Source organism: Lissotriton vulgaris, chromosome 10 (assembly GCF_964263255.1).
Source record: "Lissotriton vulgaris chromosome 10, aLisVul1.2, whole genome shotgun sequence".
NCBI lineage: Eukaryota > Metazoa > Chordata > Amphibia > Caudata > Salamandridae > Lissotriton > Lissotriton vulgaris.
In genome coordinates this window covers 56,773,270-57,061,627 of record NC_141698.1, presented here as the reverse complement: position 1 = coordinate 57,061,627, position 288,358 = coordinate 56,773,270, and the positions used below count along the sequence as shown (strand labels likewise).

Genomic DNA, 288,358 nt, shown 5'->3' with positions numbered 1-288,358 from the left:
GCCTGCAATGCACTGCTGATGACGTCACATATTACACCACTCATGACATGGTCAGTGACATCACTCATGACATCACTGATGACACTATCCTTGTGACAGAGTGACAGAGTGACAGACCTCCTTTCAGTGTAATGTAACGCTTGAAACACATATTCAAAAATAGAAACTAAAATTTTCTAAAAAATGGAGATACCCATACCAGTTACAACAACCAATTCAGTAATTCCACCATCTATATACACATCCACTCATTCACCAACAGTTCTATATAGTCACTCATACATATACTCACTCATCATATGTAGTGATACACCTATACATCCTGTTACACACCGAAAGTCATCCAAAAGTTACTCACATACATACTCACACATGCAAATAAACTATTGAACATCCATTTATTTGCATATACAGCTATACACACACTATCACCTTACTTCTAAGGAAACGCACACATACTTACTCTCTTAAACAATCACTTATAGAAACACATACTTATTTAAACAGGAACTCTTACAATCTCTCACTCTCACATATACTCACTTATATACATCAATACTCACATATACTAGATTAAAACATATGTAGTTGCTGATAAAGACACTAGTGAGACAGTCATTCACTCACTAACACACACATATACACACTCATCCACCCATACAGTCCTGCACATATGCTGTCTTCAAAACACATACAAACAGCGAGTCAGTCATTGATGCATCTATGTGCTAAGTAATACCCCCACCAAACCATACAGTCAGTCATACTGATACTAAAAAAACATCTAATAACCCATATACACACATATGTAGCAACTCACGAACACATGCAGCACTTATACACACAGTGAAACACTGATACATATATTTAAATATTTAAACATTACTCGCTAATTTAAGTATTCACTAAGATAACTTAATAAGCCAGTTAACCAATCAATTTGTAATAAAAAAAACATCCATTTAGACACTTATTTAAACATTTATTCTTCCATCGACCTTTACATATACATATATAAAACATATTTATTTTTCAGAAAGACACACATTCACTGAATTCGGTCATCAGTGATGTCATGAGTGATGTCACTGACCATGTCATGAGTGATGTAATATGTGACGTCATCAGCAGTGAATTGCAGGCGAGCAAGTTATCGTGAGTCCAACTAACTATAACGTGGGAATTTCAATGGTTTTATGTCAGTAAAATTTCCAGCTAACTATAACTGGTGTCAAACCTATGTTTTTTTCAGTGAATTTAATAGGTTTTTTAAATGCTAATTCCTAACTATAACTGGTGTGAAACCTATGGTTTTTTCAGTGAATTTCAAAGGTTTTCTAAATGCTAATTCCTAACTATATATAGGGCCTAAAACCTATGAAATGTAATATTTTTTATAATGAATCCTATATTGTATATTTATATAATACTTTTAGTTTTTTTTTTAATAATTTTTTTTTTTTTTGCCCTGGTGCGCTCCCGGTGCACGCCCCGGTGTGCGCACTGGAAAGCGCATTTTTTTCGGAGCTTGAGGTAATTGAAATTTTTATGGTCAAGTATGTCCCCTAACGTGTACCCCAACGTCTCCATGTACGTGCTTCAAGTACATGTAATTTCCCTCCATGACCGAATATGAAGACGCAAATACATTTGCGTCCAACGTTAACATGTCCTCTTTCAGATCCACCATGAATGGATCGATAATTCAGTTCCTAACCATACCGTGCCAACGTCTTTACATGGTACACTTTTACGTTTTTCCTGGCTCTGCCGAGCTAGGCCCTGTTTTCTGTCTCCGAGCCCTTTCTGCCTCCTGCCTCTGAAAGCTGCAGCATGGACACGTATCCCTGACCTCTGCCTTACTTCCTGCCAAGCGAAGCGGTGCCTGGCTCAACCTGGCCTGCCTGCCAAAACAGTATTTTGCCTTCAAGTTATCTGTTCAACCTCCTCGAAAATACATTCCTGTCTAGTGATTTAGGTATTTATCAAAGGAGGGAGAATGATAGATCAATTGATCAACGGACACAGATTACCACTCAGGAAGGTGGAAGGTCCAGTATCAGCATGTGTCCGTTTCCGGTACGAATGGCGCAATGAAGTGGGTGCTGAACTGTTCCTATAGACAGACTAGGGGGATTAAACTGGCGTGACCAAGGTGTAAAAGAGACACCCAAGGGCATCCATTTTGTTGGATGTAGTTGCCTCACACACCCAGAAGGGTGTCATGCTTCATCATAGGTGTTTGCTCCTCGTCGGGGAGGCGGTGCAATCCCCGACGGGCTCACCTCAAAGAGGGGCTCTTTGGCGGAGATCTTTTTATCCAACAGCCTTATGGTGAAGTGGGGGTGTGTGGGCGGGATGTTGTATTGTGTGGTGAAGGAATTAAAATGTAGCAAGGGGTACCGGAATTAACTTTATTCTGGGGGTCCCCTGGCTGCAATTAAAAGGTGGGACTAGCTCGCTAGGTATCAACAAGTTAGGTCGAGTGACCCTAGAGAAGGCTAGAAGTGAGACTGGTCGACATGTTTCTCGCTCAGGGTAAAGTCACCCGCGATTCATCAGGACCTTACAAGAAAGTGCAAAGAAGAATTACAACAACATGCTTGTGTCATGTGTGTAGTGTGTACAATACCTCTGTGGAATGTCCTATGCCTATTGGTCAGGGACTATTGGCCACATGAGGGGTCGGCGGGTCTGGACATCGGGGGCGAGTCTATTGTATGTAGCTCACTCTGGCCGTGTCCGCGTGGAGAAACCTACCCATCTCCGCCGAGCTCGAGTAGATTTAGGTAAACATCTTCCCGGCTGCAGAGCAAAGAGCAAGCCTTCCTGTCTCCATGCAAGTAATTTACAGTTCCCGTTGCCATAGTAGGCCTATGGCCCCTGCACGTAGACACGTAGACACATATGCACGCACTAGCATTCAGTATAGAACAGCCTCTGCCCAAGAGACCTTCTACTCCAGATAATACATCCTCTAAACATAAGATACTAGATAAGTTATAGGTCCAGGTCGTTCTGACATCCCAGACTTCTGTCTCCTCTACTAGTGTTAAAGTTCTCCCCAGTTACCACATCTATGTCATGTCATGCTAGCTGCGCGCGCATCCGCACTTTCTGCTGATCCTGCACCTTTCTCTTTGCACCCACCCACATGTGACGATTCTTGTGACGTTCCTCTGACATGTACAGTGCACGCCTTCGTGTACGCCTATTTTCACGCCTCCTGTTACGCACATGTGTTCTTATCTTCGTCTTTCCACCTGTTACGCCTACTGTATTGGATTCAATGATGTTATTTTACTATATATAATGTGTAATGTTAATAAAACGTTGACTATCCCTTCCCGAACCCTAGCGGTGACGGAACATGATCTCCAACCTCGAGGTTTTTTCTAATAAACCCCGTAAGACTCAGATACCACGGACTCTGCCTCTCATTTTTATGAGCTGTCTTGTAATGATAATTATACGGAAAAATAGATCAGGTAAAATATTTACCACATAATTTGGCGCCCGAACAGGGACCCCTCCCCCACCCCACGCGCCGGAGATGCGTCGCAGGCCTTGTCCCCTGCCACATATATATATAAAGAAAATGGTCCTAGATACAAATTTTAAACACAATTAATGATGTGAATATTATTTCTTCACAGTCAACAAAAAGTCAGACTAAATCTGAACATACAAAACACATGGAGATGTATTATTAGCTTGATTCAGCTCAAAAATACAGGATACCCAACACAACAGTGTATACAACAATTTCTACTGCAGTTTATTTACAAATTCATAAAATTTCAACAGAAAGAGAAGGGAAGGAAAGGAAATGGTGCTCAAGTAAAAGGAGGGTGTAAATATAGATTTGGAAGTAGTTTAGTGCAACAGAGAGATTATTTGTACATTGCACATGTTAAGCCTACCCATTCACAATCTATATACAATATTATACAAGGGGACAGGAAGGGGCAGGTGTAGGCTTTAAGGAAGTAACGGGGGGGATCGTCGACGTTTCGACCCTGGCGCAAAAAGGGAAAGTCACGACCTCTGCTGCGGGTCTTCTTCAGGACGGTGGTAGGGACAGGGGGCGGGGAGGCACCAATTAAAATTGGAAAGGTGTCGCAATTTCCAGATCAGTTGGGCGATGCACCTCGAGATGAGAATTTCTGCTCAGAGTAAGGAATCAATCCAAAACTATTAGGTACACAACGGGCAGTCGTAATCAACCGTGCCTAGTCCAGTAACACGGGAGACATGGTACCGATGGTCAAAGGCGAGAATGGAACTGATTTAAGTTCAGGTGAATCTTGAATTAACAGCGTTAGCCCCAAATGTATAGAGACGGGGGGCTGCCAAACCGCTGTCCCCTGCCACAGCTGTGACGGACATCCATGCGCATCTGCAGGTTTTCCTGTATCTCCCTCAGGCCTACGGAGGTGACGGAGACTGCGGTCGACATCCAGACGAGGCGGTGAGGAGTGCGGAGGATCCCGACCAGAGCCCAGCCGAGAGTAGCAGTGTCCGAGGTATCCGGAGACCCACCTGTTCCGATGTGACGAGGCGCATGCGTAGTAGCAGTACCAGAGTCCAGTTCAGTCCGAGGCCTTCAAGTTCAAGTTCAAGTATTGCTCCCGGTGAGTACCGTTGCTAGGGACGCGTCTAGACGGGTGCATTAGTTTGTGTCCGGTAAAGACAGGTCTGGGTACACAGTCCTGGTCCGTACGTGTTCACTTAGGTGAGCGCGGTATGACGTGTCTCTTTATGGGACCGGTCTGTACTGTTTAGCAGTGCATCTAGTAATTCAGTGATTCAGTGATTCAGTATTCAAGCCTTCTAGCATTTTTCTTACGTGATCCCAGCTATTGTGTTTTATGTACTAGACAGTATCTATTTGAAATGTTTTGATGTGTTATGTCGTGGTATGAATGACTGTTTGCTTTTCATTACTGTGTCTATCGTGTTCGAGTCCAAGTCACAATGCCGTTATTTACAAAGTTACGTCAGATAGGAACTAGGAAAGGGATACTCGAAGAAGCAGTGCCTGTCCCGCCTAGGGACACTCCAGGATACTTTATGTACCACAAGCACGGCCTAGACGCTGTGTTGTATTTAGATTTATGGGTGGACTACACCAAGCACTTAGAAGAGAAGTTTAGATGGCCTGTCACAGGGACATGGGATGCCGAGTGCATCATGAGAGTAGAAGAAGCATTATGGAAAAAGAAAGCCAGACAATCTCAGAAAGATGCCATAGAATTGTGGCGTAAAGAATCGCATAGAAGAACAGAAAAAGCACTCAGAAAAGCAGATAGAAGTAGAGAAGAATCCGAAAAAGCCAAAGAAAAAGAGTTACTAGAAGAAGGAGAACAGGTCAGATCAGAACAATTAGACCGCCAAAGAAATGCACTCATTACAGGCATGTATCCAGTTCTTGCCGAGGGCCTGCCCAGGGCGACCCCGGAAGTACCCAGTAACCTGCCACCACCATTGGTTCCGACTAAAGTACGTCACCATAAGACCGCAGCAGATATTTTCCTTTCTTCCTATTTAGATGATGTAGCTCCCGCATATACCAACGTACCCGTACATCCTGCTAATAATAATCTGCCACAGCAGATTCCTGCTGATCAGGCCCAAGCTACGACCCCTCCACGTCAGCATTTACCCGCACCTGTTGTCACTTCCCCTACTGTTCTCCCTGTTCCTGGTCCGCATAATCCGTTTGGCACAGCTACACCACCGTTAGGTCATGCCCATGCTTCCGCCTCAGGAGGTGCCACAGGAGGTCCCCATCACACCCCGCCACAAGTACAGCGACTGACAATGAGAGAATTAGCTACACTGCGTACCCCGAAAGCGACCCCTTCTGAAACACTTAAACAATATCTTACAGATTGTAGATATGATTCAGTACCTGGCAAGACAGGACCCATGATGTTAGCCTCGTTACGTTTAAGACGTGTTGCAGACTTTTTGGTTACACTACCAGGAATGCCCGAACAATTAGACAGGATATATCATTTTATCCAAACAGGAGAAGGCCCAGAATGTGTTCGTGAAGCCATGGCATATCAGAAAGTTGATACACAAGCTTTAATATTACGGTTCTTGATTAATTGTTTAATAAGAGAACGAGACCGACCAGGTTTTGATCAAGAATAGATGAATGTATTGACTAAATGGAGTCAGAATATTGCAGATTGTAAGCATGACAAAGAGAAATGTATAGAGGCCATGTCTAGAAAAATCTGTAAGGAGATAATAGCCATACATACCCGACAAAATGCCGAAAGGACAGCCGAGTCAGACGATAAAGACGCCGCAGAGGAGGAAGAACCAGAGAATACTACAGGAACTCAAGATATAGTAGCATATGTAGGTAGAGCGAAACTCCCCAAACAGTACCCTTTAGGTAATCCTTTTGACAGACCCATTCGTCCAGAAAGCAAGAAACGTTACCTTTCCCCGATACCAGAGCAATGTTCTCTTGAACATATTTTCCAAGTTACTGATAAAATCCTGAAAGAAAGAATAGGTTATCATGAACTCACTACCTTACGTGATCAGGAACTAGCCCGGTCAGCAGTCCAATGGGCCGAGGATGACAGTATATATAAAGATGAATTAGTGGTGCAAACGTTTTTAAGTCTTACCCCAGAAGAACAGCGATTAGCTGGTATATACATGATTCAACATCTCATTATCCAGTATGAAAACCAACAGCCTGATCCAGGTCCGCTATATAATTTACTGCAAGACTTACTCCTGAGAAGATGGAGAGGCCTAGGTACCGATTTGATTGACATCATTCTAGAACAACGTCACAAATATAGTACGTTCCTGACTCCACGTCACGTTTCAGTTCCACCCCCAGTCAGACAACCATATCACCTAGACAGACAGAATCCCTTACGAGAAGTACATCCAATCCGGAAGCCAGATGATACGCTTGAACGTGTATTTGTATACACTCCCTTGACTAAAATGGAATTATTGGAAATGAAGAAAATTGTACCTTGTCATGATAAAGACCCTGCAGGGTTCCACCGTGAATTAAAAGACATGTTACTGATGGGTGATTACACATATTCAGATATTCTTAAAATGTTAAAAGTATTGTTGCCAGCAGGGATTTATGAAAAACTGAAAGAGAAGGATTGGGAGGTGGGAGATAAAAAGATTAATTGGACCGAATTAGAAGATGAAGACAAAGGACGCACCCCAGGTTTAGGTCTTGGGGATAAAACCAAAGCATTACCAGGATTGTTAGTACAGGTTTTGCCTAGATTGTTGACAGTTAAAAAGGAAGATTGGGATGCAATTTCAGCCTGCAAACAGAAACCAGACGAAGACACTAGTGATTTTTACTCTAGATTCGAGAAATGTTTTATTATTAATAGTGGCCTGAAAACAAGTAGCGAGTCATTTCCACATCTTTTTGTAACCAAATTAGTTGAGAATTCCTTACCCCAGGTCAAGAACAGAGTATTGAAAGTCGAAAGTACATGGCAAACAAATACGCCTTCCCAAATGTTACAAATGTTACAGTACCACCAGAATAGAATCAGAGAGGAACACGATCATGAACAAAGACGCATGAAAGACACTACAATGAAAGTATTAGTTGCACAGTCTGTTCCAGCAGATGGTCAGAAGAGGGGTAACATGCAGAACACACAGACTAGTCGTCCTACAGGTCCCGTTAAAGGAAATTGCAATTATTGCAAACAGCCAGGTCATTTTATTAGTGATTGTGCCGTTCTGAAACACAATATTGCTACAGGCAAAACGAAAGAAAGACCACGTCAGCCTAGACAAGAATATGTTCAACAGAATATTCAACAGAATCCGCAGCCTGCTCCACAACATGTTCAGCAACAGACAGTAGCGGTACCACAGCCCCAGCCCATTGCCGCAACACAACACGTCACACAGCAGATGTACCAGTATGCACAGTCAGAGTATCCAGATTATCAACAGTATTCATGAAATAGCCTAGAGAGCGAAGTAGGTTTGCCTCTCATTGAGATTCCTGTAGATCAAGAGGGTCCTTATGTACATAGTCAGGTATTAGGAAAAGACAGAAAGTTTTTGATTGATACAGGGGCAAGCAGAACTACCATCAGTCATGACGAGGTTCCAGGGGCACCCCTCTCAGGCTCACAGAATGTTTCCCTTGGATTTTCAGGAAAACCTATTGTTAATGAAGTATCGAAACCAGTTCCCCTTGCAGTTGGTCCATTGTCCCGTACTACAGATTTATTGCTTACGAAGTCATGTCCAGAAAACCTGTTAGGTATTAAAACGCTGAAAGCTCTAGGAGCTGTAATATGTTGTTCTCCGGAAGGAGTGAGATTGTTTTTGCGTGACTTCAAGGGTCACTATGTGTTGAGAGATTTTGATCCCCGATTACAGAATGTACCACAGCATTTATGGGCACAAGGTCCGACTGATGTAGGTTGTATGCATATTACACCATATCGTGTTACACTCAAGCCAGGAGTTGTTCTGCCCAGAATCCGACAATACAAATTGCCACCTGAGGCTGTAGTAGCCTTATTGAAAATCATTGACGAGCTTATTGCTCAAGGAGTAGTTGTAGAAACTGACTCCAATATTTGTAATTCTCCAATCATACCGATTCTCAAACGTACTGATCCAAAATCACCTCCAGTATATCGTCTAGTGATTGATCTCAGAGAGCTTAACAAATGTATCATACCCCAGTTTCCAGTGGTCCCAGATATTTCATCCCTATTGACAGCTATTGATTCCGAAGCGGTGTTCTTTACTGTAATAGATCTTAAGAATGCCTTCTTTAGTGTTCCCATTGATCCGGAGAGCCAGTATCTTTTCGGATTCAGTTTAAATGGCCGAAGCTTTAAATTTGCACGTGCACCTCAAGGGTTCACGGAAAGTCCGAGTATCTATAGCCAAGCATTAAAGAGACAACTTGACAGCATTCACATGCCTGCTAACACTGCCCTACTTCAGTACGTCGATGATCTGTTGATCACCGCCCGAAGTGAACAAGAATGTGAACATGCATCTCTGACAGTCCTATATTTTCTGGCCGACAAAGGACACAAAGTGTCTCCTTCGAAGCTGCAATTCTGTGTTCAGCAAGTTGTGTACCTTGGTCACTTGCTGTCCAAGAGGGGGAGACAGCTTACACCTGATCGCATCCAGTTAATTGTACATATGCCACAACCCAAGACACAAAAAGAAGTACGGGCCTTCATAGGCCTCACCTCTTACTGTAGACAATGGATCCCTCAGTATGCATATCTAGCCAAGCCCCTTATACAGTTGACAACCCAGGAGTCAGCGTTATCGACTGTCCTCCCTTGGACTCAGGAACATACACAAGCTTTTGACGACTTGAAGAAAGCCCTATGTCAAGCACCTGTTTTAGCGACACCATGTTACAGCAAGCCTTTTACACTTTTTGTTACAGAACGCGAAGGTACTGCATTGTCAGTACTCACCCAAGATCAAGCTGGTTCACATAAACCATGTGCTTATTTTTCCAGTACATTAGATCCAGTAGCCCAGGCTCTGCCTGCGTGCTTGAAATCTGTAGCAGCAACAGCTCTAGCAATCAGACAAAGTGATTCCATAGTATTAGGACACCAATTGACAGTACAAGTTCCACATTCCGTGGAAGTTCTTTTAAACCGTACACAGACTCAGCACTTGACTATAGCACGATTGACAGGATATGAATTGACATTATTCCAGCCACACGTAGAACTCAGACGCTGCAATACATTAAATCCTGCTACACTTTTACCGTTAAGTACAACAGACCCTTTGTCCCATGATTGTGTGGAAGTCATTAACACTATGACGAAACCCAGACAAGATCTGACAGATATCGCATTACCAGACCCAGACCTGACACTTTATGTGGATGGTTCATGCATGAGAACAAGTACAGGAGAGTTGGTGGCCGCATATGCAGTGACCACTGAAACTGAAGTCATAGAAACACATCGTATTGACACATTGTCTGCCCAAGCAGCAGAGCTCATCGCTCTGACCCAAGCCTGTATTCGAGCCAAGAACCTGAAAGTTAACATATACACAGATTCCCGTTATGCATTCGGAGTTGTACACGACTTCGGAGTCCTTTGGCAAGAGAGAGGTTTCTTAACTTCACACGGGGCCAAGATACAGCACGGTCCCCTCATTCAAAGCTCTGTTAGAAGCAATACATTTGCCTACAGCCATAGCCATCATGAAGTGTAAGGCACATACGAAAGTCACAGATACCATTTCCCAGGGTAACGACCTGGCAGATCGAACAGCCAAACATACAGCTCAGACTCATACTCAGATTGATATGACAAAGACAGTAGTTCCAACACATTGCATGACAGTTAGGGATCCCGCCCTAGATGTAATTGACATACAGACACATGCTACTCCAGACGAAATCAAGAAATGGACAGAACTAGGAGGGATCCAGACAGAACAGGGATGGATGACGAAGGGAAAATCCACATGGTTTCTCCCCGACTCTATGGTTCAAGTTATCATTAACACAGCACATAGTCCTGCACATTTAGGAGAAAAGGCCATGTTAGACAGTATTCAAAACCTTTGGTTCAATAAGCATTTACGAGCAGCAGCAAAACAGAAAGTGCGTACTTGCATGATCTGTTGTCAGTTCAACCCAGGTAAAGGCATTCCCGTTGAGCAAGGTGGATTTCATCCTCCTGATCACCCTTTTGAAGTCCTCCAGATGGATTATATCCAGATGGACCGTTGTCGAGGATTCAAGTACGTCCTCGTAGTTGTATGTGCACTTTCCCGATGGACAGAAGCATATCCAGTCCCAGATTACACTGCCCCGACCACTGCCAAGCAGTTGGTTCGTGAATTTTTCCCGAGGTATGGTTTGCCTCGTGTCGTGTATTCAGATAACGGACAGCCATTCTCGTCCGAGCTCATGAAGCAAGTTTCCCTTTTGTTAGGTTATCAATGGAAGTTCCACTGTGTTCGGCATCCCGAAGCAGCTGGATTAGTAGAAAGACACAATCAGACTCTGAAAACACGTCTTGCCAAGATCTGTGCAGAAAAAGGAGTAGACTGGATAGTAGCCCTTCCAGTTGCCCTCTTCTATATGCGAATGGTAGCCCATTCTAGGACAGGGCTATCCCCGTATGAGGTGGTTTTTGGCCGGCCACCGAATATGTGGGGGACGCCTCTGCCCCGTAAATTAACTGATGTTGACAGTAATATGCTGACAGATTACCTTGCTTCCTTGATGTCTGCACTACAATCATGTCGTTCACAGGTCGCAGCAGCCTTTCCAGACAACACCGAGGTGAAGCCACACAAGATCGTCCCTGGTGATTATGTATACATCCGCAATTTCGACCGGTCGAGTCCTCTGGAGCCCCGTTGGAAGGAGCCGAAGATCGTTTTAATGACTACAAGAACTGCAGTGAAACTCGAGGGCAGGAAAAACTGGCTGCACTCGAGCCATGTGAAAAAGTGCTATGGACTTCCGCCAAAAACTGATTCCCAGGACTTTCACATTCCAGAGACTGATACTAAACTTCCCCTGGTAGAGAAAACTCCGTCCCAGGAGTACAGATCAAAGTTGAGGTCTAGTAAGTCAGACAGTTTAATTGTTTAAGTCCCCCCCTGGGTGAAGCGGTTAGACAGGTTCCTGACATGTACAAGCTAGACCCCCATAGTGAGAGAGATAGACAGGAGATCAAGAAACAGAAATTTTGCAAAAATCTCCGAAGTAGATGTATTGTTACTTTAATTGTCATGTTTTTTCTGAGTCTTACGATTATATGCCTAAGCTATGTGTTACATGTATATTTTCCTATACAAGCACATTCTTCCTTTAATGACACTGCAGACCACACCTTTAGTGATCTGCCTCCGCACGAACTCTCATATCGACTTGCACTGCGCAACAATTCTTTCATCCGTATATTACATCATTCCCATCAGACCAGCAATGCCACTAATTGCTGGGTATGTGGCCGACTCCCTCCCTACCAGAAAATGACGGGAGCCTTGCCTCTTTTTCCTTACCCGTTTACACATAATGGTTCATGTGGTGCATGGTTTACATTAATGTCCTCGTTAGATAGTAAGTCTAAAGTTTCCCAAGGTAATTGGATATGGGGGGACCTGAATACAGTTATGAATAAAGCATGTTTCCCTGACAAGGAGGGTCTTCCCCAAATGACAGGTACCAATTTAGAAAACGAAGTATATGGTTTAGGTAGTTTTACACTTAACCTCATGATTTTGAATGTCCAGTCAGAAACTAGTTCGAACTTACCCTCAATATCAGTTCTGCCAGTGAAGGGTGACCTATGCGTTAGTAAGAAAGGTTCAGTACAACTAGGACACAGCGATTGTAATACAGTTATTGAATTCAGTGATAAAGGCAAGTCTACATTCAAAGCTTCCCGACATTCCTATTTCATTTGTGGTCATACAGCTTATATAAGTTTGCCTCCAGACTGGGATGGTACTTGTTACATTGCATTCCTACTGCCACCTGTTTTTCTAGCCCCACCTGATTACCATAGAAATTCTCATCTCATTCATGTTAGACCCAAGAGAGATCTCCCGATTGTCGATTACACTGAAACAACATGGGAACAATACACAGATTTCAATAAAGGATTCTTTCCTTATTTAGGCACTGTCTCGAATAGTAAACTGATACGTAAACTGACCAGAACCCTTGAAGCAGTAGTGAATGAAACTACTTTTGCCCTAGGTAACTTAACAGACAAACAGTCTGCTATGAGACTTGTCGTTCTTCAAAATCGTCTCGTCCTTGACGTCATCCTGGCAGATAGGGGCGGGGCTTGTAGAGTCATCGGATCCAGTTGTTGTGTTTTCATTCCAAATAATGCACTGTCAGTATACAGAGCCATAACTCGGCTCCACAAGATTGCAAGTCAGATACACCAGAATCCAGGCACCTGGACTTGGTCCGGTTGGTTCTGGAGCGTGATATCAGCCTGGGGATGGAAAGTCCTATCCTTCCTTGGAATAGCCCTACTCATAGTATTTAGTTGTTGTCTATGTCTACAATGTGGGCCAGCGATTTGCGGCTTGTGCGCCACATCATGTATTCCCCGTCCAAGTCCACGTTCTTGTGCTCGAATGAAAAAAGACGAGCAAATGATGTTATATGAACAGATAGATGGGCTCATGAAGATTGACATATCTTGAAGGGTCCGTAGGGGACAAGGAGGGAATGAGGTAATTGAAATTTTTATGGTCAAGTATGTCCCCTAACGTGTACCCCAACGTCTCCATGTACGTGCTTCAAGTACATGTAATTTCCCTCCATGACCGAATATGAAGACGCAAATACATTTGCGTCCAACGTTAACATGTCCTCTTTCAGATCCGCCATGAATGGATCGATAATTCAGTTCCTAACCATACCGTGCCAACGTCTTTACATGGTACACTTTTACGTTTTTCCTGGCTCTGCCGAGCTAGGCCCTGTTTTCTGTCTCCGAGCCCTTTCTGCCTCCTGCCTCTGAAAGCTGCAGCATGGACACGTATCCCTGACCTCTGCCTTACTTCCTGCCAAGCGAAGCGGTGCCTGGCTCAACCTGGCCTGCCTGCCAAAACAGTATTTTGCCTTCAAGTTATCTGTTCAACCTCCTCGAAAATACATTCCTGTCTAGTGATTTAGGTAAACATCTTCCCGGCTGCAGAGCAAAGAGCAAGCCTTCCTGTCTCCATGCAGGTAATTTACAGTTCCCGTTGCCATAGTAGGCCTATGGCCCCTGCACGTAGACACGTAGACACATATGCACGCACTAGCATTCAGTATAGAACAGCCTCTGCCCAAGAGACCTTCTACTCCAGATAATACATCCTCTAAACATAAGATACTAGATAAGTTATAGGTCCAGGTCGTTCTGACATCCCAGACTTCTGTCTCCTCTACTAGTGTTAAAGTTCTCCCCAGTTACCACATCTATGTCACGTCATGCTAGCTGCGCGCGCATCCGCACTTTCTGCTGATCCTGCACCTTTCTCTTTGCACCCACCCACATGTGACGATTCTTGTGACGTTCCTCTGACATGTACAGTGCACGCCTTCGTGTACGCCTATTTTCACGCCTCCTGTTACGCACATGTGTTCTTATCTTCGTCTTTCCACCTGTTACGCCTACTGTATTGGATTCAATGATGTTATTTTACTATATATAATGTGTAATGTTAATAAAACGTTGACTATCCCTTCCCGAACCCTAGCGGTGACGGAACATGATCTCCAACCTCAAGGTTTTTTCTAATAACCGTAAGACTCAGATACCACGGACTCTGCCTCTCATTTTTATGAGCTGTCTTGTAATGATAATTATACGGAAAAATAGATCAGGTAAAATATTTACCACAAGCTCCCCGGGTCACGCACCGGTGAGCGTCCCGTTAGCGCCATTGCCGCGAACTTAAACATCATGACGTATCGCGTAGCCGCGTCCGAGTGATACGCACGGCGTAAGCGCACCCGTAAATACTCGAGCGAATACGATCACGCAACATAATCATCTGACGCGCCCCGTGGCGCGCCCCCGAGCGCGCCCGGGGGCGCGTCGTGTAAGCGCGTCGGGTCATGTGACCTAAAAATAACACTTTTTATTGGTGCAGAACAGTTTTGGTTTCTAAATGATGAAAGCCCGGGTCATGTGACCTGAAAATAACACTTTTCATTGGTTCAGGACAGTTTTTTTTCCAAATGATGAAAGACCCCACCTTTTTTCCTTATTGTGACTTTGTCCTTTGACTGAGGAAGACCTGTTTGGAAATCTATCAGAAATATTTTGTACTTTAAAATGGCTACAGTAGCAGCAGCAGCTGGAGCATCTGCACCACCACCAAGAGGACCACCACAACATTACATTGGTGGTCAAGAAGAGGAGGAGGAGGAGGGGAGAAGGTGGCTGCAAGAAGACAATACCCCATACAAACCAAGGCAGCACATTGTATGGGAGTTTTTTTCTATCCCAGAGGGCAAGAAGAAAGTCAATGCCCCCAAGGTGACTTGCCTAATCTGTGGCATGGAACTTTCAAGGGGGAACCCTAACAAAAAATATTCTTTTGGTAATAATACCATGATTAGACACATGCAGCGCAAGCATCCGAACAACTACTCTGCCGCAGAGGTAAGAGAACTGGCCAGTAACCCTCCCCAATCTTCAACCACCACCTCCAAAAGAAAGCAACCCACTCCATCGGGACAGGAGACAAGAGAGACGATCCCTTGCATACAACCACGGTTTGGGGAATTCAGAATTACATGTATTTTTTGTGGTAAGACCATCTCCTATGGTGAACAGAGCATAAAGCTCATCCTCCTTGCTGGCGACAACCACAATTGCCCCAAAAAACCCTAATTTTTTCCTGATTTTTTTTTGCTCCAGTTGAGCCATTTTCAATTCCCTGTTTTTTGTTTCTCCCCATAAAAATAAAAATATAAAATAGTTCATAAAAGCCAAAAAAAGTACAAAATGTTCAAAAAACATTAAAAAAAATAAAACAACAAAAAGAAGAAAAAAACAGTTCTTTTTAGAACTACCTCCAATTTTTAAAAAAAGGCTACATTTTTTAAAAATGCAGTGCGCGTACCGGGCGCTCCCCCCGCGCAAATCAATTTATTTTTTTATTTTTTTTGCCCCGCGGGGCCCTTTTATAGCCCCCAGATCAAACCTAGGGGGTCAGGGGGGTCTACTCTGCCCCCTTATGGTCATTTCCCCCTTTGTTTTTGCCACCTCTTGTGTCTCGATCCTACCGAGACACAAGATGGCGGGCGCTCCGGACTGTTTGGAATGTTGACAGACACCAGTGAGCCAATCAGCTTTCCGCGCGCGAACTCGCGTAGCGCGCTGGTTAGCGCCCCGGTGCGCGTACCGGGCGCGGCCATAGATAGATATATTTTTTTTAACCTAAATTACTCAAAATCCACTGGAGAACATATCTTGAGATATAGCAAAGGCACATCGGGCTACCAGTCCCTACAATTTTGCCAAGTTTGGTGGAAATCCATTCAGCCGTTCAGGCTAAAAGTGAGGTCGACCGCCCTATTGAAATTAACATGGGGAAAACACGTTTTGGGACCCCCCTTTTTATCTCAGCCTCCGCTTGACGAATCTCCCCCAAACTTTCAGGGAAGGACCGGAGTGCCGGGAGGCAAATTTGAGGAAATTTTCAGGCTGATTTCTCAACCGGCGCCAAAGTTATTCACAATAGAATGTTGAGATTTTGCATTGAAAATAATCCTAACTATAACTACCTACTGGCGACCGCCAGTAGGTAATATATATATATATATATATATTATATATATATATATATATTCACTGAAAATGCTAATTCCTAACTATAACGTGGCTGAAACCTATGTTTTTTTCAGTGAATTTCCAAGGTTTTTTAAATGATAATTCCTAACTATAACGTGGCTGAAACCTATGGTTTTTCAGTGAATTTCAAAGGTTTTGTAAATGATAATTTTTTAAGGTATTCATTATTATATTTTTGTCTTTCTATACTAATGTCCTACTTTTTTATTATAATTATTTATAGTTATTTTATTTTTTAAGTTATATTTCATATTCTTAATGTAAAATAATAACAAAACTAAAGTCTAAAATTATTTTTTTATTAATGTTTTTTTCTCCAAATTTATGAAAATTAAATTCTATATATTTCCTTTTTGTATAATCGTACTGTACGCGTACCGTAATGGCACATACCTTGGACAAGTAATCATTCACTGCGCGTACCAATGCATACGTTACGAAAACGTTTTGACGTTACGCGTCGCATCGATGCTCCCGTGTGATGTCATGTACGACGCCCTGTCCGCGTACGGCGCGAAAGCTTCTAATTGTTTAAAAACATATATTTATGTATTTAATGTACATACTAAGGAAAGACACTATCTGGGATAATCATGAAAATTGTTTTTTTAACTTTTAATAACCGTATATTACTTTTGAAAGCACTCCCGAAAAATGCAACTGTACGTCGTACATACTCGCAACGTAAACGCACAGTAAATGCACTGTAAGTGTATGCAAAGCCATGTGAGCATAAAAGAAATGTTTTGATTCTTTCATAATACTTCATATTTAAACTGTTGAAAGACCCTTCCAATTTTGATCATTCTACTTGGACTTTCTCAAGAGAAGCATCTATTCTGTGGAGCTGTAGTCATTTAGAACCAAACTATACAATGGCTGATCTTTTTGAAACTACATCAGAACATTCCTGTGAGCAAGAATTTGTTGCTGAGCAACTTCAGAAAAAGAGAAAAGAAACTTTAATTTAGAAGTTTTTTTGCATATCCTGAGTGACTAAAAAAGTCAATGCACCGAAAGTAACTTTCCAGGGTTGATCCCACTAAAAAGTACTCTTTCAATACAACTAGCATGGTTCACCATGTCAAAAATTTACATCCAATAACTATGCAAGGACGGCAATACAAAGTTTGCAGGAGAATCCTCAACCTGCAGTTCCTACTACCTCATCTCCACCTCCTCCGAGCAGTCTTCATCCTATTATTGTGCCACAGTTTTCAGATCTGAAATTTCATTGTAAATATTGCAACACATTACTTTGTTACAATCAGCACTCTAGTGATCTCATTGCGAAGACTAAAGAAGAGCACAGTTGTCCAAAACATTAGTTTTACTTTTAACTTTTTTGTTCCTGTTCTACACTTTTTTTGTTTAATGTTCCATTTTTTTGTTTTAAAAAAAACTTGTTGAAAAAATACAAAAAAAATAGAAAACTAAAAAGACAAATAAAACAGTTCTTATCAGACCTACATTCACTGGTCAAAGAAATAACGATATTTCTATCTTAGTCTGTGAAAGTTTGTCAAAATGAAAGTGTAGTTCATAAATGAATAAATCAATACATTAGTAGTGTATGGTGAATGTGAAACTGCCAAGTGAGAGTGAGAGTGAGAGTGTCTGGCTGAATGTATAGCAGGTTCACTTTTAGAACAGTATATACATAACCGCATACAGCTAAATGACTCATGAGAACATTGAACCAGTAGTGTGTATCTAATGATACACACTAGGAAATAGAACTTATAAACCACAAGTTTGCCGGTGCATAAAAAAATATGCATGTTGTCTATAAGAGTATGAAACAGTCCTTACCCTAAGGCCCACTTTGCACCATGACTACTTGGTAGTAGCTAAATGATTACAATTCTGGAAACAGAGTGTCTCAAACCATTATTTTTTTATAATAATACATTTATTCTTGTAACATTTCACAAGTTAATGCAGCTTCCATTATAATTTCATCAGGAATTTCATTTTCCTGGATATCATTTTCAAACGTCAACAGATGAATCACAATCTGATCTAATGCTTCCACAAAAGCATCATCCAAGGTTTCATCAAGAAAAGCACACCTGATATCTCCAACATTCATTTCTTCCACTTCAATAACGTTGCTCATAAAAGCTATGTTCATCTCTTCTACCACAGTGTTAGTATTTTCAAAATGGTCTTCCATATTGTTTTCTGGATTTTCCATTGTAAATTTGTTATGCTGACCTCCTTCTACAAAAACATAAACACTTTCTTAAATTACCAAACCAGTCACTCCTTATCACTATCTGAAAAAAAAAACAGGCTGTTATTATAAAATACAGTAGCAAAAAAAGTACAATATCTCTATTCACCTTACCTGGTCCAAACTACTACATGTGTTGTAGTGAAATGCAAAGAATACTAGAACACTGAGTATATTTATCTTTTAAGATTTTCTAATCTATATAAAAGATACAAACCATCTTTGTATCATTGACATGCATACTTAACGGAAATAACAAAGAACAATTATTTAATAACCTACCCCACTCTATCTCCATTCCTTATTTATAATTTAGTCTAACGCTACTAATTACCTACTACTTCGTCTTTCGAACTAGCCTCTCTTTTAGTGTTTATCTGCAACCTTTGTGCTTTTTCTTCAGGAATATCTCTGAAGCGATTCAAAACGGGTCTGAGCTCCGGAACGTCGTAGGTGAAGTACGCATTTGTTAGGGAGCGCGCGCCTCACCAAGGCTTCCACACAGGTGTGTGGTAAATGACTAGACCACCACCGCGTCTTTCCTCAACACGTCCCTATTTGAATTCCTCTGTTGCACTAAAGCACTTCAAGTCTATTTCCTTGCAAATTCTTCATATCTTGTGCGCCAGCTAGGGTTTAGATAAGCCATTATCGTATCCACTGATTAATAAGGGGCTCTAACAAGTACACTCACTATATAATTTTTAAAAAAATACAAACCATCTTTACACACTAATGTTCTCCAATCCTTGTTTTGTTACTTCAGCTCAGTTGAAGCACATTCCATCGACCATTTTCAGCAGTTCTTTGTACTTACCTTAAGCATCATAAATATTTAAAAAATTATATATTATAAAATGACCATCTGTGGAAGACACAAAAAAATACAGTTACAATATATTTTTTACAATAGAAAATAATTTGTAAACTATTACATTTGCCTTTTTTGCTGTTCTCAGAATATATTGAATTTCACTAGAAACAGTGTCTCCAACACTACTCATCACATAACAGCGGGCAAAAAAAGACAATCAATAAGATTATCTTAAAAAAACATTCAACATTCTCAATAACAATCTAGGAAATAGAAATAAAACATATCTTAAATGTTTTTTTCTATGAACAATTTCTTACGTAAATATGAAACATCTCAAACAATCATAAAATAGCAAAGCATTATGATTAATTTCCACACACTGTAAATAATGTTACTTACAAATATATGCTGACAAAATACAGAACAAAAACTCGTTATTGCTTTTGCATACTTTTACGCATAGTATGCGTCAAATTCTTACTTTACAAACTGTCCAATAGTAATCCTGAGCATCTGCCTCCCAGTCTTCTGATCCAAAACCACCGAAATCAATTCCTCCGTCCGCCTGTCTTCATCCCTCAACCCAATACTAATCAACATCTACATGGCCACCCTCACACAAGTAGCCCACCATCATAATTTAACAATATCTCCTACATCAACAACACCCAGCTCATCCTCTTCCTTACCAAAAAGCGGCATACCACCAAAAGCAACCTCTCGACACAATAAAGGACGTCACCAACTACATAAAGAGCAGCTCTCTAAACATGAACTCAAACAAAATGAAGGTACTCATCCTCAGACCCACCCCCTCAGCCTTGGACAACTCCTCCTACCTAACTACACTGTGCATAGTACCAACACCTACCAACCATGTCTATAACATAGAATTCATCCTCCACTCCTCCCTTTCCATGTATAAGCAAGTCTACACCATCTCCGCGTACTGTTATAACACACTCCACATACTCCTCAACATTTACAAGTGGACCCTAACCAAAAGAAGAAGAACAGTGACACAGGCCCTCAACAGCAGTAGACAACACTGTGACAAAACACTCTACACAGCAAATACAGCCAAACACCTGCAACAACTACAACAAATTCAAAACACCTCCAGTGATCATCAATGTCCCCTGCTGCAGACGCATCACCCACCACCTGATACAACTACACTGCCTCAATAACAACAAGACGATCACCTTCAAGCTCCTCACTCTCACTTACAAAATACTCTACAACACCAGACTAATCTACCTAAACAGCAATAATCCAGAAAGGCCACATTTTGATCTTAACATTTTGGCTTTAAAAATATTAGGTAAGAATTTGGTAACTGTTTAGGCAAATGTTGCTTAAAAACGAATTGACTATCATTACAATGTATCCAACCTTTCAGATATCTTAAATAAACAGTGTAATGTCCAGATGTTGTAGAAAGTCCATCATGAAAAATATTTGCAACAGCTACAAAAGTTCATCCTGATATTGAAACTTGACCAGCTACAAAATATTTAGTTAAAGTTTCCAATTTTCTTCCATCACCTCTACAACTTTGCAGCATTAAAATGACATACTGTCCATATCTTTGTATAAATAATGTTGATGACATTTCTGATTTACATTGGCTACACTCCATGTTTTGACTTGCTCCTCTAATTAGATTGTTAAAAGACACTGATTCACAATCAGGTAAAGTCAAATATATGAATCTTTCAGTGTCTATGTTAGTGCTACATGTAAATAAACAATTTTCACAGTCATATTGCCATTTATAAGAAAGGCCAAAAAGGTTTGCAATATCTATACCTTCATCTTCCAGTACAGCCAGCATAAACATTAAAAATTCCTGACAATCTTGCTGAATATTTGGCGTAAATTAACTAGAACCAGAACATATGTCCAAAATATTTCGAATATCAGAAACACTTTGTATTTTACTTTTATCACTATTAAATTTCTCATAAACAGAATACAACAATGAACAGAATCTTTTGTCCCGATTTTTAACAATTTGCTGTTGCAAACTTTCAAGAACAAAAACAACATTAACAACTACATTAGCATGGCAGTTGACACCACAACTATTTTCAAACCAATAACCAACATTCTCTTCAACACTGTCCTTTTTCCTTTTGCTTGCAGGCGCAATTTCATCTTGTTTTTTTTCTTTCTCTACATTTTCACTACAGATATTCTCATATCTTCTTTTTCTACCTACCACACGCTTTTCAAATACTGGATATTGACCTAAATTAGGCGCATATTCTCTTCGTGACCTATTATACTCTTTCACACAATTTCCATCTGCACTAACCTTTGTCTCATCAAAATCAATTAAGTACAATCCAGATAAAGTTCTGACTTGAGACAAAGCAACATATGCCATACCCTCTTTAAACACAGTACTTTCGATATTCACCAAAGCACTATCTACACTTAAACCTTGAGATTTATGAATGGTCACTGCATACGCCAAAGAAACAGGAAACTGTTTTCTGCGAACATACAAATCTTTTTCAAGCAAAAAACAAGCTGAACAACAACTAAATTGTTGTACTTCTTCAATTTGATCAAATATGATTATCAAAAATTCATCTCTATTTACGTAATTAACGAAATCAACAACTTTACCCATTGCTCCATTTACTAAACCTTTTTTCACATTCAAATTACGTCGTAAAATTACCCTACAGTTTACACATGCATACAAATTCTTTTCTAAACCAGCAGTTTTACATATCGATTTCTCTAAAGAATCGAATTTCCTCTTCAACTTTTCACTCAAAATAATAGTGATTCCTTCTTGTTCTATTTTATCAATAGCTTCTAATTTTAAAATTTCTTCATTTTCCAACTTCAACATTTCTTCATTGAATTTAGAACATTCACGTAGTGTTGGCATTAAGCAAATTACAGATTTATTTTCTGCAATTGTCATGTATATTTTCTCTGGTACAATATTTTCATTCAGAAACAAATTGGAAAGTAATCGTCTTTGTAAAGCTTGTTTGCCATGTGCAGTAATTTTTCCAATTTTTATATCTTGAAGAATAGTTCCATAATCAACATCAGTTGCTTGTCGCATATTTCTAATAAGGTCCTTATACTCAAAATATGACCAAATGTGTACATTTCCAATACTCCCCAAAGACTTTCTAGTATCTTCATGCAGCAGTGTTTTAAACACTGGTTGTCCTTTTACAGGAGTAAGTTGTAGAAGATCTCCAAAAACTATCACGTGCTTTCCTCTAAATAATACGTCATACTCTGTTTTAAGAATTTGCTGCATTCTTAAATGTACAAAAGCAAACATTAAGTTTGATACCATGCTTACCTCATCAATAATAAGTTTCATTTTCCTCAAAACTCTTGAAACTTCCCAACAAGCTTCTCCAGATAGCTTGTGGTATTCTAATTTGTTTTCATGCTCTACAGGTAGCATTAATAAACAATGTCAAGTAATTCCTTTAATATTGTGGGCTGCTAACCCAGTTGGAGCAGTGACAACACAAGACAAATGTGACTCAGTTGTTTTGTGTAGAAAACTTCGGATTACTTTAATTAAAAAACGTTTGCCTGTTCCAGCTTGTCCACTCACTTACATTCGGATAGGTTCAAATGATGAGCAAGAGCACTCTTTCTTCTCATGAAGTAATCCATGGTCAATCTGTTCTCTCACTTGCTCATATATTTCTTTCTGCTCAAGATTTAGTTGTTTTTCCAAATGTCCTAAGTTTCTAACATCTTCTTGACCTTGATACATTGCTGTTTCCACCTCTTCCATAGCAGTTGCTGCTTCATTTTGAACAATTGGTTCTCCTAGTAGGTCCTGACTGAACGGAGCAGAAGTTTGACTCTCTTGAGAACTGTCTCTAGCAATCTCAGCTGCAATTGTAGCTTCTTGCTCAATTTCGTCATTCAACATTTTCACATAAATAGCAAAAACAGCACATTGTATAGTATCTTTAGTTGCATTGAAAGAATCTTCATAGCTCTCAAAATCTCCAAGTAATTCCAATTCTGAACGCCATGGCTTGAAAAGTTGCAAAAGAGCTAAATAGTAAAATTCCCTTTTGTCAGGTGTTTCACAACTCAGTTTACAGGTATTAATCAAATGACCTTTTCTTTGTTTCACCAGACATCCTTCGAAACTAATCACAGCATATATACCATTATTGATGTTTTCTGTAATATTCCGTTTAAAAATATAGTTTTGCAGCACTTCATAGGGACAAATGTTCTCAAGATGATGACTTCTATTTGGATAATATGTATCCAACATATTTGTTTTCACAATATCTGTACTTTCTGGCTCTTTTTCAGCTAAATATTCAATTTCTTGTACAGATTTAAGAACTCGGTTACGTGTTCCAGCAAGACCTAGACTCACCCAAATGATTCTTCTTGATTTGGAGTATAGACTTGCAGATGATAAGCGTTCCGAACATTCGTACGCTCCAATGTCTCGATGAGATAACATCTTCAAACTGTAAGTATATCATTTCTTACTTAGATTCTTCTCGTGGGAAATCTTTTCCCACATTTCTTTCAATTCCGTTGTTTCTGATTTTGTTATGTACGATGTTACATATCGAGCAACAGCAATGGAATTGTCTGCAACATATTGAATATCCATGTTAGCATTCCACATGGACATAATGACTGGGTTATAGTCATTTATGTATTTTGACTCTTCATTTCTTCTTAGGTTGTAGGTATTTTTTGGAGACTTTCTTGTGATAGTATATCGCAAAGATGACATAAAACTGTTCACTCTTTCTTTCGATATTACTGGACGTGGAAATGCAAAACGACATTTGGTGTAGAATTTGTCCTTAGATTTGTACTTTCGACGACAGTATTTCCCACAACGATGGCTTTGGAATCGTAACACTTGTCGTCTTAAGTCCTTATCTTGTGTACTTTTGGGTATATCACATGTAGCATATTCTCCAATAAAAGACAACACAGTATCATCTGAGCCTGTACCAAATTTGGGAGCATCTTTGATTCATATTAGCATGTGTATGTGAGGAGCACCTCTTGCTTGATATTCATTTCTCCAAAAGAAGTCCAAAACCTCTCCAAGAGGAGGATTTTTTTATTGATGGTAAAAGACATCATAGCTTCAAATCTATGATTGAAATACCTGCATACATTAACAGGATCCAAAGAGCACAATTCTCCAGGCGTCTTGTATTCAATATTTAGTATATTTCGATTTGCCTCTCGAAGAAATTGAACTAAATCATCCCAAGCATATTCAGCACAGCTTAGAGTAAGAAACCATGTAGGAGTTCCTAAGTTCCTTAGCATACATTTGAGTTCTCCATAACAACGGTACCAGTACTCATTAGTACCACACTGACACGCCATGAGATTAATTCGCTGAGATTCCAAAACATTATCTTTCTGCACTACTTTATCCGTAAATTCCTTTGCCGAAACATTTTGCAGATGTACACCTGTTTTAAATATATGGTTTACTGCATAAGAAAGTCTAGACAAATCACTCTCAAACAAAAGATTAAACAAATACGGAATATATTGTCGAAATCTTGGATCTTCTGCATATAATCTTGATGTCCGGTATTCAGATGCAGGAATCTGCACAGGTCGGTCATCATATCGTCCTCCTTTTCCTGTGGGAAACAATTGAGGGAAACAACAAGCTTCCAAGCTTTTTTCCCACACAATAATTGGACTTACTTTTGCTTCTTTCATTTGGAATAACTCTATAGTATTCCCCATCACTTCTTTAGAATGCAGTGGATGAACACTGTAATGTTCATAGATTTCTTCAGTTCTGGACACATCCACTTTTTCAATTTGTCCAGATGGCAAGTCACTATCTTCTTCTACAGTTATTTCTTCTTCTCTCACATACACATTTCTGTAATATTCATTATTTTTTTACCAGGTACAACGTTGCGTTTTTCACTTTCTTAACATCCACTAATTCTTGCCAGATTTTCTTACTTAGTAGGAACGCCATTAACAAGAATAACTAAAGGTTCATCTTCTACATTTTCTACACCAATTGTTTCAATATTGTTCTTTAAATCTAGAGGCAAATGTACAACTCTTCCCTTTAATCCCCTCTGTAAATCAGAAGGAGGCAATTTTCCTGTCTTAGGCTCCATACGAACAATAGCCTGAAATGGATGCACACATTGAAGAAGAATAGACTCATAGATATTTAAATCCATCAGTTCAGAAGGAATATTTACGAACTCAAGATTATTATGCACAACTCTAGCAGGCATTTTACTCTTGTCTAATTTGTTATAACAATATTTACAAATACGCTGATCAGAACCCAAATTAAAACAATTCTCAACCAACAAATAAGTTGCAAAATCCTTCCACTCATTATTATTTTCCTTTTCACTCTTTAAATACAAATCAACACTCCTGGTCTGATTTTTATAATTAGTTAGTCGACAACAGGCACAACAATAATTTGACTTTTCACCTGAAATCACCTTAAACTTTGTAATTTCTTGCTCAAAATGATCTGTACTACAATGTTGTACATTCTCTTCTACATTTCCTTCTATTAATATCTCAATTTCTGCACTTCCTCAGGACCAAAATAACTAACCTCAATCTCATCACAAACTTTCTTTACATTTGGTACAGATCCATGCAAAAGAGCACTGTTCAACTTTTTTAACAGTAGAGCTGAACTTTTTGCATAATACAATCTTCTGACTAATTTCCTCATTTCAGAATGATGTACTGCTAATATCCTGAAATGGTGAAAAACACTTCGACATACTTTTTTAGAAACACAAACTAGAGAATGACCTTGCAAACCAGTATTTTCTCTTACTCTGCAAGGGTCTAGTCCTTGCAACATCTTAATCTTTTGTTTCACACTTTTCTTTGTATAGTTACGTAAGAAATGGCGTAAAAAAGCAATAGATTCTTGCCGTACACTACAAATACTACTACAATTCCAAGTGTACACTGGAGCTTTAGGACTTCTCCCTAAAACTTCATCAGCTAACACCTCTTCTGCATTTCTAGGAACAATTTTCTCTTTCACAATAGGACAACCATTTCTAACCTCATAAGCACAACCACTAGTGCCAACTGCATGCAACAAATCATTACTCTGAAGATAACTTTCTTCATTAAAAAAAGGCTCAGAACTTGAACTATGTTTCCATTCACCCAAAAAAAACTCACAGCAATTACTTCTGTTAATTACTCTTCTCCACTTACTTTTGGCCTTCATTAAATGGATTGGTTTATCTAGTGACCCAATTCTATTGATCACTAAAATAAAACAATTGCTTTCAATTCGAAAGCTTTCTCAACTACATTTTCAGTACCTTTCTTCTTCTTATAAAAAATTGTTTTTTGTTACATCCCTTAATTTCTTTAATTACATTTAACAGAACTCTACTAAAAACATTTTTTTCCTAATTTCCATTAATTGGGTTTTCCTCCATTTACTATACACTATTTTTTCTGCAGTTGACTTTCCATGATTGTTCTCTTTATTCTTCTTTTTCTTTTTCGTTGCAGACACACTAATACCATTCTTTCCTTTGTGCACACCACTCTTAGTCTTTAATATTTTGGTCAGAAACGTGTTCCTTCTCTTACCAGGACTTTTTTTCTTTTTCTTAACACATGGTTCTTCATGTAAATCTTGTGGATGACTTCTCTTCAAATAAACACCTTTCTTTCGTTGTTTCTTCTTTTGACATCCGGTAGGCGTGATACCGTTTTTTCAGTATTGATAAACAGAACCTATTAAAAAATTATATATAACAAAATAAATATATGAAATATTCTATAATATTACTTATAAGAACAGAGGGAGGATTATGACGAGAAACTTGAGACTATGAAAATAAAAGTACTTACAACAAGAGAGGAAGAAGTATGAAACAAGGGAAAATATAACAAAAAAGGGGAGTATAAACAGACACTGCAATATAACAGGATAAAGAAAGTATGAATAAACTGGAAAGTATCAATAGGTAAGGGAGACTATGAAGAGAAAGATGGAAATATGAGGAGAGAAGAAACACTATAAGAATAAAAAAAGAAACTAAGAAGACAGAGGGAGCACTATAATAAGACAGATAAAGACTCTAAAGAAAAAAGAAGGAATATGTGAAAAGACACACAATTATAAAAACAAAAAACAAATACTAGCAAAGGACAGTGTGTATAAGGACAGACAGAACAGTACCAGAAGAGAGAACGAAGGATGTGGGGAAAAGTAGAGCATAAGGAAAAAAGGGATGTACAAAAACAGAGGATACAGTCTGAGGAGAAAAGAAGGAGTACAAACAGATGGAATATTATGAAGAGAGAAAAGTGTATGAGGAAAGAGGCAGAAGTATGACAAGAGAAACAAATATAAAGAGAGAGGTCAGTATGAAAACACAAAGAATATGAGGAAAGTGCTGCAGAGTGTATGCAGGGAGTCAAGGAGGAGTAAGAGAAGAGAGCAAACAATATCAACAGATTTAAAAAGTATAAACAGAGACGACAGAAAATGAAAAGAGAAAAGGAATATGAAGAAAAAGAAGAAAATATGAACACAGAGAGAAGGAGTATAGGACAAAAAGAAATATAAGAAATACTCAATACTTCAAGCAGACATGCACAAATAAGAGAAAAGAGAGGAGAATATGAAAACAGGGGGGAGTATACGAACAGGGGGGAATTTAGGAGAAGACGAATATGACAAAAAGAAAAGACAGCAATATTAGTAGAGAATGCAAAGTATAAGAAAAGAGAGGAGAAATGTGAGTACAGAGAGAAGAGTATTAGAAGAAAAAAGAAAAGTGTGAGAAAACAATAGAGAGTACCTACAAAGAACAGCGAGAATAACAAGAAACAGAGAATATAAGAACAGAAGAGTATATATGAATAAAGAGGAAAGACTGTAAAAAGACACAGACACAAAAATGTGGACAAAAGACAATTATAAAGGCAGACTGACCGTATAAGGAGAGAGGGAGTACTATTAGAAGACAATAGGAACTATGACAACAGTGGTGAATATAAAGACAAGAGAGAGTATGAAGAGTAGGACACATATGCAAAAAGAGGAGCAAGTATGAAAAAGAAAAGTTAAAAAGAGAGCAGAGTATAAGAAAAACAAGATAGTATAATAATAGAGGAAGGAGTAAGACGAGACAGCAGGGAGTATAACAAGAGAGTGTGGAAAATATGCAAAAATGTTCGAATATATGGCCATATTATCAAGCCTGGGCGATAAAATTATCGCCGGTTTATCAGCAGGAAACTGCCGCAAAAGTGGCGATAATTGGCTTGATAATAGGCTCTATGGAATTCCAATTGAAGCTCATGTTAGATGTCCTTCACATCTAACATGGGCTTCAATTGGAATTCCATAGAGCCTATAATCAATCCCATTATCGCCACTTTACTGTCAGTTTCCTGCCGATAAACAGATGATAATTTTATCGCCCAGGCTTGATAATATGGCCCATAATTCCTTAAAATACACACATGCACAGTGTGATAATACCCAAAAAATTATAAGACCATACATTTTACCAATACACATTCACTACTGTAAAACGTTTAAACACGTGTGAATATAACTCCTATAACACATGCACAGTGTGCATGTGTGTACACATGCACACTGTGCATGTGTAAACATGCACACTGTGCATGTGTACACACATTCACAGTGTGATATTAGACACAAGAAATGAGACCATGCATTTTACCATTTACTACTGAAAAACGTTTAAATAACTATACATATTCCATATATATACTTACAACATTTCAGTGAACAACACTGACTCACTTTCCACATACATATACAATTTAACACATTTTTTCTGCCACTATTACATCAAAAAACACTAAGGGGCATAATATCAAGGACCGGTGTTAAAATTATCGCCGATAAAACGGCGATAACGGGCTTGATAATACGCCCTTGTTAATTCCCATACAATCCCATGTTAACATCAGAACATGGGCTTCTATAGAAATTAACAAGAGCGTATTATCACGCCCATTACCGCCGTTTTATCAGCAGTTTCCTGCCGATAAAACAACAATAATTTTAACACCGCTCCTTGATAATATGCCCCTAACACAATACAACAACAAAGACGCACAAGAGGCTTGTAAATCAACTCAGACTATATACAGAGGGAAACAAACAAGAAAGAGGACAGAACCGGGAGTATCAAGAAAAAAATTAAATATGAAGAGAAAGGGAAGAAAATGAGGAGACAGAAGAAATAAGAGAAGAAACAGGAAAATATAAAGACAAACAAGGGCAATATGACCACAGAGGACAATATAAGAAAAACACAGTAGTACAGAGAGAGAGAAAACACTAAGAAAAGAGAGAGAGAAGTATAAAAAGAAAGGCTAGAAATTATGGAAAAAGGGACAAATATAGGGCCATATTATGAAGAAAGGGCGACACATTATCGCTGCTTTTAATCGCAAGGAAACTACTGCTAAAGCGTCGAAAATGGGTTTCATAATATGCCCTTGTGAATTCCCGTTGAAGCCCAGGTTAACACCATAACCTGGGCTTCCATCAGAATTCACAAGGGCATATTATTAAACCCATTATCGCCGCTTTAGCAGCAGTTTCCTGCCGATAAAAGCGGCAATATTGTATCGCCCTTTCTTGGTAATATCACTCATAATTCCTTAATGAACACAGACGCACAATGTGATATTAAATAAAAAAACATAACAGCATGCATCATAGCAAAACACATTTACGACTATAAAACGTTTAACAAGGGACGAATATAGGGGCATATTATCAAGACAGGCGATTAAATTATCGCTGCTCTATCTGCAGAAAACTGCTGATAAAGCGTTGATAATGGCCTTGATAATATGCTCTATAGAATACCAATCGAAGCCCATGTTAGATGTGAAGGACATCTAACATGGGCTTCAATTGGAATTCCATAGAGCATATTATCAAGCCCATTATCGCCGCTTTATCGGCAGTTTTCTGCTGATAAAGCAGCGAAAATGTTATCACCAGTCTTGATAATATGCCCCATAATTCCTTAATGTACAAAGATGCACCACACACATTCCCATACATTTTATCAACTCACCTTTCAAGTTGATTTCCAGATTAAGAAGAATACCACTCACACAGTAGATATTCTTATACAGAATCTCTCTAGTTCAGTGTTTCCATCAAAACCACGAAATTTAACATTTCCCCTCTCATTTTACACATACATTCATATAAACAACCAATTAACATTCTTCACAAAATGAAACACACATTTCTATTGCTTTAACATTGCAAACCTTTGCAACTGACATAACTTTCCACCCTACCCCCAACAGATCATGCAAAAGTCAACTGTCAACAGAGGTCAAAAGTTCAGCACTGTATAAAACACTGTTCCTCAACAATTTTAGACTATGCATAAGCACTTACTTATAAGTACCAATAAAGAGAAAAGGTCTCATTACAAGCAACCAACATATAAACACATAAACTTGATAGATATCTGAAAAATATATATTTTTTATAGATTTTTTCTTGCTTACGTACGCTTATGTGAAACGACTTTCAGAATTTGCACAGTACACATACACTGAATATACCGTAAAAAAAATAAAAAGTAGCATCTATCACTAATTTTTTTCAATCCCCTGGGAACCCATCCCCCGGTACTCAAATATAACATTTAGCACTGTGGGGAGAGCCCCAAACCCCCACAGTCCCAGCCGACTCCCTGCGTCCTTCGGGAGTCAGCATTCCTTTTTGTCAGAGAGACCAGCTTACAGGCTGCTCTCTCAGACGAAAAGCAATCTGCTTTCCTACTTGAAAGAGAACTCTCGCCCTACCATAGCAAACAGCAGTGTCCCAGGGATAGGCACCCCATAACACTACAGGAGCCGGCCCTGTTAGGTGGTCGTCCCCACGGCCATCAAAGGTTCAACAAAGCCCATCCAAAACTTTGACCTTGCAGATCATTTTAAACTCCCCTAAGCAGTCCTAGGGGGAGAGGAAGTCCTATAGCAAATAGCAAACTTTTCCTGTCAATCTAAACACTCAATCCACACACATATACAAATAAATAAAAAATCACATTTATTCTCACATTAAATCAAAACAAAACACACTTTTATATTGCTTGAACTTTTGCACCCTTTCCAACTGACAAAACTTTTAACCCTTCCCCCATTCCACAATCTGCCAGTTACCATAGAAACACTTCAGAAAACATCTAACTCAGCACACAGGTGAAAAATTCATCATACATTGTTGCAAATTAAAACAACTAGTGTGCTTGACTTGAGAATATACCAGCTTATCTTATGTAACGTTCTTTTCTATCAGTTTTTCTTCACCAATAAAAATCAGGCTTTTAAAAAACAGAAACATGCATCCTAGCTTAGAGTAGAATATTGTCGAACAACCAATCATTTATTTTCTTTTTTCAAAACTGCATGTTGTCCACCATTTTAGAAACATCTTACTTTTCAAACTGCCATTTCGTTTACAGAGACCTTCAGAGTGCATCCAGATCTCTCTTCAAGATGTTTACAGTGTGGATTGTGGAACACAGCTATATTTTCTGGAGCCAAAGGTACGCACAACAGAAAATAATTCACAAAGACCTACGTTTACCAAATGTAGACATTAATTGGATTGGACAGAGAGGATTAAAGTGGCATCAATTGATGCTATTGGTGAAATCCTTTTTACATCTCCAACACCCTGACCTCATAATTGTGCACTGTGGTGGCAATGACCTAGGCACTTTGACTGGGGTAGGTCTGGAAATGCTTATGAAGGACACCTTTCAACAATTGATGACACTGTTCCCCCAAACTGCCTTTGTATATTGTAAAATATGCCAAAGGCAGAAATGGAAATGGTCCAACCACTATTGTCCACAGATTGAAAAAGCTAGGAAACATGTGAATAAATCTGTTTCTGCCTTTCTCCGAGACTATAAAATGGGGTCCATCTACCACAACAATCTACGTTTCAATATGGATGGCATCTATAGGAGAGACGGTGTACATTTTACAAATGAGGGAAACAGAGTATTCCTCTTGAACTTTAGACTCTGCATTGGTACACAAGGGCTCTTTTTAGAGCCATCCAACATCTAAACACATACACTTCATAAATATATGAAAAATATTCTTATTTTTCTTCCTTCAGTACGTTTATGGGACGACTTCCAATCTTCGCACGGTACGTCGTACATGCGTGCTTGGTGCGCGTACCATAAATGAACCATAAAAAAAATAGCCTTTATCACTAATTTTTTATAATCCCCGATGACCCTATCCCCCGGTGCTCAAATGTAACGTTGCGAACCGCGGGAAGACCCCAAGGCCTCCTTGGTCCCAGCCGGCTCCCCACTTCCTGCAAGAACCGTCATTGCTTTTCGTCACAAACAGCAGCTTACATGCTTACATTCTACTTTCAAAGATGATTTCAACACTTATACATTTTTTTAAATAATATAGTACTGCACGCTAAAGGAGAAAAGTCAGTACAAATAGAATAGAATAGAAAATAGAAAAGAAAAAAAACTTCCACACTCAACAAACTCGTAAGCAGACTTCACAGTTTATTTTAAAAGCACACTACCACAACTAGTTTTTGAAACGCATTATGCAATAAAATACGTCACAAAATAGGTTACATACATGGTGACTGTATTGTAACATCACATACAAAAAAGAAAGCCACTCTTACGCTACCAGGAAAACACAACAACACTATAAAGCCCAAATTTCTATTGTAGTGATTTCTTAGTTGCAGGTCTAGTTGTCGGATCGACACACACACTCCCTCATGACTGGTATACACCCACACTACACCCATTCAGCATATCCGTCACTACACACGTGACCCTATGTATAAAAAAGACGGAGCGCAGGTGTTGTAGAGATGTTCCAAAGCACCGAACAAGGGGTCCACTACTACATGTGTGGCCTCTTTGGTCCCTGAGTTAGTGGTGCCCGAAGCACTGAGCGGGTGAAGAACCTGCAATGATGATAATGGGAGCACGAGTATGTCGTTAGCCATAGAGATATCAAGACTTGGCACCATATATGAGACTTCTTTGTTGGAGATCGGGACTACATCATGCAGAAGGTGTCTTTCCCACGAAAAGGTGAGCAGTGAGGCTTGAGTATGCATCGGAAGGAGTCAAAGGGTTGTAGCTGACTACATACAAAAATGCGACTTAGTATTTTAGACGAATGCACTCCTACATAATGTATTAATTCACATGTTTATTTTTATTTTCCCAATAGCAGTTACGTTTTTATAATTGCTGAAATGTCCGGAATATATTCACAATACAAACAGTTCGAAGAAATCTGACAATCAACGTCTATATAAGCGCAATATTATCTAACTCCAAATTAACATAGCAAGAATTACCAATCATAACATCTTTCTTTTAATATCTTTTAGATGTACAGCTTCAGGATGGATTATGTAACACGGACAACGGCAATAGCACAAGGTGAGCAAAGAAGCTTGTTTCTGAAACAACGACAAGTTATCTGTCAAAGGAGAGAATATGTAGTATGCAGCAGGTGCAAAAAAACATTGGGCTAACGGAGCTTCACCTAGGATAAGATAGCTTCCTAAGCCCACACGCAGTCGGACCCCAGTACGTCACAGATCTTTTAAAGACATTTTGCTTGTTAAGAAGGCTTTGATAATCCCCCCGCTTACAGCCCCTGCAGCTCCACTCTTCTTTTTGCTTGAACTAAACACCCACCCCAAACTTTTTCTAGCCGTCCCCCCGGTATTTTTCACTGTGGTTGCGCCTCTGGCTTCACGTACCCCTCCCCTATCGTGTGTGTCTCTCCCATGTTTTAATGTCCTTTTTTCCTTTCTCTTTCTTACTCACTCACATCATTTCTCTTTCTTTTTTAAAGATTTGGATGCTGCTATCTCCACTCTGCTGTATACAACCATATCTGAATTGAAATGATTAACTCTCTTAGTTACAGTGAAAGCTTCTTCAACACGTAGAGCACCATCTTTCAATAATGCCAATGGCACTAGGTGACAAAGAACTTTGCATCCGAAACAACAAATTATCTATGAAAGGAGTGAGTGGGTAGCGTGCACCAGCGTCACTGTCTAAAATGTATAATTACCTCCGAGCACTGACAACAGATAGGTTACAACAGTCTGACAAACAGATCTACAAGCTTATTCTGTCACTTTTGTATCACTTTTAACATGGGAAAAGTGACGCAAGCAGCTTGTAAATCTACGTCTAACTTTTAAAAAACAAATCTCAACTCCAGACTCTGCGAGACAGTTTTAATGTTGTTTTCTCTCTCTTTCTTTCTCTCTCTTACTCTCTGTGGCATCATTTCTCTTTCTCTTTTAAACTTATAGACATTGCTGTCTGCTTTGACATCTAGAACAACAGTTCAAGTCAAGTTGTGAACTCCGGTGGCCGCAGTGTTTATACAACGTTAAGCACAGAGGCCTAAATATACAATGCCTTCATTACAATGCATTAGAAATAAGTTGGCATATTTACAATACCGTTCTGCCACTTTTGTGTCAGTAACGCAGTAGGCACTTCCATATAGACACCACTTGATCGCGGCACTATAACAGAACTGAAATGTACTAGGCACACAGCACGCGTAAAACTGTAGTGTTACCTTCATTTGGGAAAGGAGACAGTGGTAGTGTGCAGCAGCTTCACTGTCTAAAATGTATAATTACCTCCGAGCACTGACAACAGATAGGTAACAACAGTCTAACAAACAGATCTACAAGCTTATTATGCCACTTTTGTATCACTTTTTACATGGGAAAAGTGACGCAAGCAGCTTGTAAATCTGCGTCTAACTTTAAAAAAAAATCTCAACTCCATACTCTGCGAAACAGTGTTAATGTTGTTTTCTCGCTTTCTCTCTCACTCTCTGTGACATCATTTCTCTTTCTCTTTTAAACTTATAGAAAATGCTATCTGCTTTGACCTGTAGAAGAAAATGTGCCTTCAAGTTGTGACTTCCACTGGCCGCGGTGTTTGGCCGCAGTGTTTATATAACGGTAAGCACAGAGGCCTAAATATACAATGCCTTCATTACAATGCATTAGAAATAAGTCGGTATATTTACAATCCTGTTGAGCCACTTTTGTGTCAGTAACGCAGTAGGCACTTCCATATAGACACCACTTGATCATGGCACTATAGCAGAACTGAAATGTACTAGGCACACTGAACACGTAAAACTGTAGTGTTACCTTCATTTGTGAAAGGAGACAGTGGGTAGTGTGCAGCAGCTTCACTGTCTAAAATGTATAATTACCTCTGAGCACTGACAACAGATAGGTTACAACAGTCTGACAAACAGATCTACAAGCTTATTACGCCACTTTTGTATCACTTTTAACATGGGAAAAGTGACACAAGCAGCTTGTAAATATACGTCTAACTTTTAAAAAAGAATCTTAACTCCAGACTCTGCAAGACAGTTTTAATGTTGTTTTCTCTCTCTTTCTTTCTCTCTCTCAATCTCTGTGACGTCATTTCTCTTTCTCTTTTAAACTTATAGACACTGCTGTCACCTTTGACATCTAGAACAACAGTTCAAGTCAAGTTGTGAACTCCGGTGGCCGCAGTGTTTATACAACGGTAAGCACAGAGGCCTAGATATACAATGCCTTCCTTACAATGCATTAGAAATAAGTCGGCATATTTACAATCCTGTTCTGCCACTTTTGTGTCAGTAACGCAGTAAGCACTTCCATATAGACACCGCTTGATTGCGGCACTATAACAGAACTGAAATGTACTAGGCACACAGCACACGTAAAACTGTAGTGTTAACTTCATTTGTGAAAGGAGACAGTGGGTAGTGTGCAGCAGCTTCACTGTCTAAAATGTATAATTACCTCCGAGCACTGACAACAGATAGGTTACAACAGTCTGACAAACAGATCTACAAGCTTATTACGCCACTTTTGTATCACTTTTAACATGGGAAAAGTGACACAAGCAGCTTGTAAATCTACGTTTAACTTTAAAAAAAAAAATCTCAACTCCAGACTCTGCGAAACAGTTTTAATGTTGTTTTCTCTCTCTCTCTTTCTTTCTCTCTCTCACTCTCTGTGACATCATTTCTCTTTCTCTTTTAAACTTATAGACACTGCTGTCTGCTTTGACTTGTAGAACAACAGCTAAAGTGAAGTTGTGAATTCCACTAGCCGCAGTGTTTATACAACGGTAAGCACAGAGGCCTAGATATACAATGCCTTCATTACAATGCATTAGAAATAAGTCGGCGTATTTACAATCCCGTTGTGCCACTTTTCTGTCAGTGATGCAGTAGGCACTTCCATATAGACACCACTTCAACGCGGCACTATAACAGAAGTAAAATGTACCAGGCACACTGCACACGTAAAATCGTACTGTTACCTTGACTTGTAATGCTTCATCTCATTTACTCACATCTATATAATTTTAAACTCTAATTTTCTTTTCTATTTTGCAGATTACCAATCCAACGTCCTTTGGAGTCCACTTCACAATTTGTTTATAATATTATTTTTTTAAAGTTATTATTCTAGTTCTTTATAATATAGTTATCATTAAGTTTCATTTCCAGTTATTCTTTTAATAAAAGTTAAATAAAAAAACGGCATACTTCTTTTTGTTGTGGGGGGTTGACGGTCCACAATAAAAATAATATTTATAATGTTGAAGTACTATAGTAAGATGTTCAAGAGTAAGATTGAAAAATACTGACTTATATTTTCTCTGGATACACTACAACATGGTAAAGAAATCAAACTAATACGAAACAATGTGTACCACATTTACAAACCTCTTGCAACATTTTCCCATGCAAACCTACCACTCTACAAAATTAAGTGTGGGCCTCAATGACGCCCCACAAACTACGGAAACAATCACCCTACAAAAATTTCTATATTGTATGAGAGGGGCTGCGTGCCCTCCGCCTGGTGCCCTGGAGTCCACCACGCCCAGACCCGGTTCCTGAAATGTCCTGGGGGGAAACAGCCATTACAAAACGGTCATAACCACGCGTGATCATCACCACGAAGCCATTAGCACGCATATGGCTTCACCACGCATGCCTTTACCACGCATGACAAATGCATAATCTTAATAATATCTTTGTGTTGACGAACACGCGTTGTAATGGCTCTGGTTTACGTCCTTCAAATCAGTTTTTAAGTATACGTGTGACCAAGTCATAAGATCGGACGCCAAGGACAAACACCGTGGTGTCTGTGCCAGAAAATCTCAGGGATCTTAGAGCAGATAAGCGCAGAGTAAAATGAAAATAACAGGTATAATAAAAATAACGGAGAAAAACTACTAAAATTCGGTGGACGGATTATGTAATCAACGTTTGGCGCCTCAACACTACATTTCAAATAAACATAGATACAATATGTTTATTAATATATTACAAAAGTATAGCAGCGGATGACACACACAAATTTAATACCTGAAATGAGGAGAGGTTTGCTTGGCGAACTTGAAAAAAAAGAAAAAAACGTGGGCTTGGAAACGAGGCTATGCATGCACACAAAAAAACCGGAAAGTTTTACATACTATCATAGAAATATAGCTCTTTTTTTGACCAGTAAAGTTAGGTCTTAAAAAGATTTTTTTTTTTTTTTTAGCCCCAATGCCCCCACGATCGCAGAAGGCTCCCCGCGTCCTTTGTGAGCCTGCATTGCTTTATCAGAGACATCACCTTATATACTGCTCTCTCTTTCGAAAAACAATCTGCTATCTTGAAAGAGAGAACAAATTAACTTGCTCTCTTTTTCAAATAGGAAAACGGATTCCTGTGGTAAAGTGAAAGCGGAGACGGTACCGCCCTACCATACTAAACAGCAGTGTCCCGGAAGTACGCACCCCCAGACATTGCAAAAACGGACCCTGGGAGATGGTGGACCCCAGGGCCACCAAGGGTTCCAGGAGGGGGGCAGCATGACCCCCTCCCAACATTAAAAAACCCCGGGGAGTGCAGGTACCCGGGGCTGGAAGGTCATTTTACATATTACTGCCCCAGGAGGGTGGCAGTCCCCGCGACGTGTACGGGGAGAGAGAGAGGGAGAGCTGAAAACACACTTAAACATTTTTTTATTTACAAAAAAGCCTTGTCGGGGTGCCGGTCCCCGAGACTGAGGGGAAGAGGACCGTAACCCCCCGCATACTTCAAAATAAAACCACAGAGGGGTGGCGTTCCCCGGTGCTCGGGAGACTGAGGGGAAGAGGACCGTAACCCCCCCGCATACATCAAAATAAAACCACAGAGGGGTGGCGTTCCCCGGTGCTCTGGCACCTTACAAGCCCCCCTGAAAAAAAAAGAAATTGACCCCGAAATTTGTCCCCCCGGGACCTAATGAATAAAACGGACTTCTATTTTTTATTTCTCTTTTCCACCGCGTACGTATACCATACATTTACCCCCCGATTTTTTATTTTAAAGAAAATAAAAATTGAGCTTAAAGGACCCCCTGAGCAAGCCTAGAGGGTCAGGATGTTTCTACCCTGCCCCCTTTCCTTATTTCTCAACTTTGTTTTACTGTTTTCTTCTGAGGCGCTTCTAGCGACGAACAAGATGGCTGCCAACACTTCCTGGTTTGGCGTGTTCACGCACAGTGGACAGCCAATCAGCATGCAACTCGTGCTTGTAATTGTATGGATTTCCGTATGTTTGCTGTAATCCATCTCTAGATATCGCTATGATTTTACTTGTAATTTTCTAAGGAACTACCAAACAGATTTACACCATTTAACAAAAAGCACAATCTGCGAACCAAACTCTACCTCTCTGCCAAATTTGGTGCAATTCCGTTCAGCTATTCGGGCTGTAGCCCTGGCTAAAGGTCCCTATGGAAAATTGCATGGGGAAAACACGTTTTGGGACCCCCCTTTTTTCTCGGCCCCCCACTTTACGAATCAACCCCAAACTTTCAGGGAAGGAGCGGAACGAGCAGGCCATTTTCTTGGAGAAATTCCAAATAGAATGTTGTGGATTTCCTATGGAAAATAGGTCCTAACTATAACTACCTACTGGCGACCACCAGTAGGTAATATATATAAGCCCAAAGCCCCTGAGGAAGTGTTTTTCAACATGAAACGCGTAGGGCTGGACATTTATTTTGTGTGAGCTGGTGCTTTTTCTTCGAGTTGCTTCCTGCAATAAAAAAACTTTCTGGCGATACTTACCTGAAGTGTGGCTTCTTCTACAACAGGCATACCTTTCTGTGGATGTTTTGCGACTTGTGCCTGAGCCGCGGAAGATTGCCCCGGTGCTGTGTAAGCATCCCTGCTAGTCCGTCATACGGCAGACCTGCGTATGGAACAGGTGCCTGTATTGTAGGAGTAATAAGCAGCATGAGTGACTTTGCACACAGCCACCAATCCACTTGGATAACAAGCGCACATTTTTGGAGCAGGGTGTAATGCTGCTCACGAGGGAAACACGACGTGCACTACATTTACCCAGAGGCCATTCTGATGGCCATACCCACTGAGGCGGGGTAAATGGAAAACATTAGATGCTGCCGAAAATTGCCTCCCCTTTGACTTCTAAGCCCAGAGCCCCTAAGGAAGTGTTTTTCAACATGAAACGCGTAGGGCTGGACGTTCATTTTGTGTGAGCTGGTGCTTTTTCTTCGAGTTGCTTCCTGCAATAAAGAAACTTTCTGGCGATACTTACCTGAAGTGCGGCTTCTTCTACAACAGGCATACCTTTCTGTGGATATATATATATATATATATATATATCCACACGGGTTCTCAGCGAGGCACTTGAAGCATCCTGCAGCAACGCTGCCTCAAGAAAACAGCAGACCCAAAGATATTCCGTGAGTTGTTTTTATTCCGCAACAACCAGCAGCATAACGTTTCGGCCTCTCAAAGGCCTTGGTCACATGGTGTTACACAGGGAAACGGCAGAATTTAAAGTGCAAGTGCATTAAGCAGTAACCAACCACAATAGCGTAAAGTGCAGCAGTGTGATAAACATGGTAAAAATACTACATGTCAATTTCATTTCTGACATTGATTATACACTTAACATTGTAAATCGTAAATCGTTTGCCAGTATTGGGATAAATCCCTGAAAACCCACATCAAGCCTGTATATTCAAAATAAAATAAAACAAAATGTACAATGTCCGGTTAAATCCATTAGTGACAATTTGTTCATAAAAACATAAAGGCAACTCTATATCGAGTGAACCATGCTTATATCAGCAAATCCAACATCGTGGTCCGGGTATACAGCAATATAGTATTATATCTGTATATGGCTAAATCCATACTAACCCTTGGGCAATACTGTTGTTTCTGCTAGTATAACCTAATTAAGACCACAGTTGATGCCCACTCTAGGCCATTTACGGGGAACAATAACGTGAAATACATTATGATGCATGAATAACAAAAGAAGATTATTACCCCTCAGTGGCCTATTAATGAGTTTCACTGGTTTAAACCGGCAAACAAAACTAATAAAGACGCTACGTTGGTTGATTAACAAAAATTAATGTGGACATGAAGTGCACAGTGGAATGTGATTAAAAACAAAAGACAGACGCTCCAACCTGATTACAAGTATGACCTTGGTGTTAAATTAATTGTAATCAGGTCTGTCAAATAGAATGATAGGATCACTGAGCATATCCTTAGACAAGTGGAAAAAACTTGGGTCAAAGGACCTCACTAGCCAAGCTGGAATTACATCTACATAGCCGTAATGTGGGATCCTTTGAAATGACATACTGTATTGTCCTCAAGAAACAAGTCTACAACAAATGGAGAAAAGATGAGTGATCTACAGACAGGTATAAAAATCTTCCGATTCATTAAGCCCATTAGGTGACTTGCTGTCTAACATGAGGATGTATCTTGTTTCTAACCTCCTTAAGGCAGCATCTCTATTTCCACCCCTTCTCATGGGTGCGATGGAATCAATGGCATAATACTTCAGTAACGCACTGTTGCTATTGTGTTTTTCCCTGAAGTGCCTGGCCACGGGGTACACTGGGTCATTGGTCTTTATGGCCCTTAGGTGTTGTAGGACCCTTTTATGCACCTGTAGTTTGGAGCTGCCCACGTATCTCAACCCACATGGACATTCCAAAACATACACTGAGAATTCGCTTTTGCATGTGAGCTTCTTCTTAATCTTACATGGGGCATCAGAGAAGGGAGTACAATACTCAGTCTTATTAACCCCTTGTATGCAGGCCTTACACGAAGCACATTTTCTGAAGCCTCTACTGTCAGCCAACCAGTCTTGCCTGACCAATAACTCGGGACTTGATTTCACCAGTGCGTCCTGCAATGAAAAGGCTTTTCTGTATGTTATTGGCGGTTTCACGGGCATCTCATTGCCTATGATTGGATCACACTTAACTAAGCCCCAATGCTTATTTACGATTTTACGTAAAGCACCATGTTGGCTGTTAAAAGACCAAATGAGTCTGACAGGTTGTTGTACAGGAGTCATGATGGAATTATGTAACCCCCTATGTGCTAGGGCTTGAGACCGGGGTATGGCATTTGCTTTTCTAATGACAGCCGAAACTACCTTTTCATCATAGCCCCGAGCCAAGAATCGCTGTCTGCATGCTTCTTGCGCTATTTTATTTTGGGCTTCAGTGCTGCACGCTCTTCTAATCCTCAGCATTTCCCCGTAGGGAATGCTTCGGATTAGATGTGGTGGGTGGTGACTATGGGCATGCAGCACTGTGTTGCCTGCCGTGGGTTTTCTGTACAATGATGTTTGAATCTCTCCTTTGTTGATATCAATTGCTACATCTAGGAAGGTGGCATGAGAATTGCTGATGTCTGAGGTAAAAGACAAGTTATAGTTGTTAACATTCAACTTGTCGATAAATTCTGTTGCTTGTTCAGTGGTTCCCTTCCAGATCATACAAACATCATCGATGTATCTGAACCACCGAACAATGTGATCCCTGCATGTGGCAGCGTACTCGCCACTGAGGACCTGTCTCTCCCAGTACCCGATGTGGAGACAGGCGTAACTGGGAGAGAAACAGGCCCCCATGGCTACCCCTCTGACCTGCTGGAAATGCTGTTTGTTAAACATGAAATAGTTGTTGTTTAAACAGAAATTTATCATAGACAATAGCATCTTATTGTGTTCCACCAACGCAATCGGACAATACCCCAAATAATGTGCTACAGCCCTGAGTCCATCCGCATGGATGATGCTGGTGTATAGGGCGGTAACATCAAGTGTAATCAGCAGGTAAGATGGATCCCAATCAACCATGCTCAGCTTCCTTAGAAAGTCACTTGAGTCCTGAACGTACGAGGGTAATCCCCCAACATACTCCTGCAAAAATGAATCCACATAGATCGTAGTTTTTTCAAGTAAACCCCCACATGCAGAGATGATCGGTCTGCCTGGGGGTTTCTCCGAGTTCTTGTGAATTTTGGGGATCAGATAGAGGACAGGCATTATGGGGAAATCGTTCTTGAGGTATTTGAGTTCATCCATGCTGATGAGTCCAGATGATCTCCAGCACATAAGCATGGAATAAAATGTACTCTGGGCTTTCTTAAAGACCGCCAAATCACAATGTCTGTAACAAGTGGTGTCATTCAGCTGTGTAGTTGCCTCCTCTAAGTACAATTCCCTCGCCCATAATACAATATTGCCCCCCTTGTCCGATTGGCGGACAATCACATTGCCATTCTTCTGGATTTTGGCCACCAGGTCAGTGTATTTTTTGTTGCAATTGTATTTAGATTTGTTGTTCCTTATTGTCTGTGAATATAGTGCCTTAATGTCTTTCACTGCAGCTTCCTGGAAGATATCGATATTATCATGTAGCATCTGAGGTGTATAGGTTGATTTGGGTTTGAATTTGGTGAGGCTTCCCATCGTGGTAGCGGTAGAAGTGTCAGTTTGCTGTGACAAGGATTGTTCATATCTCAAACTCTCCAAATCTTGTACCAATGGCAAATCATGTCCAATAAGTGTCGGGCTGTTGGAGATATTGGGATCAGTTCTAACCTCAGGATTTCGAGACTTGTTATTGACAAAATGCTTTTTCAATTTTAATTTTCTTGTAAATTTGAACAAGTCAATACGGGTATCCGCATAATTGAAATTGCGAGGTGGGCAAAAGGATAAACCCATGGATAGTGTTTTCATCTCGGAATCTGAGAATGTCATAGAGGTTAGATTAATAATGGAGAAATTTGACTCACTTGATGGCTCTACTGTTTCTTCTTTTTGCTCCACTGCCTTTTGTAAGGTTTGCGCTTCGGAGCGTCGTCTTGCCCTTGCTTTGCGGCGCTGTCTTCGCTTGGTGTTGGGGTTTTTGAAGCCTTTTGACGATCCACTCTGGGGCGCAGTATATCCCTGTTGTCCTGGTTCACTAATTCCAATTCCTGCGCATAGTGAACCGGGTAAACCCCAAACCCGAACGGGTTCTGCCTCCTTCATACTCCGACCCACTATCAATGTTTGAGCTCAGATCTGCATTCGAAGAGCTAGCTGGCGAGGTTGCACGCTGAGCCCCCCGTTCTTTGGGAGCCCCCTGGCTTTTGGGCTGTTGGGACAATTTCCCGGCGTCATATTTACGCGCAAACGTAAAAATGCGCCCTTCTAGGTAGTCAGTTTTGTCCCGCTGGAACTTGTACTGTTTTCTTCTAATGATGATGTCCTCCTCCTTTTGAACGCGGGCCATCATCTCCTCTCTGAGTTTCATACTTTCCGCTACTTTGTCAGTACCCAGACCCTCAATCTCATGATTCAATTCATCTATTTGTAGTTGTATTTTAATCCGGTCTGACTCTGCGTAGCGTACTAATATTTGGACTAGTCTCTTTGAAGATTCCAAGTTGCACTCTGCCCACTCTCTGAGCATCTCTGGGTCAGGTTGATCATAACTCGGGGCCAATAGCACTCGCAGCCCCCTCGGTATGCGATTGACCTCCAGGTATCTGCTCAGTGAGCGGTGCTCCCACCACTTAGCTTGTTCCCGTTTTATTAGTTTCTCCAGTTTTTTATATAAGCCACGCAGATTTAATATATATATATATATATATATATATATATATATATATATATATATATATATATATATATATATATATATATATATATATATATATATATTATATATATATCCACAAAACAAGAGTTGCCCCCTTGGAAAAGCCTCACACAGGTTGGTATTCGTTAAGTTTATTTCAGGAAGTTGCTGCGTAGTAGGTGTGACTCCCTGCAAATGAAAAAGTTCTGATTGCCGACGCGTTTCGTGCTCCCAAGCACTTTTTCACAGGCAAACTTGTCCAAGCAGCACTTTTATTTCATATCCTGACACCCGCCCACCTGGCCGTTGGCTCCTCGCAGACCCTGCTGGTCTCCGTAGTGCACCTTAGTAATCCTCTAGTGAGTTGCAAATTGCGTAGCCCCATAAAGACTGATTAAAACCCCAGTGGGTTTGCAAAAGTGTCTCACACGTGCTACGTAGCTGATAGCTGCTTCCAAAACAACCTCCTGTGCTTACAACGGTAGTCCTGAATGTAAGACACCATAAGACCCCTTTCATGCAGTTGGGCTCTTCCACGGCCGAGCCAGCCGTAAATTTATCCACAAAACAAGAGTTGCCCCCTTGGAAAAGCCTCACACAGGCTGGTATTCATTAAGTTTATTTCATGAAGTTGCTGCGTCATTTGCAGGGAGTCACACCTACTACGCAGCAACTTCCTGAAATAAACTTAATGAATACCAACCTGTGAGAGGCTTTTCCAAGGGGGCAACTTTTGTTTTGTGGATATATATATATATATATATATATATATATATATATATATATATATATATTTGTCACAGTTCCCTCGCGAAGGAACAAATTGGGTCGCACTCCACGGGTTGTTTTTTGCAATTTTTTTTATTTTCTCATTACATTCCACAGGCAGATGTTATATATATATACTACTACATGGCCATCATGACTTTTCCTTTGAGAACTTATAGTAGGGCCGATCTACTGGCCCTTCGGGACCGATGTACACATTGCGAGTTTTTGCCTGTAGTCCCGCTTTGTGGCCCATATCATTGTAGGTGTGGTGCTTGGTCATTGGAACCCCCCTCTCTTATACGCTCCTTGGGGCCTGTTATAAAGAGGGTAGGGCAACGGGACCTGAGTATCTGGAGCTTAAACGTCAGATCACTGGTAAAGCACCATCAGGAGGTTTACGACCTTCTCATTGATGGTTCGCCGGATGTGCTTTTTCTGACCGAAACGTGGCTCCAGGACTCTGACTCCTCGATAATTAACCTAGCCTTTCCCCCAGAGTATGCTATTTTTACTTTAAATCGGACGACTAGAGGTGGCGGCATTGCGATGGCCACCAAACGGTGTTATCCCTGCGAGTGGAAAGCCGCTGAACTGTTGGGGTGTGAGAGTGCCTTATTTAAAATAGCGTTTAGTCACCAGTTTACCTTCTCTGGTTTATTAATTTACCGGCCTCCGGGCTGTGACTCTGCTTTTAGGGCTGCTCTTCCTGAGTACATTAGTACAGAGGCACTAGGATGCGCAAATTGTAATGTTGTGGGAGATCTTAATCTCCATTTGGACTGCCCTTCTTTACCCTCTATTAGGAGGTTTCTGGCGGATCTTGAGGCTCTACAGCTCTAGCAGATGATTACTTTCCCCACACATAGAGGTGGTCATACTCTTGACCCGTTCTTCACAAATCTAGAAGGACTCAGAGTTCTTGGCTCCTCCCAGTTGGTCTGGACAGACCACATGCTGGTGAAAACGGCATGCTCTTTGTCTGACTCTCTTTTTCTATCTCAGGACAGACTTGTTCTTAAACGACACTGGAACAAATTAAGACTGGAGTATTTTTACCATCTGCTCGAGGAGGTTCCTTTAGGTCCGTTCACCGAGGTCGATTGTGGATACGACTCCTTCTGTGAGTGGATATCTGGTGCCCTCGATTCTCTGATTCCTATGTGTTGGTCCAAGTGTCATCGGAAGGAGCCGAGTCCTTGGTATGACACTTCTTTGGCATCTCTTAAGAGGGCCTGTAGACAGGCCAAAAGATTCTGGAGGAAGTCGTACGACCCAGATCTGAAGATATGTTATCTGGCCAAGGTCAAGATCTACCACAGGGCAGTGTGTCAAACTCGCACTTCCTTTTATGCTCAACAGTTTCAGAACTCTGCCAATCCATCAAAACTTATTTTTAAAGTATTAAAGAACCTGATGGCGAAGAGAGCAGCTGCAGTGGAAATATGCTCGGACTCACATTGTGAGGGTTTGGCCTCTTTCTTCCATGAAAAAGTGCAAGCCATCTATCGCACTTTTCCAACGGGTTCCCTGATGCTAGAGCAGGTTGGTCGCACCTTAGGTGAGGGGGAATGTCTTTCTATCTTACCCCCCTTATCTTTGGAGGTGTTTGACTCTCTCAGCGCCAAAATCAAGTCTGGATCTCCGGCAGACCCGCTGAAACCGGCCCAACTCAAGACCCTGGCGCCGGTTTGCTGCACCCCGGTATTGTCCTTGATCAACCTGTCCCTCTCTTCTGGAGTGGTTCCCGTCAGATGGAAGCAGGCAGTAGTCACGCCAATTCTGAAGAATGCGACCCTTGACCCCCTTAAACCTGAAAGCTACCGCCCTACCTCCCTTCTCCCTTGGGCCACGAAAATAGCGGAGGCCCATGTGAATGCCACTCTTACAGACCATCTTGCTAGGCTTAACATTCTCGACCCTACCCAGAACAGGTTCCGTGCGGGTCATAGCACGGAGACGGCCCTTCTCTCGATGGTCGAGCATCTGCGTTCCGTGCTGGATTCCGGTCGGACGTCGGCACTATTGTTATTAGATCTCAGTGCCGCCTTCGACACGGTCTCGCACGGGATTCTGATTCGGCGTCTTGAGGAGGTGGGCGTTTCTGGCTCAGCCTTGCACTGGTTTCGATCCTTCCTTACCGATAGGTCATTCCAGGTGGCGATCCCGCCCGGTAAGTCGTCATCCTACCCGTTAGACCAGGGAGTCCCACAGGGGTCATCACTGAGTCCCACCCTTTTCAATCTGTATGTGAGACCGTTGGCTGCGGTCGTCAAGCGGTGGGGCCTGACCATGGTCTCTTGCGCAGATGACACACAGCTGGCGGTCACACTGAGTGGGGACTCAGACCTGGAGGCTCCCAGGTTCTGTGATGGTCTGCGGGAAGTGGCTAACTGGATGAATTCCAACTGTCTCCAGTTAAACACCAAGAAGACGGAGATTATGGTGGTTGGTAAACAGGTGGCTTTGTGGGGTGACAAATGGTGGCCTTCGGAGTTGGGTGTGACTCCCCTCCCAGTGGCAGAGATAAAAAACCTGGGGGTGTGGCTTGATCCTTCTCTGAGTTTCATCTGTCATACCAAGAAGGTGGCGGCTTCTTGCTATGGCATCATCAGAGGACTTCGACCCATCCTCAAATTCTTTTATGCACCCACAAGACAGCTGGTGGTCCAAGCATCAGTGCTGTCCAGGCTGGTCTATGGCAGCTCCCTACTGGCGGGGGTTAACCAGTCAGAATTTATGTGGCTCCAGCGGGTTCAAAACACTGTGGCCCGACTGGTGACAGGTCTGCCTAGGCGGTGTTCGGTGTCCAATGCCCTGCACTCTCTCCACTGGCTCCCTGTGCAGCAGAGGATTAGATTCAAGGTTCTCTGCCTTGCATTTAAAATCCTCAAGGGTATTTCCCCACAAATCTTGGAGAAACTGCTGATCCCCTATGTCCCCTCTCGCACTCTTAGATCGCTAGGCCAGAACTTAGCAGTGGTCCCGCGTTTTAAGTTGAGCAGAATTGGTGGCCGCTCCTTTCGAGTCCTGGCAGCGAGCTGGTGGAATTCTCTTCCTCCACAAATCCGGGCCATCGATGAGCTCCTTCAGTTTAGACGGGCTATCAAGACCTTTTTATTTGTTTAGCTCATCTGTTATGTCTCTTCTCCTTTCTGCCCGCTTTTAATGTTGTGTTGTGTTGACCTTCTCAAAGCGCCAGGACGCCCCTTTGCTGGGGCAGCTGTGCGCGGTACAAATAAAAATAACATAACATAACATAACATAACTATTATAAAGAGAGAACTTGCACCTTTTGGCCAGGTAAACTCAGGAACCACAGAGCCAATCTACACACCCGATACATCTATGAAAATGTCAGGGTGTGTAGATGGACATAGGCTATATAAATAAAAATAAAAAAGTAAATAAAAAAAAATTACGTTTGTAAACAAAGTAGTCCCCTGAAAGTAGCGCCGGCCGGGACCTAGCGCTGGCCCAAAGGCGAGATGCACCTCAAAGTTAACGGAATATGAATGAAAGCATTAATATAATTTTAATTCACGAAGGAGACAGAATTACATCGGATGACTTGGAGCATTTAACTCGGACTGCTTCACGTTTCACTGAAAGGAAGGATTATTGGTAAATTCAGAGCACATCATGGGCATTAATTTTTTTAGATGATCTTATGGTTTATGCATTCTTGGCATGTATTTGTCACATATATGTTTGCATTTATTTCATGTACAAGGTTGATTCTAATTATGCAGCCTGGGGGTACCACGTTTTTGGTAACAGAGTTGGTGCATTATGGGTTGAAAAGGCAGTAAATTCTGTTCTTGGGTAGGTGTGGTAAAGAGGTCACGGGGTTTCACTAATTGGGGACTAATTGAAGAAACGTGTGCAAGCAAGTTTAAAAAATAATCATCGTGCAAGAGAGAAGTTGATTGGGTTTTTATAACGAAGAGAGACACGCACACGTTATCCTGTTAGCCATGACCCCTTAAGGTAAAAGAACACTGTTTGGTTTTTGGTTGTTACAAATAATTGGCAGGTTGGAGGGCACTGTTTTGTTTTATTCATTTTATTATGATAGTGGAAGGGTGATTTGAACGAGGGCAGCGAGGGTGGGGTGGTCAGTGACTAAATGTATCATGTGTTATTATAATTTAGTGCGCATTTGTTTTGTGAAACAGTTCAAACAGCTCTTTATGATTTATTTCAGCACCCCTGCTGAAGAACTTTTTATGTTCGAAATACATTGGGTCTTTTATTGCACTGGGTCAAAAGGGCAGTTGGCATCACGTGTCTATGTCTAAGTTTGGAAAAACAGCATATGGCATTTGAAAATGAGGAATAAAGCATTCCAGTTCAACTCATCTGTCTCCGGAGTGATTGCACAAGAATGGAAAATATGGATAACTTTACACGTTTACCAAATGGGAATACAATGGATTACTTCGGTGAAATGTTAAAAATGGTCTAAATGTGAAGGGCTGTTGTCCTATTCTTAGCAGTGCAGCAGTTGGTGTTGCTACTTTCGCACCTTTGATTATTATCCAGGGTGTGTAGATGGACATAGGCTATATAAATTTTAAAAAAAAGTAAATTAAAAAAAATTAAGTTTGTAAACAAAGTAGTCCCCTGAAAGTAGCGCCGGCCGGGACCTAGCGCTGGCCGCGACGCGATGTGCGTGATGACGACGAAGGAGGAGGGCGGTGCAGTGAGGAGCGGCTGTGCAGTGAGGAGCGGTGGCACAGGTAAGGAAAGGGAAAGTGAGATTGTGTGATGCAGGGGGAGGCAAGAAGGAGGCAGCAGTAAGTAAAAATGTCGGAGCGCGAGTGAGTCGGGCGGGAGGGGGGCACGAGTGAGTCGGGGCGTGAGTGAGTCAGGGCGGGAGGGGGGCGCAAGTGAGTCGGGCGGGAGGGGGGCGGGAGTGAGTCGGGGCGAGAGGGGGGCGCGAGTGAGTCGAGGCGGGAGGGAGTCGGTGCGGGAGGGGGTCGGGCGGGATCGGGTGTACTGCCCCCAGCCCCTTTCTGCCCCAGGCAATGCTGGGGCGGGCTGCTAATATATATATATATATATATATATATATATATATATATACATATCTTGATGATATATATCTTCAAGTTTCCTAGCTCTGGAGTTAAGGCTAATAAATCTATACTTAACATATAGGCAGAATATCCAGTTACAAGAATATCAAAGACCAACACACAAACACACACAACACACACCTCCACCACCACAACCCCGTGTGAGGCCAAACGCGTCTTTTGTGTCGTTTTGAATAAACACTGCTTTGAAATTGCAACTGGAGAGGCCCTTCATCCTACCTTAGTGTTAAGATATTTCCTTGGTGTATATATATATATATATATATATATATATATATATATATATATATATATATATATATATATATATATATATATATATATTTGTTTATTTATATATACACCTTGATGGTAAATATATCTTCAAGTTTCCTAGCTCTGGAGTTAAGGCTATTAAATCTATACTTAACCTATAAGCAGTAACCGCCTCGATATTTTGTGGACAATATTCTTGTAACTCAATAATGTGTACACAATATTCCTAATAATAGCCACACCCATAACATAATCAGTGCGCATGTGCATGTCATGCCACGTGCAGCTGTGTGCTCCACTGGATGCTAATCTGCCTGCTGCCCAAAGATGCAAGTTTACATTACTGATTGTCACTTCAATTTTCAGCTTAATATTATCAGCAATTAAATGCTCATAATTTGCCATTAGTATTCATATCCGGTTTGTCTTGCCTTATAAGATGGGTGGATTTTCTCAGGGTGGCAATAGTCTGATTTTCTCAGTGATAAATATGTTAATTGCCTTATTATTTGAAGCTTGTTGTCCATGATAGTTTGGACTCACTTCCTGACATGAGGAAACGCTGACATTGGTGAGTGAGCTGTTCATGGTTCAATAAGGTTTCAATTGACAGGCATACCTGTTGAGTTTTAGGCAGATTTATTTGGATTGATGGACTGTTGTATTGAGAGCTGGAGCTAGTGATGCCTGAGGACCATGAACATCCCCAACATCCTGTATCATCAGCACCAATTTCAATTTGGCGGCAAAATGCAGTGGAGCTGTTCATTTTAACATGGTTCCTGAAACGTGGTAGTTCCCTGACATAATGCACTAACACCTGTCTCACAGAGAGGGATGGGCGATAAAGCACATACTAGAACACTGGAATGGTAGGTGCTTCATTGAAAACAATTAAATTGGTCAGGGGTAATATTGGCTGGCATAAGCCATCTGCTTCAACATTCCAAGGTTTGTCTTTCTATTTCTCCTTTTTAATTTAGTGCGTTTCATTCTCATTGAGTGGAATGTTCTATTAGCCTTATAGCCCTTCTGCCTCTGGCTATATTGTTAAAGACCCTCTTCCTCGTTATAGGGTCACTCCTTGCGGCTCAGGTCTATAGCTCGGGTTCAAGGTCTTTTAAACCAGTAAAGCTCTCGGCAGCTGGCTATAGTAACATTACAGTGCAATCAACTGTATAAAAGGCATCCAGCATACCAAAATACATACCTGAGTATAGCCAACAATAATGGTGGTATTTGGTGTTTGGGAGAGCAGGATATTGACTGGCAATTGGCAGAGGTCCTGCCAAGGCAAAATGCTGCATCCTAAACTCCTTTAAGAAGGGGGTGGTTGCTGGATGAACGGTGGTGAAGCCACAGCCACAGGTCCACTGCAGGGGGCCCATCTGCCACAGGTCCGCCACCTCTGATGGAACAGGAGGTCTGCCCTGCTTAAGGGGGACCTTCCATACCGATTCCCCTCCGTGGATCTGTTGTGTGAGGATGATGAGCCTGGGGAGGGAAAATCCACTGAGGTCTGCACTCGCAAAAAGGAAATATCCCGCACACCAGGGTATTGGTTTTCCTTCTTAGAAACAAACTCTGCATTGGGTACTTTTTTCTGAAAAAAAATATGCCTGTGCACTGCCATGACATTGAGGCACAGCCGTCATTCATTACTGACAAAAGTATATCCAACATATTAGGGGAAGCATTGTCATCAGAAGAATACTACTGGTGTAGCAGAAGCTCTCATGAGGCAGCTGTGTTGGCAGATCACCCAAGGGGTCTAAATGAGCCCCTAAGTCGCTAAGTCATCTTCTCGAAAGACCAATGCAGATTTGTCCAAAGACAACTAGTAAATCACCCTCAGTGACATCAAAGATCTGCCTTCTACAGACAACTGTTCACATGACAAATCCTATTCTCCGATTCCTTACACAAAAGTCAAAATTGAAGATAGAATTACTGGGCCCAATTAACAGAGGTACAATTGTATCTGTAGCACTACTCATGTGTAGATCTGCTACTACACCTAGATGTAAGTCTCCCCTGCATTTGCTCCTCTGCAATTTCAAATGGTCAAGGTGTAGACGTAAGAGCCTCCACCCCTCTTATGAGGAGCTGGAGACTCCCATGAATGACTTTATGAGGGTACAGTTATTATTCATAAATTCCACGTTTGTGGGCATCTCCACCACTAGGGCAGGGATCTTTGGATAGGAAAATATAAACAAATGTACAACAGGTTAATGTGTCTCCCTGTAGCTTGGAGACAGGAAAGTGATACAGTTCTGTATGGCTTCTGTCTCGAGTCTCTGGTAGGAAGTTCCTCTTTATATTTTCATACTCTGTTCTTAGTTACATAAGGGGTCTGTTCATTGTAGTACCTTTCAGAACAAACAATTAGCAGAAAAGTCCTTGGCACCTTTCAGTTACTTACATTCTGTGGCGCAATGTTTTTCGTTTAAAAACAACAAATGAGAAGGAAAATTATCAGCTTCCATGAAACATTGTTCATCATTCAAAACAATCACAAGAACATAGGATTTCACCTGTAAGAAATAACAGGAATATATTCAAGGAGACTTGATTATCATGGTATAATGTATAATGGCATGAATAATAATAATAATAATAATAATAAAGCGTTTTATAAAGCGCATGGCTGCACAACTGTGTATCCCCGCGCTAATTGCTGACAAAAACTCCTTACAGCTCACCGAGACAGAGAGACAGGGAAATGTTAATAAGGGAAGAGATGAGTTTTTAGTTTAGCTCTAAAGAGGATTTCTGATGGTTCCATTCTCAGATGAACTGGGAGGGCATTCCAATGCTTTGCTCCAAGAAAACTAAAGGAGCGACCGCCCAGTCTTGCTCTATTGATCCGGGGAAGTTTGAATTGTGACATACCCGAGGATCTGAGGTTTCTGGTAGGGCGGTAGATAGTTAGAAGATTTCTCAAATAAGTGGGTCCTTTGTTGTGTGCAATTCTGTGGGCATAGCAGAGAGCCTTAAATCTGATTCTTTCTCTAACTGGAAGCCAGTGAAGCTTGGACAAGGTTGCTGTAGCGGATGTTCTTTTTGGTAAACCTAGTACCATGCGGGCGGCCGCATTTTGAATGCATTGAAGCTGGTGCAGTTGTTTTTGGTTCGCACCTAAAAGGAGAACGTTTCCATAATCCAGGTGGGGCGTTATCAGTGCATGCACTAACGTTTTCCTTGCTTCAATGGGAACAAGATCAATAGTCTTACGCAAGATTTTTAACGTGCCCATACATTTGCCAATTGTTTTATTGACTTGTGTTCTTCCCGACAAATCCGAGTCAATCATTATTCCTAGGTTTTTGACCATTTCGACTGGGTGGGGGCAATCGCCCAGTGTAGTAGGCCACCAAGCCTGGGACCATATTGAGGTTTTATTCCCTACCACTAGCACCTCCGTTTTGTCGCCATTCAAACGGAGGCAGTTATTATCCATCCAGGTGGCGACTGCTGCCATGCAGCTAGAAAAATTGGTGGCAAATTTTTCGCTGTCTGGGGTGAGCTTGAACATGAGCTGGGTGTCGTCAGCATAACTGACAATGCCCACCCCAAAATTCTCTACGACTCGAGCTAGGGGTTCCATATAGATGTTGAACAGGGTAGGGCTCAAACTAGAGCCCTGTGGGACCCCATAGCTGATGTCGCGAGAAGATGACTTGAAGGGTGGGCAATGTATTTGGAATGATCTTTTGGAGAGAAAAGATTTAAACCAGGCAAGGGCATGATCCCTTACTCCAATGTCTGATAGTCGGGACAACAGGGTGTCATGAAGCACAGTGTCGAAAGCTGCACTTAAGTCAAGCATGACAAGTGCAGCTGTCTCCCCCTCATCTACCATCTTGCAAATGCACTCCGTGGAGTAAAGAACCGCGGACTCCGTGGAGTATCCAGGTCTAAAACCAGATTGTGTCGGATGAAGTATGTTTCCTTCTTCTAGAAAAGTCATCAGTTGTTTATTGACTATTTTTTCTATAATCTTAGCGCATTGTGGCAAGAGGGAGATGGGTCTAAGATTTTGATATTGAGTAACCGGAATGTTTGGGTTTTTTTTGAGAGGGATGACTTGTGCTGTCTTCCATGCTTCTGGGACGTAGCATTCTTGAAAGGACAAAGTGATCAAGTGTCTGATTTGATCAATGAGACCGTTGTTCATGATGTCTTTAATTTTACCTAAAGGGCACACATCATTAGGGGATCCTGAGTGGATACTATTGATAATGCTGATCAACTTTTCTTTGTCAGGAGTGATAAAGCGTGTGAGCGTGGTTTTTTGGGTAAGGAGTGGTTCTTTTCCTTCTATGACATGGTTTGAAAAAGTGGCATGTATTTTCTCGACTTTATTGACAAAGAAGTCAGCTATCTGATCGCATATGTCATCAGAATATGTGTCCTGCATATCTAGGGTAGTGGTGTTTGTAAGTTCCTTATAAATGCTAAAAAGTTCTTTCATGGGGTTAGTTGCCTCTTCAATTCTTGTCTGGTAAAAGGAACTTTTCTCCTCTCTAACCATTTTCTGGTATGATTTTAACTCTAGTTTATATAGTTCCTTAAGCTCAGGAGAGTAATTTTTCCTCCACTTGCGTTCTGTCACTTTACAGTGTGTTTTCGCAAGTTTTAATTTTTCCGTATACCAGGGTTCAGATTTGGTTCTTCTAACGGGGGGTTTGGACGTCCACTGTGCAATAGTATCGAGTGCCTTGCTCAGCCATGTTTCATAATTCTTCCAGGTATCTTGTAAGGAGAGTCCTATTGGCGGGGTGTGTTTCTGTAATTCACTGACCATACGTTCCGGGGTGTAGTTTTCCAGTTTCGTCGTTTAGTGAACAGGGGTTTGTAGGGGGCTAGCTTACTCTTGTTAATGGGAATATAAAAAGTGATCAGGTGGTGGTCAGACCATATGATAGGTGTAGGGGGAAGCATTTCAATGTCCTCCCAGGTAGAAAAGACTGGGTCAAGAAGATGTTCCTGTTGGTGCGTGGGGGAGTTTGATAGCAGTGTTACTCCTATCGCCTGTAAAGCAGTTCTAAGTATTTGGGCTTCTTTAGCATTGTTATCTTCCAGATGAAGATTCAGATCACCTAAAATCATGAAGTTATGATGTTTTATCGCTAATTGAGTAGCTGATTCTATAAGCTGGTTACAGAAAGAAGTTGCGTTTCCAGGGGGACGATATATAAGAAGGCCGGTAATGGTCATCAATGGGGTCATCTTTATTGAGAAGGTCCCACATTCGCTATGAGTATTAGCAGTATCAGTGAGTGTGCATTGTAATTCCTTTTTGCAAATTAATGCAATTCCACCTCCACGTTGTTTAGGTCTGTCGATTCTTAAAAGGCTATAACTCAAAGGTATCGCCTCTACGATGTCAGGGGCTGAGGAATCGTCTAACCATGTTTTTGTGAGAAACAGCACATCATAATCTTGTGACTGTAGTATCTCTCGTAATTCCGTCTTGTGTTTTACCATCGATCTACAATTTAGCAGCAACATTTTGAGTTTGGGTGTAGGGGCCTTATATAGAGGAGCCTTGCTGAAGGAGTAGTTACATATGTGACAGTGTTGCGGGATACAGTTGGGGTCAATGGCATGTAAACAAAGTTTGTTGGCGGTCTTACCCAAGTTGTGTAGAGTCGCGCTAGAGTAGCAGAGTCTCAGCTGGTCCACTCTCTTAGCAGAGCCTATATCGATGGTAGAGGAGCCAGAGTGTCCTGCCCCGCGCCCCGGTCGTTCGCGGACGGGCGCAGACGGGCTTGCCTTAGGCGCGCCTTCGGCGCGCAAACGGCGCGCCCGCTGCGCTCGTCCGCTGCGCTTCCGGAAAAGGCACATGTTAAGTAGGATGTGAGTAGTAAAAAAGGGGGTGTGGCCTAAGTATTGGTGGGCGTGGCCTCAGCGTGCCGAGGGTGGCGGCAACCCAAACCAATGACCCACGGTAGCCTTAGATACTACAGCGCGGTGGTGCCAGGGGGTAAAGCGCAAATAAGTAGAATACTTGTGCTTTCATATTTTCATCTAATAACCAATATATATGATTTAAAAAAAGAGGAATACCAAAAAGGAAAAAGTATAATGAACACAGTTGGACATGTTTTGAATGTCCAATCAACCAAATAGGTGCCTTGGTTAAGGTCAGAAGATTGGTTGCGGTGACAAAAAAAGTATTTTTTGTCATTGTTAATTTTGTCGTAGAATATAAACTCTTTCTTGGTGTGAGTGTGGTTGGATGGAAGATCTATTACTGGTTATCTTTTTGGGGCTAGATTTGCTTATGTGTCGCTTGTCCTTTTGCAAGATACAGTGTGTTTAAGGTTAAGAACATCAGGCAGCTGCCCTGTGACCTAGGCCTGTATTTTGTTGAAGATTGATTTTACTGTGGTTCTACTTGTAGCTGTTAAGCTTGTGGAAGCATCTTCTAAGTCTCGTACAATATTATGAACTTCAGTCTATACCATGGAGTGTTGGTGATTATGTTCTCTATAATTTTCAATGTCACTGTTCATTGGTGCAGCCCCCCCCATAACATACATTTGAATAGAACTTTGTGCTCTTCCAGTGAGTGCACTCATTTTTGCAGTGAATAGGATAAAAGGGGTTCTCCTTTACGTGAGGTGGTAAAGCTTGCCTCTGGAGACATTTTGGGGACTCTATGATTTAAATACTATATAAATAGGTTTATTGCTATGTGTATTTAAAAATCCATGACGTTATATTTTATTTATTTTAATGTTTTACACTTAATTCCATCTTTTAGCTAACATTTTACTTCTTTCTTTAACTTTTAGATGTTAAACTATTCAGTTATAGCTGTAATTTTATTTCTTTTGCAGTATCATTTTTATGTTGTCTTTTATGATAATGTTTCTATTGTGGGAATCAAGGAGAAGAACAAATATAGTTTTACATTTTCTAATAAATGGTCTTATATTAAAGTTAGTTTTACATTTCGTAAAGTGTTTTTGTAAATGAAAAAATGTATACTAATGTTTTGGTAATTTTGGAATTCTGCTCTCTTCCAGATTAACTGGTACCTTTCTTCCTAAGTACGTGCGCACATTTATTCTTTGCCATTCTCTCAACACCTTTTGAAGCACAAGTTACTTACCTTCGGTAACGGTACTAACAGTAGTTAGTATTAGATGCCTTAGCTTAGAATATCGCCAGGCGTCAGTCTGGATCCGGAAATTTTAGCGTAGCAGTACCCCTGCGCGTTGGTAGGCGTCGTCTGCAGCTCCGCGTCCATCGTCGGCGTCGCTGGCGCCGGGATGACGGCGCTGGAGTACTTAGACGCCGCCCTCACGCGCTGACGTGAGTTCTTATACACAGCTTTTCTGCGCTAGAAACGCAGAACCATGATAAAAACCAACACTGGTTCCATGAAACTAGGGCCCTGAAAGGGGATGACCTTAACCCTAGACATTGGTTCGCAGAACGGGGAGGATGGGTGGGGCGGTAAGGAATCTAATACTAAATACTGCTTCTTACAGACATATTGTTACCAAAGGTAAGTAACTTGTGCATCTGAAAGAAACAGGTTAGTATTAGATTCCCCACCTTAGAATAGATACCCCAGCAATACCAACCCCGGTGGAGGGCCTGCGAACCAATAATCACACCAGAAAGTCCTGGAGAACAGACCGTCCAAAAAAGCAATCTCTGCCTGGACTTGGCTGTCCAGGCAGTAGTGTCTTGTGAACGTGTGCAGCGAGGCCCACGTATCTGCCTGACAGATGTCCTGCAAGGGGACTCCCCGACCCAGGGCAGTAGTAGCCGCCGTGGCCCGAGTGGAATGGGCACGTAGACCCACAGAAGGCTCCTTTTTAGCCAGTGAATAACAAGCCTTGATGCACAAGACGACCCATCGGGAGATGGTCCATTTGTGCACCGCCTGTCCCTTCTTTAAAGCCCACGTAACCAACAAAGAGTTGGTCATCCACCCGGAACTGGCGTGTGCGATCCAGATAGTATGAGAGCGCACGTTTTGGGTCAAATGTAATTTACATTTACATTTACATTTATATTTACATTTACATTTACGTTTTTGGTCCAGACGGTGGAGCCTCTCTTCCTCTTTCGAGGGATGCGGAGGCGGAAAGAATGTGGGCAAGGTGATGGACTGCCCGATGTGGAAGGCTGTGACTACCTTGGGCAGGAAAGAGGGTCGCGTCCGCAACACAACTTGGTCCGGATGGACAGAAAGGAAAGGAGGTTGTGAAGAAAGGGCCTGGAGCTCACTCACTCTCCTGGCAGAGGAGAAGGCAACCAGGAATGCAGTCTTAAGGGTAAGAAGACGAAAAGGACAGTTATGAAGTGGCTCAAAGGGGGCGTACATCAGATAAGTCAAAACAATGTTCAAGTCCCACTGAGTCATCACAAAAGGAACAGGGGGAACATATGAGTGATGCCCTTCAAGAACCTATTTACAACTGGGGACTTGAACAAAGAGGGCTGATCAGGGAGCCTTAAAAAGGCGGAAATGGCAGAGAGGTAGCCCTTGATAGTGCCCATAGCAGAGCCCTGCTGGGCAAGAGAAAGAAGAAAGAGCAGAACCTCAGAAAGAGGGGCAGAGAATGGATCCACAGCCTTTGCTGTGCACCATGCCACAAATGTGTTCCACCTGCAAGAGTATACCGATTTTGTGGAGGTACGCCGGGCTGCCAGAATAACATCACAGACGTCAGGAGGCAAGTCAAATGGCCTCAACTGTCGCCGCTCAATCTCCACGCATGGAGGTGGAGGCTGGACAGGTTCAGGTGGAGGACCGTCCCCTGCTGCTGCGACAGAAGGTCCTTCTGAAAAGGCAGACGAATCGGGGGATCGAATGACATGCTGAGAAGCTCGGGATACCAGTATATTCGTGCCCAGTCCGGAGCTACAAGGATGACTTGGGCCCGGTCGCGTCTGATCTTCTTCAGCAGTCTGGGCAGAAGTGGTATAGACGGAAAGGCGTGCAACAGACAGCAACTCCACTCGCGACGAAAAGCGTCTCTGAGCGAGTGCCGCCTTGGAAATTCCAACGTGCAGAACTGATGACATTGAGCGTTCTCTTCTGTGGCGAATAGATCCAACCAAGGCTCTCCCCACTGCTGAAAGAGACCTTGCGCCACGTCCGAGTTCAGACGCCATTCATGATCCATCATGCACCGTCGGCTGAGTTTGTCCGCCCTGGCGTTCAGGGAACCTGCCAGGTGTAGAACCACCAGGGTCACGCCCTGATGTTCCAGCCACTGCCAAAGGCGCAGAGTCTCCTGGCATAGGGTCCACAACCCCACCCCACCTTGTTTGTTGGAGTACCTCATGGCGGTGGTGTTGTCCATGAACATATGCACTACACTCCCCCGGACAGAGGGGAGGAATGCCTTCAGTGCAAACCGGATCACCCGTAGCTCCAGAAGGTTGATGTGGAGCCGGGACTCCGCCGGAGACCAGAGCCCTCTGATCTCCACCTCTCCCATGTGGCCCCGCCAGCCCTGGAGGGACGCGTCCGTCACAACTACATGCTCCGGTCGGGGTAGGGAGAGGGGTCTGCCGCTGACCCAATCGCGGTCCGTGAGCCACCACTGCAACTGTCTTGCAGTGCCCTCCGAGATCAAGACATGGTCGGACAAGTTGCCCTGATGTTGGGCCCACTGAAACTTCAGGTCCCACTGCAGAGCCCGCATCCGCCACCTGGCGTGATGTACCCGAAGGATGCAGGAGGTCATCAGCCCCAGAAGCCGCAGCGTCAACCTGACCGAGACTCGGGATAACGGCTGAAAGATCGGAATCAGAGCATGAATATCCCGAACCGCTGTTCGAGAGGATAAACTCGAAACTGCACCGAGTCTAGAACCGCTCCTACGAAGAGGAGCTTCTGAGAGGGACACAGGTGCAGCTTCGGCACATTGATGGAAAACCCCAGCAGGTGCCGGAGGTTGGCCGTAGTCTGGAGGTGGCTGATGACTGTCTGGGATGAGCCCGCCTTCAAAAACCAGTCATCGAGGTAGGGGAAGACTGAAACCCCTAACCTGCACATATGAGCTGCGACCACCGCCATCACTTTCGTGAACACCCGTGGGGCGCTGGTAAGGCCGAAGGGGAGCACAGTAAACTAAAAGTGCTTGTGGCCTTCCGTGAACCGCAGGTAGCTCCGGTGGGTCAGCAGGATGGGAATGTGGAAATAGGCGTCCTGCAAGTCCAACGCTACATCCAGACTCCCGGGTCTAGGGCAGCTAAGACCTGAGTCAAAGTCAGCATCTTGAACTTCTCCTTCCGGAGGAAGCCGTTGACATTCCGCAGGTCCAAGATAGGGCGTAGGCCCCCTTTGCCCTTCTTGGGAACCAGAAAGTAGTGGGAGTAACAACCACACCCTACTTCTTCTGGCCCAGGAACGCGCTCAATGGCCCCCTTGGCCAAGAGGGCCGTAGCTTCTTCTTGCAGAAGTTGCAAGTGGAGGAGGTGATGGCGAACCCTGCCCCCCACTGGCGTCAAATGGGCCTGAAAGCTCAGACTAGGAAGGCTTTGAGGCGGATGCTGCGGGGGTGGATGTGGTTGTGGACTAGAAACTAGGGTCGCCCGGAGCAGGGCGGTGGTGCCTAGTGACATTCCTATCTACAGGAGGACCTGTATTGGGCCTGGCACAAGTGCCCAACAGGACAACCGTGAGAGCAGGGGCGGGGGCAGGGGGGGCGGGGCAGGGGCTAGTGACATTTGAAAGTGGTGGGGCGTAAACTAATTTGCATATTGCACCGCAGCGAGCGAGCGAGCGCAGCAAGCGAGCCGGAACCACCTTGCATCCATCCATACATCATTCATGCATCCACCCATCCATCCACCCACCCACCCATCCTGCATCCATACATCATTCATTCATGCATCCACCCATCCACCCATCCATCCATCCACCCATCCACCCATCCATCATCCATCCTGCATCCATTCATGCATCCACCCATCCATCCATCCATCCTGCATCCATCATTCATTCATGCATCCACCCATCCATCCACCCACCCATCCATCCTGCATTCATCATTCATTCATGCATCCACCCACCCATCCATCCTGCATCCATCTTTCATTCATGCATCCACCCACCCATCCATCCTGCATCCATCATTCATTCATGCATCTACCCATCCATCCACACACCCATCCATCCTGCAGCCATCCTGCATTCATCATTCATTCATGCATCCACCCACCCATCCATCCTGCATCCATCTTTCATTCATGCATCCACCCACCCATCCATCCTGCATCCATCATTCATTCATGCATCCACCCATCCATCCACCCACCCATCCATCCTGCATCCATCATTCATTCATGCATCCACCCATCCATCCTGCATCCATCCACCCATCCATCCATCCACCCATCCATCCTGCATCCATCATTCATTCATGCACCCATCCATCCATCCATCCATCCATCCACCCATCCATCCTGCATCCATCCTGCATCCATCATTCATAAAGGGGTGGGGATCGTGGGGAATAAACATTGCATGTAACACTGACAAACACAAATGTTGCAGAAGGGCAGCAAAACGAGTGTAAATGAGGGCAGCAAAACGAGTCTAATTGACGGCAGAAGGGCAGCAAAACGAGTTGCAGAAGGGCAGCAAAACGAGTGTAAATGAGGCCAGAAGGGCAGCAAAACGAGTGTAAATGAGGGCAGAAGGGCAGCAAAACGAGTGTAAATGAGGGCAGAAGGGCCAGCAAAACGAGTCTAAATAAGGGCAGCAAAACGAGTCATTAGCAGGTAGATGGCCGACAAAGCTACACTCATTTGTAGCAGCGCGCCAAAAACAGCATTCCAAGCGCGTGCATAACGACGTTAATTCCTATAGTGTTTCTTTAATGAGTTAATCAGGTATTTACTTTTCTATCACCACATTTCATAAGCAAACCTGTGCTGCCTAACTGGCGATTGCTACTGCGGCATAATTTAATAAATAAAAATCACTCTGCATCTATATTTCTCAAGGTCGGATTTCACTTTCCGTGTACACTACACTACTACAGTGAACCCGTTTAGTAAACAATGTTCCTTCATAGCACTCTGATCATACCTGAGCTGGTGTGAACGCCGGGTCTCCCTGGCCGAGCGGTTCCTTCGGGACTTGACTGTCGCAGTGTCGCCCTCTCAAATATTCCTTCCTGGGTCCGGTCAGGTCAGGTCTGAGGTCAAGTCTTCCATCAAACGAACCCCATAAACAAACAGAGACCGCGGTACGAGGGAGGGATAGAGCTCTGGCCCCCCAGACAGGGGGTTATGTACCCGGGCTAGGTATTGACCAGCCAATCCTGGTGCTGTATGGTGCCCCCCCCCCCCCCCCCCAGCCAGGATTGGCTGGGGGGGCACCATAACTGCTCGCCCAGTCGCCCTGTACAACCCCGGGGGCTGCCGCCCGCCCCCATGTCCTCTCTCTAAAGGGAAAATCAGGGGGGAAACAATCTGCGCATGCGCGGGCATGTTTGTGCCCAAAAGTCGACATGCGCAGCTTTAGCAGGCCCATCAGGCCCCCACCCCCCCCTGCGCACTCCGGGAAAGTCGGGTGTCTCCCAGATTCCCGGCCGGCAGGTAGCGCGATTTTTAAAAAAATTTGTATGTGGTTTAGTGGCGACGCGGTGGGTCCATGGGGCTTAGTGGGGCTACGCCCCTACGCCCCAATGGACGCACCGCGCCTGCGTGAGAGCCTCATTAAACGGCAGTAGAGGCTCTGGGTAGCTTACCTGCGGTTTAAGGACCTCTGTGAGGATGTTAGACCTCACCTTTGCGACGGGGAGCTCAAGAGCCAAGGCCTTGGCCGCCCTCATCAGCACTACACTATAAGTAGCCCCCACCTCCGTAGCCACGGTAGGAGGGGAGACAAAACCAGTATCTGGGGAGGGGTCCAGGCCACTGGCCTCCCCTAGTTCCTGTGTCCAGTCCTGAAATGACTGGCACTCACGTGCCAGAGGGTCCGCAGACCCCTCCCAGACTCCCTCGTCGTCCATCTCCTGGTACACAGGGGTAAAGGATGGACCCAGATCCTCGAAGAATTCCTCTTCGGCCGGCGCCGAATGCGGCGTCGAGCGATGCCTCTCCGGCGTCGGATTCGGACCGAGGAGTGGACCAGGGACGGCGTCGTGTGGGGACGGTGCCGGGGGTGACACCCTAGGGGTCGACGCCGGCGGGGTCGTAAGATCGATCAATGGCAACCCGGATCCGGAAATGGATCCAGTGGGGCCTAGCGGCGTCGGGACCAAAGTCGCTGACTGCGCCGGGGACAAAGCACCCGACGGCGCCGGGGCCGAAGCACCCGGCCTGCTTGGGCTCCCAGTCGGGGACGCATGGCCCGAAGGCGCCGCGTAATCCAACGGAGGAGTGAGCGACCTCATGGCCATGAGGATGGCATCGATCTCCTCCGGCGTCGCGTTCTGCCCAGGGACCGGCCGGTATGGAGCAGGCCACGACGCCCACGGCTCCGGTGGAGCCTCGTGGGCGGTGTCAATCGAACCCCCGGTCGCGTCGCATGAGCGTCGGGGAATGTCAGAAGAGCGATGTCGCCTCTTCCACTTCGTGTGCCTCTTACCTGAGGACTTGGAGCCCGACGAGTGATGTCGACTCGCCGAGCTGTGATGACTCCGGCCCCGCGACCGGTCCCTCGACCTCCTTCCGGGCCGGGACCTCGAACTGGCTGACTGCCGAAGCTCGAGGCGCTTACGGGACCGCTCCTGCCTAGCCTTCGACATCAAGGCCCTTCAGTCTGGGCACGACTTGTCATCATGGTCGGGTCCCAGGCAATGTAGGCACCGGCGATGGGGGTCGGTAACCGACATCAGTCGGTTGCAGTTGGCACAGGGCTTGAACCCGGGCACCCCTACCGGCACCGATGGAGTTGTACAACTCAAAACGGACCCAAAAAGGATCGAAAAAGCTTAGTCAAAAAGTGACTAAAGGGTACCCCTTTCTTCGGACCTGCGCTTGCTAGCACGGTAAAAAGAAGAACTGACGTCAGCGCCTACCGACGCGCAGGGGTACAGCTACGCAAAAATTTCCGGATCCAGACTGACGCCTGGGGATATTCTAAGATAAGGAATCTAATACTAACCTGTTTCTTTCAGGTTTGCTACTGCTTCTCTCTTTGTTAAATCTTGCCCTTTTGAATGTGATTGATTTAGTAGTAAAGTAGTTACATAAAAGGCAAGGGTTGAGGTAAAAAGAATGCAGTAGTAGTAGTAAAGTGTATACATCATGTTGGGGTTATTCCTTATTTGGTAAAAAAGTAATGTATGTTTATCATATGTTTAAAGTTTTGTTTTGACATTTGTATGTATATACTCTCCAAAGGGAGTTGTTATATGTTAGTATGGCATGTTCCATTTTTTATTATATTTTATCACTATTTTTATGCTTATATATTTATCGTTGATTTTGTGTTAATATAAATATTTAGAATGTCAATATTTTTCTTGTTGATATTCAAGTTTTATATAGAAAGCTCTAAAAACAAATACTGTTGTACTCAATATGTTGGTTACAATATTTTTGTTTAACAATATTTTAGTGGTTGAAATTGAGAAATAGAACTGCCAGATGGTGCTGTGATTTTGAGAGACTGAAGATGGCACTGATTCCACTTTGCAAAGATTACCAGAGACCTGTTTGCAAAAGCATCCCAGATATTCGGCCCTTGCGGATTGGGTAGGCTAGACTACTAATCCGACTTGCCATCAAAGCTGGCAGTGTGAGCAATGAAAATATGCTTGTGGACGTCATGAAAACGCATGGGGTACTTAGATATGTGCATATTGATGCTTAAGAAAGGGGATGGAATTTCGCCGCTAATGGTATGCCCAGGGTGTGGGCGGCACTCCCTAACGCCAAAACAGACAGCTGTTTACATAATCTAGAAAAGTTTTTTACAGTCTAGGTTCTGCACCCATGTCCAACGTCATTGAGCTCCTTAGGTAGCTGGCATGGAGACAGAGAAGTTGGCAGGTTGCTTCTGCAAAGTGAGCTAGTGAAAGGAGAGAGATGTGCTGCCATTTGACATTATGCCATCTACTTGGAACACTTGGGAGAGGGCAGGAGCTGAGTCACATACACCTGCCTATATAAACATTGTTAAAAGGATCATAAAGTGCAGTACATTTTGCCCTTAGGAAGTTGATGAAAATGGGCAATATGAGGCAAAAATTCCAACAAAAAAAGTTCTCCTGGAAAGGTTTTATTTGTGTAGGAATTGTCCTACAAAAAAGAGAGTTTTGCAATGATTTATGTCTTGAGAAAGTTAACTCAGTAGACATATTTTCCGGTAGTATTTTAAAAGAAATGTAGAAATTGTTGTGTTGGCTGGAAGTCTTGAAAAGACTTCATGAATTTTGTCCCAGGATAAAAAAACAAATGTGCTCACCCCTGAATTGCTCTTTAAAGGCATCCCGGTTCAAGGGCGATGGAGTGAGGTTCAACCCCAATTAGAGCTCCTGGATGCCACATGGTACATTGATTAGTTTTTTCAATTTGTATCTCTTTATTGATTTTCACAAACATCAACAATCAAACGTATGACCTTTTGGGTCAAGTGGCCTCGGAATTCATATGACATCAACTCCTTGAAAGGATAGTTCATGATACAGATAGATAAAAACAACATAAATTAGCTAATGTTGGAGTGAGTTTGATTCATAGTTATAGACAGTGCATTGAATGAATGGCTAACACAATGAGCAGATGGAATGACATTAAGCTAACCAGGCATTTCGGGGAAACAAAGAAATTGGGACAAGCTAGAAAAGCAAGCAGAAGATATGTATGAACATCATTCAAACATATCTAGGTGGCGGCACCATACAGCTGTGGACCATGATGTAGAGGTCTGAAGAGACTCCACTGTCTGGCTCAAATAACTGTTATTAGCCGCCATGTCTCTCCTCTCCATACCTCCTCCGTGACTAGGTTGTTTCTGTAAAGACTCTTGTTGGAACTTTTTGAAGAGAACAAAATCAGTGCTGAACACCAAACAATTTTGTGACGATGAAACAGAAGAAGAAAAGTGGTGAACATCCCCTTTCCAGCCTTGCATCCCACCCAATGGGGACTAAAAGCGACGGCACCTGCAGGCCGGGTACCCTGTACTGGTCTGGACTTGCGAATCACGTCCTAGGTGGAGCAATAGTTCATGTACATGCATGCCCCAAAGCACCTCGCGCTCCAGCAGGAGTGTGAGGTGCATTGGGGCAGCGGGTCAAGGTGGAGATAGAACCTGGCTTGTTACACCTCGGGAGCTGATGTTGGGGCCTTGATTGAGCTCCATCCAGCGTGGCAAAGCTTCGGGTCCGGACTGTCCCAACAGTAGAACTCTCTGTTTCTGGGTATGAGCTGGGTAATGCTTCTTCTTCTGCAGTTGAGCTGGTCACCAGCCCTGAGGAGAGCTCTCAAATGCACAGTGCTGTAGCGCAGGCGTCTCATTAGTAGCGGCATGCAGGGATGCCTAGTGCTATACCTTCAAAGGAGTTACGCCAAGCTGCTACCCGTGATCCTGGATCCATGGCCCTGACGGTGTTGCCAAGGTTTTCTTTTAATGGAGGGCAGTTGAAGTGTAAGGCACCACGCTGGAGTACATAAAGTTGTTCTAGCACTCTTCTCTTGCGCATCTGGAAGCAACACTATGCAGTCTAATATCCTTTTAGGTCGAGCCTACCGGAGAGCGCAAGCTGTCTGGCTGCAAAAGGTCTATTGTCAGACTAACAGATAATAAAGTAGGCTTAGACACCGCCCCTTGCTCACCATCTGCTGGCATTGTTGTCACTCTAATTTGCTTGCTTCTTATTGGATGTCTGGTCTTGGGCTTGCTCCTCCTCTCGGGCACAGCCTCTTTACTGGTGTCCTTACATTGCTCACTTTTAAGGAATTGCTTTTTGCTCCTTACTCAAGCACTCCACAAGAGTGCATTTGGTTTCCATCTTTCTTCCTCATGTGCTTTTGACCTTCCAAATGACATACTGAACCACCCACTATTTTCGCTCCAGGGGAGCGCCGATTGTGCTCCGAAGGCGCGCAAAGGTAAGCCCGTCTGCGCCCGTCCGCGCCTGGACCGCGCCCAGGGCCCGGACCCCTGGCCCCCACCGACGGAAGACGACCCGACTGTCCTACGACGCCACCGAACTCATCGCACTCAACGCCGGCAGACTCCCGGGATGCTACCGAGCCACCCCGAGACGCACCCACGGACCCTTCTGCTGCAACTCCTTCAAGTTCACCTGCATACGGACCTGCACCACTCCAGCAGTGCCCAAGACCTCTACGAGCAACAGCAGCAGCCACCTGAAGTGCATCCTGCTCAACACCCGTTCCGTCCACAGACACGCCGTCGAGCTCTGGAACCTGCTCGACTCCACAGCCCCAGACGTCGCCTTCCTCACAGAAACCTGGATGAACGCCTCCTCAGCGCCCGACATCGCCATCGCCATCCCGGACGGCTACAAAATCATCCGGAGGGACCGCGTCAACCAGACAGGAGGAGGCATCGCCATCATCCACAGGAACTCCATCCGCATCACGACCAGCACCGACGACACCCTCGCACCCGCCGAGCACCTGCACTTCCAGATCCACATCAACCCCAAGACCACCCTCAGAGGCACGCTCATCTACAGACCCCCGGGACCACGCACACAATTCAGCGAAGACATCGCCGACTTCATCAGCCCGCACGCCCTCCCCTCCGCTGACTACATCCTCCTCGGGGACCTCAACTTCCACCTGTAGAACAACAACGACCGCAACACCACCACCCTGCTGGACAACCTCGCTAACCTCGGACTCAAAAAACTGGTGACCACCCCCACCCACTACGCCGGACACACACTCGACCCCGTCTTCTCCTCCAGCAAGGACATCGCCTTCAGCCACGCCACCGGACTCCACTGGACGGACCACAGCTGCGTCCACTTCAGCTTCAAAAGGACCACGATCCACCACCAACAGCAACAGGCTGCACGCAGAAGCTGGAACAAGAACCCACCCACCAGCGCTACGAATCCCAGCCAAGCGGCCACCAACCTCACGAAGTGGATCAGCGACTGCGCAGACGACCTCGCCCCCCTGAGGACCCCACCTAGCAGACCCGGCAGCAAGAAAGCCCCATGGTTCACCAACGAACTCAAGAACTCGAAGAAGAATTGCAGAGCCCTTGAGAAAGCCTGGCGCAGAGACCCAACACCGGACAACATGACTGCCCTCAAACTCGCCACCCGAAAACACCACCAACTGATCCACACCACCGAGAAAACTGCATTCAAGGAACGACTGGACAACAACACACACAACGGCAAGGAACTCTTCAACATCGTGAAAGAGCTCTCCAACCCCAACGCCGGAAACAACGACATCACCCCTTCGCAAGACCTCTACAACTTCCTCGCCTCCTACTTCCACAACAAGATCGCGGACATACACAACAGCTTCAGCACTCAACCAACGCACGCCACGACCGAACCACCGCCCCCCACCACCACCCTCCGCGCCTGGACCCCGATGAGCACCGAAGACACCGTCCGCACGATGAACTCCATCCACTCCGGATCTCCGACCGACCCCTGCCCTCACCACGTCTTCAACAAGGCCGACGCTGTCATCGCACCCCACCTGCGGGACATCATCAACACCTCCTTCAACACCGCTACCTTCCCGGAGAACTGGAAGCATGCCAAACTCAGCGCCCTACTAAAGAAGCCATCAGCCGACCCCACCGACCTCAAAAACTACCGACCCATCTCTCTGCTCCCGTTCCCCGCTATAGTCATTGAGAAGACCGTCAACAAGCAGCTGGCCGCCTTCCTCGAGACGAACGGATCCCTCAACCTCTCGCAGTCTGGCTTCCGGGCCAACCACAGCCCCGAGACCGCCCTGATCGCAGCCACCGATGACATCCGAGCTCTGCTCGACAACAGAGAAACAGCGGCCCTCATCCTCCTAGTCCTCTCCGCGGCCTTCGACACTGTTTGCCACCGTACCCTAGTACAGCGCCTCAGCAATGTCGGAATCCAGGAGAAGGCACTGGAGTGGACCATCTCCTTCCTCGCCGGAAGGATACAGAGAGTCCGCCTCCCCCCGTTCAGGTCAGAAGCCACCGAAGTCATCTGCGGCGTTCCTCAAGGCTCCTCACTCAGCCCAACCCTCTTCAACGTCTACATGAGTCCCCTCGCAGCCATCGCACGCCAGCACAACCTCAACATCATCTCCTACGCCGACGACACCCAGCTGATCCTCTCCCTCACTAACGACCCCGCCACCGCCAGAGCCAACCTACACGAAGGGATGAAAGAGGTAGCCGAATGGATGAAGAACAGCCGCCTGAAACTGAACTCGGACAAGACAGAAGTCCTCATCCTGGGATCTTCACCCTCCGCCTGGGACGACTCCTGGTGGCCCCCCGCCCTAGGCAGCGCACCCAAACCAACAAACCACGCACGCAACCTGGGATTCATCCTGGACTCCTCCCTCTCCATGACCAGACAAGTCAACGCCGTCTCCTCGTCGTGCTTCAACATCCTACGCATGCTACGCAAGATCTTCCGGTGGATCCCCACCGAGACCAGGAAGACAGTCACCCAGGCCCTCGTCACCAGCCGACCACCTCGCCTTCAGGAAGCAGCTCAAGACCTGGCTGTTCGAGCAGTAGCGGACCCCCCCTCACCAAGCGCCTTGAGACCCTCCGGGTGAGTAGCGCGCTAAACAAATGCTTTGATTGATTCATGTAGAAAGATTCAATTGCTCTTTATAGCCCCTCAACTTTGCCCTGGGACTCTCCTGTCACAAGACAGAAACAGAAACTAATAAATAACACTGCAATAAGGAATTTTAGTACACAAAGGAGGCAGCACAACCAGGATACTTTAACAGCCTTGTTTATTTCACTTCACCCCACCAACGCGTTTCAGACACAACTGGCCTTGCTCACGGTCGGTTAGTCCCTCCACAGTGTTGCTTTTTGTACTATCCCATGTTAGCTGATTATGAGGCATTATGGGAATTGTAGTTACAATTTTAGTGAAAAAAATAAAAGTAATAACAGAAAAAAGGGAACATTGTGTGCATTTCAATTACTGCACATTTGTGACTGAAAGTTCACTGTGGCATATTCATTGTGATTTTTCAATTATTGGGTATAGTACCCAGGTCTTTGGTTATAGTTCATCATTCATTGTTTTTTGATTTATTGGGTATAGTACCCTAATCATTTCAGGAACATGTTATTCCAGATGAACGTGCTGATCCTCTCCAAAGTTCATCCCTTTCGGATGCTTTGTTCTTAGTCTGATTATCATCCGCGACTCAATTTGACGTAGTTTCCGAACCAGGTCTCCACCTCTTTCTATTTTGTCCAACATTTTTATTCCATAGAATTGCATTTGTCTCCAATCTCCATTTTGGCAGGAACTCATATGTTTCAGTTGTGGCTGAAACGCGTTGGTGGGGTGAAGTGAAATAAACAAGGCTGTTAAAGTATCCTGGTTGTGCCGCCTCCTTTGTATACTAAAATTTCTCTGGGTCAGGATCCGACCCCTGGGCAGAGCACACACTGTGGAGCGCTCTCGACTGGCTTAAGGATGACTTTGTGTAGCGTGCAATAAGGAATTATACAATTTCAAACAACTAGGGCCTAAATAATGTAGTCACATTTTCGTTTTCCTTTCCGGATTAAATTCTTCACTGTTGAATATGGAAATGTAGTTAATAAAATACCTCCTTCCTTTCCACCCATTTTTTATTGGGTTCACCTTCTGTCCCCTTTAATGGTAGTGGAGCTGGTAAATTCAGTGTAGCCATACCGTTCCAGTTCAGGATTTGGAGAATGAACTTCAACTAGCTAAAGCCAAGGATCCCGAATTCGGAAAAGGTTCCAAAGTACGTTTGCTACTAAGATAACATAAATTTTAGATTTCACACATAGCCATCAAAGGATTCAATGTGAAACAGCTCCACCATACACTGAGGTCAATACTAACCAAAACTCTGATACATTCTCTCTAGTGATTATATCAGGTCGTCTTTCAACTCTCCAACTGACTGTTAAACCACCTATACTTAAAGAACAATACACTTCCGAATACTGCCCAAGTTAAGATGGCTGCCGTGGGTGGAGAAATTAAGAAAACCAATGAGCCTTGATGTAGTGCTGGTAGCATATCCAAAAGATGCCTCTGATTCTATGAGAAGATAAGAGTCGGCCCCAATATTCTTAGAACCCTAGAACGCAATCTACTATTAGAACATACCAACATTCCTAACTTAACAGGAACCACCACTACACCAGTTCAAGATGGCAGCTCATGTGTACGTTAACTATGTGGTAACCTTCATTACACCAGTCTAAGATGGCAGGCCATGTGTTCATTTCCTACGGAGGAACTTCCACTACACCAATCTAAGATGGCAGGTCATGTGTTCATTATCTACCTGGGAACCTCCACTACACCAATCTAAAATGGCAGGTCATGTGTTCATTACCTAAGGAGGAACGTCCACTACACCAATCTAAGATGACAGGTCATGTTTACATTACCTACGGAGGAACGTCCACTATACCAATCTAAGATGGCAGGTCATGTGTGCATTATCTACCTGTGAACCTACACTACACCAGTCTGATGTCAGGCATAGGTGTTCATTATATACGTGTGAGCCAACACGAAGGTAATCTACAGTTGCAATAAGTTTTAGTACTGTTAAAAAGTATCAGAGAGATGATTTCTAACTTGGTGCGTACAGTGGAGAAGATGGGAGTCGGGAGATACTAGGGCTTAGAAAAAATGCCAGACTTAACATACTGATGCACACCTGCTTCTTGTAGTCCTGTTATAGGACAGCCATACTCATAGTACACAACATAGCTGCACATATGCATCCGATGAAACCCAGCTGGCTTCCAACCAAAGATGTCAAGAAGGCCTGTTATTAGACATCAACCTGTTGAGGCGGTGACACTTTAATAGCAGAATTTGCCCTAATCCAGTAATTAATGTCTTGCAGCTCAAGTGCTTAATCCTGTTCTTTGACTAGGCTGCAACGTCCGGCCCTTCTACTTCAAAGGCTTTGTACAGATATTTATTCTCAATAATAGTGTCATGCAGTCTAGTGTACATAAGCATCTTTCTGCTGAGTATTAGGCATTTTCCGCCTATTGATGTATAGAATAAAGCTCCCCCAACTGTAGGTAATCCGATAATTGAAAGTAACCAAGGATTTTCCGCGACGACAGAAAGGCACCAGCCCTGGGGCTGAATGCCTTGAAACGCCTCATTACCTATATTTGTGGGTATTCATTTTTCCGTTTTGTACTTGATGCACGTCATTAAGAATAACCACTCATAAAAGAGAATAATATTCAGTTACTTACATTAATAAGCAATATATTGCAAAGTAAAAGCAATATCCAGCATATGGCCTAGTGAACTCAGAACATTGATTAACTGCAATTTAAATGATACAAATCCGTGTTTTTTTCATTAAAGTGATTAAATACTTTTTGAATTTTCTGTTGAGCTGTTTTAAGAGACGCTTAAACTGGTAGTTCTATTTTTTCACACATTAGTGACAGAGAGAAGAACCTTTAAGGCTGTTGTCTGCTTTTCTACAGTAGAATCTTAATACACCAGCAAAACTGGGGCTTGAATTGAATAGGCGTCAAGAGCAAACACTTGGTTTTTGGGACCAAAATAGAGCAGGGAAGATGCCTTTCCTAGCAATGCTTTGAGTATCTCTTTCAAAGGCAACAAGTATTTGCTATGCAATAGGTCTCGCATTTACGCGAGTATGAGCTATTGGCATTGTAAATGGTAATGCCTTTTATTTATGTTTTGGTTTTTAAAACATAAATAAAAGGCATTGTCATTTACAATGCCAATAGCTTAAACTCGCGTAAATGCGAGACCTTTTGCATTGCAAATACTTGTTTTATTCTAGTTTTATATAGCGGGAATTCAACACATGGATATTGGAGCCCTTTACATGAGCACCAGTTACATTACACAAGGGCACATTTATTTTATATGTGAGCACTGCAGTGATAAAGTGATTAGAAGAATCACGGGATTGCTAGCCAACGCCGAGACTCAAACCCAGATCCTCAGTTCCAAAGTCGGCAGGTCCGGCAATTACGCCATATCCTCTCCACAGAATGTTACAGTTCTTTTCAGAAAGGAAGAGTTTCCTTCGGAACATATTCTTCCTCTTCTGGACAACAGTCTTAATGTAGGATTTTCTCTTCAAAGGCCTGGATTTTCTTCATCATGCAAAGTTCTCTACAGTACGAGAAGTACCTATTTGTAAGGACAGCCCGATTATTCTACATAAGAGCAGGGCACCCTTGGAATGAATCTGCTCTCTTAGATGGCAAAAGCTCTCTTTGGAAGGAAAGAATACTTCGATTTTCCAAACGTCTCAACACACATCTGGAATGGCTGAGCCCTCTTCAAAATGCCACACTCCCTCCATAAAATGAGGACTCTATGGGAATGCAAGCCTGTGTTCAGAAGAGTTCGGCTGTTTTCAGGGTGCCGATGCATGCCTGCCTTCCTTCACTGTTCTCCTGAGCCTAGAGTCCCCTCTTCCCTCTGAATATGCTGAAGGGATTCCTCTTCCTCAAAAGTAATCCATAAAGCACTCAGACTTTCTGCCAGCTCCGCTCCATGACTTCCTTGGAATCTTCAGCAGCAAATTTGCATTTAAATCGAGCTAGTTGACCGTATAGCGGGCCAAAGCCCGGCAGCCTCTTCTCCTGGCACTGGTATATTTGGAGAGTTCGCTTCGCACGTATTCCCTACACTCTGCTATGCCAGCAGTGAGTGTCTGACTGGGGATCGCAGGAGCACGAGCACGTGAAAAGCGACCATAAAAATGAAAATAACCTGCTGCACAAAAACTGGACACCCACGGCACACAGACAACAAGCGGTCTTCACTTTCACGCACTGCACTCATGCTTGTGGGGGCATCCACGGAGTGTAGCAGCGGCGCACAGGGGCTATATGTTTGTAATTAACGTGGCAGAGCCGCTGCTCGCTCCCGGAAGATGGATGCCGCCACAAGCACTAGTGCAGTGCTTGAAGAGTGAAGACCGATGGCTAAAGGCCCTCCTAGTGCAGTGCATGCGTACTGCCTAGGCGAGACCTAAAAATGGCATTGCAATGAAATGCCGCAAAGTTCTCACCAGCTAATTTGCTTTACGAGAGCATTTGTTTTCAATTCAAATAACTTGCATTTTCAAAAAGAAGGTAAACTCAGCACTTGCAGAAAGAGACTGCCCTGCTTTTCATCTCGTTCCAGTGAGCTAGATTCAAACAGGACAGCGCTGTCTGTCATGGGTATGCAGGGCCTTTTATGACGCTAGTAGAGGAGTGTAATCAATGATTTGTTTTTGTTGTACATGCAAATGGTATAGCCTGTCGGCCTACGCTGCAAATAATCATTACAGTGTGATGTACACTGTATTACTACTTGAAATGGCAATAAAGAAATATAAAATTAAAAAAAGAAAGAAATCACAATATTGATCAAGGGTAAAAAAAAAAATAGTTTTTGTTTGAAGGGCCACTGGCGGTTTTGTAATTATTTTTATTAAGACAATAAAGAATTGTAATTACTGGTGGTATTTTGCCCAATTAAAGGCATATTTGTTGTCTACTCTAATTTAATATTCCGCACTTTTTTGGAGATAATTTACTATTCGTATATTCTAACCTTGGCATTGAAATCTCGGCCTGAGCTCAAGTCAGTATAAACCAGATGGGTGGGGATCAATGAAATGATCGCATGCCTAGCAGCCATTTTATAAAAAGCACTTCACAGACAGACTGTTCATTCCAAGAGCAGAAAGGGACATTGCCATCACTGAACTAACTACACATGCAGGTTTCCAATCATAGACCCCTAACAACCTTAAAGGGTTCAATAGTACAGTAGGTATTGCAGTATAAAAACAGAGGGCCCGATTCACAAAGGGACTTACGCAGAGTAAAGTTACGAGTGCAGAATCTCCACACTCGTGACGGAATATCCGTGCTTGGGATAGAATCTCCGCACTGAGAACTGCAGTGCGGAGGTTCTACCGCGAGTGTGGAGATTCCACTACGAGTGCGGAGACTCTTCACTCATAACTTTTCTACATGCACTCGTAGAGGAATCTTTTCACTCATAACTTTACTACACGCAAGTCCCTTTGTGAATCAGGCCCCCAGGCTTAAACCAAATTGAACCATCAAACTTGTTAAAAAAGTCCACACAATAGAAGACACTACAGAGGGTCTACCATTCATTGGCGAAAAACAGGCAACAGAACAAGCGAAGTAGGAAGAGAGGAATGAGAAAATCTGATCTATCTCATCTGGTAGCCCAACTTCCTTTCCTATTGCTCATCCAGTGTCCATCTCTCCTTGTTGCTTCTCGCCCTATAGTCCTGTCTCGATTACTATCGCAATCCAACCTCTGCTGAGCTCGTAGACTACTCACCGTAACCATGCCTTCTCCTGTATACTGCATTGACCCATCCTGTGTGCCCAGTCTCCCCCCAGCCTTCTGTGTGTACTCCATGGTGCATTGCTTTTTCCAGTCCTTACACAAGGGTAGGGCAATGACCCACCCCACCACCACTTCCATGTTTATTTGTACACCTCCACTGTACAGCCCTCTGTTCCATTGTAACTAGGTTTTCTCTATATAAACCCACAAACATACACCTGTAAAACACGACTCCACAATGATGATCACATTCATTCAGAATGGGTCCATCATTGGGAAACGTCCTTCAGAGCGAAGCCAGAATCCCACTGTGCCTTTACAGTGCCGGCAAAAGAACAAACGCGTACTTAATATGCATTCATTCAGCACACAAGTCGTTATAACGACTTGCCTTAGGGGTGCACATTGGTGGAATGTTGTTGATTTTAAAGTCAACACCTTCCATACTGTTGCACATACTGGAGTTGAAATAGTATATAAACCTATTTGCGCTGCGAAAGAGAAAGCAGCGCGTTTGCACATATGTTTCCAATTAACGTGAGACGTGGCGGGGAGGGGCAGAGGAGCGCTGAGAGAGCAAGCGAGAGGAAAGCCAGATGGCGCCTGATTGGAAGCTGAAAGCTGGCGGCTGCACGCGTGCCAGCGTGTGTAACCACAAGCGCTACGCCAGCAAAAGCGCGTAGTAGCACTTTTAAAAGCCCACTTACTAAATGTCTTTCAGAGCAACGCATGCGCTGGCTCAGGCGAGACCTAAAAAGCGGGAAAGAAAAACAATTTGCACGAGTGACATAAAGGGGCGATGGGAAAAAGACACATGAGATGGAATCAAGACTAGACGGCCTTGGTATTCCGCAAGCCTGACATTCGCCAGTGCTTGCTGCATGCTACTAAGGAACACTCTGGGCAATAGCACTTTTGATTTTTAAATTAAGCACTGCCCCCACTATTGGTACAAATTGCACTGCCACTTCAAAGCCCGTCAAAGGATCAAAACTCCAGATTTAACAGTTCTGTGCTCCAGCTCTCCATCAAGTCCAGTAGACATGACCTTGGATCACCTTGAGCTCCACTTCCGCTAGCATCAACAACCAGGTCACTTGCTGGAGACACCGAAGCCAGACAACTGGAGCTGCATTGACTACTCAGGACTATGAATGAATGAATGAATGAAACTTTATTTATATTGCGCAGCTATGCCCAGTGGGCGTCAAGGCGCCTAGTCCAAATAAAAACTGTACGCAGAAAGAAACAGGGCCTACTTGTATGCTTTGATAAAGAGCCACGTTTTTAATGACTTCCTAAAGAGGTCCAGGGAGGGCAGTAGTTTGATTTCCAGGGGGAGTGAATTCCATGTCCGAGGAGCCAGTATGGAAAAAGCTTTGCTCCCCCATCTAGCCTTCTTGGCTCTCGGAATGACCAGTTGATTAAGCTCACTGGATCGGAGACATCTACTTGGAACATATCTAGAGAGTAATGATCCAAGGGCATCAGCTGAACCTGCAGTTAAGGCCTTGTAAGTAAGGCAAAGGAGTTTAAAAGTAATCCTTGAGGGGATGGGGAGCCAATGGAGGTTCTTCCTCGCTGCGGTCATGGAGGCTAGCCAGGGCAGAGCGAGAGCAAACCGTGCTGCCGCGTTTTGTATGACCTGCAGGCGCAGGAGCAGACCCTTGTTGGCCCCTGCGTACACTGAGTTACAGTAATCAAGCCTTGAACCAACAAGGGCGATTACCACCTGTTTCCGTGCTTGTGGGGACAGGTAGTGTACGATTCTCTTCAGGGTCTTGATGACTCCCCAACAGGTGGCCACCGTTCTGTTGACCTGGAGCTCCATAGAGAACTATGCATACAGTAGGGCACCTATCTGCAGAGGCAGCACAGCAATTTTAGTCATGTCTGCAGGTTCACCTGTAAAGCCTTGATTTAATAATACTGGAGGAGGAGGAGGTGATACATCACACAAATGGAGTTGATGAGGAGGCAGAAACGGGACACGAAAACATTGACAGGGTGACAATGTCACAGGGATATGAGACAGCATCATTAGTTCCAAATTGATGTACTCATAAATGTTTATGCTTTTACTAATGAATAACACGTTGCTGAAAAATTTTATTGTTGGACCTGTCAGCCTTGGGGTGGTCTTCCCCCAAACATTTTGCCATTCTCCAATTTTTCGGAAATATTTTTTTCTTACTTTGGAGTGCTAACACGTGCTAAAGTGCTTCTGCTCTTTTTCTAAACATGGTATCATTGGCGTATTCCTAATTGGCGTACATAATTTACTTATATGTCTCTAGTAAAGTGGCACTACATGTGCCCAGGGCCTGTAAAGTAAATGCTACTAGCTAGCCTGCAGCACTGAATGTGCCAGACACTCAAATAGCCCTTTCAATGTGTCTCAGGCCTGCCATTGCAGAGCCTGAGTGTGCAGTTTTAAGCTGCCCTTTTGACCTGTAACAATAAACCTTCTGTCAGACCCAAACCTTCCTTTTTAATGCATATAAATCACTCCTGTGGTTGGCCCTGGACAACCCAGAGGACACTGTGGAATGTATTTAAAAGGTAGGAAATGTACTTTTAAGCTTTGCATTTCCTGGTCGTAAAAACATTTGTTTTTCAGTAATGCAAGGTGTGTATCTTCCATAGGATAACACCGGAGTTGCCCTATTGCATAAGTGTACCTTCCAAATAGGAGGAGATACCCATTTCATGTTTGTGTGTCTTGAACCACAACTTAAGATTCTAACTTGTCAGATTTTACGTTGCACTTCTGAAAATGCACTATTAGAAAGTTACCATTTTCTTTCCTTAGCCATTTAGTCCCTGTAGCATGTCTATGGTCACATGGCTGGGCGTAGCTGACAGTTGAGCTTTGTGTATTCCTCCTAGACAGACACACATTATAGAGAGCGTAGGAGTGGCTGGATGGGGCATCACTGGCAGGATGGGAGAGAGGAGCTGGGCTCAGCCCCACTTATATCTGAATAGGCTGTGTCCTGCCTCTACAAAAAGGTCTGCATGCCTCCTGTATTCAGTTTGGAGCCAGAGCAGAGAAGGCAGGATGCCAGAGGACTTCAAAGGGAAATCACTAGAAGTGCCTCCCCCACTTCAAAGGCACAACTGGGTATAAATACTGGACCGCAGACACCACCACTTCAGTCAACCTCCGGACCTATGGCTACTCTGCCAGGAAGAAGGACTGCTGTGTTGCCACAAGGACTGCTACTCTGCTGGACTGCTGCTGTGAAAGAGCTGCTGCCCTGCTGTGCTGACCTGCTGACCTCTTGCCTGGGTGAGGAGGACTGAGCTTGCATCTGTTGAACCCAGAACCCAGAGTGACTCCAAGGTTTAGCTGGCATGCCTCCTAATCTGACGCCCCAGTGACATAACAGACTTCCAACAACCTTGCACTTGCACTTGGACTCTGCCGTCTGTGAGTGTTCCCTGCCAAGTGGTGCCACCCCAGTCATAGACCATTGGAAGTGGGATTAAGGTGCTTTGCCAGCATCTGCCGATCCAGCAGAACAGATGCATCTCCTCTGCTGAAAGGCACAACCTTGAGCAGACCCTACACATTTCCACTGCTGCGTGGATTAGACCCATCGCAAAGACTCGCATTGCCTAAGCATCCCGCATCATCTTCGGAAACACAACTACGCAATGCATCTTCAGCACAGGTCCGCACACCCCTCGTGGATTCCGGCCCCGATGACAATGATGGACTCTGCATCACAGCCTCGCAGCTCTTTGGAACTGATGTATCGTCCCGACTGTGTGCCTCATCCTCGATGCCAGATTTCGCATTGCAAATCCCATCGACGGGATCCTTGACAACGACGCAGGTCCTCCCAACGCAGCCTCTCAACATCTTGGAATTGACGCATCGCTTTGGCTGAGCAACGCAACTTCGACGTGGACCTATAAAATGCTTCGCAACCAGGATTGAAAGTACTTTGTGTAGCGGACTTAACTGGGTCCCTGTAGCTGACCCACGCTCCATTGCAGTCGACCTGAACTTGTGACTTTGTCCCGATCCGGCACGAAAGATATCCACTGTTGTTGCTTTACGCCTTGTGCCACTTTTTTTACTAAAAGATTTAAAAGTCAATATCATTGGTTCTACTAATTGGATTATTGTTGTTTTGGTCTTGTTTTATTTATTCAAGATTACTCTATTTTTCTAATATTGTTATGGGCTCCTTTTGTGGTGTTTTTTCACTGTGTTACTGCTAAGCCTGATGTGCCAAGCTACCCAAGGGTTGAGCACAAGTAAATTTAGAGTTTGCTTGTGACATCACCCTGAGAAGAATTGCGGTTGTTGCTTGAGAAGGACTTCACCCCCCTCAACCAGTAACCCAGTTTCTTAGTTAAGCTTCACATTTTAATTTTTGAAACTTCCCAATGTCTTAACTGTCCCACCCTACCACCCATCCTAACCTTAACTGGCCCAAGCCTCTGTTGTACTATCCTACTGCCAACCCTAACTTTAACACCCTCTTTTTAGAGTTGTCCTCTGGATCGCTAAAGAGTTATTCCGCATTTACTGATCACTTCCTCAGCCATGACGGATCCCTTGATTCATCATGGCTAAAATTTTCTGGTATTTACTCATGCAATTAGAAGAAGGAACACAAAATTATGAATATTAGAGCGTCTTTCACCTTTCCCTCTGCCATCCATTTTTTACTTAAGCTACTTCTTCTTCTTCAAAGTCTGCAGTCTCAGACATGTAAGGAACTGGAATTCCATGTAGAAAGAACAGTTAGCCAAAGCAGGCCGTCTGAATTCTGGGAAATATAGCATGTTAGCCTGCAGTGTACCACGGCCCGCTGAGCCACATTCAAGCCTTCCTATAGAACATAGTTACATATACTACACGCTGGTAAAATTAGGAAAAGATGCGATTTTCCCTCCTTTGAATATAAACTTCAAGTATCAAATACCAAACATTATTATACAAAAGTATCTTAGGAGTGGAAGCACACCACCTAAGTGATTAGTAAAGCAAACAGAGGCAGAATTGCAATGTTAAAAAAACATATAAAGGATTTAACACAAGGAACAGCCAATCCAAGTACTTCCACAACCTGAAAACATGTACAAATGGCATGTATTTTTTTGTGAAGAACATGGTAACCCCACTCCAGACGTCAGCAGGGTAGCTTCAATCCTTACTTTATCGCACCCATTTCTGTGCCATCCAACATTAAGGCTGGGCACATTGGATAAAGTATGTGCCAAAGAATTTACAGATACCCAGTGTAATGAAGGAATCTTCAACTTCAAGGAAAAGAGTTCCTGGCAGCTAGATGTTCTGAAATCCATACTTTGGTATGCCAAATCACATCCCTATATGAATTTTCTCAACAAGTTTCAGGGACTTTTCTTTGGTAGTTTCTTTACTGAAAACCAGGCCTTCAATTTTTAGTGTTTGATGGCTGAGGGTGACTGGTCGCAACCTCTGGCAGTAGGATCCTTCCTGTTGCGAGTTGTTCTCTCTTTCCCTCGTTTAAGCTCAGTGTCCAATCTGTGGTGTTCCAAGCAGGTGTGGCATTCAAAGTAGTTCAATGGTGTTGAGGCATGGATGCCCGATGTCCATCCGGAATATGGAGTTCCAAAGCCTGATGCAAGGTGTCCATGTCAGTTCCAGGTAGCGAAGATAGATATTGGTCAAGATCTGGTCTGTCGAACTCTCTGTGTTTGCCATCAATGGTGATTAATATGGTGGCTGATTCCGAAAGACTGTAGCAAATGTTAAGTTGTTGAAGGGTTGGCAGGAGCACCAAAAGCGTCTTCCTACTCACCACAGTGTTGTGGGAGAAGTCAACCAGGATGTAGATTTTGGCATTTTTGTACAGAAATGATCCATATGGGATGCATAGCTGCGAACAGGTCTGTTGTCGGACGTACTTGGGACAAATAAAGCAGGCAATTATTGGCCATGGGTTCTACCGTTGTATATCCCCTCTAGTGCGGATCCTGTGGGCTCGTTGGAACTCTATTGGTGGAATGAATGTAAGGCAGATGAGTTCTGAGATTATTTAACTAATAAGCTTCCACATCCATCCCCTTAAGCTGTTCCGGGATACCAAGAAACTGGATATTGTTCCTTCGATTGTGGTCCCCTAGCTCTGTCAGCTTTCTGCGCAAATGCCACACTTCACTGCCCACATTGGGATTGGTTTCTAACACAGGCAAATGATCCTTCATGGCCTCCACCTTATGGGGTGTGGTATCAAGTTAAGAGTTGAAGAAGGTAAAGTCGGCCCGAAGAGATTTAAGTTCATTAGCCATCGTTTTAGCATCTCTGTGAGTACCTGCTTGTATTGCCATCTGAAATTCATCATGATATTCTGCAATGTAATGTTGCTTATAACTGGTGTGGGATGTTTTGCATTGCTGGTCAGCACATCTGCAAATAGGAACTGGCATATTCATTTTCTTTTGGACATCCAGAAGGTCAATAGGCCCAGGACAGAGGGGAAATAAATTTAATTCAACACATGGACCATTGCCCTGTTTAGGTAGGGCTCTATGGGAGGTGTACAGGGTCGATATGAGCATGCTCAGTGCAGGATTACCAAAAGTAGTCATCGCTAAGGGCTCTTTTAAAGTCTCAAAGGACCATACGAGGGAAGAGCAGGGTGCCTCAGCGAGTCAAACTGCGCAGAAAGGGTGCCAGAAGGGGCCTCTTGGGAGAGCACATAGAGCTGAAGGTAGTGAAGCCAGTGGTCAAGGCTGGGGCCAGCAGGAATAACATACAAAGATGTCAATGCCCCAATCATTAACGGCTCTCTACGAGGATAGGCAACTGAGCTAAAAAGGTCGTCGCCCTTATGTTCCAGGCCTACCAGACTCTATGTGAAGGTCGAGAAGCGTATAAACTTACGCGTGGGAGAAGCATCAGTGTAGGCCGATCTAGGTACAGGCCACGATTATCGAGGCAGGTACAGAGCTGGATAGAGCGTAGCAGCTGTTGCAAGGGGATCCTGCAGCAGGATTCATGAATTCTGAAGGACTGCACCAAATAGGGATATGCCTGGTGTGGCTCAATGTGGAGGTAGAGGTCAGTATGACCGCGGTGTGCTCGTGTCAGGAGGGGCTACATCGATGATATCAGGAGCACTCCATTTCATCAGAGAGGCACTCAGAGTCCATCTACTGGTGACGGACTCCTTCCGACGGCATGGACTGGGATCCTGAGCAGTGGGGCGCTAGGGACCAGCTGTTAGCCACATTAAGGTCAGAGTAGGCAGGGAGCTTCAACAGGAGCCAGCCATCTTAGTTTGGGACAGACTCCTTCTCCCAGGTCTTCATTTTTTAATATATCATCATCAGATATCATGTTTAACCCAGAATGTTGTTATAAATAGTTTTTGGGGATTTAACATTTTTGTCAACACATCATTGATCAGAAAATGCTTTGGAATAAATTGAGACATACAGCTATTGATGTTCAACCCTCTTATAATACCATGGCTCTGTTCATTAGAACAAAATCACAAATTAGAATTTTCCAGACAGATAAGCGGGGAAAACCTTTAAAATAAAAGAGAAATTAAACAGCTGTAAATTACTTCTTTTTTTCAATGTATGTAATACCTTTTAATGTATGACATTTCTTGCCTTATCTCTCACTTACCAGCACTCGTAACACCGCCCTGTTAATTTATACATCAATTTGTTTATTTTTGCGGTAAGTATTGTAAAACGTGTTGCTAGCATCAAATGTGGAAAAGTAATTTAAATGAATATATAAGTGTATCCATGATTAACATAAATTATACTTGCAGATGCCATCTTCCTACTTCATAAAATATTCCAAGTCACACCCCGAGATGATCTTTACGTTGGGCGGAAGACACAACCTAATTTGCAAGAGCCAGCAATGAACTGTAGACAACGCTGAATCATGTATCAATTTATAGATTATCCACCTGGATCCAGTTTAACATGAAGCAATACAATGTAATGACACGTGTTGCAATAAAAAATCATAAAAGACTGCGTTTTCCCTACGAGGAACAAATTTGCTGGGAAGGAAAGAATTTATTAACATACATTTTGATGTTCTTATTTGTAAACTTAACAAAAACCGTTGTCTTACAGTTAAGGAGTAATCACTTTCTGAGGTAAATATATATGGAAAAGAACTTAATCAGCTTTGTACGAATAGATATGCAATTGGAACACTGAAAATCAAATCTTAAAAGAAATATTCATTGAGAAGTACTAAATCCAAGAACAAGACCATGATTGGGTATTTTATGTAGGGACATCATTTAATAAAGAAATAGCTTGCAAGTTAAACAAATCAGATTGGATATCATTATATGTGCTAATAAAGTGGACATGCCCAATAAATGCTTTTGTAATGTTTTGTTTTTCATTTATTAGGCATATATTACCCAGGCTAAGAGACAACTGTATGGGAATACTGTAACAGAGCAAGTGGGTTAGGGTAGAAAAGGCACTCCAAAAGTAGCTTAGTAGCTTAGGACCCGGAAGTGGAGAGGAACAGGTGAGTCTTCTGTCCTCTTGCGAACTGTAGATCATTAAGATAAATGCAGGGGGGAAATTGAAGAGGGTTGTAGGGGTGCGTGGCTTGTAGATTAGGGGCCTACTCCAAAACAGATGTACTCTGGGCTGGTGACTGATAAAGCGGGAGAAGTCTAGCATGGTACATGGACGGACAAGAAACAAGGGGTTTCCTGGGTACTGTTTTGGTTAGCCTGCAGGGCATTTGGAGGAAGAGAATGTACTACCTTCAGAGGACATGGCATCAAAGAAGGAGCTGAGAGGGAAAACAGGGAAGACTGGTACCCTCCACTCATAAAATAAAACCACAAAAAGAAACCCGTTCACCTGCACCTGCGCCCTACACAATAGGCATCACCCTCTGTCTGCTGTTATGCTTCTAGGGTTTGGGGCCCAACCAACGTCTGGTTCATAACAGGTGCTATTGGTCTAGAATAAATATAGTGGTGAATGGGGACACCTTAGGCAAGTGCTGATGGATGTTGACCCCAGTAACATAGGCGCCTCATCATTGGTGTGCCCCTATGTATGCAGGGATGCCGGGCCTTACATCATCCCTGTGCGGTTGATATTTCCCTAGTGTGTTCCTAAATGTTTCAATCATTCTTGGTTCTGCTCCAATAGGAAGAGTCCAGAATGAGCTGCCAAGCCAGGATTTCTTTCCAACACCTGTGTTAATAATCAGTTTAACAGATAACACCTGCAAGGCCAACTTAGAGGTCACTCAGGACATTGATGACAGGCTTGGAAAGTTCTTCTGCAACGTTTGGCAGTCGTCGTCACTCACTTATTTCAATCTGCTAGGTGCTTGTTGAGACTTGAAAGTGGTTCTGCCCAATGTGATGTGTAAACCCTTTGAAGACATAGCCTACTGCAAGATGAAACTTCTCTACTTCTCTCTTGAAAGACTTCCTTGCTGTTGGCCATAGCTTCAGCCATCCACAATAGCGACCCGCAAGTCACATGCACCTTAGAATCTTCCACGTGTTTGAACAGAACATGGGCCTGAGATCCCAGCCCATCTTTAATCCCAAGGTGCTGACAGATCTTCATGGCCAATATTTGTGGCAATGGCTGGCTTAGCGCGGGAAGTGCCATACGTATGTCTGAAATGGCTCTAATATAGCTTCCGTGCTGTGCTATACTGTGTTCTATCCTCTGCCAAGATTTAGGTAAATAACCAATGTGTAAGAGTAAAGAAGCATTCTGATCTTACTAAAACAAAGGGTCCAATTATGGACCATGGTAAATTGATTAATTCATTACTTTGCCTATAAATTTATGGATATTTGTAGAGCCCAAATGTTCACCCACACAGGGTCTTAAGGCACCAAAAAGCACAATATCAAATTCGTTCCTTGACTGGAAGCCGGCATAACAAAGCTAGGGCTGGGGAGATGGGATTCCCTGAGGGTAAGCCAGCGCATACTTCTGGACTAACTGCAGCTCATGGATCAAGAATGCAGGAAGATCAAGATAAATCGTGTTGCAGTCCAGCCGTGCAGACACAAAAGCATTTAAATAGAACATTAAAACAGGTGAAGAACCTGTTTCAGTGATAAATCGAAAGGTCTTTGAGCACTGCAGTGATTTAGGCTATTAAAGGTAAGGCAGAGTCAACTCTTATATCGAAGTTCTTTACAACCATGAGTGGCAAGGGATTCAGGCCCAATGATGAAAGCCAAAATGGAAGTCCCCAAAGAGGAGAGGATTTTCTAGGGCAAACAAATTCAGTTTTATCTTCATTGAGTTTTAGATGGGTATATCTAATCCAGTGTTCCACTTTGGAGAGCCATTCAGGTAGTTGGTAGATATCTGCAATAGTCTTGACTATAACTTGAGTGCCATCAGCATAGGGAAAATGGCTGAACCGACAAGATTGAATCAAATGAGAAAGAGGAATTCAATATGAGTTGAAAACAATGGGGACAGGAAAGAATGCTGTTGCACCCCTCTTGGACATGGCCTTTCCTTGGGGAAATTACCCCCAAACGTTTTGCTTTTTCCTCTTCGTCATTGTCGACTCTCTCCGCATAATCTTAGGAATCAGATCACCTTCTCACTGTATTGCAGAGGTGTGTGTGACCATCTCCCTCACACTGGGCTGCATATGGGATGGGTGCAGGTGCCGTACCTCGGTGCGCGCCGTAAACAGGTACATCTTTTACTCTGGGAAGGTAAGGCACTGGCTAGTAGTGAGACGAACCACTGAGTGTGCCACACACCAGATAGCCGGTCAAAAATGTATCAGGCCTGTCAGCGCAGGTCTGTGGGGAGCCACTGCACCCCTGCCTATGTTGGCATCACCTATGCCCACCCAGCCTCCAGCCTTCTTAGGCTGGAGGCTGGGTGAGCATATATGGATGTTCCCTGCCCAAGTAGTGAGGAACCCCCCACAGGGGCTTCCCCTGCCTCGAGGATACTCCTGGGGTGTTGCAGACTCTCTTGCGGGGCCTCCGGGCTCTGAGCACATCCTCACTGTCAAGGCAGTGTGAAAGTTAGTGCCTTGGAATGCGCACTTCCTCCTGTAGAGTGTTCACTACGTACCTAGCCTACCATTACAAGCTGGGGTGTGTGCATTTTGGATAGGTCCCTGGCCTGCCAACGCGAGCAGGTGAGTGCATACCTGCCTCTGGGTGTTCTAACACCAGGGTCAGGCCTGCCGTTGCAGGCCTGTGTCAACGCGTTTGCACCCATGGTGCTAGTGGTGAGGTTCCCAGGCTGTCGTTGCAGGCCGGACCTGCGTCAGGAGTCAACCCGTGTGCAGCTGTCCAGACAGGGTGGTGTGCACACCCATGCACCTAAGGTGCTAGGGCCTGGGTAAACACATGTGCCTGGCCTGCCATTGCAGGTCGGTGTGTGCATACTGACATCTATATTTAGTAAACTCATGAGCAGCCTGTCAGTGCATGCACCCCGCTGTGTGCGCACCCGCACCTTTAGTGCCCGTGATTGCGTGTACAACCTCAATCGCATGCGTGTGTGCGCACTGACCCCTGTATTAGTTAAACCTGTGTCCAGACTGCTGTTGCAGACTGGGGTGGGCGCACTTGAACCTTAGGTGGTGGGGACTAAGTGTCCAACCTGCCAATACAGATAAGTGTGCACAATGGCACACGTGCGCCCAGGTATTGAGGAATACCTGTGTGTGTTTTCACTATCTATGAGGCTTGCTCTTCCCATATGTTAACACGGGGAAGCAGGTTCAGGCTGCAATAGTGGATTGCATTGGAGCAGCCTTATGATGTTTCATATCAATGGATTTGAGGTGCTGAACCCTTTCCAGTGGTAAAGCTGATGTTGGCATAACTCGCTTAGAAATGCCACTTACAGAATGTAGGCATTTCTCTGCTCTCAGAGTCTTGTGTGCCATGGTGCCTGGCTCCAATGGACAACAGAGGTCAGGGAAGCACATCTGTGTTTTACCCAGCAACAGCCATAAACCATGGGCATACAATGGGAATGACAGACCTCTGCCATCGGATAAAGTTACCTTTATTGTGACTCTTTGAACTCAAGTTCATCGACATTATGATTAGCTTCTTTTTAAGGAAGAGACATGGTAAAGGCATGTATTTGCGCAGGGGGGTTGGCGGGTGGGTTCCCTGCACCCATGGGTTCATCAGACCAGCCACCCAAAGCTATTCTCTTACCACTATGCCAGTGATTTCCAGTCTCACTAACAGATAGCAGGATAACCACACATTCACAGTAGGAAAGTGACGAGAAGCTAGGAGTAGCAGAACACAACTATAATGTGCCAGAAGAGGGGGGTGGGCAAGGTAAATTTACACACGTAGATTAACTAATGTGTAAATTTGCTCTTCCACATAAGTCTTCACTTATTTGTAATCACCATTTCCAAGTGCAGCCTTACATGTCTCCACCAACCTGAAACCATCTAAGACTGAATTAAAGAATGTAAATGTACTACTAGTACCTTTTCTCTCATGGAGGGATCTCCACCAAAGGTCCAGAGATCTCCCTATGATGAATTATAGGGACAAATATGAAACTAACACTAATAAACTTCATTTATTTGATTCTTAAAATAACTATAAATAATATTTGAAAAAGAGAAAATAAATGTCATTTACATTCAAATCTGGATTAATAACATACAATAAAAAAATGTTGCAGCACATTAACTCATCAAATGTAATGTTCAATAGTTTATTAATTAAATAAATAATGTATTTATTAATATAACTTTTTTTAAACAATCTTTAAAAAAAAACACCCTCACTAACAATTAATATTTAATTTATATTTGGTAAATTTAAGTAAAAGTTTTAATTAATTTGAAAACATTTACATTTAACATGTGCTCTAAGACATAATTTATTACATCACTGATGACAGCTCAAATGACATCACTGATGACATCAATTGCTATCACAACAATTGAGATAGTATGTTATTGTTCTCTGTTCTCTGCTGACACTTGAGGTTTGCAATTCTTACACCAATCTCTATTGTCTTTGCAGTTTTCTTTCCATTCTGTTGTTCAATTAATCAAAAAGGAGAATGCATAGTCCTCACCTCCAGTCCTAGTAGAATTCACTTGCCAGCATGCTTTGTTGTTACCAAAAAAAATAATTAATCTTTCCGTTTCCACCATGAATTTATACGTTTCTTATTACGACTCTTGGCTTCATAACTCTTTCAAGCCTGATATAAGTTGCTCAGTTGCAAAAGGTTTTAAAATCTTTCACACAGACCATACAATGCTCCTGAAGCAATGTTGGCTCATAATATATGCTCCTCTCTCTCAATAGTCATGCTGCTTTCCAATAATGTTTCTTTTACACAAATCCTTTTTTGTAGGGGGGATGCATATACTACTTCATTCAATGCTGTGGCGCGTCTGTATCATTCCACTGGTCCCATCCCCTTGTCCATCTTGCACCCTACCTTTTACACATTGCTAACTAATTTTCGTAGGATATCAAAATATATGAATTCATGATTTTTCCAAACTTGAGACATTCTAACTGATAGACTTGTTTACACATACTCACTTAAATATGATGCCCTATTCTAAATTCTGTGCTTCGCGTTGAAATGAACACAACTCCTCCCGCAAACTTTGTGTTCATTGTGAAGGAACATTCTCACTATGTAGCTAGCTCCAACCCAATCCCTCTTTAGCAGCCTTGTGTAACGCTGTCTCCAAATTTTCTATGACAAATGAGTTGCTATACATTCAAACTTTCATTCTGATTGCTCTGTGGCTCCAGATTCTTCATTGCAATTGCTTGACTCAGCTCAGTCTGGGATTTCTAACTTTTACTGATGAGCTGCACTGCATTCTTGATGACGGTGGAAAGGCAGCACATATGCTTGTGGATCTCAGTGCTGTTTCTGATTTGAATACTAATGAAACTCCTAGTTTTCGGCTCCACCATCCACCCATTTAAGAAGAGACCAGGAGGGTCAATAGTATAGCGGGCGGATCGCCACCGCCATACACCACCTCCGCTATCAAGTTCACCCCGCCACATTACCATGGCGGTGGGCGGGGGGGAGGGGGACACTGGCAGACGGAAAGACCGTCAGCCAGTTTTCTGCCTGGTCGAAAAGTCAACCAGGCGGAAAAGCTGCTAAGATGGTGGCGGTGTCTGGGACTGCCATCCATATTAGCATGTCTGCTGGGACATGCCTTTCCGTGGTGGAAATGCCGCCACAGATAGGCAGGCGAATCACGCAGGGCCCCCAGGGATTCTGGGGGTTGGGGGCTGCACATGGGGGGTACCTATGGTACCCCCCTGCAGCGCCATGCACAACATGGCAGGCACAGCGTGGTGCCAGCCACGTTGTGCATGGAAGTGCACAACTTGCCTTCTTGCCATTGCGGCAGGCGGTGCTGAGAGCACCACCCACCTCAATGTCAAGAATGCAAGATGCATCCGCCAGTGTGGTGGGCACATCCTAATGTCACCAACGGGACCCCTGCACCAATGGCGGGTGGTCCCATTCCGCGAAAGGATGGCGGGCGGACAAAGTCCGCCCACCATCCTAATGACCACCCAAATGTTTTTTTATGAATAAGAGTCAAGCACAATTATTGATCCCAGTCCAATCCCTCTTCAAGACACTGCAGTGTGGAGTCCCTCGAAGATCCACACTCAGCCTTAATAAGTTGGATTTGTATATCGTTCCCCTTGCTATCTTGATCAAATCCACCCTTTTTTTATCATATCATATTTCGACTACACCCAAGTCATTTTTTCAATCAAGGAAGATCTTGGATATTCCCTAGCTAAATTTCAAACTTTATTGGCAACAGTAGTTGCTTAGATGAGCTCCAACATTCACTAACTATTTGGTGATAAAAATGAAAGTTTGATATTTAGGGCACCTCCTTGAATCTGGATCCCTGCTTGGAGGTATGCGGAGCAAGGCTTTCCTATCATTTCTTCCTTCAGCCTATTATTTGGGGATTATACCTGACAGTGGTCTTCCTTTTGTAGATAAAATCAACAGGGTTTCCTCCACATTTTTCCTTAAAATGAACACTCTCCTTAAGATTGTCCCTCTTCTTTCAGCAACATGCGGGTAAACAGCTGTGCAGGTGAATATTGTTTTGAGCATGGACTGCTTAAGTCCTTATATCTGGTACTTCTGGCCCACCTTATCCAGCACCGCCAGCTTATCCAGAATTCTGTTGCATGGCTTATTTTGGCAAAACATGCTGTCTCCATTATTTCTGAACATCTGGCTTCTCGTCATTGGTTCTCAGTAGCCAAGCGGTCTGTATTCCAAGCCCAATGCCTATATTTTCTACTTTCTGCAAACAAGGACCAATGTATCTTATTCTTTATACTCCCACCAGAAAGCTTTTGTCAATCTTCTGCAAGCGATTATGGTAAGACGAGCCTGCATGGAGGAGCTCTTTCTATCTGTTGCTGCCAAATACTGAAATTCACATCTGTGTAAGAGATGTGCTACTGTTAATGACTTTGCTTTGCATTTTATAAATCTTTCTAGCAGTTCCTCTTTATCCACAGCTTTATTTGGATATTAGCTCGCTCTACAAACATCTAAGCATAACATACCTTTATGGATGGATGCCTACCAATAGGCTGTTGTAATAATCTAATTTGCTCAGTACTAGAGTGATAAATAGAGCCTTTGGGGAGATAGAGAGCAGAGGACCTCTGTCTTGAAGGAGTGTGAATTGAATGACCTGAAAACCATTCGATGGAGAATTGCAGTAAGACAGTCAGACACGCCTCACTGGTGTTCCAGAGAGAATGCGAGAAAAATAAAAATATTTTATTGCTGTCTGCACAGGGGTGATAAAAGAATCTAAATGAGAAAATTATCAGCCTGATTCATCAAGCCGAAATCGGCTCGCAAAGGGCCAGATTCTGAGAATCTGGCCCTTTGCGAGCGCTATTTTTGAATTTGGGATTCATCATCCCAAATGCAAAAATCGGTAATAGCGATTTCGCTATTTTGCAAGGAATTACATTTAAGGAATCTCTATTTGAGATTCCTTTATTGCAATTCATCATCCATTTAAAAATTGCGAATTCGCAATTTCGGCCCGCTATTTACTGCGTGGTCAAACCTCGTGGTAAATAGCGAAAACTTTGAAAAATGCTTTTAAAAGCATTTTTCTAAGTTGCATGTTGCACACACACACATGTCCTTTGGACATGTGCGTGAGCAACACCTGTTTCAATTTGCATTTAAGGGGTGCTACAGGGTGTCCTTTGGACACCCCTGGCACCCTTAAAATCGCTATCTTATTTGCGATTAGCTATTTGCTATTCGCAAATAAGGAATACTCCCCATTCATTCCTATGGGCTTTTTGGCCCATAGGAATGAATGGGGAGTTATTCCTTATTTGCGATTAGCAATTTGCTAATCGCAAATAAGGAATGTGTAGGAATCGCAATTCTTTTTGCGATTCCTACATGAATCCCGTTTTGCGACTCTGTAATAGACATTCCTTATGAATCGCTATTATAGACTCGCAAAACGGGTCTTTGATGAATCAGGCTGTATGTCTCCAAGTGAGGTAGTATGGAAGAAGCCAGTAGTTCAAAAAAGTGAAAACGCCAATGTCACAGGCAGGTATTCCTGACAAAGGACTTGATTTAGACATTGGCGGACAAGTTACACCTTCACAATGATTACTTATATCCCGTCTGCCAAAATATGAATCCCATTATATCCTATGGGATTATCCTGGCTGTCAAAATATAAATCCCCATGGGATTTATATTTCGGCGATGAGATATCTGTCACCGTTGTGATGGAGTAACCTGTCTGCCAAGATATAAATCTGGCCCAAAGTTTGAGGTCGAATAAAGTAAATTCATTCTTTGTGTTAGGTGTTGGCTCACAGTGCAGCACGGTCCCACCTCACCCCACCCAGAAGATTTCAAGAAGCAGAGCAATCATTACAAATGTCTTCTTATGTCTCGCTACACACAACTCGGGCTGCTTGATAGATGCCATGTTATCATTTTCTTTCCAGTATAGAAGAAGTACAAACAGACAGTAGTCTCTGGGTAAGTCCCCTTCAGCAATTGATTTTCACATGTCTTTGTGTTTTCCTTGAATGGACTGTCCATCATGTCCATAGCATGTTCAGGGTGGTTGGATTGTCCCATTTATGTACCCATTAGGTTTTGGTGATGAGACAAGTAGTTCTTTTGTTCGACTGCAATAAGACATGATGGGTTGCTTCTAGTTGAGAGTGTCATGGACTGGACATGATGTAGGTCTGTTGAGTGCCCTTCAAGATTGCCTGAGGAAAGGGTGGATCCTCCAAGAAGTCAGGGTGCCACCCTGCGCAGAATAATAGACATGAAAGGTGGCAGGTATTTCCTTTAGAGGGTCATAACTAGGAGTTAAAACCCACAAGGGGAAACTCTCCTTTGGCAGACTGTGCAGATCTTCTAGATTAATGATGTAATGATGTAGATTGCACAGGTAATTATCGTCAAGGCACAACACTCCCAGCGTCAGAAGGAAGAAAGAGCCACACAGTACATTTGGTCCAGAGTCCGATGATCTAAAAACAGCAAATAACCTCCGAGCCGTGGCGACTCCTTTGCAATGGCGGAAGAACATAGCCCCACTGCCTGGCTCAGAGCCAGCACATGAAAAATAAAAGAATGCTCTAGCATCATTTTATTTTTCATTTGCCAGCTCTGAGCTAGCTTGTGCGGGTTGGGGCATGGGAGGTGCAGTTTTTTGTGCACCCCCTATGTGCGCATTTGTGATTTGCCCGCTGTCTCAGGCCGACCAAAATACACATGAGCACTTAGGTTCAGTAACTGGACTGAAGAAACCCCACAGACTCCATGAACTGAGCGGAGCATTTTCCTGCCCGCTCAGGCCAATTCCCGGGCTGCACTGCAGCACGGGGATTGGATGGGAGTCTGTCCCAGGTGCTACTGGGACCATAAAGAGCCTAGCAGGAGTGACGAGGGCGTCTGGCGGTGTCAGGTACGTTTTTTATTTGTTATTATTAGTTATTATCAGTGGCACAATCAACATGATCAGTAATAACCTCTGAAAAATGACCTCTTCACTTCTTCCGGTGCGTCTAGCGGCGTCACAGGAAGGGAGGACATTCCTGTTCATTCTATCCTTGGTTACTCTGTATTGTGAAGAGCCACACTGGTCCATCTTTTCTGTCAATTGACATCCTGAAAGCATTCTGAGGATGGGCTTGCTGGAGGATTCAATGGATTATTCATTGTAAGCCCTTTAGCACTAATCACTCATGTATATTCAAGTGCCATTAAATCAATGGCTCTTGAGCTAATCAATCTAATTGATTTGTTGTCCCTATACTCATTTACTATCTTCTCTATTGTCATTTTTGACAATAGATCCTGTTGGCTTTTCTCTAAGTCTGGGGTTCTACTGAGGATGGTGCTGTTGGGAAATAGACCTGAGGATTGTAAGAAGGGAAAAGTGATCTGGGTCTATTAGTAGCTTCATGCACCAGTAGTGCTGACTGCCACGGTGGTGGTATGATGCGGCCAGAGCCTCCACTATGCTCTGCATGGGTCAATGAAGAAGGTAGTTAGGCCTGGGCGTAGGACTATGCTAGACTGGCGTAGTTTGCGCAACTACATGCAATGCAAATTGCACGTAACACAGTGCAAAAACGTGTAGCGTAGCTGGCATTTTTTGCTTGCTCACAGTCCTCAACGTCAAGTTGGCGACTGCGAGCAAGCAAAATAACATACTGGCGAGACTTTTTCCTAGTTCCCGATCAGCATAAAAAAATAAAAGCAGGTGTGTCTAACTATGCCGGGTCCGTCATTGCACGGCAAGTGATCAAGGGCGGGAAGACGCCCGAACGCGTTTGGCATGAGAATGGAATGGTTCGACAGGCTGTCATTCTGCTACTGGCAGCAAGTGTGTGTAAACCCCCTTGTGTGAGACTTTTCCATTTTGGGCAACCTTTGTTTTGCAAATTGAGCGGCTTGCCGGGTCGCGAAAAGCCCCGCCGCTGCTTCAGGCGCATCTGCGCTGCTCAAGCAACGAGAGACGCGTCCAGGACGAGGGGGGCCTGAGCTGCTGGCACATATTGGCATCATGACGATGATGTTCTTACCCTGTTCCACCCACTAGGGTTAGTTTTTTGAACAATTCATAGATTTTGGCACCGATAGAGGTTTGTGGCACCTTGAAGTCCCGTAGCTATTACTACATTGATCATAATGCCTTGCTACAACCCATTTGGGTGGGATGTGAATTCGAAATAAAAGCAGGTGTGTCTAATTATGATGGGTCCTTCATTGCATGGCTAGTGATCAAGGGCGGGAAGTCGCCGGAAACGCGTTTGGCACGAGAATGGAATGATGTTTTACAGGCTGTCATTCTGCTACCAGCAGCAAGTGTGTGTAAACCCCCTTGTGTGAGGCTTTTCCATATTGGGCAACCTTTGTTTTTGAAATTGAGCGGCTGGCCGGGTCGCGGAAAAACTCAGTCGCTGCTTCAGGTGGATCTGTGCTGCTCAAGCAACGAGGGGGGTCTGAGCTGCTGGCACATATTGGCATCATGATGGTGATGTTCTTACCCTGTTCCACCCACTAGGGTTAGACATTTGAACAATGCATGGATTTTGGCACCGATAGAGGTTTGTGACACCCCTTTTCCTCTTCCTCCCCCTCCTTTTATTTTCCTTCTATTTTAAATAAATACTTTGGAAATAAATAACATAATATAAATACAAAGGTATGAACAATAATATCTTAATAATTTAAGAAAAAGACAACATGGGGTATTTATGGTGGTTTCCGGACATCATCCGTGGTGTTTACAACATTAACAATGGAAGAGGCGGACCAGGTTAAACATGTAGTAAGTGTAAGTGTAAGCCATCAAGGATCTCTTAATTGATAAAGAGATTTGGGTACATAGTTGGTATTGAGTTTGTGGTGAAAACACACAGCATTCCACCAGGCTCTAAAAGTAAGTTTACCTGCTTGTTTACAATTTGAGGATATTAAATGTAAAGCTACAGCTAATAATAGATTTAAAGTTAGATGGTGACTGGGGCCATTGAGGTGACAAGGAGCGTACGAAAATGGTGGATATAGCGAAGGAAATATTAACTTTAAAAAAAATATTTTTACGTTGGGAGCAAACTAATTGCCAGAACTGAAAAATACCAGGACACTCGAATAGCATAAGTTTTAAATCAGCATTAGAACAGGAACAGGACCAACAGGTAGATGAAGGTAGCAATAAAAGCGTATAAATAGAAGATGCAGAGGGGGGAGTATTTAATATGGGAAAAAGTATAGAACATGCTATAGGAAGTTTAGGGTGGTTGGTAGTGAGAGGAGATATTGATTAAGAGAGGGAAGGAACAGATTACATTGTGATTTAAAGGAATTAGGTAGTGAAAATTTGGTTTGAAGGTCAGGAAAGGATAGGGGAAACTTATTAGTCAAGAGTTGTTAAATCCAAAACAACCCCTTGGATCACCAAGATTTCCAGTAGATGGTACGATTTTTGATACGTAGTAATTCATTGTGCCTAATGGGCTGCCGAAAGAGAGAAGTAGTAGAAGGATAAGAAGATGGTAGAAGAGGGTTTAGAAGCTTACGAGTGTGAAATATAACAGGAGGACAAAAAGAGGAGATGTTATTAGTGAAGGCAAGGGTTTCCTGAAAGTCAAAAGAGGAGACAAGTGATTTTTCTATAGATATCCATACTAGGGGAGGTGCAGAGGGTTCAGATGAAAGCCATCAGGAAGCTTGTTTAAAGAGATAGCATAATGATTACATTTAAAACCAGGGAATTTAAGGCCACCACCAGATTTGTCTTTTTTTAAGGAGGACAAGGCTATTCGGGGGCTTGCCTTTCCAGAGAAATTTCATTGGAAGCAAATCCATTTTCTTAAAATAATATCCCGGAATGTGCACAGGGATCACATGGAGAATATAAAGAATCAGAGGGGTTAGCATCATCTTAATCGAATCTAGTTGTCTCCACCAAGAGTGGAATAGAGGGTGCCTACGTGCAATAGTGTCATTTAATGTTTATATAATATAGTCAAAGTTTAGTTTGAAAGTCTCTGGGATAGTCAAAGAGAACCATACGCCCAAGTATTTTAACTTAGAGGTTTGCCAGGAAAAACCAGTAAGGATAAAATAATGCTTAAGGCATAAAACAATGAGAGGTAAGACTTCACATTTATCCGGATTAGGGCGATAACCTGATATTTGAGAAAAAATATCAACCTGATGGAGAAAAGAAGGGAGAGAAGAAGCGGATCAGAACAATATAGAAGAATATCATCTGCGTAAACAGACATTTTAACTTGATGCGAGTTGAGTTGAAAACCAGAGATCTGAGTATCCTGCCTTATTTTAGTTAAAAAGGGCTCCAGTGCTACTACAAATAATAAAGGTGATAAAGGGCACCCTTGTCGTACTCCCCTAAAGAGAAGCAAATAATCAGAGACTTTCCCATTAACGAAAATAGAAGCTCTGTGTCCCGAGTACAACAAGGAAATTAAGGAGATCAGTTTGGAAGGAAAACCCATCCATTTTAAAGCATGAAACATAAAATCCCATCCAATCCTGTCAAATGTTTTTTTAGCATCTACACCAGGGGTCTCAAACCTTTTGTGTAGTCAGAGCTACTTCTGGGCAGTGAAAATCGTTGTGAGCTACTGAACCCGAAGCAACTCACGCATTTTTCTGAGAGACCCCCCACGCCCAGTTTAATTGACTTTAAGCCTAATTTCATCAGAGCCCATACTGTGGTTTGAACAAAATACCCAAGACAGGCCTGACTTAAGAGTTCCCTAGAACACCAAAAGGAATGACTTTGGATTTGTGACGCTTCAAGACATTTCAATTAATAGGTCCAAAATTAAGGTCCACAATTAAGACCTTTCAGTAATAGTTGTCATTGAAATAATCATTGTTATGCAGCTCAATTAACAAACATACATGGAAAGCGATCTTACCTTCAATGTGGAACTGATTTGTTCTTATGCTGCAAAGGTGCTCAAGATTCTTCTCTCAAGCTACGTTTTATTGTGTTTGTAATACAGGCCTGCAGTACACATTGCATTGTTCTTGCTCAAATAATAAAAAAGCTTTGCAGGGGGCTGAAGATTCTTCTCTGCAGCGACTTTAATCTTGGTTTTAATAATAAAACAGATTTGTGATTTCACCAGGAACTGTGACTGAACAAGTATTGACTACGACTGCATACAAATAATTTCAGTGAGAGACTTGACACTGCATGGTGTCCAGTAATGCCTTCTAATCTGGGGTGTAGTTTGAGAGGGCAACTCTTATGGATTCATTTAAATGTTCGTCAGTCAGACGTGTGCGAAACTTAGATTTTCTGAAGTTCATATCGGAAAATGCAGATTCACAAAGATAGGTAGAGCCAAACAGGGAAAAAAGTTTCAATGCAGCTGCGTGGATGTTCTTAAACTTTTCTGCATCTACAAGACTCCAGGAATTAATGTCAGATTGCCTTGATTTCAATTCAATGTCATTTTGAAGTGAGACAATCTTAATTTCCATGGTGTCAGAGTCAAGGTTCAGAAGCACACTAATTTTCTCTGAAAGGTCACTAACATCCACTTCCATGACGGGGTTTGAAGTGAACATCACACAGGGCTCCAGTTGCTCAAAATCACTAAACCTGTCACTGAACTATTGATTAAGCCTCATGAGGAGGTTGCTGTATTTTTGTATGTCAAGGATCTCAGCCTCAGTTTTGTTTTCTGACAGGATTTGGAGCACAGAGGGACAGTGCTGCATCTTTCTTTTCTGTACATGCTGTATGAAAAGGTTAAGTTTTGTTTTGAATGTTTTCACAGAACTAATCATGTTGGCTATTGTCTTGTTTTTGCCTTGCAACTCGTAGTTCAATACATTTAATTTCTCTGTGACATCTGTCAAAGCTAAATCGAGCAACCATTCAGTGTTTGACAACTGTGTGGTATCTTCATTTCTAGACTCCATGAAAGCTTTGACTTCTGGCAATAGGGAAAAGAATCTTCGCAGTATTCTTCCCCTGCTAAGGCTTCGGATCGGAGTATGCAGTAAAAGCTCACCATACTCAGCTGATAGTTCTTCAAGGAACAATTTGAAGGTTCGGTGCTGCTTGGCCTTTGCACGAATTGAATTAATAACTTTTAACAACAGGAGTCATCACATGATCAAACCCCATTACCTTGGCACATATTGCCTGTTGATGTATAGTGCAATGGTAGTTTAATAACGGAAGGAAATCTGGATCTGCTTTACAATTGGCAATAAAGCCAAAATGACACCCTATCATTGCGGGTGCACCATCAGTTGTTATCGCCACTAACTTTTTCAATGGGACATTTTGTTTCACAAAATAATTTTTCACCTCATTGTGGATATCAGATCCTCTGGTTGTGGTTTTCAGAGGCAACAGAGTTAAAAATTCCTCTTTATAAGTGAAATCTACAAAAACCATTATAACAAAGATAGCCAACTGTGCAATATCGCTTGATTCATCACATTGCAGAGAAAAATATTTACATGTCTTTAAATCCCGCTCCAACTGCTCTATCATGTTGACCGATAATGCAGATACCCTTCTTACCATAGTGTTTGACCCCAACTGCACATCTGAAATGCCAGACGTAATTTCAGGGCTATATTTAAAGTCTTTGAATAAGGAGTGGGCCATTAGAAGCATTGCTTCCTTCACAATTGCTCCATCTGAAAATGTTGCTTTGTGCTTGATCAAGTGATGAGTAACTACGAAGGATGCTTCACTTTCCACAGTGGCTTTGTTTGTTGGCTTTGTAAAAAAAAAGATTGCTGTGTCTGCAATGCAGATTTTAGTTCATTTACTTTTTGTGACCTCAGGCTGCTTCCCTTAGGGAACTTCCTCTCAAAATGCATGTGCTCTGTTGAAAAATGAAACATTGACCTTTTTCCCCACTGCAACTTTTGCTCCACAGATTAAACACACACAGTTGTCTTTGATTTGTGTAAATAAAAATTTGTTCTCCCACTCTTGATGGAAGTTGTAAGTCTTCACCCTTTTGGAGGGACCTGGCTCTTCACCCATCATTGGAGTAAAAATGTTGATGAAGTCCACATCCAATCCATAAAAGGCAAAAATACCACGTGGACACCTTTAATAATGCTGTAATGCAGACCATTAAACCAAGGAAAAGACTTTCAACCAGACACCGAAATGTTGAAATATCACATTCACTATTAATGGTGGACCTGGGAATGTGTAAAAAAATGCTATGCCACCCCAGGTGAGCCGTAACAAGGAGAAATACCTTTATTGCTTCTCTTTTAGGAGGTGCCCCTAAGCTGAAAATCTATGCGTAGCTCAGTGTGCCACCAAGTGCTGTTTTTGGCTTTATTACACTACTATTGATGACGAGATACCTTTTCAGAGACACTGCTAACGAGTACAAATTACAAAACGATAAAGTAGTACTATCACAAAATTAGCTGCAATACACCATATAATTTGCCTTTTTTGCTGCATGGTTTTGTCAAACTTGCTGCATAATTTCGTCCCCCAGTGCCACATAATACCAGTGGCCCTGAAACATGACTTAACAGTCATGCCCCCTCAATCCCATGCCCCCCATACCCCTCTACTCCCCCCGCCTCATCATGAGCTTGGCCTTGACTACTGGACACAGATAACTGCAGAGTTGTAAGAGGCAGTGGTACCCAAGGGCTTGTGAAAAGTAAGCAATCAGACAGCAGCACGAAAATCCTACTGCTGATCCTGGCTGCATCTATTTTTACCTGCCTGCCAAGTAACGGTAACCTATACACATGTGCCTTTCAATGTTTTATTGCTTTTATTGAATTGCCAGTATTATCATTGTTGTGTCTGTGACTGCTGTTGTCTGTCTTCCCCCGCTATCTGTACGTGGCCTGTGCCCCTTTTTCTTCCCTCTGTACTCCTGGCTGCCCTGTGTCTCTGTCCGGTTTTCCCTTCTGTTCCCCTTGCTGCCCCCGTGCCTCTCTGCCCATTCTGCCTTCTGCTCTTAGCCGCCCCTATATTTCTGTATTCTGTATTTTGCCTCTGTGCAATTTGTTTTTTGTGCCCGTCTGCCCAATGTGCCACTTGTTTTTCCCTTGTTTTTATGCCCCATTTGCCTTCTGTTCCACTCGTTTTTCCCTCGATTTGTGTGCCTTTCTGCCCTCTGTTCCACTTGTTTTTTATGCCTTTCTGCCCTCTGTTCCACTCCTTTTTCCCTCGGTTTTTGTGCCTTTCTGCCCTCTGTTCCACTTGTTTTCCCCTTGTTTTTTGTTCCCTTCTGCCCTCTGTTCTATTCATTTTTTGTGCCTTTCTGCCCTCTGTTCCACTCGTTTTTTGTGCCTTTCTGCCCTCCGTTCCACTTGTTTTTCCTTTGTTTTTTGTGCCCTTCTGCCCTCTGTTCCACTCGTTTTTTGTGCCTTTCTACCCTCTGTTCCACTTGTTTTTTTGTGCCTAGCTGCCCTCTGCTCCACTCGTTTTTGCTTTGTTTTTTTGCCCTTCTGCCCTCTGATCCACTCGGTTTTTGTGCCTTTCTGCCCTCTGTTCCACTCGTTTTTTTGTGCCTTTCTGCCCTCTGTTCCACTCGTTTTTTGTGCCTTTCTGCCCTCTGTTCCACTCGTCTGTCATATTACAGCCCTATCTATACTGTTCAGAACACACCGACAAAATGATTCTCCCCATCTCTTCCTCTGTTGCCATCCCAATTTGCTTTTATATTTTCAGATGCATGTATTTTTATCAACCTGTTCAGAATTTCACCATCGTCCACATTGCGAGAAACATTTAGACGAGATAAACATTATAATTGCTGTTTTATGTATGCTCTCTGACACTAACCGGCGCTCTCTGACTCCTTGTCAGTCATCCCTCCCACGGGATCTCTAATTCCACCATTGAGCTTACCTGCGGTGGAAGGCACGTCTCCTGGCGTTGGAAGGCACGTCTCCCCGCTGCTTCTGACGGCGGAGGTCACGTCTCCTACTGCTCCGTGCTGGCACCCGTCGCACAATGGCAGACAGTGCCATGCCAGCGCGTTTTCAGTACACAATGACGTCACAAGAGTCAGACTCTCACGAGAGGAGTCTGCAGCTCCAGGAGAGGAGCGTCATCCTCTTCGCCTGCCCCCAACCCAGCTTAGCTCCAATCCGAGCGGCTGGTTTGGGTGAGGGAGGGCAAATGGAGCCGGAAAGGCTAACAGCCCAAAATACCACCAAATACTACTGAAGGGCTACACGAGCTACTCCTGGGGTCTCCGCGAGCTACCAGTAGCTGGCGATCGACCGGTTGGAGACCCCAGATCTAAACCTATATCGGCAATAGGATAATCTAAGGAAGAAGCCTTGCTAAGAATGTTGAAAAAGACTCTAGAATTGTCAGAGGATAATCGCCCCTTTACAAAGCCAGATTGTTCAGGTCAAATAAGTTCAGGTAGGATAGGGTCAATGGGAAGGGCCAGAATTTTTGCAAAAATCTTATAGTCTGTGTTGACTAAAGAGATGGGGCGATAATTTTTGCAAGGGGAAGGATCTTTATTATCTTTTGGGATTAAACATATCATTGCTTTTTGAAAAGTGTCATGAGATGAACCATTTATAATAGAAGAATTGAATAAAAGTTAAAAATTTGGAAAAAGAAGCTTAGCAAAGTGTTCATAGAACTCAACAGTGAAACCATGGGGTACAGGGGCCTTTCCTCGTCGTAAGACCGATACTGCATGGCTTATTTCTGCTAAAGTAATATCAGATTCCAGCAAGTCAAAATCGATATGTTGAGAAGGAGAGGAATTAATGGAATGAAAATAAGAGGATAAATCGTATTTAATTGGTTGTGCCTCTGGAGTATATAGATTTTTATAAAAGGAAACAAATTCATTTAAAATATCTTTGTCTTTAAATAATGAAGTTCTAGCAGAGTTCTGCAAAGATTCCATTCTAGTTCTTTATCTCCTTATTTTCGAGTAGTTAGCCAGTAGTTTCCCCATTTTATTTTGGCCTCCATAGTATCGAGAGCTGCTTTTTAAAAGATAGGAAGAAGCAGCTTCTGTGGATAGTCTGTTAAAAGTGAGCTTCGCATCAATACGATTTTTTAAAGAAGACTCAGTATTAGAATGGTAATAAGTATATTCTAGTCGTTGAATCTAGTGAGTAATTGATTAGTTTGCATTTCAAAAGATTTTTTCTTTTGCAAGACAAAATTCATTATGAAACCTCTAGTGGCTGCCTTAAAAGCATCCCAGACCATTACAGGGGAAGAATCCGGAGTTGAATTAAAAGCAACAATAGGCAGAAGCAAAAGAGCTTATTGGCTAGAGAAGTTAGGGTCAGCAAGTAATAAAATATTAAAACGCCACCTACCAGCATGTGTAGAAAATGGTATCAGATCAAAATCAACAAGGACAGGGGCATTATCTGATATTAAAATAGATCCTATCTCAGATTGAAGACATGTTGAGCTAAGGATTTTCTTTAAAAAAGGTAGTCAATTCAGGATTGTATTTGGTGTGGGGGTGAGTAGTAACTATATTCTCGTTGATCTGGGTAAGAGAGCCTCCAGATTTTGACTAAACATTTGCGACGTACAGTGGAAGTAAATTGTGAGTGCATTTTAGTGTTGATAACTTTAACTGGTGAGTGTCTATCCAATATGGAGTCATGTATTTAATTTCAATCACCACCAAAAACAATATTCATCATCAAGCAAAAGTAGTTTGTCAAAGATCTGAGTTCAAAATACTTTGTCAACGGAAACTGGACCACATACATTAAAAATAACTACTAGAATTTTATCAATAAGAAGTTTAACAATAACCCAACGACCATCAGAATCGGATTCTTGATGGACAACTGAAACATGAAATTTCTTATGACAGAGAATTAAAACGCCATTTTTCTTACATTAGGCTTGAGAAGAAAATACATTGCCTATCCAACATTTCTTTAACTTAGAAGCTTCAGTTTCAGATAGATGTGATTCCTGGAGTAATGCAATGTCAGTTTTTAATTTAGCTAAATGGGTTAGCACACATTATCCCTTAATGGGATTACCTAATCCCTTAATGTTTCATGTAGTAACTCTGAATGTAACCTATAGGTTTTAACATGAACAATCAATAAGCGTACAGTGATATAGCCAAATTAAAATTGAGAAAAAGTGGAAAGATAAAAAGTATAAAGATAAAAGTATTGTTTGATTAGGAAAGAAGGGAGAGAGGAAGCAACAGAATAGATGCTAGGAAGGATAGTAAGAAATAGAGTTATGAAATAAAGAGATTGGGAGAACATAAAGACAGTACATATATACACCAAGTGCACTTGGACCATTCACGCTGAACTTTACCGCACACCGCAACTGAATTGTCCGGATCCATGGACTACGCTTGATTGTACGCAGAAGAACCCACTTAGTTCTTTTTCACCGTAACAAGGCTGTGCGGTGTGAACTCCCACTGATGATGTTTACTTGATAAAATTATTAAAGAGGTCCTACGCTTTATTATCTGTACACACTACCTTGGGACGACTACTCTTACGGACTCCAACCACTTGTCTGAGTTTGTCTACATATATCATTATGGCCATCGGATACACATAGGAGCCAATTAATTAAGGTGACAGTGGTCCTTAATTGCATTCGCTACTACGCTACCTACTGAGACACTACTCAACCAAGATTGGAGATCGTCAAACTTATCTGCCCTGAGGAAGCTCCCTGTTAGGGAGAGAAACACGTTGGCTGATTCTTGCATAATTGAAATGATGAATTTTTCTACAATTTTCAATGAATAAAGAAGGAATAATTTTAATACAAACTCTGCTTATGTTGGACTTTGTGATGGATGGTGCGCCTCCACTATCCTTAAAATGTTCCATGATCTGGTAACACAGTGACGTTACTCAGCAGCATACGTCAAGGTTGGCAGCACATCTATCAATACTGATTTGGAACTGGGATTAAGGTGCGGCAATTCTAAGGCCCGCTGCTGCTTTTTGCAAAAAAAAGCCCTTCTGAAGAAGCCCAAGGCGGACCCCAAGAACTTCCGGCCCATCTCCCTGCTCTCGTTCCCGGCATAAGTGACAGAGAAGATTGTCAACAAACAGCTAACCCGCTACCTCGAAGACAACAACATCCTGGACCCCTCCCAATCCGGTTTCCGTTTCAACCACAGCACCGAGACCGCCCTCATCGCCGCCATCGATGACATCAGGATCCTGATGGACAAAGGAGAAACAGCCGCCCTCATCCTCCTGGACCTATCAGCTGCATTTGACACAGTCTGCCACCGCACCCTATTAGCACGCCTCCATGACGCTGAAATCCAAGAGAAGGTCCTAGCCTGGACCACTTCCTTCCTCTCCGGCAGAACCCAGAGCGTCCGCCTACCACCCTTCTGCTCGAAAACCACAGAGATCATCTGCGGCGACCAACAGGGATCCTCCCTCAGCCCGACGCTGTTCAATATCTACATGGCACCGCTCGCCCACGTCGCATGACAACATAACCTCAACATCATCTCCTACGCCGCCGGCAACCAGCTGATCATATCCCTCACCGAAGAACCCCACACCACCAAATCCAACCTCCACAGAGGAATGAAGGCCGTAGCCGACTGGATGAAGGACAGCAGACTGAAGCTGAATTCAGACAAGACGGAGGCCCTCATTCTCGGACCCACCCCATCAGCCTGGGACGACTCTTGGTGGCCCACCTCGCTAGGCACAGCCCCGGAACCCACAGACCACGCACGCAACCTGGGGGTCAGCCTCGACTCCACCCTCTCCATGACAAGGCAAGTCAACGCCGTCTCTGCGTCCTGCTTCAACACCCTCTGAATGCTCCGTAGGATCTTCAAGTGGATCCCTCCCGACACGAGAAAACCGTCACACAGGCCCTCATCACCAGCAGACTCGACTACGGGAACGCTCTCTACTCAGAAACAACAACCAAGCTCTTGACACGACTACAACGAATCCAGAACGCCTCGGCACGTCTGATCCGCGGCGTCCCCCGATGCAGTCACATCACACCCGACCTGAGAGGCCTGCAATGGCTCCCCGTCAACAAGAGGATCACCTTCAAACTCCTCATCCACGCACACAAAGCACTACACAACACTGGACCTACATACCCCAACAACCGACTCAGCTTCCACATCCCCACCCGAAGCCTCCGCTCAGCCAACCTCGCCATCGCCACAGTCCCTTGTATCCGAAAACACCACCGGCGCAGATCCTTCTCCTACCTCGCCGTCAAGACCTGGAACGCTCTCCCTACCAGCCTACGACAGACTCAGGACCTGCTGGCCTTCAGAAGACGCCTTCAGCATTTAACGCTGTACTGAAAACATGTGCCACGCCTTTCCACGCCTCCAACAAATCGCACACCCTTGTACACAGTATACACAAGAAACCAACTTTTCAGTTGAAAACCATTTTAATTTAATTTGAATGCATATTGATTTCCAAGTTTCTTCAATATTTTCTCAATTCACATCAAAGGTAACATGATTCCACTTTTTTCGAATGCTAGGGTATTGGCCATCCAAGCCTTATTCTGTAGCACACAGGAATCCATAGTTCATTCAGGACAGCCACACGTTTGTCAACGCAATGCATTTCGGGCTGATTGCCCTTCATCAGGGGTAACTAGAATTATTAAAAGCAAACATCCACTTTACTTATTTTACATGAAGCTCACAAGTAACATATACCATAAAATAATAATCAAAGCAATCTCGGACCCCACCTGACTCATAGTTCACACCAGCAATGAATCAGTAAACCCCTCCTCTCGCAGAAAAAAACCTGCGTCGTGGATCACAACCCATTTTTTTGCTCTAACAAGCAGCATATCCCCTGCTTGTTAGAGCATCAAAATCAGCCAGGTATTGAGTTTCTGGAGTGGGTTGTAATCCACGACGCGGGTTTGGTTGCAGTTAGTGGTTACATTTAGGCAAGTATGGGAAGCACTCACACATGGTATTTCGTTTGATAAAGGTTTTTTCTAGATAGCTTTCTAGAAAGGTAATATTAGATACCCCTGAGGAAGGGGTAACCAGCCCGAAATGCTTTGGGTGCACAAGGTTGTGGCTGTCCTGAATGAACTAGGGATTCTGTTCCATATGTTATGTCCTGAATGAACCATAACATTCTGTTCCATATGTTATGTATCCTCAATGTGTGATGCACATGTGTTGTTACACAATGGGCTACATGTTACAAGCATTTCGCTTGCATGTTGTCCCTAAATCTATGGATTCGGTGAGTCTTTGTCGTGAATGTTTATTTTGGGATTGTTTCTAATGTTACAAAGGTGATATCTTTGAAAGCAAACCCTATTTAAATTCTGCAGTCATTGAACACAATTTGTTATGATGGACACGTCACATGGCTTTCCATGTGTACGGTCTTTTGTTTGGACAGTTCATGTCATAACTGATGTCCCAATGACATTGTTCCTCGATTTTACAAATGTGTTTCATTGTAATGCATTGCCAGATTAGCAGGCGTGGTTCACTCTAAATAATGAGGACGGCAGCACCTTTTTAGTTTAATTTTTTAGGCCATTATATTGTAAACAATGTTTTGAGACTTTACTGAGGTGCATGTATGTGAGGTGCAGGTGCTCATCCTTGCTTTATTTGACAATCTGTTCCATTGTCTTTAGAATAATGCTAGTTGTGTGACTTCACCCCTCAAGCATTTTGAAAGTAGTGTTATGTGTGACATGGACACACATTGTTGATTTAGTATTCTGACTGACATCCATATAGGGTGTCCATCTCCCTCAAGGTCATTACGGACACTCTTTCCAGTCCTGCACTTTTGTGTGACAGCCTAATGCATTCTGGGTGCTGTGGTCCAGTTAAGCTTTTTTTAACTCATCACACTAACACTCCTGAAATCAGTGATTTGTAAGTGAAATGGTCAGGACTGGAAACAGTGCTATAATGACCTGCAGTGGGGTGGTCACCCTACCCACAAACCAAGTGAAATGTATGGTAGTGGCTAAAGCAAGTTCCCCCAAATCCTCAAACACCAACAATCAAGGTCACACAATGACTTCAGTGACATTCAATCAGAGAAGAGTGGCAGTGACATCACCATTCATACATGCAGGGGTCTTACATGCCAGGTGTGTGCTAGTGCACCTCCATCCTCCGTTGTGTAACACCCTCAGTGACTGCTAGCAAAGACTACAAGCTCGCGTGCATGCATTTGATGCATCTTTACATTTTCCAAGATGGATTCCTCTGTCTGTTGTGACAAATATTGTTCATGTACAGACCTAGTCAGACAATAGAACGTGTGTATAAAGGGGGCTTGGCCATGGACCTAGCTCCATTGCTTAGGAACTCAAGGGTTCTGCAATGGTTGGGAACCGAAAGACAACCCCACCCAGAAGTAAACTAAATCCAAATATGGGAGTCGAAGTAAACCAAATCCAAATATGGGAGTCGAAGTAAACCAAATCAAAATATGGGAGTCGAAGTAAACCAAATCAAAATATGGGAGTCAAAGTAAACCAAATCAAAATATGGGAGTCAAAATAAACCAAATCAAAATATGGGAGTCAAAATAAACCAAATCAAAATATGGGAGTCAAAGTAAACCAAATCAAAATATGGGAGTCGAAGCTCAGCTGGTAGTGTAAACAGTCACAGACAAACATAGTCTGACACAAAGTGTACTAGACGAGGCGTTCACCTATGTCATTACACAGAATCAAAGCACTTCAGGTATGTGTATACAAAGTAAATTACATCTTATCATACTGTAACAGCACGACTAAGGGCCAGGTGACTGCCGGACCTATTTTCGCATCTACTCCCACATTAGATTTAAGACAGACTTCTACTTGTGGCTACATACCTACTATGGAGGAAACCTACTATATGTGCTAGATATTTATTGTATAATTGTGATCACTCGCCTGCGTACTCTTCTTCTCCTATTATAACTACATGCATAAGCCCTGAAGAAGTCCCTACGGGGGACGAAACACGTGTCGTCTTTTGTTTTATATCTTTTAAATGTTTGGATTCTTCAGGTCAGCAGCATCCTCACAAGGACTATCTTGGTTGCTGTTTTATATTATTTATGTGTTTGGATTGCCCAGAACAACAACATCAGCATCACAAGGATGGTTTCAATCATGTACATAGTAGTTAATATACAGTAGTAATAACATTTGGAGTAGAACTGTCGTCAATACAAAACTTTTAATTGAACTGATGAATTTTATGGATTCTAATCTGAAAAAATTGACATCCTGTTTTAAATGCCCACCTAATGATTACTTTATGATTTGATGCCCTCTGCTTTGAATGCACTTACCTTGTGATTTCAACCCTTAGGTCATGATGTGATGCTTTTTACTTTGTATACACTTACCTCAAGGGCTTTGATTGTGTGCAACAAAATTTGTTGAACACCTAGTTGCCACTGATTCTACTACTAGTTATGGTTCCACTCCCATATTTTGATGACTGCTGGGCCAATGTGTTTTTAAATTAAGCAACAAAACAACGTTAATCAGACGCGGCCCGTACAGGTAAGAACGGTGGGGCGGAGAGGAGAAGACAGACAATGACAAGGGAAACTTAAATCAAAATTTTAAAAAAAACACTTACATTGCGCTTGGTACATCGCCAGGTCGGCAATGTGGTGAGCGCAAGGTAAGTGGTTTTTAATTTTTTATTTAAGTTTTCCTAGTTGTCGTCTGTCGACTCCCGCTTCATTCCGACCCCCTGTTGAAAATAATTTCATGAGTACATTTTGGGACACATTGATCATAAAAATTAACTAAATGTGTACCAATGACTTTGATTGATGAGGAGAGTGGTCCTGAAGAGCATGCTCTCCAGCCTTACATTCACCTTTCGCAAGCTGTAGTTCAGCACGGACGACTATCAAGCATGTGCCCTGGAGGTACTTTTGTGACACTGTTTGTGACCCAGAGCAAGCACTGTGGTCTGGTCACGCACACACGTCCACCCTCTTTTCTGAGCATGACCAGTGTAACCATACCGGTCTATAGAGGACTAAAAGTGGGACAGTAACATTACAAAATAAAATGATGGGACGGTAGTGTTCGAACTTTTCAAACACTCACCCCAAGGCACAGATCTGGGTTTAATCCATCGTTATTTTGGTCGCTATGTCACCCCAGTTTGGACCCAGCCATATGCAAATCAGTCTTGACCCTGCACCTCATGGGAACAGTCCAGCCCGAACTGCCAGGCCAGGTCTTCCCTGGACCAGAAACAAGAATCTTAGGACCGGTTTTGGGGGCAGCCAGGGGACCTTTTTCCATGACAGTAATAGATGCCTCCTGGCCGCTTTCATCTTTATTAAGTTGTTTACCAGTTCCCTATGACATGGTTTTTCGCCCATAAACATGCAGCATAGACGTCACATGGGCATCCCGTTTGGCGTGTGTTGAGGATGTGTGCGTGTGTGGAGTGTGTGAGGCACAGGTGGCCATTTTGCATTGGCTACATTGAAGCGCTACCTAAGATGGAGGGTGAATAACTCTATTTATGGTTGACGGTGGATCACCACACCAACATCAGTGGGTGACGGCTGGCCATGGCTGATTTGTGGGTCTCTCATGGCCAACCAGGAACGGATGGACAAGAGCCACTCCTGATGGACAGACCCCGAGACCCATGTGATGGCAGTGTCCTAAATATGGCAGGCGCTTAGCCCGCTTCAAGGTGGCAGGTTTCTTTCCACTTTGGCAGACCAAAGCATCCCCTCTGCCAAACTCCTATGAGCATCCTAGTCACTGGCAGCAACACTTCTTGGTTGTATAAAACCCTTCAAATTGCATGCAGTAATACTGTGACACAATCTACTCACCAAGGGTCTGCTGCCTGCAATGAAGTGCTGGGTTTGCCCCGTTTAAACCGGGACAGTTTTGCTGTGCTCGTGGGTATTTTTAAGAGGGCAGCGACCTTCATCATTTTTTTGGCCCCTTTCTGCAGACCCTGCTGTGAATGGTCCATTGGAATATTCCTGCAGAGAAGTGGCAGTACCACCCCTCGGGAGATTCGACAGACCTTCCGAGAAGTGCTGGCACTTACTGATTGTATGGGAGCCCGATGGCGTGGCCTCTTATTCCCAGGGTCGGGTGGGTAAAGGGGGCAGCGGGCGATGGGCCGGTGTGAGCGGCAGCTGGTGGCCGCTTTTCAGGGCAGCATGGGGGCCGATTTGGGCTGTTGAGATGCCGCCTGCGGCCCAGCGGGGGCCCGAGCAGCCTCACCAGGAGTTGATGGGCCACTCTTAACCCCCCTTAACCAAGGGTTGGCGGTGTCATTTCCTGTCTCTTCTGGGCCGGCCCGTTGATGTCTGCAGATTGAGAAGGGGCGGGGCCTGAGCAGAAGCGGCCTCACATGTTCAGGTGTGGTACCCCATCGTGCAAAAAGACTCCTGCCAGCAGTGCGTTAAATGTCTCGTTTAGAACACCCCCTCCCCCTTCTATTTTTTCATAATACTTTAAACACTTTAAATGTTTTGCAAGAAAGGCGCGATCTGCATATGTGGGCCACTTTTTTTTGGGGGGGGGGGGGAGTGCGGGGGGTGGGGGCTACTTTGCCTTGCACTATAACCCTGCTTCTTCCTCTCACATAACCTTGAAGCGCGTTTTGGTGAAAGTATACCAAAAGTGATGCATCCTTGTTGAGAAGTGCTGGGCTGGTAGTGTCTATTACGTATGTGAAAAGTGCTGGCACTATTCGTCGTCCCAGGTCACTGTGCATTACCGCTTCAGGGAGCTTTCCCATATCTGGTGTTTGGGGGCAAGTCACTCGCTTGTGGGACTTTATTTTCATTCTGGTTGTAGCAGGTTTCTTTCCTCTTCCTCCCTTTGCAGGTGCAGAACCACAACTACCAGAATGCAATGCGAAACACACAAATAGGTGCGCTGCTTCTTTGTGGCATGGTACCTCTCGAGTTTCTGGTGGGGGTGCGCTGGCGGTCTGGTGGGGTGTGCTGGCGGTCTGGTGGGGGCTACCCTCGAGCTGGGTGGGTCCGGTGTGGGGTGGGCGGGGCTCCTTGTAGGATTGAAGATCTAGGATGTGATTCGTGTGGGACGGGCGGGGTTTCCCAGGCTCACCTGCCCGAGGCAGGCGAGTGAGCACACAGGTACGGAGCAGGGAGGCTGCTGCAATATTTAATCAAACATTACACCGCAGCAGGTGCGCCTGGAGGAAGGGGGCCGAAGACACCTGTACGGAGAGAAGGAGCTACGCTCCCCTCTACACCGCTGGTCCGGCACACATCTGTACACACGGAGGAGCCAGCACCCGTGTGTACACAGTAGTCCCTGCACACATCTGGACACAGAGGATTCTGCGCTCATCTGGATACAGGGGATTCCGTACGCATCTGTACACAGGGGGTTCTGTACACAGGGGATTCCGTACTCATCTGTGCACTGAGGATTCTGTACTCATCCGTACACAGGACCCAGCTCCCAGTTGGACACAGCGGGCCCTGCAAGCGTCAGTACGCAGAGGACCTAACACTCAGCTGGACTCATAGGTAACACGTGTCCCAGCACTCGCCTGTAGACACAGGACCCGGGAACCACTCGCCTGTAGACACGGGACCCACCACTCGCCTGTAGACACAGGACCCACCAGTCGCCTGTACAGGACCCGCCCACCATTCGCCTGTAGGCATAGGACCCACCATCGCCTGTAGGCACAGAGTCCCTTCCTGTGCTCCGAGGACCCGCCATCGCCTGTAGGCACGGTTTCCCTTCCTGCACTCCGGCCCTTTCAAGCTGTCCTCGCCAGCAGTGGGAGATCTGATCGGATCCGTGATCCAGGAACGAGCGCACACCTGGCTCCGAGGGGACCGCGAGCCGCACCATGGGGGGCACAGGTATGGATAACTTGGCTTTTTAAGAGAGTGGGGAGGGGAGCAGGAAGGGCTATAATGGGGGGGGGTCTCGTGGATTGCTACGGGGGTCTCATCAACCTATATGTGGAACATCTGTCGCCTGGGAGTCTTGTAATACGACGGGGAAGGGGTGAGAATGTTCTGTGCTTGTGGGTTTGATGACAGAGCCATATATGGCATGTCTGGTGAACACACCACAGTGATGTGCCACTTATTGCACCCCCCCCCCCCCCCCCCACCCGGGCTCCTTGTATCAACCAAGGAAAGAATTTGTTTTCTTAAACCGACTCTTCCTTGCTTGTTCTGTCCCCCTTCTCACCACTTCTGGCCTGGTGCCCTCCTTACCCGGGAGACTTGTGGCCTTAACACCACCCTATCTCCCCCACACCCCCAGTGGGTACCCTCTCACCCCTGCCATCCGAGGGACGTGTGCCTTTTTCACCAGCTCCAGCCAGTGGGACTTCCTCGTACCCCATGTCAGGTGCCACCTGTGCCATGCCAACTGCTCTTTCCCAGGCTGGTCTTTACCCTCCCCTGGCACCTATAGTGTTTCTTAACCCATAGAAACACTGGTCTTTCTCCTTCCCAAGCCCTTCTACCCCCCTGGGGCATGTGCTCGTTGTCCTCCTCTGGGTGCTGTGTTTTTGTTCCCCTGAGGCCTATGGTCTGTGTCCTCATTTGGAACCTGTGCTTCTCCTCCCCTGGGACCTGTGTTCCTTCTCCTCCCCTGGGAACTGTGGTCCTTCTCCTCTGGTCCTTCTTCTCCCCTTTGACCTGTGCTTCTCCTCCCCTTTGACCTGTGCTTCTCCTCCCCTTTGACCTGTGCTTCTCCTCCCCTTTGACCTGTGGTGCTTCTCCCCCCCTTTGACCTGTGGTCCTTCTCCTCTGGTCCTTCTCCTCCCCTGGGACCTGTGGTGCTTCTCCTCCCCTGGGACCTGTGGTGCTTCTCCTCCCCTGGGACCTGTGGTGCTTCTCCTCCCCTGGGACCTGTGGTGCTTCTCCTCCCCTGGGACCTGTGGTCCTTCTCCTCCCCTGGGACCTGTGGTGTTTCTCCTCCCCTGGGACCTGTGGTGCTTCTCTCCCCTTGGCCCTGTGGTGCTCCTCCTCCCCTGGGGCCTGTGGTGTTTCTCCTCCCCTGGGACCTGTGGTGCTTCTCTCCCCTTGGCCCTGTGGTGTTTCTCCTCCCCTGGGACCTGTGGTGTTTCTCCTCCCCTGGGACCTCTGGTGCTTCTCCTCCCCTGGGACCTCTGGTGCTTCTCCTCCCCTGGGACCTCTGGTGCTTCTCCTCCCCTGGGACCTGTGCTTCTCCTCCCCTTTGACCTGTGCTTCTCCTCCCCTTTGACCTGTGCTTCTCCCCCCCCCCCTTTGACCTGTGGTACTTCTCCTCCCCTAGGACCTGAGCTTCTCCTCCCCTTTGACCTGTGTTTCTCCTCCCCTTTGACCTGTGCTTCTCCTCCCCTTTGACCTGTGCTTCTCCTCCCCTTTGACCTGTGCTTCTCCTCCCCTGGGACCTCTGGTGCTTCTCCTCCCCTGGGACCTCTGGTGCTTCTCCTCCCCTGGGACCTCTGGTGCTTCTCCTCCCCTTTGACCTGTGGTGCTTCTCCTCCCCTTTGACCTGTGGTGCTTCTCCTCCCCTTTGACCTGTGCTTCTCCTCCCCTTTGGCCTGTGCTTCTCCTCCCCTTTGGCCTGTGCTTCTCCTCCCCTGGGACCTGTGGTCCTTCTCCTCCCCTGGGACCTGTGGTGTTTCTCCTCCCCTTTGACCTGTGGTGCTTCTCCTCCCCTGGGACCTGTGGTGCTTCTCCTCCACTTTGACCTGTGATTCTCCTCCCCTTGGCCCTGTGGTGCTTGTCCTCCCCTTGGCCCCGTGGTGCTTGTCCTCCCCTGGGACCTGTGGTGTTTCTCCTCCCCTGGGACCTGTGGTGTTTCTCCTCCCCTGAGACCTGTGGTGCTTCTCCTCCCCTTTGACCTGTGCTTCTCCTCCCCTTTGACCTGTGCTTCTCCTCCCCTTTGGCCTGTGCTTCTCCTCCCCTTTGGCCTGTGCTTCTCCTCCCCTGGGACCTGTGGTCCTTCTCCTCCCCTGGGACCTGTGGTGTTTCTCCTCCCCTTTGACCTGTGGTGCTTCTCCTCCCCTGGGACCTGTGGTGCTTCTCCTCCACTTTGACCTGTGATTCTCCTCCCCTTGGCCCTGTGGTGCTTGTCCTCCCCTTGGCCCCGTGGTGCTTGTCCTCCCCTGGGACCTGTGGTGTTTCTCCTCCCCTGGGACCTGTGGTGTTTCTCCTCCCCTGAGACCTGTGGTGCTTCTCCTCCCCTTGGCCCTGTGGTCCTTCTCCCCCCTGGGACCTGTGGAGCTTTCTCCCTGGGACCTGTGCTTTTCCTCCCCTTGGCCCTGTGGTGCTTCTCCTCCCCTTGGCCCTGTGGTGCTTCTCCTCCCCTTGGACATGTGGTGCTTCTCCCCTTTGACCTGTGCTTCTCCTCCCCTTGGCCCTGTGGTGCTTCTCCTCCCATTGGACCTCTGGTGCTTCTCCTCCCCTGGGACCGGTGTTGCTTCTTCTCCCCTGTGACCTGTGCCTTTCCTCCCCTGGGACCTGTGGTGCTTTCTCCCTGGGACCTGTGCTTTTCCTCCATTTGGCCCTGTGGTGCTTTTCCTCCCCTTGGCCCTGTGGTGCTTCTCCTCCCATTGGCCCTGTGGTGCTTCTCCTCCCCTGGGACCTGTGGTGCTTTCTCCCTGGGACCTGTGATGTTCCTCCCATTGGACCTGTGGTGCTTCTCCTCCCCTTGGACATGTGGTGCTTCTCCTCCTCTGGTGCTTCTCCTACCCTGGAACCGGTGGTGCTTCTTCTCCCCTGTGACCTGTGCCTTTCCTCTCCTGGGACCTGTGGTGCTTCTCCTCCCCTTGGACTTGTGCTTCTCCTCCCAGGTCCCAGTTGAAGCAGCTGTTATTATTAGGGCGTGACACATAATATTGTGCAAGTGTTTCACTTAGTGTTTTGGCCAGGTTGACATTAGGTTTTGGTGTGTAAGTGTCACAATCTTGCTAAGCATATCTTTTTTTCTTTGTGTTGCTCAGACGTTAAACGTGGCTTTTTGTGCCCCTGATCACCATTAATGTTGATTTCTGACATGTGTTTGCTGTGCATGCCTCTTCGTCGTTGTGTAGAGCAGATTTCACACTTGTGCTGTTCAAGTGTCATATTTGTGTCCCACTTTGGGGTTTTTCTGCATGAGTTTTGCTCAGTGCAGGTGTGTGTTTCAGTGCAGGTGTCACTCAAGGCTGCTGTCAGCTTTGGTGGTGTCTTGGCCGGCTCCTTCGTGCAAGGTGCACGTTTGATCTGTTGTGCTGCTGCATTTTTTGTGGTGTTGCTTCCCATGTGTTTTCATTAGTGTTGTCCACGGTTTCCATTTGGGGATGTTGTTCACATGCCATATTTGGTGGGCTTTGGCAGCTGTCACATTGTATGGTTTATGTGGATGGCATAGTTTGCATTTTGCGGTGTAATGCTTGCAGTCGCTGTACTATTGTTGTATGTAGAGCTGTGTAGGTGTCAAATATGGTGCTGTAAATGTCTCTTGCTTGGTGTTGCGGACATCAGATTAGCTGTTAAATTGGAGTTTCTTTTGTGTGGTGTTGAGCACGTCAGTTATTCCATGTGGCCTCTTCTGCACAGGGCATGATTGGTTGTGATGTTGGCATCACTGGTCCTTGCTAATGTTGGGTACCTGTCACATCTAGTGTTGGGGCTTGCCATGGCCTGGAGGCATTGCACAGGTGCTGCTTTTGTTCCTGTTTGTGCCTTCTGGTAGTGGTGTGCAGGTTTCTTGCTGTTGCTGTTGTGTTAGTGTGACAGGTGGTGTCATATTTGTTGGCCATGTGCAGGTTTCTTGCAGGGCGTTGTGGATGTGTTCCATGTTGGTGTTGTGCAGGTTTCTTGCTGGGTGTTGTGGATGTGTTCCATGTTGGTGTAGTGATGGTTTCTTTCTGGGTGGTGTGCATGTGTTCCATGTTGGTGGTGTGCATGTTTCTTGCTGGGTGTTGTGCATGTGTTCCATGTTGGTGTTGCGCTGGTTTCTTGCTGGGTGTTGTGGATGTGTTCCATGTTGGTGTAGTGAAGGTTTCTTGCTGGGTGGTGTGCATGTGTTCCATGTTGGTGTAGTGAAGGTTTCTTGCTGGGTTTTGTGGATGTGTTCCATGTTGGTGTAGTGAAGGTTTCTTGCTGGGTGGTGTGCATGTGTTCCATGTTGATGATGTGCTGGTTTCTTGCTGGGGGTTGTGCAGGTTTCTTGCTGGGTGGTGTGCATGTGTTCCATGTTGATGATGTGCTGGTTTCTTGCTGGGGGTTGTGCAGGTTTCTTGCTGGGTGTTGTGTATGTGTTCCATGTTGGTGTTGTGCTGGTTTCTTGCTGGGTGGTGTGCATGTGTTCCATGTTGGTGTAGTGAACGTTTCTTGCTGGGTGGTGTGCATGTGTTCCATTTTGGCAGTGTGCTGGATTCTTGCTGGGTGGTGTGCATGTGTTCCATGTTGGTGGTGTTCAGGTTTCTTGCCGGGTGGTGTGCACGTGTTCCATGTTGGTGTTGTGCAGGTTTCTTGCTGGGTGGTGTGCATGTGTTCCATGTTGGTGTTGTGCAGGTTTCTTGCTGGGTGGTGTGCATGTGTTCCATGTTGGTGTTGTTCAGGTTTCTTGCTGGGTGGTGTGCATGTGTCTCATGTTGATTTTGTGCAGGTTTCTTGCTGGGTCGTGTGCATGTGTCTCATGTTGATTTTGTGCAGGTTTCTTGCTGGGTGGTGTGCATGTGTTTCATGTTGGTGGTGTGCAGGTTTGTTGCAGGGTGTTGTGCATGTGTTCCATGTTGGTGTTGTGCAGGTTTCTTGCTGGGTGTTCCATGTTGGTGTTGTGCAGGTTTCTTGCTGGGTGGTGTGCATGTGTTCCATGTTGGTGTTGTTCAGGTTTGTTGCTGGGTGGTGTGCATGTGTTCCATGTTGGTGTTGTTCAGGTTTCTTGCTGGGTGGTGTGCATGTGTTCCATGTGGGTGTTGTGCTGGTTTCTTGCTGGGTGTTGTACATGTGTTCCATGGTACTGGTGTGGGGTCGTTTCTTGCTGGGTGGTCCACATGTGTTCCATGTTGGCTTTGTTCAGGTTTCTTGCTGGGTGTTGTCCATGTGTTCCATGTTGGTGTTGTTCAGGTTTCTTGCTGGGTGTTGTCCATGTGTTCCATGTTGGTGTTGTGTTGCTGGGTGGTGTGTGTGTTCCTGGGTGTTGTGCATGTTGCTGGGTGTTGTGCATGTGTTCCATGTTGGTGGTGTTCAGGTTTCTTGCTGGGTAGCTTGCATGTGTTCCATATTGGTGTTGGGCAGGTTTCTTGCTGAGTGGTGTGCATGTTTTCTATGGTGGTGTTGTTCAGGTTTCTTGCTGGGTATTGTCCATGTGTTCCATGTTGGTGTCGTGTTGCTGGGTGGTGTGTGTGTTGCTGGGTGTTGTGGATGTTGGTGTTGTTCAGGTTTCTTCCTGGGTGGTTTGCATGTGTTCCATGTTGGTGTTGTGCAGGTTTCTTGCTGGGTGGTGTGCATGTGTTCCATGTTGGTGTTGTTCAGGTTTCTTGCTGTGTGTTGTGCTTGGGTTCCATGTTGGTGTAGTGCAGGTTTCTTCCTGGTTGTTATTGTTGTGCATGCATCACATTTTGGTGTTGTGCTGGTTTCTTGCTGGGTGGTTTGCATGTGTTCCATGTTGGTGTTATGTTTTTTTTATTGCATATTTATATAGCGAGAACTCGACCCGAAGGTATTGGAGGCTTTACATGAGCACTGTATTTACATTACACATTCAGGCACGGGGAGATTGAGTGATTTGCCCAGAATCACAGGATGTGGACGCGACCCCGAGGCTCGAACCCTGGTTTCCAGACCAGCACCAAAGTCGGCAGTCTAGCCGACGGAGTCGGACCACATCCTCTCCCTCTTGGCAGTTGTGTGGATGCTTTGACCACAAACAGGAAGTAGATACATTGTGTTTTGACAACAGACGCAGGCTGTGAAAATGAGCCATTTTATTGGTGTTTTATTGCCACTTAATTGTCTTTTAACAGATAAAACGCCCCTCTTGGGTTTCGGAGTCTGTCTGTCTTGGGTCTGCCTCGGGGCAGCATGGCTCTCGCGGAGTTTTTCCAGGATTTTCTGTACGCTAGAAGTTAAACTTGATGTTGTGCTCGTTAGAAGTTAGGGACCCCCTCTCGAGCCTCACACTCTCCCCCAGGTGTGCACTCGCCCCCCCCCCCCCCCAGTGTTCCCTGTACTCATCCAGAGGCCCTGGGCGCAGCTGCCTGTGCAGAGGCGCGCTTCTGCCAGTCGTGCAGTCGAACTGGCTCTGCGGGATTTTCAAAGCTGTGCTCGCCTCGTCCACATTCCTGCAGCAGGCTGGCTCCTTGGAGTGTGCTGTGCTACGGCCACACCTGGCCGTGGACACCGGGGTACCCTGGGTTCAGACCCGCCACTCCCAGATGTTGCTGTTGGGCACACACACGGCACTTCAGACTCATGTTGTATTGAACATACATGTCCCTTCGGTCCATCATAATATTCGACACATCGTTGACACTTATTGTACTGGACAAATGTATCCCACTTTGCCCCCTGTCGTTGGGCACATTAATGGCATTGGGTCACCTGTTGTTTGGCACTTGCACGCTCCATCACTTCCCTTTGGTATCCGGTACATATATCGCACTTTGGTTCCCACTGGTATAAGGCACTTGTTTGGTATTTATTTATAAAGTTTTAACTTCGGTTCCCTCTGGTATTGGGCACATGTATGGCACTTCGGTTCCCTCTGGTATCAGGCACAAGTATGACACTTCAGTTTCCTCTGGTATCGGCCACTTCGGTTCCTTCTGGTATTGGGCACATGTATTGCACTTCGGTTCCCTCTGGTATCGGGCATATGTATGGCACTTCAGTTTCCTCTGGTATCGGCCACTTCGGTTCCTTCTGGTATTGGGCACATGTATTGCACTTCGGTTCCCTCTGGTATTGGGCACATGTATTGCACTTCGGATCCCTCTGGTATCGGGCACATGTATGGCACTTCGGTTCCCTCTGGTATCGGGCATATGTATGGCACTTCAGTTTCCTCTGGTATCGGCCACTTCGGTTCCTTCTGGTATTGGGCACATGTATTGCACTTCGGTTCCCTCTGGTATTGGGCACATGTATTGCACTTCGGATCCCTCTGGTATCGGGCACATGTATGGCACTTCGGTTCCCTCTGGTATCGGGCATATGTATGGCACTTCAGTTTCATCTGGTATCGGCCACTTCGGTTCCCTCTGGTATAGGGCACATGTATGGCACTTCGGAATTCCCTGGTATCAGGCACGTTTGGCAGTTTGGTCCCTCTGGTATCGGGCTCATGTCTGGCACTTTGAAATCCCCTGGTATCGGGCACATGTATGGCCCTTCGGTCTCTTCTGGTATCGGTCACATGTTTGGCTCTTTGTTCCCCTCTGGTATTGGGCACATGTATGGCACTTCGGTCCCTCTGGTATCGGGCACATATTTGGCACTTTGGCACACTCTGGTATTGGGCACATGTATGGCACTTCGGTCTTCCTGTCCCTTCTGGTATACTGCACATGTATGGCACTTAAGCTCCCCCTGGTATCAGGCACATGTTTATTAGGCATATGTATGGCACTTGTGTCTTATAGCACTGTGTGCTTGTTAGTGTCTTTGGTCCCATGTGGTACTGAGCGCATGTCTAGCACTTCTAGCGTGTGTAGTTTGGGCGCGTCTTACCACAGTAGTTCTGAGCATGTGCTAAGCACGGAGGTCCCGCTTAATATCGAGCAGGGTCGAAGTGGTACAAAACGAGGGCCGGGCATCAAACCAACTTCACACACCGAGATTAAAGCCTTGCAGTAGCACACAAATTTGATAATATCTGGGGGAGTAGTTTCAGGACACTTTGTAGCACCCCTATGTATGTGGTATTTGTGGAGTGCAAACCTGGCTTACAGGCCCTCTCTTTCCCTCTGACCTGGTTGGTCACATGTAGGCTTTGCTGGCACTATCTCCTCAGCAAAAGACACACACAATTGATGGACGGAATGCTGAACAAATCGAAACATTCACCCCCAGTCAAGAGATCTGGGTTAAATCCATCATTCTTTTGCTCACCATGCCACCCCAGTTTAGACCAGGCTATATGCAAATCCGTCTTGACCCTGTTCATCATGGGAACATTCCAGCCCGAAATGCCAAGCCAGGTCCTCCCTGGACTGGAAACAAGCATCCTAGGACCTGGTTCGGAATTTCACCCCTCGTCAGCCAGGATAGTTTAATCGAGTGGCAAACTTAAGGCGATGGAGCAAAAGAGACAGAATTGATGGACGGAATGCAGAACAAATCAAAACATTTGCCCCCAGTCAAGAGATCTGGGTTAAATCCATCATTCTTTCGCTCACCATGCCACCATAGTGTAGACCCAACCATATGCAAAATCATTATTGACCCTGTGCCTCATGGGAACAGTCCATCCTGAACTGCCAAGACCGGTCTTCCCTGGGCCGGAAACAGGCATACTGGGACCGGTTTCAGGTTAACACCCCTCACCAGCCAGAATAGCTTGAATCCAGTGGCAAAGTGAGCAAGGGACCCACAGCTGGGCATACCCTGCCAACTTAGGGTGAACAAAGCAAACACAAGGAGATGATGGACGGAACACTGAAACTTTTCAGACACTCACCCCCAGGCACAGATCTGGGTTGAATCCATCATCGTTCTTTAGCTCACTTCGCCACCCCAGTTCAGACCCAGCCATATGCAAAGCAGTCTTGACCCTGTTCCTCATGGGGACAGTCTAGCCTGAACTGCCAAGCCAGGTCTGATATTTTAGAATGTATAGCTCTAGCGTTCAACCAGCTGAAGCCTACAGAGTACCAGTCACTTGTGGTTCAAGATCAAGTATGAACCTGAGACAGGGTCCTGGTGGGGGTGGAAGGGTCTGACAGTGTCTTGAGACACATTGGTCCTTGCTGGGGTACATGATGAAGAAGAAGTACTGATCCAGTCTTACATTCCCTATGTTTCCAGATTAAATGTGTGGGGATGGTATACACCTGTTACAACGCAACTTTTACAACTACCTACTATTACAACGCAACTTTTACAACGCATTGCGCTGGGGGGCGCTCTAGGATAGGGAATAAGTTTAATTTACTATCTAACACCTTCCCTAGTGTCCACGGGGACTGGAGTTGGAATAGTAAATTATACTTACCACTATCCAGCACCTCTAAGCGCTATGCGTTGTAATGGTATGCGTTGTAATTGTTACGTTGTAATGGTAGGTAGTTGTAATGGTATGCGTTGTAACATGGTACATCCGTGGGGATTGGGGGTAAATGTATGTGTTTTTGTTTAGGCGTTTTATGTAGTGCTGAGCATCGCCACACAGGTACTTAAAAAATATATAATTTTTATTAGCATTTTGTTTATTCTACTGTTACATCAGAATTTCCAGATCATGTACATTAATGAGGCGCGAAACATGTACATTATGCATTAGGAGGGATAGAAGGAGAGCAAAAGAAGGAGCAAGACATTCTCAGATTGTTTTCATATTGGCATACTAGTCAACCCTTCATGGTTAAGCTTGAACATTTATTAATTATAGACATGTGTCTGGTTTACGGTCGACCTGTATGGGGAGCTCATCAGGCGTGCTAATGCCTTCTTATAATTTACCATGTAGAATACCCCCAAAAAATAATTTTCAGTCTGTTTGTTAATAAAGATAGTGAACCAGTAACAACAGCTACCTTTTGGGGTCAACTTCTATCAGGATCTTATTTCATCCATACTATACAGTTATGATGATTCTATCTAGCATCAGGTGTTCAAGGGTTAGGGTAGACTCCGCGCCTCTAATCCTGCTGCCTATGCTATACCTCTCTATGTTTGACATGCATCTATCAATTTACGAGGTTGGTGTCTGGGGGGGGCTCCACCTTCCACACTCATCAGGGGCTCACTGGTAGAGTTCTCTCCATCCCCAGATCCTCTGGCCTCCCACTCTCGCACTACTTCTGCCCAGGGTTGCCGCACAGTTACTTTTGGGCACTATCCAATGCAAACAGTGTCAGCGAGTGTCCTGTTCTTCCCGAAGTGGGTCTTGCAGGTTGTTAGAACCGGGGGTCTCTAGTTGGCTGAGGTAGGTACCTTAGTCCAAATAGGGACCCTTGCTTCTAAGTCAGGGAAAGGAAGTACACCTTCTCAGATAGCCCCTGCTCACCCTTCCAGTAGCTTTGGCACGAGCAGCGAGGCTTATCTCCAAGGCAAATGTGTAAAGTATTTGCAACCACGCTCTCAATAACCCAATGATAACACCACAAATGGACTCCAAACGAGTTTCATGAAAAACAATTATATGTTTATAAAAATAAAATATACCACAAAATAAAAATCCAACATATGCGTATTTGTAATATTTCACCTTGCCGGTTATTAGGCCGGTAAACCCTTGTAGGTTCTTGCAGTATTATTGAGCAATTCTAAATGATCCAATGCCAAAATAATGCAATTCGTAATGCAACAATCAGGCAGTTTGTAATGCAAAAATAATGCAATTCGTAATGCAACCATCAGGCAGTTTGTAATGCAAAAATAATGCAATTCGTAATGCAACAATCAGGCCGTTCGTAATGCAAAAATAATGTGCTCCGGCACAAATCGTGGTGCTTTGGACGGTCTCTATGCCACTCTTACTGAATCGCGGTCAGCTACTGCCAAAATATGCCCCCAACACTGTTCTGATGGAAAACTAAGTGCAGCTCCACACTCCGGCCCCGGTGCTGCCACTCCTCGGCAAGTATGGGCCGCGATAGGGGCTTGAGCGGAGGCTCGCGCTGCAAAGAGGAAAAGGCCGAGAGCGTTTCCCTCAGAGCTCGCACCCCGCCCCAGGCGGCGTCACACGCACGCTCGCTGAGCGTTACCTGGGGAGTACGATCTCTCTCCTCTCCTTGCGGCTTGGGCCTCTGATGCTACTTTGTTGATCTTGGGCAGTGGAACTCGGACCCCCAAAAGTGATGGCTTGAGGTCTCTCTTTGGCAAAGGCAGGCTTGGGTCGCGGCGATGAATCTCCACAGCTCCTGTGGGGATTCTGGTCCGGGCCGATGGCAATGACGATCGCAGCACTTCTGATCACGCTGTCGATCAAAGCAGAGAACAAGCCTGCTTCGGGACTAATGGTCACAGGGCAAGTTCCCACAAAGGTCTCAGGCTGCCACAGGGCACACGCACACAGCGTCGCTGAGACTCACTTGAGCTCCGGGTGCACATGATCATGGGAATCCTTGTGAAGGTTTCAGGCTGCACGAAGCACACGCACACAGATTCGCTGAGACTCACTTGGACTCCGGGTGCACACAATTTATTTATTTATTTATTTATAAAGCGCCAGAATAGACCCCCAAAGAGGTATCTCTGCGCTGTAGACTGGACACCGGAGGGAAAAACCGAACCGCTAAGGAACAGAGGTGAACAGAAAGGTCTTAAGCTGTTTCCTGAAGAGTTTGTGATCCATACACTGCCTTAGTTATACCTGAAGCTTATTCCAGTAACAGGGTCTCAGATAAGATAGGGCCTTCCCACCTTGTCTGGCTCGATTGATTCTAGGCACAGTGAGAAAAAATTTAGATTCTGATCGGAGAGACCGCGGTAGGATGTAAGAAATCAATGTATCCGCCATATAACCGGGGCCAGAGTTAAAGATGGCCTTGTGGATGGTGCAGTGAACCTTAAACTACACACGTTTCCGCATTGGAAGCCAGTGAGGCTGAAAGAGCAATGGTCGAGAGGCCGTCCTAGGTGGAGCATTCAGTATCAGACGGGCAGCCGTGTTCTGGACGACCTGAAGACGATCCAGGGCGGACTCATTAGCTGATAACAGGAGGCTATTGCAATAATCCAGGCGACTTAGTATAAGCGCCTGGGTCAGCGTCTTTCAGGATGAATCAGGGAGCAAGGGAAGAATGCGACGTAGTAGGCCCAATACATGAAAGCATGATCAGGCTTTCTGGACAGCATGCTCTTTCATGGTAAGGGTCTGTTCCATTTGGACGCCTACATTTTCCACACAGGTTTTAGGGGTAGGGGGAGTGCCTAGATCTGAAGGCCACCAGTCGGGTGACCACAGTAGCTGGGGTTCCCCAAAAGCATTATTTCTGTCTTCCCCCACATTGCACTGTAAAAAATTATTCCTCATCCACTGAGAGATATTTCTCATTCCCTGGGAGAAGATGGCCTGCACCAAACGGGTTAATTTTGTAAATGGAAAAAGCAGTTGGGTATCGTCCGCATAGGAGACAGGGGTGAACCCACTGTTCCTCAACCGATTGGCCAAGGGAGCCACATAGATATTAAACAAAGTCGGGCTCAAGCAAGAGCCCTGTGGAATTCCCCTGGACAATTATGTTGCAGCTGAGCGATAAGAGCCCAGTTTTATCGCCTGGGTGCGAGAGGAAAGAAAACTCGTCAACCACTTGAGGGCCAAATCTACAACTCCAACATCTCCTGAGCAAGATCCTATGCGAAACCGTGTCAAACGTGGCAGACAGATCCAACAGCACTAGAGTGGCCTCTATCTAGGGTCATCCTGATGTCGGTTGCCTCTAGTAGGGCTGATTCCGTGCTGTACTTGGGGCGGAAGCCTGATTGAGATGAATCAAGGCTGCCCGTCTGTTTGAAAGGGTTGGAAAGATGGATATTTATATGCTTTTCCAGAAGCTTGCCCAGGAAAGGGAGAAGAGAGATAGGTCGGAGATTGGAAAACTCAGCCAGCGGGGCCTTGATGTTTTTGCAGATAGGCATAACCTGTGCTATTTTCCATTCCAAAGGGACCACACCCTCCCACAGAGAAAGGTTGAGGAGATGGGCAATGGAGGAGGACAGATGGTTGGCAAGAAAGGCAGTAATTTTTGCTGGTATTGGATCTTGAGGTGATCCAGATTTAACCGATCACAGGACAATCCTCACCAAGGTCTCAGGCTGCATGAAGCACACGCACACAGCGCCGCTGAGACTCACTTGGAAACTTTTATGTTCCTGAGTTTCCACAACAGGGAGCCAGCTCAACTCGGTCCCTTGGGGACAAGTTACTTCACACATCAAAGTCCCTTAGACTCTCCTTGGTTAAATCAGCAAACTGCAGGCCAGCCCCAGAACACACAGCAAGAGTCCGTTTTAATCTTCAGTCCCTTCAGCTGTTCTTCCTTGGCAGAGGTTCCTCTTGACCACAAAGTAGTTTTCAATCCTTTTGAGTCTTGATCAGTCCAACGTTCAGAGGTTTTAGCTCTCATAGTTATACCTTTTAAATGTCTTTGAAGTCTTTGTGTTCAGGGGGGCACTGACCCCTGTCCAAACCAGTTATGTGTGTCTCCCTGCCAGTGACACCATCTTCCTTTGATCAGTGGGGGTCTGGATCCTCAATCACTCAGCAGGAGATGTAACCATTGTTTTGTGGCAGCAACCTAGGCCTCTTCACCAGGGGCTACTCCTCCCCCCTAAACTCCAGATGCAGGTCAGCCTGTTGCTGTCTCACCTTGTCCCCTGGGTCAAGACATTTCCCAGATCCTATCACATTCAAATCCAGACAATCAATCCACAACCAGGCAGAGGCACACAGAATTGTTAGAACAAAGAAACCAGCCACTTCTGAAAGCGTGGTTTCTAAACACACAATTCAAAAACCACCTTCACAAAAAGATAATATTAAATTGTGAGTGCAGGCACACTAAACGTCACCTCTCCATCTTAAGCCTATGGGAAGATAGGCTGGAAGCATATTACACAGCCTCCCCCATTCTGTCCTATGGGCAAGATGGCCTTGCAACAGTGAAAAACGAATTTGGTAGTTTTTCCCTGTCAGGACATGGTACACACCCTATTACATGTCCTACCTTTCACATACACTGGACCCTGCCAGGGGGGTATCTTGGGTCCACCATAGGGGTGTCTGATGTCCATAAAAAGGGATGGGTAAGGCCTGGCAAATGGGTACACTTGTCAGGACAACAAGGCAGTTTAACAAACTGCACGCAAGCACTGCAGTGGCAGGCCTGAGTTCTTTCTTTAGAGCCACTTGTGTGGGTGGCACAATTAGTGCTGCAGGCCCACTAGTAGCATTTGCATTACCAGCCCTGGCACACATAGTGCACTTTACTAGGGACGTTACTAGTAAAGCAAACATACCAATCATGGACAACCAATTACCATAACACTTTACACAGGGAGCACTTGCAATTTGACACTGATCAGCAGTGTCAAAATGCCCAAAGCATCTAAGCCATTCAAACACAATCCCTCACAGCATTACAAATAGAGGAGGTAAAAGCAAAAAGTCAGGGGTAATCACGCCAAGAAATGCCAGGTCTAACACAGGTCAAACCATGAATGTTTTGATGAAGACTTTTGGGGCATAAGCGAGTATTTTGTGGTAGCTTTTTAAAAAAAGAAGGTTCTGTTTTAGTTTAGGTCTGACCTGGCTATAGCTTTAGCTCTCTTGCCAATCTTATGTCATATTAAAAAAAAAAAAAGCAAACTTAAAAATATATTATTTATGTACAAGGAATTAGGGTGAGTCACCTTCCTCCTTTGGGCTGTTGAGCTGTCATTCAAACCCACCTTCCACCACAGCGTGCAGCGGGGAACAATGGATCCGCCCACTTTAGCCATTAGCTCTCTTACACTATATGAGTGGTGAAGTTTGTTTGATCACTGGGGCACTCTGCCTAAAAAATAGTTTAATTTGGCAATGCTTTTTTCTTCACATTCTTCCTACTTATTTTAGGCACACCTATATTTTTCAAGTATGCAGTCATGTTACAGTAATTCAGAGCCAAAGTACCTTTCTTGTGTGCTTTTAAGAACTATATTCTCATCATGTGATTTGCATTAAGTACATTTTCTTTGGGCCTATGAGTCATGCATTCCCGTAAAGTGCATTACAATTCAAAAGGGTTTCTGTACCTGTCTAAGCACACCTGCCTGCTAGTAAGTGCACACTCTGCTCTATTAAAATTATATGCAATGTTTAATTTAGTTTACATATTTATTTACATTTTTATTACAAGCATATGTCTGCCACGTTGAGGTGGCGTCATGTCTCATTTTTCTCCTTTCCTTCATTTTGCTGTTATATGGTTTCCGTTAAAGTACAACCAAGATGGATCGCACACCACTAGCCTCTCCTCCGGGTCGCCCCTTAGCACTCTGGTACATGTAGTGCATGTAGATGGACGAGTAAAAAGTAGTTCACCACAGTTGGTGTGAGTAGTTACTCATTATCCCCAAGTTCTCTGGACCCGAGACATGGCCCGGGTTTCGGGACAGTTTCCCTCGTCAGCAGAGCAGTGTTTTATATGGTTTCCGTTAAAAACGGAAAAACAAATAACCGTGGCACCAACCTTCTAAATACAGACCCACTGGCATTTGCAGTGTTTTATTTTTATTTGTTGTGAATTTGATGCCTAAGCATGTGTTTGCAGTGATTGTAAATATACAGGTCATGGGGTCAAACAAAACGTGCTACTGCTAAAATGTAGGTGCCTTTAAAGACACTCCCTTGACACATGAATAGAAACTGAGGGCTTTATTCACAAAGTTAAATATACACTTTTGGTGTGAGTTTACTATTTTTTGCTATTCACAATTACGAGTGTAATATAGACATTTTATAGCTAGCAACAGGTCTCTGAGTGTATTAGCTCTCAGCCTGTCCATATATGAAAGTGCCCTGACCATAATAACATCAATTGACCCCAACGATTTAGAAAGGAAGTGCATATAAAACGTGGATAAAATGATGTTGAACCTTAAGACCTGCTCTATAATGGCAGCCGGGACAGCATGGAGGCCAAGAACTGAATGGTTAAGGAGTCTAAACTCCCACATCAGCTTCTAAAGCAGGTTTGATGCTGGCCTTTGGAGTGGGCACTCGTGTACGGCGGGCAATGTTAGTAGCTAGTGCTCATGGGCAGTGAGGATCTGTGGGATGTGTGATAAGCATGAGACACAAGCAGTTGTGTAGTGTAAGTGTTGTAGGCAGGATAGTTTTTGTGCAAGCGCCCTTCCTACGCAAAAATATTCTTGCATACAACGCATGCACCTTGCAACATAGTGCAAGAGTGTGCAAGGGTGCCTACACTGGCGCAAGGCAGCACATTATGCACCAGCGCAAGGAGAGGACAAGAATGCGCCAAGAAACCGCACGGTGATCGAGCGCTTTACAAGTCCCTTAACTTCATCTTCAACTTCAATATTAAATACGCCGCATTCCTGCCTTCTCCCTTTCCCGCAGCGCTGCAAGGTGGCTTGCTGTGTTCCGTTGCGTGAAAGTTTGATAAATCGGCTCCTAGATGTTCAGGTGTATTGATGTTATACTGCGTTTGATTCTACAGCCTTGAAAAAGAACCTAAGAGGACGAAACACATGGTGGATGCTACTACACTGCTGTAACTTATTTGATCATGAAGAATTTGTCTGCATGATACTATCTATGTACAACTAATGTCTGCTAACTTGCTGCTACTTTGCCAAGTAATTAGCATTGCACAATAACAGAATGTACTAACGAGTAAATACACCCACAACTAAACATATATCCGTTTATGGACTACAGAAATATTCAATACGGCAGGTGTGTGCTTACGTGTTTCTACATTAGGTTTCGGTGGTACTTTCATTCATCTAGAACACCCTAGCACCCCCATAGCAAGAGGTAAGTAGTTTAGCACCCCTTTGCCAATCAACATTGGATTTAATAGTCTTTCGAACTGTAATTGACAATTATTCCACACAAGCAATCATTTTCACTATTTTACAATTAAGATGGCGTGGCTTTCAATGGAATTTAGGGGAGGGGTGAATTAATAACTGTGAAGTCTGTAGCTTGGCAAACTATGTTCTAGTGGACTCTTGCCACCTTTTGGACTGTAGTCGTAAAGTGCTCCTGTAAAACAGTGTTGATAAAAGGTTGTGTATATGACAAAGGGCTTGCCTTTACAACAAACCACTGGCACACTGGGAACCAGTGCAAAGCTCTGTGAGCTTTTGAGGCATGGCCAAACTTCAGCATGTTTTTAGAGTGATGACTCCAGACTTCCTAACCCCTTCCATGCTCATGATGGAACGGTTCCGTCATGAGCGTCGGTTGGCCTGTGCTTATGACGGAACCGTTCCGTCATGGTTCTATTGGTTCTTTAGAACCTTCAGCACCGCAGCAGAATTCGTGCAGCACTGAAGGGGGTTAAATAAAGCAATTTGTAGTAATTTGTACATGAAAGGGCATTGGTCCTAACCACATCTGAATGGTGTCCCAAGGCAAGAAATGGAAGGGCCTTGCAAGGAGTGAAGAGCTTGAAAGCTGGCTGAAGAAACAAAGGTTAGCTGGGCCTAAAAAAATATATCTTCTAGAAAACTGTTCATAATCTTTTGACAACTGTGGACCACCCATTTAATGTTTACTGGAATCCAAGATCCATCATAGAATCGTTATTGGAATTCGGGGGATCCCACTGAGTCAATATGGAAATCCACAGACCCCCACTGGTTCATAATTGGAATCTGAGGAACCCAGTCTAAGCATTTCGATGATTTGAATTGCAAAACAATACATAAATAAAATTGAACAAGAAGGCATCAAAAAGACATAAATACTGAAATAATTTAACTAACAAAAAATATAAATAAATCTAACTTCTAATTATAATGGAAGGCAGGGGCATTTCTAAATTCAATGTAAGCCATCCATCATCTATATTATACTCTGTTAGAATCACTTATATTGCTCCAGTGAATCCGTGAGGATATCAACTTAATTTATAGCCTCTAATTTCAAATTATTTCACCTTTAGAGAATGTATTAAAAATGACAATTATAAATGTCGCTTCTTTATTTATATACACTTAATTAATCTGTTAATATTATTTAATTTTCTTGCAGTCGCAGACCCCCTGAATGGGCATTGTGGACCCCCTGGGGTCCCTCGACCACAGGTTAAGAGCTACTAGTCTAGGAGAGCATCAATAGATTTCATTATAAATTTTACAGGATAGCAGGGTCCCTAGAAGAAAGGGGCCAAAATGAGCCATGCCTAAACTGATTCTCACTGCTGCTCACCAGAGGTTCTGTTTTGCGATCACTTACTTTCAGAAACGTCATGCTCATCCACTGTTGGATAACAATCATAACAATCAATCGGGTGAATTGTAAACGTACTACTCACCCGTGAGGGTCTCAAGGCAGAGGGGTTGGAGGGAGCAGCTCTTTTCAGTCGAAGAGACAGGTCTTGAGTGCCTTCCTGAAGATGTTCTGGGAGGGGGCGTTTCTGATGTCGATTGGGAGCCCGTTCCAGGTCTTGGCTGCGATGTATGAGAAGTTGGTAAGATTGACTATGGACTTTGGAGCACCATGGTCCAACAAGACAATCAATAATTGTGTGTGATCTGCATATAACAACCAAAGGATCTGACGAGGACCGTCAGTGATTGGTTATAAACTTTAAAAAGCTTTGGGACAGAGAAGACACATGAGAAACATCCCTGATTTATGAAGATCTTAAAATGAACAAGGGGATGGGATCGTTGAGCAGCTGAACGGCGTTCTAAATGAAGGAAGCAAACCAAGTTTCCTCTATTCCAGTGATATCGCTCTATTGAACCTCGTCAAAAGGACTGAATTTAAAACCTGGAAGTCAGATCCAGCAAGACGTGTCTTGCTGCATTTTCATAATCTTTGGACGAGTTAATATTGACTACCAATGGTTCATCTGATGTCTTCATTGAGATGCAAAGATTACAGATAGTTTTAAAGTGGTAGCAATTTGGAAAACAAATTGGAGTTTCTTCACTAAAATACCATGTGGCTATTTCTTTGAGTCAATATTAAGGTTTTTGATGCTCATTGGTACCCTAAGGCCTCCTGTGGCTCATAATGATGGTCTGTGTCTACTGGGGTACAATGTAGGCTAGCACATTAAGGAGTATCAATTGCTGTTGGAATTGTGCCCTGCCCTAAGAGCGCTTTGTTGCTTCACTGTTGGGGGCAGCCATATCTCAGAATTTACAGGGAATATGGAGTTTTCTTTTGCTTGAGGCTATCCCTATAGAGACTCTGGTCAGTATTAGGATGATTCAGGTGACCCTCATTATTAATGATCTCTGGTTACAACACAAGACTCCCGGTTGCTGGACCTCAAGGCTGTACCAGGGTTGGGTCAAAAGGAATGGCCTTAGGCATCTGTGAAAACTCTCAAAGTAAAAGTGGGGGAACTTAGGCCCTGACGTGTGTGTGGAGATGTGTGTTGGTGGCAAGGTCAATGCTTATGCAAGGTCACTAATCAAGGTTCCTCACTTGCACTCATTCTGGTCAGTCTGGGCAGTACCCCACTGTGCCATGACTGGACCAAGTTGTTGGTCAGCTCCATGATCTCAGGATTGTCAGACTTGTCCTCTGGAGATGGTGATGTTTTTCTTTAGGTGAGGATGCTTCTGATCTGTATAAAAGCATTTCCAGCCTGCATGAACTTCAGATTACGATAAAGGAAAAGCAGTTTGTCCCATATTGGGCAGAACTGGAGGGCAAAGGGTGGTAGCAAGTTGCACCGACAACAAAGAAACATTCTTCAAGTTCATGTGGGCCTCAAGGCTTTTGCTACTCGCAGTAGTCTCTCCAGGCACCCAGTACTTATTCGTTCCAGAGAAGCTTGATTGGGTCATATTCTCAATCAAAGAAAAGGTTTGTTGACAAGCACAGGGATCAGTAATTGGTCTGGCTTGCATTTTGACTCCCGACTAAAGCATAATGTCTTAAAATAAACAAAACATGATCGCATTCTGTATACCCAGTATCTGTGAGATAAAGAATTGAATGTATGATGATTGAGTGTACTTTTAAGAGGTGAAATAGTCCCTCATGCATTGCAATGCAATCACTCTATCAGAGGCAGAATAATAAACCAAGCAGACAATACGATAGGATAGGTGAGAAATACAACAGTGGATGGGAGAAGTGGCAAGATATTTCCATGGGCACCATTTTTGGTCTACTGTCATTCCCTGCACATAAGGCACCAGTCCCCATTAATGTAGAGACTTATTTTCTGACATGTCCTGTAGTACTGCATGTTCTTAGCGGAAATTGGGTTGTTGGTTGACTGGGGTGTGAGCCCTAGTCAAGCAATAGCCACAATCTTTTGCAGGGTGAACCACAAATAATCACTGAATTAGTCTGTGCTTAACCGTCTGGTAGCTTGGCACAAAAAGCAGTCCGGCTTAACTTACAGGCAATGTGTAAAGTATTTATGCAGCACAAAACAAGTAATAAAGTAAAAACGCAACACGAGAAAAATATCAAATCCAATTTAGAAAAATAGAATAAATTCTAATAAATTATTTGACACCAAATCGACAAAATTCCAATCAGTAGACAGGAGTTATGAATTTTTAAAGATTTTTGGAAAAAAACTAGTGCCTAAAAGCAGACATCTAGTCACGCGAGACCGAGTCAAAGGCTAAAAATATGTCCGTCCACAATAGTGTGTAGTTCAGATACAAGAAGTGGATTTAGCCCAGTCAGTGCTTACCCTCCGACAGACAAATTTTTGAGAAAGTTCTGGGGGCACACCTGGTCTGACCCTCTATTTTCCTGCTAGCCAAGCAGGCCCTAATCCCAGGGGGAGAGAGGCTACTTCCAGAAGTGTTTTTTTTTTTTGGGTGACCACTCGGGAGGGTTTGCACATTATCATAGCCATAACTCTGAGTGTGCACAGGGAGCTCTGCGCAGAGGAAGAATAGTTCTGCCAGTTTGGGTTTATATTGAGAGGGCACTGTCAGTTTACAGTAAAACACACAGGGCACCGGAAGTGCTGCAAAAGTGAGTAGGGAACTTTTATCTCATTGGTTAGGGAGTGGTCAGGAGTCTCTCCCACCCACAGGCTGGCACTGGGCAAACATGAAGTACCCTCTTCAGAACACCCCATGATTTGTGGAAGACCGAGAAGGACTGCACCAGCTTTTGAACTTGTGGAGAGTGATACCAAGGGCTGGACCTGCTCCCACTTGTACCCGGGGCAGATAAGTGGACTCTAATCATCGGTTGGATGACCTCCTGTTAAGCTAAAGGTCCAAGAAAGCTGCATGAAGCCTCCTTTTTCCAAGATCCAACTGACCAGTTCCAGATGGATTTACTCCTAAACCTACTGATGGCTTCTGAAAGAGTGAGTCATAACCCCCAAGTATTGCCCCCACAGTCCTAGATACTTGGCTGATGCTAAAGTGTACTCCACTGACCCAAAGACCGGCAAGACTGGACACTTAAAAACGTTTTCAGAACATTTCCGCCAGAAAACATGTGGAGGCCAAGGTCGACGCTGAAGCCACATCTGCCGACCTCGAATTACCAGTCGGATTCAACTTGCCAGTTTCCCTTGCTGAAAGGATTTCAACATCTAGAAATGTTTCTAAGTCCGAAAGTAGAGGGACTTTACCAAGGTCAATGTTGAACAAGACCTTCCTGGACATAGATTGCAGACTTCCCCTGCTCAGAGATTTCCACTGTGGACACAATAGCGCCAAGTTTGCTGCCAGAGCCATGGTTAACACCTATTCATCAGGCTGCTGTCTCAGAGCCGTCTTTTGGATCCAGCTTGCAGCCCAACCTGGCGCCGACTGGTCAATGAGATCTTTTCTTCAGAAAATCTTCCAAGTCAGAAGATAACGTTTCCTCTGGGATAAACCTGGTCTCTGTAGCTCAAAGCCAAGCTTTAACATTTGACTTGGCCCCAGTCTAGAGCGACCAGATCACAGAGACTTTGCACTTTTAGGTGCTATTTTGACTTAAAACTTCTAAAATCAGATCTTTGATTCCCTATATCCAATTTTTTTTGTTTTAGTGTCTATTTATTAATTAAACTTTACTCTATATTTATTGTGTTGTATTTTCTACTTTTTACTGTTTTGTTACTGATTATGCTTCACACAGTCATCCTAAATTAAGCCTTTCTGCTCTATACTACAGCTACCACGGGTTGAGCTCAGGTTTAAATTATGAAGATCTCAATTGGCCTGGTACGGAATTGTGCCATTATTACCTGATGAGGACTCACCTCCACCCAAAGTAATAAGCCACCTTCTCACAATCATGCATACAGATAAAAAATTACAAATTTGTATAAAAATACAGTTTGTACAACGGTATGCATCCTCTTTTTATAGGGCCTAAAGAGAATCTTCATAGAGCAACTCTCATGGTTTTAAGAGTGGGCGGCAAATGCCAATACCCTTGCCTACTACGGTAATCTTTGACATTACATGTAACAAATGACCTGTCTATAGCCTGTAACATGATATGATAACAACCAGCTATTAGAGGCCCACTGGCTTTAGCAAATAATCTTCCCAACAAATATGTTAGGCCGACTGGCTTTGTCAAAGCTTTTCATAATAGGCAGATCAGACCTATGATATCAGACATACCGATTCCCAGTGCACCAATCTGGCCTAGAGCTCGTCACCAGAAGCAACACAGGCCTATTGTTTAGAGCGTAAGTTTATGCGCATGGAAATAATCAGGCACACAGTCAAAAAAATTGGAAAAAATATTGCAGTTGTCTAAGCAAACTACTATCTCCCCTAAGAGGACATATCAAGGATCCTCTCCGAGCAAATCTTCTGTATCCACAATTTGTTATGGGGTAACCATCACCAATACCCCTGCCTGGTACACTAATCTGTGAGATTCCATTTAACAAATTACCTATCTGTAGGCCTTCATACAGAATATAAACAACCCACCCTTGAATGTCTATTGAACTTTACAAACGCTTTATCATAACATATAATAAACAGATCAGGCCTAGCGCCATGATCATTGGAGTGGCATTGTAACCAACTCCATCCTGCTTTGTCACAAGCCAAAAAGTGCAAGACAAGTACTCTTTTTAGTGGAAGCGCACAGCTTTGGCCCTATCAAATCCTGTAATAAGGAAAAACAATATGTGGGTGGATCCTTTTTGTTGAACGCGTAAGTTCTGGCTACAGCTGCACTGTCATGGCAGACCTAAAAATGCATGTACATTAGTGCAGCCCGGGGCATCTCATGCGGCTCTTGAACAACTTCTGCTGAATCAAAATATGATGTCCAGTACAGCCATATGTGGGTGGAACCAAAGATCCTCTCTGTAGTACTCCTGAAAACTCTTTTTAGGTTGATCACGTAAGGTCTGGCAACAGCTGTGCTGACAAGCCAGACCTAACCAGTTAAAGGACAGGGTGTGCATCATGTAGACAATAAGACTATAAACCTGTTTATATGGGAACTTGAGTGCCAACCAGAGTCACAATCTACTGATAAACAAATAAAAGGTGCACTACTGTCTTTTACTGCCCAGCAGGATCTCCTTACTCCCAGATATATTAGTGTTGTCTCTGGAGCCTGTTAGGAAGAGTTTTCGGAATCTAAGCCCAGCTCTGCTTATAGAAAAGCTTGGAGTATCTACATACATTCACTTTCTTTAGAACTCTCTCAGTGCTCTCTTTTCACTTTCCTTTCCCACTCCCTTGGTGGCTCACTTGCACCACACTGCTTTATTTTTTTTCTGTCTTTTTTCGAAACTGTGCAAACCTTTTCAAACAAATGTTTAAGGAATCTTCAACTTAGCACAAGCACACCTAGCTGCATCAGTTCAGGTAATGCAAACCTGATACATTATTCTACCATGGAAATACTGGAAAACACGCTGCAATACCTAGTCATTTTAGCTGGGGCGGCTCCTCCATTAGGGAGGAGGAGCATCGCCCCAGTGCTTTCTCGCCGTGCGAGAAGCAGAAACATAAAATGGTATTTTAAATACATTTCATGTTTCTGCTTCTCGCACGGCGAGAAAGCAGAATGCTATGCCTAGTTGGGTTGGGCGGGTTGGGGGGGTTGGGGAGGAGTGGCGTGCCCAATGCTGTGGGCCCTGACTGTTTGGTCAGCTCACTGGGGCCGACCAAACCAGTCATGCGCACTCTGTCTTTTCTCTATGTAGGTAGGCTGCATGCAGCCTACGTAGAGAAAATGGTCATCTTATAGGCGCCCGGCTGGGCACTGTCCCCACCAATCACAACGCTGCCATTGCAACGTTGTGATTGGCTATGGGGAGGGAGGCTGCCTGTGGCTGCTTCCTGTTAAGGAGAGCAGCAGGAAAACACGGGATCCGGCCAGGAGCTGAGGCGGCGCAGGACCCGGTAAGGTATGAGCCTTACCGGGTCCTTACCGCCTGAGCAACCTGACCACGCGACCTACCACCCACCCGCGAGTCATGCTAGCCGCGACTGCATTTTAGCTCAATACCTCACAATAAAGAGCTAGTTTCGAATTAGAAAATTTCGGCCGCCAGCCTTTAAAATGATATGATCAAAAACTGTGAAAATTGCAAATCCGTGTAACATACCTACCAACTTGAAGAACACAGTCACTGTGTGAGGAGGGGAGGGGCCTTGAAGGGGACAGGGCATCGATGGACGTCGGCAGTTTAAAGCCTTTTGAAAGCGATCTGGAAAACCACTGTTTACACTAGTTTTCAGTTTTCCCTGCCAACCTGTGATATCGGCTCCTCACCGGGAGACCATATGATGGGAGCTGATATCTGCGTCACACGGTGGCACCGTGTGATTTTTAGCAGGTATGGTGTGTAATAATCAAAGTGCAGGGAGGAGTTAAATCTGCCACCCCCAGAGACTGTTAGGATGACAAAATGGCATCCAGCTTTGAGCAGTCGTTAACGTGATGCATTCTGGGAGAGGCTACATTGACTGACATCGAATGAATCATTTGAATGGCGGGATTTAGAGTGTGAAGAGTTTAATTATGGCGGATTACAGTTGTTTGTAAAATAAAAGGAAGCTTAGGCTCGAGGAGCCTTGTCTTCCAAGACACACACACAGTCATCTAGAAACCCGAGCCACAGGAAATAAATGCCAATCAGAATTTTTTTGTTTTCTACACCCAGCCAGACAGCTGCTCACCATTTCAGAATGCTGACCAACTCTTAAAAATATGTATTTGTAACCCCCTTCCTTAATATGTACCCTTCGTCTCGGGAGCACAATAAGTGGTTCTGCTGGGTGTGTGCGCTGAGCTATTTCTGGCATTGGTGCCAGATAATATGTGTCAATCATCCAGTGCAATCCCCTGCTGCTGCCTTTCTACCTTCTGTTTCACATTTCTACACCTCTTTACACGTTTTCTTCTTTACTCGTTCTTTTGTTTCTTCTCGTTTTACTCTCTTCTGCCTTCTCTGTTCTATTTTTGTGAAATAACACCTGTTCTGTAACTGGGAGAAGGGAGTGGGTCCTGTACTTTGCATGAAGAGACAGAATAGACCCTCTGAATCCCCAAAGGGTGAGGGGGCTGTGCATGCTGTGTCCAACAGGACACTACAGGGGTATATATAGTAAGCATGGGTGAATTTTGCGAATCTGGCGTTCGCGAATTTGCGTATTTTCGAACTCGCAATCCGCAAAATCCGCGAATTCTCACGAATTTGCGGATTTTTTTGTTTTTATAGTGTTCGCAAGGGTTTCTGCCAGTTTGCGAGGATTTTGTACCAGTTCGCAATTGCGAACGTACTTGTCGGCACGCAACGGTCGCAACTATGTTGTTTCTACGTCTGGTTCATCATCACAGGTTCACAGCACCTTCTGTTTCACCACTGCCATCCTGTTTCACCCATGCCACCCTCTGGTACATCAATGCCACCCTCTGGTTCATCACTGTAGATTATGGGGGCGAAAAGCAAGCACACCTGCCCTGCTTCAACTGACATTAATTAATTTGGGGTTGATTTATTAATGTGTCACTGTTTTAAAATTCCAGTCTGGCACCTGCTTCCTTATCTGTAATTTGCTTTCTGTTGCAGTGCAATTTTTTTTCCAGGACCTTTGTGGCCTACTTGTAGCTATTCTATGATCCGGCTGTGAGGGTCAGAGCAGGGTCATACAATTGTTGCAACTAGCAACTGAACTCTGGAGGGGCCCCAGTCAGGAAGCACTACAGGGAATGGTTACTAATGATGAATTTGAACTTTTGCACCTGCTGAGTGCTTTCAGTTTAGCAAAACTCTTTTTTCTGCAGAACAGCTACTGTAATGCCCCAAAAAAACTTACTTGTGAAAGTTGATTTCTAATCCAAAAGTGATCCAAAGAAAGTCAAAAGGCCTCAAATCCAAAAAAGTGCAGGCAAATGTCAACCTGAGGAGTTATTCTGATAAAAATCATCATTTTCAGAAGGTCTATGCTGCTTGCTAGTGGATTTCTTGTGCAGAATTGCAAATTTTGTAATTTCGAGAGTGCGAGATTGTTGCTGCCCGCCGCACCTACATGTTCGCAATTGCGAACTTACGCCGCACGCCGCAAAATTGTATCACCAAGAAGAAAAAAATCAGCTGCGTGCGAATTTGCGGATTTTCGGTAAATTCGCGAGCGTTCGCGGATTGCGAATTTACCGAAAATCCGCAAAATCCGCGAGCGGAACGGATTTTCCGCCCATGCTTAATATATAGCCCCACTACATTGCGGAATGTATGCTTTTTACGCCTGCCAGGAATTCACAAAGGACTTCCTGGCAGGTGGAAGGGTACATACTGGTGTGGATGTCTCTGGTAAAAATGTGTACCCCTAAAATCCCTCTCCGAGTGGGGGTGGGGGGGGAGGGGGCTGAGCGTTCCAAGGAGTGATTTGTCTTGGAAGTTTAGGAAGGTCCAGAAAAGTATGTTTGTGGGCATTTTGCAATGATAAAGTTTATGCAAATCAAGAAGCAAAATTAAAACTTTGAAGCATTTTTCTATATTTGCTTGTGAATTATGCAAAACATTTAAATATTTGAGCATTTATAAGGTGTATACTTGTTTTTTATATTTTTGTATATTGTTTTGAGGTTCAAATAATAGAAATTACTTTTGCTGGTGGTTCCAGTCTTCCAAAAATGACTTAGTGAGCGTGCCCAGATTCCAGTAACGATATATTGGGGGTCCACATAAGTCAACAGGTTAAGAACCGCTTCCGTAGACCAAGAGCAGCAAGTGCAATGCCAGGGCAGCTACTGGCAAGCCAGCGGCTGAAACAGCGTAACAATATAAGCAATTAAAAAAAAAAATATATATATATATATATATATATATATATATTGCCCATAAAAATATGTCTCTATGTATGCCTTATCTATATATATATATATATTATATATATATATAAAAACGAAAGTATGTCTGTCTGTCTGTTTGCCCTTTATGCATTACTACACCATTCATCCGATCGCCATGAAACTTTGGGAAGTTGTTGAGTACACTCCCGCGAAGGTTTCTGTCCAAACACATTTTTTAAAATCGGGCCACCAGGGCCCTCATCTTTCGAATACTGAAATAGAAAGCGAATTTGCGAGTATCGTCCACAGTTATGACCCCCAAACGGAAATCAATTGGTCAATCTACATCAGAAGCACGAAAGAAAAAGGCATTACGAGCTTCAGAAACAGACGAGCAACGGGAAGCAAGATTAGAAGCTGTTCAAATACAAACTGCTCAAGCCCGTAATGCTGTTCGAATACAAACTGCTCAAGACCGTAATTCTCAAACGAACGAGCAAAGAGAATCCAGATTGGAAACAGATCGATTACGCACTGCTCAAGCCAGCTCGAATGAAACAGACAAGCAAACAAACCTGCACGGACGCCCTCTGCTCCCTTGTTGAATCAACTACACTGGCTCCCGGTTAAGAAGGTGTGCCATCCTCAAGATGCTCTGTGTGGCTTTCAGATCATTACAAGGTAGAGGCTCGGCGTACTTCAGAAATAAAATTAGTTGGTACCAGCCTGTGCGACAACTAAGATCTGGTAATGCGAACCTCCTGTGCTCCCACAGAATACATAAGGTAAGGAGGGGTGGCAGAGCCTCTTCCCATCTAGCAGCCAGCCACTGGAACAAACTACCACAGAACATCAGAGCCTGTAACGAGATCAACATGTTCTAGAAACTTCTAAAGACATGGCTCTATTAGCTGCATGTGCCCAGTATGACCTACTCCTCGAAGCGCCGAGAGATCCCTTTGGGGATGATTTGTTGCGCTATACAAATCCACAAGTAAAGTAAAGAGAGCAACGAGAATCAAGATTGGAAAACGATCAATTACGCACTGCTCAAGCTCACTCGAATGAAACAGAAGAGCAACCAGAAGCAAGATTGGAAGCCAATTGAGGATGCACTGCTCAAGCCACACTTAGAAATGTTTTAAAAAATAAAGTGAATAAGTTTCAATAACAATGACACAATGTAAATGTAATGTTATCATAACGAGTTTCCTTGAATGTCCTTTCTTCTGAGATCGCAGCAACGCGCAACGGGTAAGGTAGTAATAAATAAATGACTTTTAAAATATGTGATATTATTGGTCAGAGGTATTTAATAAGAGCAACATTCTTTGCAACAGGTCAGAGAGAAAAAAAGGCAACACCTTGAAAAGTTAAAATCCATCTCCAGTGCTTATCAAAAAGTATTCTCCTAACTTATAACAGCCCCTCACCACCATTTCTGATAGAATGTGATTGCAACGTGGTACCTTTTTACAAACAGGCTTTTATTAAAATATGGAGTCGGGATATAGGGAAAATATTACACATAAAAAGGATGATTGACTGATGTTGAGGTAGCGTTACACAGGAAATTGTTTGTCTCAGAGATATTGATTTAAAGGCATCTTTGAGTGAATGATGTCACAATATGGCTCGAATCCAAGGTGAAGAAAGGAACATCCTGGAATGCCTATTGATGGTGATTGTTAGTGTTGCACAACTGAGTAATGACAATTGCTTCTTTTCCCTTCACTGGATGGACACTTTACAGATGGCTGTCTAAAGTTGACCATCAGGGGAGGAATAACCAGAGTTTAATAAATGTGAAATACATATTTTTTACATTTTAATTCTTTAGATGAAGACTTTTTTGTAAGTTTATAATTACCTTCAAAATAATAACGTAAGTATTTTATTCCTATGGGGTGTTATTTTATTTCCCTGGCTCTGTTATATTGTTTTCTATAAATGCGTTGCATGTAGTACCTTTGGGTGGCCATGTGTGGGGCCTGACTTACTCCAAGGATGTTTACATCTCTATTGACACCTTAAGAGATAAAGGGGTAGATTTACAAGCCCCTTGTGACACATTTACGCCACCGTTGCATCACTTCTGTGACACAGCGGCGGCATAAACCATGCGCCATGTTGCGCCTTATTTACAATGTGACCCATCTAGGGAGATGCGTCATGTTGTAAAGCCCTGCGTCAGGTTTAATGTATCCAGGGTGGGCATTCTGTCAGAAAAGTGAGGCAGTGAAATCTACAAGTGTTCACTGGGTCACTTTTCGGACGCCGCTGCATCATAACCCTGCGCCTGCTTGAAGCAGGCGTAAGGCGTGACGCAGAATGTTAGGTATGGGCAGCCCCTGGAGTTGCGTCGCTCTTGCGACACGACTCCAGCAATGCGCCCCCCTTATGCCATCAAATGCGTCACGTATCTGTTTATCCTTGCGCCACGATGCGGCGCATTTGTGGTGGCCCACGGGTAAACTTGCGGGAAGCATCTTACCTAGCGCATCCCTACTGATTTGCAGGGATGCGCTAGTCCTTGTAATCTGCCACGTGGTATATTTAGGAGTCTTGTTTTTGAATAGCAATGGCCTTAATCTTTTGTGAAAGTGTTTGTATAAGCATGTCCCTCCGTTACCACCTCCTTAACTTTACTTAAACCTCTCCCATTAAACAGTAAGTATTCCCCATTTTTCAGCTACTCCACCGGCTCCCTCGTACTTTGGGATCTAAGCACAGAAAAAAAGGTGAGGCAGAGGTAGAGGACTCCAACCCTAGGTTTGTAAATAGCATTTTTAGTAAGTGAGTAGTGCTGTAGTACTACTTTGCATACTATAACATGGGCCTCACAATGTCTGTCAGACGATATTTTTGCTAACAATATTCTGACCTAAAGCCCATGGAAAGGAAGGGAAAAGGACACTCTCACTGTTCTACTTTCGGAGCCCAACTGGGCATGTGGTACCCCAGGGAGATGCAGTGAGACTGGTGTGTGTGATGCCTCTGTGCATATGGTGCCACTGTCAAATGTGGTGCCGTTAGTGCATACAATGCCAGTGTGGTGTGTTGAGGTTCAGGCTGTGCAGTACTACAAGCAGGATGTGCAACTGAGACACGTGGTGTCATTGTGGGCTGCCATACAATGGGGGCATGCACCAAGTGGGGAATGGCACATTAATTGCAGGCAACACAACAGTGGAATGCTATTAACAACTCACATTCAGTGCACCGGGGACTCGCAACACAGTGCCCAAACTACAAAGAGGTGGGGGCAAACCAGTGCATTTTTAACAAACTGGCTGTTTTATGACCGTCTCTTGATTTGATTTTGTGACTGGTGTGCTAATCAGATGCACTTCTAAATGCACATTTGCAATAAACAGCAAAAAGTGCAGCCTCCTGCAAATGAAGGGGGGGGGGCCTGCAAAGGATATAAGACCTTCTTCCCTTTATTCGCTTTTTTTAGGTCGAGCCTAGTGGCAGCGCGCATGCGCTGCTCGCTCTGTGGGGCATGCTGGTATAGAGCATGCAATTGAAGCCCCGCCCACTCTGCCCATATTTGCCATTAGCTTGTGTCATTGTCCTTCTTAAATGCTGGCTTCTGATTCATAAATAGGCTTGTTAGTCCCTCCTTGGTACCCCCTTGTCTACATTTGTTACCGCCCTTAAGGACTGGACCTTTTACTTGGCTCGTTGCACGGTCTGCTTTATCTAGTGGGTGATCACTATTTTGCTTATTGGCACGGATGGGGACAATGCAGCAGCATTTTTTTTTAATTTGTATGCTGAGCGCGGCAGCCGCTTTAGGGACACTGCTCTCTGTTTATTTTAATGTTTTTAAACTTTAATACCATTTTTTATTTTTTACTCTTTAATAATGAGCGTGGCGCCCGCTTCACGGACACCGCGCTCTGCAATGCAATGGGTACTGCTTTTGCTGGGCTTTGGACTGTTGGTATTGTAAATTATTTATAAAAGTCATTGCCATTTACAGTGCTTATGGCTCAAAGGCTCGCGATTGAGAGGCCTATTACATTGCAAATGCTTGTCCTTTAACACAGTCTCTTCCCAAAGAAGAGAGGAGTGGATTGGCATGGAATCGAATGGCATAGAGTAGTGTAGAGTGGTGTAGGTCAGTCCGAGTGGAGTGGCTTAGCGAGGTATAGAGTGGAGGGGTAAAAAGGCATAGATTGAAGTATCTTAGAGTAGAGTAGAGTGGAGTGGCGTAAGGTAGATCAGCATATTAGAGTGGAGTGGTATGAAGTGGTGGCACATAGAGTGATCAAAAGTGGAGTAGCATATGGTAGTGTGGCATTGTGTGTATTGAACTAGAGGGCCATAGAGTGGCATTGTGTGGAGAAGTCAGAGTGGAGTGGCATACAGTGGAGTAGAGTGGCATGGAGCAGCATAGAGTAGCATAGAGCAGAGTAGACTGGTGTAGGCTAAAGTTCAGTGGTGTGGAGTGGAGTGATGTAAAGTGGCATATAGTAGAGCGGAGTAGGGTGACACATAGTCGCATAGAGTGGAGTTGCGTAGAGTTGAGTGCTGTAGAGTGGAGCATAACAGAATGCAGTGGAATAGAGTGGAGGGGAGTGGAGTGGTGTAGAGAGAAGTGGTGAAGAGTGGCATGGTGTAGAGTGGAGCGGAGTGGTGCACAGTGGAGTGGGGTAGAGGGGCTTAGAGTAGCGTAGAATAGAGTGGCGTTGCATAGAGTGGAGTGGAGCAGAGTGGTATGGAGCTGCGTAGAGTGTCACAAAGCAGAGTCGACTGGCGTAGACTAAAGTTCAGCAATGTGGAGTGATGCAAAGTGGCATAGAGTAGAGTGGAGTGGCATGGAGTGACGGATAATGACGCATAGTGACGTAGAGTGGAGCGGAGTAGTGTAGAGTGGAGCAACACAAAGTACAATGGCATAGAATACAGTGGCATAGAGTCGAGTGGCACAGAGTGAAGTGGTGAAGAGTGGCGTGGTGTAGAGAGGAGCAGAGTGGAGTGGGGTAGAGTGGCTTAGAGTAGAGTGAAGTGGCAGAGATTACAGAGGCTTTGAGTAGAGTGGATTGGCATGGCTTAGCATAGGCTGGAGTAGAATGGAGTGGAGTGACATAGAATGGAGTGAAGTGGCATGACATAGAGTGGAGTGGCCTAGAGTGGAGCAGCGTAGAGTAGAGTATCGTAGAGTAGTACAGTTTTGGTTGTAAATTACAAAAATGGAATCAAATTTTAAATCAAAGCAAAGATATGAGCCATAAATGGGATTAGAGAAAACCGCATAAGAACACATATGTGTATAGTGAGAAATAATATAACAAGATTTATTAAAGATATGCATCTAAAAGTATCACCGTGAAAGACATACTGCCTTAATCACAGCATGATCAGTGGATGGACACTAATTAAGAGAAAATATGGATGTGACGTAGAATGGCGTAGAGTAGAGTTGAGGGCATAGAATAGGGTAGAGTAGAGTGTCATACAGTGGCATAGAGTAGTGTGGTGTAGAGTGGTGTGGCACAGAGTGGCGTGGAGTGGCGTATAGTGGAGTGGCGAGGAATATAGTTGAACGGAATTGTGTGGCATAGAGTAGAGTGAAGTGGCTCAGAGTGGCGTGGAGTTGAGTGGAGTGACGTGAAGTGCTGTAGAATGGAATGTCGTAGAGTAGAGTGGAGTTCCGTAGAGTAGATTGGTGTAGAGTGGAGTGGCATGGTGTAGAGTAGAACGGTGTGGAGTGGAGTGGAGTGGAGTGGAGTGGAGTGGAGTGGAGTGGAGTGGAGTGGAGTGGAATGGAGTGGAATGGAGTGGCACAGAGTGGAGTGGTGTAGAGTAGAGTGGTGTAGAGTAGAGTGGTGTAGAGAAGTACAGTTGTGGATGCAAGTAGCAAACAAGGAGCCACGTTTAAAATCAATCCAAAGGTATGAGCCTTCAAGGAGAATGGTGAAAGTGGCACAAGAACAGGTCTGTGTAAGGTGATAAGTAATATAAAAATATATTCTAAAAGATGTATAGACTGGAGTGGTGTAGAGTGAATTGGCATACAGTTGCATATTGAGGAGTGGTGTGGAGTGGAATACTGTAGAGTGTAGTGGAATAGAGTGGAGTAGAGTAGAGTAGAGTGGCATAGAGTAGTACGTGTAAGAAATAAACAAGGAACCACATTTAAATCAACACAAAGATATGAGGCATGAAAGGGAATAGAGAAAGCAGCATGAGAATGCATACGTGTCAGGTGATAAGCAATATAAAATTATAAGATGTATCTAAGTGTGCAGCATTGAAAGAATTAGTACCTTAATTACAGCATGATCAGCGAAGGGACACTAATCAAGAGAAAGCAGTCTGTGCTGGTCCATGCTCCACAGAAAAAAAGGAAGTGACGCTCAGCACGTGTTGACCAATAAGGAGGCGACAAAGAAGAGTAGCAATGAAGCCAACAAATAAAAAGCAATGGGTGGATTCCATGCCTTTTATAGTAAACAATAAACCTAGCCCTCAAGAGCGCATGAATGCAATGTCGCCGGTGAGCCCTAAATGTGGCAGATTCCCCTAAGCCTTTCTGGCGGTGTCCCTGCCCCGTTTAGAGGTGGAGGAACACCAGGCCTTCATTGGTGGAGATGGCGCCGGCACGGCCGGTGGAAACCCTGGATGTGGCAATCCACCTGCTACTCAGCCGCCAGGTGAAAGTAACATTTGTCCAGCCTTATTTAAGCAGGGCGACCATCATTGAATTTCTTGGCCTAGGACTGCCATGCAGGGAAAGGTGCAGGTAAAAAACGAACCTCTATGGGAGTGTATGAAGCAACTAGGTGAGTGGGCCCAAAAAGGTAGCACCCTCTGAGCATATATCTTTGCCTGCAAGCAGTGAGAGCCCCACCAGAGGGACAGAGATCGTAAAATATAGTACACACTCCTCTGGCCTGGGGCGGGGTGGGGGCAGAGCCCTGGTTCTCCACCAGCCCAGCGTGCCTCCATTCAGGGTCTACATTCGAAATGAATACTCAAACTAATTTGAGTCCAGATGCTTGACAGAAGAGCGGGTCTTCAGATGTCGGTGGAATTTACAAAATTCAAAGGCAGCAAGTTCCCGAGGCACGCTGGGAATCTGCAGGGGGTACACTTCCTATTTTGGGAAGTTCATGGGTGGTCGGTGCTACCAGCCAGTGCCATAGGAACAGTTCCACTTAGACGCATATGCCTTTCAAATGCATCCAGTCAATGACGGGGTTTTACACCTACATGTGTCTGGAAAAATCTGTCTTTGTAAAGGCCGGTGTCAAAGGTCAGAATCAAGCATGTTTTCAGCATTTCACCGAGAAATCTAAACACAAAAAACGCCTTTGTAGAAGCGTTACAATAGAACATTAAAACATGACAATATTTGAGACTAAATCACATTTTGAGGAACATCAGCGTGGTCTCCTGCCGATAAGCACTGGAGGAAAAAAAGAAACTACCAGAGACATATGACAAGAAAAATCAGCTGGGCGGAAGGCTGCTGCACAAGGTGTGTTACTGAGCGTGCACTGCACAAGTCTGACGACAGGAAGAGGGCGGGGCGGAGCACCTGTGAGCAGGTTTTATTGCTGCCCAGGCTGGGCCTGTTTGTCCACTTCTCCAGCTCACTTCAAAGGGGTACATTTAATGTGTTCATTTCTCTTTCTGTGGCCTCTCAGCATCCGTTGAAAGAGTAAACAGAGGCCTATTAGCGCCCATAGCGGTTCCGCCTTGAGGGTGGTGGGGGTCCCTCCTACTTGGCCCCGTCTTCCTTGCAGAATAGGCAGCCATGAACCAAGAGGCCCTGGCAGACACAAATCTCTTTCAAAAGGAAAAGACTTATGGTGCAATCTTTCTCAGGTCATGCGACCAGACTTTGGAACTCGCTACGACCAAACCTTCGCACCCCCACCTCCTTCCGGATCTTCAAAATGGGCCTTAAAAGTAAACTCTTCTCTTCCAAAGATATTTTTCGCTGTAGCACCCCTTGCCAAGCTCCCCAACAGGCCTGTTCCTTCAGATTTAATGAAAAATCAAACACTATAGCAGGGCTAGAGGGATGTTTAGAGACCAAGCCTAAGTATTATCCCCCATAGGAACTAAACTGATAAACAACAAACTTAGGGGTCTGAAATTAGAAATCCAGTTGTGATTCTATGATCTTGTCACCATGCCAATTGTACATGGGAACAAGCAAAGTAGATCTAGCAGACCATATCACCAAAATGTGAAGCACCGGTAAACGTAAGTCACCCCTGGTTGAGGATTCCCATCAAAAGTCTTGTATGAATCAATATTCTCATTTGGTAATCCTTATTGGGTATTGTGTCTCTTGATCATTGAGACCACTAGCATACCCTGATAGCCAGTTCGGGGTAGCGACCCACAATCACAAGGTACTACCACATGGTGTTGATACGATGGGAATGTGCAGTGCAAAAAACATATAAGTGGTGGTTTAAAACAGGATAGGGAACTTAACAAAAGCCAGTTTTAATAAACGTTAGCCCCTTCCCCTTTAAAAACAAGAACAGTGTAACATAATCATCGCAGTCCACACAAATAGCTGCAAAGAGACCAACATGTTTCAGCCACACCGGGAGATTCCCCAGGCTTTCTTCAGGGTCTCTGTTCTATATATATGCTACTGCTTGTGAGTGAAAAAAGTGTGAAAAACTATACAAAAAAACACACAAGTGCAAAACCAGTAAAGGATATAATATTCCTTCATCTGTATAAATTCCTCTCTTCGGCACCTGGTGACTTAGTAATGTCTGTTGGGGGCAAACGTACAAATGAATCACAATCAACTAACATGGTCTGTTAAAAGAGATACACAGTTTCTCAAGTATATACAACTTCATTACTCACCCAGAGTGTCCGGGGAGTGGACCTCACCTCTTCCTGGACCTGGCTCAGGATATGTGAGACCCCGCTCTACAATGATAGAAACCGACTTCATAAATACAGAGAACAGAGGGATCAAACATTGATCTGCTCTGACCATGTGCAAAATACGAAGTCATAAGGTCTTCTATACATGGAGTTAACTAACAACCACCAACTGGTTCCTACTTTAACCTCCTATCAATTCCATTATTAGCTATGAACTAGGTCTCTACTCACATTGTTCTGACATAATTAAAAAGTTAAACGACGGTGGACAGTCTGGAAACCAGCCTGGATGTAAGTCAATTAGGTTAGGAATGGTGGAGCTGTATTCCTACCTGTCCGTCATTGTCTCCGACTGTGACTGAGTCAGGGGGAGGCACCGAATCTCCTTCGTTCCTCCTATTTCACTGATCAAGTCTGTAAAACCCCACCCAATCGGGACATTCAAAGGAGGGGCTCTGCCAAAGGGTTGTGATGGCTACCCTAGTCAGTCGCGTTATCTCACATCAAACGCTGGTGTACGGGATTAATTAATGACAGGGGAAGGCAAGTATGTGTCTCAGTCTGCCCTCGATTCATTCGTAATACAGGACGGGGCTTTTCGCGCGTGATCTCGCGAGATTGCCGAGTAAAGGACTACAAAGTGACGTCACGCCCGAGGCTTGTGTAGTCTCAGGATACAACTTCCGCTCATGAGGAGCGATGGTATTCGCTCCCGATTGGAGAACTACACACAGACAAAGCCCGGTCGTAATGTGTAGTCCGCAAGAAACGCCCAACAACTATGAGGCAAGATCACGGGCTGACGAGAACTACCAAATGACGTAATGTTGCTATAATCGGTAGTTCGTATCGGGATGCAGTCATGACGATGTTTCCCTGCATTATCCTCTCGAAATGTGTGAATCACACCTCAAAACTGAGCTACAGTGCAATTAATAGAGGGAATGAAACTACAAAATAATGGTCATTGCTCGTATGTGATACACTCCTCAAGCCCCAACTAGGAGAGAAAATAACATATGCTCACCTAGCAGAGCTAACAAGAAATCCACACCCATTGGATTGTGTGGTTTAGATAGAACAACGAGCACCTACCGGGCACGTAAGCGGAATAAAGTAAGTGGCTGTCCATATTGTTGAATCTCTTCTCACAGTAATATATATAAGGATACAGACACCATAATTCCTTAGCAAGTCCAGTGCCTCTCAGGTCTAGGTCCTACCACTATCACCTATCTACATGTATGCTTAGGATAGATTGAACCAAGGTATGTCGTCGTTCAGTCCCTGTCGATCTGTGCCCAATTTGAAAACCCACTTTTGTTCTCGCAGGAACAGAAATCTAGATACATCGCTCACATGTGGTGGAATGAACGGCTTTTCCAGGACATGCCACTTAAAATCTGTTTCTGCATGGTTGTGTGTTATAAAATGTTTGGTGAGTTTCGAAATGTCTTTCTTGCACCGAAAAGTGCTTCTGTGTTCTTGCATCCTCACGCGCACCTTTCTCGTGGTCATTCCCACATAGCGTTCATTGCACGTACAAGTTATGAGGTAGATCAAGTTGGTACTATTACAGTTAGAAAACTGTCGCAGTTCCCAAGGTCGATCAGTACCAATGTCCACGCTGGTGGTTTTAGATGTTAGAGGGCAAACAGAGCATGCTCCGCACGGATGGTGACCCACCACAGGAGGTAGGTCCCACAAAGTGCCTACCTCTCTCCTGGGTGTGGCTCTAGGGCGAGTGTGTATCAGACAGTCCCTTAAGTTTTTAGAACGTTTAAAAGCAAAGAGCGGGAATTCAATTTTCTCTTTTCCACTATTCAGAATGCGCCAGTGTTTCTTGATGATCTGCTGGACGTGGTTGGACTTAGTGTTGAAGGTACTCACTAAAGTCAAGCGATCCAAAGGTGGTTTCTCTGGTCGAGGTTCAAGTAGTGCAGCACGGTGGTTATTCGCTGCTCGTTTATATGAACGCTGGACAAGTTTTTTGGGGTAATGTCTGGCGGTCAACTGTTTAGATAGATCACCTGCATGGCGTTTGAAAGTTTCCTGAGTAGAGCAGTTGCGACGTACTCGGAGAAACTGTCCGAAGGGCAGATTATCCCTCAGAGACTTAGGGTGTTGGCTTTCATACAAGAGAAGGGAATTTCTTGCCATGGGCTTGCGATAAAGTTCACTCTCTAGACCTGTCTCGGTACTATAGATCGAGAGGTCCAAAAAAGGAAGCCTTTCTTTGCTCAGTTCTATAGTGAAACGTAGGTAGTTGTTCTGACTATTGAGCCATTGGTGGAACATAAGGGCCGATTCGCTGGTCCCTCTCCAAACCATGAGGATGTCATCTATGTATCTTTTCCACCAAATTATAGATGAAAAGAAAGGATTGGTGGGGTGCAATACTATGGTTTGTTCGAACTTGTGAACATATAAGTTCGCTAGGGAAGGGGCAAAAATACTGCCCATACTGGTCCCGGAGATTTGGTGGTATATCTGGTCCTCATACATGAAGAAAGTTTCTTTCATGGCTATGGTAGCCAAGGCCATGATGAAAGGCACAGGGGTGATGGAGTCCAGTTCCGATTCCTCCAGGATGGATCTGATGGTATCTAGAGTCGCATCCTGGGGAATGGAGGTGTACAGGGACTCTACATCGAGAGAGACTAGATAGTCAGTCTCTCGATCAAAAACTATATCAGGGACTACTCTCAGGACATCAGTGGTGTCCTTGAGATAGGTAGGCATTGTGTGTACCAAGGGTTTGAGGAAGTAATCCGCAAAAGCAGAGAGTGGTTCTAAAAGTGAACCCTGGCCAGATATTATAGGCCTACCCGGTGGAGGTCTCTGGGGTTTGTGCACCTTCGGTAGGGTATAAAAATAGGGCATAGTAGGATATTTAGCCTGCAGAAATTGTGCCTCTAACGTGGTGATCCACCCCTCTGCTAAGGCCTCTTCAACTAGAACTTGGATTTCACTCATCAATCTAGGAGTGGGATCAGTGGTCAAGAGTCGATACGCATTATTATTGCTCAGCTGGCGAAGACACTCAGTCCTATATGTTTCCATATCTTGGACAACTATGGAGCCCCCTTTGTCAGCGGGCTTCACAATTATATCTATATCGTGTTCTGATTCCTCAATACTCTTGTTCTTAAAGAAATAATGAAGCCTTAGTTTGCCTTAGTTTGCGAAAAAACGGGGCTAGTTCAATTTGAAGTACAAATGGGTCACCCTCATCTGTCGTCACGAATCCTAGACCCTTATTCAGCACTGCTTCCTCAATGTCTGATAGAGTTCTTTGGCTTAAGTTGACTACCAAACTTTCTTCAGATGTATTTGCTATTCTTGGGCATTCCTTCACGATATAGATATAAACACAGGCTTGAGGACCAAATCCACTTTCTTACCTCCAGCACATGCCACACCTCCTCAAATACTTACTTTCGAACTGGCTGTCAAAAATGACATAGAACAGATACAATATGGCTCTAGATCTGGCTACAACAACTTGACCTCAGCTGAGAGACAGGCTCTAAAAACTTTGACCCAAGATGGGACTATAATTGTGAAGCCCGCTGACAAAGGGGGCTCCATAGTTGTCCAAGATATGGAAACATACAGGACTGAGTGTCTTCGCCAGCTGAGCAATAATAATGCGTATCGACTCTTGACCACTGATCCCACTCCTAGATTGATGTGTGAAATCCAAGTTCTAGTTGAAGAGGCCTTAGCAGAGGGGTGGATCACCACGTTAGAGGCACAATTTCTGCAGGCTAAATATCCTACTATGCCCTATTTTTATACCCTACCGAAGGTGCACAAACCCCAGAGACCTCCACCGAGTAGGCCTATAATATCTGGCCAGGGTTCACTTTTAGAACCACTCTCTGCTTTTGCGGATTACTTCCTCAAACCCTTGGTACACACAATGCCTACCTATCTCAAGGACACCACTGATGTCCTGAGAGTAGTCCCTGATATAGTTTTTGATCGAGAGACTGACTATCTAGTCTCTCTCGATGTAGAGTCCCTGTACACCTCCATTCCCCAGGATGCGACTCTAGATACCATCAGATCCATCCTGGAGGAATCGGAACTGGACTCCATCACCCCTGTGCCTTTCATCATGGCCTTGGCTACCATAGCCATGAAAGAAAATTTCTTCATGTATGAGGACCAGATATACCACCAAATCTCCGGGACCAGTATGGACAGTATTTTTGCCCCTTCCCTAGCGAACTTATATGTTCACAAGTTCGAACAAACCATAGTATTGCACCCCACCAATCCTTTCTTTTCATCTATAATTTGGTGGAAAAGATACATAGATGACATCCTCATGGTTTGGAGAGGGACCAGCGAATCGGCCCTTATGTTCCACCAATGGCTCAATAGTCAGAACAACTACCTACGTTTCACTATAGAACTGAGCAAAGAAAGGCTTCCTTTTTTGGACCTCTCGATCTATAGTACCGAGACAGGTCTAGAGAGTGAACTTTATCGCAAGCCCATGGCAAGAAATTCCCTTCTCTTGTATGAAAGCCAACACCCTAAGTCTCTGAGGGATAATCTGCCCTTCGGACAGTTTCTCCGAGTACGTCGCAACTGCTCTACTCAGGAAACTTTCAAACGCCATGCAGGTGATCTATCTAAACAGTTGACCGCCAGACATTACCCCAAAAAACTTGTCCAGCGTTCATATAAACGAGCAGCGAATAACCACCGTGCTGCACTACTTGAACCTCGACCAGAGAAACCACCTTTGGATCGCTTGACATTAGTGAGTACCTTCAACACTAAGTCCAACCACGTCCAGCAGATCATCACGAAACACTGGCGCATTCTGAATAGTGGAAAAGAGAAAATTGGATTCCCGCTCTTTGCTTTTAAACGTTCTAAAAACTTAAGGGACTGTCTGATACACACTCGCCCTAGAGCCACACCCAGGAGAGAGGTAGGCACTTTGTGGGACCTACCTCCTGTGGTGGGTCACCATCCGTGCGGAGCATACTCTGTTTGCCCTCTAACATCTAAAACCACCAGCGTGGACATTGGTACTGATCGACCTTGGGAACTGCGACAGTTTTCTAACTGTAATAGTACCAACTTGATCTACCTCATAACTTGTACGTGCAATGAACGCTATGTGGGAATGACCACGAGAAAGGTGCGCGTGAGGATGCAAGAACACAGAAGCACTTTTCGGTGCAAGAAAGACATTTCGAAACTCACCAAACATTTTATAACACACAACCATGCAGAAACAGATTTTAAGTGGCATGTCCTGGAAAAGCCGTTCATTCCACCACATGTGAGCGATGTATCTAGATTTCTGTTCCTGCGAGAACAAAAGTGGGTTTTCAAATTGGGCACAGATCGACAGGGACTGAACGACGACATACCTTGGTTCAATCTATCCTAAGCATACATGTAGATAGGTGATAGTGGTAGGACCTAGACCTGAGAGGCACTGGACTTGCTAAGGAATTATGGTGTCTGTATCCTTATATATATTACTGTAAGAAGAGATTCAACAATATGGACAGCCACTTACTTTATTCCGCTTACGTGCCCGGTAGGTGCTCGTTGTTCTATCTAAACCACACAATCCAATGGGTGTGGATTTCTTGTTAGCTCTGCTAGGTGAGCATATGTTATTTTCTCTCCTAGTTGGGGCTTGAGGAGTGTATCACATACGAGCAATGACCATTATTTTGTAGTTTCATTCCCTCTATTAATTGCACTGTAGCTCAGTTTTGAGGTGTGATTCACACATTTCGAGAGGATAATGCAGGGAAACATCGTCATGACTGCATCCCGATACGAACTACCGATTATAGCAACATTACGTCATTTGGTAGTTCTCGTCAGCCCGTGATCTTGCCTCATAGTTGTTGGGCGTTTCTTGCGGACTACACATTACGACCGGGCTTTGTCTGTGTGTAGTTCTCCAATCGGGAGCGAATACCATCGCTCCTCATGAGCGGAAATTGTATCCTGAGACTACACAAGCCTCGGGCGTGACGTCACTTTGTAGTCCTTTACTCGGCAATCTCGCGAGATCACGCGTGAAAAGCCCCGTCCTGTATTACGGATGAATCGAGGGCAGACTGAGACACATACTTGCCTTCCCCTGTCATTAATTAATCCCGTACACCAGCGTTTGATGTGAGATAACGCGACTGACTAGGGTAGCCATCACAACCCTTTGGCAGAGCCCCTCCTTCGAATGTCCCGATTGGGTGGGGTTTTACAGACTTGATCAGTGAAATAGGAGGAACGAAGGAAATTCGGTGCCTCCCCCTGACTCAGTCACAGTCGGAGACAACGACGGACAGGTAGGAATACAGCTCCACCATTCCTAACCTAATTGACTTACATCCAGGCTGGTTTCCAGACTGTCCACCGTCGTTTAACATTTTGATTATGCCAGAACAATGTGAGTAGAGACCTAGTTCATAGCTAATAATGGAATGGATAGGAGGTTAAAGTAGGAACGAGTTGGTGGTTGTTAGTTAACTCCATGTATAGAAGACCTTATGACTTCGTATTTTGCACATGGTCAGAGCAGATCAATGTTTGATCCCTCTGTTCTCTGTATTTATGAAGTCGGTTTCTATCCTTGTAGAGCGGGGTCTCACATATCCTGAGCCAGGTCCAGGAAGAGGTGAGGTCCACTCCCCGGACACTCTGGGTGAGTAATGCAGTTGTATATACTTGAGAAACTGTGTATCTCTTTTAACAGACCATGTCAGTTGATTGTGATTCATTTGTACGTTTGCCCCCAACAGACATTACTAAGTCACCAGGTGCCGAAGAGAGGAGTTTATACAGATGAAGTAATATTATATCCTTTACTGGTTTTGCACTTGTGTGTTTTTTTGTATAGTTTTTCACACTTTTTTCACTCACAAGCAGTAGCATATATATAGAACAGAGACCCTGAAGAAAGCCTGGGGAATCTCCCGGTGTGGCTGAAACATGTTGGTCTCTTCGCAGCTATTTGTGTGGACTGCGATGATTATGTTACACTGTTCTTGTTTTTAAAGGGGAAGGGGCTAACGTTTATTAAAACTGGCTTTTGTTAAGTTCCCTATCCTGTTTTAAACCACCACTTACATGTTTTTTGCACTGCGCATTCCCATCGTATCAACACCATGTGGTAGTACCTTGTGATTGTGGGTCGCTACCCCGAACTGGCTATCAGGGTATGCTAGTGGTCTCAATGATCAAGAGACACAATACCCGATAAGGATTACCAAATGAGAATATTGATTCATACAAGACTTTTGATGGGAATCCTCAACCAGGGGTGACTTACGTTTACCGGTGCTTCACATTTTGGTGATATGGTCTGCTAGATCTACTTTGCTTGTTCCCATGTACAATTGACATGGTGACAAGATCATAGAATCACAACTGGATTTCTAATTTCAGACCCCTAAGTTTGTTGTTTATCCCTTCAGATTTAATGGCATGACTATGCCTGTTGCATGCCACTGTCGAGAGCTAGAACGACCTTTCCGCTTTAACTCTGTATGTATGTAATACTAGCAGCCCGCCCCGACGTTGTCCAGGGGCAATGAGGCTTCAGGGCCAACCGCCCACCTAGGCCCCCGCCCGCCCCAGCCCCCGCCCGCCCCGACATTGTCCGTGTCCCGGAGCCACCTCCCGCCCCGACATTTTACGTGTCCCTTTGCCTTACCTGAGCCGCCGCTCCTCCCCGCGCTCCTGACTTCACCGCCGCTCCTCAAGGCTCCTCCCCGCCTGTCCGCCGCTCCTCTCCGCTCCTCCCCACCTGTCCGCCGCTCCTCCCCGCGCTCAGGTCCGCCGCTCCTCCTCGTCATCACGCACGTCCCGGCCAGCGCTACATCGCAGCCAGCACTACGTCGCGCCCGGCGCTACTTCCAGGAACTACTTTTTTTTTTTAAGTTACATTTTTAAATTTACATTACATTTTTATTTTATATAGCCTATGTCCATCTGCACACCCTGACATTTTCAACGATGTATCGGGTGTGTGGATTGGCGCTGTGGTTCCCGAGTTTACCTGGCTCAAAGGTTTGTGTTCTCTCTTTATAATAGTAGTATAGATGTATTTGTGTGACCTTAATCGCTTCAACTTTTCTAAATATGTAATCTGTAATGACTACGGATTTTGTAACTATGCAACTCTCACCATGAGTAACCAAAGTAGCTATAAGTAGAGTCACCTGCGACTCTGCTAGTCTGAATTTCTCATCTAACGTTCTTTGCTCTACTTTAAAGCACACTGACACCTCTGGGTAATGTCAGCGCTATATAAAAGTGCATAAATAAATACAATTAAGAATCTCAGCTCAAGCCCACCCTAATGCGCACTCTGAAGGGACTTCATTGACTCCACACAAACAGTGTTTGGAAGAATCCGAGGTCTGGCCCCGCAATGGTAGACCGGGCACACAACGCAAGTCAGCCCAACACACACAGGTGTTGTCGAAGGGCACCGGACATGGCCATTCTACTCTGCTTTCTGCGTTGGGTAACTACTAACGTCAGAAAAAAATCTGTAAGGGGTCCTTCAATAACCATATATTCATAAAAGGTTGACCATTACCTTCACCCAAATGCTGAAAGGGGTTGAGTGTTCAAAGCAGAGCACTTTTTAATTAAATGCTAAAATAAACCCTCAGGCTTGGTGAATATGTAATGATATTATTGTATATAAAGCTGTTCTGTAAGTGTAGTTGAGCAGTGATTGAGTTCTTACAAAGAATACGTTTTTAGATGTTCAATTTATTTGTAGCTCTACCTTTCATGCCCCAGTAATGCTCACATTTGCGGAGCTTTAGTTGAAGGTGAGCATTTTAATCTGTCTCCGAGTATCTCTACCGGTGCTCATTAAGGCTCATCTCCACTACATCCGAGGACGAGTTCTGTCTCCAAGTATCTCTATCGGTGCTCATTAAGGCTCATCTCCACTACATCAGAGGACGAGTTCTGTCTCCGAGTATCTCTACCAGTGCTCAGTAAGGCTCATCTCGACTGCAGCTGAGGAGGAGTTCTATCTCCAAGTAGCTCTACCGGTGCTCATTAAGGCTCATCTCCACTACATCCGAGGACGAGTTCTGTCTCCAAGTATCTCTATCGGTGCTCATTAAGGCTCATCTCCACTACATCCGAGGACGAGTTCTGTCTCCGAGTATCTCTACCAGTGCTCAGTAAGGCTCATCTCGACTGCAGCTGAGGAGGAGTTCTATCTCCAAGTAGCTCTACCGGTGCTCATTAAGGCTCATCTCCACTACAGCCGAGGAGGAGTTGAATCGCTTGTTTGAATGCTGTGTTCATGTTTTTGTTTGGGAAGACAAAGTCTCTCTGCTTGGCACCCTCCATTGGGCAACTCAGAAGTGACTGTCCAGGCTCTGGAAAAAAATACTAGAGTAGGCTATGCATATACACTAGCAGACGCATCACCTATATTCACTCGCCTCGGTTCCTCTGTTCTCTGAGCTTGGTTGAACTTTAAAATAACAAAAAACACAACAGGGATGCTAAGGGTCTAAAGAGAAAGCTACAAAGAACCAGTACATTCATAAGTAGTTTGTGTAAGGAGAGCAGGAAGAGTGAAATAATACCCATCATCCCACCCAATGGCGGAGTCTCGTCATCTGGGTTATGTTAAGAACTGGTATCTGCTAAGTACCTCCTTGATTGTATGTAGAGGAATACTAGCGACAGATCCACCAGTGATAGAGAGCCAGCAAAAAAGTATTGGTGGGTTGAAGATGGAGTATTGTTGCAGTGCTAAAAAGAAATTTTGTGGAGTGGTGAAAGGGTGTGTGTGTTAAGATTGCCTAGTGTGATGCCAAGAAACGACTTTATGAAGGGGGGTCATCATACTGGCGAGATTAAACGCAGAGTGAAGATAGTGTGTTTAACAAATATCACTACCAGTTGTGAAAGTAGAATGGTCAACATGTTTCAGCCATACAAGGCTTTCGTCAGGACCTGTTGGATTTACACTACTGCAACTGTAAAAAGTGAGAAAAGAAAAATAAATGACCTACCAGATATAAATTATTTATTTATGTGGTGGTCTGAGCATCATGAACTAAGAACTCTCTCTACTTTCACAACTGGTAGTGATATTTGAACTTTAAAATAGTCAAAATGATTTTCATTTGTGGCACCATCCCACCATGGTGTGCTCACACTATGCCAGGAAATACCACCTTAAACCAAGTGCTAGCATTAGGCAAGGGTTGGCACCATCATGTTAGGCATGCACACAGCATGTCTTCAACTACCTACATAATGCAGGGGGCAGTGTAATAGTTAAATTTCGAACTGGCATCTCACAAACCTTGGTCATGCATCTTCCAAATTTCAGACCATTCATCTTTAGGTTAAGTTTTTTTGTACATTTGTTTCTTGCCTGCATTTATATTTATTTTTTCTCTATCCACTCTTTTCTGTGGGCTTGGGGTATAGATTACCAATAGTTTTTTATAACCCTTATATTTTCTGTATCCACCCCATTACATCAGGAAATAATGCAGTGCAAATTCTGGGATGGTAAAATGCTTTTTCTCTAATTCTTGCAATAAATAGTGCTGGAGTTGGCAGGTACTTTCATCAGTTGCTGAATTGGAAAATTGAGTGATGAAATTCAATACTCTGGTTTGTGGGTTAGCAAGAACGTCCCAAAGGGACTTGTGTTAGGAGTCTGGCAGACAGTCTAGTCCTACTGCTTTGTTGGTTGGTGTGAGAAAGTGCCCTGTTTCTGCATGACCACATCTCACCTGCCTTGAAAGCCCTGATTTGGTTACCGGTTGCCAGAAGATCCAAGTTCTAGCTACTTTGTATCACACACAGAGCAATACAATTCTGATATATCTTAACACCTTTTTTTTTTTTTGCAGAGTTTTATATAGCTTGAACTTGACCTGAATCGGGTATCAGTGCGCTTTACATAGCACCAGTTACGTTACATGAGGACACACATTCATTTTTGTTAGGCAAGGGGAGATTAAGTGATTTGCCCAGAATCACAGGATGTTTAGCGTCATTACCGAGTCTCAAACCCAGTTCCTCAGGCCTAAGGTCGAGCGCCCTAGCCGTTAGGCCAACTCCTCTCCACCTTACTTTGTGGAAAAGATTGTTCACATTTGTGGTTTTGATTGTGCGGTAATTTCCTTTTGTGGAACCACTACTACCACTTTGTGAAATATCAATACATGGAATGGGACCGCTCTTCATCAGGAATAAAATCACAAAACACATTCAACAAAGGAACCTTCGCTCTAAAGGGGAATCTCGCCTCAAAATCCCAAGATGCAAGAAGAAAAACATGGGTGGCACATCCTTCTCTGTTCAAGCAGTCAAACTATTGAACTCTTTACCCCCCAACATAAGATCCACCAACAACCACCTTATCTTCAGAAAACTACTCAAGAATTGGCTCTTCCCCACATAAGCACCATACACAAACAGAAATTTACAGCATATCCCTCTGTATATAAGCATTTATTTTCATTAAAGGTGTGTACCTATCCTTTGTGTATTGCTTTGTATAAACATGTAGAATAATTATGTAAAAAAATAAAATAATCTTTTGTCTACATGTACCTGCTTCCATTGTACATCTATGTACCTCCATGCACTTGGATCAGTGTGTCCGTTACTTTTCTCCTGAAAAAACATATCCAATGCACTACCCTATTTCTCATCCTGTACCTCTATCAATATCGTTAATCTACATATACGTACCTCCTTTCTGCATCTATATACTTTCAATGTACTTATGGATCTATATATTTATCGCTTTCTTCTAATTTAGCATTTCCAATGCACAACCCTATTTCTCAGCCTATAGTTCTCTCAATATATCTTCTAGCCCAACTTTCTGACTCATCTCAAACTTTGTGCTACTACTCTTTCCAATGCACTAACCTATCTCTCACCTTATGCATATATCAATATATCCTCTACATCCATTCTCTCATTTATCCCAAACCTCATACAACTACTATGATCCCCAAAATAACCCTTTCTAGACTCTCTCCTACTCTACCCCTCCATGTATCATCTGACACCTCTTTTACTATACCGATTCCCCCAAAACAAACCTTTCTAAACTCTTCCCTCTGACTCTTCCCCTCCAAAAACTCTTTTTACTGATCCAAAAGCCTCCTCCTACTGCTATCATCTAAAAAAAGAAATAAAAAAACAAACGGATCCTCCACTCTTCTATCCCTCCTCTATCCTTTTCAATCAAAATAACAGATTAACATGTTAACTTCTCAAACTCCATATTCCACTATACTAATTGACCACTAATCCTTTATGGGTTCCGGAGTAGCGTGCTACTCGCCAATAAAGCGTTTCAACACCCCATCAGGGTTACAAGCTCTATATAAATGCGAACCTTTTCGCCTTTTCTACCCCTCCACAACCCTTCTCAATCTAAATAACTGACTAACATATCCACCACTCAAATTAATTTCATGTTCCACCATACTAATTAAACACTAATCATGGGTTCCAGAGTAGCATGCTACTTGCCAAAAAAGCGCTTCAAAACCCCATTGGGGTAGCAAGCGCTATATAAATAAAAACCTCTTTCCCTCTTCTATCCCGCAACCCACCCTTCACTATCCAAATAACTGAATAACATACCCACCACTCAAATTACTTCATATGTCACTATACTAATTTTCAACACTAATCCTTTATGGGTTCCGGAGTAGCGTGCTACTCGCCCGAAAAGCTCTTCAACTCCCATCGGGGTAACAGGTGCTATATGAATGCAAACCTTTCTTCCCCTTCTATCCCTCCGCTATCCTTCTCACTCCAAATAACTGACTAATATCCACCACTCAACTTACTTTCATAATTCACCATACTGATTCACCACTAATCCTTTATGGGTTTCCGGAGTAGCGTGCTTCAACACCCCATAAGGGGTAACAAGCGCTATATAAATACAAACCTTTTTTCCTCCTCTATCCTTCTGCTATCCTTCCAATCCAAATAACTGACTAACCTATCCACCACTTAAAATTGACTTGCATGTTTCACTATACTAATTCAACACTAATCCTCTGTGGGTCCCGGAGTAGCGTGCTACTCGCCGAAAAAGCGCTTCAACACCTCGTCAGGGGTAGTAAGCGCTGTACGAATGCAATTCCAATACAATACAATAGCATGCCAAGAATCACCACCATTGGGCAGTGGATGCCGACAATATAGCAAGGATTGCTACCATACTGCCATGGATGCCCTCAATATGCCAAGGATTACCGCTATGCTGCCAGACCCACAAGTATGCCAGGGCCAGTATTTTACACGTATGGGCAATGGATAACACCCCAAAGATGCAAAGGATTGCGACTATTATACGGGGCAAGCATTTTACTAGGGGTGGGCCACAGGCATGATCCCAGGGAGGTGATAAGTTGCCATGAATTACCCCTGTTCTGTGAGGCCCATAACGCTACTAGGAGTGGGCATTGGGCATCATTCCACAGGTGCCCCCATGCTGCCAACAACTGCCAAAGAAAGCGCTTGGGTGCAGAGGATGAAGCTAAGTCCACCGAGCAGCGGTGGACGTCTCAGGACCGACTCAATTGTTCCTGCCTCTGGCAGAACTTCTGGAAAAGCCAGTATTGCAAGTGCCAAAGTTCCCCATCCGCCTGCGCCCTCCCGAGTGTGGTGCCATTTATTTGTTTCCCCTGAAAAAAAGGCGGCGAGAAACGGAAATGCTTCCAAATATTCGAGGGAAGGATCATTCTCATATATTTAGTGTTCGAGAAGTGTTTTTTGGGGGAGCCCGGCAGGTGGAGAGTAAAAATCCAGAGCTGCCAGTGCGCATGCGTGCAATGATTTCGCGTCGGCAGCTGGACATTAAGAGGCGGGAATATTCAACAGGCCGACAGCAAGCGCTCCCCTATCCCGCCCCTCCTTCTGTCTTTGAAGTCACGACACGTGTTCCCCTCTCATCCTGCTTGCTCTCACCTCCACGCCGCACCTACGCTCTCCCTTCATGATCAATGTTTATTTATTGCTTTCACTATCTCTTTCCCACCGGACTCCATTTCGTTTTCTCTCTGCTCTTTTCGGTCCCTTCATCTCCCAATGTTTTTCCTTACTCCCCACCCTTCTCTTTCACTCTCTCTGACACGTCTCCATTCTCTTTCATCCTTCTCCTCTCGCCACCCCCCCAACCCCCCTCCGAGGCTTCCCGCCCATTCTATGCCTTTCGCCCCCTCTCACTTTCCAGGTTAACCGCAGGCTGGTGCCCGGCGAGGTTAAGTGCGTGTTATCGCTCTGCAGGAATGCGGTAATTACAGTATCTCTCCATCGGCGCTGCTGCGGACAGACAGACTCTTTACATTAACCCTGTATTTCTGAAGAGTGATCTTTCCACAGCTCATGCGGCGGTTTAACTCGTTGGAGGAAGTCGGTTCTAGCTGCCCCCGGAGGCGTTGGCTGCTGCTCCGCGCCGTGCTCGGATTTCCATCCTGCACAACTTTGTGTGATGTCCTATGCACGGAATCCCCAGATTACTGAGCTGTGTTTGTTTTTACAAGCCCTGCCCAGACCGCTGTGTGCTGTGCTCTGATGTCTAGTAATGGTGCCACCCCAGACCGCTGTGTGCTGTGCTCTGATTTCCAGTAATGGTGCCACCCCAGACCTCTGTGCGCTGTGCTCTGATTTCCAGTAATGGTGCCACCCCAGACCTCTGTGCGCTGTGCTCTGATTTCCAGTAATGGTGCCACCCCAGACTGCTGTGTGTTGTGCTCTGATTTCCAGTAATGGTGCCACCCCAGACTGCTGTGTGTTGTGCTCTGATTTCCAGTAATGGTGCCACCCCAGACAGCTGTGTGCTGTGCTCTGATTTCCAGTAATGGTGCCACCCCAGGCCGCTGTGTGCTGTGCTCTGATTTCCAGTAATGGTGCCACCCAGACCGCTGTGTGCTGTGCTCTGATTTCCAGTAATGGTGCCACCCAGACCGCTGTGTGCTGTGCTCTGATTTCCAGTAATGGTGCCACCCAGACCGCTGTGTGTTGTGCTCTGATTTCCAGTAATGGTGCCACCCAGACCGCTGTGTGCTGTGCTCTGATTTCCAGTAATGGTGCCACCCAGACCGCTGTGTGCTGTGCTCTGATTTCCAGTAATGGTGCCACCCAGACCGCTGTGTGCTGTGCTCTGATTTCCAGTAATGGTGCCACCCAGACCGCTGTGTGCTGTGCTCTGAGTCTGATTTCCAGTAATAGTGCCACCCCAATCCTCCGTGGGCTGTGCACCCCCATACACAGTGCTAACCCAATCCTGTGCGCTCTGCCCCGCTATACACGTTGCCACCCCAATCCTCTGTGCACCAATATACATGGTACCACCCCAATCCTCTGTGCACCAATATACATGGTACCACCCCAATCCTCTGTGCACCAATATACATGGTACCACCCCAATCCTCTGTGCACCAATATACATGGTACCACCCCAATCCTCTGTGCACCAATATACATGGTACCACCGCAATCCTCTGTGCACCAATATACATGGTACCACCCCAATCCTCTGTGTGCTGTGCCCCGCTATACACAGTGCTAACCCAATCCTGTGCGATCTGCCGCGCTATACTCGTTGCCACCACAATCCTCTGTGCACTGATATAAATAGTGCCATGGCAGTCTTTTGTGCGCTGTGCTCCGCTATACACGGTGCCACCCCAATCCTCTGTGTGCTGTGCTCTGCTAGAATAAAAACCTAACCGTAGAGAAGAACAGGGTTTTCACTGAACATGTATGAAAATCCTCTTTCCAGAAAGAAAAATTATTTTCTTGTAATAATGGTGCGGTGCCACCCGAGGCCGCCGTGTGCTGTGCCTTGTAATAATGGTGCCACCCGAGGCCGCCGTGTGCTGCGCCTTGTAATAATGGTGCCACCCGAGGCCGCCGTGTGCTGTGCCTTGCAATAATGGTGCCACCCGAGGCCGCCGTGTGCTGTGCCTTGTAATAATGGTGCCACCCGAGGCCGCCGTGTGCTGTGCCTTGCAATAATAGTGCCACTTGAGGCCGCCGTGTGCTGTGCCTTGCAATAATGGTGCCACCCGAGGCCGCCGTGTGCTGTGCCTTGCAATAATGGTGCCACCCGAGGCCGCCGTGTGCTGTGCCTTGTAATAATAGAGCCACCCGAAGCCGCCGTGTGCTGTGCCTTGCAATAATGGTGCCACCCGAGGCCGCTGTGTGCTGTGCCTTGTAATAATGGTGCCACCGAGGCCGCCGTGTGCTATGCCTTGCAATAATGATGCCACCCGAGGCCGCCGTGTGCTGTGCCTTGTAATAATGGTGCCACCGAGGCCGCCGTGTGCTGTGCCTTGCAATAATGGTGCCACCCGAGGCCGCTGTGTGCTGTGCCTTGCAATAATGGAACCACCCGAGGCCACCGTGTGCTGTGCCTTGCAATTATGGTGCCACCCGAGGCCGCCGTGTGCTGTGCCTTGTAATAATGGTGCCACCTGAGGCCGCCGTGTGCTGTGCCTTGTAATAATGGTGCCACCCGAGGCCCCCGTGTGCTGTGCCTTGCAATAATGGTGCCACCCGAGGCCACCGTGTGCTGTGCCTTGCAATAATGGTGCCACCCGAGGCCGCCGTGTGCTGTGCCTTGCAATAATGGTGCCACCCGAGGCCACCGTGTGCTGTGCCTTGCAATAATGGAACCACCCGAGGCCACCGTGTGCTGTGCCTTGCAATTATGGTGCCACCCGAGGCCGCCGTGTGCTGTGCCTTGTAATAATGGTGCCACCTGAGGCCGCCGTGTGCTGTGCCTTGTAATAATGGTGCCACCCGAGGCCCCCGTGTGCTGTGCCTTGCAATAATGGTGCCACCCGAGGCCGCCGTGTGCTGTGCCTTGTAATAATGGTGCCACCCGAGGCCACCGTGTGCTGTGCCTTGCAATAATGGTGCCACCCGAGGCCGCCGTGTGCTGTGCCTTGTAATAATGGTGCCACCCGAGGCCGCCGTGTGCTGTGCCTTGCAATAATAGTGCCACTTGAGGCCGCCGTGTGCTGTGCCTTGCAATAATGGTGCCACCCGAGGCCGCCGTGTGCTGTGCCTTGTAATAATGGTGCCACCCGAGGCCGCCGTGTGCTGTGCCTTGTAATAATGGTGCCACCCGAGGCCGCCGTGTGCTGTGCCTTGCAATAATGGTGCCACCCGAGGCCGCCGTGTGCTGTGCCTTGTAATAATGGTGCCACCCCAGGCCGCCGTGTGCTGTGCCTTGCAATAATGGTGCCACCCGAGGCCGCCGTGTGCTGTGCCTTATAATAATGGTGCCACCCGAGGCCGCCGTGTGCTGTGCCTTATAATAATGGTGCCACCTGAGGCCGCCGTGTGCTGTGCCTTATAATAATGGTGCCACCCGAGGCCGCCGTGTGCTGTGCCTTGTAATAATGGTATATAACAAAAATGGGCCTGACTCTGATCAGTAAGGCTGAGTCCACTATACCAAAAACCAACCAGAATGCCAATACTGATACACCAATTTTAACTACTAAATAGTTAGTGCAAGGAAAACCAAACCAAGCACTAGTATGCTTATTAAATGCTTTTTATTTGCAATATTCAAAAAGAGTTTTCTTTTTATGAAAAAAGAAAAAACATGTAGGGAATATACATACAAACAATGCAACATCAATGAATATTTACTACACACTATTACTTTCAGTCATAACCCATTCAAATAGTCAAACATACAGTTGCAGATACTCCTACTCCACTCTGGCACTCACCACAGTCCTACACAACACAAAGTCCTAAGGCAGCCAATCTTAATCTTTAGCGAAAGGCCGCACCTCTACACAAACAAAGTACTGTTTAGAAAATTAAAAGGATGTGCACTAATTTTTCAAGAATACAATAGTTTTTTACAGTGCCCCAACAGACTTAATCAAAAGATATAACCAATTGTTTAGTAGTGGAACTAACAGAAAGGTCTACGCGTTTCGAACCCCGCCCGCTTGAGGGGTTCTCATCAGGACCAGAAACCACTGTGAAGAAAAAAACAAACACCAAATGAAGACCTTTCTTCAAAACAAGTTTTAAAAGCACTCCAGCTAGTCAACCTAGAGCCTCTGCTTACCAGATTGTGGTGTTATGCCACCGCTGTGGACTTCCTAAGCTCTTGTATGCTGATGTGAATCTACAAGAACAGAATAAAGAGACAAAAAAGCGTCCTGTCATCAAGAACTTTCAACCAACGTCTCGTTCACGTACCCATTTCACTAGAGGTGATCACTTACTTCCACAAGCTGTATTGCTGATTGAACTTGTAGCACTCCAGACCATTCGCTGTAGCTCACCAATTTCGGGCACCTACACAAAATCATGGTAAGAGTATAAGGATGCCGCTTTTTGCCCAAGGATTAGTAGTTTAACCAGACAGTCTATGCGGAGTCCACCCTCGATACAGAGCATACCTGTTAGTGTAGGTGTATACACGTTGGGAACCGCTGCTTCCGCTTCCCTTGCCATTGGCTGTTTATTCACTTTACCAACTTCAAAGAAATACAACAAGATGCCGTATGAGTTTGCGCCATTACTGCATTGATGGGCTATGCTTTGCTATTGTAGCCCTCCCATTTCTTACCTGAAGTGGTTGCTCAATCTCAAGTAACGCCGTTGCAGCCAATGCTTAGTCAGGTCTGCTGTACAGGAAGCACTTGGCTGAAACCCGGAAGATAAAACGGGGCTGATCTCCCGCAGTGTGCGCATCACGCGTACATTGCGTGCGCGTTGGTTGGCGGGAATTGTAGTTTCCGCTTGGTCATTGCAACAGAGGAACTCTCCTCGTGTATATGTTGAACAATGTTATAATTGCATACGTTGGTCTAATATAAAAGATTCAATCCGAGTAGTTACTTCATTTCCTAAAGACACTAAACAGCTGGCTGAATTTTTTTTATATAATACGTGACCAACTTGGCCAATACGGATCTTCATGGTGTCGGAGAAAATTCCTCCACCAAAATCTGTATGATCTCATCATGGGGGCATACCAGTCTGTGGGAAGGAGAGATATACTTGTTTGGCACATCTCACAAACCCAATTGAATTCATGAATGGTGCTGTACTCCAAAAATGGGGTGGAGGGCTTGAAAGTTCATTATAGCAGAGTCAGTTGGGAAATTTAAAGGGTGACGACCTCATGGGACACCCTCCACTGGACATAGGCTTACAGATTGTATAATTCAGATAATTAATTTAAACCTGACACAGCCGTGTCAAATTTCAGAATGAGCATGGCTTCCTTCTGGGATAGCTTCAACTCCATGTCACCTCCTCTAGGATCACATTCAACTTTGTGGATTATTGTCCACCGGATGTCTCTTTCCTGATGAGAATTTTTAATCCAATGGTTGACCAGTGGTGCCGAGGATACAGAATTTCTTATGCGTGATTTGTGCTGCGTAATGCGTTGGCGTATTTCCTGATTTGTTTTGCCAATGTATAGTAAACCGCAGGGACATGTAATGCCATAAACAACAAGTCGTGTTTTGCAGTTAGTAAATGCATTGTGTTTCCAATTAACATTTTTATATGAGAATAAGGAGCCTTCTATAGTTTGATTACAGCAGGAACAAGTGCCGCACTTATGGTGCCCTGTAACGGGTTTAAGACCCAATAAAGTTCTCAATGTTTGTTTGGGTTGTTTCTTGACTACTGCCCTCACGATAAAGTTCGAAATACTCTTTTCTTTCTTAAACGCAAACATGGGGACTGATTCAAGATCTTTATCCAAATTTTTTATTAAGTGCCAATTATGAAAAATGGCTTCCTTTAAGTTGTTAGAATTTGGACAAAAAGTTGTCACACACACTTGAAGGTCTAAAGGGGATTTAACCCTCCTTCCCAATAAAGTTTTGCGGGGGGGTACACGAGGCCCGTTTCATGGCCCGTTTAAGAAGTTTTTTTGGGTAGTCCTTTCCCATAAGTTGTTGGCTAGAGTATTAGCATTTATTGTGTAGTCTTCTCTGTGGAAGCAGTTCCTGCGGATCCTTAAAAATTGCTCATAAGGCAAATTTTCACGCAAGCTTCTTGGGTGATTGCTGGAAAATAGGAGAGCATTGTTTCTATCTGTTTTCTTTTTATATAACGTTGTTATTAAGCCACCCCCTGCTGAATGTACTTCGACATCAAGGAATGGAATTGTGTGCGCTGAATGTAAAATACTGAATTTGATGTCCAGTGTCCTATGGTTTAGCCAATCAAAAAATGACATTAGTTGTGACTCATTCCCGGACCACACTAAAAACACGTCATCTATGAAGCGGAGCCATGTGGTGATTTGAGGAAAGAATGGATTGTTGTTGTAAACATTGCATTCTTCAAACACTGACGTAAGCAATACCGCCAGCTCTGGGGCAAATGGACACCCCATTGCGACTCCCTTAATTTGAAAAAAGAAGTCTTCCCCAAATGAAAAATATTTTTTCTTCAAAGTAAAAGCAGCCCATTTAGTGATGTATTCCAAGGGGACTCGGACAGGTTTTTCACGCTTTTCCAGAAAATAAAATAGAACCTCTATAGCTTCATCCTGTGGTATCTGTGTATATAGTAAGTGTCAATGTTCGAAGAATGCAATGTTTACAACAACAATCCATTCTCTCCTGTTTTCCAGCAATCACCCAAGAAGCTTGCGCGAAAATTTGCCTTATGGGCAATTTTTAAGGATCCGCAGGAACTGCTTCCACAGAGAAGACTACACGATAAATGCTAATACTCTAACCAGCAACTTACGAGAAAGGGGCTACCCAAAAAAACTGGTTAAAGGGGCCATGAAACGGGCCTGGTGTACCCCCCCCGCAAAACTTTATTGGAAAGGAGGGTTAAATCCCCTTTAGACCGTCAAGTGTGTGTGACAACTTTTTGTCCAAATTCTAGCAACTTGAAGAAAGCCATTTTTCATAATTGGCACTTAATAACAATTTTGGATAAAGATCTTGAATTAGTCCCCATGTTTGCGTTTAAGAAAGAAAAGAGTATTTCGAACTTTATCGTGAGGGCAGTAGTCAAGAAACAACCCAAACAAACATTGAGAACTTTATTGGGTCTTAAACCTGTTACAGGGCACCACAAGTGCGGCACTTGTTCCTGCTGTAATCAAACTATAGAAGGTTCCTTATTCTCATATAAAAATGTCCATTGGAAACACAATGCATTTACTAACTGCAAAACACGACTTGTTGTTTAGGGCATTACATGTCCCTGCGGTTTACTATACATTGGCAAAACAAATGCAGCACAAATCACGCATAAGAAATTCTGTATCCTCTGCTCCACTGGTCAACCATTGGATTAGAAATTCTCATCAGGAAGGAGACATCCGGTGGACAATAATCCACAAAGTTGAACGTGATCTAGAGGAGGTGACATGGAGTTGAAGCCATCCCAGAAGGAAGCCATGCTCATTCTGAAATTTGACACGGCTGTGCCAGGTTTAAATTAATTATCTGAATTATACAATCTGTAAGCCTATGTCCAGTGGAGAGTGTCCCATGAGGTCGTCACCCTTTAAATTTCTCAACTGACTCTGCTATAATGAACTTTCAAGCCCTCCACCCCATTTTTGGAGTACAGCACCATTCATGAATTCAATTGGGTTTGTGAGATGTGCCAAACAAGTATATCTCTCCTTCCCCACAGAACTGGTATGCCCCCATGATGAGATCATACAGATTCTGGTGGAGGAATTTCCTCCGACATCATGAAGATCCGTATTGGCCAAGTAGGTCACACGTATTATATAAAAAAAAATCATACAGCCGTTTAGTGTCTTTAAGAAATGAAGTAACTACTCAGATGTAATCTTTTATATTAGACCAACGTATGCAATTATAACATCGTTCAACATCTACACGAGGAGAGTTCCTCTGTTGCAATGACCAAGTGGAAACTACAATTCCCGCCAACCAACGCACATGCAATGTGCGAGTGATGCGTACACTGCGGGAGATCAGCCCCGTTTTATCTTCCGGGTTTCAGCCAAGTGCTTCCTGAACAGCAGACCCGACTAAGCATAGGCTGCAACGGCGTTACGTGAGATTGAGCAACCACTTCAGGTAAGAAATGGGAGGGCTACAATAGCAAAGCATAGCCCATCAATGCAGTAATGGTGCCAACTCATACGGCATCTTGTTGTATTTCTTCGCAGTTGGTAAAGTGAATAAACAGCCAACGGCAGGGGAAGCGGAAGCAGCGGTTCCCAACGTGTATACACCTAAACTAACAGGTATGCTCTGTATCGAGGGTGGACTCCGCTTAGACTGTCTGGTTAAACTACTAATCCTTGGGCAAAAAGCGGCATCCTTATACTCTTACAATGATTTTGTACAGGTACCCGAAATTGGTGAGCTACAACGAATGGTCTGGAGTGCTACAAGTTCAATCGGCAATACAGCTTGAGGAAGTAAGTGATCACCTCTAGTGAAATGGGTATGTGAACGAGACGTTGGTTGAAAGTTCTTGATGACGGGACGCTTTTTATCTCTTTATTCTGTTCTTGTAGATTCACATCAGCATCCAAGAGCTTAGGAAGTCCACGGCGGTGGCAAACACCACAATCTGGTAAGCAGAGGCTCTAGTTGGACTAGCTGGAGTGCTTTTAAAACTTGTTTTGAAGAAAGGTCTTCATTTGGTGTTTGTTTTTTCCTTAACAGTGGTTTCTGGTCCTGATGAGAACCCCCCAAGCGGGCGTGGTTCGAAACGCGTTGACCTTTCTGTTAGTTCCACTACTAAACAATTGGTTATATCTTTTGATTAAGTTGTTGGGGCACTGTAAAAAAGACTATTGTATTCTTGTAAAATTAGTGCACATCCATTTAATTTTCTAAACAGTACTTTGTTTGTGTAGTGGTGCGGCCTTTCGCTAAAGATTAAGATTGGCTGCCTTAGGACTTTGTGTTGTGTATGAATGTGGTGAGTGCTAGAGTGGAGTATGAGTATCTGCAATTGTATGTTTGACTATTTGAATGGGTTATGACTTAAAGTAATAGTGTGTAGTAAATATTCATTGGTGCTGCATTGTTTGTATGTATATTCCCTACATGTTTTTTCATAAAAAGAAAATTATTTTTGAATATTGCAAATAAAAAGCAATTAATAAGCATACTAGTGCTTGGTTTGGTTTTCCTTGCACTAACTATTTAGTAGTTAAAATTGGTTTATCAGTATTGGCATTCTGGTTAGTTTTTGCAATATTGGTGCCACCAGAGGCCACTGTGTGCTGTGCCTTGCAATAATGGTGCCACCCGAGGCCGCTGGGTGCTGTGCCTTGAAATAATGGTGCCACCCTGAGGCTGCTGTGTGCTGTGCCTTGCAATAATGGTGCCACCCGAGGCTGCTGTGCCTTGAAATAATGGTGCCACCCTGAGGCTGCTGTGAACTGTGCCTTCCAATTAAGGTGCCGCCCGAGGCTGCTCTGTGCCATGCATTGCAATAAGGGTGCCACCCGACGCCACTGTGTGCTGTGCCTTGCAATGATGGGGGCACCCCAAAGACACTGTGCCTTGCAATAATGGTGCCACCCCAAAGATGCTATGTGCTGGCCTTGCATTGATGGTGCCATCGAGGCTGCTGTTTGCTGTGCCTTGCAAAAATGGTGCTACCTCAAAGACACTGTGTGCTGTGCAATAATGGTGCAAACCCAAGGCCACTGTGTGATGTGCTTTGCAGTAATGGTGCAATCCCAAGGCTGCAATGTCCTGTACCTTGTAATAATGGTGCTAACCCGAGGCTGCTGTGTGCTGTGCTACACAATAAACTTCACTACTCTAGTCTACTTCCATGCTGTACTGAAAAAAAAGGAAAAAAATAGTTCCTTGAAAGTGAGCATTGGAAGAATACATGTCATCCAATGAAAAGGATGATAAAGAAGCAATGCTCCTCTAAATTGTTAGAAAAAGTAAAGTTACTGAAATCCAATCATCTAAAATGCAAAGAAGTCACACCCAAGTCAAGGTCTAGTTCTCTAACGATACGAAGTTCTAGTGTCCAGTTAAAAGTGCAACCAGACTATTAGCAGCCAAGGTCCAGTGAGTGGGGAAATTACTAGTGCTGGTTTACAGCTAACAACCAGCCAGTCCTGCAGGGCTACCAAAACTTTCTGAGCCCATATATCAAAACTTGACAAGTCATGCTGGATACTTTCAGTTGGCAGGTGCACCCACTGGACAGAGGATATCACCTGGGTACCTGGCCGTTAGGGCACTAAAGCATCTTCAAAATCATACACCTGGAACCAGAAGAGATTGAGAGAGGATTCGATTGGTTTTGGAATCAGACAAACTAGCCACCGCCAATGGGTCACTACCCTAAGGTAAAAAAGATTTGTGTCCTTCTTGGGGTAATAGGAGGCAAGGGTGGGCTCTTATAATGTCAAGAACAATGTAGGGTGTGTCGGAGACAATGTAGGCTCCACACTCATGCACCCCTGTAATGCTGTCTGCGGGCCCTCTACCATCTTGCGGATACGGAGATAATGGGATGCAAACTCCCTGTGGCCCTGGATTCACAAGCTTTGGTGTAGGTGTTCCGGGTCGGGGGCCTTCTCCTATTCTCTGCTGGCAGAACAGACCTCAGCTCATGGCTTGCAGCTAGAACCTAGTTTTGTCCAATTCTTCATGAAGAACAAAAACATGCAGACTGAAACTCTTGGTCAATGGCTCTTTGTTTTGATGCAACAGTGCCTCTTTACAGGTCCAGGCATGACTAAAAAACACCAGTAAAATCCAAGCAGCACATTATTTTAAACAAAAGGGTAGGTAGGGAAAATCTCCCTACAGGAGGTACAGGTAAAATGGTCTATGCTCTTGAACCTGAATCTGCTGCCACCACCAACCAGTTTTCCTATAGCCTGGAATAAGGGGGCAATAGCCACCTTCAACGGTGGAGAGGGGGCAATCTTTGGATTTGCAGCCGGGTGCACTTCCAGTGGACTCTTTGACCCTCATTACGATGTTGGTGGGCCCGCCACTGACAGGGTGTCGGTGGCAGGCCCACCGACATCTACTGAAGGGGTCTGACACCTGGATTGTGATCAGGCTGTTGGAGGCATCGGGCAGAGGGATCGACCGCTGCTTTTCCGACAGGCTCAAGGAGCCCGTCGGAGCAGCAGTGGGACCGTAATCCCTATAATAGGGGCGGTCACTGATCAGGCTCCGCCATAGGGATTACGATGCCTGCTTCCCTCTGCCTTTTCATAGCGGTCCAACTGCCATGAAATAGCAGGTGGAAAAGGACTTTGGGGGGCCTCAAGCAGGGCCCCCATATCCCCTTGACTTCCACTAAGGGGTCCGGGGGCACACGTGGTGCCCCCGCCATATACCCTTGCACTTGCACCCTGTCCCAGGCACCGCGTGGAGCTTGGCTCACGGTGTAGAGATGTTTGTAAATATGCCTTATTCAATTGTGGCATGTGCTGCGCCCCATTTCCAGCCCGCAGCACAAACCACAATTGAAAAATGCATGTTTCCAACCGCCTTCACAGGTAATAAGGCGGAGCTGCAGACTACATGTCGTCCGGTCTCCATCCCAATACAATGTCGGTCGGACGCTCGTCCGTCCTGCATCAATATGAGGGCCCTTGTTGGTTGGGTCCAGTGGGTTGAAGTGTCAGGCAGATCAGACACATTAGAGTAGGAGCTGTGCAGCAAAATGTTCTCAGTCACCCCTACACTCGACTATACAGTCCAGCTCCCAGCCCCAGAATACTGTAATCTCGGTACCAAATATCTCTCTCAGTCCTACATGTTCTGTGATAGTCGTGGGGCCAATCCAGACGGCTGTATGATATGGTCGTCCACAAGTATGGTGATATACCCCAGAAACCGCATCACCATACCTGTGTGTACTCTGCAGTACATCGGCTGAAGTCTGCTGTTTCCCACCATCCACGTTGCCATTCCCTGACTATCTGTGAATGATGTGCTGTGGCATACATGGCATGTTCTGAGAACGATGGCCCAGATTTATAATTGGATTGCATTGCTCTTGCGTCACGCAGGGTGACGCAAGGGTATCGCAACCCTTAAACCAGATTTAGTAATCCATGCAAGGCCACCTTGCCTGGCTCTGCATTGCATGGTAAATATGTAGTAACAGTAAACAGCACAAGTCACTAACATGCGTTACTTTGTGCCAGGGAGGCGTTCCATGGGTGGAGAGTGGGTTTTTCCAAGGATCCACCCATGGCTTTTGGTGTATTCCCATATTCACCAAGACAGGTAAACTTGGGAATGCGTCAAAATGCTACGCCTTCGCAAAAGAGGCGCAACGTGGAGAAACATATTTATTTTTCCTTGTTTTTCCCTCTTTCTAGGAGCACACTTAGAAAGACGGAATGCGTCTAAGGCTTGTTTTTACGCCAGAAGGTGTTCCTTCCTGCAAAAGAAACAATCCTGCCTGCAATGAAGGCACCCTTGCACCATCATGTGCTCCAACATACACAGAGCAAGACTGGCTGTAGTGGGCATCAGGCATTTCCCTGGGAGGCTGGAAGGGTGGGGGCAGGTTTTTCAGCAGTGGGGGTTGGTTTTGTTACCGGGGATCGGTTTTGCAGCGGTGCTGCAATATCGGCCCCCAGTAACAAGAGGCAGTGCACACCCGCTCTATTTATTGTCAGGCAAACTGTTATGTTTCCACCAGAAGAGCCAACACTGAGTCCGCCAGATGAAACAATGGCCCCACGGACATGGCGCCGTTGGTGTAAGTACCTCATACCGTAAGCCCTATTTACATTCTGATGTACTTGTTTTTCTTGTTCAAGGCCTCCAGTGAACACCTGGTGGACCAAAACAGGTTAAAAAAATGACTTCCTCAGTACCATTCTTTTTTTCTTGCTTTACAAAAAAAAATGCCTTGGGAGATAGTTTATGAAAAACAAAAAAGTTTGCTGAGCAGCCACATAAACATGGCGGTGGGTCGTCAAATTTAAAGTGCTTTCAATGCATCTGCCAAGGCAGAAGCTCCTCAGAAGAAGAGGCGGCCTTAGGCATGTGCAAGCTGTGCACCTGCACAGGGCCACCAAACCCCAGGGGCCACCACGCCAATTTATATCCTTTAATATAAGAATCCTCTGAGGATGGATACATATTTGCGGGGTGGCCCCTGGCAGGGATTTGGCGGCCTCCGGCTCTGTTCCACTTCCAAACACCCTGACCACCCCCTCTTCACTGGCCTCCGCGCTCCGCCCCGCCCGGACCCTCTCTTCCGGGGCCCCCTACCTTCGCTCCCTGCCCAGGGCCGCCATGAGCCTAGAGCCGCCCCTGTCTGAAGGCATAGACATCTCCATCAGGTAGGCTGTCGTCTGATAGGGTAATGGAGTACACCTCTCTGCTGCCCTGGTTGAATGGAGCACAGCCCACCAAACCCTGAATGTTCCCCAAAGCACATATGAGTGTAAAATTGCAGCATGTTTGCTGCTCATGTTGCTTTGGCTACAAAGCGGTTTGACATTTTCTCCTGAATGTGAGCGATGGATATAGCTGCATAAATCAGAATTAAAAAGTTATAAAGGCTGTTCCTTCACCGCATCCTACAAGTTCTGAAAGAGGCATCATTTTCATATTTGTCCTGCTGCACAAATAGGGCCTCATTTACAAAATAACACAGTGCGGCACCGCAAGCCATTTTGCAGCACCGAGCTGTGTCATTTTAAAAGCACAGGGATGCGGCATACTTGCAGCATTATGACACACCCTGTGCTTTCCCCTGCGCTGGCGGACAATTGGCTGCCACGCGCCAACGCAGTTACCCTCGCACCATGTTGCAAGGGTGCCTGCGTTGCGGGGATGATTGTTGTTGTGCAGGGAGAGGCACCTTCCTGCACCAAAACAATAATTCATGGTGTTTTCCTCTTTCCATGCATGATGCAAAGTGCAGCACATGTAGAAAGAGGAAAAACGAGGAGAAATAAAAGCATTTCTCCTCGTTGCACCTGTAGGATTCTGACGCATTCCCAGGCTTACAAAATGTTGTAAATCTGGGAGTGCGGCAGAATCCATGGGTGTTGCGTGGGAACAACCACAGTAACACCCCTGGCATGCCCCTTTCACTCAAAGTGATGTGTGAAAAAGAGACCATATTTACAAGGCCTTGAAAAGCCACGCAGGGTGGATTTGCGTGGCCTTGTAAATATGGGCTAGCGCACTGCGTCACCGGAGCATCAAAAAAAGTGACACACCATCACTTGGGGCTTTTTTAAAAGCCCCCCTGCGCCGCCAGTGCGTTACTTTTTTTGTAGCACTTTTTTTTCTGCAGCTCGCATAGAAAGAGTAAATACCATCAATGATTGTTTTGTGCAGGAAGGTATCCCTTCGGCACAACAACAATCATCCCCGCAACGCAGGCACCCTTGCACCATGGTGCAAGAGTGCCTGCGTTGGCGCGTGGCAGCTAATTGTGCGCCAGTGCAGGGGAACGTGCAGGGATGCATAGTATTGTTGTAAATATAACACTTCCTTGTGCTTTTAAAATGACGCAGCTTGGCGCAGCAAAATGGCTTGCGACGCCGTACTGCGTCATTTATTGTAAATGAGGCCCAATGTGCCCAAGTGCATTAGCCTCCAATTACTCAATAGCCATCTAAATTGAAAAAGGTATTGACAAAAACTAAATTCAGGATAGAGCAAAGTGAAAGACTGGTTGCTAGGAGGGATGATGTCAGACAGAACACTGATTTGAGACCTTTGAAACTAAAGGATGCTGCATGTCAACTTGGGGCTTTTAGACTAGTGAGTTAGGGATACGTGATGTACAATGTTCGGAGACAATTTTGTATTCTCCGACAGGTTTGCTGGATTCCAAACACCGCTACATTTTGTAATCACAATTTAGAGGAAGGGATGTGAAATACCGGTCTGATTTTCTTTACACTGCAAAAGGCCTAGTTTCCTCAGAGGACTAATGAAATCTACCCAGGTGTGACACCCACTATATTAGGGTTGCCACAAAGTATATTCGTGCATGGTTCCCTCCCAACCAGCCTCATGGAGTGGTTGGAGTTTAGGTGCAGGCTAATGGAAGGCCATCGGGACACCCAGTTTTCATCCCAGTTGTCATTGCAACAAAGCTGTTTGATCATTGTAGCCTTAGTTCAGAAAATGAAAAACGTTTTCTATTGGGCAAGATGCATTATTTTGTAAAAGGAAAGTGTGGAAAAGGGAAATGTGTGTTTTTTTAATATGGAGCCATGTGATCCCTCTTTCTCAGGGGCATTTTCACCTGAAAACATTTCCTGTGCAGAGACTGGGCAGTGTTTCTTTGCAATTGTTTTTAATAACCAACTCTGGGACATGGGGATAAGAGGGATTCTATGTTTTTTATTGCATTAGCTGAAATTATCTGACCTTGGTGTTTCTTTTGTGTCCCAGAAGCCAAAATGAGGAAGGTGAAGAAGTACTTCCGGCGGGCCCTGCACCGGATCCAGAAGGGTCCCGGCTACACATACAAGGAGCTGTTGATCTGGTACTGTGACAACACCAACACGCATGGGCCGAAACGCATCATCAGCGAGGGGCCAAAGAAGAAGGTCATGTGGTTCCTGCTGACACTCATCTTTGCTAGCCTTGTTTTCTGGCAGTGGGGGGTAGCCATCCAGACATACCTGTCCTACGGGGTCTCTGTATCCCTGTCCGTCGGGTTCAAGGCCATGGAGTTCCCAGCAGTGACCATCTGCAATGCCAACCCATACAAGTGAGTACCGCAGAGCTCTCACCTATGGATAACCACCAATCACTGACCCCTTTGTACACTCTCTGTTCCCAGACCTGCAGTCACTCCACATTGCATGAAGCAAGGTGTCAGTATAAATAACCATGCACCTAGTGTGTCTGTCTCCAACAAAGAAGCTTGACACACTTTCATAATCATGTGTACTTTTGGCTATGATCAGGTTCTCGCGTCATGTGTGCTCCAAACACTCGTACTCTTCGAGACTGAATTCCAAACTTAATTTGTGCAGAGTAATAATCACACTGGCCTTGTATGTATCACACACACTCTACTTCACACTCTTCATGTGATAGATGCATGTTCTAAATCTTATTGTTACTTGTCATATGTCTCCCGCGTGCTCTGAATTCTGCTCTCACTCAGGGTGTGCGCTGCTTGCCCTGAATTATACTCATTCTCCTTTAGTGCAAATCACTTGCTGATCCATATTAACTATTAAGAAGACTTGCATAGCAAGCCCTGATTCATGCTAATACTCTGGGCATCACACCCTCTGATTCATACCCACAGTCGTCATGAGTTCATTATATGCTTTGAATCATAGAAGGGCTAGCGGCTGTATGAATAGGGTTTCCTGCCAAGAATGGTACCTGAAATAAGAAATATAACGTTTCCCCCGGACCTCTCCTGGCTGCTCAAAACAAATTCAAGTAAACGAAGGTACATTCCGTTGTACTTGTGCAAATATATTCCTATGTTCTGGTACAATAAAAGAACAACATGTTGGTGCTCCAAAATGCAGTGCAGTGCTCATGAGTAGTTACAAAAGTGATAATTGGAATGCATGTGACATAAGAACAAATAAACACTGTCCATTGATTAGAGGATTAACTTTGGCAACAAAAACGTTTCAACCCCCTAAGTCCACTTTTCCTGGGTCTTCGTCAGGACAAACAAAAATAGTAATTCGTAGATTCTGAAAGGGATTTCTCAATGCCACAACTTCATAAACTTCCATGGAAAATAACACTCATAACGTATGGTGCAACCCAAGTAGTTGCGTATTCTCATTGCACACATAGCCAGAAAGGACATTGCTCGAGTGCATTAAAATAGCAGTTCTGAAGTTGAACTCTATGACGATTTCTTAATCTTTTACGGAAGGCGTTCTCCGAGTGCTCAACTTGCAAGGAGAGAGGTAAGGAGTTCCACTTTTTGGCTGCCAAGTAGCCAAAAGAGCGCATTCCCAATCTGATGAGCTCCAGCCAACCTCAAATTGCGGGCAGGGTGATAGGACATTAGCATATGATGAGGATAACTAGGGCCTTTTCCCTGAAAAATTCTGTGACAGTAGCACAAAGCTTTGTAGAAGATTCTTTTTTCTACTGGCAACCAGCGGAGGGTGTCCAGAGCTCTGGAAGAAGAGGCTCTTCTGGGGAGATTGAGAACCAGACGTGTAGCCGCATTTTGAATGAGTTGCAGTTTACTCAGACATTGTTTAGCTGCTCCTACGTAAAGGATGTTTCCACAGACCAACTGAGATGTGACAAGGGCATGTACTAAGGTTTTCCTCGCCGATAGAGGAACCAAGTCTAAGATTTTTCTTAGGACTTTCAGGGTCCCAAAGCATTTTCCGGCAACCTTCTTGATATGGGTCTCAAAGGAGAGTTTGGAGTCAAACCAAACTCCAAGATTTATCGTTTCCTCCTTAGGGGACGGGGTTGGGCCCAGAGTCTGGGGCCACCATGTTGAGGACCAAATAGAGGGGGTCTTCCCCACAATCAGTACCTCAGGTTTACTGCTGTTTAACTTAAGGCAGTTATTAGTCATCCAGGTGGCAATCTCGCTCAAGCAGGAAGAAAACTGATTGGCTGGTTCCTCTGAGTTTTGAGATAAGGTTACGATTAGTTGCGTATCATCCGCATAGGAAACAATGGTGAATTTATATTTTTCACACTGCATTCGCCTTTCTTAAAGGTAGATACAATTCTTCTAAACCTAGTGCACGCATTGAGGAGGGAAACACTGTGGTCTCGTACCTCGACAAAAGAGCAATGTTTTTTTTTCAAAGCCCTCCTTTAGTTCTAGGTAAAATTTTGCTACCTCGTTAATTTACTAATTTGTACACTTTGCAACCACAAGCCATGTTGCAACTTGTCTTAGCATTTCATCAGTACCTGAGCAGAGCTCGGCTGCCATGCTTCCGAAGGCAAACTCACAGCATTTTTCACCTGGCCTGCCCTTTCTTAATGGACTGTACATGATGTCACAGGTGTCTGCTATATTTTTAATAGCACTGCCCGACCTGTTCTTCCTGTCTCAGCACAAAGCCAAAGATTGATGTGGCATAATGTGACATTCTCTCACTTTCTACACAGGCCCCATGCACACTGTTTAACACAGCGAGGCATGACACCGCTATTCAAATCAACATAACATATGTCCTGCAGTGCCTGGTAGTACGCACTTCAATGTCACTTTTCTGCTTTGCAGAGGATTTCCAAAATGTGGCATAATATTGTTAGATTTATTTCTTTATTTTGAGAGTTTTTTATAGCACGAACGTGACCACCGGGGGTATCGGGGCGCTTTACAATTCATACATGAAGCGGAATACAGATACATGCAATCAAAACTGAACCAACAAAGCAGAAGATACCAGATAGGAGTGTGACTACCATACATATTAAAACAAGCTACACTTGGACCAGGTTCGTTATTTTTAAAGTGCACTGACACTTAACATGTCAAAACATACTTATTTCACTGACGTTGGACCCCTTTCTCATGATCAAAGAAACCTAGATGCATTATTGTTCACTGTTCTGGAGTTCGACCTGTTTGATAACACTCCCGGTTGTAACATAAAAGGCATCTGATGGACAGTGAAACTAAGTAATTTACCCAAGATTGCTAATTTCTGTTAAAATGGGGAAGGCAAAAACCCAGTTGCGTGGTTCAAGAGTTCCCAACTTGGGCAATAAACCATATCTTCACCTTGTTTTCTATCTCTGTTCCCTTAATGTACACATTGTCAACAGCCTCTGCCGCTTCAAACATGGTATTTTGTTATTGTATCTATAAGGCATTGAAGCAGTTTGAAAATGTGTTGCTTTAGTGCATTGCTTGCGAGTTCCAAATATGTTTCACGTGCAGGGCATTGTGTAAGGCTAAATGAGAACAGTAGATATAACACCCATGATACTGTGCTGCATGGCTAAATACTTTTAAGGTCCCTGTTAGACCTGGCATCATTGGCGTAGGTCTCCCTTCCCCTCTACTCTTCCTGTCTTGTATGTTGGCTGAATGTAGACATTTTGGGCACCGTGCCACTGCTAATCATTGCAACAGCGCAAATGCTCCCTGTATATAAAATGACTGTGTGAATAAGGATTACTTTCTATCACCCTATCCGGCCCTTGGAGCCTCGAGTTTGGTATGCATATGCTCAGAACATTGAGGGACACCTTTTTAATAAGAACCGTTTAGATGTCACATGTTTTGAAATGCCTTTTCCAAAAACCTGGTTGTTTCTTGCCTAAAGCTTTACTGCCGGCTGTTGCGAGTGTGTGTATTGGTCGTCTGGTTTTGGAGAAGCAGGGCCAGCTGGGTCAGACCTGGCTGGAGAGAGGGATCGGTATTTAGAGCATGTGGTGGGGTGACCCTTTGATCTGAGTAGGGCGGTGCCTGGCAAGGTGAATGATGGCTCCACCTCCCACTGGGTGTCTGATAGCAGGCCCCCTCATTCCGAAAGGGCAAGATGTCACCTCGTAAACCAAGTGCTCCCCGACCCCACCGAACTGGTTCTGACTGGAGTCAGTGATTTGCGACCTTAGAGAACAAAGACTTTTTAGGTATAAAATGCTGCGCTGAAACTGTGGCCAAGTGTGTTCCTTCTGGATGTCAAGACGAAATTATGTCGGAGGGAACAGAGGAAAGGATTTTGAAACTTTCACTAAGCTTGCCGAATAAACTACCGAGGGCCTAAATCGAGAGCGCCACCTGCAGAAGTCTCAGGGACATTAGACTTTACCCCGTCAGCCGTCGGAATTCCTGTGCATTTAATTCCACTTGCAGGTGAAGCCTCCGTTGAGTAATCCGGAGCCTCTAGTCCTACTGTGAGGGCTGCGGACTAGGGGCCTTTGAATCCTTTGCTAAACCAGTGCGGGCTGCTGCAGCTAAGAGAGAGTTGCCGCCACTGAGAGCCCGCCTAAACTCTTTTGTGGTGTCATTTCGGCCTTATTGTACGTGGTCATAAACGCTTCACACACGGCCTCTGAGATAGGCCTAACTGCTCGTGCTACGTTACCACAGGGTTGAGCAGGGATTGTCAAAGGGGGTGGCCCACTTGCCCTGACTTAAGAAGAAGGATCCCTATTTGGAAAATGGCGCCAGCCATTGCCAACTAGAGACCCCTGTTTCTAACAGTCCCGAAGGTAAGACTAGTTCCATTGCAAATGCTTGTTATTAAGATGCTATGTTGGAGAATATGTCACATAAACTGGACTTTTTATGCTTCTTGCTTTTGCACTCTATACTTCAAAGGTTTTTGACATGTACAAAAGGGTAAAATGCTTTCCGTAACCTTTTGTCATAATTATTTCGTACACGTTGTCTATTCTAGCCACACCTGTTGGCTTGATCAGTGTCTGTTAGATTACCTTTAGGCTGAGCTCCGAGGTTCCTCAAGATTGATGCAAATTCACTGCTATCTTTCACCTTGATTGATGCCCTTAAGTTGTTCATTGTACTTATTATAAATTCCAATAGAAATTGTTGAAAAACGCATGCAGTTCCTTGACACATTTTTAGTAAACTCTTCTAAGTGCTGTCCGTGCATTTAAGATATCTCCTGCTTAGTTCTTGTTTCTCTGTGGTTTATGAGGTGGGATAGTTTCTGAAGAACGCGTCAAGGGTCTCGGTGGCCTGTTGCACAACAAGATGTGAAACAAGCATTTGCAATGCAATAGGTCTTGCATTTGCGAGGGTTTCAGCTATTGGCATTGCAAATGACAATGCCTTTTATTTATGTGTTGGTTTTTAAAACAGATAAATTAAAGGCAATGTCATTTACAATGCCAAATGCTTAAACTCTCTCTAATGCGAGACCTAATGCATGCTTGCTTAATACATAAAATGAGTTTAAACTGACAGTGCTTTGGTGCTTATGCGGTCACACAAGTGATAAATTGCTGGTAATTTCAGCCATAATACTGCCCCCAACACTTCCCAGGAAACATTTAGGGGCATATTATCAAGAACGGCATTAAAAATTATCTCCGGTTTAGAGGTAGAAAACTGCTGCTAAAGCCGCGATAATGGGCTTGATAATATGCTCTTGAGAATTCCAATAGAAGTCCATGTTCTGGTGGGAACATGGGCTTCTATTGGAATTCTCCAGGGCATATTATCAAGCCCATTATCGCCGCTTTAGCGGCAGTTTTCTGCTGCTAAACCGGCGATAATTGTAACGCCGTTCTTGATAATATGCCCCTTAGTCCCGCTAACTATCCTGCTTAGCACCTGTTGAAGGTTAATTCGAAAGTAAATGCTTGCCAATGTATTAATCTGGAGATAACAGGGTTTTGTTCGCTGTCCCCCCTTCCTCTAGCTCACAGGAAGGGGCCTTGCTGGCGGGAAAGTCAGGTCAGGCTAAGCAGCACGTTGAAGGTCCTGACGTCAATATTGCTGGGGCGCGGCGTCACCTGCCCATATAACATGGTAGTAGGAGACATAAATTCAATTTATACCTAAAGAGGAGGTCAACATTAGGACTCAAGGATGCGTTGTAAACATTTTCCACCCAAATGCAGGACTGGCTGTAAACTATACCGCCCTCCTCACATTTTTTCTAATGTTGGCGTCATTAACGCTGGGTGACGTCACACAATGTCCCGAGTTGGGTGATCGGGAAGATCCTGTTTTCTATAGTGGCCCAACCCAACAGTAGACTGCGGCCGCCCTTCCTGGGGTTAGGAACGTGGGCCGGTAGCCTCCGGGCCTGAAGACGGGCTCAGTCCCTTCTGGAGCACACCAGACCCGTGGGGGTGGTGCTGGGGAAGGCCTCAGAACACTCGGCCTGAGACTGCTTCACAGGAAGTGCCGCCATGATGTGACCCAGCAGCAGACAACCTAAGACTCTGCGTCACAGGAAGCGCCGCCATGACGAGACCCAGCAGCAGACGGGCCTTAGGGGCATGACACTGACCCAGCCGGTAGGGACCGGTGTATCATGTCCCTAAACAAACCCTTGTGCGCACCAACGTCTTTCATTTAAAACCCTGGGCTATTTTTTTAAATTCTAGAACTATACACAAATGATTCATCCCCGTCAAGTCAGGCACACACACCTGCTCAGCGCCAGGATACCATTGTGGGCAATAGAACAAATGCACATAGCATAGCATAACATGCTGACACACAGAGCCCGTTCCACCAACACCACTTTGCATGCTGGGAAGTGTAGTTCTATAGTTTCCCTTCTTAGGCTTGCAGTTTCAAGCTTTAGCGATAAAGCTAGGATAAAGGTTTAGAACCGGTCAAGCTTTCAGACTTGGATGGCATGGAGTCAATTGCAAGATATGCCATTTTTAATTTTCAAAATAACCACTGCCCCTCTTGTAAGAAGGACAATGTATAGTTTTGTTTAAAAAAAGAAGAAATAGAGTTGGAAGGACGCTTTACTCCCAAGTGTAAATAAAACATAATGCTATTTTAAGTGTCCACTTTTTGACACGGCTCTTAACCCTGGTTAGTGGTCTAGATTTCTACACACCTACAGTTTTCTATCTCAGGGCTGAGGTGAAGTCAGGTGAAGGGATTCGCTCAGTGTTTTTATTTATTTTATTTTAAAGGTTTTATATAGCGCTGGCTAGACCCGGAGGTATTAGAGCGCTTTACATGAGTATCAGACTATAATTGCAGGTTACATCGTTACAAAAGGTTACACAGTTATTAGAGCCTGGCAACATAGTACATGTAAAGTCGAGACAAACAAGAAGGACATATACGTAAGGGAAAAACCAGGCAAGGGGAGAGATTCAGGGGAGGGGCATAGGAGCAGGGGGAAATAGTCAGAGAATGGAGGAGGGAAAGAGGAGGGAGGGTGAGAGACAGAGCATGGAAAGAGGAGGGGGAGGGTGATAGGGACACAAACCGGTAGACAAGTCAAAGCTGCGTCCAAAGTCCGGTAACCTGTGATCCCAGGGGAAGTGGTATCATTTCTGTTGCGAGAGGCTCCCTATAGGCAGTGGACTCTCTCAGAGGGGTCTCTGAGACTCCAAGGCCTACAAACTGGATCCTCCCCAAAAAGGGGAGAGGGAGTGCTTTGGCAAGGGGTGCCATACCATACCTCAGCTGTGGGTGGCTCCCTTAGCGCTGTGGACTCTCTCAGCGGGTTCGCTGAGACTCCAGAGTATAAATATTGGACCTTTCCCCAACAAGGGGAGAAGGAGTGCTTGGTCAAAGGGCACAAAAAGGCAGGGGGCTAGCGGTGTAGCAGGCAAGGGTAGAGGGGATAAGAGCAAAGCCGGTAGACAAAGAGAGAGAGAGTACTTAATGGGAACAAACAGCATCAGTTTGGGGGACGGACTAATTTCTCTCAGCGGCATGAGTTTGCCCCATCTCTAAGGTAAAAGCCTAGCACAGGCCATTCCAGAAACTTTGCCATCGAGGACATGAAGCACACAGTTAGTAATTCGATTTTTTTACTTCTCAATTCACAGAAGTTTATAGTATGCTGCACATCAGTAATCGAGATGTTTTCATATTAAGTTCTTGGGTGCAGAGGATGATGCTCAGAACCAACAGTGTTTAACCCAGTCATCATCAAGGGGAGATAGCACAGCATCATGAGGCTGAGGGAGAAAATCATGAACCCAATGAAGGCCAACTCCTGGACTGCAGGGTTCTCTGTAGAGGACACGTATGTCCGAGAGAGCAGGCATAAGTTCTCCCGGAAATTCAGGATGAAGTTAAAGTGACCCATAGCGGACTGTAGTCTGGGCAGAAAGGCACTGAAAGCACAGCTATAATGTAGCCTACACAGTGGAGCGGTAAGATACCCCTGAAATAGCAGTGCCCATATAGGGCCCGATTCACAGAACTAACTTAAGACAAAATCCTAAACTTACTACTTTTGGTATTCACAGAAGTTAGGATTTTGTCTGAAGTTTGTCTTAAGACAGACTTAAGTTAGGATTTTGTCTTAAGTTTGTCTTAAGACAGACTTAAGACAGACTTAAGTTAGGATTTTGTCTTAAGTCTGTCTTAAGTCTGTCTTAAGACAAACTTAAGACAAAATCCTAACTTCTGTGAATACCAAAAGTATCAAGTTTAGGATTTTGTCTTAAGTTAGTTCTGTGAATCAGGCCTGATGATCACTGCTCAAAAGGTAGTTATATCCTTGCAACGAGGAACAGGGGGAATGTAACCACACCCCTCAAGAGCGATAGACTTGTATAACACCAACAGTCACAAAGGCGTACCAGTGAATCCCCATCACTGTCGCTCCCCAATTCTCTGTAATTAATCTCAGCCACCGCCATTTGTCCTGATGCCAAACAGTTTGCCTGCACCACAGTCATCCAGGCTCCAGGCCCACGCCAGTACTCTCCGCCGCTCTCCCCTAGCTCTCAGACACCTGGCCACAGCTCGCAGGGTGCAGCCCAGGCCCCCACCAGTGCCGCCTCCACAGTCTCTGGTGAAGAGTGCGCCGCCCCCCACTCACCGCAACCAGGATCTGAAGCGTCTTTCCTCCGCTCCAGGTGGCGCAGGCGGGTCCCACGGGCCTCCGTGTCACAGGGCCTTATCTCCAGGTAGATCCCCAGCGTCTAGTGGTTGTGCAGGTCTCCAGGCAGTGCCGAGTGCACGCAAATTGTTTAGTAGGAAGCATGGGATTGCCAGGTTCCACAACTGATTCTTGAGCTATTAGACCACATCTTCTTCCCTAGTTGTTGGTATTTCCGCATGGGGAGTGGTGGAATTGGTAAACGGGACACACTAGTACATATAATTAAAGCATTACTGTCACTTGAATGTGTTGTGATACAGGTGTGAAAAGTTCTAGTGCAAGTGCACCTCAAAATGCAAGCTTACCATTTGAGTCATCAAGCTTTGGGCCATTTACTGCAATCCGATGCCCTCTTGTGGTCTGTTGTGGTGGCGTCAGAAGGTAGCTGCCTACTATGGTTTTAAGTGTAACAAATGGGTAACCCAATCAACCCTTGGCAGCTTGGGCAAAATATTATAAACTGGTAAGTGTGTCTTCAAGGGATTTATTCTAATACCAGATTCTCAATAGTGTGTGTTCTTTGCTTCATGGAAGTATGTATAACTTTCTTGCCAGTTGATTTCTTTTTGATATAAAATGCAAGTTTGGCTGACTATCTTGCAAAGTAATTTCTTTTGTCTAGAATTAGTCAATGTATATAAACACAATTTATGAACAGTTATAATTGTTTGGTTGAAAATATATAAATATATCAAATCATATCAAAGAAACTGTTTCACAGCAAATTATCAATTCAAACACACGGGTCTATGTTAAAAAGCAGATTCTTATCAAAAGGAATCAAAAAGGTACTAATTCATTTAAAGCGCAATGGAACAAGAAGACATCAGACAATTTGAATGTTACATGCCTCACAGTTACAATTGTGTACAACTGTCAAACAGTTGCACTTGTTTCCATGGAAGAACAACATAATCTGAATTCTTCTGTATTTATCAGTTGATTCATTAGATTTATTTGGAAAAAATGTACACAATTTAAAATGTGAGGCTTGTAACATTCAAATTGGATGATATCTTCTTGGACAAGTGGTGCAGCTGCACATGCAGATGGGAATTGCACAGAATCACCTTTGGTGGAATACATGATGTGAAGCAGGTGACAGTTCTCTTCTGCTTGAAATCAACTTCCTGCAAAATGTCAGTCTATAGGAAATCATTGTATAGAGCTGTCCTAGTTGCTCATCTATTTCAGCTTTGTTAATATCCAGATAGGTGACACATCTTTCTCTTTTGACCTCTTAAAATATTCCTACAGGGTTGTCCTGTAAGAAGGAGTCTGTATTTCACCTTGGATTCTTACTCCAAGAAATTCCTAGTAATCCACTAGACATCTCTTAGAAATCACTACAAAAAATACAATGTAGGCAGAGACTGCAGGTTGTATATCAAAATGAAACTAAATAATGAAAGATTAGGGGTGTGAGCATTGCAAATGTTGGCAAACATTAGAAAATCAGGTCAGTTGGGCTCCAGAAATTCAGCTATCTGCGGTATAACTAATTTAAACACATAAGTAAACTTTATAACAATCAATTGCAAATAGTACCAGTGGTTTGCAGAATAATGACATCTAATATTTAACCCTCGAAAGACAATTTAGTTTGTACCATGTTCTGTATAAAAAGTCATAGTTAATGTTAATAACGTTTTGTTCTCCTCAGATCTGATTTATTGGCAAGAGCTGTGATCACAAATCTTCTCCCCTTTGCAGGTACTCCAAGGTCAAACATCTCTTGAGTGACCTGGATAATGTGGTGGCCACTGCCCTAAAGCGGATCCAGAAATCCAGTGATGGAGACGGGACAGAGCCCGTGCTCACAGAAAACGAATCTAGGTCCCTGGATGTCGGCCTCTGGAAATATCTTCCGTTGGTAGTCATCGATCAGTCCGACCCGGATGACCCTGTTGTGATCAACATTTTAGATCAAAACCCTAGGTACCCATACCTTAACAGTTCAAAGCCCTCGGGTAACAATCTGACGTCCTATGGAGACCGGTATAAAGTGGCCATTCAAATGGTAAGTTCTGTTCCTTTGCACTCAGGATGCAACCTCTCTGGGTTGTTGGTAGGGTCTCTGGGGAGATGAGAGATAATTCAGAGATCTTGGTGAAGCATCAAGACCAGCATTGGCCTGACTTTATTTTTCTTTAACTGTCCACGTTCAGCAGTGCTCTGACCCTACGCTCTTTATTTGAAATATGCTAAACTACTTTGTACTCTCTTTCTTGCCCTAGCTCTGTACGTTAACCCCATTGCTGCTTTGTAGGTGACCCCTTTGCATCCCCAACCCAGGGATTTGAGCAAATCTGCATTAGATTAATAGAAGTGCAAAGCGTCTTAAATCATGAGATTGCTCTGGAGGTCCTGCAGAAGTACCTTAGATCCCTTAAAAATTGAAGTCTGGTTGGTTATGAGATCTGCAGTGGAGGAAATGAAGTGCTGTGGGAGTCCGAGCTGGATCTCACCGTGCAAGACATGTCCTCAAGTGCGCATGGTTGAGGTCTCCGAGAGCTCCCATGCACCTTAAAAATAGTTGAGAACTTTCTTTATTTGGGGAATGAAGAGGGAGCCATTGAACTTGAAATCCCTGATTACTTCAGTAGCCCCATCTCTTATGTCAGTAGAGCAGTAGGTGAGCGCCATTAGCTGCATCCACCTATCCCCCCCCCGTAACCTCTGGAGCTGTCCCGGCCAGAGTTCAGTGCCGAGGGGGCATCTTGGAGCTAGGGGCCCCGCCGCACCGCGTGGGCTGCGGGGGCCTGTGTTACACCCCTGGACCTGATCTCAATGGGCTCCATTTGTGACGCCCTTCTGTGTAAATGAACTGAACTCCAGAAAAGTTTTTAAGTACAAGGGAATTCAAAACAGGAACATCTGAATGTTAGGACCCCAACCAGGCCCGCCATCTCTGATCTCAGTTTGCAGTTAGGCAGATATCTCACAAATGTTTGCGATAACAAATTTAGTTTAAATCCTACAAAGAAAGTTCTGTGAATTTACCAAAGCCATGCCGCCATTTCCAACCGAGCAATGTTTGTTTGTTACTTCTCTCCAAGTCTTGAAGTTTTGATTCTGGGTTTTAATTCACGCCTTGACTTTGCCTTGTCGCCTGTTCTCTAGTGCAATAATAATGGGACAGACTGCTCCTACCGGAACTTCACCAGCGGCATCCAGGCGGTCACTGAGTGGTACACTCTGCAGTTCTCTGAAATCTTTTCAAAGCTGTCCCTAGAGGAAAGAATTGAACTTGGGCACGAACCAGAAGACATGATCCTCACCTGCCTGTTTGCTGGGCAGGAGTGCAGCTACAGGTACAGGCCACGCCCTGGGTCCTCCTGGGACTTCCTGGTGATGCACACTTACTTGTGACCTCATTCCCATCTTGTCTCTGCTCCACCACCTCTTTTGCCTTATTCTTTGTACCCTGTTTCTTAGCTCAAACTCTTGTCCTGCTGCTTTTATTCCTGGTTCTGTTTGTTTCACAGATTGATTCCTTCCTCGCATGCTCTTTTTTTAAAAAAAAATTAAGCAAAAGATATTGTTTGCATTTTTACATTAGAACATTCACAGTGATGGACTGCTAGTCTTCATTAAGTTACAGGTCAAAAATATGAAAACTAAAATTGGGTAAGAACACTCCTCCTTCTGTAGCCATTAGCAAGGACAGTCTATACCTTCTTTCCCATATTCCACCAGATTTAGTCCTATTGTTCACATCTCTAATGCCTCTTGAACGATCAGCTTCCCATCCCTTTACTAGGAGTGGGTGAAAATTCCACTCCGCGAAGTTCGCAGAGTTATTCACACGCCAAGTTCTACTTGAACACGGAGTTCCGGCACAGCTCCACCAACTGCCGTATGTCTGAGTTATTTCTGGCATGCGGAAACGCCAACCGCAAGTTGCCGAGCACAAATTTGAATCTCCAAGTTCGATTTTCAGGTGCTAAAATGGCTCCAGGTGAGATTTAAAAACGCGATTGGTTGCAGTAGGTCACAACCGTTCATGGTGAGAAAAATTGCTGCTCAAGTAGAAAATCTACTCAAGTGGCAAAAAGAAGCAGTGCCCTCTGGTGTACTGCGTGTGGCCGTTCGCACTTCTTTACAGCTCAGAACAAGCTCCCAGCTCTAAAAACTAGCCAATGGAAGAGAGAGGCGGGTTAAAGCCCCATACTGTAGTTCAAAAGATTTTGCCTGCCCGAGCACTGCTGCGCAGTGCTACGGCCAGGCGAAACCTAATGAGTGCATGCAGCACAACGCGCTGATTTCCACCAGTTCACAGAACTCCTCAGAATCTCGCAGAGTTTTTATGTAACTCCGCGGAATTCCACAGAGTGAAACTCTACGAGTTCTGTCCACCCCTACCCATGGCCTCTTTCCCCCAACCCCCATTTCTGTCTTGTCTGGTGTCCCATAGCAGTGTAGTGTGTAGCTGATCCAGGCCGCTTTTAAATGCTAATAGCCCCATATGTCCCTAATGCTTCTGCAAGTTGCTCAATGGAAAGTTAAGTGATCTCCAGTTTGTGTTTGAGTAGCACCTTGCGACGGTCAGCCCATCCTTCCTGAGCAGATATCACTTGGTGGGCCTGTCCTGATGCCACAGCCCCTTATCCTCGCAGAGAAAACTCACTGTCCAAGACACGTTGTCGCCTTTGAGATCTTCCATCAGACCATCCTTTGCTCTAGCAGCCTCTATAGAATCCTTGCCTTTCTTTGCTTCTCTGAATGAGGAGGGTGACGCCCATCTAAGCAGTTCCCCCATCCACCCATCGACTGTAGAGCTTATCACTGATTTCCATTTGGGTGCGATTTGTCTTTTAGCTTGAATAAGGGCTAAATCGATCAATTCTGTCATCATTTTGCATTTGGCAGTACGTGGGTATAGACCAAGCAGATACACCACTGGCGTCCCACAAATAATGCAGTCTTTGATGTCACTGACTAATGCAATTGCATCTCTCCAATATGCGGGCAGTCCCAGACAGTATGGAGCATTCCTGCTCAATAGCCCCACATCTTGGGCATGCTGGAAGAATGTTTTGATTTTGCCAGGAGTGAAATATGCCCTATGTAAGAAATAAACATTGATCAACCTAAATCGTGCAGTACTAGAGACCTATGGTGTCCATTCCAATATTTTCTCCCCAGTCTCCATCTGTAATGGGTATTCCCATGTCCGCCTCCCACTTGCCCATTAGTGCGTCCAAAGGAGCATCTATTTCAGTTCTGTGGGCTCGATAGAGGCCCAAAATGGCCCTAGTGTCTCCCAAGGAGACACAGATAAGACGGCAGCCCTGATGTAATTTAGGTTCTCTCCGCTCCCGCTACTATTCATGCCTAATAGCCGCCATTATCGCCCTATATAGTAAGCAGTGGCCTTTCCTCTGACACTCTTATTCCTGGTTCTCTTTGTTCTCTGGCTCAATTCCTTTCTGGCTCTAATTCCAGGGTTTCTCTGCTTCCTGATTCAATTCCTGCAGCTTTTATACCTACTTCTGTTTGTTTCTTGGCTCGAATCCTTGCTATGCTGCTCTTATTCCTGGTTCTTTGTTGTGTGGTTGTTTCCCCTCCTCTAAAGCTCTTATTCCTGGTTCTCTTTGTGTTGTGGTTGTTTCCCCTCCTCTGATGCTCTTATTCCTGGTTCTCTTTGTTTTATGGTTGTTTCCTCTCCTCTACTGCTCTTATTCTGGGTTCTCTTTTTGTTGGGGTTTTTTCCTCTCCTCTACTGCCCATATTCCTGTTTCTCTCTGTTTCTTGGCTCAAACCCTGGCTCTGCTGCTCTTATTCCTGGTTCTCTTTGTTTTATGGTTGTTTCCTCTCCTCTACTGCTCTTATTCTGGGTTCTCTTTTTGTTGGGGGTTTTTCCCCTCCTCTACTGCTCTTATTCTGGGTTCTCTTTTTGTTGGGGTTGTTTCCTCTCCTCTACTGCCCAAATTCCTGGTTCTCTCTGTTATTGGCTCAAACCCTGGCTCTGCTGCTCGTATTCCTGGTTCTCTTTGTTTTGTGGTTGTTTCCCCTCCTCTGCTGTTTTTATTCCTGGTCCTCTTTGTTTTGAGGTTGTTTCCTCTCCTCTACTGCTCTTATTCTTGGTTCCCCCATTTTGGGGTTGCTTCCTCTCCTCTACTGCCCATATTCCTGGTTCTCTCTGTTTCTTGGCTCAAACCCTGGCTCTGCTGCTCTTATTCCTGGTTCTCTTTGTTTTATGGTTGTTTCCTCTCCTCTACTGCTCTTATTCTGGGTTCTCTTTTTGTTGGGGTTTTTTCCTCTCCTCTACTGCTCTTATTCTGGGTTCTCTTTTTGTTGGGGTTGTTTCCTCTCCTCTACTGCCCATATTCCTGGTTCTCTCTGTTATTGGCTCAAACCCTGGCTCTGCTGCTCTTATTCCTGGTTCTCTTTGTTTTGTGGTTGTTTCCCCTCCTCTGCTGCTTTTATTCCTGGTTCTCTTTGTTTTGAGGTTGTTTCCTCTCCTCTACTACTCTTATTCTGGGTTCTCTTTTTGTTGGGGTTGTTTCCTCTCCTCTGCTGCCAATATTCCTGGTTCTCTCTGTTTCTTGGCTCAAACCCTGGCTCTGCTGCTCTTATTCCTGGTTCTCTTTGTTTTGTGGTTGTTTCCCCTCCTCTGCTGCTTTTATTCCTGGTTCTCTTTGTTTTGAGGTTGTTTCCTCTCCTCTACTACTCTTATTCTGGGTTCTCTTTTTGTTGGGGTTGTTTCCTCTCCTCTGCTGCCAATATTCCTGGTTCTCTCTGTTTCTTGGCTCAAACCCTGGCTCTCCTGCTCGTATTCCTGGTTCTCTTTGTTTTGTGGTTGTTTCCCCTCCTCTGCTGTTTTTATTCCTGGTCCTCTTTGTTTTGAGGTTGTTTCCTCTCCTCTACTGCTCTTATTCTTGGTTCCCCCATTTTGGGGTTGCTTCCTCTCCTCTACTGCCCATATTCCTGGTTCTCTCTGTTCTTGGCTCAAACCCTTGCTCTGCTGCTCTTATTCCTGGTTCTCTTTGTTTTGTGGTTGTTTACTTACGTCTACTGCCAATATTCCTGGTTCGCTTTGTTTTGTGGTTGTTTCCCTCCTCTGTTGCCCATATTCCTGGTTCTCTCTGTTCTTGGCTCAAACCCTTGCTCTGCTGCTTCTATTTCTGGTTCTCTTTGTTTCCTGGCTTGATTCCTTCTTCTGATACTCGTATTCCTGGTTCTCTTTGTTTCGCGGCTCAATCCTTGGATGCTCTTATTCCTGGTGTTCTGTTTCATGATTCAGTCCCTTGCTCTGCAGCTTTTATTCCTACTTCTGTTTGTTTCTTGGCTCTATCTTCCTCTGCTGTTCATAGTCCTGGGTCTTCTACCTTAGATCCTATTCTACTCTTGTTTGGTTGCTGCTTGATGTTGATTCTACACGCTCATTTTTTCCTCATATTCTTCGTTTCAGTGCTGTTTTCATTCTTGTTTTCGTTATCTGTCTGCACCCCCTTCATGTTATTCCTGGTTGTCGCTTCGGTTTCCTGTATTTTCTTCCATCTCTTCTTCTCCCATTGCTGGCTCTCTTGCTCTGTGTTCCTGTTGACTACACTGACTTCTTTTATCATCTCTCCAGTTCTCCATTTCCCTCTCTGCTTTGCTTATTCCTGTTTGCCTCTGTACGAGTCACATTAAGATCTCTCTCCTGCCCTCATTAACTCTGGCTCTTTTGCTTTCTTCACTTCTAGTGTTCCTAATATGCTCTTGAATTCTCTAGCTCTCTTCTTTTGTCTGCTATTCTTGTTGCTTGTTCTCTTGCCTTTTCCCTGGTTCTCATCCTTCCTCCTGCTGCTTCTATTCTACTTCGTGTTTTCTGCCTCACACTTTTCCTCTGAAGCTTTCATTCCTAGCTCTCATCCCCTCTTCCTAACTTTTTCCATCCTCTGGAACTTTAATTCCTGTGTCTCGGTCCCTTTTCCTGCCTCTCTGTTCTCAACTGTTCCTACTCCTAATTTTCCTGCTTGTTTAGTGTCTCAATTTATTTCCCAGTCACTCTTATACTTGATCATTCATTTAATTTTTTGTATCTAGTCTTCTGTTTTTTAACGGTGCTTTTCATGTTTTCCCTTCATAGCTCTAGTCCTTTCATTGCTGTTCCTACTGCTGGTTGTCTCCACCTCTCTGCTTTCACTGCTGCTCTTATCCCTGGTATCAATTGCGGGCCTTGTTCCTCCACCCTCAGTTCTTATCCCCTATTACTTTCTGCCTTTGTTTCTCTCTACTGCAGTACTCTCTGTTCTCCCTTGTCCCTTCACGACTCTTTCTTCAGCAGCTGCGCGTAACCTGATTTACCATGTATTCTTCTTGCTTTGCGCTTCTATCTCTGCTCTTTTTATATATCTTCACATTTCTAGTTCTCCTTTTACCTTTATAACTTGGTTTCTCTCTCGGCTGCCCTTGTCCCTTGTTCACCTCTCTGACTCTTACTTCCACGCCTGCTCGCATTCCTGATTCTCCATGTATTGTTTCTGTTTGCTGCTTCACTCTGTTGCTCTTAAACCTTGTTCTAATCCTTGGCCTTACTCCTCTCCCCTCTGTTCTGATTCCTGGTCCTCTGTTTACTTCAAGTTTCTGTTTCTCTCTCGGCTGCCGTTATCCATTTTCTTCTCTTCGACTCTTACTTTCACTGCTGCTCGTATCTGTGATTTTCCATTTAATGTTCTTTCGTTTCGCTTCTTTCTCTCCCAATCTTATTTGTAGTTTCCCTCTTCTGTTCTTATTCTTGGTTCTCTGCTTACCTTTCTAGCTCTGTTTCTCTTCCGGCTGCCCTTATCCCTGTTTCTCTTCCATGGCCCCTAAACAAGATGCTGCTCTTGTTCCTGATTCTCCATTTAATGTTCTTGCTTTGTGCTTCTCTCCCTGATTTTCTTACACCTATTTCCTCCCTCTTCTAGTCTTATTTCTGACTCTTTGATGACATTTCTGGCTATGTATTTTGCTTAACTGCCCATATCGCTGTTTCTCCTTCATAACTCTAACATCCTCTGCTGTTCTTGGTTCGGATTCTTCATTTATTTTTTTTGTTTCATGCTTGTCTCTCTACTGTTGTTATACCTGGTATTAATTACAGGCCTGTTCTTCCTGCCTCTGTTCTTATTTCTTATTCTCTCTTTAAGTGTCTGTTTCTCCCTCAGCAGCCCTTATCCCTGTTTCTCCTCTGTGACTCTTACATCCTCTGCTGCTCTAGTTCCTCGTTCTCTATTTAATTGTCTTGCTTTGTGCTTATCTCACTGATATTCTCATACCTGGTTCCTCTTTCTTCTACTCTTTTTTTCAGATTTCGCTTTACCTTTCTAGCTCGGTTTCTCTCTCAGCTGGCCTTATCCCTGTTTCTCCTCCGTGACTCTTTCATAAGCTGCTGCTCTTATTCTTGATTCTCCATTTAATGTTCTTGCTTTGTGCTTGTCTCTCTACTGCTCTTAAACCTGGTATTAATTTCAGGCCCTGTTCCTCCTCCCTCTGTTGTTGTTTCAGATTCTCTGTTTCTCTCTCTTCTTCATGTGCGCCTGTTTCTCCTGCATGACTCTTACTTCCATCCCTGCTCTTATTCCAGATTTTATTTTTTTTTTGTCCCGGTGCTTGTCTCCCTGCTTTTATACCTGTTTCTAATTCTTGGCTCTATCCTTTCCTCCTATATTTGTATTCCTGATTCTCTGATTACCTTTCTAGCTCTGTCTCGTGTAACATGATTTTCTCCTCCAAGTTCTTCCCCGCTGATCTTAGTACTGACTTTCCAATCCTTTCTGGCTCTGTGCCTGTCTCTGGGCTGCTCTACGACCTGGTTCGAATCTCTGGTTCTGTTACTGCTTCTCCCATTTACGATTTTCCATGTCATGTTCTCGCTCTCTGTGTTTCTCCCTTGCTCCTGTTCCTGCCTGACTCATCTGTCTTTTTATTTGCTCTTTTTTGCTGGCCGTGGCTGACCTTACTTTAAATTCTTAACCCACCTATATTGGTTTCCTGCTGCACACTTGTTTGTTCAGCAACAGTAACTAGTTAGAAATGAATGTGAACAGAAGATTGAAAATATTCGAAGCCAAGCATCAAACCCTCGGCTGGGGTGAAGGGAGGGGGTGCAAGCCAGGGGAACACCCTCGGATTTCAAAGAAACCACTGCCTGATAAGATTCGAGCATATCTGACTTGCATCTCGAGTTTCCAAATATTGCTGATCGGTATCTGGCTGTGTCAGCGGTGTGCATTGTCCTGGCGGCGGGTGACGCCCTCTTTACAGGTTTGCACAAAGTCATTTTCTGTGGTCTCATATTTTACCACATCCCCATGTCAACTGTGAGATCAAAATGGCTCCCCCACACACACACACCTCGCGCGTTGAGAAGGGCTGTTTGCACTAGAGCTGGTTTGTTTGAACAGATTCCTGTATAGTGTGCCTCATCTTCAAATGTTGGCTGACCTCTGCACAGGTTGAAAAGCCACACTAATTGTTCTGAAGGTTTCAACAGGTGTTTCATCACAACAGGGCCGGCCTTAGGCATGTGCAAGCTGTGCACCTGCACAGGGCCACCAAACCCCAGGGGCCACCACGCCAATATATATCCTTAATATAATAATCCTCTGAGGATGGATACATATTTGCGTGGCGGCCCCTGGCAGGGATTTGGCGGCCTCCGGCTCTGTTCCACTTCCAAACACCTTCCTGAGCTCCTAGAGCCGCCCCTGCATCACGATGCCCATCTCATGGAAGGACTTGCGCCGCGTTCTGCGACACAAATCTCTTGGTATGTGAAAGAGCGCTCCGAAGCACACCCGGTTACTCCAGTGCTGAGACCCCCGCACACCGCTCTGAGGACGCGGCCCAGTGCACCTCATTCCGAGCTGCCTCTGACAGAGCCCCCGTCCCTGGACGCAGAGAGGGCTCTCCCGTTGCACCTCGATGCAAGCCAGCGCCCTGCGTCGCTACTCCATGTCAGCTGTACATTTTATGCCGGGACTTTAACTTTGGGGAAAGTACTTTTCTTCTTTTAGGAATTTCATTCTCACGCCCACTTCTGCTTTTTTTTCTTTCAGAAATTTCACCCAGATCTACAACCCGGACTACGGGAACTGCTTCATCTTCAACTGGGGCCAGGAAGGGCAGGACCTGCTGGTCGCGGCCAACCCTGGGGCGGAGTTTGGTGAGTACCACCCGGGACCCTGATCACAGAGAGGGACTGAGCTCTGCCCCTCCACGCGCCACTGAACTCCGTCCTGCAGACCTGGGGGCGGCGGTGGAGAGCCAGTGCTTAAAATGGGCCGGTACTGTCCGCTACTGAGTACATGCACTTCTTTAATGTGAAAGTGAGAGTACCGGCACTTCTCAGAGCTGCTGCAGTATATTTAATGGGAGAGAGGACTGGCACTTCTCAGGTCACAGCAGGTACTCTAAAGAGTGAGTACCTTTTATATTTGCATTTAAAGTACTGGCCAGCGCCTTCCGATGGAGCTTGCTTAGGCCTCTCTGGGTCTGTGGTGCTGGAGAGGGCCTCCAGGGGGGAGTCCTGGGGTCAGGGGTTAGCTCATGGAACCTTGCCACAGACTGGGCCTCTCACCCGCTATGGTGCTGGAGAAGTCCCTGGATATCCGGGCTGGGGTCAGAGGGATAGCTCAGGGGACCCCGACAGCAGGGTCAGGCCTTTTACTGTCCATGGTGCCGGGGAAGGCCCTGAAGGCCGAGACCTGCGGTCAGGGGGATAGACCGGGGACTGCGTCATCAGGACTTGGCCCCACTGCCCACAGTGCAGGAAGGCCTAGAGTTAGGGAGTTCCGGGATAGCCGAGGGGACTGTGACGTCAGATGCTGGGAGGCCTGGAGTTAGGGTGTGGCCGAGGGGACTGTGACGTCAGATGCTGGGAGGCCTGGAGTTAGGGTGTGGCCGAGGGGACTGTGACATCAGATTAGGCCTCTCACCCTCCACGGTGCAGGTTAAGGTCGTGCAGTCGGCCGAGGCATGGAATAGTGCGCCCTCCACGGGCAGTACAGCAGCTAGGATGGGTCTCTCGTGGGCTTTGGCCCTGGAGATGACTCTGCAGGTTCTTTAAACCGCGCCGCGGGGGACGTGAATAGCCCCAGCGCTCAGTGTCGAAGGAGTCGGGCCCCTCTCTGGTTTTGGTGCTAAACAGCGCCTTGACTGCTCTGAGCCAGTACAATCCCAGAGCAGTGCTCCAACATTGTTAGGCCTCTCATCAGTCACTCTACTACAGTAGGCTTAATTAACCTTTACGGTGCCACTGGTGCAGGAACAGACCAGTCTGAGAGCTCTGGCCGCTCTCGGTGCTGGGCATTGAGTGGGTCCCCGAGGAGCCAGTTCAGCCTCCGAGCACTCCTGCCCAGTAAGGCCTCTTAGGGCCCACGGTGCTGCACGAAGGCCTGGGCAGGACGAGGCACGCGACATGAAGAGCGAGGGACAGCCACAGGCACTACAGAGGGAAAAGCGCACACTGACTGCCCGAGTGACTGGAATCGGGTCTGCAGCCCCGCGCGCCGGGGCCCTGGGTAACCGAGGCCGAAACAGAGCGGGGCTGGAGCGGTCTGCGCCTCCCGCTGTCCATGGTGCTGCAACCCAGCCTGGAGCACCCAGGGGCGCCCCGGGGCTAAGCATTGAAACAACCGGTTTAGCCAGGGCCCTCTGTGTCCATGCAACTCCGAAAGTATCTTTCTGTGTGTCCTGGCCCCCCAATTCCACAATTTTTTTTGTGTTTTCTTTTACAGAATTTGATATAGCGCGACCTTGACCCGAATCGGGTATCAGGGCGCTTTACATAGCACCAGTTGCACTACTTACCTCTGATGTTGATTTCTATCTGTATAGGGGCCTCCACGCGCAGTAATGCAAGCCAAAAAAATTACCCGCAAATCATCCCAATATTTGATAGCTATATTTGGGGGGCAGCCGACCCATGCCATCCCCGGACCCTGGTGCACCTGCAGCACTGTTGATAGTGGGGTCTTCTTACCACCACACACTCGGGGCACGAGATAATACCTTACTCCTGTTTCTGTGTCCGTAGTGACGCCCCCCCCCCTTACGCGTGGGTGTCTGTGACCTTGTTACTATCGAGCGCCCCTTATTTAAATTACACCCGGCATGTCTAGTGACTGACTCGCTTCTTTTCTTTCTTTCCTCTCACAGGGTTAAAGGTCGTGCTGGATATTGACCAGGAAGATTATATCCCCTACCTACAGGCTACGGCGGCTGCGCGGCTGGTGGTGCACGACCAGCGGAACTACCCCTTCCCCAAGGACATGGGCCTCTACGCCATGGCGGGGGCGGAGACCTCCATCTCGGTGGTGGTGGTACGTGAGCGCGCGCCGGCGAGCGAGCGAAAGAGGGAGCGCGCGCGCGCGCGCATCGGTCTCTATCTGATGGGAGCGGGGCCAGGGCCCCCGGGGAGGTGGGAACAGGGCCAAGCCGAGACAGAGCACGTCCCAGAGCCATTCAGAGATCGCTGATAAAAATCACCGTAATGACTCCAGTTTGCTACAAGTGTTTTCAGTTAAGAAGTGAACGAAAACAGGTTATTTTTTTATGCATTTCAAGGACACACAGTCCTGAAGAGAGGCAGCAGAACCGGTGTATCTGCCAAGAGCCGGAAGCATCTCTGCAAGGCCAAGAAATGTCAGACATTCGCCCGCGAGGCCCAGCCTCGTGCCAGACTGCTACCGAGGACATGCGGCCTGGGCGAGACCTCGCCACCGCTGCCCGGGTGCGAGGGGAGTGCCTCACTGGCCTCAGGCCTGAGTGGCGCATCCAGCCCAGGACTTTTCTATGCATTCTGGGATTTGTAGGCTAGATTTTATAACCGGCTCAATGGAACTACAAGTCTCAGAATGTGAATACAAACACGGTCTGGTTGAGCCACTCACACTTGAGACCTCTGCTCTCAGTTGTGTTACCTGAATGACTGCTGTGGGAGGGGTGGTGGGATAGTTGGGTGCAAGGGGTGGTAGTTTCTTATTATAAGCAACTAATACCTGCCTCCTAAGCCATTCAATTCAATTAAAAAATTATTTATTGCGACCTTTATGGCCATTTCCAACCAGCGCCAGGAAACCCATGGTGACAGTGCGCTTTACAAGCACCCCATAACATAACATAACATAACATAACATAACATAACATAACATAACATAACATAACATAACATAACATAACATAACACATTTCTTGCAAAGGTAAAGTGCGCGTGCATTGCAACATTAAGAGAAAGAAGAGTTCTAAATATAAAAAGGAGCTAGTTCAGAGTTAGTATTTATAAAACATTTAAAAAGATAGTTAAAAAAAGCATTCATACATTTTGTTTGTGTTTAAAGACTAGAATTATCCAATAGACCCAGCTTTTAAAATAGATGACCGCACACACCACGTAGAAAATAAGTAACTAGTGACTGAGTAGACTATGGGCAGACTGGTATCATATTTTAGGATCCTATTCTTATAACTTTTGGGGCCTGGAATAGTGTAAATGCCACACTTGTAGGGTGTGATGGTTAGTAGCTTTAGTATAGTCAGTGGCAGCTTGGCAGGGGCAAGGGGTGGTGCAAGCTGCAGGGGTCTCCTGAAGAGGGCCCCACACTCATTTTTAACACATACAAATCTTAATGTTCCCATACTTCAGTTCAGTCCATGTAGCAAAGATCCATGACCGAGTAGAATCATTTCGACTGAAAAAGTATAAACTATAAATGCTGAGTTTCTTGAGCAAATAAAGCAGTCTGATGAGATGTATGACATTACAACGCATGCTTTTACCACGCATGCCTTTACATCGCAGTTTTTACAACGCATAGTGTTAAGGGGTGCTGGATAGTGAATAGTTTAATTTACTATTCCAACTCCAGTCACCGTGGATAGTAGGGAAGGTGTTGGATAGTAAATTAAATCTATTCCCTATCCTAGAGCGCCCCCCAGCCCTATGCGTTGTAATGACATGCGTTGTAATAGTTGCGTCGTAAATGCACTGCGTGGTAAAAGTTGCGTTGAAAAGGATGTTCCCCGTCTGATGAGATGAGGCCAAGCCTCACTGCAGATGTATGAACCTCTGGAGTACCTCATGTGGGTCACGCCGCATCCTTTCGGTTATGTTTGTCTTCACTGTGCTTCACCGCACCCACACTTTCTGCCCATTGAACATAACTGGACTGGGAGCCCTGAATAGGCGGCCGTCGGTTGTTTCAAACAGAGATGGGGCACCAGATTACTTCAGCGGGACCCCCATCTGACATGCCAGCATAGTTGCCAATATTTGAACAACATTTCCATGTCCACTTAGCAGCACAGCTATCAATTACTTACTTGAAAATGTACCACACCCACCGCTCCAAAGCTCGGCCCACTCTGCCCAACCCACATATTTAGCATAATGTAACTCCGCCTACTTATAATAGTGAGATTATAGGGTCTACTCAATAAAGAGAGAACTGCAGGGATTTGAGGCGGACATTTCAAACTTAAGGCCAAAGTAGCTGAGTTGGAAAAATCTTCCCATTCAGCTGCATTGGGGAATTTTTCCAACTCGGTTACTTATGCCTAAAGTTTGACATTCCCATCTTAATTCCCTGCAAATCTCTCCAAAGTGCAATTGTCAAGACTGTCCCGGGATAGTTTATTACCCGGACAGTCTTCAACTTGCCGGGACTGTCCCGGCAAATATGAGACACTTTGCAGCTATGCGCCTGTCACTTGCTCCCTGTGGTTACTCAAGTGTTACATGTCTCCTCATTTCACAGGATCAGACAGAGCACATGGGATACCCCTACAGTGAATGCACGGAAAACGGCTCTGACGTCCCAGTGGCCAATCTTTACAGAAACTACAACAGCTCCTACTCTATACAGGTATGTCCGGAAGGACCGTGGGCTCCAACTCTGTGCAATTATGTTGGTGAGGGTCACACATGTCAAATCTATGCAGGTGCGTCGGGATTCTATGTCAGAAATTGCGAGTTCAGAGATATCATCTACAAAAATACTGTGGCGTAGATATTGGGAATTTAAATAAGTATAGATTTACTATTTTTAACAGCTCATTCAGATATCTTGAAGATGTAGATATTGTCAAGGTGTGTTAGGTGGGTGTTAGGTTGGAGTTTAATCCGTTATTATATTGAAGCTGACTTGGTGTCTCTATTTTATTTATAAAGTTTTATATAGCGCAAACTTGATCCCGAAGGATATCAGAGCGCTTCACAATTTGAGTGAAAGGCAACAAATCAGAACATTAGTCTAACCCTCCTTGCCTTAAATCACCAGTGCTAGATGGTACCTTGCCTCTCCGATGAGTTGGGAAAAAACACATTTACTGAAAGTGCTCAAACGGAGTGTGTACTGTATGGAAGCGTCTATGAACTGCAGGTTCAAGAGTTATTTCTGCAGGTTGGCTTCCATGACACGCACTATGAAAGAGCTGCTAGCCATTCCCAAGGCCTGTTATGCACGAGGAGGTCAAGCGACAGCCAACTCCCATAATCGCAGAGCCAGATGATTGAAAGAAGGAAGTCATCTATACACCTGCTTTTCCTCTTGAAGTCTGATCTCTGTGAGCTTCACGGGTGCTCCTTCTTTCGTTTGGCCTTTCGAAAACATGCTTAAAGAAGGCAGAGAATCAGAAGAGAGAAAGGGGTCCCCTAGAAGAAGGGCATTTTAAAGAAGGGGTTCCTTCCTGGGGAGATAAGCAAGCGTTTAACTGGAGCCGGGATTTGCAGATGAGACCCACCGGAGCTCATTTTGGGGACCAGTGCCTATTTTTTCTCATCAACCATTGACCAAGAACAAAAGAGAGAAAAACGGAGAAGGAGAAAAGAAGGAGGAAAAGAACACAAAACAGTTACAAAGGAAGAAAGCAGGTATGAAAAAGAACCTAGAGAAATAAGATAACCGAGTAGGAAGTGTCTGTTGGTAAATTTAAGAGGCACAAGGTGGAATCAAGAGTATCAAAAGGTGATGAAAGTAACCTTAATTTCTGGAAAAGACATTACAATTCACTGGGGCAGTTGATGGCCTGTCACGCTACAAATAATCTGGACACCTGAGAAGGAGAGACTGAGCCAGAACAGATGAGTCCTGATTGAAATCCCCTCATAGCAAAATGTTTTCTTGGCAAAACATTGACGAATACTCAGAAATCCAACTGGCTGCAGCGCATGCATTAACATCATATCTATGACATTCTTCAAAACATGAAGCCATTTTGCTCCTGCTCGCAACATTAAATCCCGAATCGGTCCATTAAAGAGAGAGTGTATCCATTCACGCTCGAACGCACCTTCAGTAGACCTCTTCCTAACACGTTTGAATAGGGTGGGGGTGGGAAGACAGTAGTAGTTTGCTGCAGCTGCCCCACCTTTCTGTTTAATGACTTTCCCCCTCAGCGTTCCATTTGTCTTTTTTACCTGGTGTGGGACCTCCAGACAACCTACAGATGCCATCGCTACTTGTTTACCAGGAGTCCTAAAGTGAACCCTCCGGTTTACCAGTTTTAATGTTGCAGCCTTTTTAGGATGAAGTCTACAGACGTCCTCTTTGAAAAAGCATACCGTCCTATACTAGGATCCTCCTTTACACCCCCAGTGTGTGCCACAAAATGAATGGTGGTGTTGCATGCTTGTGAGATGTCTGAGAGTAGCATGTGCCCTACTACCAGAGTGCCAGCCCTGTGAGCATGGCCCCCATCCCCGCAGGTGCCCAGCAATCTGATGGGATGTATGACATTACAACGCATGCTTTTACCATGCATGCCTTTACATTGCAGTTTTTACAACGCATGCTGTTACAACGCATAGCGTTAAGTGCCACAAAATGAATGGTGGTGTTGCATGCTTGAGAGATGTCTGAGAGTAGCATGTGCCCTACTACCAGAGTGCCAGCCCTGTGAGAATGGCCCCATCCCCGCAGGTGCCCCTGCAACATTATGAGTTATTTTAAATATGTTGGTTGGAGGCTGGAACACGCATCCTGTAGCCCAAGCCACCATGCCTCAGTTTGCCTAGGAGGAGAAAGAGTTCCCATTGGAGCATGGTCAAGGCTGATCATTCCCATTGGAGCATGGTCAAGGCTGATCGTTCCCATTGGAGCACGGTCAAGGCTGATCGTTCCCATTGGAGCATGGTCAAGGCTGATCGTTCCCATTGGAGCATGGTCAAGGCTGATAGTTCCCATTGGAGCATTGTCAAGGCTGATCGTTCCCATTGGAGCATGGTCAAGGCTGATCGTTCCAATTGGAGCATGGTCAAGGCTGATCGTTCCCATTGGAGCATGGTCAAGGCTGATAGTTCCCATTGGAGCATTGTCAAGGCTGATAGTTCCCATTGGAGCATGGTCAAGGCTGATTTGCATATGGCTGGCATCAAACTGCATTCAACCCATCACGCTTTGGATCTGTAGGATGAGAAACAGCAACCAGGATCCCTTCACTGAGCAATAATGAAACAAAGCTATTTCCTGATTAGCACAAGGCCTGTGTTAGCACTGGGTCTCTTTCACCAGGACTTTGAAAAACATCCCAATTGAGAACTTGCCTGGACCTGAAGAGTACGTCCTGGGTGATGGACGAATATGCCCCGGCGCTCGGCTAGAATCAAGCTGGAGAGTGCGGCCCTTGACATGATTAAGTTCCTGCCTAGAGTCTGTCTCAGGACCTGGAGCCCCAGTGGGAGGAGAACATCAGCCAATCAAGGAGTTCAATATCTGAACTGGCAAAGCAGAAAGCCATTATGGTGCTGGCCTTCGCATCCCTCCCTCCCTCCCAGTAGTTTTGTAAATGCTTCTTCTCGGTGCCCTCAAGAATCGTGGTCAATAGATTCTGCACATTAACCCCCAGGGTTACACTGTCCTCAACATTTTGCAAATGGCGCCAAAACCAGCAGACTTTATTCCCAAGTACTCTTCTCGATGTTAATGTCCTAGTTTGGATATAAATGTACCAATTGCCAATAATCCCTACAGCCCCACTCCCCCAAGCCAAACTCCTGTCTGACCCCACCACTAAGAACAAAATGACTTTTGACAAAGCGTGCTGCCTGCTGTCTCAACCATCCCTCCTGCCATGCTGGTTACACTGGGTCAAGGGTAAAAAACACGATGGCCTCAGGTATTCGTGGGTCATGCAAGACCTCATGCAGTATCTGTGGCCTGTTACATGTGTGAAGCATGTGAAACAACGAGAAAAACGGTTATTTTCCCTTTCAAGGCAAAAACAGGTTGTTCCTGGGAAGAATAGAGTAAGACAAACCAGTTGAAGCCGGCGCCTGCCAGAAAAACAGCATGGTGCCCAGGGCTTGAACGCTCAAGCTAAACTTGACAAACCAGGACATTCCCAGTGCTTCTAGGGGACTCCACACAGGGGCGGCGGGTGGCTGGGGCAGCTGGGTTCCCCATGTAGGGGCGGATGGGTAGCTGGGGCAGTCTGCTTCCCCCCCCTGTGGCGTTCGAGTAGCTAGGGCACCCAGCTTCCCCCAAGCCGGGGCAGACGGGTGGCTGGGGCAGTCGGCTTCCCTCATGTAGGGGCGGATGGGGAGCTGGGGCAGCCAGCTTTCCCTACGCAGGGGCGGATGGGTGGCTGGGGCAGCCAGCTTCCCCCACCCGGGGCAGTCTGATAGCTAGGGCACCCACCTTCCCTCAGGCAGGGACGGGTGGGTGGCTGGGGCATCCAGCTTCCCCTAGGTAGGGGCGGATGGGTGGCTGGGGCACCCGGCTTCCCTCAGGCAGGGGCGGGTGGGTGGCTGGGGCAGCCGGCTTCCCTCAGGCAGGGGCGGGTGGGTGGCTGGGGCAGCCGGCTTCCCCCAGGCAGGGACATCGGGTATCAGAGCGCTTTACATGAGCACCAGTTTCGTTACAGATTAACGCATTCATTTTTGTTAGGCACAGGGAGATTACCTGATTTGCCCAGAATCACAGGATGTTGAGCGTCGTTGCAGAGACTCGAACCCAGTTTCCCAGGTCTGAGGTAGACACCCAAGCCATAAGACTACGTCTCTATTGGATACGGAGTGTGTACTGTATGGAAGCGTTTATGAACTGCAGGTTCATGAGTTATTTCTGCAGGGTGGCTTCCATGACCCCAATATGAAGGAGAAGCTAGCCATACACAAGACCTGTAATGCACGAGGAGGTCAAGGGCAACCTAACTCCCTAGATGGCGTTCATGACATAATCGCTGAGCCAGATGATTGAAAGAAGGAAGCCTCTTGAAGCCTGATCTCGGTGAGCTTCACCGGTGCTTCTTCTTTCATATGGCCATTCGAAAACATGCTTAATGAAGGCAGAGAATCAGAAGAGAGAAAGGGGTCCCCTGGAAGAAGGGCATTTTTAAGAAAGGGTCCCTTCCCGGGGAGATAAGCAAGCGTTTAACTGGAGCCGGGGTTTGCAGATGAGGCCCACCGGAGCTCATTTTGGGGACCAGCACTTATTTTTCCTCATCAGCCATTGACTCAGAACAAAAGAGAGAAAAACGGGGAAGGAGAAAAGAAGGAGGAAAAGAACACAAAACAGTTACAAAGGAAGAAAGGGATAAAAAAGAACCTAGAGAAATAAGATAACAGAGTAGGAAGTGTCTGGTGATAAATTTAAGAGGCACGAGGTGGAATCAAGAGTATCAAAAGGTGATGAAAGTAACCTTCATTTCTGGAAAAGACATTACAATTCACTGGGGCAGTTGATGGCCTGTCACGCTACAAATAATCTGGACACCTGAGAAGGAGAGACTGAGCCAGAACAGATGAGTCCTGATTGAAATCCCCTCATAGCAAAATGTTTTCTTGGCAAAACATTGACGAATACTCAGAAATCCAACTGGCTGCAGCGCATGCATTAACATCATATCTATGACATTCTTCAAAACATGAAGCCATTTTGCTCCTGCTCGCAACATTAAATCCCGAATCGGTCCATTAAAGAGAGAGTGTATCCATTCACGCTCGAACGCACCTTCAGTAGACCTCTTCCTAACACGTTTGAATTGGGTGGGGGTGGGAAGACAGTAGTAGTTTGCTGCAGCTGCCCCACCTTTCTGCTTAATGACTTTCCCCCTCAGCGTTCCATTTGTCTTTTTTACCTGGTGTGGGACCTCCAGACAACCTACAGATGCCATCGCTACTTGTTTACCAGGAGTCCTAAAGTGAACCCTCCGGTTTACCAGATTTAATGTTGCAGCCTTTTTAGGATGAAGTCTACAGACGTCCTCTTTGAAAAAGCATACCGTCCTACACCAGGATCCTCCTTTACACCCCCAGTGTGTGCCACAAAATGAATGGTGGTGTTGCATGCTTGTGAGATGTCTGAGAGTAGCATGTGCCCTACTACCAGAGTGCCAGCCCTGTGAGCATGGCCCCATCCCCCCAGGTGCCTCTGCAAATATCTTTTGTGGCAACATTATGAGTTATTTTAAAGATGTTGGTTGGAGGCTGGAACGCACATCCTGTAGCCCAAGCCACCATGCCTCAGTTTGCCTAGGAGGAGAAAGAGTTCCCATTGGAGCATGGTCAAGGCTGATAGTTCCCATTGGAGCATGGTCAAGGCTGATAGTTCCCATTGGAGCATGGTCAAGGCTGATAGTTCCCATTGGAGCATGGTCAAGGCTGGAAGTTCCGATTGGATAATGGTCAAGGCTTATTTGCATTTGGCTGGCATCAAACGGCATTCAACACATCACGCTTTGTATCTGTAGGATGAGAAACCGCAACCAGGATCCCTTCACTGAGCAATAATGAAACAAAGCTATTTCCTGATTGGCACAAGGCCTGTGTTAGCACTGGGTCTCTTCCACCAGGACTTTGAAAAACAACCCAATTGAGAACTTGCCTGGACCTGAAGAGTACGTCCTGGGTGATGGACGAATATGCCCCGGCGCTCGGCTAGAATCAAGCTAGCGAGTGCGGCCCTTGACATGATTAAGTTCCTGCCTGGAGTGTGTCTCAGGACCTGGAGCCCCAGTGGGAGGAGAATATCAGCCAATCAATGAGCAGCCTGCATGCCCCAAAAGACAGCTGCCCCAGGGAGGCCTAGATATGGTGCATAAGACCACAAGGGCAACAAAAGTGGAGGTGAGCAGCCGGAGTAGAGCTTTAGTCACCATACACCGCTGTTCGAAATGAGACCTTATGCCCCGGGATCACACCACCCCCTCGTCAGTGTGAATCATGGCCCAAGAAGCCCCTCGAGACCAATGAAATGATGCCAGGAGATGCAGCTTTCCCTTCTTCACATTCTTAATCTAGGCCAGGGTTGGTGTTGCATTGATGTGAAAATATGGGTGTCCCTGCTCCTTATAGAACCCAAATTCCACCCAAAGTAAACCCCAGACCAGCGGGGACCCCCGTGAAAGAGCCGTTGTACTGCAACAGACGGAACCTGAGAACATGCCTTTTTAACTATATCCGCAGTCCTAGACTCAATAGTTCTGGAACATAAGGTATCAAAGACGCACCAAAAAGATCAACCATGAAGGAACAGTTCCAAATTTTACGCCCATAACAATTACTTGTGTCCCAATTCATTACCCAAAGGGGGAGAGGAATTTGTTAACATTTTGCAAGGGCTCTCAACTGATGTAAATAATTTCAACTCCCTGCATCAATTGATTTTCAATTAAAATCAAAATTGTGTGGCACTGCACTACCACCCACACACCCTTTAATAGATTTAAGACATGGTAGCTAAATCGCTGGCAGCCCTGGAGCATCAGGGTGGATTGGCTGCACTCATCCATTTCCAAGCTAGACTTCTGTTTTGCACTTTCTTTAGCCCAACCTCATCTGTGATCTAAAGGGAGGGGTCAGTCTCTGGTGGAACAACGAAACTCAGAGTCTAAAACTTTTTGTTTATATCGGGAATAGTTTACAAACCAGCAGTGCTTAGTTAAAAAAAAATAAGTGCCAGGGCTCTCGTCAGGAGGCCACTGCTGCTTGCACCACACATTTCCCCTGCACATTCTGCCAATGACAGTGACAAAACAATTGCTAAGCATCACACTCCCACAAGTATGACAATTCTGACTATTCCAAGCCCCACAACTATAAGAATGGCTTGGGTAGCAGATAATAGTCAGTTTTAATGTATATCAAATTAACAATTGACTGTTGTGGTCATCTCTAAATTAGCCAGACAGTGCCACCTGGTGGCAGACTGTAACAAGCCCCAGTGCTGATAATTAAGTGCTGGTGCCGAGCACTGGAAACCACCGGCACAAATTAGGCACTGCAAACCAGCACTGAGTTGTGATTTTTAGATTCAGATTGAACCTGAGCTTGGCCAAGCACACCAAATGCAGTTGTGTAGTATTTGGAAGCTTGGGATGCGTAGGAGGTACAAGTGTTACCTAGGAAAAATGCAAGGGGTGCATGGTTGGCCACAGGGGCCTCTGAAATGTAGGCAGTGTTGATGGGTTAAGATGTCTATGACATGAGGCTGCTGGCTGTGGATTGAAGGTCCTTGTCTGGTTAGTTTGTGAAGCGTCAGAAATCCATGCATTGCCTAGAGGGCAGAGATGGATGGGATCCGCAGGGGCTGCCAGTGTGGGCGACGAGACCTCTTGGTGAGAATAGTTGACTGGTTGAGCCAGTGGTCCACTGAGGGGGTGGGGAGGGGGGGGTTATTTTGTGGAGAGGGAAGTATTCATCGGAAGGATGCAATGTCGGAAAGATCGCCAGGCCTCGTGAGCAACTTATCTTTGTTGTTGTTCAGATGTTGTGCAAGTTCTTATCCTAAGGCCCTTTGTTGTAAAGTGCTCTGTAACTCTTCTTAGTCTAACAGTGTTATATCAAATTTAGAATTACATCAATAACTTTAGATAAAAGAATACAAATATAAAGAAGACGTTGAGCCTGTGACCTGGCATTGACCGTCACCTCTGTGGTAGAGAGCAGCGCTTACCAGAGGCGGTGACCGGTATCGGCCTCATTGGTCTGAAGAGGTAGACGTCAGCATTCCACTAGCGCCAAGTTGTCCGATATCACTGTTGGAAGAGATGGATGGTGGGTTCCCTCAGTGTAGGGGCGAGAGATGGTGCACTAAGGGCTCCAGAGCTGACCCTGCCTTGTCGCTGCCCGACATCGAACTGAACTGGGTAGTTCAAGAGGCAAACTGGAAAAAAACAACCTCCCCTCGGAGCCAGGATTGGGATACAGAAGGTCTGCTCGGCATGGTGTACACCTAGCCAGATCTAAAACTGATTGATCTGATTATTTACTCACATGTTGAAAGTGGAGGGCAACACATAAAGTACATATGGACAAAACATACTGGAAAATCTTGAGGCCCCTTGATGGATTCTTCTGCGTGGTTGTAAGGTCTTGGTATGGTAAGTTACTTATCGTGAGCCTCCACCTGCTCTGGAATTGAACCTTGGTGCAGTGGTGTAGACAGAGAGGGCTAAAGCGGGACGCTATATCTGAACTGGCAAAGCAGAAAGCCATTATCTTGCTGCCCTTCCCCTCCCTCTCTCCCTCCCTCCCAGTAGTTTTGTAAATGCTTCTTCTCGGTGCCCTCAAGAATCGTGGTCAATAGATTCTGCACATTAACCCCCAGGGTTACACTGTTCTCAACATTTTGAAAATGGCGCCAAGACCAGGAGACATTTGCCACTTTATTCCCAAGTACTCTTCACGATGTCAATGTCCTAGTTTGGGTATAAATGTACCAATTGCCAATAATCCCTACTGCCCCACTCCCCCAAACCCAACTCCTGTCTGACCCCTTCACTAAGAACAAAAAGAATTTTCACAAGGCTTGCTGCCTGCTGTCTCAACCATCCCTCCTGCCATGCTGGTTACACTGGGTCATGGGTAAAAAAACACGTTGGCCTCAGGTATTCGTGGGTCGTGCAAGACCTCATACAGAATCTGGGGCCTGTTACATGTGTGAAGCATGTGAAACAACGAGAAAAACAGTTGTTTTCTCTTGCAAAGCAAAAACAGGTTGTCCCTGAGAAGAATAGAGCAAGACAAACCAGCTGAAGCCGGCGCCTGCCAGAAAGACAGCATGGTGCCCAGGGCTTGAACGCTCAAGCTAAACTTGACAAACTAGGACATTCCCAGTGCTTCTGGGGGACTCCACACGGGGGCGGACGGGTAGCTGGGTTTCCTCATGTAGGGGCAGATGGGTAGCTGGGGCAGCCGGCTTCCCCCACACAGGGGAGGCGGGTGGCTGGGGCAGCTGGCTTCCCCCATGTAGGGGTGGATGGGTAGCTGGGGCAGCCGGCTTCCCCCATCCGGGGCGGTTGGGTAGATAAGGCAGGACTAGATCTCATTCAACCTTTGCTCCGCCCCTATCAAACCAGTAGGACACTAAGATCCAGTAATAAGAACTTACTGGCAATCCCAAGGATAAGGAGAATCCGTATGGGCGGCAGGCGTTTTGCTTTACAGGCGTCAAAACTCTGGAACAACCTCCCTGATGTTATTCGTCTGGAGGAAAACCACCTCAGGTTCAGGAAGATGTTGAAAACATTTCTGTTCCTCTAAACCATCGGGGATGAATGGCCCACTGAAGCGCTGGGATGCCTTCGGGTAACCATGCGCTATACAAATGTGTAGTCATTCATTCATTCATAAGGCATCCGGCTTCCCCCATACAGGGGCGGCGGGTGGCTGGGGCAGCGGCTTCCCCCAGGCAGGGGCGGATGGGTAGCTGGGGCAGTCTGCTTCCCCTCCCTGTGGCGGTCGAGTAGCTAGGGCACCCAGCTTCCCCCAAACTGGGGCAGACAGGTGGCTGGGGTAGCCGGCTTCCCTCATGTAGGGGCGGATGAGTGGCTGGGCAGCCAGCTTTCCCTACGCAGGGGCAGACAGATAGCTGGGGTAACCGGCTACCCCCACCCGGGGCAGTCGGGTAGCTAGGGCACCCAGCTTCTCCCAGGCAGGGGCGGATGGGTGGCTGGGGCATCCGGCTTCACCCATACAGGGGCGGCGGGTGGCTGGGGCAGCCGGCTTCCCCCAGGCAGGGGCGGATGGGTAGCTGGGGCAGTCTGCTTCCCCCCCCTGTGGCAGTCGAGTAGCTAGGGCACCCAGCTTCCCCCAAGCTGGGGCAGACAGGTGGCTGGGGTAGCCGGCTTCCCTCATGTAGGGGCGGATGAGTGGCTGGGCAGCCAGCTTTCCCTACGCAGGGGCGGACAGATAGCTGGGGTAACCGGCTACCCCCACCCGGGGCAGTCGGGTAGCTAGGGCACCCAGCTTCTCCCAGGCAGGGGCGGATGGGTGGCTGGGGCACCCGGCTTCCCCCACACAGGGGCGGCGGGTGGCTGGGGCAGCTGGCTTCCCCCAGGCAGGGGCGGATGGGTGCCTGGAGCAGCTGGCTTACCCCAGAGAGGGGCGGAGGGGTAGCCTGGGCACCTGGCTTCCCCCAGGCAGGGGCGGGTGGGTGGCTGGGGCAGCTGGCTTCCCCCATGTAGGGGTGGATGGGTAGCTGGGGCAGTCTGCTTCCCCCCCCACCTGTGGTGGTCGAGTAGCTAGGGCACCCAGCTTCCCCCATGCTGGGGCAGACGGGTGGCTGGGGCAGCTGGCTTCCCTCATGTAGGGGCGGATGGGGAGCTGGGGCAGCCAGCTTTCCCTACGCAGGGGCAGACAGATAGCGGGGGTAACCAGATTTCCCCACCCGGGGCAGTCGGGTAGCTAGGGCACCCAGCTTCCCCCAGGCAGTGGCGGATGGGTGGCTGGGGCACCCGGCTTCCCCCAGGCAGTGGCGGATGGGTGGCTGGGGCACCCGGCTTCCCCCAGGCAGTGGCGGATGGGTGGCTGGGGCACCCGGCTTCCCCCAGGCAGGGGCGGATGGGTGTCTGGGGCAGCTGGCTTACCCCAGGCAGGGGCAGATGGGTGGCTGGGGCACCCGGCTTCCCCCAGGCAGGGGCGGATGGGTGCCTGGAGCAGTTGGCTTACCCCAGGCAGGGGCGGATGGGTGTCTGGGGCAGCTGGCTTACCCCAGGCAGGGGCGGAGGGATGGCCTGGGCACCCGGCTTCCCCCAGGCAGGGGCGAATGGGTGGCTGGGGCAGCTGGCTTCCCCCAGGCAGGGGCGGGTGGGTGGCTGAGGCAGCCGGCTTCCCCCAGTCAGGGGCGGGTGGGTGGCTGAGGCAGCCGGCTTCCCCCAGCCAGGCGCGGGTGGGTGGCTGGGGCAGCCGGCTTCCCCCAGGCAGGGGCGGGTGGGTGGCTTGGGCAGCCGGCTTCCACCAGGCAGGGGCGGGTGGGTGTCTGGGGCAGCCGGCTTCCCCCAGGCAGGGGCGGGTGGGTGGCTGAGGCAGTAGGCTTCCCCCAGTCAGGGGCGGGTGGGTGGCTGAGGCAGCCGGCTTCCCTCAGGAAGGGGTGGGTGGGTGGCTGAGGCAGCCGGCTTCCCCACCGCAAAGGCCCAGTACATTTAAAAGCCTGCACTTGCAAAAGCCATGTGCATCGCTGCTTGCACAAAGCAGCATAACAGGCAAGTTGTCTATTTGTAAGCAAATTATGTCTGCAAGGCTGGATTTAAATATTACTCTCTCTGGGAGCAGGGTGGAGTTAATTGACTGCTGCCTGCTTCAAATGATATGAGTGGTATTCCAGTTGTAAGCTATGGCCAGTGTTACAGGCATAACGGGTGACCGTGCATACCATGCACAAGACGCATGGCCCAGTTGCTTCTAAGAGCACAACGGGCTTTTATTTATTAATGTATTTCTTTTATAGCTTTTTAAAGTGCTCTTTTAGCTTCTATAGTTTTCTTGTCATACTGGGGCAATGCAACCGAGAGTCAGCAAGCATGAAGGGTTTTGATGTGCATACATTTCCAGTTTCCCAGGGCAAAGGTCCTGTATAGGGCCCTATACTCTGAGAAGAGAGAGGGGTGGTCCCTGGCACATCTCACAGTTCAGGAAAGCCACCACTGAAGAGTCTCATTTTCAGACTTTCTTTTGAAAGTGTACTTCTCAGGTCTGGGCTTACTGAATTCCAGAGGTGTGCACCTAGATTTCTTGCAATTCAGCCTCCTTGAGAATTCTGGGTGAATCTGTTTTTTAACAGCTGGATCCGCTTTGCTTCATTTTAGACTGCTGCTGGGTGTTTAGGGAGAAGTTAGGTTTTGTAGGTATTTTGCATTTATTCTCTCCCATGTTCTGAAGATTGTGCAGAACAGCAAAGGGACACTGGGAGCCAGTGGGTTATTTTCGAGGGGCGAAGGTGTGATCGGATTTCTCTGCAGAATGCGGTGTGGTTCACACTGGTTGTACTACTGAATCTCAACGCCAACAATATCATGGTGCAAAAATGTCGGGGGGCAAAATATTGAAGGATAAGTGCATATAGGGAAGAACGGATTTACGATTCCTCACGCCACACTTACGTAATTTGAAGATATATGTACCACGTAGGTATTTATATGTGGAGTTAGGTATATAAAATCTAGACTTACTTACCTGTCGATATTTTATTTTCGATATTCTGTTCTCTATATTGTGTCCCATCGGTACTGTGCTTTCGATACTCATGGGCCCCACCATCTGCACTCAGTCTTTCCTACACCTGCCACACAGACTGTGTGAGTTAGAAGAGAAAAAAAACTGCTCTTTCGACTTATGTGCAGTGTGTACCCTTGAATTGCTTGTGCAACATGGGAAAGGCTGATAGAACAATGAACAACTCAAGAAAAGTGTGTTCGTTTAAAAAAAAAACAAATTAAACAGGGCTTGCTCCTGATAAGAGCAAAGCGAGATGGAACCAGATGCAGCCAGCGACTGCCAGAATGACAGGCATGCTGCCTGTGCCTTGAACTTAGCAGGCAGCACCTGAGGAACCAGGGCACTGACAGTGATGGACTGTCGAAGGGAGGGTCAGAGCTTCTTGGAACTGCCGTGCAGACGTCACTCGGATAGGGGCAGAGGTGCCGCCTCCATTCCATGCAGAAGAAACCTTAACTCTTCAGGCCTGTGTGTAGCCCTTCATAGAGGGAGTGCAGAAGGGTATTCTGTCCATGAGGTGATGTGTTCCATCATATCTTATGGAGAAAGATTCTTTGTGACCTAATTTACATAAAACAATAATTCCTGCGCTCTAAGAACAAATTTAAGGGCTGTATTACACAATTCCTTACAGCTAACACATGCACAGAAATATGAGTGCTATGCAATTCAACACGTAATCGTGTTCTCATTTTTTAACCGAGTCTTATGTTGGGGTCAGAAATTGCGGTAAGAAGTAAAATGTGTACATTGAATCTTAAAATTAGGTAATTGATCATATTATATTGCCTCTCTCGGTCACACAACTCACAGAGGTAACAGATGATTGTAGAATCAAAAAACTCATTACATCTCCCTCCTGGTATTGGTGATTCTTTACATCTCCCGCCTGGTATAGGTGATTCTTTACATCTCACTCCTGGTATTGGTGATTCTTTACATCTCACTCCTTACATCTCACTCCTGGTATTTCTGCTTATTTACATCTCTCTCCTAGTATTGGTGAATATATTGACTGTTCCTGTGGAGATCATTATTTCCAGGGGACTCATTAAAAGTTATCGTATTGTTGGTGTTTCGGTCTCTTCAGGTCAAAAAAATAGCATGGCCTTCTTCAAGGCATAAAACTATTGCACATGTATGCCAATGTGAAAACTGCAGGCTCTGCCACAAGCTATTTTTATTACTTGTTAATGTATGTGTGTGTATGGTATTTCTAAAGCGCTCACCTACCCAAAAGGCATTGGAATGCTGTAAACAGTCAAAGACCAGCATTAAGTCAACGGGTGGTGGGCGCTGTACCGGGGTGTGGGCAGTTAGTGCATTGTGATATGGTGTTCTTTTAAGAGGTGAGTCTACAACTCTTTCCTAATGTGCTTCTAATTGCTACATGTTTCATTGTACTTTACTACAACTCCTGACCATGCTGTACAAGTGGCGGCCCATCCCTCCCATGCTGTCCAGGTGACGGCCCATCCCTCCCATGATGAGCACCAAGACAGGGCAGTTGCCCACTCTGTGACTTTCAGGAAGTGAAATGCAGTGCAAACATTCCTTATGGTCGTGGCACATTTACCTACAGCATACTATTCCTCAGCCCACAGGGGTGAAGTGCTCATGTTGTGTTAACTCTAATTGGTTACAAGGTTCCCCCATCGTTCCCTCTCTGCCCCAGTTTCATTCCCTCTTCTGTTCATTTGAGGGAGGCTATGGATGCAATAGATGCTTTAATAGCAACCCGTGTGACTTAAGATAACAAAAATGGTGGCAATTAAGAGAAATAGCACTCAAAACGTGCCACTGCATCACAGAAAGTGCCTTTATATGAAGTGATACACCCCTGTCTTTAATGAAAAATCATCTTTTTTGCAGTTTACAAGAGACAAAAGTACTGCAGGCTCCCTGTAGACAGTTTACTAAAGTTGCCTAGAAATACATTTTTTTACATGTCATACTGTATTTTTCTTTATATGTCTTGTTTGATAGAGGTTAGCATGAAGACCCTAAGATGTTTCAATAAAGGCCACCATCAGGGCTCACAGTCAGACCCCTCGTCGCCTGCGGTCCCTTCATCCCATGCGGGTGACTAAAAAAGTGCATATTAACATTTCTTTAAAAAGAACTTAGATACATACAAAGAACACATGTGTATTGTTTTATGTGAGGAAGACATTTTTTCAGTCGTAAAAGTGTAAGGACTTTGTTTCCCTTGGTGTGTTTTTGTTGCAGTTTATATATATATTAAGGAAGTATTTTAATGTATGTGAAATGCACATTAATTCAAAAAATAATAATGAACAAGCTAAGCTATGCTCAGGCACAGTTTACTATAACACAACATCCTATCACAAATTCCACTCCTCCCCAGCTTCCATAGTACCCCTTGAAAATCCAGACAACCCCACCTCGCCCCCATACGCAACCCCCAAAATCGAGCAAGTCAAGACAGTTTATTACCTAACCTTTTTTGCTGCTGAAATAGTACAGGTTTTTTGCAAGTGCAACTGAGATTCAGCTTTCAGAGTTGTGTTATGTGTGAGTTATGGTAAACCTAGAGGGTGTATCACGTACGTAGCATGAGTGAATGGCAAGGATGTTGAGATGGTGGTGGGTGTGTGTGCCTGGTTTAGTACCGAGAGAAGACCTTTAATGGTAAAAACACGGGGCCTGAAGGATTTGGTACCAAATGATGCCAGGCCTGGGGGGTATACGGGACACAAGATTGATCTGTTGGAATATTCATGGGCTAACATAATTTTAGGTAGGAAGGGGAAACAACCTTTACAACGCAACTTTTACAACGCACTACCATTACAACGCAACCATTACGACGCAACATCCCTTACATCGCATGCCATTACAACGCAACCATTACAACGCATGACACTAAAACGCATACAATTACAACGCATGTCATTACAACGCAGTCATTACAACACATACCATTACAACGCATACCATTACAACGCATAGTACCCTTACACTATCCAACACTTACTCTACTGTTGCACCCCCTGGAGTTAGAATAGTAATTTTTACCCCTACACTATCCAACACTTACCCTACTGTTGCACCCCCTGGAGTTAGAATAGTAATATTTACCCCTACACTATCCAATACTTATTCTACTGTTGCTCCCCCTGGAGTTAGAATAGTAATATTTACCCCTACACTATCCAACACTTACCCTACTGTTGCACCCCCTGGAGTTATAATAGTAAATTTCACCTCTATACTATCCAATACTTACCATACATGCAATGTAATGGTAAGCGTTGTAATGGTATGCGTTGTAAAGGTAGTATGTGTTGTAATGGAATGCGTTGTAAAGGTAGTTTTTACACAATACGTTGTAATGGCATACGTTGCAATGGAATGCGTTGTAAAGGATGTTGCGTTGTAAGAAATGCGGTGTAAAGGCGTGCGTTGTAAAAGTATGCGTTGTAACGTCATACAACAGGTAGGAAGACTAATGGGAAGATTTACATGGCTTTGGATGACGATCCTAGGATGGTCACATCAATAAATGGGATGCGAATGCTGCCCGGCATTGGTTTGCTGTAGGAGGCAATGTTGATGATACGTGTCTGCAATGAAACTGAAATTTTTACGTGTTCAAAGAAGAATTGAGAAGGTTCAAAGGATTTAAACATAAGGTCAAACTGTAAGATAACACAGTACCCGCTTGATATACTGTACGCAATCTTACCTTAATGGATAGAGAGAAACTCAAATATATAATGGAAGATTTGTGTCCTAGGGGATAATTGCACCTAGAGGATGATCACCATGGGTCACTCCAGTTATTTCAAAAAGTTTAGGCAGAGCTTAGATTGTGTGTGACCGTATAGAATGTGAATGGAAAAGTATGAATCGACTGACATCTTCTTCTAACATTTACACAAGCCGGTGTCTATGTTTGTGTGGCAGCAGTATTCTCCTCTTCTTAATCTTGCAAGCACTTATTATCAGGTAGAGTGGGAAGAGGAATCTCCAGTGGCCTGCTTGTCACCAAGCTTCAGTCCTGTCAGTTTGTTGAGGAGTATGTTCCCATGTAGGGTAAGTACGCATGCAGATTGCATGTCAAATTTCCCCCTAAAACCTGGTCATTTTACCAAGTATGATGAGTGTGAAGTGGCTTTCACAAATGGGGATGTTAGCATTTGGAAAGGTGGAAAGCACCGGGATACCCTTTTGGGTAGCCGTGTGCTCTATTAGTTTCAATAACATAACAAACATAACAAGAATGAGTTGATGGAAAGTGATGGGATCTTGTTGAAAGGGCATACGGTTCTTACTCCTGCAGGTTTGATGAACAGGATTATTACATTGGGGCACATTAGAATGTCCGATACAAAGAGGAACCTTAAAGATATTTAGTGGTGACCCAGCATTGACAAATTGATGGAGGAATGGGTGCATGATTGCAAGTAGCGTTAAGACCGCAAGTGTCATGAAGTGTTCCCTGTGGAATATGCTTCTGAACCATGAAGGAAACTCTGGACTGATGTTTGAGGGACTTTGTGTGGTTCCAAGATAGAAAACAGTTGCCCTTGTTTTAGTGGAATATTTTATCAAACGACCTGAGGTTAGTATGATAGAGAAGGTTACAACAAAGAGCTTGAAGATTATTTATCCAACTGTGGTATTGTGAACAGAAGGACAGCTAATTAGTATCCACAATCTAATGGGCAAGTTGAGAGATTCAAGTGTGCGATGAGGGAATCTTTACAGAATTGGGTGATATTTTACTGGGAATTTCACTCTTTGAGTTGCTCACAGTGAGAAAACCTTCTTTTAAACTTATTCCAGGATGACTCCAGAAGGTAGTGACAATGGGTATAGTGATATAGAACGAATGGAGGAATACCACAAAAAAATGAGGGAGTGTGTAAACGGCAAGAGAGGTACAGCTACTAAACATCATTTTAGAGTTTAATAATGGGTTCGGGTTAAGACTCCAGTGATATCAGAAAAAGAGTTTCCTAGATGGTCTGAACGAGTTAGTTATTGGACTGGGGAGTAAGGTGGTGAAAGTAGAGGGAGGTAAGACCTGAAATTTGAATGGAGTTTCTATGCGTGGTGAACCTTGTGAGGAAGAGAAAAGGCAAGATTTAGATGCTAATGGGGAGTGATGTAGCGAGGTGGAGAAACAAAATTTTGTATACCCCTCGTAAAGTCATTTCCTCATAACAGTAACTTTTATTAATTGTGTGGTACACTCACATCCTACTTCATGGATCGGTGAAATTGCTGCTGTATCAGGAGTTTCCTGATTGTACTGTTAGATGCATTTTGCAATGATGAGAAAGGGTTGTGTATGACGCCTGTTCCCGTTGTGTCTGGGAATGTGGCACATGATTGTGAATGTGTTGGTTTTAGGGTCAGGTGAAGTGCTCGTGATAACATCAGATTTGAATTTTGTATTCTGGTGTTATGTAGTTCCTCTGGATTGTTAGCGTTTCCTCCTATTTTTATTTTCCAGTTTTGTTTTGTTTTTCCCATGTTGTTCTCGAATCCTTTCTGTTTTGCTATTTTTTGTGTTTTGTTGGAATAGGAGAAGGTGTGTTGTTTTCCTACATTTATGGTTTGGGGGGCCGAGGAATCTTCTTGTATTATATAATAACACTGCCATATAAAAGGGCTGTGCGTGAATCTTTTGGTCTGCTAGAAGTTACACTAGCAGGCTTCAGGTCTCTCGGTCTGCCCCTGTTATAGAATAAACCTGGTGCCCTATGACATATAGGGTGCTCTTTCCCTGTTTGCTCCATAGCACACCTTCAAACAGGTGCAGCGTAAACAAACATTGAAAGTGCGCCTAATATGTTGAATGTGCTGCCCTTAGATCAGCCGTGATCTCGTCCTGCCCTGGGGGCCGCACATCTAAGTGAAATATGGAGCAGCTGCTTCAAAGACCCTCCGTGTTTCACTGTGCAGGTGGCAATCCACTTTCACTTTTAAGAGGGTAGAGAGATACCATCCAGGCGGGTGCAGTGAGTGACTGCATCCGCCTGAAAAGCAATGTCTGGAGGTTCCACTGGACCCCCTTGACCCCCCCCCCCCCCCCCCCCCCCAAGGGGCCTTAGCACAAAGTGTGGCCGGGGGCACAACGGGCATGTGCACCCGCATTGTACGCCCCTGCTGCACTGATACCCACCCGACCTCGGTGGGTCTTTGCCGGTCCCAGAAGTCCCTCAGGGCATCAGCAGGATCCCTGATACCCACCCGACCTCGGTGGGTCTTCGCCGGTCCCAGAAGTCCCTCAGGGCATCACCAGGATCCCTGATACCCTCCCGACCTCGGTGGGTCTTCGCCGGTCCCAGAAGTTCCTCAGGGCATCACCAGGATCCCTGATACCCACCCGACCTCGGTGGGTCTTCGCCGGTCCCAGAAGTCCCTCAGGGCATTACCAGGATCCCTGATACCCACCCGACCTCGGTGGGTCTTTGCCGGTCCCAGAAGTCCCTCAGGGCATCACCAGGATCCCTGATACCCACCCGACCTCGGTGGGTCTTCGCCGTTCCCAAAAGTACCTCAGGGCATCACCAGGATCCCTGATACCCACCCGACCTCGGTGGGTCTTCGCCGGTCCCAGAAGTCCCTCAGGGCATCACCAGGATCCCTGATACCCACCCGACCTCGGTGGGTCTTCGCCGGTCCCAGAAGTTCCTCAGGGCATCACCAGGATCCCTGATACCCACCCGACCTCGGTGGGTCTTCGCCGGTCCCAGAAGTCCCTCAGGGCATTACCAGGATCCCTGATACCAACTCGACCTCGGTGGGTCTTCGCCATTCCCAGAAGTCCCTCAGGGCATCACCAGGATCCCTGATACCCACCCGACCTCGGTGGGTCTTCGCCGGTCCCAGAAGTTCCTCAGGGCATCACCAGGATCCCTGATACCCACCCGACCTCGGTGGGTCTTCGCCGGTCCCAGAAGTCCCTCAGGGCATTACCAGGATCCCTGATACCAACTCGACCTCGGTGGGTCTTCGCCATTCCCAGAAGTCCCTCAGGGCATTGGGAAGGAGAAACTTTTTGAACCGGGGAACAAAGCAGGAGCACAGCGCTGCCAAGTAGAAGGGTTCCTTTTTAAGTCTGATCGAGAAACAAGGTTAGCTGTCTCGCCAGCCTCATGTTTTCCAAACGTATTTAGTAATTAGATATGCATCCATATATACATACAGGGGCTTTCGATCAGCCTTCCCCACCCAATGTTTGCTTCATGCGTCATTTGCATTTTGCTTCCATCCAGCAGAGCATAAAGAATTAGGCAACGGGTCAGCTACTGAAGTCATCCGCCTTCTTCAGTGTAAGTGATGGTATTTTGCTGGTCTACATCCACCTAAAAAGACGTCCACTTCATTACCCGGGCTGTGGTCTAATCTCTGCTTTCAGTTTGTTGTTTTTTACATTTATTTTTACAACAGATCATCTTTTTTAGATTTTTGTTTTTGCAAACATATGGATCCTGCTTTTATATGGCAGCATTTTTACTTTTAAATACTTTTAAACTTTTATTGTTTGTTGCATAGATTTGAAAAATATGGAAATTAAACAGTACAGGTTATGCCAAGGCCAGATCTAATGCCTGTGCCAATGCTTGTTTTAGTATTTTTATTTTTTTTCGATAAATTTGCCAGGTCTCTGCTAGTGAAACTCTGGGAAGTTGCAAGCAATCAACGTTTAGCAATTCACAAAACCAGAGTAGCAGTGCCACAGTAGAGGCTACATTGCATATTGTAATCCTTCCTTTAGCTATGAGTTTTTTTTGTGTGTGCAGTAGAGTATATTGTAGTGAGGGTTCTATGTAGGGGTGGACAATAAATTCTGCTCCTCCGGCGGAGTTCACTGAGTTTTTCCCACTCTGCATTAAGCTTGTTACGCAGAGTTCCGGCACAACTCCACCAATCGCCATGTGGCGCCGTTTTTTCTCGCCTGCGGCTCGCTTATGGTAAGTTGGTAAGTGCGAGCCAGAATCTGTGTCCGCTAGTGCAAATTTTGGGTGCTATTGTTGCACCCACCCGGTGGGATTTTCTCACTGAGGGCGGTCGCAACCGTTCGCGGAGAGAAAGCTGCGGCTCGAGTTGAAAATCTACTCGAGCAGCAGCAAAGAAGCAGCACCCTCTGGTGCGTAGTGTGGTGCTGTTCATGCTGATTTTGCAGTGCGGAACAAGCTGCCAGCGCTAAAAATGGGCACGAGCAGCATAACGTGCCAGTTTGCGAGACTCCGCAGAATCTCGCAGAGTTTTCATATAACTCCGCGGAATTCCACAGAGTGAAACTCCATACGGGAATGTAGCATATCGAGGCAGATTTGGGGCCAGCATTTACACCATCCAAGCTCTGCAAATGAACAACATGTCTTTATTGTAACAGTTGGTGCAAATGACATTCCGTCACTGGTTCGTCAGTGCACATGTTGGTGTAAAGTTACACAGTCTACTGAAGAAACTGGATGAAATGCAAGAGCTGTTTGTTGCACATGGGATACCCTGCAATTTGTTTACAATTTTCCAATAAAACACATATTTCCCAAACTTTCAAGCTGGTGAATTTGGATTTTTTGCAATTATTATCCTCTTGCCTGTCGTGTTTAAACTGAGAGTAGTTTACAGAAATTCCCATCGCCCAAAAGGGTTAAAGAACTAAAAACTCTGAAATTGTAGTTCACCAGTAAATACTAATCAGAAACCAGCCTCTATTTTTTTTTCTTTTTTGCTCACTCCTCATTGGATAACATGAAAACCCGGTAGAAACTACAGAAGGGCACGAGTTTTCTTCCTACTCGCACACAATTGTTGCCTATGGGACAGGGCAGCTGAAATTTTGATCTTGTGCGGCTGCAGCGTATTCTGCATAGTTATAGATTTGCCACATTTGCCACATAATTTCGTTTGCTCCACAATTTGCAGCTTTTAACAAAAAGCGTAAAAAATGTTTCAAGGTCAAATGGATAAAAAGTTACAAAAAATATGGTGACACTTGTCAAGCAGTGGAATGCCCCTCGCAAAGGTGTACTAGTCACCTTTCAGTTGCTTATTGCTCTATTTGGGTGTTAAATTGGTGCTAAGTAAGTGACACTGTAGCTCAGACAGTGTTAAAGTGCGAAAATGTCAAAACAACAAAGGAATACTATCACAAATTGTACCACATCCCACAGCATAATTTGCCTTTTCTCGCTGCATAAGTCAGCCAACCTTGCCATAAATGTGGTCCTCCCCCGTCAAATATTTCCAGTGGCCCTTCCATAGGAGTAGAAAGAAAACAAAAGCATGAGTTGGGCAGGCCTAGTGTGTATCAACATACGCAGCAGGGTCTGGTGGCTTAGTAAACTAATGCATCCACTGCAGGGATCCGTGTTTGACATTTGATTGCGGGGTTGAATCATGGTCCATCTACTAAGGACCCGATTGCGAGGTTGACGGTCTGAGGACCGTCCGACTGGTGGTGGCACGGCAGTGGAGGTCTTAGGATTGCCGCATTATGACCCTAGTGGTCATACAGCCCTGTGACTGCCGGCTCTGCCAGGGAACCGCTGCTCCCTGGCGGTGGTGCGGCGGTCTAGAGGTATGTATATGCTTCGCAGGACTGCTGCAGTGGAGCAAGCATATAACAACTTCCATCACCACTCCTGATTTCATGGAGGTCTTTCCTCCATGAAAACAGTGGCCGAGATGAAAGAAAGGTGGTCCTGCAGGACCCCCTTGTGCCTCATACATTGTGGATGCACACATGGAGGTACAACATGTGCCCCCCTGTGTGCTTGAACAGAAGTTCAGGGCCCCCTTGTGCCTCACGCCTTGTGTATGCACACCATGGGGCACAACATGTGCCGCTCTATGTGCATGTACAGAAGATCCAGCACGGCATGGACTTTCGAGTAGCTGTGCTGGAACTTCCTTTGACATTCCCATTGCGGCCCGTGGTAATGGCAAAGAAATGCCCACCATTGACTAAAAAAGTCATTATAGGGCGGGCGGACCTGCCGCCGCACCGTCATACTAGTAATCAGGCCCTAAGACTTTAATCCTTCCAAGAACGATGGTATAAGTATCATGGATTTGAGTAACAATAAACCTCTGTCATTTCAACACCAGGAAATCCTTCAGGGTGAGCGTGTTGCTTAAAAATCCACGCTATGACATTATAATATTAATATTTGTCTCTTTAATACAATCCTGACTTTGTGTCACTGAAATTTAAGAGCCTCTGCATTTCATGGGAAGAGCTGAGAGTTTAAATTACAGCATAAGAGGTATTGTCTGCTGATTTTCAATAAAATGCAGTAAAAACAGAACCACTCCATAAATGTTCTGTGTGCTATATACCTTGTAAATAAACCCCAGAATCAGAATTCTTTGATGCCTTTTCCCTCTTTGCTGAATGTGTGAATTTAGCTGCCTAGCGCCAACACAGGCACCCTTGCACCATAGTGCAAGGGTGCCTGCGTTGCGGGGTGTCCCTTCCTGCACATAAACCATCACAAATGGCGTTTGTAACTTCTGTGTGTGCAGCTGAATGCAGCACATTTAGAAGTTGCAACTCGCCATTATCTAATGATTGTTTATGTGCAGGAAGGGACACCTTCCTGCACATTAACAATCATCAATGGTGATTTGCTTTTTCTATGTGTACTGCACAATGCAGGACATATAGAACCTCAAAAACGAGGAGACATTAATAATTTTGCCGCGTGAATCTTTCTGGATTCAGTATGATAGGCATTATTCCGCGGTCTTGTGGTTGGGTCCGGAATCGTAGTCTGTTCTTAGTTTTTTTTTGTAGCCCAGGTGGGCGCCGACGTCCCACCTTACAAGGTGGCATTAAGCCATGCTAAGCGGCTTACGGCGCCTAGTAAATAAGCTAAACCGGTTATCGACCCCAGAACGTCAAAATAAGTGATGTCCTGGGGCAATAACCCCTTGTAAATATGCCCCCCAAAGATATAGAAGCAGTGTAAAAGTTAACGCCAGATCCATCTAGAAAGTGACCTGTTTTTAGTGACAAAAAGTTAAAGCTCTAATGCTTTATTAGCATAGCTTAACATTTCAGAGGACTGAACGTTTTATAAGGGGAGGATATTTTTCCTTTGCAGACTTCATGTAGTTTACTTAAAAACTTTACAAAGTGGGAAAACCTCATGAAGTTTGCAAAATTTCAACTGTGAATTTTATTTAGCAAAAGTAGGTTTTTAGGTCAAAAATGGGATTCAAAAACTCACTTTTCATTGGAGACTTCTTGTGAAAAGACGTTTTTTAGCAAAATCCTTCCGTACATTTTTGTGCAAGAATTTTCCTTACAGTGGAATTTTGAGAAGTTTGTCAAGTTTGCAGAACTCCAATTGTGAAGGTGAAATTTCATCTCTGTTCTACAAAGAATGACAACCCGCTGTGACCCCGTGCATTTGGAACACTTACCACAGAAAGGTCATCCAAGACACCCCTAGATAGCACTAGCGTAGTTGGAGAGAGGGGGCCACATGGGCACAAAAATCTTAGGTGGCGTAAAAGTTTTTACAGAAAAAGAATTCGTACTACTAATTTTTTCCTTTTTAAAATTTTGCACCAGGAAGTGCTAACTGTCCCCGGGTTAGGTGGTGCAATACCTTGCCCGGGTGCTGGCAACCCACTCTTTACCCCTGCTAGAGAAACAAGACGGAGGGCATTGCTGTGGGGAGTGGGGAGGAGAAATGCGACATGGCTGCAGCAGGGGGCGGAGCGGGGAGAGCGGCGATGAGGGAGAGACGCTGCCTGGCGGCCGTGAATAGTGTGAAGCAGCAGGGGCCTTTGAAGTGAAGCTAAGCTTCACTTCAAAGGTGTGGGAGGAGTGTGGCTGAGGCAGAGCGCACGCTGGGGGAAGCTTGTGGGGCGGAGCGGGAAGAGCTGCTGGGGAACAGGGCTGGCAATTTGATGCTGTGCACGCGCATTTTAGGTCAATGCGCTTGCGCATTGACCTAAAAGCGCACGGGCACAGCATCAAATCGCCAGTTTAGTTAAACCTCTGTTTAAGCCCGTATAGTCTCGCTCTTCTCAATGCGCATGCGCATTGAGAGGCGAGACCTAAAAAGTACAATGCCATGCAGATGAATCTATAGCACCAGCCTGAAAAGACAATGCTCTAGTGCAGTTGTTCCCCCAACATTTTAGAACCACAACCCACTTTTTAGCATGAGAATCTTTTGCGACCCAATAAGCATTAATGGGCATGAGGCGGGCATTTTTTTAAATGTAAACAAAGCATCATGTGGTAGCTCACTGTCATTTACAGGCAGCCGATTTTGCATTGACAGGGCAACTAAATTTGCATGGATGTACAGTTTCACTCATAAAACTATATTGTACACCAATGGTAATGTGTGGAATGTGGGTTTCAGTGTATATTTATTATTTGCTAATAACCAAGTAAAAGTGTCTTGATATGTTTTGATCCTAGTAAAGTCTTTGTTTCATCTCACTTCAGAATTACAAAAAATGTACTTCATTTTTGCTTTCCGAACTGCTGAACGTCTACAGTTCATTTACAGGTATTTACATTTTCTTGCGTGTTACAAAAAATTACGTCCTACAGCCTTTCCTTTCACCTTCTCTGTACCTCTGCACAATTGCCACATAATCCACTTAAAATGTCTTTCTCTGCCAGCAAAGTAAGAGGAGTTTGTAAACACCAATCCCCATGTTAAAAAAAAAACATAAGCAGCAATTTGTCAGAAACATAGCCTGACATTTGACCTTTGTCATCGAAGCGCAGCATATGTTACAAGATAAATAAAGAATTTTAAAGCATCTTTATTTATTGCTTGGACATCACAGCCGACCAAAATTTGCTCCGGACCCACCAGTGGGTCACGGGGAAACGAGACCCAGGACAAGGAAGTAAAACCCGTTCCAGTAAGGCTTATGTACGGGATTTGAGCTGCAACATCAACACAAAGAGGCTTTTATGGCTGCAAATTGCTCCCTGCTGAGATTGGGATTCTTGGAAGTTCTCATTGTATCCTTAGGCTCACGGTGTGTCCAGCAGAAATATCTTTGGGTAAGGGGGAGCATCCGTGGTTGGAAAGGTCACGGGAGAAGAGTGGTACATGGAGGACTCACAGGAAGTAATTAGAGTCTAGTGGTGCCATGGGTCTCAATGTAATCCAGGAAAATGTGCCTAAGTACCCTTCAGGCAGGTAGTAAAAGACGTCCATATTAGTGGTGGATAGGACCCCATAAACCTTTGTGTCACTGCACCTGCTGCACTAATGTTGGCTGCTCCCATGGACACCCTGAGCACCTTTACTGCCTTATCTTTTGTGCCAGTTCAGCCAGAAATTGAACTTCTGTCACATTGCCTGAAATGGGATGGAGACCCGTCAACAAACCCCAGCCGACCAAACTGGCCTAGGATAGGTTTTAATTTTTACACCTGCTTGTGAAACTGAGAAGCATTGACTGAAAGGGCCAAGTTCTCTCAAATATTTGATGCCACCACATTCATCATCCGATCCAGACCCAATTGATAAGACCATGAAGATCCTTGAGAAGAGAACGATGAAATGGAAATCAGACAAGTCTTGGGCAGTTCCAGAGACCCTGGAACCACTCTTGAGCACTGCATTCAGATGTTAATAAAATCTTGGAAGCCATCTGCAGCCTTATTTAAAACTCTCAGTATCAGAAAGAAGAACAGAACTGTAGAGTGTAGACCCTGGGATAACACTAACTAATTTCATTCTTGGGTACCACATTGGATCGGGCCTCCATCCAAAATACAGTGTACATTGATTGGGAATACAAAGGCAAACAACTAATCAGGAACAGATCCCATTTCAGGTGAAAACTGGAAAACTATGCCCTGCAATGGAGCATGCAAGCAGCTCTAAACAATTGTGTTTGGGCAAATCTGTCTCTGATCACATTCCACTACTTAAGAACTGACCACAACAGACTCCCAACCTAAGATGATATGCTTCTGATTCCAAAACTATACATAGAAGACAGGCAACAAATTGGTCAATCGTTTCAAGCAACAACTAACGTAATCACCATGAAATCTCATCAGTGGCCTCCAGCGTTATAGGAATACTTTTTTCATTTCAAATGCACTTCTGCAAAGGTCAGTGCTTCAGACTTTGCTGTCCTGTAATGAAGGGGACTTGAAAACCTCACCTAATCAAACAAGCCACAAGATCTACAGTCTTGCCTACCCGACGTAACCTGAACCACTACAAAACTTGACCACATCTCCTTGCCGAAGGTGTGCATCTTCTGACCGACAACTTGAAAAGTGCACTCCTGTGTGTCCATCAGGAAGCCCAAATACTCCTTCACTTGGAAAGTCTGACATGAATACCTCTCCTAATTTATTAAGGACTGTCTGACAACATGAAATGCTACTGGTGCTGCACCCAAGACCATGAAAAGTAGAGCACCTAGGAACAAGAGCGTGCGACTATCGCTGACTCTCACTGCCACCACCACCACCACCACAGATTTGAATGCTTAAGGAGTTGATGACAGGTCAAAGGGAAGGTAGATGAAATGCCACACCTGTCCATTTCATTTTAATTGGAGAAACCTTCTGTGGGGCAGGAATATTGCTTTTCAAATCCGGAAAACCAATCCAATGCCCAGGCAATGAAATGCCACAAAGATAGAAAATGAGGATGTCTAATTCAGAAAGGGCCTCCGCTCGCGTGGCGGAGGACTTACAGTCACGGGGGAGTCGTCGCACTCGGGGCGGAATCCCCGCAATGATAATTCTCATCGCGGAGATTCTGGCCACGAGTCCGGAGGCCCTTTGTGAATCAGATCCTGTGTCTTCTTTGAAATACTTTTACAAATTGAATAGTTAAAAATGTACAAGTTTATGAAAGATTATGTCACAAAAGGAGCGGCACAACCAATTTCTTATTGAAGCCTTTTAATCAGAGCTTCACCCCACCAACGCGTTTCAGCCTCACAGGGCTTTGTTCACGGTCCGTGAGGCTGAAACGCGTTGGTGGGGTGAATCTCTGATTAAAAGGCTTCAATAAGAAATTGGTTGTGCCGCTCCTTTTGTGACATAAACTTTAAAACTGGATCAGGATCCGACCCCTGAGCCGAGCACACGCTGGTGAGCGCACTCGCTATCTGCAGGATCACTTTGTGGCGAAAAAGTTTATGAAAGAGTGAACCTCCACTTTCAAAGACCAGAAATGGAACACTTAAATAGTCTCCTGAAATAAGGAATCCCAATCAGTGTTGTCCCTGTTCTGCCACTACTTTTGGATTGAACGAAATCGCCTCTTGGCCTCTGCCGCCTTTGCATATTTCCAGTCGCTTTGATGATGCTGAGGTTGAAGATTGGCACACATGCCTGCTGCTGGCATTATAAGGACCTTTTATCCAAACCATGGGACACTTTTGACTGCTAAGTACTGCTGATGCAGCAAACTCCCCTCTACCAGTCTTCTCAATGACCCAGTCAGAAACAGGTTTTTTCATTGAGGCCTATGCTCTATAAATAGAAGCAAATCAGGCCATATATTTACTCATCTGTTTAAAAAAACAGCTACCTGTTAAGAACGCTGGCACTCAGCCCAGACTCTGATGATATCAGGTCACACTTTCCGCACAGATTGCTATACGCTAACATTCACACCTCTCGTGCGCATGTACGGCACATGAGCACCTGAGCAGAATTCCGGGGAATGTCAACAATCATCGGCCTGTCAAAAACTCTACCATCCTGTGACAAATAAAAAGCCTTTGTCAACAACCCAATGACATTCAACACCTTATGCTGACAATATTTGTCAAATTCTTCTCATATTCTGAGAAAAAAGCAAACGCTAGGACTACTATTAGAAGCCATCATAGCTCATATTTCATTTGCACATCAGGTGTGAGGGAGGACCTAGAGAACCCTCCTATGTCCATTGCAGATAATTGCTTATTTCTCTAATTTTACTTCATATTTCCATTGGGGTTTATCTACACACCAAAACCTCAAGAAGCCATTTATTTGGGGGATTGTTGTTATGTTACTGTTGACCCAGATAAATACTATCTTTGAAAGATGGCTTAGTCTTCCAAAGTAAGAACTCCTTGTTCAGACTCTGTGACACCGGTGGGCCAAAGATCATCTTTGTGGACCCTCAATAAGAGATTCTTAAATTACTTGCTTTCGGACCATTAACCCAAGATGTCCTGTGCCTACTCCGCGAATCCCCCAAAAGGCACTAAAGTGAAGACCATTGTGTTTTCTATAATTAAAGTGCCAGAAAAAGCAGCTTCTTTGGAGACCTAACTCCCACATCTAGGATACCACCTGATAAAATGTCCAAGAAGCTGGACAGGCCTCTTAAATCTTCTTCAGGCCCTATGGGAAATCTGCAGATTTCCCACCTAAAAAGTCTATGGTTTCATCAGGAGTTGGCATAACGGCTAGGGCAGTCAACCTCAAATCAGGGGAACTGGGTTCGAGTCGTCTAGGCAATGACGCAGAACATCCTGTGATTCTGGCCAAATCACTTAAACTCCTCGTGCCTAACAAAAATGAATGTGTCCTCATGTGATGCAACTGGTGCTATGTAAAGCGCACTGATACCTGATTCGGGTCAAGTTTGCGCTATATAAAACTCTGTGTAAAAAAAGAAAATCGACCAAAACTCCTTTGGCACTGCCAACCACTGCAAAGTCTAATATTGCTTCTGTGAGAGTCCTTCGACTGCCTTGTTAATGCCATTATCATATGCCTCTCCTCTGTCAGTGTTCACCTCATAAACGACTTCCTCGCTGATATCTGATCTGCCACCTGTCCCATCGATAAGTAGGGCAGACAAATGTGGGCGGCTATTGCCCCCTCCCTGAATTTCATTCCTGATGACAAGAAGCAAGACACCAAGGCCATAATAAAGGCTGTTTAAAGGCTCAATAAATTCATCTGCTCAGCAGTGATTGAAGTAATCATGGCTGGCACTATCATTGGGTTCTGTCAAATTCTAGCTCAGCAGTCTTTCACCGCCAGGGCTATCTGAGACATATTGCGTTCTTGCTTGAGGTACAAAACCGAGTGTGGGATATGCCTTTCTACAGGGAAGAACTATTTAGTCAACATGATGATGAAGTCTTACAGCAGGTCAAATCAGACCAAGAAATGGCAATCTCATTAGATTTTCTACAACATCAGTTTCAGCCCTTGATCAGCCTAAGTTTTTGGAAACCGCTTTACTCACATGTGTGATATCAATTCCACTACTTCTACAAACAACTCCATTAATGCCAGTCATACTCTCCGCCAAGATCGTCTTACTCCAGAAATCAAACTCAAAGAAACAGACAACCCCACTCAAAAATCCAGGACCCTGCAAAGAGAGCCTGACTTCCCAGCACCAGCCACAACCATTACAATTGCATCCCATAGGAAAGAAAGTCTCTGACTACTTTTCCCAATGGGAGTCCTTTATATTAAACCATTGAATCATAGACTTTGTCCAAATTTGTCACACTCTGGAATTCTTTCAGAGACCTTCTCGGGTGCCACTGCTGAAGGAAAACAATCAATAGCTTAAGCTCCACCTAGCAGAAGTGTTTTTCTTACAGCTAAAACTGGCCCCGTCACCTGCCCACAGATCCCAGCAAAACAAACCAATCTTCTCCAGGCTTTTTTGCTATGAAAAAGAAACTGGAAGACTAGCATCTAATCATCGATCAGTATCAGCAGAAGAAATTCCTCAGAAATCAGTCTTTTGTCTTGGTGACATTGCAAGAGGTCTATAATTGAGATTTCCTATATCATTGGACTTGCAGGATGCTTATGTTTATCACCCCCATCTATCCTAAAAGTGATTGGTGTTTGCGGTTAGAGGTGGCCGGTCACCGTTAACTGTTCAAAGTTTTTCGCTTTAGACTAAAGTCTGCCCCAGTGATAGTCACAAAATTCTTCACACAAGTGACAACTCTTTTTGGAAAGCAACTACATTGCCATATGATTTACCCTTTACTCTCTCATTTTGAGATTCTTCAGCAAAATCAAGAGAGAGTCATTCAAAGTCATCCTCATTGATTTTGTTTGGCCAATACAGTCTTGGTTTACAGAACCTCTTCACCTGTCAGCACTATCACAATTTCATTCTGGGAGGACAAACCCCTCTTTTCCAGGCCCATTGGCCAGATTCTAAATCATGACTCTAGCACTCCACATATGTCTTGTTTATGAACCCTGAATTTTTGCATATACAATAAACAAAAGGAGAGAGTAAAGGGAATTAATCCACGTGGGTGGACGGAAAGTACTCCTGGTCCCCTAGGCTAGGTATCTATATAACAAAAAAGAGGAGTACCACCATAAAAGGCTCAAAAAGCGATTTTGGTGGGATAGTTTTCTAGTGGAAAAAGAAGAAAGTCCTTCTTTGGTTTTAATAAACCCCTCACTCACCGACCTAGTCGGTGACATGCTTCATCATCGGGGTCCACCTTGACAGCCGAGTGCCATCAAGGTGTGCTGCAACACCTGGAATACAGTGGAGCTGGTTTATGAATGATGAGTGCAACAAAAAAGTAAGTGTGTTAAAAATTGTCCTGGTATGACTTATAGGAGAAATATTTTATTCTTAAGACTACTGGACAATATTAAAAACGTGTGTGTAGATACAATAATAGGTTAATTATGACTGTGTGTATCTGTAGATAAGTGAAAGGTCTACATGTTTCAAACCGTATTGGAAATTAGGAAATATAGCCCTGACAAATACCTTTGTATTGGTTCAGCAATCAATCAATCAATCAATCAGTGACACTTATAAAGCGCGCTACATACCCGTAGGGTCTCAAGGCGCTGGGGGGGGGGGGGGGGGGGGTGCCGCTACTGCTCGAACAGACAGGTCTTCAGCTTCTTCCTGAAGGAGAGGTGGTCTTGGGTCAGGCGCAGGTCGGGAGGGAGGGAGTTCCAGGTCTTGGCGGCCAGGTAGGAGAAGGACCTTCCTCCTGTAGTCGCTCTTCGGATGCGGGGGACGGCGGCGAGGGCGTGGTTGGCTGATCGGAGGTGGAGTTTGGGAGCGTAGAAGTTGATCCGGCTGTTGAGGTAGCTCGGGCCTTGGTCGTGTAGGGCTTTGTGTGCGTGGGTGAGGAGGCGGAAGGTGATTCTTTTGTTGACGGGGAGCCAGTGAAGGTCTCTCAGATGTCCGGTGATGTGGCTGGTTCGTGGGATGTCGAGGATGAGTCTGGCTGAGGCGTTCTGGATCCGCTGGAGTCTCTTCTGGATCTTGGCGGTGGTACCGGCGTAGAGGGCGTTGCCGTAGTCCAGTCGGCTGGTGACGAGGGCCTGGGTGACGGTCTTCCTGGTCTCGGTGGGGATCCACCAGAAGATCTTCCGTAGCATGCGTAGGATGTTGAAGCATGCCGAGGAGACATTGTTGACTTGCCTGGTCATGGAGAGGGAGGAGTCCAGGATGAAGCCCAGGTTGCGTGCATGGTCTGTCGGTTTGGGTGCGGTGCCCAGGGCGGGAGGCCACCAGGAGTCGTCCCAGGCGGAGGGTGAAGAGCCCAGGATGAGGACCTCCGTCTTGTCAGAGTTCAGTTTCAGGCGGCTGGTCGTCATCCACTCGGCTACCTCTTTCATCCCTTCGTGCAGGTTGGCTCTGGCGGAGGCGGGGTCGTTGGTCAGGGAGAGGATCAGCTGGGTGTCGTCGGCGTAGGAGATTATGCTGAGGTTGTGTTTGCGTACGATGGCCGCGAGGGGGCTCATGTAGACGTTGAAGAGGGTGGGGCTCAGAGATGATCCTTGAGGGACGCCGCAGATGACTTCGGAGGCCTCTGACTTGTACGGTGGTAGGCGGACTCTCTGTGTTCTTCCGTCGAGGAAGGAGATGATCCATTCCAGCGCCTTGTCCTGGATTCCGATGTTGCTGAGGCGCCGTACTAGGGTGCGGTGGCAGACCGTGTCGAATGCCGCGGAGAGGTCTAGGAGGATGAGGGCCGCTGTTTCTCCATTGTCCATCAGGGCTCGGATGTCATCGGTGGCGGCGATGAGGGCGGTCTCGGTGCTGTGATTGGCTCGGAAGCCGGACTGTGAGGGGTCGAGGGATCCGTTCGTCTCGAGGAAGGCGGCCATCTGCTTGTTGACGGTCTTCTCGATGACTTTGGCTGGAAACGGGAGGAGCGAGATGGGGCGGTAGTTCTTGAGGTCGGAGGGGTCCGCTGTTGATTTCTTGAGTAGAGCGCTGAGTTCAGCGTGTTTACAGCTCTCAGGGAAGATGGTGGTGTCGAAGGATGTGTTGATGATGTCTCGCAAGTGGGGTGCGATGACACCGTCGGCCTTGTTGAAGACGTGATGAGGGCAGGGGTCGGTCGGTGATCCGGAGTGGATGGAGTTCATCGTGCGGATGGTGTCTTCGGTGCTGATCGGGGTCCAGGCGTGGAGGGTGGTGGTGGGGGGTGGTTGTTCGGTCATGGTGTGCGTTGGTTGGTTGTTGAAGCTGTTGTGTATGTCCGCGATCTTGTTGTGGAAGTATGAAGCGAGGGAGTTGCAGAGGTCTTGCGATGGGGTGATGTCGTTGTTTCCTGCGCTGGGGTTGGAAAGCTCTTTCACGATGTTGAAGAGTTCCTTGCAGTTGTGTGCGTTGTTGTCCAACCGGTCCTTGAATGCTGTTTTCTTGGCGGCGCGGATCAGCTTGTGGTGCCTCCGGGTGGCCAGTTTGAAGGAGGTCCTGTTGTCCGGTGTCGGTTCCCTTCTCCAGACTTTCTCGAGGGCTCGGCAGTTCTTCTTGGAGCTCTTGAGTTCGTCGGTGAACCACGGGGCTTTCTTGCTGCCGGGTCTGCTGGGCGGGGTCCTCAGCGGGGCGAGCTCGTCCGCGCAGATGCTGATCCACTTCGTGAGGTTGTCGGCGGCCTGGCTGGGGTTCGCTGAGCTGGCAGGAGGGTGCTGGCTCAGGGAGGTGGCGAGCTGGTCTGCTGTGATCTTGTTCCAGCTTCTGCGGGCGGCCTGTTGCTGGTGTTGGTGGGTCGTCGTTCTCTTGAAGGTGAAGTGGACGCAGCTGTGGTCCGTCCATTGAAGCTCTGTGGCGTGGCTGAAGTCGATGTCTGTGCTGGAAGAGAAGACTGCGTTGAGTGTGTGTCCGGCGAGGTGGGTGGGGGTGGACACCAGTTGCTTGAGTCCAAGGTTGGCGTGGTTGTCGAGCAGGGTGCTGGTGTTGCGGTCGTTGTTGTTCTCCAGATGGAAGTTGAGGTCTCCCAGGAGGATGTAGTCAGCGGAGGGGAGGGCATGCGGGCTGACGAAGTCGGCGATGTCCTCGCTGAATTGTGTGCGTGGTCCAGGGGGTCGGTAGATCAGGGTGCCTCTGAGGGTGGTGTTCGGGTTGGTGTGGATCTGGAAATGCAGGTGTTCGGCGCTGGTCAGGGTGTTGTCGGTGCTGGTCGTGAGACGGATGGTGTTCCTGTGGATGATGGCGATGCCTCCTCCCATCTGGTTGGCGTTTCGGTCCCTCCGGACGATCTTGTAGCCCTCTGGGATAGCGATGGCGATGTCGGGAGCTGAAGAGGCGTTCATCCAGGTCTCCGTGAGGAAGGCAACGTCTGGGGCTGTGGCGTCTAGAAGGTTCCAGAGTTCGATGGCGTGTCTGTGGACGGAGCGGGTGTTGAGCAGGATGCACTTGAGGTGGGTGCTGCTGGTGTTCGACTTGGCGGGTGCTGGTGCGAGGCTGGTCCGGATGCAGGTGAACTTGCAGGCGTGGCAGCTGAAATGTCCGTGGGTGCGTCGTGGAGTGGCTTGATGGCAATCTGGGAGTCGGCCGGTGTTGAGAGCGGTGAGGGTGGCGGCGGAGTACGTCAGGCGGGTCGGTCGGGGTCTTCGGGGGCCAGGGGTCCTGGCGCTGGTCGCGATCCGGTCGCGGACGGGCGCAGACGGGCTTACCTTTGGCGCGCCTTCAGCGCACAAACGGCGCACCCGCTGCGCGTGACCGCTGCGCGTGACCGCTGCGCGTTCGCACGGTCGCCATTTAAGGCGAAGTGCGCGGGTGGGCGGAGCAGCTGGGAGGCGGGAGCGGGGAGGGTACAGAATAGAAAAAGGGGCGGGGAAAAGCGGCGGTGGCGGGAAGGGAGAGCGGAGGGCGGCGAGGTAGGCGAACAACAAGGAAGGAAAACCAAAACACAGGCAAAACGAAATAGATAAAAACAGGCACAAATTACAGTAAAAACAAGGCAAAAACAACAGCGGAGGAAGCCGGCAGCCGGCAACGAGGCAGGCAGCGAGGCAGAGGGCAGGCAAGGGGCACACGCAGCAGCTGGTGGCCGTGCGGCGCGGGGGTGTCCCACAAGTGGGTCACACTCACCTGCGTCGCACGGTCGCCATTTAAGGCCAAGTGCGCGGGTGGGCGGAGCAGCTGGGAGGCGGGAGCGGGGAGGGTACAGAATAGAAAAAGGGGCGGGAAAAAGCGGGGGTGGCGGGAAGGAAGAGCGGAGGGCGGCGAGGTAGGCGGACAACAAGGAAGGAAAACCAAAACACAGGCAAAACGAAATAGATAAAAAACAGGCACAAATTACAGTAAAAACAAGGCAAAAACAACAACAGCGGAGGCAGCCGGCAGCCGGCAACGAGGCAGGCAGCGAGGCAGAGGGCAGGCAAGGGGCACACGCAGCAGCTGGTGGCCGTGCGGCGCGGGGGTGTCCCACAAGTCCCGCAAGGGTTATTATATACCCCTTTGTAATTATTACTCTAGGAACGTCATTTTTTCTTTTCTTTTTATCATGCAAATTTAGCAGTCTCTTCTGAATACGCATTACCTAGGCGATCGCTTTATTCTTTGGAGCATCAGCCGTAATCCTAGTGCTAAACTACGCTCCCCCTTTTCTGTTTCTCCTAACGCGGTAGCGTTTCCTTCACTGTAGCAGCACCACTGTGTGAACCTCAGAGGCTACCGTACCGCTCCTTCTGGGAGCGCCTGACGTCATCACGCTCAGGAGACCACGCCCACCCCGACCCCGATGGCGGCAGTCTTAACCCGCTTCACTATGCGTTCTCACTACGGGCGCATGGAGGGGCAAACTAGGTATACCGCTTGACTGTACCACTTGAAAACTGTAAGTAGAATATTGAATTCCCCGGATGAAACGCGATTGCTTCCGTTTCTTCGTTTGAATTTTTCCAGTACCCTCTGCAAGTCAACCCGTAACTAAGCATCCTCTCCCTTTCATTGCAGAATATGTTTTCCATCAGTGGCCACCCTTCCCTCTAATCCCGTGCAGCCTAATGACCCTGATTTAGGAGTAAGCACCATGCGAGCGTTATATGTCGTGTTTGTCCTGTATTGTCTCGGTTGGATCAAGATGAATCAATAGCACGTCGTTACTCCTTTAACTTCTAAGGATATGACTGTTGCCTAGCCACGCACCTAGAATTAACGGATGCGAGTGACAAAATCCCGGATCTTTTTCATTAAGCACACAACTATTGATAGGTGTGCTAGGTAGCCATAATGGCTGTATTGCGCCAATACGTTATTTCTATGTAATTGAGCAGCACACTGCACTAAAATAGTCCGCATTAATTTTGTGTGGGATGACTCACAGAGACAGCAGATTTCGTCACTTCACTACGTTGCAGGCACATAACGAGTTTTCTTGTGACTTATTCTCTTTCTCTCCTTACAGGTCTTTTTTACTTTCAGCGTAACCACACCCGGGTTACAGCTTTTTCGCCCTGTAACAGATTTTGTTAACAGATTACAAAGGAATGCAGGTATGGCAGGGCATTAGTGTGCCCTGACCACCCATTTACTTTTTTGGTCCTGACGAAAAACCAGTAATTTCCAATACGGTTTGAAACATGTCTACCTTTCACTTATCTACAGATACGCACGGTCATAATTAACCTATTATTGTATCTACACACACGTTTTTAATATTATCCAGTAGTCTTAAGAATAAAATATTTCTCCTATAAGTCATACCAGGACAATTTTTAACACACTTACTTTTTTGTTGCACTCATCATTCATAAACCAGCTCCACTGTATTCCAGGTGTCGCAGCACACCTTGATGGCACTCGGCTGTCAAGGTGGACCCCGATGATGAAGCATGTCACCGACTAGGTCGGTGAGTGAGGGGTTTATTAAAACCAAAGAAGGACTTTCTTCTTTTTCCACTAGAAAACCATCCCACCACAATCGCTTTTTGAGCCTTTTATGGTGGTACTCCTCTTTTTTGTTACCCTGAATTTTTGCACCTAGGATCGCTCAGGAATGTTGTCAGATCTTGGCCCAGGCTCAAGCATCCTCTGCTACGGAGGCGAACAAGGCAAAGTGACAAATATTTATTCTGTATCTGCTGCTTTCACCAAGGTTTGCATGTATGCTTTTGCGAGCCACCTAAGATCTTATGGCACCTGTCCAAGATAGGCTTGGTGTACAGGTCAGTGAATATCCTCCTTTCAGCAATATCCACATTCCGACACTCACAAGATTTTTCTTCTCCGACTCTGTTAACAAGGACTTCAAGAGTGGCCTTTTCTAGGTCCTTCGCCAAAGTGTCAACTGCTGGCACAGTCTAAAGATAACACTTTGAACACCCTGAACCAGGGTAGTGGCAAGGCCTACAAAATTCCTAATCAATTAGTCAGTCTTAATTGATGAAAAGCCCATTTGAAACAGTTTGCCAACCCTTAAGCATTTGTCTTTGAAAGTCCCCCTGGCTAATGGCAGCCACTCATGTCAATTGGAGCCATGCTTTCACTGTTAAGGAACCTTTTCTTTAGTTTCACAAAGCAAGAGGAGCGCTATGCAATACACTCAAGTACTTCCCAAGAACTCCATCTGAGGTCTACCTCAGTGAGTCAATTGTGCTGCGCTCATTTCTCCGGAGTCCTTTTACTTCAGGAGAGAGCTCCCCCCTTTTGTGATCATCCGGTTATGTCCAAAGTTCTACGTGGTGAGAATGAAGGACTTTAGACTTATGTTTGAGCTGTTTGTAACTTTTAAGCCTATCCTATGAAGCAAGGCTTCACAGATGTATTGTAGCAGCATCATGTTCTGCCTTCAAGACCAAATGTCCTGTCCAAAGAAAGGTGGCAGCTCATTCGACTCGAAGAGTGGCAGCTACGGTGGAGCTTTATGCATGGGTCCCACTTTTGGACATTTGTAGAGAGACTACATGGATGAATTAACACACAACACACCATAACAAGACACAACTGCTTTGAGTCAGTAGTGACAAGAGATATGACGCAGGGCAGGCAGGTCTTTGCAACTTATTTCATTAAGGTGAGGCGGCTTTTCTGATTCTTCTTCATGGTGGTCTGTGGTATGCTTTTATACATTACGTGCTGTTTGCGGCTCTGATTCAAGCATGTAGGAAAGATCCAATGCTTGAGAACAAATAATTTACTTACCTGCAACTAAAGATTGACAGTGTTGATATCTTTAATGCAGGCCTGGCCCTTTTAACAGGCGCATCCCATATTTTTTACAGTGTCTATTTGACCCATTCAGTTTCTAAGACACCTAAGGGAGTTGTAGTCCTTTCTGTTGCCCCTAAAACCCCCTTTGCAAACTAAAACTATGAAATCTGAGCTCCAAACTAGGAGGATTGAAGTTCAGAGTACATTCTCTTCATTGGCTGATGTTTGGGCAGTTTTCAATGATCCACTAAATAAACACTAGTCTGTGATCTTTCAAGCATGTCAATATGCTTTACATCTATTTGTTAAAGATACTAAGGACCCCCTTCTTGACAACCGGAATGATTCAAGCAATTAATATATGAAAGATTCCAGTGCTGGAGAACTGTTGTTATAGGTGAGTAACTTAGGGCCTGCTAAACAGTATCATTAAGGAATCTCCTAGAAATTCCTTAACATGTAAAACTCCTGCTGACTGCACCTAACTTCTGACTCAAACCTAAATATTGAATTAATGTCTTGAATGCTTCCTAAGAAAGTGAAGCCCAGATGGCACGTCTGTACCAGCTGGACTATTAGCAACTTCATCTATATTGTATTCAAGTGTAGAGACCAAATAAACCATAGAACGAATTCCCATCAGACCTGTCAACTTTCTCCAGATTAAATCATTATTTCAGAGGCCTAAGACCTTGATCTTTATAGAAAGGTCTCCTTCATTGATTCATAAGGCTCATGCCTCCCCGCCACGTGTCACGGGCCATTGTGAAATGCATAGTTGCCACCATCAAATGAATATTGACTGAAGTTGTGCACCAATGAAGCAGATCAGACTCCTTGCTCCTAGCCGCATCCCTCACACTTGACCTCCAGCACCAGATTCCATTCCTCCTGGAACACAACAGCCTTGTAGGAAAAAAAGGAATAACCACAAGCTTTTACTGAGTATCCAAAACCCTGTTTACTTCTTTCATGGAGGATACCTGTTTTTCCCCGTGTGTCTGCATATTACGACAAATGAGCTATACCTGCCAAAGACATCTTCTGCCTGATACTAAGCCACTGCATACAGAAGACCAAGGAATGTTTTGTGTAAGTAATGACTGCCTCCATAGTCCATCAAAGAAACACCAAAAACAGCGCCTCACCTGAGGGGCCGTCTGCCCAGAGTTTGAAAGATAGCCTTTCACGATTGGAAGTCGGCCCTTGGCCAACTCCCTTTCACTAAACATGGTTGGGAGTTCTGCTTTACAACAGTCCTTTGAACACTCAGAGGCTCCTGTGGAGACCTGTACAGTGCTTGAATGACGTTGAGGCTGTGTATCAACCGTTCTCCTATGGGAGGCACCATGCGGAAAGTCCAAGTGCTAATCATGATCCTGAAATGACGTTCCCCCTGAAATGTGTCTCTGGATTAGAGACACCGTATGGGCAGGAGGACATTATATCATGCAGGGCCACTCTGCCAGACTCTGTAGATTGTGGAAGCTGCCAGACAGGGCATGCTACAGCAGAGAAGCATACTAGAATTACAGCATGGACAACAATTAATGGGGGCAAAAGCTAAGGAGTGGTTACCCTACCTTCCAGCCTACTTTTATGCGCTAACTCAGACTCTTTCCAGGCCGCCTGCACTGCAGCACTCACTTCTGCCTGGTCAGCACAGCTAGTGGCCTGAGAACCCCTTTTAGAAGGGAGGCCAAGGTCCGCAAGGATACTCCAGTGAAAGATTTTTTCACTTCAAATGGTACAATATATAAGATATTGGCTTTTATTAGATCTCTGTTGTCTTAAACTTCACCCAGAGATCCCGGTGCCCGAGGTCCCTCTGAAGCACTCTCAGATCTTGAGCGTGACAAGCTAGGGTGATCCACCGGCTCACTAAACTCGCCTGCTTTCAAACCACTAATCCTGTGATCCATACAGCAGTAGGTCAAACCCTGACTGCGGTTGAATAGTTTTGAGTTTGAAGACTATTGCTCACCAGCCAGAAACCACTTGCAAATGCAAGCCAAGACCTTGTCTGCAAGGTCAGGAAAAAGTTTTCAAGAAACTTTTTTTTAGTTGAATGAAATTGTGATTTATGGCCAAAATACCACTACAGCAGCAAACCCCACTCATTTGGCCTGGAAAGTCCTAATAGACATCAAAGGACTATTGTGGTAGACCTGTCTAGAACTGCTCCATACATTACACAACCCTGTTGCACAGTTGTCCCACTGAAGGTCTTTGTGTTTGTGAACCAAAGCTATGACTTCTCAAAGACCCAAAGCAAGGTGACATACCACTGATTGTCATCCGAGAACTTCCGGGTGAGCGTGAAGATCACCCAAGAGTAACGCAAGTGGCCAGCACTTAGTTGAATGTTATACAATGCCTATCTGAAGCTGGAAGTGCTGTCTTCTGGTTTTCACCACTGTTTCCTATGAAAAAATTGGGCTCCCGGCAAGATGACTCAGTGAGATAACGCTCGCCACTGGCATCTGCAGTGATCTAAAGTTTACAAGTTTGAATCTTGATCTAGCATCCTTGGCCTTGCATCCTTCCGAGGGCAATAAATAGGTACGATAACACTGGGTAATACCATTATTCTTTAATATTAGCAGCAGTTAGAAGCATCGCAAATGCCAGATGGAGCACTATATAAATATTATATAATAACACCTGCTAGAAACCGAAGAGTATGTTATGACGCGTTACGTGAAAACAAAAGCATGTTTATTATTACATGTGTAAAACTATGTCAGTTATTGTATCCAGAACCAACTTCACACCATCTTTCCGGTATGAGCCTGGACTGCTGTCAAAGCCACCATAGAGGACTCATGGAAACTAAGGAATGTTTGGCTACAACTTGAAAGTAGTTGTGTCCTGCTTTCTCACCTTTGTCACTTCTAGCCGCTCCCTACAACCACGAGTGATTGTGGAAAACCCCCTGAGATTGCCTGTTCACTGTATCAGAAGCAGGCATTTAAAGGACTTGTTACTACTTCTGGAGCACATTGTTGGCCTTAAATCATCGTAAACTTTGCCCATGTCCCCGTCCATACATCCCTCAACCCATTAAAGTAAGTCATGAACCCCTGAGGGTGGACTTCTAAACCTTCAATTAGAAAACCCTTGATGCAGGGCTCGGGCATTCCCTAGTCATAATTGTTGTATTCCGAGCAATAAAAGTTCAGAGTATTCGGTATAGTTCAAAATAAATGTGGAACCTGTCTACATGTTTGATGATGGTTGGATGGACATTACCTATATCCCTATGAGCATCTTGATATAGTGAAATTTACCACCAACAACTCAGCGCATCGAATACCCAACCATCTCCTTTTTGTTGTTTCGTTCCCTAATCATATTCTTCCTTGGGGAGGCATCTCACTTACATGTCCAACCCTTACTCAACTACATCTGTCACATCGGTTGAATGGTCGCACATAGACGCATGTGTCGTCTTGAAGCCGGTAAGTCATAGCACTGTGGGTAAGAGTGCCAACAGACGAGAAACCAAACAGCCCACATCCAAAGTCCTCCCGAGCAGTTCAGTTTCATCAGTTTCCTAAATTGCATGCTCTCTTCATCGACGATAAATTCATGCTCGGATCTGCCATGCTTCTCCACAGAGGATCTCTGTACCTTTTGGTTGCAAGGCTCTTTATGTAGCCGGTGATGAGTGGCGCGTGGCAATGTGTGTACCCATTCAGCAGCCATGATGGCTATGTCTGAACTGGGGTTGCGGAGTGAGCTAAAGAATGATGATGGATTAAACCCAGTTCAGTTGACTGGGGGCGAGTGCTTGCAATGTTCAACACTCCGTCCATCATCCCCTTTGGTTTTGCCATGATGGCAGTGCCTGCCACCCTCTCAAGAACAGAAAGGGAGGAGCCTAGCACTGGTCTGGTTCTTCGTTCTTGTGCTTCTACTGCACTTTCCTTATGTTTTCAAAAAGGCCCTTGACCGGCTCTGTTCTCCTGTGACCCATGGGGACTCATACCTCTGTGTCAGGCTGCTTCATTACACCTTGACCAGGGGACCGGCCCTCGATGTGGGGATAGTGATGGGCTGTGACCATGACCTCTGGGGCTTCTGGCCCATGCCTGACTGCAACCTGGGTGACAGGAACCTGCTTGGCTCATTTGTTCTTGCCTGCGGAGTTCACAGCTTGTGACAAAAGAGATGTGTGCTTTGGAGATATACACACCTGTATACCACGCTTCGAGGTTACTCCCAGGGCCAGACTGGCTGTAGCAGGCACCAGGCATTTTCCCAGTGGGCTGGAAGGGTGGGAGCCAGTTTTGGACCGGTGGGGGCCGGTTTTGTTACTGGTGCCAGTTTTGCAACAGTGCTGTAATATCGGCCCCTGTAACAAAAGCGCAGCAGCAGTGTTTCCCACTGGCGCTACCCCCCCCCCCCCCGCATGACTGGTTCGACGTAATTACCAGGGCCGGTTTACCTGCGGCCCTGGTTACTACCTCCATATGTAGCGTCGACTTTCTTCAGTCTGTCTCGGTATCTGGTATCTGCCCTGCACACTCAGACCATGCCACCAGCCACCCACCACTCCCTCCAACGCACAAGAACTCTGCTTCCAGAGCTTATAATTTGTAGTGGTCCAACCTCATAATCATTGGAAAAAGTAATTTGGAAATTCCTGACCTCCTTTTTGATTAGTACCACTCATCGCAGGGACTCGTGTTCCACAATGAACAAAGGCACCTGAGTGCGGACCGGTTTCCTACAGGAAGCCAAAGGGGCTGCTCTAACACAAGAGACGGATGCTGGTCAAAAGAGCAGCAAAAGGCCAAATGAACCTCAAGCGACTGTGGCACCTTGACAAGCAGAGCGGTAACTGCTGGCAGATAGGCACTTGTAGGTCGAAGGGAAGATGAAGGCTCAAGGAAACGCACCTCCCTTGTTTATGGGATGTCTGTGGGTCCAGTGGTAAGACAGAGGACGCAGGATTTGTTTAGCCCATTCGCTGCGGGGTGATGCCACCCACATTGTGATGGGGTCCCTTAGTCTCCCATATCTCACAGATAATGATTGGCATTGGACTAAAAGAGGGGGGCCTGAAAGTGGGGAGGCCTTTGGAAGAGCAACAAAGCACCCAGTGGCGGGCGGTGACCCTCAACACTGGAGGGCATAGAAGGGGCAGAGAAGCTAACCCGGTGGGGGCCAAAAAGATAATAAAAAATGTACTTATCTGTGTTTCTCTCCTCCAAGTTATCTTCTTTCTTCTGGCATCAGCATGACCGCACCTCCTGGAGCCTAGGCAACCCCCTTCTGCAAATCCCAACGCTGCTATCAAGCTGCAGTTGAGCAGCATGACAGCAGCGGATAACTTATGTTTCAGCTCTTTCTTCAGCATTGTGTTTTTCCGTAAACATTCACAGGGTATGTATTGCACTCCCAGAACTAATTACAAGAAAGGAGAAATCACCCTGCCTGGGGAAACATCCTTTACAACGCAACTTTTACAACGCAGTGCCTTTACGACTCAACTTTTACAACGCGAACCATTACAACGCATTGCGCTGGGGGGCGCTCTAAGATAGGGAATACGTTTAATTTACTATCCAACACCTTCCCTAGTGTCCACGGGGACTGGAGTTGGAATAGTAAATTAAACTATTCACTATCCAGCACACCAAAGCGCTATGCGTTGTAAAGGTTTTCGTTGTAAATACCGCGTTGTAAAGGCATTCGTGGTAAAAGTATGCGCTGTAACGTCATACATCCCCCTGCCTGTCATAACATATTCCAAACCACAGCCACATTTGAAATTGACGTATTAAAATGCGCCATATACTATAAGGAATGAAAGACCTCTACTGTGCGTTATAAGAATACTTCCAAATCACCCTAGTCTGAGACCTAAAAAAGGAACCCGGCCTCAGCCCGGTTCTCCATTTGGGTCCCAGGCTCCTTTGTAACTTGCAATGTCCTTGTAATGTACAGCAGGGGGTGATTCCGCCCATATTTAAGAGATATCCATTAACAAAGATAAAAGAAGACGAAATCACGTAGAAAGCTTCATGCTAAACAATTTCATACTGTATTTTCTTTTTTGATTTCAAAGTATTTTATTAGGTTTATAAGCAAAGACATTAGCATTTCTGTTACTAGTTTAGCCATACATAGTTTGTTGAAACAGTGTTTACAGGCACTTTTGAAATATATGTTTTAGCTAACCCCATCTGACTTGACTTGCTGACAAGGAGCATTTATCACACACATTTCACCTAAATGGAATGCGCCTTCTTACCCGAGTTATTTTGTTTTCACCTGGACTTCCTCATTCCTTTGCTTACGTTACATAATGAAGCATTCACAAGCTGTGCCAACCAGAAATGAATGCCTTTTTTTCACAAAGCACTGATTGCAGTTCTTGCCAGATGAAATTCCAATTAACCTTAAAACTCTGAGCTCCTAAGAGACCTGCAGATGTGAACTCACTTGGAGCTCTGACCTCCTCACTCTTTACTCAGAACTCTGAGAGCCATGGCCTCTTCTCTTTGTAGGGTGGTGGTCCTAACACCAGTGCCTAACAAAGCCCTGGCAGAGTGTGAATGGTGTAATAGAATGTTGGTCTGTGGTCTGTAGTGGAAGCGAGGAGATTGGGACAGGTGGCGCAAGAATGGAGCCCCAACAGGACCTACCTGCTGCTATTGTAACCAAGGGTTCTCCAACCTTTTCTGTAACAAGAGCTACTTATGTTCAATGAAAATCCTCCCAAACTACTAATACTAGTGATGTAAAAGTGAACACCCCATCCAGGAGTACCAGCAGTGATCACATCGGTGCATTAGGCAGGGTTTGCAGCAATAATCTCAAAAAGTTTTTGACAATTTGAACTGAATTATTACATGGGTAGTACATACCAACCATACCTGCAATACCCCTGGCACCAATCCAATGAGTAATACATCAATCCAACTCAGATGGTAGCTTTAAACACATTTTGAAAATGTAACTATTTTTCTAGACACATCGGCTTATAAGTTAGGAAAATACACACATTTGCGTCTTGAATACATGCCTTTTAATTATTATATTCATATAATATTTTAACCGAGCAAAAAGTTTTGGTAGCCATAGGCTGGGCTGCACACAGGAGAGCTACTCACAGGCGGCTGGAGAGCGACTGGTAGCTCACGAGTTGGCGACACCTGTTGTAACCGAAGGGCCTAACATGAAATAGAGAACTTACCTTCTACCTTACCTCGTACCTGAAGGTCTCTAGACTCTTGTATGAAACCCTGCCCTTTAACTTCAACACCCTCTCTCGTCCTCTCCTGACTCTCTCTTGCTCCTCTCACTTTTTCCCTTGCTCCCTGTCTCGCTCTCTTTCACTCCTTTTCTCTCTCTCTCTCTCTCTCTCTCTCTCTCTCTCTCTCTCTCTCTCTCTCTCTCTCTTTCTCTCTCTCTTTCTCTCTCTCTCTCTTTCTCTCTCTCTCTCTTTCTCTCTCACACACTCTCTCTCTCTCTCTCTCTCTCTCTCTCTCTCTCTCTCTCTCACTCACTCTCTCATCAGTCTCTATCTTTCTTGCTCTGCAGTCCTGACCCTGAAACTTGAAAGCCAAGAAAATTACTGATTTCACCTCTCTGTGTCATTCTCTTCCTCTCTGTCCCTCAGGAACCCTGGTGCTGACACTCCAGGGCTCAGAAAACCCCTGACCTCCGATATCTCTCCTCTCTCTCTCTTTTCTTTCTTTATCTCACGTACTCTGTTTCTTGTTCTCTGTCTCAGAAACCCTTTCCCTGATAGTTAAAAGTACAGCAAAACTGAGCTCTCTTCTCTCTCACTCTGTCTCCTTCTCTCTTTCTCTCTCACTTTCTCTACCTTTCTGTCCCTCTCACCCTGTCTCGCTTAACTCCTCTTTCTCTACCCTCTTTCTTTCTCTTAGTCTTTCTCCATCTCTTTCTCTCTCTCACTTGCTTAGAGAGTACACAGGCCCTGACTCTTGAGAGCTATCTCTCTCTCTCTCTCTCTCTCTCTCTCTCTCTCTCGAGCACAGCAAACCTGTTACCTCTGATCTCCCGAGCTTAGCAGCCCAGGCCCCAGATCTTTCTCCACTGAGCTCTGACGTCACTCTCAGGAGCCCTGCAGCTGGCATCAAGTTCATCTGAAGCCTTCATGCGGACAGCTCGAAACTTTGCCGGGCTCCAGCCTCCTCTTTTTGCAGGAGTAGGACACTAATGGTGTCATTACTTTTACCCGGTATACAACGTTTAGCACGCATTTTTTACCACGCACTACCATTACAACGCAGGCATTACCACGCATACCATTACAACGCATTGCGCTGGGGGGCGCTCTAGGATAGGGAATAAGTTAATTTTATATCCAACACCTTCCTAGTGTCCACGGGGACTGGAGTTGGAATATAAAATTATACTTACCACTATCCAGCACCTCAAAGCGCTATGTGTTGTAACGGTATTCGTTGTAAATACCGCGTTGTAAAGGTATGCGTGGTAATAGTATGCGTGCTAACGTCATACATCCCTTTTACCCTATCTGACGTCATCAGTGGTACCATTGATGTCATCTGTGATGTCATGCGTGAATTTGTGCATTAGGGACATGTCGGTCGTTTTTTCAGTTTTGGACTTTAACCATAATGTCTCTTCAAATGACTTTTCTCAAGAAATGTTTAAGATTTTTCCAAGGCATATCTCAGATCATGAAGGCCCTTTAACACGGGATTTTAGTAAACCTCATGGGTTTTCCAATCCTAAACTTTGACAGATGTCTGCAGCGCCCGCTGGGTGTGAATCGAGGCGTGTGTATGTAGATCAAGTCAATTGCAAGGACAGGAAGATTTGAGTATGACAATTATTTTGTTTGAGACGGTGTGTGCTTGTGTGAGTGTATACAATTTTAGAGTGTTATTTGTAGCACACATATATTTGAGGTTGCTGTCTACATGTATGGTTTGCGTTCCTAGTGGTTGATGGGATGTGGGCAGCTGTGATTATTGGTGTTAGTGGCATAGTGTGTGACATGTAGGTGCCATATTACAACACAGCAGTAACAACAGGCATCATGGTGAATGTGTTTGGCAGCATCAACTTCCCAATCTTATTTTATGGGAGTGATGTGGGGGGCAAGGCAACAAGAAAAGGAACTGCCTTTACAACGTGGACGTTAGCACGTGTGCCGTTTCCCCGCAAGCTGAGCAACGCTTGCCTTAACTGCGCACATGGGTGGTTAAGACTGTCGGCATTCTACCTGTCTGGGTGGGTGGGGAGAAGAACCATAAGCAGGTGCGGCCTTAGGCATGTGCAAGCTGTGCACCTGCACAGGGCCACCACGCCATAATCCTCTGAAGATGGATACATATTTGCGTTGCGGCCCCTGGCAGGGATTTGGCGGCCTCCGGTTCTGTTCCACTTCCAAACACCCTGACCCCCGCTCTTCACTGGTCTCCGCGCTCGGCTCCACTCGGACCCCCTCTCCCGGGGCCCCCTACCTACGCTCCCTGCCCAGGGCCGCCATGAGCCTAGAGCCGCCCCTGCCATAAGGATCGCTGCAGGAGAGACCGGGAGTCGGGACGTGGCGTGGTAAGTTGGGCAGGGGCCAGGAGGGGGTCGGTTTTAAGGGTGGGAGACGTTTTTAGGGCTCAGGGCAAGGGTCTGGTAGGTTTTACGGCAGGGGGTTGAGTTTAGGGGCTCTGGGGAAAGGGGCAGTTTTCAGGCCTGGGGCCAATTTTTAGGGCTATGAAGAGGGTTAGGGTAGTCTTTTTGGGCGGGCCGGATTTTAGGGCTCAGGGTAGTAGGTCGGGGTAGTTAATAGGACTGGGGCAGGTAGATTAGCACACAGGAGGGCTGGATTTTAGGGTTTTTGGGCCGGGGCGGGGGGCTGGGGTGGGATCTTTACCACGCATATAACTTTACTAAACATGCCTTTACTACAAAATTTGTTGCAAAGGCATGCATGGTAAAGGCAAGCATAGTAAAGCGACCGTCATTGTAAAAACTGCGTGGTTATGGCATGCGTGGTTTACACATGTGTGGTTGTGTCATACCTGGCAACAGAGCAGGACAGGTGCGAGTTCCCCTATGAGACTGTGACAGATCAGCTTCTGGAGGCTGCAGCACTGTGACTAGCAGGTTAGCTGAGGTCAAGGGGTGGGACTTCCGGGCCATGATAGGCAGAAGCACGGACTAGCAGGTTAGCTGAGGTCAAGGAGTGGGACTTCCGGGCCATGATAGGCAACTAAACTATTCAGGTCACTAAAAGGTTAGTGAAAGCGGTCTGACAACTTTCTGTTTGCATTCACAATTCGCTCAATGTTGTGCCCAGGGCCGGCTTCAGGGCGGTGCGACTGGTGCAGCTGCACTGAACGCTGACATGGAGGAGGGGAGCCTTGACCTCGCGGGGGGGGGGGGGCGGGGGGGGGGGGTGATTATCAAATGGTGTGTCGTATTGCGTGGGTGAGCCTATTGCACATGGAGATCATAGGGGTGTTCGTCATTTGAGCCCTACATCCTCGTGCCCCGTGGTACAGGCCATGACGTCAAGAAAAAAGTATTAAAAATGCCCGAGGCATATACCCTCGCTGACGGTGTCTAGGCCCTAGGGTATCATTACAGCGAACTGTGTTGCGCTTCGTCACAGGCCCCAAACCAAGGCCTGTAATATCAATAGCTTTCGATTTAAAAACACCCGCTGCCAAGTTCCTTGTGCGACCAGCTTTCAGGCAGCAATAAAAATGTAAAGATAACGCTTGCGATAAATGTTCTCGCAAGAGAGAGCTCGGAGTTTTGTCTTGTGGCAGATTTAGCTGACCATAAAGTAACATAGAGGATTAATATGCCTGCTGCAAAGAACGCATACCGTGCAGATCACATATCTGTATTTTATGTGGATAGCTGAGTGGATTACTGCTTTTGTCATAGAGATCCTTTTGTTACTGCAGTTCATAAGATACAGGGCACAAGTCCTAAAAAAAAGAAGTGGGGGGGACGCTGTCACCGGAAGTGACGTCACGACAGGAAGTGACATCACGAAAGGTGGTTCCGATCTCGTCCCAGAGAGGCCAAAAAGGTGAATTCCAGCTGTTTGTCAGCTGGGACGGTGTCCCCCCTGTAAAATAAGTGGGGGGACGCCGTCCACCCGCGTGGTACCCCGACTCGAGCCCTGATAAGATACAACCCTAATAGAGAACAGTGACTTTTACTGAACTGTCTTCAAAAAGCTACATTCAAACTGCATAAAATAGGTTAGGATGTTAGTTTTTTTCCCCAGTCTTTCTTTATCTATTCCCAATGTTGCTAAAAAGGGTTCTTTTAGATAGATATACATTCTTATTACTAAAGCCTGCGTTTACCAGTGCGTTAAGACAACGGAAAGGAATGTGAGAGGGGTGCTATGGAGAAATGAGGTGCTCTTTGACCCGGTGGTAGTGAGGGAATCTGAGGAGGAGGTCATGGGGGCCAAAAACGATTGTTGCTCAGGACGCCACCAGCGCTAAAGCTTGCCCGGGTTGTGCCATCCCTCACTTTTTCTATTTTTCCACCATTCCTTAATGCGAGTATATCAAGCTTACTTGGTGGTGACTGTGGTTTACAGGGTAGCAGTTTCGTTTATGGAAATCATTCCAAATCTTGAACAAAAAAAAAAAATGTTTGCAGTTTTATATAGCACATACTTGACCCTGTGCTATCAGAGCGCTTTACAGAAGCACCAGTTACATTACGCAAGGACACATTCATTTTTGGTAGGCACGGGGAGAGTACGTGATTTGTCCAGAATCATAGGATCTTGAGACGACACCGAGACTAGAAACCTGGTTCCCCAGTTCCAAAGTCGGCAGCCCTGGCCATTAGGCCACATCCTCTCCCCAGTTAAAAATAAACAGAACGGTGCTTATATAGATAAGAATTTATGAACTAACATGAGTTCCTCGTGGACCAGAGGTGTGTGCTACAGGCCCAGACTCATGAATGTTTAAAACAGATTCTTTAGCCAAAGAAAACACCTGGTGAGAAGGACACACTTGCCCCGGTGGGAAAAATGTCCTTCAGTTACACTGTGACGCCCAATGAGACAGGCTTCCCGCCATTTTGATTCTCACAAAGCTATGTTTTCTCTTTCTCTTCCAGTCCTGCCTGCGGTCCTGTTTCCAAGAGCAGATGTTCACCCAGTGTGGCTGTGCCCACTACATGTACCCCCTGACAGAGCTAGCCCAGTATTGCAACCATGAGAATAACCCAGAGTGGGGTAAGTGAATTATTTATAAAGTTTTATATAGATGGCGCTGAATAACTCCAAGCGCGCCAAGGCATTCGAGCATGCCTCGCCCCTCCATTCTTTGTTCTGTGACTGTGTCAATCTACCCATGCACCTGTTCAGTGGCAGGTTTAGCAATGCATGTGCTAGGCTGGTCATTTTGTTTCAATGGCTTTCAAAGCCCTGGCCCAGAATGGTCCTTTAGAATAAGCATCCCATATCTAGCAGTTCTACTTCAGGCATCCATGCATTGGTCTCTTGAGCCTGTTTCATGTGATCTCTCGTTGGTTCATTGATTTTATTTGAGGATGTCCAAAAATTGATCAGGTGATTGCTTTTCAGGCTTACTGTCTGTTAATCTAACAATCTTATTACAGTCCGTCTTTGATTGGTCTAGTGAGTGTTCTTCATGCTATCCGTGCCTCAGCCTATGAACTGCGTTTGATGCTGTTTGCTGTTTGTCTAGTGGTTGTTCTTCATTCTATCCGTGCATCAGTCTGTAAACTGCGTTTGATGCTCTTTGCTTTTGGTCTACAGAGCATTCTTCATGCTATCCATGGATCATTCAATGAACTCCGTTTGATTCTATTTGCTGTTGGTCTAGTGAGTGTTCTTCATGCGATCCGTGCGTCAGTCTATGAACCGCGTTTGATGCTATTTGCTGTTGGTCTAGTGACTGTTCTTCTTGATATCCGTCCGTCAGCCTCTGAACTGTGTTTGATGCTATTTGCTGTTGGTCTAGTGACGGTTCTTCTTGATATCCGTCCGTCAGCCTCTGAACTGTGTTTGATGCTATTTGCTGTTGGTCTAGTGATTGTTCTTCATGCTATCCATGCCTCAGCATATGAACTGCCTTTGATGCTATTTGTTGTTGGTCTAGTGATTGTTCTTCTTGCTATCCATGCCTCAGCATATGAAGCGTGTTTGATGCTATTTGCTGTCCGTCTAGTGATTGTTCTTCATTCTATCCATGCCTCAGCATATGAAGCGTGTTTGATGCTATTTGCTGTCCGTCTAGTGATTGTTCTTCATTCTATCCATGCCTCAGCATATGAAGCGTGTTTGATGCCATTTGCTGTCCGTCTAGTGATTGTTCTTCATGCTATCCGTGCCTCAGCATATGAACTGCGTTTGATGCTATTTGTTGTTGGTCTAGTGATTGTTCTTCTTGCTATCCATGCGTCATTCTATGAACTGTGTTTGATGCTAATTGCTGTTGGTCTAGTGACGGTTCTGCTTGATATCCATGCCTCAGCCTCTGAACTGTGTTTGATGCTATGTGTTGTTGGTGTAGTGATTGTTCTTCATGCTATCTGTGCGTCAGCCTCTGAACTGCGTTTGATGCTATGTGCTGTCGGACTAGTGATTGTTCTTCTTGCTATCCATGCATCAGTCTATGAACTGTGTTTGATACTATTTGCTGTCGGTCTAGTGATTCTTCTCCGTGCTATCCATGCGTCAGCATATGAACTGTGTTTGATGCTATTTGCTGTCGGTCTAGTGCTTCTTCTCCGTGCTATCCATGCATCATTCTATGAACTGTGTTTGATGCTAATTGCTGTTAGTCCAGTGATTGCATTTTAAACTATCCATAACGTGATCTCTTGATTGTGTTTTCGGCTGTCTGTACAGCTGTCAAGTAATTATATTATAGTCTATCTCCCACAGGTCTAATGATTTGCTTTCTGCCTGCCCACACATTGGTTTCATGATTTTATTATAGACTATCCTTGCCATATTAATTGTGTGTGAGGCTACCGGTGCATTAGTCTGTTGGTTGTATTTCCAGCAATGATACATCGCTTTGGTCATTAATCATATATGATTCTAGTCCCTTTTATCACATTTGATCTATCATTGTGTTAAAGGCCTTGTTTTCAGCTTTCTGGACATTGAACTCTGAGTAAACTTTTAGCTAATCAAAATGAACCCTCTTTTTGCATTCTGAGTAGGGGATTGTGTTTAATCTGCCTCACATTAAGCTTGTGTGTCTGTTGTTGACCTAGAGACGGTGTTTTAGCTGGTGTTTGTGAATTAGATTGTATTAAGTTTTAGGTTTAGGTTTACCCTTGTCTCTGGGTTGTACTTTCAGCTGTTCTTACATTTGTCTTGTGGCTATGTTTAAGTAATCAATTCTTCACTCAGTTTATTTTGTTTAGGTTAGAATTAAGTTGGCCTAGTGATTCTGTTTTAAGATGCCACTGCAATGGCTAATTGATGGTATTTGATCAAAGGCGAATGGATCACTTTTCCTGTATTGTAACCTGGGTCTGGGGTTCTAACCATCTAAAAAACCCTCATTCACGCAAAAGGTAACAGAGCGGTATATCTTGATCTTCCGCTTCTGAGCCTACGTGAAAAGCATCATCATAGGGTCTTTAAAATATGCTTTTCTCCTCCCGGAGGGAGACCAACTGGTGATTACAGTAGTGATCAGAAATGGTGGGAATGTGAGTAAAGTGAATTTAAAATTGCCTCCATCTCTCAAAAATTGTGTTTTATTCAGTTGGAGATGGGGCAAGGTTAAAACCAAAAGGCGGTGCATATCTAGAAGGGTTATTGTTCTATAGCGCCTATTTTTAAAAACTGTGAGTGGTCGACATGTTTCAGCCCTCACGGTGCCCGGTTACAATACAAAACAGGACAAGTGATCCATTCGCCTTTAATTATTTTCCTATTGTCTGGACGCCGAATGGATCTCAGTTTCTCTCCCCCCTGATTGATTACGAGATAATTAAAAGTATTGTCAGCTGTCGCGAATTGTTCCTGGCACTCCAATTAGATTGTCTCTTGAGTAATTTAGTCATTTTCTTTAGGCTTCTAAAATATCACTCTCTTGATTATGTGTAGGATATTAGTCCATGGGGTGGCATTTCTCTCACTGTTACTTTGCAGGGTCACTGAAAGTGTAGCGCCAGGGGTGGAAGGTTTACATCTTTGGAGTGTTGTTTTGCAATATTGATGATTGAAGGATCTCTTTTTTCAATATTACTTTCCCCTAAAAGAGAGATCCAATCCCATCTCATGAATATTGCTTTTCAGTTCCAGTGACTAAGGATCCTATATTGTCAGTGTTGCTTTGCAGTCTCAGTGACTGAAGCCTATCATCTCAGTGAGAGGCGACATTGCTTTGGCAGAATGGTACCCCTCTGTCTCTGCATCGTTCTCAGCAGTTCTCCATGAGACAGGGCTAGATTTGCCATTGTCTTAAAAGTTGACCTGCCTCAAAATGATAGCAACCACCATTTGTAGTTTCAAAGACCCAAGCCTCACGTGTTGTTGTGTTTGTCTGCTTTCTCACACACAGTGTCGTGTTATTACACCCTGCGGGATTCTGTCAGCGCCCGAGAGAACTGCATTCACCTCTGCAAACAGTCCTGCAAGTGAGTACTTTTTCGTCTGTATTTTTAGGAAATTGAAGATGTGTATAACTTATGTATTTACCGTTTCTAAGTGCTGTAAATAATTTGTCGGCAACCCAATATAATGGTGCTCAGTTTAGCCGCCTTGGAAGGTTGGAAGCCTCACTCTGCGCAAGGATTCAAACTGGTGATCGAGTGCTTGGCTCACTGAGCCATCATTCTGGCCTAAGCTAGAGGTGCATTTACTCTAAAGCACAGCAGAGCCCTGAGATTGCGAACTGTGTTCTAGCTACAAACTGGAGCAGTTGTTCCATTTCCTTCTACTATTTGTTCTCAGCAGTTCTTAATCCATTGGTTTAGTGCATAGGATCGAGGAATTAAACTCCCAGAATCCCTCAGGATTTTAAATGGAAGTCCAGTTCAGACCTGGGGTGGACAGATTGTTCTGATCTGCCCTAAAATCTTGTCTGCAGGGTCAACAGGCCCCTTGGTTCACCTCAGGTAAAGTGGTCCAAGCAGCAAGGACGTATTCTTAAAGTGAAGGAGGAAAGAGTTTGTGCTGCCTGTGCACAAATACACAAAGTGCTACAGTTAAAAGAAATTCAAGGTGCACCAGGTTTGGATAAATGGAGAAGTACTTGTGGATATTCAGAAGAAATAACTTTCACACTGTCTTGTAGTGTAAGGTGCGTCCTAAAGGCTTCAGATTATTGTAAATCTTCACTTCAGTCTCAAAGTCCTCCTGAAGAAGAGCTTCAGGAACCCACCAGTTCTCTTCCCCCCAAAACATAGTTCATCTGCAGGTCCCTCTGCAACAGCCGACGATCAATAGTAGCGGAGACCCTCAAGACACATGGGGAGGAGAGGTATACATGCTGCCTAGGGGGACCCAGGAAGGAATCCTGGCCTTTGAGCTTGACTCAGCATCATGTGATTCTGGATTAATCACTTCATCTTCCTGTGACTTAAAGTGTATTTGTGTAGACCCCACTTGATGTACATGATCTTGTAGACCATCTCTCAACCCTTCCTCATGATGTACAGTGCTTCATAGGTAGGTTTGCCCTATACAGATGCCAATACAACCAGACCATGGGTCAGTCCACTCCAACAATCCCACGGACGTCTTACAGGCAGCGGCACAGATACCTTTGCAGACACATCTAGTCCAAACCGAAGCCAGCATGGTTACTTTGATTTATTGCAAGCTACCACCTGCTCTCTTTAGCCCAGATTTATAAAAAATGCATGGAACGCAGCACAGCAACCAAAACTGATGCGCTGTGTTGCGGGACATATCTACAGAGATAGCGCTCTCTTCCTCTCTCCCTAGCGCCGGCACTGATTTCGGCTGCACTGCACCAAACACACAACTTAGCGCCATAGCGCGGGAATGTGTGCCTGAGTCCACCGTAGGTTTTGTACTGGAACGGTAACCTTCCAGTAAAAATACTCTAGGTAGACACACTTCAAAACTTTTCCTGCTTTGCCTGCGTGCTGCACTTTGCATGTGTGCGCAGCACACATGCAAAGTCAACAATAACAATACAAACGCTGCTCCTCTTAATGCCTCCTTTTAAATGGTGTTCACTTTTGGCGCTAAACCGTGTCCACAATTGTTTGTAGATAGGGTTTTACGTCAAAAGGCATGGGTGGCGGCATGGGAACGCCCATGTACCACTCATATAATGCCCCCTTGGTGCAAAGCAATGCTTTGTGCTGCTTTGCGTCACTTTCAGGGTATTTTCCAGCGCAAAACAAGTTTTGCACTAGAAAGTGAATTCGGAAAAAAACATTTTCTGCTGGTTAGCGTCACTTTTGTGACTCTAATCTAGCAGAAAATGTTAGTAACTCTACCCCTTAGTTGCTTTACCTGTGTGCAAGCCAGTGCTTGTATGCACTGGGGCTTCATCTGCTTTGGTGCCAGCTGTGTCTGCACTCCTGGATCTCCCTCTGAGTACCATAGAATGCCTAAGCATGGATGTGCAAAGGTCATAGTTCAGTACAGCGCATTGGCCTTTCCGGCTGTGGTGTGACATGGGTTCATGCTACTAAACACTAGGTCATAAACGATCAATAGACGCCCAAGCACAGCGTGAAGTCAGCCATGTTGAAACATGAATTAAGAGAATAACACAATACACGAAACAGTTTGGTTTTTTGCTATCAACAATGGAAGATGTTCTGAGAGTTGGGAAATATTCCAAAGTTCAGAGGTCTGAATGGTGAAGATGCTGCACCAGAGGGTCACCAGCTGTGGGGGTCACTTGCAACCTGGCAAGTGACCCTCACATCTGGCAAGTGACCTGTAATACATTTCTAGATAAAGGAGGAGGATGTGTGGTAAATTTGCGCTCCTCCCAACATGGCCATCTGCGGTCATTAGTCTTTTCTAGATAAAGGAGGAGGATGTGTGGTAAACTTGTTCTCCTCCCAACATGGCCACCTGCTGTCATTACACCTTCCTCTATGTTCCCACCTACTAAGCCTCCCAGAATGCCTGTGTACATTCTATGTGGTACTTGAATGTTCCACACTTGTGAGTTGATGGTCTGGTCAGCTGGCGAGGTGTGTTGCTCTTCTGTATCTTAATAAACCTATCTTGTAACGACTATGAAGTGTCCTGCTGCCTACCTGAACATCTTCACAACATGACCCTCCTGGTAGATTCAGGGCTTGCGTTGCAAGACGTGGGGGCCTACATCACGCACTGCCCGAGGCGCTTCACAGAGAACCTTAAGTGAGCTCTGTCAAGAGCCAGGGCGTTGTGTGTGAGGCAGATATGATGCAGTCCTTGGATCTGAAATGGATGAGACGCCTGGCCGCTGTGTTCTGACGCCACAGAGGGTGATGGAGAAGGTAGTCCAGAGCTGGTGGGGCTGTACTACCAAGAGAGGACAGGGGTGGTGATCGCCTGTACGTGCGGGGCGAGCAGCAGAAAGAGGAACACTCCTTTCAGCATCCTTGGAGAGTGCAATGATCGCCTGTACCTGCTGGGGGAGCAAGCAGAAACAGGAACACTCCTTTCAGAATCCTTGAGAGTGCAATCAGCAGAAAGAGGAACACTCCTTTCAGCATCCTTGAGAGTGCAATCAGCAGAAAGAGGAACACTCCTTTCAACATCCTTGAGAGTGCAATCAGCAGAAAGAGAAACACTCCTTTCAGCATCCTTGAGAGTGAAATCAGCAGAAAGAGAAACACTCCTTTCAGCATCCTTGAGAGTGCAATCAGCAGAAAGAGGAACACTCCTTTCAGCATCCTTGAGAGTGCAATCAGCAGAAAGAGGAACACTCCTTTCAACATCCTTGGAGAGTGCAATAATCGCCTGTACCTGCTGGGGGAGCAAGCAGAAACAGGAACACTCCTTTCAGCAGCCTTGGAGAGTGTAATGGGGATTTGATTTCCTCTCTATTTAATTACATTTCCTCTCCTTCCTTGCTCATTTGTTTCTGCTCACTTGGTTTCTCCCAGTGAACTTCTGTTCTGCTCCTCGGTTCTCCTAGTTTCTCCGTGGGCAGGCAGTCTTACCCCCCTGCCACCCCTGCTATGGCTCTCATCACAAGTTCTCTGATGCCACCATGAGGTCCTCCTCTCTGTCTCCGGTACCACGGTCTCCTCCCATATCCATGTGCTTTCGTCTCGTGTCCTCTTACTCCCACTCACACAGTTCTTTCTTTCTTTCTTGCTCTGCTTCTGCTCTTCGATTGTCCCCTGGTTCTCTTGCTCTCGCGTTCTCCCTTTTATTCTTTGGCTCCCCCTTAAGTTCTCTGACCGCCTCATATTCTATCGTCTGTTTTTTGTCTTTAACGTTAAAGGAATTCTCTCTCTTCCTCTTTTAGTGACACCCAGTTTTTAATGACCATCTCCATGGCAGAATGGCCTTCCGAGGGGGCAGAGGTAAGTGAACTGTGTGTCTTGAGACCTGTGTGTATTAACTCCCTGCTTACAGAAGGTGCTACGTGAGGGGGGCGTATTCGAATGCAACTTGTCAAAGATCACACTGCATGCCGGTCTGGAACCCTACCTCACACCTCAGAAGAGTATACGTTGATAGCACGTGAGAACGGTAGGGCTCTTCGAATCGGTACCTTTGTGTTTCCGGTGCGTACAAGCACCGCGGTGGCTGCAGGGGCCTGTGTTACGCCCCTGGGTGCGTACCCTTTTACAGCCCAACAGTGAACTCTCTTCCATGTTGGAGTGCGCCTGGAAGGACCGGAGAACATCTGCTTGGCACACTGCGGTCTAGCATTTTGTACTGTTGCCTATGACGCATGTGTGACTAAATAAATCGTCATTTTTAAACTGCGCTTTGCATTCTGGGGCTCGTAGTCCTGTTCTGCATGCAGGCTCTGTGGATCACCGCGGCTGTAAGGCGAGGCCTCTTGGCAGCCTCGAAGCTGGGTGCCAGCCATGACTGGCATGCCTTGGGATGGCGAAGGGCGGGCCCTGCTAGGACGGGTCCAAGGGAACAGCTTGGTGGGTGGGGTGGCTCCATTCTTAGCACACGGAGGGAACACGCAGAGTGGGTGCAGACAGCCTCAGACCGGTCTCATCCGACGCGCGGGAGCGGTGATAACATCTCTCGGCTGTTCATTGTGCCTCCTTCAGACGTTCAGGTGCAGGACGCGGTCATGTGACAGGAGGGGGCGGCAATTACTGCACGCAGGGCCCCAGAACAATCCTCGGCGGTGCAGTCCGTGGGGGCCACTGCTCAGCACTCGGGGATGTACAGCTCGCCTTCTCCCTCCACTGTTTGCTGCCCCCGGTCTATACCGGCCCAGGCAGCAAGAAGTTATAATGAAGGTGAAGCAGCCTGTGCTGTGTCCTGGCCTGTACGAGCTGTGCAGGCAGCTGAAAGTCACTTCACAGGGGCAGGGGGCCGGCATGTGCCCTGCCCTGTAGAGCTGTGCAGGCTGCTGCAAGTTACTACACAGTTGCAGGGGTTCTCAGTTCCGGCCGGTAGAGCTGTGCAGGCAGCTGCAAGTTACCTTTACAGGTGCAGGGGTTCTCAGTTCCGGCCGGTAGAGCTGTGCAGGCAGCTGCAAGTTACCTCACAGGTGCAGGGGTTCTCAGTTCCGGCCTGTAGAGCTGTGCAGGCAGCTGCAAGTTACCTCACAGGTGCAGGGGTTCTCAGTTCCGGCCCATAAGAGCTGTGCAGGCAGCTGCAAGTTACCTCACAGGTGCAGAGGTTCTCAGTTCCGGCCTGTAAAGCTGTGCAGGCTGCTGCAAGTTACTTCACAGGTGCAGGGGTTCTCCGTTCCGGTCTGTAGAGCTGTGCAGGCAGCTGCAAGTTACCTCACAGGTGCAGGGGTTCTCCGTTCCGGTCTGTAGAGCTGTGCAGGCAGCTACAAGTTACCTCACAGGTGCAGGGGTTCTCCGTTCCGGTCTGTAGAGCTGTGCAGGCAGCTGCAAGTTACCTCACAGGTGCAGGGGTTCTCAGTTCCGGCCCATAAGAGCTGTGCAGGCAGCTGCAAGTTACCTCACAGGTGCAGAGGTTCTCAGTTCCGGCCTGTAAAGCTGTGCAGGCAGCTGCAAGTTACCTCACAGGTGCAGAGGTTCTCAGTTCCGGCCGGTAGAGCTGTGCAGGCAGCTGCAAGTTACCTCACAGAGGCAGGGGTACTCAGTTCCGGCCTGTAAGAACTGTGCAGGCTGCTGTAAGTTACCTCACAGGTGCAGGGGTTCTCAGTTCCGGCCTGTAAGAGCTGTGCAGGCAGCTGCAAGTTACCTCACATGTGCAGGGGTTCTCAGTTCCGGCCTGTAGAGCTGTGCAGGCAGCTGCAAGTTACCTCATAGGGGCAGGGGTTCTCAGTTCCGGCCATTAGAGCTGTGCAGGCAGCTGCAAGTTACCTCACAGGTGTAGGGGTTCTCAGTTCCGACCTGTAAGAGCTGTGCAGGCTGCTGCAAGTTACCTCACAGGTGCAGGGGTTCTCAGTTCCGGCCTGTAGAGCTGTGCAGACTGCTGCAAGCTACTTCACAGGTGCAGTAGGACGGCCTGTGTTCAGTTCTGACCTGTAAGAGCTATTCAAGGAGCTGGCAGTTACTTCACAGGTGCGGAGGGGACGGCACATGCCCTGTCCTGGCCTGTAAGAGCTGTTCTGAGAGCTGGAAGTTCTTGCTAGAGGGGCGGCACATGCCCTGTCCTGGCGTGTAAGAGCTACAGGCTGCCGGAAGTTACTTACTTCACAGGTGCGGAGGGGAGCACGTGCTCTGCTTTCTGCTGCCATCATAGGGTCGAAGAATCAAACAAGGGTCTTGACTCCTATCTCAGCAAGGCTGAGTCCAACCAAATTTTATATAACGAAACGAAGGCCAATGCTGGGAAAGCTTCTTAACAGCCAATAATTCACCAAAATTGTTATTGAGTCAAACAAAAAACAACCTGTTCATAGTATAGCATTCTACGAGATTTATTCTCTTTTGTGAAATTTTCATGTTTTTGGCACAATATTATTAGTGCATGGGGATACAAAGAATTTATATACACTATATACAAACATTTACAACAATTACCAAGAACATTTTATACATTTCATACACACTTGGCCACTTCAGTCATACAAACAACAGTCACACAAAAAGCAAAAACAACACAATGACATAGAATGCCCACGTATTGGTAACGGATAGCTGGAACTAATCCTGTTCGTGATAATCAATTTTTTAAGGTCTGTATAATACAATACAAAGTTCCACCAGAGGGTCTTTTATCACAAGTCAAACAAGCTGTTTTATGGCATCAGTGAAACACCAAATACGGGGCAAGGCTGGTCGACGCGTTTCAAACCCCATCATTGGGTCGGGCATCACAGACGAGCTGTGAAAAAGTTTGCATTTGTCCAAGAAGCACAGGTCTTGCAATTACAAACTAAAATACACTATAATCAACCTTTCAATACACCCTCCATATGGAAATGTAAGGAATCCTTCTCTTGACTTAACGACGAAAAATCGACATAACAGCAGAGGATCTAGAAAAATACAAAAACATCCACTTTACATTCCAAAAATATATTGTTGGACAAGGGAAACAACTACTACAATGTAACTTTATTTGACATGAAGTGGGACTAAAACACGATTGGTAAAAGTTGCTCAGCCTGCTAGTTTTAGTATCAGGGTTCTGTATCTTGGAGCTTTAAATCATGAATGTATAAAGCAGGAAACTCGTCAACGCAGGGTCAAAGTAGGGCAATGCCACTTCTTATTTCACTAGGGCTAAGAAGGGGGTGGGGGTCAGGCTTTTTGGGCAGGGTAGGTGGTGGTAGTATAGGTCTAGCTGATAAGAGGGTTTGTGAAGGCTGACTCAGATACAGAATAAAATATGAATGTCCATTAAAGGTTATTAACTCCTTACAAACCCTTAAAGGACTGTAAGATATGCAGAATGGTGAAAAGTCCTTAGTCCGCACCATTTCAGAGATATTGCACGCTATATGTATCAGAGCAGGGGTTTGTTATGCAGCTTTAGAGTACTTGGGGTACCCTTCAACAGTTCGGGTCTGTGGAATAACTCCTAGGGGTGGGCGGAATTTGCGTAATCGTGTTACGCGAATCTCTGCGAAATGGTAAAAAATCTCTGCGAACACGCAAAAATTCCGCAAACACGCGGAATTGCTTGTTCGTGATGCTTTTTTACTGTTCGCAATCGCTGTTTGCGTGCTCAAGGGAAATATCTTGCGAACACGCATTTTGAGAACACGAACAAGCAAAAAATGTTGCGAAGTCGCAGAACGCCGAATTTTGGCCAATTTCGCGTTCTCCGCAGAACGCAAAATCACCCAAATTCCGCGAGCGGAACAAAATTTACCACCCAGGCCTAATAACTCCCATAGGGAACAATGGGACTCTATTGTCCTATGGACGTGCAGCACCATAGAGAGCTCTGGAGCTGGCAGAGGTGCTGAAAGTCTTTTACTCTGAAATCTGTAGAAGAAGGATACCTTCAGCTGAGCCTGTCTGCAAAGGCTCAACTGTTTGAGTAATGAGCCAGGGTCTGAATCAAGGCAAATCCATGTTGATCAAACTTGCCTATAAATTAATTTGTCCAGGTTTCATTTAAAATAGGCTATTTGCTATCGAGATGGAAATCGACCTCCCAGCACTCCCCCTATTGTGCCCTATGTCCCACGCGGGTGGAGACGGTTGCTCACATCCTTTTTGAATGTCCAGACTATTGTAACCCAAGGAAGCGTTGGCTCAAACCTGTGTGCAGATCATTTGGCACCCGCCAATATTCAGTGGCCCTACGCATTCTACTAACAGACACTTCCGCCCTTGTAGTTTGTGGCATCTCAAAATTTTTAAAATGGTCTTGGTTGATCCGTTCAAATAGGCTTTCTGTATCAATTTAATTCTTTTTTAACTGTACACATTCCAATGTTTTTATCGTCTTTTTTATCTCTTTGGATGTATTGTTATGTACATTTGGTGAATGCCTTTTTTTAAAATATTTACTGTATGTACTGCTTTTAAGATATTTTTATGTATCGAAATAAAGCATACCAACCAACCAACCAACCATTTAAACACTGTTAAAATGTAATAGCTCCTGCAGAGAACTTGGGTCTCCGGGAATCCAGTAGTTCTAACATCCCTTCAAGATTTGGCCTTGAATATGGCATTATTCGGTAACCGCAGGAATAAAGACCTATATATTTGAATCATTGACCTTGGTCGATAACATTTCAATGAATCTGTTTGAAAAAGGAATCTGCAGTCTCCCTGCTTGGTTTATTAATTCCTTAGTCTTTGGCAACAAATTTCTGGCCTGTTGGCGCTACCTACATGGCTTCGGGGTCTAAAAGTCCAGAGGGCTGCCTCTTATTGATGATAGGGTTTGGATTAGTTAGATCCCCACATAACCCTTTAGTGATCCTAGCTCGTATGAGCCACACTTCATTTATTGGACCTAGTGGTCAGCACCGGCATGCTATGTGTGGGGCCAATTGGTTGCTGAACTTCAACACAGCGCAGCAGGGCCACTGAGATCCTGTGTGTGGCTCGGGGATACAGTTCACATACGCTTACCTAAGTCTGGTGACGGATCGCAGCTCACACTGCATAGGACTGGGCTTAGAGGGAAATGGCGTCCAAGAAGGGATCACTTGGTGATGCCGGGAGCATCTTCACCAGGCAAAATCACTACTTCAGGTCTCTGGCCCATACAAACAGCAGACGGATCATCCTCGCCGCTAACATGGAGTGGTGGGTGTCCATACCCATAGACCGTGAAGAGTGTTAGCATTATTGACCTTCTAATAGAAGCAGTGGGGTGGTCCTAACCCTACACAGGTGAGAGAGGCAACATCATTACCCCTACAAGAAGAAGTGGGATGGTCTTCGGGTGTACAGGGAGCAAGTGGGGTGTTCCTTGTCACCTACAGTAAGCTGTGAATGAGCCCATAAACGTTGTGGGAGGATGGTTCCAGCTCACTACACGGTGCAGCGAAATGGACCTTGCCCGCTTGCATGGCGAGATTGGATGGTCCTTTGGGTGGTCCTTTCCTCGTGCACAGTGCTGTTCAGCAGCCTTCCAACACTGCTGTACCCCAAAACACCCTTGTTTTTGATTTACTCCTGACCCCCTTTACCATTACCCATCCCTAAAACCTAAACTTGTATATAGAAATGGTGGATAACCCTTGACCTCTGCTGAAGTTTTGAGATATTTTCTGTCCTCTTAAGAGTTAGTGGAACAGTTTACACTTCTTAAAGGGTCCTGTCCTTATAGTGAGAAGTAGTGGGGCTGTTCCACCATATTTGTTTACAAAGGAAGTAGTTACTCCACTGGTTTTCCAATGGAACTTGCTATCTAGAGGACCCTAGTGAGGGAGCTTGTCCTATGCAGAACGCACGGGGGGTCACCCCCTAACAGGTTGTATAAGGAGCATAATGCCCTGTAAAGCCTTCAGTGGAACAGTCATATGTCTATTGGTCTTAAAAGGAGTGATGTAGGGCTATGTTCCTATATAGAATGCAATACAGTAATCCTCGTCCCTATAAAGAGCAGCCGGGTGTCCTAACCAACTAGAATGATGGGCAGGGATACTCCTTCATGTCTGCTGGAGGTAATAATGAATTTATACCGTTTCACCCCAAAAAAGTTGTTAAAATGGTTTTGAACTTTTTCTTAGGATTGGATTTTCCATGTCCTGTCCTATGAGAGGGACCTCTCTCCAAACATCACTGTGAACAGGTGAGTCTGTGTAATATGTATGTCCAGTGCATGGCCCATGATTTCATCTTGGGGCCAACTTTGTGAATTGTGCAACTTTCTGAATTATGTGAGACCCTGTGTGGGTATTTATCATTTTAGAGAAAAATGGGGTTTGCCAGTCTCTAGAATGACTTTATGCCATATCACCAGGCACTTCACGTGAAAATAGCAGACTCGAGCAGGACGCATCCCTCAACAAGACATTTTCTGTGAGACCGTTGTATACGAAAAAAGCATGAATTTATGTAATGCAAAATTTCAAAACGTTTCTTGAATTTTGCATCACCCAAAATTTGGAAACTACGTGAATTTTGCTAGTGCAATAAAAATGTACCCAAGCCTTCATAGTATTGCAAAAGGCTGTTCACAAACACTTCACTAGCAGGCTGTGCACAGGTGCATCCATGGCCTGAGGCCAGCCTTGGGAACAGACCTGAAGGGAGGCACTCTCCCAACCCCCCTGACTCCCCCGGAGAGTGTGTGGACCCTGAATGAAATCCTGTGGATGGTGAAGGTGGGCAGATGTCACCTGGAACAATGCAAGCCCCATCCTCGAAGCTTGTTTCCAGTCCAGGGAGGACCTGGCCTGGAAGTTTGGGCTGGACTGTTCCCATTGGGTGCAGGGTCAAGACTGATTTGCATATGGCTGGGTCCAAACTGGAATGGCATGGTGAGCAAAAAAATGATGGATTTAGGCTCAGATCTCTGTACAGGGGTGAATGTATGACATTGTTCTGCATTCTGTCCATCAATTGTTTTTTTTGCATTAAGTTACTTAATGACACGAGTTATAGTTTCTTCAGATAGGTTTAACTATAAGTATAACTATAGCTCGTGAATTTCTATAGTTTTTTTTGAGTAAATTCAGAACCTAACTGTAAAGTTCCTGTAATCTTTGTTTTTTTCAGTGAATTTTTATGGGTTTTTGAGCATGCACATTAATAAAACCAGGTGCGCGGCATGCGCCCAAACACAAGCTGCACATGGCCTTTAACCTAGCACAGCATGGGGTTGGATGCAGTGGGTGTTTTTTTTTTCCTGGATCCACGGATCTTTTTCCTGGATCCAGAATTTACAGAGGGGTGCGCAGAAACTTGTGGGTGAATCTGTGGATCGAACGAAAAAAATATGTGGACAGTTTTTGGCCCCCTAGGAGTCCCTAACAGACCCCTCTATGTATCCTATGGGGTCAGGATACTTGTGTCGTGACCCCTTATGTGTTTTTGCGCTCTCATTTTCCCACTCCCCCATGCCAAACAAAATGGCGGGCGCAACTTTTGTGCTAGTCCACTGTAGCAGACCCGCTAGTCCACTGTAAGGATCCACATCCCTATAGGTCTCTATTTGTTTGCCCTTTAATTTCTCTAAAACTACTGAACGAATTTACACCAAATCACAAAAAGCACACTCTCTGGACCAACATCTAACTTTCTGCCACATATGATGTAATTCTGTTCAGAGGTCCAGGCTGTAGTCGTGTTCAAAATGCCAAAGGGAAAATGCATGAATAAAACGTGTTTTGGGACCCCCCTTTTTTCTCGGCTCAGCTGTTGAACTGACTCAAGTATACGTTTTGAATATTTCATGAATATTTGCCTAACAGCACCAAAGTTATTAGCAAAACAAAAAATGCTCTTCCTAGGGAAACTAGGTCCTAACTATAACTACCTATTAATACATATATATATATAGACTCTTGGACAATCTGTTGTTACCCCCTCCTGCCCCGCCCTTCCAGTTCCTCCCCCCAAAAACTTATTACAGACTTTTTTTGACCTTTGTCCTAGTGTCCCTGTACCAAATTATTTTATCTTTGGCTCTGGAAAGCAGTCACGTGATGATAATAGTAACTACAAAACTGCCTCGCCAGTAATATGTATATGAACTTAAATTTGATGTTTTTCTTTGTTTCTGCTCTGCTTTTAACGCGGTAACAGCGCTATGATGACATTTTACTGCAATGGTTTTAATTAACTGTGCTAATTTAATAAACTAAACTAAGGCTAAATATATATATATATATATATATATATATATATATATATATATATATATATAATACATATATCCCTTTACCATTGCCCACTCCTAAAACCTAAAATTACCCCAACTCTTTAACGCTATCCACCCCTAAACTCTAAAATTATCCCTACCTCCCTTTACCCCTGCCCACCTCTAAACCTTTTTTTTTTTTTTTTTGAAGTAAAAAAAAATATATTGCCTGCGTGGTACAGGCATGCGTGGTAAAGGCACAAATACTTACCTGAATTGTACAGGCATGAATGGGAAAGGCTCAAATGCTTACTTGCATGGTACAGGCATGCATGGTGAAGGCACAACTACATACCTGTGTGGTAAAGGCATGCATGGCAAAGGCACAACTACATACCTGTGTGGTAAAAGCATGCATGGAGAAGGTACAACTACATACCTGTGTGGCAAAGACATACATGGCGAAGGCACAACTACATACCTGTGTGGTAAAGGAATGCCTGGTTGAAGGCACAACTACATACCTGTGTGGTAAAGTCATGCATGGTAAATGCACAAATACTTACCTGCATGGTACAGGTATGCATAGAAGAGGTAGAAATACCTGTGTGGTAAAGGAATGCAGAAATACTTACCTGTGTGGTAAAGGTATGCATGGCCAAGGCACAACTACATACCTGTGTGGTAAAGGTATGCATGGCGAAGGCACAACTACATACCTGTGTGGTAAAGGAATGCATGGGAAGGCAGAAACACTTACCTGTGTGGTAAAGGCATGCATGGTGGAGGCACAAATACATACCTGTGTGATACAAGCATGCATGGTGGAGGCACAAATACATACCTGCATGGTAAAGGCATGCATGGTGAAGGCACAACTACATACCTGTTTGGTAAAGGCATGCATGGTGAAGGCACAAATACTTACCTGCATGGTACAGGCATGCATGGTAGAGGCACAAATACCTGCGTGGTAAAGGAGTGCATGGGAAGGCAGAAATACTTACCTGTGTGGTAAAGGTATGCATGGGAAGGCAGAAATACTTACCTGTGTGGTAAACTGGTGAAGGCTGCTTTGTAAAGGTATTGCTTGGTAAAGACTTCATTGTAAAGGCTGTTTCTCTCCTTGAAGTACCACTAAGCTCACCAACAGTAGCACAGGCCGAAACGAAAGAACTAACCCCACCAGACGGTGGTAGAGACACAGATCACTAGGAAGCACCACTATCACGTGGAAAGACGATAAAACATCTAAAATCTCCTGGAGAATTTATAAAAATTGGGCACTTTTTTACTAAAACTACAAAAAAGCACCCTGGACTGAAGCATTAGCTGTGAGATGTGGGGAATGGGGAGTAGCTGATGAAACTGGACTAAAAGTGGTACAGAACGATGGCAAGGAAGAGGGGCATGTCGAGATGTGGTTCAAATCATGTGCACTAGTTTGTACGTTGTTAAGGCTGATAGTGTTTCATATGTGGGCATTTTCTATCTCTTATGTATCAGCCATTTGTATTGTCTTATTGCTAATTTGTGTTATATAAATTAACTTTTTCTCTTTATCTACAAAATTCTTAAATTCCTGCACTGATGACAGGACAGACACTGTATATTTTGTTTTGTATAACATGTTGCTGCTTGTTGGAATCTTGTTAAAAGGAAGCTTTTAGAACCTTGGATATCGTATATGATGGGTCTCTTGGTGGAGTGGTGTATTTTACTATGTATATTCAATTGTAAATTAGAATCATTTTTTATCCATATTCATGTAATTTTGTGGTTTTATGTGGACCTCTTCAGATTTCCGTAATCATAAATAAAAAACGTGAAACTTGTCCCAATGATATAGGCAATAGTGCCACCCATCTGATGGTACCCACTATGAACATATTGACAGTAGAGTAGGAATTGATGGGTTGCTGTCTTGATCAGCCAGTTACGCAGATGTAGACGTTCACTACCATGGAATATACATATGTAAATCTCACTATTAAGCCGTGTTTGACTCATGCGTTGATGTTGCGTTATATTTTTGTACGCCATTCATTAAAGCTAATAAAAGACACTTTAAAAAAGCTAGTTCAGGGAAATGGGTAAAATATCTTTAATAGCTTCAATTAAAGTCAATGAGAACAGCCAAGATTTGTCAGCTGTTGTATGCTGAGCATGTGCATAAACTGGAAAGATTTCATAATCCCCTTGTACTCTGCAGCGGGACCAGGAACCCAGGGCAGGTGAGATGTGAGTGGGCCTGGTTAGTTAATGGGCCTTTGCACTTATTCACGCTTGTCATCTTCGCGTCATAGGTTTCCTTTCTGCAGCCCTGATGTGTAACTTACCAAAGGTGTTTTATTCTTTTTTTCACAGAAATGGCATTCTCAAATTAAACATATTCTTTCAAGAATTTAACTTCAGGACAGTCTCGGAATCGGAAGCGACAAACGTGAGTGATAGTGCCTTGACCCGGCGTCCATAGCTTCAAAGCACATCTCCCGACACTTATTACATTGTGTTGTTTTAAGCCATGTTGTACATATATTGATATGTGTAGAGTCAAAGCAGTATGTATAGACTATTTTAAGCAGCACCAGAGCCGCTTCTATGTATGTTTTCTTTTTTTTAAAGGTTTTATATAGCGCTGGCTAGACCCGGAGGTATCAGAGCGCACTACATGAGTATCAGACCATAGTTGCAGGTTACATCGTTACAAAGGTTACACAGTTATCAGAGCATAGCTACATAGTTACATGTTCAGTCGAGACAAACAATAAGGGCATATGCGTAAGGGAAAAAGCAGGCAAGGGGAACGATTCAGGGGGGAGGGGGTAGGAGCAGAGGAAGTAGACAGCGAATGAAGGAGGGATAGAGGAAAGGGAGGGTGAGAGACACAGCATGAAAGAAGGGGGGGGGGGTGATGTGGCGCAAACCGGTAGATGAGTGAAAGTTGCGTCCAAAGTCTGCGGCAATGTCTGAGGGTGGTCAGGATGAAGTCCGACAGACCGAGGGAGAGGACAAGAAACAACAAAATGGGTTGTGTAGGTGTCTCTTTTGGGGCACTCTTACTGGGCTAGGGGAAGGTGTGGTTCAAAAGGCCCTGCAGTGCTTTGTATGTAGAAAAATGGCTCTACAAAGTGTATCTCACCTTTGGTACCAACGCCCCCCTTGAAGGCCAGCTGACTCACCTCTCAGTGCTGATTTCCACCCAGTGCACTCTCATTTTAGCTGCCAGCGCCCCATAACGTTCTGCCCATTATCTTTTACATATAAGATGAACTATAACTCTTAACACACCATCAAACGCTATAGTGAACAGTGCACCACACGCCGACTCATTATTATATAACTGTACCATAACCTGATATTATATAGCTTGCATCACAAGACCGCATCATACAGTGCAATGGGTAAACTAATGCAATAAAAGGAATCTCGCAATACATAAGGTATCACATTCCACAATAAGAGACAACACAATCTAACACAATGCAGTGTGCCACAGTGCAACCTCTTGTAGTAAAATTGAATGCATCTTGCAGATATTTCGTGGGAGAATTGTGTGTTAGAAGCCACGTGTGACCATTTATCAGCAGAGTCTGATTGTGAGCTGAGTGGGCATGAGACAGTCGACTCTGAATGTGGGCACTGAATGCCAGTCGGATGTGGGCATGAAAGAAAAGAGTCTGAATGGGGGCATTAAATGGTAGGCTGAGCGGGCATGAAACAGTAGAGCCGGATTGTGAGCATTACATGGCAGCCAGAGTGCAGCCCTCGCTACGAAATTCGTTTTATTTATTAAATTGTTTACTTACCTCCAATTATCCATATTCTGGTTTTTAGCACCCCACACCCTGCCCCTCCCCTATCCCGCCTTTCTGCCCCACCGGGACTCCCTCCACGGGCCGCGGCTGCTGAATGGTCCACAATGCAATTTCATAGGATCATCCCGCCATGCGCTCTGTTCAATTGTAGCTTCTGCTGAAAGTTGGCACTTGGCAGACACCGTCCTTCTCCCACCAGACTAGTCTTTCACACATGTACAATGGAGGAGATGCACATGTTACTTTGTCACTTTATGTGGATAGATTTTCGGGTTCACCAAACCATCCCTTCCTTCTGTATTCTTTTATACTGCTACAAACACCACGCAACTCTCCTGCACAAATTCTCCTTCTCCCAACATCCATTTCTATTTTATGTTACAACATCTTGTTTATTTCCTCCCAGCAAAGAGAAGTGGGATTTTTGTGTTATGTAGCTCCTTATGAACAAATAAACAGTACATCATGCATATGTAGTAATAATTATATAATTAAACTCTTTATTTTAAACACCTTTAATTAAAACTGCTTCAACTGCTCATTCCACAAGGAATTTGTTATAATCAACTATTTGATGTTATTTAACTTTTGACCTTAGACTTAAGCAAGGAAAATTGATAACAAACATACCTATTTGAAGGATTTTCATATAGATCAATGAAAATTTTGCAATTCATGTTCACACAGGATAGATAAATAATTAATGTTTTTGTATGTAAAAGGCGATGAGAATTCTCACTGCGGAGATTCCGTCCCCGAAATGCGGAGACTACCCCACAATCGCGGGGCCTCCGCTGCGAGTGCAGAGACTCCGCCACTTGTGCGTAGGCCCTTTGCTAATCCGGCCCATCGTTATCTCTGTTCTTTACACGTTCTTATTTTGCCTTTCTCTCTCCTTACAGATTGTGTGGCTGCTGTCGAACTTTGGTGGGCAGTTTGGCTTTTGGATGGGCGGCTCCGTACTCTGCATAATCGAGTTTGGCGAAATCATTATTGATTGCATATGGATCACCATCATTAAGATCATTGTTTGGCGCAAGGACCGCAAGAACAAAAAAGCGCGGGCGCAGTATCCTGATGCTCCTCCTACCATCTCAGAATTTGTGGAACGGCAAGGCCACAGCAACGCCGCATTCGAAGAAGAAGATCTTGAAGAGGGTAGCATTCCCATACCGGGAACCCCGCCACCAAACTATGACTCTCTGCGGGTTAATCATGCTGACATCCAATCCTTTAGTAGTAGTAGTAGTGACGAGGAGGAATAAAAGCAGTGATTGGTTGCACCATATCTGATCTCTTGTACACTACACCAGTGCGAAGATACCATCATTATCAAGAAAACAGGGACTTCTTAGAGAAGGCCCAGAATGGACTCCTACAAGAATGTTAGTTGCCTGAAAATGGATGACTGCTTTCTAATGGAAACTTTGCTTTGGTCAACACCTGGACACTCTTTCAATTGCTCCACAAATAAGAAACACACTTACCGAAAACAAGTCGAAAAGAGTCATGAAGATCCTTTTTGGTAGCCTCAGAGACACCCATAAGGGTGCAGTTTTCTCACTGCCAGTAACTTAGATTTGGAAGGATTTGTCTACGTATGGTAAAATAATCCAAGGCCCACCTCAAGAAAGTTTTACAATGACAAACAATTCTACTTCTTGATTGAGTTGAGTGGGATTTAATTCAATACAGTGTTTTTTTAATAGTTAACCTTGCTGCAAGTTTGAATTTTGAAAGTTATTAAATAGGTAGTATGCGGGTGTAAAATCGTAGAATGTTTGAACGGACTAGTTAGTAGCCCACATCAATTGAACAATACATGGAGTTATATTTTGATAAAGGGAGTTACCAGTTACATACAATATGAGTAAGCATGCACCTATTTTCTTCTAGCTGACATTGTATTACAACTGTGTACCTAATGTGTAGTATATGAAACACAACTGTCTTAAGGGATATGCTGACTGGGTCAGATATAAGAACATCAGTGAATGAGAGAGGCTGCGGCCCATGCCGGCAGGGGCAGGTTTTGGAGAGCACATGGACAAGACTCCAAACTGGTTGATAAATTTCTTAGCAACAATGTAGCAATTGTCTAGAACCGACTCACATAAATGTATGGTTTTGAGTTCTCTTATGCCCCAGTTCCTTCCCCTGACAAACATTGAAAACCCTCTCCTTTCTCTGTGGTGGAATCAGAAATGTGGGCTGAGTAGTTAAACTTTTCTGAGGATGCAAGGTGCTCAGACTGAGGTTTTCATCAGTTTTGGTGTCGCTCAGACAGAGAAATTGGCTTTGCAGACGATCAGAGTGGACTTCCGGATGTCCACGATCAGGTCAACAACATATTGATGATAATGCTGGATCTCTCTGAAGCTTGAGGCACTAGTGACCTTGTCACCCTTTAAGATTAGTTGTCGGAGTTAATAAGGGTGAGAGTAACAATAAGACTCTGGGCCACTTCATATTTTGTTCAGTACAAAAAATGATTGCTTGAAAGATTTCACATCTCACAGCCATCCTTAACTCCTTCGGTGCTCATGACGAGCTGGGCTCGTCATGAGTCACAGTGGAGCTGTGCTCATGACGAGCTGGGCTCGTCATAACGGCTGTGCGCCGCCCACACGCAGGCAAATACTAATAAAGAGCATCTGGCGAGCACTGCTCCAACCACTGCTGGACTCCGATTCAACTACTAATGTGTCTCTAGATCTAGGTTATTGCAACTTCCCCATTTTGAGATTTTCTTTTGAGGTCCTGACAAAAGGAGTATCTGTAGTATTCCAGAACCCATTTAAGCAGACCCATTTTTCCAATATTCATATTTTTGGGAGCGAGTTTGCAAGGAGAACATGCCTGAAAGGGTCAACATTTTTTATGTTTTGTAACAAGCCATACTAATGATAACCAAACTCTATAAAATACACCTGGCAGATGAGACTAGTTCCATTTTTATGGTCTTGCCTGACAGCACAGCTGTCACCAGACAATTTTGTGAGAATCGCCAGGGGAGGGGCTTTGGGTCTGCCTGCTTGTTGGGAGCCAGAATTACATGTTTTGATTGGGCAGAAGTTGTGTGAATCCACAAATACGTGCTTGCCCTCCACACAGCAGTGGGCATTTTCTTTATTTATCCAGCTGCCTGAGCTTGAATGTTTAGGGGCAAATGCGTGGCATCGTAATGCTATTAAAATGTCTTTGATAATTAGATCATTTATGTTGTTTTTCTCTGGCAGCTGCGCAGATGCAATGGATTTTTAGCTAAGGCTTGACAATGCAACTGTTATCTGACCTTTTAACCTACACCAATATCATTCTACAGTTCTTTGCTTTCAAACAAACAAACAAATGCATATTATTTCCCAGTGTATTTACTTGTAATGCTTCACATTCCCATACAACCTTCCTTTAAAGCCAGACCTAATGGCATTACCAATGCTTGTTCCCAGATAGTGAATATAAAGCGGGGAATGGTGGCCATATGAATTACATCCAGCATAAAACTGCAAATAAGTAAATTAGGGAATTTAAGATCGCTGCTTTAAGGATTCAATAACAACCACTCTTTTAGAATGTATAGCAGTGCCAGACTGATGGTTCATTTTGGTGAGATAGTGAAATAAAGGACAAAGTATAACACACTTTCAACTAAACTCTTGGTTTAAAGGGAAAGGGTGGACTGTTATAAATTCAAAGAACTGCCCAAGAAGGATAAACCCGGTGGCATTTACTTTAGTGTTCATAAATAATCGAATAGAATATAACATGTAACAGCAGAATGGTACTTATTACACAAACAAGTTGAGTGGCAAGGATTACTGTGGCATGTTTGTAGGTGCGGAGAGCTCACTCCACCCAGGGTTGGCTCCTCCGTTATGGTGGAGGAGCGTCGCCCCACTAGGTGGCAGTAGATTTAAACACATGAAAATTAAATGATAATAAAGCAATGTTATCATTTTTTTGTTCTTCTTACCTGCAGCCTTCCAGCAAGCGTGTTATAGGGCGGGGTCATGCAGTGGGGAGGAGGGGTGATTTGCACTGCTAAGTGCACATGGCGGTTTGGCCGGCTGTCTAAGGCCAGCTAACTGTCATGCGCACTTAGCATTTCTCCACCTGGCTGTGTTGACCAGAAGGTGGAGAAAAGACACAGGTCCCAGGCACTGTCCTAGCACTAAACCAGGCCGCACAGACCAATCCCAGCACTTCTCTCATGCTGGATTATTACTAGCATGAGAACAGCATCTGGATTGGCATATGGGAGCCTGAGCTGTGTGCACCAGCCATGGAGTCAAGGATGGGGGAGGAGCAATGCGGCGACCGCAGGGGCAGGTAAGTAAAGTTGTATTTCTTTTTTTTGCCTGCGCTGATTTTTGTTTCATCCCCCACCCCTGCTGCCTCACCACTTTGGATCCTGAGCAGCCGCCACTGACTCCACCAGGCAGTGCAACTGGTGGAAAAAATATCTTCTATGAAATAAGCTGCAGATCTACTTTATTCAGGACTTTATATGGGGGCCCAATAAGTTTAGACAAACCTAAATATGATTCCCAATGAGGGGGAGACTACTTAACTGGGGGGTACTTCGGACTCTATAGGAAATCTTCAATCACCAGGATCACTTGAAGCAGTGACTTCAGACGGGTACTTTTTGTAGAACTCTGGGTGCATCCAAATAGTTTTCGGATCATTCCTCCCTAGTCACCAGATGCAGACTCTTTTCCACTTGAAGGCATTTGACAGTCCAGTGGGAGATGTTTCACCTCTTTCAGGATTCTCTTACGCTCAGATGCCAGTGTAGATGTTCTGCTGCCATTGCTCCAGAGGCAGGCATCCAGGTTCAGAGAAGGAAGGGTGTGACTCAGAGTGATGGCTGACATTCTCCATAATAAGTCCAGTCTGCATGGGAGTTACCTGCGTGGATCTTGGGGCAAGAAAAGGTGTAATACAACCATTTACATCACCACATTTGTTGAATATTTGCTGCATGGACATAAATAGATCAGTGGACTAGGCAAAGAGTTTTGAAAGAAATATTCACTTAGAAACTGTCAGCCAATGACAAGGTTTACAGAATGAATAAAGATGGATTCACTATGATTCACTATGATTCACAATGGTTTGGAGGCCTCTGAGCTAGTACTGCTGGCTTTCCAAGCTGTCTCGTATGCATGGAAGGGTAGCATGCCCGTGAGCTGTCCTACAGTTTGAATAAGGAAATGTCAATGAAGGTATTGGAACCCTTTTTGTATCATATAAAATACATTACGCGATCAAACTAAATTTACAATGAAGCTTGGAATTTGTTAAACTGAATCCCACTGAGATCCGGCCTTGGGTACTCAGGCTCTCATTATGAGGGCCTAGTTAGTGGGTCAGAGTTTATACAACCCCTGAACTTCCAATACCGGGGAACTGTGAACTTCGGAGGTGGAGAAAATCCGCCCATTACGGGTTAGACTCCGATGGCCAACCAAGAAATGAGAAATTACTGGGGTAATTGGCAATTCTCTGTCCATTTCTCCCAGTAATCCTTATTTTAGGGCCAGACTAATAGCTGAAATCTCTGGGTGAAGTTAAGAGATCCATAGTGATCCCACAAGTCTTATAATTCTGATGGGGCCGTTAACTGCTGTTACTGGCCCCATTGGAATTAAGAGGCCACTCGTAGTAAGGGCCTCAACGTGTCAATGCTTCCAATGCTGTGCTCCGCATTTGGCCTTAAGGTTGTAGATTCAAATCCTGGTAGGTTCACTCAACCTTTCATTGTTCTGAGCTGCATAAAATTAGTATCTTTGAGCATGCTATGAATAACAACTGTTATGTGTCAACAGCGCAAACTCCCATCAAACTTGTTAATCATTTTACGTTACCTCTGCTTTCCAGAAGCACTTGAAAGGTCAGAACTTTTTCATGCCAGCTGCATCTGATTGGAGGATCACCTTGATAGGCCTTTGGAGTTATGAAGTCAAGACATAAACATGCTTCACTGCCAACTCTTCTCACAAGACCCACACATCAATAAAGTAGTTGCAAGATAGCGAGATCCTCGTTTTATTGAATTGTGGTGTGAGAAAGGGTGAGAAAAGTTTTTACTCAAATAAACTTTCAACTTGGAGTGTTTGACTATTTACACAAGACGTGTCTGGGACTGCGGAATGTATCCAATGGGCACAGCGCGTGAGATTTTTTTATTACAAGGGTTGGGTCTGCGACGGTTTTTGAACAGGTCTGTGCCACTGCGTTTTGTTATAGTTCTTTTTTTTTTTTGTCCTCATCTTCACCAAGACTTTCACAGATTTAACAAGCCAACTTACACTCTTTGCTTCTGGGGAGCCCCTTGGCTCACTGTTTCTGTCTAGGCCCCTTGGCCTTCCTCACGTGATTGAGGACTGGTGTAATCATAGGACCGTAGACCAAAATGGATTTTGATTAATGCTATTAAGACTTTAATTAATTAGTCAAGTACCTATGCCGTGCCCATCTTGTGAAGGGTTGCCAAATGTTGGGGGGGTCGTCGTTTAAGTTTCTAATTCTAGTCTTGACATATTGACTCCCGCTCTAAGCCAGTCTTCCCTACCCCGGGGGGGGTAGCAGATTTCCACTTAATAATAATAATAAAGCCATTTTAAAGCGCCTGGCTGCACTAAAAATAGTGTGTCCCTCACTTAATACAAATCTCTCTTCTTCCTAAAAGTATTAAGCACAGTAAGAGAGCTTTTTGGTTCTGTGAGCATACCCCCTTCGTTAGATCGTTCATACACAGAAGACTAGAGTTAGGTCAACTTCCAAATCAAAGTTAAGAATAGATGATAGCGTGTCCCCGACGCCCTTCCAAAAAACATCTAGTATCGGGCATTGGAAAGGAATAAGCAAGTCATTGGCATTTATTAGGGCACATCTGGGACAGCTTGGTGGCGGATCTGGGGCAAATTTTGACATTTTTGCTGGAGTGTATTATAGCCTGTTTATTACAAAGAAATGTTTTTTTCCAGGGTGGCCGGTTTTACATATTTATATAAGATCCTCAAGGAAGTTTCAAATGATTCCTCGATATTTGGAGCAAGAAGCGTTGAATTCCAAATTGATGCTGGAGGGGGAGCCTTAACTTCCTCTGCTTCTTGGATTCGTGCATACCAAAGAGCTATGGTGTGTTATAGTTCTTATTCAGGTATTCGTAACGTCTTTACGCCTCTGGGTGGCACTTAGAATAATACGGCCCAAGAGGACAGACTGCAATTTTTTTTCTGGGAGTTGAAAGTCTCTGTAACTCTTTCTGATGGAGAGAGCAGCGACAGCGAACACAACGCAGGTTATTTTCGGAGGGTGATGCTGGCCACTGAAAAATTACCCAATTACTTGCAAGTCATCTTCATTACTACTACTCATCCCAATCGCTACTCAGTAGAGTCCTCCTACAAGAGACAGAATACTCCACGATAGGATGAAAATGAAAACCCCCTGCTGAGTGCCAAAGAGACTTTCATTCATAGCATCTACTGAGACACTAAACCCAGTAATGTTAAGGGATGGTGAAGGAAAGTTCGTAATAACTGGGACCTGGACGAGGGAGACTCAAAGTAATGAAGTGTACAGGCAAGTAATTGCGCCTTTACCTCTATTTTCCTCGTCCTCCTCCAAATCCTTACTTATGGGGAACACCAAAGCATAAAATGGACTTCAACTTAAAAAATCATGCCCAGATTCAAATGATTTCAATGCACTTCCAGCGATTTATAGGAACCCACCACTCCTTATGATGTGTCAGCTTAACACGCAACCCTAAACTTTGGCCCATATTCTGCAAAGTGTGAGGTGAAGTCCAAGAAGCAGCTCTGCAGGCCACAAACAGATGAACCTCAATTAATTCTGCCCAAGAAGCTGTTAGACTCCTAGCTGACCTCCCCTGAATATCTGCAGGTACTGCAATATGTGCCAATTAATATGGCAAGGCAATTGTAGATCTAATCCAATGCTTTATTGTCTCGAACTCCTAAAATTCCCAAAAGTGATTTCAGATTTACGGGAAAACTGAGGGGCATATTGCCAACAACTAGCAATATATATCGCTAAATGGGCATAGCAAGGTTTTTTTATCGCCAAGCATCGCCGGATATTATCGCAGAGATAACATGCTATTAGCAACGTTTATCTCTAAAGCGATAAAATATCCAGCGATAGCGGCAAAAGGCATGAATATCGCTGAGAATACAGCGATATTCGCGCAATAACGCCAATAGGGTCTTAACCATAATAATTACCTCCCATTGGATATAATGGCTAAGGACTGGTCTGAGCAGGCGTTAGCTTTTGGAGATATTTGCGCTTAGCGCAAATATTTCCATTGCTACGCCTGCGTTGATAATAGGCGATAGCGATGTTAGCGACTGTTTTTAATCGCTAACAGGTTGGGTACGCCCACTTTGCATGTCATTAGCGATAAATATCGCTGACATGCAAAGCAGGCCCCAAACCACTCGCTATCGCCTCAAAGCTGTCGCTTACATCAGTTAGCGACAGCTTGCTAATAGCTTAGCAGCCTAAAACGGCCGCTAAAGCGGCGATAATCTAATATCGCCAGGCTTGGTAATATGCTCCTGAGTTCTATCCAGTTAAATGGTTAGAGTTCTGGCTGCATAAAGATTATAAAGACTCTCCTCAGCCGACAAAGAACCGTATTTAAAAAAATGGGAAAACCGACTTCCTGGGCTTTGTGAAGCAAAGATGCTACCCTGTGTTAAAAAAAAAAAAAAGGACCAGGCCTTGGAACTGCTCCTTCCACTGAAAATAAAAGAAAGGGCAACCTACTCAAAAGAGCACCCACATCTCCCACCCTCTAGCTGGAGCAACGCCCACCAAAGAAGCTGTCTTCAGTGTGAGGAACTTCACAACCTCTGAAATTTGGAGCTTAAAGGGATGACTCTGAAAAACCTTCAAAACCATAGGAAGGCCCCACAGACGTACTATGGGTTTAACTAACAGTATCGACTACGAGAAAACTCTTAAACATTCTAGTCACTATGGACTCTGCTTCCGGACAAGAACTTCAAGATTCTCTGAAGGCTCTAATGGCTGCCCAGTGAGATTTAAGAGCGGAAAGGGAAACTTTCTTTTTTATAACTCTTTTTATTGTTAAACTTTGCACACACATGGGTACCACAGCAGTTAACAGCATTACATCACTTTGTCACCTCTAGTGCATCAATACCCTCTACCGATATATAGTTCTTACATTGGGTTGTTACAATTTGTTATTCTCTCCTGCTTGATCTCTCCCTGGGGGTTTTATCATTCTCGAGAACCTTTGGTGGTAAGGGAAACTTGACGTTGTGTTGATCTCAGGTCCTCACACCGTAAAATCCATTGCCAGTGCGTTCATCTCCTTCAAGTTGAAAGATTGACTTTGCTTCTTTGCAGAGCACCAGCCATGCACCATTCTGTCCTCCTTCTTTGCGACCTACCCAGGAAGACTGGAATCCATTATGATCTTTGGGGTGCAACTGCAAACTTATGCTGAATTTCTCGAGTTTCAACCACCACCTCAAAGGAACTCCTGATAGAATCTGAGCCTGGAATCATGGCCATGTAGTCTCTAGAGCTGGTTTTCCATAACTTTTTCGAGAACTCCTGCATATGATTCAAAAGAGAGTGAAGATGAAGTAGAGTACATGGCACTATAAAGATGCAGAACACCATGTGTCCTTGCACTCTCAACAAGAATATTGCTGATGCCTGATCATGCCCATGAGACGATTCAGCAACTGATAAATACACAGTGTTCTGAACACTGGAAGGAGGACCACATACAATCCACCCTTAATCTTTCTCAGATATAGATTTGATCTTGAGAAGGCACTCTCTGGTATTATGGTTTGTTCAGCAGATATATTTGTTTATTTAGACAAATGCAGAATAACATAGCTTTTTGCTTTTGCTTGGCAGTAGCTGTGACATCTCCCACCAAGCAAGAGAAAACACTAACTGCAAGAGAGGAGTTGTCAGACTGCTCCTGCTAGCTGGGAGCGAAGTTTTCATCTGTTTCCATGCCTGCTGTCTTGCAGGCAGGGAAACAGAGGAAAGATTGCTCCTACATGCAAGGAGCTGCATATTAAGCAGATCACTGCATACCGGAGCAATGCCAGCTTCCACAGAAGGCAGGGACCACGGGGGATTGAGGCTCCCCCTTCGGTCCCCATCATAGGACATTTGGTGCCCGGGGTGGGCTGTGGGACACCCAGATAGATGTATCCAGGCTCCATGGGATGGGGTACCCTGGGCTAAAATCAGCCTGGGGAGAGGGGCCGTGCAGCCCCCCTCCTCCATTGAAGTTTGGCCAGGCCCCTTGTATGGGGTCCCCGGGGCCGAAATCGGCACTGGAAGGAGTCCGCACGGCTTTCTTCACCAGTGAAATTTGACTGGGGGATGGGAGTCCGAGGGGTTGAAATCGACTTGAGGGGGGCACATGGCCCCCTCCCCTTGTTAAAAGAACAAAGGATTCAAACTTCCTGGGCTTGGGGAAGGCATAGCAAATGTGCTGCCTCTTGTATTCCACATCAAAAAACAATCTGAAATCCTTAATGGAGATGACTGCGTTGTTGATCTATTGAAGCATAATGGAGCCAGATCTGGGGTGAGTGTGATGAGTAGATTTCTTTCTTGTCATCTCCTGGTGAGAGAAGAGTCCATGTTTCTTTCTTTTAATTACCCTGGTATGCAAATGCCCAAAATCATCTGCTGGATCGTGCCATCTGGCACTCCCCATTTTCCTTTGTAGTATGCAAAGGTCTTCGCGCCTTTCCCCACGTTGAGGGGCAGCCTAACCAAAGGCCCTCAAGTGCATTTCCTGCTGATTTTGGTGATGCGTTATTGATGCAGAGAAATACGAGGCCATCTCCACCAAACAAAGAAGCACTTACTACATTTAGTTCAGGGGAAGTACCCCTGTTTGTTTGAGATTCACCTCTTTGTAGTCTCATTGGGTCCTGTTGCCAAGGATTTAGGTTATCACAGATTTTTGGATGAAGACGCTTGAGGAACAATCACATTGCCGAAATGACATGCACACTTCAAGGTCATTTACGCAGCTGTAGTGAAGAATATGCACAAGACATTTGCCCAATGAGGTTGCACTTAATAGTTAACCAAATGAAAGTACTCCAGTTCGGTATACGTTTTTGGCAAAACCAGGGACTCGTTTTGGTGAGGTTCGATTCTGGCCCTGGTGCTGATTTCATAGAAACTAAACCTAAACAGGAAGCATTTACAAATATAAACATAGCAGGGGCCCCAGTTGAAGTTCTACTTCAATAAAGCACAACAATCCTAACTTCTTGGGCTTGGCGAAGGCAAAGCAAGTGTGTTTTCTCTCGGATTCCACATTGAAAAACAATATGAAATCCTTAATGGAGGTGAATTCATCATTGACCCATTGGAGCACAATCTGATGTGTAGAGACTGTGTTGAGTGATTTCTTTCTTGTCATCTCCTGGTGAGAGCAGAGTCCATGGTTCTCCCTTTTAAATACCATAGTTATGCAAATGCCTAAAATCCATGGCATCACTCACAGACCTACGCATGCACTCACAGACCGACACATGCACTCACACAGGCACTCACCGATCCACTTACAGACAGACATACAGGCACTCACACACCCATTCACAGACCCACACAGACACTTACACACTCAAACAGGCCCTCACAAACCCATTCACACACTTACACAGCCACTCAAACTCCCACTCTCAAAGGTGGCAGGTTACAGTTAGGATTGAAGAGTTAAAGAACCTTAGGAGTTTGTAATTCAAAGGTTACAGGGATGCTATAGTTAGGAAATAAAATGTAAAAAAAACCTTAGAAATTCAAAGAAAAAAACAAAGGTTACATAGACTTTATGGTTAGGCTCGGAATTCACTCGTAAAAAATCATTAAAATTCAGCAGTTATAGTTACCTGAGCTAAATATTACTTGTGCCCCCTGCAATGCACTGCTTATGACCTCCCATATCACATCACTAGTGACATGTCAGTGTCATCACTGATGACATCTCAAATGGCACCACTGATGACATCATCTACAAAAGCACTCACACACCAACCCACACCCCAATACAACCTCTCATACGTCCATTCACATACCCATTCAACGACTCACACTCGCCCACTCACTTACTCATGCAGTCACTAACACAACCAAAACACCCACCCAAATAGCCACTTATATGGCCACTGACATGCCCACTCAGGTACTCACTCACCCATACAGCCACTCACACTAGCAATCACTCACCCATAGTGCCATTCAGAGCCACTCACTCACTAATACAGCCACTCAAAGAGCCACTCACTCGTCCACACAGCCACTCTCACTAGCACTCACCCATATAGCTGGTCACACAGCCACTCACTTACCCATACAACTACTCACACATCCATTCATTAATCCAGCTACCCATTCACACATCCATAAAAACAGTCATACACACACTCACTCACTTTGCATGGTTGCCCTCATTTTTTACCAAACTGCTGATGCACTTTGACTGACTGTGCCCTGGGTTCCTGCCAAACAGGTACCCAGAGCCTATGCTGTTTCCCTAAACTGCATTGAAAACAAAACCCAATTGGCACTCTTTGGCCACCCGTCAGTCCCTTTTACTTGTACTTCTCAGTACATAAAACCCACACTGATACCAGTGTGGGATTTAATGAAAAATGCTCACCGAGGGCATCTTCGAGATGCCTCCAGAAAAACGACCTAACACTACGGTGCCAGGCTGAGTTGCTGCTCTCCAGCTGCCAAAACCAGACATGTTTCTGGAACCCTGGGTTGAAAGCCTGCTGCTCTTGGGGGTCTGAAACAATGTGCATCCTGGGACGAGGTGCCAAGCCTCCTCACCCAGGATGGGCAGGGTCCATGAAGGGGAAGCTTTAAAGGCCTGCCGCCTTTGTGAGCTACCCCAGCCCCTTGCTGCTTCCAGTAACTGGCTCCCACCGGTTCTGACCCCCACTTTGGGCAGGTGAATCGAAAACCAAGTGAGGAAGGGAAGTGTGCTCACCTTTGCCAACCCCACTCCTCATGTGGGGGAGGTGAGGTAAAGCAGAACTCTCGTTCCCCTCCATCTTGCAGATGGGGAGAGCCAGCCAACCAGAGAGAGACATAGCCCCCCCACCCACTGGAAGGTGGCATAATGTGGAGGGACCCATTGGGCCCAACATTTATGTACCTGTAACGCCCCTAAATCTAGTATTTATGCTGAACCATGCCTCCTCAGACAAGAAGAAGAGAAGAAAAAGGACCGAAGAAGCCGTGCTGAAACTAAGAAGAGGAGGATGCCCACTGACTTGGCCCCAGTGCTACTGGCCTGTCCCCACCTCATACCTGCTCCATCGAAATCCTGGTGTGTCCTGCAGCCAGCAGCCTCAAGAACCCAAAGGCCTGCCTTCCAAATCAGACTTTGTCTCCTGTGAGCACCGGATTTGCTCACCCACAGACTCAGGCCCCAGCCAAAGCCGCAAGTCTGCATCACTCTGCACCCGACACCCACAGTTTTAAAGAGCAGTTAGGATATTGCATTATTTCATGTAAAATACTGGGAAACGTTATTGATTGGTTCCAGGAGAGCTCAGGTTGTCAGCAACACTGATTGAGCGAACCTCATTTTAACAACTCGACTTCCTTCCTCTAAGTTGATTCCATCACAAAACCGCAGTGCCATCATTAAGGAGTAAAATGAGGGCAGGGTGAACTAAAATCAATAAACGGATTATATTAAGCAACGTTACCTGGGAATCAATAAAGCAGACCAAAGTCAGCTGATTGAGCGGATCAAATATGTTTAGTTAAGAGGAGGGAGCGCAATAAATGTTTTCATTTAGCTTTAATGACTTTCTATTTTCGGGAAATGTTAGTTTATTTACACCAAACATTGCGTAAGAAGGAAGTATCTACTAAAAGCGTGTGAATTTTTAAGAGTCGGACTGGAGATGAAGCATGGTATAGTTGGGACTATTGGAATTATGCGGCAGGGGAGGGCCAAATTATGGGGCAGGCTTAACTAAATTATGCGGCAATTAATGGAAAATTATGCAGCCTAATGTGACACACTTTTTGATTGGATTGCTTCATGTTTTGCCATTTTTGCACCTATTACCAATGTCTGGGCAAAGGTTTTACCTTCTTAGTAACAGTTTAACAACCAGATAAAGCAATAAAGAACTGAAAGGTGAGCAATCTGTGTGATAGGCCCTCCACTGTGCAGCAACACTTTAATACAAAAACCTGCTATATACAGTGTGAAAGTGTAAAATAAAACGACACATTCAGCACACGTTTTGAAATGTTATGTTATGTTAAGTTAATTTCGATTTATATAGCACCAAATCACCGACAGGTCTCTTAGCGTTTGCTTTGGGAACCCGTCCTGGCTTTCCCTGCGAGATAACCATCCGAGGCATCCCCAAGGTGAAGACCAGGCATCCCATCGCGGTAGGGCCGTAGTGGAGATTAATTCAGAAAAAGGGGTGGTGACAGAACACTTGTACCCAGTCAACAGATCAGGGCTTGATCCATCACCATTTTTTAGCTCACTGCACCATCCCAGCTCAGAACCTGGCTACATGCAAATTAGTCTGTCCCTGGCCCAGTACATCATGGGAACAGGGCAGACCAAACTACCAAGCCAATTCTTATACTGGAGAGGAAACAAGCTTCCGGGGACCGGTTTCCGGCATTACAGCCGTCTTCGGCCCGGCTTGCTTGAATCCTGATGGTGCAGTGACCCTGGCCCAGTGCATCATGGGAACAGGGCAGACTAATTTGCATGTAGCCAGGTTCTGAGCTGGGATGGTGCAGTGAGCTAAAAAACGGTGATGGATCAAGCCCTGATCTGTTGACTGGGTACGAGTGTTCTGTTTTATTCAGATACTCTGTCCATCACCACCCCCTTTTCTGAATCGTTTTGTCCACCACAAGCGTGGAACGGTATGCTCAGACATGAGTGCCTTGCTCACTGCACCATCAGGATTCAAGCAAGCCGGGCCGAAGACGGCTGTAATGCCAGAAACCGGTCCCCGGAAGCTTGTTTCCTTTCCAGTAAAAGAATTGGCTTGGTAGTTTGGTCTGCCCTGTTCCCATGATGCACTGGGCCAGGGACAGTCTAATTTGCATGTAGCCAGGTTCTGAGCTGGGATGGTGCAGTGAGCTAAAAAACGGTGATGGATCAAGCCCTGATCTGTTGACTGGGTACGAGTGTTCTATTTTATTCAGATACTCTGTCCATCACCACCCCCTTTTCTGAATCGTTTTGTCCACCA

General features: G+C 45.2%; 1 protein-coding gene across 1 annotated transcript; it reads left to right on the top strand.

The window, feature by feature from the left end:
* The first annotated feature begins 112,311 nt into the window (after nt 1–112,311).
* SCNN1B (sodium channel epithelial 1 subunit beta) lies at nt 112,312–275,985 on the top strand. Its single transcript, XM_086940444.1, has 14 exons — nt 112,312–113,091; nt 178,567–178,888; nt 189,372–189,678; nt 190,782–190,972; nt 198,692–198,798; nt 200,793–200,956; nt 203,390–203,497; nt 253,530–253,647; nt 256,964–257,039; nt 260,858–260,915; nt 267,152–267,213; nt 271,594–271,669; nt 273,947–275,658; nt 275,764–275,985. Exons 1-13 carry the CDS (start codon nt 113,079–113,081, stop codon nt 274,307–274,309), a joined length of 1,965 nt encoding a protein of 654 aa, XP_086796570.1. The 5' UTR covers nt 112,312–113,078; the 3' UTR covers nt 274,310–275,658; nt 275,764–275,985.
* Nucleotides 275,986–288,358: the final 12,373 nt, after the last annotated feature.

Bases quoted from the DNA above. Each gene is read 5' to 3' on its own strand.
- SCNN1B (XM_086940444.1), top strand. The intron at 178,889-189,371 runs GTGAGTACCGCA...TCCCCTTTGCAG, and splicing joins TGCAATGCCAACCCATACAA to GTACTCCAAGGTCAAACATC. The intron at 190,973-198,691 runs GTACAGGCCACG...TTTTTCTTTCAG, and splicing joins GGGCAGGAGTGCAGCTACAG to AAATTTCACCCAGATCTACA.